The sequence below is a fragment of the Lepisma saccharinum genome, chromosome 21 (assembly GCF_977018435.1).
Source record: "Lepisma saccharinum chromosome 21, izLepSacc3.1, whole genome shotgun sequence".
Classification (NCBI taxonomy): Eukaryota; Metazoa; Arthropoda; class Insecta; order Zygentoma; family Lepismatidae; genus Lepisma; species Lepisma saccharinum.
In genome coordinates, this window is record NC_139249.1 from 14,169,858 (window position 1) to 14,429,236 (window position 259,379).

Genomic DNA, 259,379 nt, shown 5'->3' on the forward strand with positions numbered 1-259,379 from the left:
AGAAAATGCATGTGCATAAGGATTAGTTTGGAATTACACAAATGGACCTAGGTCCTGGATGTGCCTATTCTACATTATATGAAGCATGAATACATTGAAAAGCTATGGAGGACAATAATACTTATTTACTGACTTTTAACTAGATTTTGTACGATAGTAGGTACATAGCATTAATGCATCTGTTCATTTGGGTTTATTGGGAGACCAGAGTAAAATGCTAACAATAATTTTTAGGCATACAATTCTAACTTTGCTTGCTTGTTTGAGTTTTAAGTCCACCATATGCACATAGGCGAATTGGGAATGGGCCATATGGTTTAAAATGGGATCAGGTATCAAATCTGAGATACCTTGATTACAAGGTGATTATGTTGCCACTACACCCTCAGGACCTTAATTTTCTTTTATGTGCACTTGTTGTTAATATTTGGAATGCAAAACTTCCACGTCTTGTGAAAGCTAACGTCCTAGCTCCGAAAATAAAACAAACTTCAACTTTCTATACACACAGATATCATAAAATGATTTTTATTGCACACATTTGCACATTTGAAAATACTATTTGAAGTAACTATGTTTGCCTAATATGACTTGTCGTGGATGCGTAGTGAAATACTCGTTAGAAGGAATGGGCTGTGGGTATATGCGGTATTTTTTAGTATGTTTACGTCATTTAACCTGCTGAAATGTGAATGATTATATTGTAACTATGTTTGCCTAATATAACGTGTCGTGGATGCGTGGTGAAATTTGCAGCACATAACTGCCAATTTCTAACATGCCTTTAACAAGGAGTCTATAGAAAAAGCCGGGGAGCCGGAGCGGAGGGAGCGGTACGTCAATTACCCCAGGGGCGGAGCCCGGAATCGGTGGGAAATTTGGACTCAAGAATTTGAAACTAAATTTCTTTTTTTTTTATTTCACACCGATTCCGGGACGGATAGCCCCAAAAATCATTCACGGATAGCCCCACGAACCATTACAATTTTCTTCGTAAAACAATGCGATTTTTTTTTTTTTTTTGATCACAAGATTTGTTCCCGGGCATTTCTTGGGTTCCGAAGATTTAAACACTGCATAACAAATGAAAATCGACAAAACACGAGCACGACTACCTAGGAAGGTGTCTCAGGCAAGTGCAAAGACTGCGAGGAAAAAGTACTCGTAATGTGCAAAATTGCAATAACTTTCATCAAAAAAAATGTGAATGCACCTTCAAGAATGTTCCGTGAAGCAGATAGGTAAGTATGAATGTCAAAAATAGACAAAACGAAAAAGTTATAGGTGTCCGGGGACTATCAGATTCTTACAAAGTTATTTTAGCCTATGTTGAAAAAGCAACTAAAAAACTACCTTACGCATATATTTTCCGTTGATACTGTAAGTATCGTAGACTAGTGGGAATTAATGTGGAAGTAAATCGGAACCTTAGTCGAATTCATTTAAGGATTTTATTTTAATGTTAAGAGAACCAAACTTGGCCTGCCTAACCTAACTACGAAAGCATCTATTGAACAAAATCTTAAGTAATCGCTAAAACTCCACAGTATGTGTTAACACAAGAAAATGGGGTACTACTTTACTAATGGGGTGACACGTATAAATAATTTATTTCACACTTTTTTACATTGCTAACATACTATTCTGCATTGCAGAACATTTATTTAGGTGAAATAATGAATTTTTAACAAAAATAATGTATATTTCTTACATTTACGAGCACTTACTGTTACTCGTTATGTCGATTCTGTAACACACATTATGGCTATACACACACATCGTGCGTTGTGAGAGAGTTTTGTCGTTTTATGCAACCTTGTTCACCGGAAAATACATACTTTCGTGCCCGGATTCAAAATTATGCTAATACCTCGCAAACCATTGACGTTAGCCTCACAAACCATTGACATTAGCCCCACAAACCATTCACATTAGCCCAACAAACCATTTTCCGTAAGGTTAGGTAAGTCAAGCATAGTTAAAAAAAATTAAAAATTCTAGACACGTCATGTTATAGTGAAAACACAGCGAGTTTGAAACACTGACTATGGGGTTTACGTCATCTAACACACGGAACATTGTCCTCTCGTGAAGAAAGCAAATGGCGATAGCAGAAACAGCATGTCGGACATAGATTTTCGCAGAAAACAACATGCATTCGCATTAAAATGGATCAAAACTACATTCACGAACTGCCACAACGCTACAGAAAATGATTTGCATAAGTATTTTCTCCTGTAAAAAGTAAGAAATTCGTCACCCCTATAGTAAAGTGTTACCGAAAATGGAAATGAAACCATGTTAAAATTGCATTCATACCATGATGAAATCGCAATAAAACTAAAGGAACTTGACCTGTAATATGATTATTTTCCAAATAATTTATGTTACTTTAATTGTGCCAATTAGTTTCACAAAGCTTGGAACTTCCTCCTACATTCATTTCCAGTATTATAAATCACTTCCTAATACTGCTATAAAACTTGTGAAAATCATTAAAGGTTCAGGACCGTTCACGGCTACTTCGTTAATGCATTTACAAAAAATATATTATTTTGAAGATTAGATTTGGTGGGTTATATCAAAATTAAGGTATCAGTTCGTTATATCGGAGACACTTTAAAATTGGATATTTTGTTTCGTATGGTTTGCACTTACCAATTGTGTATTGCGGAACATATTTGAAGGTGCCATTAAGGTTTTCACATGATTAGAAACATTTTTTACACTAAAATAAGCCATTTCTCGAAGTGTTACGGAACGCACATCATGGTGCGAGCCCCAAAAACCATTTGGAATCAAATAACCATACACAAATAGCCCCACGGACCATTCACAGAAGGTTAGGTAAACATAGTTTAAAAAACGCCGTGGTTACGTTTTCGCTTAAATTGAAGAAACGGGAAATGATTTCTGGCTGAAATAGGGTACTACTCTACTATACCAGAGACACCTATCAATGATTTATTTTGCAATTTTTTACATTGCTAACGTACTATTCTGCATTGCGGAACATTTCTTTAGGTGAAATAATGAATTTCTAATGAAAATAATGTATATTTCTTACATGAACGAGTACTTACTGTTGTTTCTTATTTCCCAAAAACCATTGACATTAGCCCAAAAATTCACGATAGCCCCACGAACCATCACGGGGACGAGGTATGCCTACTAGGTTAGGTTAGGTTCCATTAGCACTCCTTTCGTTCAATTTACCACATACGGACAATACGGAGCGTATTGTGCTCTCATGCAGAAAGCAAATGGCAGCAGCAGCTATAGCGCGTCGGAAATAGATTTTCGTACAAAACCACATGCATTCGCATTAAAATGGATCAAAACTACATTCCCAAACATCAACAACGCTACAGAAAATGATTTGCGTAAGTACTTTCTCCCGTAAATTTCAAGAAATCTGTCTCTGGTATAGTAAAGTGTTACCTCAAATAGATTGAAACATGAAAGAAAATACCTCGAAGAACTTCAGTAACAGTTTCATACATCGGAGACACATTTCTTCATTTTTACAGAAGAAACTACTTACGGAAATGATATTCTCTAAGGTTTCCAACGTTGTCGAAATATTTTCTTTCATCGTGGTATCTATTTGACCGGGAAATCATGTAAGTGTTTCCAATACCTTTTTTTATTTTAACTATGCTTGCCTAACCTTATCGGAAATGGTTCGTGGGGCTATCCATCAGCTACCCGTGCATAATGTACAATTTGCACACGTGACGAACACGATAGTAGGTACTTTTCGGTGAAGAAGATCGGAAACAATGATATTCGAAAACAAAAGAAGCAATATCATTCGCAAAGTAAGCGATATCGCACCGTTACAAGCGTTCGGGAACACTTAGAAAAATGCGTTACTTTAGTAGAAAAAGTGTTTGGCACCTTGAACTATGTTCCGCAATACACAATTGGTAAGTATGAACCTTGGGTAACAATCAGATATACCGGAAACACATTTCTTGAAATTTACAGGAGAAAAGACGAGAAAGTACTTATTTTCGCTTAAAAACCTTTTGTGAATAGTTTGTGCGGCATTTATCAGTTCATAAGTTTGGAAACACTGCATATCAGCTTACGACACAGTATATTAGCTGACGATAGACAACGTGAGTCAAAATTTGGCTGCCAATTGGCAACGACCAATAAATACTTGTTAAAAATAAAGCTTTTTTTTCATTGAAAAAAAAAAGGGTACTACTTTACTATACCGGAGACACCTATCAATAATTTATTTCGCAATTTTTTACATTGCTAACGTACTATTCTGTATTGCGGCACATTTCTTTAGGTGAAATAATGAATTTCTAACGAAAATAATGTATATTTCTTACACGAACGAGTACTTACTGTTGTTCCTTATTTCCCAAAAACCATTGACAGACCAAAAAATCACGATTTCCCCACAAACCATCACGGGGAAGAGGTATGCCTACTAGGTTAGGTTTGGTGGTAACAGTTTCATGCATCGGAGACACATTTTTTCAATTTTACACAAGAAACTACTTACGGAAATGAGTTTCTCCAAGGTTTACAACCGCCGTCGATATATATTCTTCCTAAAACTTCATCCTACAATGCAGCAGAACAATAAATAATCACTTTTCATGTAATAATATTGCGCATTTTGTGAAAATCGACAACATCATGCCGTTGTTTCCAAGATGTACCTGCAGATGGCTCTAGCGTCGGAAGTCACGCGATCTCGCTAGTGGAATCAGGGTTTCCAAACGCGTGATTTTTTTCGAGAAACGCGATTTTTTTTCTTCGAGAAACGCGCGGTTTTTTGTCGAGAAAGGAAAATGGTTTTTCGATGAATTTAGGGGTGAAATGGGTGCTAATGGAACCTAACCTAACAGGCCTAACCTAACCTTGTGTGAATGGTTCGTGGGGCTACCCGTGGATGGTTTTTGGGGCTAACGTCAATGGTTTTTGGGGCTAACGTGAATGGTTTGTGGGGCTATCCGTGGATGGTTTTTGGGGCTAACGTCAATGGTTTGTGGGGCTACCCGTGCATGGTTTTTGATCCCCGGTTTTTTACAACTTTCATGCACAATAGAGTTGGAAACATTGATATTCGAAAACAAAAGAAGCGTTACAATTCCCAAAGCAAGCGATATCGCACCGTGACGTGCTTTCCGTAGCATTAAGGAAAATGGTTTATTTTAGCAGAAAAAGTGTTTGTTTTCGTGCAAAAAGCATATTGACACCTTCCACTATGTTCCGCAATACATAATTGGTAAGTACAAACCACGAGAAAGACAAAATATCAGATTTAAATGTGTCTCCGATGCATGAAACTGTTACCGGTTTGGTTCCATTAGCTCTCCTTTCGTTCAATTTAGCATATACGGACAATACGAGAGCGTATTGTGTCTCCGATCTATGAAACTGTTACCAGAACTTCGACAATGCTACAGAAACTGATTTCCGTAAGTAGTTTCTCCTGTAAATTTGAAGAAAAGTGTCTCCGATATAACGAACTGTTACCAAAATTAATGCACAGCGATGTACGCTTAAAACACCCAACTAAAAACCACGAGTGTGCACAATATCAGGCCAAATCAGGTCGCGGATCACATATTCCACATGTGCAGTTTAAAACCTGGTGAAATAGCTCAAAAGATAGCTTCACCAAAAATAATGCTCATACAAAGAAAATCGGATGCACAGTCAGAAAAGGAAAAAAAAAAAAAAATTGCATTGCAACATTATTGCTTATCAAATAGTTCTGATATCATATACAAAATATGCAATATACACTTCCTTGCGGTCCATCAAAATAAGCCAACCAGAAAGCCTGTGATAAAATTTACTTTTTTCGTTTTAACTGTACGTACACACCATAGGTACACACACAACATAGAATGTTAACTACCTGACCTGCAACTCCCATAAAAAAAAATCACACAATGAAAAGGGAAACAACTTGAAAATATACAGTATATATATATATATATGTACAGTGATAATTTTTATAAATGTTTACTACAACTTAAGTTACAATAATTAATATAGCACATGCAGCAAATATGTAACTTACATCAAGCGACGCCATCTTCTAATTTTAAACTTCTTTCTCAATGTAGCCAAGTTTCCTTGCTCAGTCAACGGTCTGCTCGGGTCTAATGGTGTTATTCAACGCTAGAGGCGCCACTCCTGTTGTGTCCCCTAAAGAATTTCGTTCGTCATCTGGTTGCCCTAAGCTTTACATTGGAGCGCGATAGGATGTCTATTAAAACGTTATTTTTAACGAAGGTAAAAATTATCGTGTAAATAGATAACAAAAATGCATCTAGAAATCCTTTAAGATTATGTAGAAAGTCATAAGTTACAGAAAATTACATTCTCCTGAACCTAAGAATGGACATTTCCACTTTGACATGAAAAACGTTTTAAATCCATTCATTTTACAGAGAAAGACACAAACATGAGATGTGCAAAATATATCGGCGATATTGGTTTCGGTTCTCGAGAAATACGCCTTCAAACACCGCTGAAATTCACCTCCTACGTCACGGATTTGAAAACGTCCTCTCCACAGACAGGAGGTCCTCTGACGTCATCACTTAGAAATGCGTGCAGGCGGGGCTTCTGCTCGTCCCGTCAACTTAGCAAGAGCCGCGGAAGCGACAGAAAATTCACTTGTTACTGTGTAAAACAAGTATCTTACAACTTCCAGTGCAAAAATCTGTGCTCCATTTCTTGGAGATGAATTATACCCTAGCAGTATAGTAGTATTTACTATAATTCAGCCACTCGGTAGAGGGTTTTCCCATTAGGGTGACAAAGCAAACCTTGTAACAGTCAATGGCTGAACACGTGAACAGCCTTGTTCATTGCGAATACATAGGTTAGTTCTTACTGGCAAGAACTTAATATGATAGGAATGCCTTTTCTGGAATTACAGTTATTTTCGTCATAATATTTTCTTCACAAATTTTAAGATAATACTTTTAGAACACACTGGTTTACACGCCAATTTCTGCAATATAAGAGGTGATACGGTATAAAAAGGTACGGTGAGTTTTTTAATTTCCTACAGTAAATGACAGTTTCCTTCAGTTAATATATATATTGCAATTTTTTGTATTTAGCCTACTTTTACGTCGCTTTTCCGTTCACTTTGTTTAACCGCAACGATGAGAACTCATGGTTAATTTATTATGTATCATCTCTAATATCCCATTTCTTCCCACTTTTGGCTAATAGCTACAATGAAGATGAATAACTACAAGCTGTATTCGAAGTTGGGGTTCGGGAGTACACCCCCCCCCCTCACACACACACTACCACCAACTGCACAATCTAAGTATCACCCAACCTGCCATGATAAGAGACGAAATTTTCTTCTGTCCCATCTCATTTCGAAAACATTCACTTGTCCCATCTCCTTTTATGAGACGAGACGGAATATGCCTCGTCTCGTGAGCAACACTAACATTAACAATAAAAGCATCCCCTAGCTGTCCCCAAAGTCTCGAGCAAACATCCTCTCATGTAACAATTTCCAGTTCAATGAAACGTCACTCACAAGGAAACAGTCATGCCCAGGTCGAGAGTCAAACCTGGAACATGCGACTTCCTCAGATAAATCATGAATTTTGTGTATAATAATTACAACGCTAGTTCATTCCTGGTAATTCTGAATCTGCAGTTTGGTTTGCATATATAAGCAGGATAATATTTAGTTTTCGAGGGCTGTACGTTCGAAACGAGGAGTCAAAAATAATAATAATAATAATAATAAAAAATATTAAGAAAGGTTTTTTGTATTTATAATGATAAGCCTCTGCATACGTTGTTAATTCTATATTTTTCTAGACTTGAGACGAGAACGAGAATTGCCCTCCCAAACCGAGACGGATGTTTATAAATTGAGACGAGACTGTCAATGAGACATTTACAAATAAACACGAGACAGACAGCTCTCAACGAGAACGAGAACAAGGCTGCCATGTCTCGTCTCGATAGGATCCTTAGTGATGAAGTTGTGAACCAACCAATTAATGCGTTCGGGGGTAACGAGATGAGGCTCCTTTTTTCGCAGTACAAAATTCAAAATAATTATATCGTACCATTTCAGTATGGGATATTGTTATACACATGGACGTATATGTAGTTCACGGGGGGAGGGATGGATCAACTTTTGGTATGATTAGGGTTGCTTTATTTCGTAAGTGAAAATCCAGGATACTGCTGGCCGGAAGCTTGTTGGGGAGCATGGGGGGTGGGGATGTTGGACCCGACCAAGTTGTGTGTTTGTAGTCACGAAGTATTGATAATTTTCTGTTCATCTTGTGTCACTACGTTTTTAAGAACCAAATTTCTTTAATATGATTCGAGGGGGAAAAAATAACTGATTTGATAGTCTCAATGCAGTTTCTTATCGTAGAAATTCCGAAACTATCAGGAAATTGCAGATATCGGTCTGCAGTCCCATCTGGTGTGTGGAATTACCGAAGTTTCCTTCCCATCCGTATCCCGTCCTATATGTCTCTAATTTAAGAGAATGAAATAAGCCCGAAGGAATTTTTTATGAACAAGCGGATAGAACAAGAATACTGGTAATTTTAGTGAACCAAAAAAAGAGTTGGTTGGACCCGTTGAATCCCCTTTAAATATGCCCATGGTTATACACAATATTTCCTTGTAATAATTATACATAAACTAAGTATAGATATGTACCGTGCAACTAATGTAATCTTCTCATTGTATTGTCTCTTATCTGCACAAAAATATTTGATCATAATTTGCGCAACAGAAATGGAACACAAACTGAAATTGCTTTATGAAAAAGAAAGTTAAATAGGCTTTATAAATAAAGTGAAGAATGTGAAAATTCCTATTTTGCACTACATAGGTTACGGTAAATATCGATAAATATAAGTTTAAAAAATATTTTTGAGTGTCTGGTCAGCAACCAATTTTATAAGCAATATTTTTCGCATGGCCTGAGAACACACGCAGCTGAACCCTTTCATTTATCTTGCACGTGAGCAGCACGGATATTTCATAGAAGAATGATCATTACAAAGCATAGCTTTCCTTTCTCCTATCGCTCCGATTTGTAAAACTGCTGCACGTGTTCGCTCATCGTGGGCTACCCATCTGGAACTGGACGCTCGAAGCAGACGACAAAGGAGCTCTCCCTAAGGAGTGACGTAGTAACATGGCGGCGGCGTGTTTTCAGCGCAACGCTAGCCTCGCAACTTTGAAAGTCTCGTTTCTGCCTTAAACTGGACGCAGAGAAACGGGAGAACTTGCAGGGGTCATTTTCCCAGGGTGTAGTTTTTAAAATTGTTGTAAAAAAAATTGAGTGGAAATGTCCATTATAATATTAAAGCGCAACGGCAGGGTAGCTCAGACGGGCTAAGTATAGTATGTTTAGTTGTTTATGAACAAAGAACACTAAAATGGATGTAATTTTGGTCGTCCCTAGCTGCCATAAGTCCATATTCCATAATACATAAATTTAGATTTTTACACTACGCTTTTACATGGGTTGATGATGAAAATATAAATGAAATAGACGTAAATAAAGCCCCTATCACACGGAACTGGATTTCTAGTTGGAATGTCCTAGAGTTGGCGATGAACTGACTTTCTAGGTAGAAATTATGGCCGCCTGGCTGACTGCTTGACTGGTTTTGCTTTTGAGGAATAGGACATGTTCTAATTGCTACTAACTTCTTCGACTAGATTCTGTGGAACAGCCAATCAGAGCAAAGTTTGGCCATGTGAAGATAATCTGTGAGTTTGCAAAGTAGCCTTTTTTGTCTGTGGTTTCCGAGTGCATACAGCACGAAAGGCATGTTTACAATTGAAAAAGCTAAAATATTCTTCCATACGTGTATAGTAAACGTTGTAAAGTATGTATTGTATCAGCGCCGTTCTTCTCTACCTAAAACTATTTAATATGACGCGATATTCCTCTCGGTTGAATAGTTATAGTCGTTTAAAAGTGTGAAGTGATACGTTGTTTACATCTCGCGCGGCCGCCATTATGGGAACGAAAGACGATCGACAAGTGCGGTATAACAAGTACCGTGTGAGGCGAAAACTAGTAAATGGGTAGCCAGTCCAGCGTCAACTAGAGCATTCCTACTAGAAATCCAGTTCCGTGTGATAGGGGCTTTAGAATTGGGAGCACATAAGTAATGCAATAGAATCAGCAGCTAAAGAAAGTATAGGATAACATAAACCGAGAAAAAGTAAGCCATGGTTTGATAATGAATCTCATAATCTAATAGAAATAAGAAATCAGGCTAGACTTAGGTGGTTAAATAACTCTGATGATACAAATCTAAACAATTATAATAGAATAAAGCGAGAAGTTAACCGCACGTTTAGAAGTAAAAAAAAGAGATTACTTGAAAAGCAAAATTAACGAAATTGAAACAAACAGCAAAAATAATAATATCAGAGATTTATATAAAGGTGTAAATGAGTTTAAAAAGGGGTGGCAACCAGGGTTGGCAAAATTTGTGTTTTTTTAAAAAAGAACAAAACAAACTGTTTTTTTGTTTTAAACATAGTTTTAAACATGAGTTAAAAAACATGTTTTAAACATGAGTTAAAAAACATGTTTTAAACATGAGAGTAGGTGGAACCCAACGTTCTAGAACTACCTTTTGACCTACTTTCTCACCTTAATGGATTTCTCGCGTAAGGCACGAGCAGTGTTGCCAACTTCTTACTCGAAAAATCACCAAGGTTTTTGTTTTATGCACTAAACTAACCTACAATGAGAGAAAAATGGAGAGAAGAAAAGCTCTGGTATTACTTTTTAAGCTATTTTTTATGCTAACTCGTTTTTTGACCCACATTTGAAATGACTTACGATATTTTCCTATAAGGCTACCTCTCTTTTACTGTAAGGCCCCCCCCCCCTCTTTCCCCTCTTTTTTAGTGTAATCTACTACGACCTGCTAATAGGCTTTTGCTCTCAGCGTAATTTGTTTTACGGGGTAAACTAACCTACAATGAGAGAAAAATGGACGGAAGAAAAGCTCTGACATTAGTTTTTTTTAAGCTATTTTTTACCTTCTGCAAATTTTGCTCTTATGCTAACTTGTTTTTTGACCTTTATTTGAAATGACTTACCTATAAGGCTGCCTCTCTTTTACTGTAAGGCCCCCCCCCTCAGTGTAATCTACCACGACCTGCTAATAAACTTTTGCTCTCAGCGTAATCCGTTTTACGGACTAAACTAACCTACAATGAGAGAAAATTAGGCAGAAGAAGAAAAACTCTGGCATCAGTATTTTAAGCTATCTTTTACCTTCTGCAAATTTTGCTCTTATGGTACCTCGCTTTTTGACCAATATTTGAAATAACTTACGGCATTAAACAAAAAATATGTTCACTCGAATATGGAGTAGGTTACGAGAATGAGCAGGAAATTGCATTGTGTTGGTTTCGAAATACCGTCTTTTTATCTCTAATGAAATTCTAAAGCTTTTTATTACAATGAAATACCTGTAATGCGAAAGAGGATTTCGCGTGCTATGAATATTGACGCAATAAGGTCAATTTAACAATAGGTAGGCCTTGGGATGACGGAAGTATATATAGTAATGTCAGTTAGCGGCATAGATGCCAGTGATGCAAGTCCTCTTATCTCTAATAAAATTCTAAAGCTTTAGAATTTCATTACATTGAAATACCTGCAATGCGAAAGGGGGATTTCGCATGCTATCAACATTGACGCAATAATGCAAATTCAACAAAGGGTAGGCCTTGGGATGACGGAAGTATATATAGTGACGTTAGTTAGCAGCATAGATAGCAGTAATGCAATGCGATGTATTATTCAAAATGACGTGGGTGAAATGTGGGGGGGAAGAATCTTCTAGAGCGGATTGTGTCGGATTTCTATTGGTCCACGTTGCGTTGGCTAACATTTCACTTTTGACCTTATTAGAAAACCATATAAAACTTAAAACACTGGTGTAGAAAGTTCTGTTTTTATTTTAAACGATAGTGAAGAGCATTTCTGCAGTATTTTCCAAAGGTAAGTAATTTTGTTTCTTAGCTTACACAAATTAACTTTAATTTATAAGTGTGGTTTTGTTTTTATAAATTAATTTTTGAAACTAAACCTACAGTTTTAAGAACCACTTGTACCTCCACCGGGGTATCGAACTCTTAATTACAAAACAACGATGTTATCACTGTACCATCGCAGAGGCTAGTGGAAGTACTAATTGATTTGATGTTTTAAGTCCACTTTATGCACAGTAAGACGAATCGGGGGGTGGACCTACAGAGTTTTAAAATGTTATCCAAACCACTTGTACCTCCAGCGAGTATCGAAGCCTTGATTACAAGGCAACGACGCTACCGCTGTGCCATCGCAAAGTCTAGTGAAAGTACATAGTTATTCGAATCTTATTTATTTAAAATATTTAGTTTTTATGCATGCTTATTGATATTAAACCTCAAATTAAATAAAATCTGACAACTATATCCAATTATACTTATGGCTACAGAACGAGCATTCGCAAAAAGTGGTTTGAGATTTTTTTTTACCACGTAAACAAAATGGGGGCGACATGCCAAATATGAACAGGCTATATAGATTTGAGAGAGAGATGGATAGGAAAAAAATTAATTAAAATTTAATTTCATGATTGCAACACGCGGAACTTAATGATTGATTTATTGATTTAGTTTATTTTACTTTGTGTTTTGTATGTTTTGGCTAATTTGCGAAGATAGGGGGTGAGTGATGAAATGGATGAATAGACATTCACAAACAACCAAGCCCGACCGGGATTTGAACCCCGGGGACTCTTGGCGTTGCAGTACGATGTGCTAACCAGTCGGCCACAGGGTCGGGGCAAACACGGACATACATAAAAATTAAATGTTTGGTGCTGATCACATCACATATTACCAACTATGTATTGGACTTCCCATATGCGCAGATATGAATTTATTTTTTACTTGTTGTAGTGCAAATATGTTGTCTGCGGCCTCCTCCATGGTGCAGTGGTAGGTAGGTTTGTATTCAAGGGTTCGATACTCGCTGGAGGTACAAGTGGTTTGGATAACATTTTAAAACTCTGTAGGTCTAGCCCCGATTCGTCTTACTGTGCATAAAGTGGACTTAAAAAAAAATACCAACTTAAATGTTGTCCGGTTCGGGTGACCCAGACCTACACTCTAAAATATTATTTTTCTCCTCCTCTCTCTCTAACCAAGATTGCAAATAATTGCAGGAATAATATTTTGTTTCAATATCGAGCTTATATTTAAATTTATACATGTGCGCATGCGCGCAGGGGGTAAATTTTATTTTTTGATCAGGTGGGTTGTAAGGTGAGTGAGTGAACATGTAGGAAAAGTACTGGTATATTAATTGATTTATTGATTTAGTTTATTTTAATTCGCGTTTTGCACCTTTGGCTAATTTGCGAAGATTGGGGGTGAGTGATGAAATGGATGAATAGATATTCACAAACAACCAAGCCCGACTGGGATTCGAACCCGGGGCCCTTGGCGTCACAGCGTGATGTGCTAACCACTCGGCCACAGGGTCGGGCAAGTACTGGTATATACATAGATCAAAGTTACATGGTTCTAGGCCCCATAGGAGCCGAGAAAATCAATGTCTTAGAAAACGTCTTAAGACAAATATCTTAATCTTTAAGAAAGTCGACTTCCGGTCTGTCAAGATGTTACTTCCGGTCTGTCAAGAAAATTTTCTTAAGACAATTATCTTAAGATGTTTTCTAAGACATTGATTTTCTCGGCTCCTAATTGAGCTAGGATGATGATTGTGGGTTTGTTGGATAGGTTTTGATGATAACTACTCAACTACAAGCAAGCGCCCCCCCCCTCAATTTATTTAAAAAATTCGATTTGATCCTAAAAAACACTCTACATCCTATTGGAGTACTTTGGATGTGTTTTTTAGATTAAAAATTTTGTAATTGGGGAATGTAGAAAAGCTATTCTTGCTTGTTGGCGATATTTTTTAAAACTGCTCTGTGACCCTCTCGTTCTTCACGTCGTAGGCGAAGGACTTCTCTGCAATCAGGATGACGCTGCATAGGGTATCCTCGGGCAAGGCATCGTGGAACTCGCAGACGACCTTGATGTTGGTTCGATCGTTGACCACAACCTTCTTTCTCTTAGATGTGTTGATGACGGTCATGGGTCTCCGTGCTTTGAACTCGCTGGGCGTGTAGTACATGTCCACGCTTCCCTCGGTCACGCGTTTGTAAGCCGTGTAAGCTTCGTAAAGTTTGAGGTAATCGTCTTTGGTCATGTCGAGGTTGTAATTCTCGCGCGGGAACACTTCGTTGCGTCCATTCTTCAGATAAACGTTCTTGATCTTGCAGTCGTCGAACTTGCTGGAATCTTTTTCCTGATTCTTGTCCCTCCCGGTCTGAAAGAGCACTACGACGAAATCTGGCATGTCGAACTGTATGTTGTTGAACTGCGTCGTCACGTCGAATTCCATGTGACTTCCCGATGCCACCTTCTGCACGCACTGGTAACTGTGAAAGTGAATCGCCACCTGCGGACTTTTCAAGATCTCCGCTTTGTACTTGAGGGCGTAGTTTGATTCGTATTCCACCACCGGCATTCTCAATTCCATGCTTTGGATGACGCATTTCGCTGCTTCGGGTAGAGTGTTGGCTATCGGCGTGCCGTCGGCGTTTAAGTTGGTGTATCGCATCAGTGCGTCGTTGTCGTTGGCCGCTCTTCGAAACGTGACCCTCAGTCCTCCCTTCCACATGATCTCCTTGTAGTCCGAGAAGAATCCCGGCAGCAGACGCATGGGAAAGAGCACCGTGTGACTTGTCGTCGATATTTTGGTTCCTGCTTCGAATCCTCCCGCTTGATAGTACGCTGCGTCCGTTTTGGATAATTTCAATGTTCCCACTGCCGTCGACGTGATGCCTGGATAATCTATTCTGTCGATGACGGTGTTGTGTTTCCTCACCTCCACCTGCGAGAACAGGTGAGGTACGAAGTTGTCCACGAGTATCAAGTTTGCTGCTGCGGGAAACGCGTCTCCGCTTTCTTTCTTCACCACGTCGAATTGAAGGTAGAGGTCTGCTCTGTGAGGATGAATGAACCCATCCCCTACGTCCACGTCGTATTCGATCTCCCTGTTCGCTTCGTTCAGATTGGCGAACGTGCGACGGTTGGGAGGGAAAGATTGCAATTCGTAACTTTCGATTTGCTCCATTTTTTTTTTCACTATGTGTGTTATTTATTATACGTTGATCTCCACGATGGCCGTCGTAGTGGCACCTGCGAAATCCACCACGTCTCCTTTCTCGTTCGTCACCACCAACTCTATGTCGTCTATGCGGTTGCGACATACTGGAAAATAGAACGGCGAAGAGGGCGTGTAGATGATCGGTTCCATGAACTCGGAACTTGGTTTGAAAGTGGCTATGATTCCCGTCTGCTTGTGACTTCCTAATAATCCGTCCGAGGATTTCGTGATCATGCCTTCCGCCACGTTACAGTGTACGTTCAGAGTCTCTATGGCCAAGAATTTAGGAATGTTGGTTGCTGTGTGCTTGATGCCAGCTTCGAGTTTGGTGTCGTTCTCGAAACCTAAAAGTTCTCCCATGGTGCCCAGGTCCACGGTCTCCGTCGCCGACAGGATTTCCACTCTGTGCGTGACCGAATTTTGAGAAAGGTACGTGCCTTTGGGTAATTGAGCTTGCAAAGTGGAAAGATTGTATTGGCCTGGCGTGACGACGATGTGTTCGCTTCCGACGCTAATTTTGTTGTTGTGCTGCGTAACGTTGGGTATGAGGTACATGCTGTAGAATGCACGCAGAGCCACGGATTTAGGATAGACAATGTCGTCGTGCAGCGTGAGTTTCAAGATTGAAGATTCGCTCGTGAGATGGAACACGCCCATCCTAGTGATGCTGTTTCAGGTTCCACAGTACTTTCTGGAAATCTTCGACCGTAGGGTTATTTATTTTAGAGAGAAACGCGAGCACGGAGAGGCAGAGATGACCGCAGTTCACGTCTCCGAAATCTTGAATGCGTTCGTCGTTGTAGTATATAGAGGTTTTGTTCGTTTTCAGATAATGAACTAAATTTGTAGGTGGAACACCTCCGAAAGAATCGAAAACGAATGCTTTATTATCGTTTTTGTGGTAACATATCCAATGCGTGCCTGGATTTTCTTGACCGTCCAAGTTGACTACTCCACATTCTCTTCTTTTCACGCTTGAAGGTAACGAGTCGGACATGAAAACTCCTCTGAAGTGTTTGATTTGTAACGGTTCGATCAGAGATTCAATGTCTCGGTTGGTGAGTGCTTCTGTTTCTTTTTTTTAAACTTCTTCATCACGCCCTTCCCCTTTTTCTTCTCCATGGCCAGGTTGTGACGTTTCTGTTCTTCCAATTCCGCTTTGTTCTTCTTCGAGTCGATGACGGTTTTCGCGATGGCGGCACTTCCGCCGGCCAAACTTCCAACGGCCCCCAATGCTGCTAGGATGGCCGGGATGCTGAATATGAAACCTCCGATCTTTTGCTGTTTCCGCGAACGCTGCAATCTTTTCAATTGAGGTGTGCTGAGCAGTAATTTCATTCCGTGTCCTTTCGACAAGCAAGAACGTTTCTTCTCGCGTTGTTTCTTGGTGAGTAACCCATCGAGGGCACCTAGATTTTTAAGATTTGAGTATGGTATCTGGTACACGACACCCTTGGGCTTCATGTTGATGCTCTATGTGTTATTTTCACGGTATGTTATTTATATATATTCTGAGATTTTTTTCTTGTGTAGTTTTTTACGGTATGTTATTTATATATTTTCAAGGCCTCGCAGTCGCTACACAAATTCTATTACGTGCTTCGTTTTCTTGCCAAGAAGTTCCTTTGCCCCCTTGTACACGATTCGAGTTTTGTTCTCGATTAAAATAGATAGCTTCTCGTCGGATAACATGTTAGCGTATCGATCTGGTAAAAATAGACTGTATTGTGCGTTGAGCAACAGGCGTACCTTGGGACCATACTGGGTAGAAACGATTGAACCGGAAGTTATCGTGTAAGGTTTGTCGACTTCTAATTCCCGAATTTTTACATACTCGACTGACAAATTTAGCATTTGTTTTAATGCTTGGAGATCACTCATTTTTTCAGTTGTCATATCGAAGAAGAGAAAATTTTCAGTGTGTGTATGTTAGAGAAATTTAATTGTTTTTTTTTCACGATGTGAGTTATTTATATATACCGAAGATTATTTTTTTCACGATGTGTGTTATTTATATATCAAGTTTTTTTGACACGTATATATTATTATTTTTTAACGGAGGAAGAAAGTTCGTGCTTCGGAAAACGCGAGGATGTGCGTAAGGATATCTTCCTTCTCCTGCATAGACTTGTACCAATCATCAGTATACCATCTTCTTCCCTGCATTGCCTCGTACAGTTCGTCCGACCTCTCGTTCAATTTTTCCCCTGCAGCCGAAAGCAGAATGTTGAGATCACCGCACCTCAGGCCGCTGATCTCCCGAAGAAGGTCCTTGAGAACCATTTCACAAGGGATGCGAAATTCCGGCATTGTTCTTGCTATGCTTACAAGTTTATTAACATCTCCGTTAACTACCTTTTTGAATATTTTAGATAGTAGCTCGGGTGGCAAATCAGTTATGCAAGCCATGTTGTTTTTTTTACTGTATGTTATTTATATACCCCACCCCAATTTTTGTTTCGTGTTCATGGCGATGGTGGTGCCTAGTGCGGCGACCCGTTCACCCAGCGATGCGTCTCTGCTCACGAACCTTTCGAAAGCTGCATGCTCTAACTTTCTGTCTGCTTCGTGACGTGCATTCAGATCCGTCTGCGTGGTGTTGTAGGCGATGTCGTGATCTTTGCATGCGGCGTCCAACGGATTCACACCCTTGTCTCCTCTCTCCAATCTTTTCTCGAGTTTGGTACCCGGTCCGCAGTACTGGTAGCCAGGTAGATGCATCTCGAAAGGTAACTTGTTGATGATGTCGTTCACGAGTCCCTTTCCTTCGGCCACGTTCCAAAATTTCGGAGGCAGCGTGTTGATGATTTTGATCAGGTAACCTATGCCCTTGTCGTCGTTAACGATGAAGTTGGAAAGTTTCGTGCTGATCATGTCCACGATACCAACCTTCTCGTTGTAGAAATTACGGTTGCCTGCATTCTCTTCGCCGGCTATCACCAACAATCGGTCCACGAGTTTCCTAACGTCGTCCACCCAAACGAATTCTTTGGGTAAGGTGTTGTAGCGTTTGACCCCGCTGCCTGTTTTGACCTGGTTCCAAATCGGTTTGATGAGATTCCTGTACTTCTCGCCGCTGCTCGATTTCACCCTATTCTGCGAGGCGTCGTTGTTTTGGTACAAGGCATCCGTCATGATCAGAATTTCCTTGTAACTCTGGTAATCTTCGTCGGTGTAATCTTTCGGCTGCTTTTTGGCAACGAGTTCCCACAGTCCCACCGTACCCGGATACCTGTTCCAACTATCCTTGTCGCCTAAATTGACTTTAATGTCGTTGCCTTCGAAGGTCACCTTCGATTTCCCAATCTTCCACACCACACCGCCGCCTTCGCTGGTTTCCATGCTAGGATACAATCCGAACACTTCATCCTTGTCGAACTTCCCCGTGCTCAGGTAGTCTCGTGCCAAAGGTCCCAACTCGATCTTATCCGAAGACGACGACGTGCTGCCTATGGCTCGACGTCGTGCAGGTGCATCCTTCAGTTCGAACGGTGTCGAAGGAATGCTCGAAATGGGGGTGGGTACGGTGTAACTTTTAGCTGCGAGCGGTACGAGTTCATTAATCAAATTTTTATTTTGTTCCGTGACACTTTTAATTTCTTTACCTAGACCGCTGATGGCATCGATCACGGGTTGATCCTGACGTTTCTTCTCTTCGTAGAATCCGCGATTCTCAGATTTCCAACCTTTGAAGCGTTTCGCGAGGTAATCGCGAACCTTGAGATTTTCGTCTTCGATTTTTCGTTTCGTCATGACGTTATTTATATACGTCGTTTCTCACAACGTTGCAACGTTTAGAAAGTCGTTGATTTTGTTTCTGTATTTTCCGTCGTTGGGTTTCCTCGTCATGTCGATCGTCGCGAATCCGAAATCGTCACCGTTCCAGCAAGTAGAGCAGCCTTCCGAAAATTGATTGTAGTTCATGTCTCCGCCTACGTAGTCATCGTACGCGTGCTTGAGGTTGGTGTGATCTTGACGAAACAAACATATAAAATTAGCGTTGTCGCGTACTAACTGTTTTGGAATTTTGGAAAACGTTTGAGCTAGGTAAAAACAATCCATTCCTTTGTGACGACCTTGCGTGAAAAAGTTGCGAATTTCATTTTGATTTTCCAGGATGGCGTCGTCGAACACGACGACTGAATTTTCACGACAATCGTCGAGTGGTTTTATTTCCGAGGCGAACGTTGCAATGTCCAGACCATCGTACAGTTTCATCAGTTGCTGGTATTTGGATTGCTCCAAACTTTTCGAGAACACGTACAGGTGCCTGTTCTTCCAATTTAACCAATTCGGTGCGAGGAGAAAATTGTCCACGAGCAGTGTCGTTTTCCCACACCCCGAAGGACCTACGATCAGACAGCGGATGCTGTCGGGAAGCAACTTGCCGTTCTTTTTTTTTCTCGTTTGACTTTCCGGATCCGGTAGACGCTTCACCACGTTCCACGTACTTACAAGATCACATCGTTCGCGTCGATCCAACTCTTTTCTGGAAGTCCCAGCCATTTGACAAACAGTTTGTCACCTTTCCTACGCAATATTTTCTCGATGAGGTACGTGTCAGGGTGTTTTGTTTTAGAGAGTTCCTCTTCGTAAAATCTTCCTTTCAAAATTTCGCCGCTACTATCTTTTATTATATACGTGTGTCGGTTTCCGGGTAAAACTCGAACCACCGTAAAAAGTTCCGTGCTCCAATTTTTTGTAAATCCCTTCTCGAAGGTGCGTTTGAATTTGCTGATCCTCACCTGGTCTCCAATTTTGTATTTAGCTTTTTTTGTCGTGGGTGTGTACTTTGGACAGTAAACGGTAGAAATTAAACGCTGCTCGTCGGACTTGGTAACGTCAACTGGCTTCATGCCTATTGTTCTGTGCCGTGTGTGATTATAGGTGTCAACGAGTTCCGGCAGGATGTCGACCCATTTGTAATTTCCCCGAAGCGTGAATCGTTTCCACATGTGTGTTTTCAAGGTTCGATTGAATCTTTCCACGATGCTGGCTTTGATGTGACTGAAGCTCGAATAATGTCGAATGCCATGTTTTTGAATAAACTTTTGGAATACGGCGTTGTAAAATTCTTTACCGTTGTCCGTTTGCAGAAACCGTGGTCGTCTGCCGCCGCTTTCGCGAAAAATTAATTTGAATGCTTCCGTGACGCACGTTCCCGTTTTCGCCTTCAAAGGTAGAGCCCATGCGAATTTCGAAAACGTGTCTATGACGGTGAGGAGGTACTTGTTGCCCTTGTTCAATTTATGTACGTTTTTCAAATTGCCGCTACTCATCTCCACGAGGTCGCTTTGCCAGAGGTCGTCGATGCCCTTGGTTACCACAGCCAAACGTTCGTAGTTGCGGCGTGCAGATTTATGCAATTCTTCGACGATGGCTTGCCTAGACATTTTTTTAAAGATTACGTTTCAAGAGAAGCACAAGCGTGATGGGATTCAAAGAGGGTGGCACTTCGCTCGTGTTTTGAATGATCAGCTTATCGCCGGCACTCACGTCGAAAACAGTGAGATCTTCGTCTTCGTGTATTTCATATATGTTGCGCGTTTCGTTCCAACGTGCCAGAGGAATGTTTCCTGCTTTCTGGACACCACGATTCGATATCAAAGTCATGGTGGGAACGCTAGCTTTTCTACCGTGAGACCAGTACGAAAATTCGTTTATCTGAATCGTGCCATCGAGGAGAAACTTGTAGTACGGATGATAAGGATGCAACATGTACAGTTTGTTACCTTCGACGAACGTGGAGATTCTCTGTTGATTGGGTACGCTGTTGATTTCGATGGCTTGCAGAGAATGCAGTTTAGCGAATTTAGTATCGATGCTAACGAGGTTGCTGTGAAGCTGACCCAGTGTGTTTTGTACGGGCACCAAATGCTCGACTATGGTATCCGTTACGGTAGAAAATGACGGTTTGATTTTCACTTCCACGTTCAACTGCTTGTAGCTTTCGTTGAGTTCTTGCAACTTGGCACCGAAAGAAGCCAGCGTCGATTCCTGCGTGGATTCCAGCACTCCAACTTGATCTCTGATGTTGACGACAATACTCTGAAGGTTCTCGACTTGATTCAATTTCGAACTTTTCTCGGTAAGATCGTTCACGATGCTTCGCATCTCTGTAAACTGCGTGTGAAGATCGGCGACGCTCTGCGAAGTGGGCAGCGTCGACACCAGCGAAGCAAGTTCGTCTCGAATCTGTTCCACGTTCGCCGTTTCTGTTTCCAATCGTTTCAGCATACGTGATATGTTTCTTTTCAAAGCATGTAATTCTTTGGAGGTGGGCAGATTGGCCACTTTACTCTCGAGATCGCTCAACGAACTTTTGATGTCGCTCGATTCGGATAGTGCCGTCACCGCCGTTTTCAATTTTTCCAAATCTTCGCTCGAAGGTACGCTCGTCCGTAACGATTCCAAGTCACCCTGTATGTTGTCGAGTACGTGATGAAAATGAGCAAGATTGGATTCGACGTTCAAATTTTCTAAATATTCGATCTTCTGCTGAACCATGATTAACGTGTCCTGAATACTCGTCAACACACTTGCTTCAGCGTGAATATTTTTAATTTCTTCGTTGATCAACTCCAGAGACGCCTGAAGCGTAGCGATGGTGGTTTGAATGTGTTCGAAATCTTGATAGGCCTCCAATTGAATTTTTATGTTCGCGACGCTTTTACCGATGACCTGCAGTTCGTCCGACGATGGTAGGTTCGTCATTGTATCTTCCAAAGTCTGCAACTTGGATTTGATTTCTTCCAACGTGCCGGTGAATTCTTCTTGTAATTTGGAAACGACGACGTGCAAGCGTTCTGCGTCTATATCGTTCACGACGGTTTGAAGTTCAGTGAAATTCTTTTCTATTGCGGAAGTTCGTTCTTCGATTTCGAGTTTCAATTTTTCCAAATCTTCATTTTTCGCTTGAAATTGCTGTAATTTGGCCAAATCATTTTGAAGCGAATCCACGCTCAACTGTATATTTTGAACGTTGTCGTAAGAAGGTACGTCGACATAATTTTTTATCAGCGTTTTCAGTTCGGAATCGATTTTCAGAATGGGGTCGAGACATTGCGTTTGGAGCGTAGCGATTTCCGACTCTAAACTTTTGTTTAAGGTCTCCTGCAAAGCAATCAAATCGGTCCTCAACTTCTTAACTCGAATGTCCAACATGAGAATCTCTTCTGCATGGTCTACACGCTTGGTGTTGCCGAAAATGTCGTTAGGCATTTTTGGTTAACGGTTATTTATAATAGGATAGACGATTCGTAATTCTACGAAGAGAGGAATAAGTTTATCGTAATCTCCTAGGAGTTGAACGTAAAGATAATCTCCTGCAGACACATCGTACGTAATGTTAGAAAGCATCTTGTCGTGCTTGATTCGAAAAATGTTCTTGCCGGTAGAAATTTTGATTTCGCCTGCGTTTTCCGGATTCACGGTGATTTGAAGTTTCCCATCGATCGGAATTTCGTAGAAATGTAAATTATTATTAAAAACATAAAACATCTTGCCCACATCATCATCTAATTTCGTCCAAATGCTGTTGAGGTGAATGATCAACAGACCATTGAGTTTAGTTAACATGGAAGGTAGATCTGTCGTCGTGCGGTGTACAGCCTCCATGTTGGTTTGTTTTCGAAAACCAAAGAGATTCATGCTGGTTATTTAAGAAAAAAATTGAGAACATATCTAATATAAACAACACCACAAATAGTAACTTCGTCTATGATAGATCATTTATGGTTTTGGGGTCTAATATAAATAACACCACAAATAGTAACTTCATCCATGGTAGATTATTTATGCTTGGGGGTCTAATATAAATAATTACTACAAATAGTAACTTTATCTATGGTAGATCATTTATGGGTTTCGGGGTCTAATATAAATAACACCACAAAAAAATGTGTGCAATTTAGTAACTTCATTTTTTTTCTTAGCAAAAAAATGGAGAAGAAGCAAGCGAAACGTGCATGCGACCAATGTGGGAAATATATATCCATCTCTCACTTGAGTAGACATCGGAAGGATGTGCATGGGGAAGGATCAAGTAAGAGAGAGCTCGATGTTGACGATCAAGCGCCACGAAAAAAGCAGAAGAGTGCCGGCGAAAATATTAGAAATATTTTAATCGAGGAGACTTTCCAATCTGAAGAAACATCTGATCTAAACAACTTTTTTCCCTCAGTCAAAAGCAAGTTAATTTCGTCTATCACCAAAGTTTTGTTGCAATGCTCGTTGAAAATCCACCTCATCGTTTCCGTCATGTATGAAAACGTAAAAAAAGAGCGAGAAACTTTCCATCATTACACTGGTGTAAAGAGCCTCCACGCCGCCGACGTCGATAAGGTGGATGCCATTTGCAGCCAGATGTTTGACGCTTTGTTGAACAAGCACGAGACTTTCGAACAACGTGGATCGGGTTGGACACTTTGCGGTTCACCTCACACTTTAACTTTGAAGGTGGCACGATACAACCCGATGGGGGCATCCAGCTACATCGATTTGCCCCGGGAAATAGCCGCTAAGAAAGCCATCATCAACATTCAAAATGAAGATAATAGATGCTTTTTGTGGTGCATCATTGCCGATCATCACCCAGCCAATAATAACAAACATCGTTTATACCACTACAACAAGCCAGAATATCTCTCAGAATTTGAAAAACCTATGGCTGGCATTAATTACCCCGTAAATCTACGAGACATTAGTAAATTTGAGACACAGTACAAGACAGATAAAAACGAAAGTATAGCAGTACACATCTTCGGATTAGACAAAAACAACGCCATCTACGTTCTCAGACACAGCAACATTAAAAGTAATCGTGTCATCAGATTACTTCTGATCGAAAATGATGATAATTATCATTATTGTCTAATTCAGAATCTTCCAAAATTAACAAGAAGTCAAATTACCACAGATCACCATAAAATTGGAGTATGCGACAGATGCCTGAGTATATTCTACGGTCAAGGGAAAAAAAATGCTGATGAAGAACTCCGAGATCATCATGAAATGTGCAGTAAACATCCGGCTACGGCTATCAAAATGCCTTCTCGAGACATGACATTTTCCAACTACAAGGCATTACTCTGGCATCCCGTGGTGATATGCGCCGACTTTGAAAGTTTCCAACTTCCACTCGCCACATGCGAACCGAATCCCAGCACATCGAGCACCACCGAAATTCTACATCACGAAGCCTGCGCTTTTGGATTGATAGTCAACAACACAGACAATCTTATTTTACATCGTGGCAATGATGCTCCACAAATATTCGTTCAAACCTTGAAACGGATGGCCATACAATTCGCTCCTCTACTAAGAGAAGACAAAGCAATGGAGCCTCTTACCCAGGAAGAGGAGGAAGCATACGACCTTGCCTCTCAGTGTGGTGTGTGCGAAAGTAACTTCACCCTCGAAAATGTCAAAGTTCGCCACCATAACCATCACACAGGAAAATATGTAGCCCCCCTGTGTAACAACTGTAATCTACAAATCAAGAAACCGAATTTTATTCCAGTATTCATTCACAATTTGGAGGGCTACGACGCCAAAATCTTCATAAAGGAGATGGGATGCGACGCTCAACCCATTAGCGTCATAGCTCGCACCAATGAGAAATTCATTTCATTCAGCAAGAAGGTGGACGTTGGAAATGGCAATCACGTAGAAATTCGCTTCTTGGACTCCTACAACTTTCTGTCTTCGAGTTTGGCGACACTTGCGTCTCAACTCACCGACGATGATTTGATCGCCACCAGGAAATGTTTCGGCGACCAACATTTAGCACTGTTGAGACGCAAGGGTGTTTACCCGTACGAATACATGACGGATGCTTCCAAATTCTCAGATACATCGTTACCACCGAGAGAAGCATTCTACAGTCGTCTTAGCGACACCCGTTGCAGCGAAGAGGACTACCATCATGCTCAGCTCGTGTGGTCTACATTCTCTTGTCAAACCATGGCCGACTATCACGATGTGTATCTGAAACTGGATGTTACGCTATTGAGCGACCGTTTTCATCTCCATCGCTCGAGAGGAATGGCAGCATATGGTTTGGACCCCGCTTTCAGCTACACCACACCGGGTTATTCTTGGCAGGCAATGTTAAAATCCACGAAGGTGAAGATAGAACTCATCAAGGACGTCAATCAACTTTTGTTTGTCGAAGAGGCAAAACGCGGTGGAATCGTCCAGTGCCCCCTTCGATACGTCAAAGCCAACAATTCATATGTTGCCGATTTCGATGCAGAGAAACCGACAAACTTCTTGGCATACTGGGACATGAACAACCTGTATGGTTATGCCATGTCCGAGACTCTGCCCATCGGAGAATACGAATGGATGAGCGAGCAGGAACTTCAAGATTGTTTGGAATGGGGCGAAGATCATGAAAATGGATGTTTCCTGAAAGTAGATTTGGAATATCCTGCATCGCTTCATCGAGAACACCATGGATTTGCGATGGCACCTGTGATGGAATCGGCTCCGGAGAAGAAGCTGATGCTCACCTTCAAGAGCAAAGAGAATTACGTGGTGCATTATCGTCTCCTACAATTCTACCTCCAGCATGGATTGGTTTTGAAGCAGGTGCACTCGGGATTGAAGTTTAGACAGACCAGGTGGCTAGCACCCTATATCGAGGGCAACACTCAACGTCGAGCATCAGCTTCTTCTTCCGCAGACAAAGACCTATACAAATTAATGAACAACAGCATCTACGGCAAGAGCATGGAAGATGCGAGGAAAAGAAGAAATATCAACTTGGTCTCCGACCCGAAGAAAATAAACAAGCTCGTCGCTCAGCCCACGTACAAGAACTTCACGATACTGAGCGACACGTTGGTATTGATCGAACGTGCTCTCAGAAACATAACATTCGACAAACCAATCGCCGTGGGAGTCGCGATCCTCGAGTTGTCAAAGCTGGCCATGTACAAGTTTCACTACGACATCATGAAACCACGCTATGGAGAGGCGATCGAGGTGGCGTACACCGACACAGACAGCTTCGTGTACAACATCCACACCGACGATCTATACGAAGATCTGAAAAGCATGAGCCAGCATTTCGACTTCTCTAATTATCCGAAAGATCACGCTCTCTTCGACGACAGTCGGAAAATGACGATCGGGAAGATGAAGGATGAAGTCAACGGTCGCATCATCACAGAGTTTGCGGGTCTTCGAGCGAAAATGTATGCCATCAAAATTCAGGACGAGACCGAAATAAAAAAAGCAAAGGGGGTGGGGCGTTCGAGCACAAACAAACTAACCGTAGAAGATTACAAGTCGTGCTTGTTCGACAAAAAAATCAAACGCATGACCGAACATCGGATCACAAGCACCATCGACCAGTTGCATACATCCACAATCAACAAAGTGGCGCTTGATCCCCGCGACACCAAATTGAGGTTGCTGGACTGCAACATCCACACCCGAGAATGGGGATGCCATGACGAGGAAGAAACCTGCTCGCACCATTAGACTTCTCAATCAAAAAAGTATGTATTATTTCTTGCACCACTTTTTTTTTTAAAAAAACAATCATTCACACTAATTTTTGCGTTCACAATTTTTTTATATTTTTTCTATTATTTTTTTAAAAAAAACAATCATTCACACTTTTTTTTAATATTTTTCTATCGTTTTTTTTTTAAAAAAAACAATCATTCACACTAATTTTTGCATTCACACTTTTTTTATATTTTTCTATCATATTATGTACACTATTTTGAGGATATTTTTTTATTTCTTTCAGGTGCTGCACCCCCTACGGAAACTTTTTTTAGTTCTTACACATTCTATTCTTAACCAAAAAATTTTTCTTCTCTTCAATCATAAAACACACACATTACACACGGAGGTCCTCTGTAGGGAGTCATGGGAGGGTTTAAAAAAAAGAACCCATGAAACTCTACAAAGGCATGGCTTTGTTAGCCGTGGCCATTAGAACTGTGTTGGGCACCACGCACCCCTGGCGGGATATTTTCTTTTTTTGGGGGCCAGGGATTTCCTTAACAAAAAAATAAATTTTGATTATCACACGCACACATTGTAGAAGATCACACCTGAGAGTTTTAATAACAAAACAATATAGCAGATTACGCTGAGAGTGCAAGGTCGTGGTAGATTACACTAAGGGACCTTACAGTAAGAGGAGACAGCCTTATAGGAAAATATCGTAAGTCATTTCAAATATAGGTCAAAGAACGATGTTAGCAAAATTTGCAGAAGGTAAAAGATAGCTTAAAATACTGATGCCAGAGTTTTTCTTCTTCTGCCTAATTTTCTCTCATTGTAGGTTAGTTTAGTCCGTAAAACGGATTACGCTGAGAGCAAAAGTTTATTAGCAGGTCGTGGTAGATTACACTGAGGGGGGGGGGCCTTACAGTAAAAGAGAGGCAGCCTTATAGGTAAGTCATTTCAAATAAAGGTCAAAAAACAAGTTAGCATAAGAGCAAAATTTGCAGAAGGTAAAAAATAGCTTAAAAAAAACTAATGTCAGAGCTTTTCTTCCGTCCATTTTTCTCTCATTGTAGGTTAGTTTACCCCGTAAAACAAATTACGCTGAGAGCAAAAGCCTATTAGCAGGTCGTAGTAGATTACACTAAAAAAGAGGGGAAAGAGGGGGGGGGGCCTTACAGTAAAAGAGAGGTAGCCTTATAGGAAAATATCGTAAGTCATTTCAAATGTGGGTCAAAAAACGAGTTAGCATAAAAAATAGCTTAAAAAGTAATACCAGAGCTTTTCTTCTCTCCATTTTTCTCTCATTGTAGGTTAGTTTAGTGCATAAAACAAAAACCTTGGTGATTTTTCGAGTAAGAAGTTGGCAACACTGCTCGTGCCTTACGCGAGAAATCCATTAAGGTGAGAAAGTAGGTCAAAAGGTAGTTCTAGAACGTTGGGTTCCACCTACTCATGAGTTAAAAAACATGTTTTAAACAAAAGAAATTCAACCTTTTCCCAGTAAATTATAGTTAAAGTCGTTAAAGGGAAAAAATACTCATTTTTATGAGTACATTGGCGGCAAGGACAGCTTATATCCCTTTGGAGATAAGGTTTACCATACTGCAGGGTAGAGGTGTGCAGGATAGAATTTTTTGGGTCGGGACGGGAAATTCTTTAAATCCCGACATTCGGGATTGGGAAAATTCTCAATTTCCGAAAAAGTAGGAAAATTTTCGGGACGGGATGTGTTCGAAATGTCCCAAAGCTCTTGAAATCACGAATTCTACCCGTAATTTCCATCTTAAGTGCTTGTTTTTGCACTTCTGGTACAAAACCACAATGCAGAGAACGTCTAGAATTGACGACGTTTTAAAATGACCATTCGGAATTTCCAGACTGCTTGGGATATCAAAAAGTCGGGAAGTCATTTCCGGAAGTCGGGATCGGGACGGAAATTTTCTTTCCCGATCCCGGTCCCGACTTTTCGGGATCCAGCACACCTCTACTGCAGGCATAGGCGCCGACTCCATGGGGCTTGGGGGGCTCGAGCCCCCAATATTAACAATGTGGGGGCAGAGCCCCCCAAATAATTTTGCTTAAGAGGATCTAATGTACTATTTTGCTTCTCTTCTAAAGTTTACTCTGAATTGTGCCACATGAACTTAACTTTTAATACACATTTAACATTTTCTAGACCATCAACTTTGGGGAGGCTATGACCAGAGACAGCAAAACGCATGATTTATTACTATTATATACTACGTATGTAATTATCAGTATTGTTAAAATTTTTACTAAAATAAAGTTTCAAAAGACGATGTGCATGAACTAGGGTAGTGGATGGGACGTTCGGGCTACAAATGGCTCTCGCATGACATTCAGAAAGAGATCATTGATATATTAGGGAGATCTGTTTGGCGCTCCGTGGTAGCAGATAATAAAAGTCGGGAATGGTTGACGAAACTTGTGACATATCCATCCGTGGACAATTAATATTCTGCATTCGAACTGTGTATAAAAATATGATATTTTTGAGGAATTGATGGGCTTTTATTAGGGGTGTGCGGGACGGGATTGGGACGGGAAAAATTTTCAATTTCCCTACTGAGTCAGGAAATGTTCAAAATTTCCCGAAGCTCTGAGAATCTCGAATTATACACGTCATTTTCACTTTAAGTGATTTCTGGATTAAAAACTAACAATTTTCGGTAAATTCCAGAAATTGATAATGCAGAAAACGTCGAGAAATAACGACATTTTCAAATGACAATTCGGTATTTCCCGACTGCACGGGATCCCGAAAATTCGGGAAATCATTTCCCGAAGTCCGGATCGGAACGGGAAAATCTTTCCCCGATCCCGGTCCTGACTTTTCGGGATCGCGCACACCCCTAGCTTTTATGAGATTCCGAACACTGAGGCCAAAACTTAAAAAAGGGAGAGAATGAGTCATTCATTAATTTATTTCAGTGATCAGAGGCCCCCCCCCCAATAATTTTGACAATTCGGCGCCCGTGACTACAGGGACAAAAGTTCGGGAAATGATTTTTCCGACACTACTGAAGTAGGTTAGGATTTATATTCAACTAAATTTCAAGAAAGTAAATATTTAGAATTACTATCCTCGTCCTGAAAAAAATCACGGTGAAATATTTCCTGCTGCCTGAACAGTTTATATAGCAGAAAACAACCTGCAGTGTCATAATAGATTCTTCAGATGAATTTATCTTTCAAAGTACAAAATTATGTTACCAAAAGTAAGGATCTGCACTTCATTCAGTTATAAAGACCAATGAATCGTATCGCAAAAGAAAAAAAAATCACGTCATGATCAAAATCACGCATTGTGTATATTAGATTCCATTTCCAGCTTCCACCAGTCTCAAACGTAAAGGACGATACGGAACAAGGAACTGAGAGGTTTCAATTTCTACAGTAAAGCACGGGTCTTTCTTGTCGCACAACAATTTTGATACCTTGTGCATACATAGCTAGCCTGCCTAACCTAACAAGATGGGCATTTAGCCTAAAATTGAAATGTTTCTCCCGTGACGTCAGAACATAAGGTTGCTCAAGTGTTGTGCGATAAGTGAGACTGTAAAGCACGGATTAATTGACACAGATTCAATGAAAAACAGGGTTGCCACCAAAAAAAATATCACAGACTATAAAATATCTACCACCAAAATGTGTTTTAAACACTTGTAAAAAAAACATGTTTAAAACACATTGTTTTAAACGTTTAAAACATTTGTAAAAAAACAAAGCCGTGTGTTTTAAACGTTTAAAACAAAGTGTTTTAAACACTTTTGTTTTAAACATGCCAACCCTGGTGGCAACCTAAATTAAACTTGATAAAAGATAAAGACGGTGATTTTCTAGCTGACCCAAGCGATATTCTAAATAGATGGAAGAACTACTTTAATGACCTTTTAAATGTCCATGTAGGAGATAAATCAGAAGTAAATGAAGTACACACAACAGAACCTTTAGTTCCAGAACCTAACTTGACTGAAGTTAAAGATGCTATTAAAAGGCTAAAGAATAACAAAGCACCTGGCATGGATTTAATACCAGCTGAGTTAATTAAATATGGTGGAAATTCATTAATATGTCAATTTTCATAAATTAATTTGTTTAATATGGAATAAAGAAGAAATCCCTCAACAGTGGAAAGAATCCATCATTGTTCCTGTGTTTAAAAAAGGTGATAAAATGAACTGCAATAATTACCGTGGAATTTCTCTACTCTCAACAACATACAAAATATTGTCTAACTCCATATGCTAATGAAATTATAGGTGATTATCAATGTGGATTTAAACGTAACAGATCAACTACAGTAGTGTAAAATACTATAGGATAAGGACAACAAATGAAGAGCCCATTTGATTAACAGACCCGATTTGGCTACACTTAGAACTATGTCAAGATGCCCATATGGGTCAATTGCCCGAAGTGTGCTATGCTGTTAATCCCAAGAATCCTGAATTCTAGTGTACAAATGAAGAACCCTCAATAGATTAATTTGGCTACACTTAAAATTATGTCAAGTTGTCCATATGATCTTATTGCTTACAGTGTGCTACTCTGTCAAAATCCCAAGAATCCCGAATTCTAGTGTACAAATGAAGAAGCCTCAACAGACTGATTTGGCCATGTGTGCAAAACCTGAATCTGTGAGATTGTTGTCCATAAGCTTATCAAAAATATGCCCCTCTTGATATTGCTATGGCTACACTTAAAACTAAGCCAAAAATGCTCATAAGAGCTTTTGCTTACACAGTAGTATAATGTAATATATGCTTAAATACTTGTTGCTGTTATGTTAATATGTTACCTGGAATATGCTCAATATTTTAATTGGACCCAAGGCCCAACTTGCATATCTAGTACAAAGACAATGTAATATGCAGAGGTTTTCTAGAATTGCTCTGTGACTCTCTCATTTCTTACATCATAAACATATGATTTTTCACCTATAAGAATAACATTACATATGGTGTCATCAGGGAGTGTATCATGGAATTCACAGATAATTTTAATGTTTGTCCTGTCATTAACCACAACTTGTTTCCTTTTTGAGGTGTTGATGACAAACATGGGTCTCTGTGCTTTGAATTCATCTGGTGTGTAATACATGTCAGTATTGCCAGTAGTGACCCTTTTGGTATGCTGTAAATGCTTCATATAATTTGAGGAAATCATCCTTGGACATGTTTAAATTATAATTTTCTCTAGGAAACACCTCATTTCTGCCATTTTTAAGATATATGTTCTTGATGTTGCAGCTATCAAACTTACTTGAATTTTTTTCCTGATTATTGTGTCTTCCAGTCTGAAACAGTACCACCACAAAATCTGGCATGTCATATTGTATACTGGAGAATGAGTTTGTAGCATCAAATTCATAATAGCTGCCAGTGGCAGGCTTCTGCACACATTGATATGTATAAAATGGTAAAGGCACCTGTGGATTTTTTTAGTATATCTGCTTTGTATTTAAGAGCATAACTGGCTTCATATTCAACTACTGGAATTCTTAGCTGCATAGTCTGAATAAGACATTTGCCCTCATCAGGTAGGGTATTAGGCAGAGCTTCCCCAGTAGAATTTAATGTACTGTACCCCATCAAAGCATTATTATCATTAGCAGCTCTTCTAAATGTGATTCTTAAACCACCCTTCAACATAATATCTTTGTAATCTGAGAAGAATCATGACAACAGGCGCATGGGGAACAGCACTGTTTGGCTTTTAGATATAATTTTATCACCAGCCTCAAATCCACCTATTTTGTAGTATGATGCCTCGGTTTTGGATAATTTTAGTGTGGCCAAAGCTGTAGAGGTAATACCAGGGTAATCTACTCTGTTTATAACAACACCATGTTTTCTGATCTCAATTTCAGAGAACAGATGTGGCACAAAATTGTCTACCAATCTTATATTTGAGTTAGCAGGATAATCTGTACCATCGAGCTTTACAACATCAAACTTGATATATAGATCTGCTCTGTGGGGTGTATAAAGCCATCTCCTACATCAAGATCAACCTCAATCTCTGTGTTGGCTTGATTTAAATTTGCAAAGGTCCTCCGGTTTGGGGGGAATGATTGTAGCTCATAACTCTCAATATTTTCCATTTTTTTGTATGTATTTTTATTTAAATATTAATTTCTATGATAGCAGTTGTTGTGGCTCCAGCAAAATCAACTAATTCTTCTTTTTCATTAGTGACCATCAACTCAATATAATCTATTCTATTATAATATAATGTTGGTGATGGAGTGTAGATGATCGGTTCCATAAATTCAGAGTTAGGTTTGAATGTTGCAATGATGCCAGTTTGTTTGTGAGTGCCTATGCCATTTGATTTGGTGATCATACCCTCGGCCACATTACAATGAATATTTAGAGTCTGTATGGCTAAGAATTTAGGTATATTAATAGCAGTGTGTTTGATGGCTGGTTCAAGTTTTGTGTTGTTCTGGAAGCCCAATAGCTCTCCTATAGTACCCAGATCCACTGTCTCTGTAGCAGACACAATTTCTACTCTGTGAGTGACAGAATTTTGAGTTAACACTATACCTCTAGGTAACTGAGCATTTAAAGTAGACAGATTATACTGCCCTGGAGTGATGACAATGTTTTGATCACCAACTGCAATCTTGTTGTTGTGGTGTGTAATATTAGGGATCAAGTACATGCCATAAAATGCTCTGAGAGCTATTGTTTTGGGATACACTATATCATCATGTAATCTAAGTTTCAATATTGAATTTTGGCTGGTGAGATGGAATACTCCCATGATGTTTCAGATACCACAGGGCTTTTTCAAAATCTTCAATTGATGGTTTATTTATTTGAGACAGATATCTAAGAACAGATAAACACGGATGTCCACAATTAACATCTTTGAAATTTTGAACACGGGCATTATTGTAATAAAGATTAGTTGATTTTAGATATTTTACTAAATTTTCAGGTGGAACACCTCCAAATGAATCAAACATAAATGCCTCATCTTTCAAATATTTAAGATAACAGATCCAGTGAGTGCCCTGATTTTTGTACTTATCCAAATTAACTATGCCACACTCTTTGTTGAGTGATTGTTCTGGTAAAGAATCAGACATGTACACACCGCTAAAATTTTTTATGCCCAGTGGCTTGATTAAAGCTTCAATATCTTGGTTTGTAAGCGGCTCTTGTTTTTTTTAAACTTATTCATGGCTTTCTTAAGACCTTTGCCTTGTTTTTCCATGGCCAGATTATGACGCTTCAATTCATCTAATTCTGCCTTATTCTTTTTGGCATCTATTACTGTTTTTGCTATAGACCGTGTTAAAAATGTAAACATAAACATTGGTGAGGTCTTGCCCGGTCCCCCCGGAACTTCCGGTTTAGGCCAGTCCCCGTTGTTGCCAGTGCAGATTCACCGGCACACGAAGTAAGAAATGAGCGCTTGTTTTCATCAGTTGTGCGACGATAGTCAAGAAAGGTATTTGTTAAAGTTCTACTATGAAGGAGTGGACGTCTAGAATCCGTCGGATGATCAATTGCAGAGCAGGTTATTAAAATATGACGTGTCTTTGTAGCCGCCAGTTGTATAGCACACTACGTACCACAGAATCTACGTACATACAAGTATCTCATGTACACGCACGACGAACGTTTAGATATATTGAATTATTTTGTAAATGGAAAAGTGAGGGAAAGATAATTCTATAAAACAAGTGATATTATTATATTATAAAGTATGATTAACTGAATCTTTGCCAACAAATCTGCAGAAGTAATGACACATAACAAATGCTAGTAAATACAGAGTGTCCGAAAAGTCACGCAACCCGGTGTTTACGACCGTATAACGGAATAGCGAAACGGAATGAGAAGAAACGCTTTCTGCCAAGAGAATGCCCTGTATATTGGGAAAAGTTAGAGAGACAAACATATGTAAGAACATGCATGTTTTAATAAGAAATAAGCAAAGTGTTGCCAAAGGCGGAAAAAAAATATTTGCAAATCGTGTGTATTGATGCACAGAACTCACTGAGGTAAATTATTGCAACATTTCACAATACCAACGAACAATTTGGATGGTCATCTATTGAATTTGACAGAAAAAGAACTTTGACGAAGTTTCAAAAACATTGCAGAAGGGAATAAATGGGCTGTTCCAAAAATCGATGTTTTCACAATATTACGAGGAACACTGGCAACACTTTTGGTGTCACGTGTCACTAACAGACGTGTTTCACCTCAGGCTATCACACTAAGGCACTTTTAACGACAAAGGAGAAAGTTGATTATTCTCGAACATATGCAATAAATTACATACACCTTGCAACCCTGAAATGTGGGTATCCCTAAATGCATCTCTTACGCGAGAATATGGCGATGTTCGGATATATTCATCAACAATAAACACTCTTTTCTGTGTAGAATATGGCATTTTGAAAACACACACACGATGTCAGCATAAGTAGACACAATCTGGAATGCCGTTCGCGACAAACAGCAACCACTTAAGGCACAGAACACATAACAATTGATACATGTTCTTCTGTACCCACATTTCAGGGTTGCAAGGTGTATGTAATTTATTGCATATGTTCGAGAATAACCAACTTTCTCCTTTGTCGTTAAAAGTGCCTTAGTGTGATAGCCTGAGGTGAAACACATCTGTTGGTGACACGTGACACCAACAGTGTTGCCAGTGTCCTGCGTAATATTGTGAAAACATCGATTTTTGGAACAGTCCATTTATTCCTTTCTGCAATGTTTTTGAAACTTCGTCAAAGTTCTTTTTCTGTCAAATTCATTAGATGGCCATCCAAATTGTTCGTTGGTATTGTGAAATGTTGCGATAATTTACCTCAGTGGGTTCTGTGCATCAATACACACGATTTGCAAATATTTTGTTTTCCGCCTTTGGCAACACTTTGCTTATTTGTTATTAAAACATGCATGTTCTTACATATGTTTGTCTCTCTAAATTTTCCCAATATACAGGGCATTCTCTTGGCAGAAAGCGTTTCTTCTCATTCCGTTTCGCTATTCCGTTATACGGTCGAAAACACCGGGTTGCGTGACTTTTCGGACACTCCGTATATGTGCTCTCAACGTCGCCTTTCCGCCTGAGCGATTTAGGGAAAACCTATGATATGGCATGCCACTTTCACTTGCACGAATTTACTTCAAACAACAAGGGAGTTTTCAGATTGAAGTGACAAGCGATATCGGGGTTTCGCACAGAAGCATTCGATCTAAAGCAAACCATTCACAAGTCACGGTTGCGCAAATAACAGGCCGGGACAACACAATGCACGGTATTGCTAAAGCGGCCCAGTCCGAGTGACAAGCGACACCTGCAATTTGTCGTTCGGAAGGTATTGTTTATTTTTTAAAATTGATTTCCAAGAGACACGTATCGCTGCAGTCTGAAAGCTTCCTTACGTGTCGCTTGGACTGGACTGTTGTTTTCTCTGTACGATACATCGCGTCGCCTCGCTCTGTTGTACTCGTATGCAAGATGAATTGTTTCCTTTAGAGTAAAGGGGCTTTGCTTGTCGCTTCGGTATGTAATCTCCGTGCCACTTAAAATAAAGTGAATCCTCAGTGATCAATTCAATTTTTCGAACCCAAGCGACACGACAAGCTGCACGTGTCGCTCAGATTCCCAATGGCGTGTATTGTGCCGCCTGTGACTTAATTTCTCATGAGCAGTAAATGCTTATTTATAGATTAAATGGGCCTGTGTCGCTTGTCACTTCGGTACGAACCACTGCTGTTGCGTGTCGCTTCGATTTGAAACCTCACTAAGAGGCGTGATTTTCACCATAACACAACCAGATAAACGATCAACATGTTTGTAACGAAATGTAAGTAGTAAAAATCCTTTCCGGGTACCAGTCCTTTCTCGTTCTGCTTGTATCAACAGATTTCGTCTCTCTACGTCCTTCAGAAACGTACGAAGTTATACTTGAGTCAATAAATTTGTTCCCGATCGAACTGTGCAACCATATGCTACACAGCTGACACCCTATTTCCTTGTAAAAGAATCTCCACTTTGCCCTTTCGTATTAACGTCCATAGCATTCTAAGCGTAACCGGATGTTCGAGGGGAACCAGACGAGTGCGCATGCTCCGCAGTAGCTCCGCCCTTAACACCGTCTATAGCAGCTGATCCCCCAGCCAAGCTCCCCACAGCCCCCAAAGCTGCTAAAATAGCTGGGATACTAAATATAAATCCACCTATATGTGATTTTTTTCTAGATTGCTGGAATTTTTTTAATTGAGGGGTACTAAGTAATAATTTCATACCATGACCCTTGGCAAGACAAGAATATTTTTCTTGCGCTGCTTTTTAGTTAAAAGATTATCAATAGTTTTAAGAGATTTAAGACCTGCATAAGGTATCTGATACATAACACCCTTGGCCTTCATCCTAGGTTTATTATATACATATTCTGGGTTTACATAGCTTAATTAAGTGGCTTAAATTTATTTAATTTATCACAACCCCCACCCCAGTTTTTGTTTGGTGTTCATAGCTATGGTGGTCCCCAATGCTGCTATTCTTTCACTTAAAGAAGCATCTTTGCTTACAAATCTACCAAATGCAGCCTCTTCTAATTTCTTGTCTGCAACATGTCGCCTATCAAGATCAGATTGTGTGTTGTATGCTATGTCATGGTCTCTACAAGCAGCATCTAGAGGATTAACACAAGGGTCACCTCTGTTTAATCTATGATCTAGTTTTGTGCCTGGACCACAATACTGATAGCCTGGTATGTGTAGTTCAAATGGCAGCTTGTTTATGATGTCATTAACCAGGCCCCGACCCTCAGAGATATTCCAAAATTTGGGGGGTAGAGTATTAATAATTTTTATAAGATATCCAATGCCCTTAGTGTCATTCACTATAAAATTAGACAATTTGGTGCTTATCATGTCCATAATTCCAACCTTTCCTTGTAAAAATTGTGGTTGCCAGCATTTTCTTCCCCAGCTATGACCAGCAATCTATCTACAAGTTTCCTGACATCATCAACCCAGACAAATTCTTTAGGCAGGGTGTTGTAATGTTTGATTCCACTACCAGTCTTGATCTGTGACCATATGGGCTTGATTAAGTTGTTGTATTTTGCTCCACTGCTAGACTTGACTCTTTTTTGTGTGGGATCATTGTTCTGGTTTAGAGCATCTGATTTTATTAATATTTCTTTGTAGTGCTCATAATCTTGATCTGTATAGCTGCCAGGTCTCTTCCGAGTCATCAGTTCCCACAATCCAGGTGTGCCAGGGTACTTAACAAAACCACCTCTTTCTCCAAGATGAGATTCTGAATATACAATTACATCATCTCCCATAAATGTTAATCTAAAATTGCCAATTCTATGTATGATGCTACCATCACGCTCTGTGTCAGCATATAAACCAAAAACCTCATCTTTGTTGTCTTTAGGTGTGCTTAAATATTTTTGAGCAAGAAGACCCAATTTAATAGGATCCTGACTAGCCTCAATTCTTCGAGGAGGAACAGGACTAGGTGTATGAATACTAGAAAGTGGGGTGATTGGATAATCTAATATGTTCCTATCAGCTACAGGTACAAGCTCTGTGATCAAATTTTGATTTTGCTCTGTAACAGTTTTGATATTTTTACCTAATTCACTAATAGCATCAATAATAGGTTGTTCTGTTTGCTTGTGTTGTTCATAGATTCCTCGGTTCTCTGATTTCCATCCCTTAAATCTTTTTACAAGATACTCTCTTAATTTAAGATCATCAATAATTGGCCTTTTCATGGTTATTTATATATGTTTCAATGTCTAGAAAATTGTTGATTTTATTTCTATATTTGCCAATATTGGGTTTCCTTGTCATATGAATTGTGACAAACCCATAGCTGTCCTGGTTCCAGCACCTACTGCAAAACTTGGAAAAATCATTGTAGCTCAAGTCCCCACCTACATATTCATCATGTATGTGTTTCAGGTTGGTATGATCTTGATGAAACACACATATAAAATTGCTGTTGTCTCGGATCAGCTGCTTCGGTATTTTAGAAAAATCTGTTTTTGTGCCGCCCCTGTGTAAAAAAATTTCTAACCTTGTTTTGATTATCCAGTATAATGTCATCAAACACAACAACAGAATTATCGAGACATTCATGAAGTGGCTTAACATCTGGTTCAAAAGTGGCTATATCCAGTCCATCATATAGCTTCATCAGCTGCTGATATTTTAATTGTTCCAAGCTCTTAGAGAAGACATACAAGTGCCTGTTTTTCCAGTCTAACCAGTTGGGTGCCAATAAAAAATTATCAATCATTAGTGTAGTGTTACCACAAGCCGATGGCCCAACAATAAGACATCTAATATTATCAGGCAGCAGCTTTCCATTTCTCTTAATCTGCTGTTCAGGATCTGGTAGTCTTTTTAAAACATCCCAGGAGTTCATAGTATCACTTTGTCTGCCTCGATCCAGCTGTGTTCTGGGAGACCTAGCCATTTCACCAGTATCTTGTTGCCTTTTCTGCGGATGATTTTTTCTATGAGATACGTGTCAGGCTGTTTAGTTTTGCTGAGTTCTTCTTCATAGAACCTGTCTTTGAGAATTTCTCCTTGGTGATCTTTTATTATATATGTGTTACGAGTCCCAGGTTTAACTTGAACCACTGTAAATAATTCAGTGCTCCAGTTTCTGGTAAAGCCTCTTTTGAATATGTGCTTATATTTGCTGATTCTTACTTGATCACCTACCTTGTATTTGGCTTTTCTTGTTGTTGGCTGGTATCTAGGATAATAAACAGTACTGATCAATTTTTGCTCATCAGATGAAGTTACCTCAGAGGGTTTCATGTTGATTGTGGAATGGACCGAGTTGTTATATCTATCTAAAAGTTCTGGTAGGATACTGAGCCATTTATAATTACCTTGAAGGGTAAATTGTTTATACATATGATTTTTTAGGGTTTTGTTGAATCTTTCTACAATAGAGGCCTTGAGATCACTGTAACTCGAGTAATGTTGTATTGACTAGCTTTTAATAAATTGTTGGAACACCAAATTATAGAATTCTTTGCCATTATCTGTTTGTAGATAGCGCGGTGATCTTCCACTCTGATTGATGATTGTCCTGAAGGCTTCTGTAACACATGCTCCAGTCTTGGATTTGAGTGGCACAACCTAGGCATATTTTTAAAATATGTCTATGACAGTGAGTAGATACTTGTAGCCCTTGTTGATCTTGTCTAAGTTTTTCAGCTGTCCACTTGCCATCTCAACCAAGTCACACTGCCATAAATCATCTATGCCTTTTGTAACCACTGGCAATCTCTTATAATTATGTCTGGCTTGTCTGTGTAATTCATCAACAATAATTTGTCTAGACATAGTATGTAAACAAGAATATTGCAACTATAGGGTGTTCAGCAGCTGATACTACAGGATTTTCTAAATATAATTTGTCTCCTATTTGTGTATTAAATTCAAGAGAACCATCATCTTCAGCATAAGATGTTTCTAATGTACCAGGTGGTTATAATTAAAGTGACGGTGTTCAGAGTGGTACAGCACGGGCTGTAATGAGAGTAGCAGTCTGAAACTTCGTAGATATGATAATGAAGCAATGCGCTCGCGAATTATGCAAAAAAAAAAAAAAAAAAAAAAAGTTCCAATTCTCGCCACCAGGGTAAAAAATGGCGCTGTAAGCAGTCAAAACGTGAAATTTTCCGTAACTCTGACGTCAAAGTCGGTGACATTGCCTAACCATTGTGTGAGCTCCCTGGTTGTTGTTGGTGACGCTTGTTGCTTTTTTTCCTTTAGTGATGTGAATGTTCGCCGAACATTAAAAGTTTGATTTTTCCCGTGTAAAAAGCAATGGCTATTGCGAAGAAAGACCGTGCACTGCTAGTGAAGTTGTTTTACCAGAATGGGAGCAATAGTAACGCTGCACTGCGGAAATATCGCCAACAGAAAGGGCTGAGAAGAGGGCCCATGTCAATTAATGGGCTGAAGAAGAAGATGAAGAAATTCGAGGAAACAGGTGAATTGGGTGTTGCACCAGGGAGAGGAAGGCGGCCCATCCCCGTGGAAGTTGTGGACGAAGTTGCTGTAGCTGTAGCTGACCGTGCAGCACATGCCTCAACTTCTGCAACCAGTGCTAGAGCTATGGCACGTGAATTGTCACTCCCCTGGTCAACAGTTCGCAAGGTATTGCGGTGCATTTTACACTGGTATCCCTACAAGATTCAAATTGTGCACCAATTGAAACCCCAAGATATTCCACAACGCCGTGAGTTTGCCCATCGGTTTTTGGCACGCATGGAAGTAGATGACATGTGGCCGGGGAATATTCTGTGGACTGACGAGGCGCATTTTACTCTGGTCGGTACAGTGAATACTCAGAACTGTCGCATATGGGGTTCCACTCGTCCACATGTTGTGCAGGAACAACCATTGCACTCAGTTTACGTGACTGCTTGGTGTGGGTTCACTAGCTCCTTCATTCTTGGTCCGTTTTTCTTTGAGGAGATGACACCTCGAGGGCCTGTTAGGTGTACAGTGACATCTGCACGTTATAGGGACCTCCTTGTGCAACACGTGATTCCAGCTTTGCAAGAACGGAACTGTGAACACACCACCATTTTCATGCAAGATGGGGCAACACCACATGTCGCTCGCCACGTGAAAGATTTGCTGCGAGAAACCTTCACTAATGACCGCATCATCTCTAGGCAGTTTCCAGATGATTGGCCTTCCAGATCCCCCGACCTTAATCCATGTGACTTCTGGCTGTGGGGATATTTAAAAGATCGTGTCTATCAGGGACATGTCCGGTCTCTGCCTGATCTGAAAGCTAGCATACAACGACATGTCGCTCAGATTTCACCAGACATGCTGCGAGCAACTGTCGATCATGCCGTGTTACGAATGCAGCATGTTGCTGAATTGGGAGGCCATATTGAACAGTTCTTGTAACCATAGTTCCTAATAAACATGCCAGAATCATTGTTCTCGTGTGTTTGATCTTTCCTGCCTATTTCCTGTAACTATACCACGTTTTGACTGCTTACAGCGCCATTTGTTACCCTGGTGGCGAGAATTGGAACAATTTTTTTTTGCATAATTCGCGAGCGCATTGCTTCATTAGCATATCTACGAAGTTTCAGACTGCTACTCTCATTACAGCCCGTGCTATACCACTCTGAACACCGTCACTTTAATTATAACCACCTTGTATCTGGGTCTGTAAAATCCTCTAACTCTACACTGGTGACCTTTGGTTTGTTGTCAGCATTTGTTATTGATAAAGTAGGGTAGTGGTGTGCCTGTGGTTGTAGCCAATATTTGATCTTGATTGATCTAAGTGTGCCCCCAACAAAAAACTGGTAATAAAATTGTGCAGGGGACAGCATATATATTTTGCCACCTGGTGTAAATGGTGAATCATATTCTTTGTTGGGGATACTGTACAATTCAAGAATTACTGTATGCTTAGGATTCTCGATTAGGCAAGTTATTTCTTTATCTGCTGTAAGCAATCTACTTGTTACAGATTCAAGATGCTCATTGATAGTCCTAACAATCTCATCGTGGCCTGGTTTGATCCTTATGTCCACAGCAAGCTTCTTGTATTGTTGCACAATCTCTTGTAGCTGGGTGGCAAAAACAGACAGAGCATTTGCTTGGTTGGATTCCATGGTCCCTAGCTGTTGCTTGATGTTGGGTACAATTTGCTGTAAATTTTCAACAACTGCCAATTTTGAATTTTGAGCAGTAAGATCATGGACTTGTCTTCTGATATCCTCAAACAAAGCATAGAGTTCATTAATATGTTGATTAGTTGGTAGAGTGGCCAGTCTGAGTAAGTTGTTTGATCTCTGTCTGATATTCTTGATATCTTCTGATTTCAATATACGATTCACAGCTCTCTTAATATTTTTAAGTTCCTGTGATGTAGGCAGATTTGCTACAGTATTCTGCAAAGATTCAAGTGCCAATTTCACATCATTTAATTCAGAAGCATCAGCCACACTTCGCATAGCATCTTGAAGCAGGGCTATGTCTGCCTGAGTAGGTGTTGATTGTTGTAAAATTTCAAGCTTTGTTTGGATATCATCGATCAAGTGATGAAAATGAGATAGCTCAGATTCAGTGTTGAGGTTTTCAAGTTTGGTGATCTGTTGCTGGACACTGACAAGGGTGTCTACAATACCAGGCAGGCGAGATTCTAGAGTTTCTTGTACATTTGTCAGATCACTTTGCACTGTTGCTATTGTACCCTCAAGATGGCTTATGGTACTCTAAATTTTTCCAAAATCTTCATATGTTTCAAGTTGCAGCTTGATGTTGGCAACACTACGAGTTATAGCACTCAGAGCATCAGAAGATGGTAGGTTGTTCATAAAATTTTCAAGTGTCTCAATTTTTTCTTTAACCTAAGCTATGGCATTGTTCAGAGGGTCCAGATTAGGTATCTGTAGTGATTGAATCTGTTCCTTTAGAGTGGAAATTACTAGATCAAAATCTTCTTGTGACTTTATGCTTTTGACAATTGTCTGGAGCTGTGTCTGGACATTATTAATCTGTTCTTCTAATTGTTGTTTCAATTGCTCAGAGTTGGTAGCCTGAGTCTTAAATTTGGCTTGAAGAGCTGCCACAGCTTCCTCTAAACTTTGAAAATTATCTAATGTAGCCAAGTCAGTATATTTTTGAAGCAGCAATTTGAGTTCTGAATCAATTTTAAGAAGAGGGTCCATGCATTGTGATTGTAAATTTGTAATTTCTAGTTGAAGTCTGGCATTCAGTGTGGTTTGTAAAGCTTGTAAATCACTTCTTAATTTTTTGACTCTGACATCAAGCATCAGAATCTCATCACTGTGATCTTCATGCCATGTATGGCCAAATATATCATTAGGCATTTTTGTTTTAGTGGTTATTTATTATAAAATATCTAATTCTTAATTCTATAAAAAAGGTATTAGCTTGTCATAGGATCCTGGGACCTCAATATATAAACAATCACCAGCAGAAACAGTATATACAGTGCCAGAAATCATGTTTGAGTGCTTAATTCTATAAATATTTCACCCTATTGAAACCTTGACATTACCCTCGGGAGTTGTAATAAATTGTAATTGACCACCTACAGATAATTGGTAATGATTTAAATTATTATTAAATATGTATAATGTTTTACCTGTTTTATCATCAACATCTGTAAGTATGCTGTTCAGATGAATAATTAACAAACCACTTAGTTTAGATATCATAGATTGTATATCAGAAGAGGGTGCTGGTGTTGGCAGGTCCATAATAGCCTGTTTTTTGAACCCAAATAAGTTCATTGGCATGTTTATTTATTTCAAATCATGCTCTGTAATTGGGCATTGATTACCACTTCTCAAATCACCATGACCCCATCGTAGAGTATGTATGCCACATGAAAAAATACATCTCTTATCATCATGTGGGTCCAGAGCAATTTTTCTTACAATATTGGTAGTCAACAAATGATCCACACTCTGAATTCTGCATTCTGATGTTCTGATTAAACTCTGGGTTTTGAGACAATCTTCATAATCTTTAAATTGGAGCTCTTTGTCAACAGTTACTCTGCCAATGCCCTTGGCTTTTTTGGCAACAGCACCACTACATGTTTCAAAACTGTACATCTTGGCCCTTAACCCAGCAAATCCTACAATAACATCACCAAGTGTCTCATCTTTTAACTTGCCAGGCACCTTTTTGTTGTGGGGTTGAATTTTTGTATGTTCACTAGTATCAAAATATTTAAGCAATGCAGGCTGTGATATATCTTGATAAACATCTTCTGTCTGAATATCAAGAATAAAGCTATCTGTGTCCATGTACATCAGTTTTACACAATCACTATAAAAAGGCTTCAGCACATCATAATAGAGCTCTAGCATGTGTAATTTGGCCAATTCCAATATCACAGCCCCTACATAAATAGGCTTATCAAACTTAATCTTTGTTTTTTTCATGTTGAAGAGTGCCATATTGCCATCATAAATTCTTCTATAATTGAAATTAGGCTTTGCAATCAATTTTTTGCTCCGGCTGCGGTCAGTAATTAATTTAACATCACTATGTTTTCTAACATTTTCTATAATTTTGCCATACACTGAATTCACCATCAATTTAAACAAATTTATCAAATTGGCTCATTGCAGATGTTCGAAGCTCTGTGTTTGTATCAATATATGGCTTCAACCATCTTGAGTGCCTGAACCTTAAGACTTTGCCAACTTTGGTCACTTGAACACCATGATTCATTAGGAACTGGAGGTTTTTGTAATATATGACATAATCCTGTTTTGCCTCTAGAGTCATCATGAGCTTCTTCTGTTTAGAGCCAGGTGAACACTCAACCTCAGGAATTGGGGGCAGATTAGAAAACTTGTTGTGTAAATTATCTGGAATTGTCAGATCAACCTCTAAGAACAGGCCATAGTCACTGTCATCAAAGTCCTGAAGATCCCCAATGTTGAAATCTTCAACCCACTCAATGCCCGACCCTGTGGCCGAGTGGTTAGCACATCGCGCTGCGACGCCAAGGGTCCCGGGTTCGAATCCCGGTCGGGCTTGGTTGTTTGTGAATGTCCATTCATCAATTTCATCATTTCATCACTCATCCCCATCTTCGCAAATTAGCCAAGAGGCACAAAACGCGAAGTAAAATAAACTAAATCAAATAAAAAAAAAATTCAACCCACTCAAGCCCTGCATATGGCAGTTTATCCATCATAGCATAACCATACAGGCTGTTGGCATCCACATAAAGTATATAATTTGATGGCAGTGCTGGATCATAATTGGGAATATATTTGTTATTTGCTCTGCCATATCTCTGACAGCATTGCACCATGCCTCCTCTTATACATTGCTCCATAAAAAGATACATATCTTGATCTTGGATCAGATCTAATTGCATTTTAGTGTTCAAAAACATTGCAGACCATGCTAGGCCTGGAGCACTGTAGAAATACATTGGATCCAGCTTATAATTTTCCATGGAAGATTTTCTAAATGCCTGAAGTATATCAGCTAAGAGAGTCACATCAAGTTTTAAATATGCCTTATGATAATCACCAAATGTCTGGCATTTTACGTTGTCCCACATCAACTGGGCATGGTGATAATCATCGTCAGTAATTCCAGATGCCCTGAGTTTACTGTAGAATGCTTGTTGTGAAGGCAGAGCACACTCATCAAATTTAGAAAAATCTGTAACATAGTCCTATGGGTATTCACCCTTCCGCCTAATTAATTTCAGGTCCTGATTTGGAAACAAAGCACATGTGATTTTGAATTGATCATCAGATAATTGAGTGGCCAGTGTAGCCAGGCTAGCCGACAGAATTCTGTAGGAATCAAGAAATCTTAAGTGAATGGGAACACCATTAACTTTAATTATCTTGCTAATAGCAATATATTTCTCATCATTTTCTGCTAAAATATTTAAATTCTGCTTGTCAAACCCCTCGTACCTGATCAGATGATGAAAATCATAATTAGATGCACCATGGCAAAATATAGGGACAAATTTTGGTCTCTGGATCTTAATATTACAGCTATTACACAGGGCCATTTTGAATTTACCATCTGTATGAGAATGGTGATGCACCTTGATATTTGTATCTGAAAATTCAGAATCACATACCGGGCATTTTTCTGCATTGTTGAAATCTTCAATCTGATCCTCTGTTAAAGGCAACATAGGTTTTGATTTTAATAAGACATTAGATGCTATGTCATGGCATTCATTTTCTATTCTATGTGCAAATTCTTTGATGGCATCTGGTCCCATGTATAAATATTCTTCACTAACAACACCATCCTGTACAACAACATAATAAAAACTAGAAGGCTCATGTAACTGGTATGATGTAATTGAAGATTCATCAGGATCTGGGCTGCAGAATGCAAGAGGTTTGAGGTTTGATTCAAAATCACAGACTATATATGCTGGATGTTCCAACAAGGCTTCAAATTTTCTGAATTTGGCATTTTCATTTGGCTTAGGCATAACCATATGAACAGGTTTATGGTTGCCACAGTATTTCAGATGCTCAATTAACTTGTTTTTAGCAATTTCTACATTTTGTTCCCGAACCCCATTTATTATTTTTTGACCATCAAATACAGTCAAACATCTTTTGCACAACTTGAATATTGTATTGGATTTGCCTTGTTGTTTTCTGACTAAAGCTTCAAGACTGTGTATCAGAGTGTAATGGTGTGTGCCATCCTCTTCAATTAAGAGCAGATCAGTCGGGACAGCAGAATCATCATGAAGTGTACTGATTCTGAGAGGTTCTATCAAGCAATTGCCACGGCCAGTAGAACAAATAAAAACATTAATAGATAATTGTTTACCATTGATATCTCTGGCCTTTTTTTTTCAAATTTATCAATATTCTGAACAAACATTGGATATTCTAAGCCCTCCATAGCATCATCAAAATCATGTTCATGTTGTTTATAATAACTTATTCTCTCAGGATGCCTTAAAACTGGATACAAAGCAGCTAAAATACACCACAGAAAACATTTCTCATCATTATTTTCTATGTTAACCACGGCTTTCTTGTTTTTGATATTGGCAGGTAATGGCAGATATGTAGATCCTTGTAATGGGCTGAATTCAGAAATATTAATATATAACTTGTGTGGAGATCCACATAGGCTCCAACCCGATTCCTTAGCAGCAAATTCAGAATGTTTAATATTCAATTGATCTATCAAACTGCTTATTATCTTGTCTGAATTTGTATTTGAATATATAGCTACAGTTTCTGTTCTGTGGGGCTGTGTAAATTTTGTGCCATTTGGTTTCTTATATTGTGTAAACAATTTGAGGGACAGCTTATAAGAGCCATTTTGTGCATTTAGAATTGCCTGCACATCAGGATTTATACTGTTCAAAAAATTCTTAATGTTACATCTTGGCTCTGAAACAAAACTGTAATCCCTAAGTTGGCCAGCAAAACTGCTATAGCGTGGCTGCTTTGCTGCTCTAGCATTAACAGGTGTTTCAAGCTTCCTTTATAGACCAGATGTAGATGGTTGTGGGGGCAATATTGATGACTGTACATAACAAGTACACTTATGCCTATTGTAATATGCTTTGCTTAATATTTTATGACATTTTGGGCATATTTTTGTGGGTGTTCTGCATTTTTCTGGATCACAATTATGCCGGTGCCTAGCCCAATTAGAACTAGATATATTCTTATTGCATTGATTGCAATATTTCTGATTTGGCATTTTTGTTGTTGGTTTATTATATAAAATTTCTTGGTCCAAAAAAAACAACAGAACTATGGATAATATGCCAAAACAATTATAACAGCAGTTAGTGGCTGAGCTGGTGCTTTAATACCCAGACAACAGCAATAACTAGGCTCTGGTGATCTACAATATAGAGTAGTTTTGCTCTATTATGCTGTTGTATAACACACTTTACCAGGTATCAAACCCGGGAGCTATCAGCTGGATATCAGCTAAATACAGTCAAAATTGGATTTTAAATCTGCAGTGAATATTCTCAAAGTCTCACGTGTGGGGATATTATTCTGCCACATGTATTTCAATCTCACACACTCTACCAGGCCTTAAACCCGGGAGCCTCTTGATTACAAGGCAATAATACCAACACTCTACCATCAGGAAGGCCCACACACTCTACCAGGTATCAGACCCGGGAGCTCTTGATTACAAGGCAGCAATATTAACACTTCACCATCGGGAAGGTCTCAAACCCGGGAGCCTTTGATTACAAGGCATATAAGCCATGGGGCTAGGCCCACACTCTACTGAGTATCAGACCCAGGAGCCTCTTGATTACAAGGCATATAAGCCATGGGGCTAGGCCCACACTTTACTGAGTATCAGACCCAGGAGCTATGAGCTGGATATCAGCTAATACAGTCAAAGTCCAACTTTGGATGTGCAGTGAATATTCTCAAAGTCTCACGTGTGTATATATTATTCCAGAGCATAGACTTTTGGAATTGGAGTCAGGTTTGCATGCTCTCATGCAAAGGGGTAATGTCCTTTTAGTAAGAATTTTACCCTATTACACAGAAATATTAATTAAAGTTTCATGCCCTTCCAGTGAATTGGAATCAATAGCATGTGTCAGGCCTGCATGATGGCATGCAAAAGGGTAATGTTCTTTTAGTAAGAATTTTCCCTAGAATTACACAGAAATATCAATAATGCCCCCTTTCAGCTTATTTTTCTGTGTAGATTATTTCCCTTGCGTGCCAGCAAAATGGAATATGAAAGCCCCTAAGCCTGCATAATTTATCTTCCCGATCGAAACTGTCTGACAGACTGAAGTATTTCTGAGCTAAGTAATTACTGCCCCCGGGCAATTAACTGATCAAAGATTAGGAAGCAAGCAGGTAACAGTTCAATTTGCAGCCTGATTTTGTCCAAGATAATCCTGTAATCTGTAAGTTGTTAGAGGCACCTACATGAGCATTTTTGGCTTAGTTTTAAGTGTAGCCATACCAATATCAAGAGGGGCATATTTTTGATAAGCTTATGGACAACAATCTCACAGATTCAGCTTTTGCACACATGGCCAAATCAGTCTGTTGAGGCTTCTTCATTTGTACACTAGAATTCGGGATTCTTGGGATTTTGACAGAGTAGCACACTGTAAGCAATAAGATCATATAGACAACTTGACATAATTTTAAGTGTAGCCAAATTAATCTATTGAGGGTTCTTCATTTGTACACTAGAATTCAGGATTCTTGGGATTAACAGCATAGCACACTTGGGGCAATTGACCCATATGGGCATCTTGACATAGTTTTATGTGTAGCCAAATCGGGTCTGTTAATCAAATGGGCTCTTCATTTGTTGTCCTTATCCTATAGTATTTTACACTACTAACTACAGATCAAATTTTTCACATCAGACAGACACTTGAAAAAAGTGGGAATATAATCAAAATGTCCATCAGCTATTCATTGATTTCAAAAAAGCATATGATTCGGTCAAAAGAGATAAATTATATAATATATTAGTAGAGTTTGGAATACCTAAGAAGCTTGTTAGTATGATAAAAATATGCACCAGTGAAACAGAAAGTAAAATTCGTGTGGGTATTAATATGTCTGACAAATTTACAATTCATGATGTGTTAAAACATGGAGATGCATTATCTCCATTGCTCTTTAATTTTGCCGCAGAATATGCTGTTAGGAAGGTAAAAGAAACTAACGAAGGACTAAAATTAAATGGTGTGAGTCAGTTGTTAGCATATGCAGATGATGTAGACTTACTGGGGATGATGTGAATACAATTAAGAATAATGCTAAAATATTTTTCAAAACTGCTAAAGAGATAGGTTTGGAAGTTGACAAAGAGAAAACTAAATATATGCTTATAGGCCGAAACCAAGTGTTAGGTAATAATCAAAATCTAATTATTGATAACAACTCGTTTGAACCAGTTTCCAAATTCAAATACTTAGGAGTAATATTAACAAATGAAAATGATATTAAAGAGGAAATAAAAAGTAGGCTTAATTCAGGAAATGCATGTTACTTCTCTCTTCATAAACTTTTGTCTTCTCGTTTAATATCTAAGAAACTAAAAGTTAAAATATACAAAACAGTAATTTTGCCTGTATTATTATATGGATGCGAAACTTGGTCCCTTACATTGAAAGAGGAACATAAATTGAGAGTATTTGAAAATAAGATCCTCAGGAAAATCTTTGGACCTAAAAGGGATGAGGAGACAGGTGAGTGGAGAAGATTACATAATTTAGAACTACATAATTTGTATTCATGTCCAGATATTATTAGAATAATTAAATCAAGAAGACTTAGGTGGGCAGGCCATGTGGCACGAATGGGAGGGGAAAGAGGAGTTTACAGGATTCTTGTTGGGAAACCTGATGGTAAGAGACCTGTAGGAAGGCCAAGACGAAGATGGAGGGACAACGTTGAGATGGACCTAAAGGAAATCGGTAGGGATGGAAAAGAGTATATATATATCTTACTCAAGATAGGGAAAGATGGAAGGCCTGTGTTGCTGCAGCCATGAACCTTCGGATTTAAGAAGGCTAGAGAGTTAGTTAGTTGGCTTTTACATGGGTGCGTTCCGAAAGTCTTAACGAAACGAACGTATTCAACGAAAATAACTGGGCTCGTGGATCTGGTGAAACCAGTTATTTTACAGACTTATGGGCCACTCTAAGCGAAAGCGCAGGCGCAGCGTATTGTTTAGAGAAAGTTTCCACGTGGCGTCCACCGGAAGGAATGTCCTTACGGCAAAAATAAACTCTACTGTGGACACTCTTACTCATTTTCATCACATTCTAAGAACGGTTAAGGCATACCCATCTTGTGCATGTTGCTTCATATCGCTATCTGTTAAAATTATAATACATTTTCCGAACTAGTGCAGTTTGAATCCATCAGCATGCGCGATGTCTGAGAGCAGCAGACGAATCTCACCGAACAAACCAGCCTCCTGGCCCGTGCGTTTGGTGAATTGGCCCGTGCGCGTGCATTTGGTGAATCTCGTTCTTGCACGAAACGCACAGAATGCGACTTTTGGGACAGCATAATGAAACTCACGAAACGCACGGAAGCAATACAATACAATACAATACATTTATGCACTTATGGGACAGCCAGTTACCATAACTCGACTTTCGGCCTCCCCGATGGCGCAGTGGTAGCGTCATTGCCTTGTAATCAAGGAGTCCCGGGTTCCATACCCGGTGGAGGCACAAGTGGTTCGGATCCCACTTTAAACTGTAGGTCCAGTCCCGATTAGCCTTACTGTGCATAAAGTGGACTTAAAACAACAACTCAAATCAAATCAAAAAATCAAATCGACTTTCGGAACGGGCCCCATGTTTCCTCTTGTTTCGACTTGCGAGTATGTGTAATCATTCTATGGCAATATTGACTGACGTAACTTTACCAATCTCAAATATACCACTCACTTCTTAATATCCACTGTATTGTATAATTTATCGCACGAACAGCGATGTGCATTAAACACTAAAAGATCAACACAGTTTTTGTCAAATAAGTTGGTGGAGTCCTCGTGATAGAAATTCAGCCTGTGGCTGCTCTACCACTTAACCCGCAAAACTATTATTTCTTTATTATTATTATTTTTTTCGTTATTATCTAACTGCTTAATATTGTGTCAATGGAAATGTTTAGCATTCATTTGAAAACTCTTAACTTCGAATGGTCTCTGGACAAAATTATTTTAAAATGTTTATCAACATTCTCAAGATGTAATAAACAGTGGTCTGAATTATTAATCGGCACTGTTACGTCAGTAGAGTGTACGATAGTTGGATCATCCGCCCACCTCCGTGTCAGGGTGTTTTGTACAGCGCGCCAAGACGACAGAGGCCCCTGATTCGAATCCCGGCGTGAGCACGGGTGTTCTTTGTTAGTGTCCCTTCTTCAATATCATCACTCATATTCATATTCACGATTGACCAAAAGTGGTAGAAAAGCGAAGTAAAATAAACCAAATCAATCAGTAGTTGGATCATCCACAACAATGACGTCTACTGTTGTGCAGAGGCGCTTGTGATTCAGGTAGGTTTTTTAATGACTTGCGTCATGCCGAAAGGTATAAAAAGGGTATAATACACCAGAGTTCAAAACATTTGTTGCATAATGAGGCATCTCATTTTCTAGCTAAAACATGCATGGATGATGTTTTATTGAAAACCAAGCTGACTTCAGGCAAATAAACAATACCTGTGGCGACTAATACCATAGTAAATTATTAAGCAAAAAAAGGGCCGACCCTTCCTTCGGACTTGGCGTTCCCACCCGGAATGCTCAAGCTACGCCACTGGAAACCAGCCGCCTCAGGCGATTGATTGAACCGACGGCGCCCATTGTCTGAGATTTCATTTGAAGCATTCACTTTACTCGATTTCCTACTCCATTTATTCTTTACATTCTCATCTGTAAGGTATATGTTATATATAGACGTATTCTCCGAAATCTCAGCTTTACATTGATGTACGATGCACATCACAATTTTGTTTCGTAACTGCTGTCACAATAATTAAAGCTGCCCCTTCCGAAGGAAAATAGCATTGAATAGGATACGAAGAAAACGCGTCGTCTGCTGTAACGGCACACTTTGTTAAGCTCGTGGGACCAGAGAAGCAAGATAATCAGTAATTTTTACGAGTATGATTTCGCAAATGTAACCATAGCAAAGTAGTCTTGGGCGCTATTTTTATGGGGTATAACACTTTTTGATTCTGCCCCCACTCCAAAAAGTTAGGTCCCAGACTAGATTTCTGGGGGGTGGGTGTCAAAATTTCACTTTAAAAACTGTAAGCCCAGTCCCGATCGTAAAGTGGACTTGGCCTTTTCTATCTGTGAAGATACAAATTTAAATGGCAATTTTTAAGAAAGTATTAAAAAGTGACATAAAACGAAGTCGAGATACCCCCGCCCAAACCCCTCTCCTCTAGCAGCCACAAACATTACTCCCTCCAGACTATTAGAAAGTTGTTAGGAACTTTCTAGCAGGTGGCTTTCACTTGCCAACTGTACTTTCACCTAAAAGGCTAAACATAATTACTTTCATATAGAATGTGGTTGGACTTTTTATCTCACGCTCTTTTTCCTTAATTTCCTCCCTTCTCCTCTCCTCTTTCTCTCTTGTCCTTTCCACTCTTTCTAACACCTTCTTCCATTCTTTGTTTAACTTCAGTCCCCCATTCCAGTTCATTGTGTCTTCTTCACCTTTCTTCTCTATTTCCTTGGCCTCCTTCTATTTTCTCACTAGCATTCTCTTCTCCCTTCCTATCTGCTTAGCCTCATCCCACTCTATGTCATGTCCTGTTTCTCTCGTGTGTTTAAATATCGCATTTCTCTCTCTTTTAAGTCGTACATCATCCCTATGTTGTTTCAACCTGTCTTTCAGCTTTTTTTTCGTTTCTCCTATGCACACACTCTGACATTCTTTACATTTCACTTCGTAGATAATCCCTTCCTCTTCCTCCTCTCTGTTCTCCTTTTTCTTGCTTGCATTCTTTGCTATTCCTAAGATGCTTCTCCCTCCCCTGTAAGTTTTAATTCCCGTTTTCCTAAGCACTTTTCATATCTTTTCTGTGGTCTTCCCCATACTCCTTATTCCAAACCTTCTCTCCTCTTTTTCTTTCTCCTCCAATTGTCCCCTGCCCGTTACTTCTTCTGTTTATGTCCAGTCTATCCTGCTTCTCATAGCCATTCTTTTCCAGCTGTTTCCATAGGCTATTTATTTTGCCTTCTTTTTCACATTCTTCTAGTGAGAAAATGGAAGGAAGCCAAGGAAATAGAGAAGAAAGGTAAAGAAGACACAATGAACTGGAATGGGGGACTGAAGTTAAACAAAGAATGGAAGAAGGTGTTAGAAAGAGTGGAAAGGATAAGAGAGAAAGAGGAGAGGAGATGGGAGGAAAATGAAGGAAAAAGAGCGTGAGATAAAAAAGTCCAACCACATTCTATATGAAAGTAATTATGTTTAGCCTTTTAGGTGAAAGTACAGTTGGCAAGTGAAAGCCACCTGCTAGAAAGTTCCTAAGAACTTTCTAATAGTCTGGAGGGAGTAATGTTTGTGTATATATAATGACCTTTTTGTGTATCTTGTTACTTTTGTACTTGATACAGAGTCTGATGAAGACCTTGCTGGAAGGTTGGAACCTTACGTTTAATTTATGTCTTTTAATAAAAATAAATTACTGCCTTGGTCAGCATACTTAGTTTTCCAAAAAATTTGTATCTCACATATATAATTGCATTCTAGCCACAATAATGTGTGTTAATTATTGCATGAACACCATAAATTCAAAATGAAGCAATTTTTTTTAGGGAACACTATTTTTGGGGAAAAAGTGCCTCGTTTGCCCCCACCCCCACCCTGGAAAAAAATTCCTTCCTTGCCCCTCCCTGGAAAAAATCCTGTGGACGTCCATGGTAATACTACAGCTAAAATTGCTGTTTTGTATATTTAAACTTTTAGTTTATTAGATATTAAACGAGAAGACAAAAGTTTATAAAGAGAAAAGTAACATGCATTTGCTGAATTAAGCCTACTTTTTATTTCCTCATTAATATAATTTTCATTTGTTAGTATTACTCGTAAGTACTTGAATTTGGAAACTGGTTCAAACAAGTTGTTATAAATAATTAGATTTTGATTATTTCCTAATACTTGGTTTTGGCTTGTAAGCATATATTTAGTTTTCTCTTTGCTAACTTCCAAACCCCTCTCTCTCTCTAGCTGCTTTGAAAAATATTTTAGCTTTTTTCTTAATTGTATTTACATCATCCCACATCTGCATATGCTACTAACAGCTGAGTCACACCATTCAATTTTAGTTCTTTGTCAGTTTTTTTTTACCTTCCTCCAGGCACATATCTAGAAATGTGTTTGGTTCCGAACCAAGTGTCTCAAAATAAAAATACTAATAATTTTTAAACAAAAATAATTATATAAAATTAATTAAAATCATATTTTTATTACATGAATAGGTAAAAGGAGGGTATAAGAATAGTGATATAACAGCACATATTCATCATTTAGTTTACGTGTAGTTAAGGTCGGCAACATTTGTACAAAAAAAACTGCTCCGGCAAGGAAATTAATGTCAAATAGATAAAGAATTGAATATTTATTAAATATAAAAAAAGATTGTAAGACCCCTTGATGAAAAGAACCGATACCGATGCTGATACTCTTATCGATTCCCACCGATAGAAACTTGAAAATTGCAATAATTAAAATTTGTTCAAAATATTGATCAAAATTGGTGTGTACATATTCTCCTCCAATTATATGCAATCAATTTTCCAAGATATTTGCTTTAGAATATTGAAGAATTACATCAGAATATTAAAAATAGATGTAATCACAAAATATAGTTTTTTTTGTGCAAAATAAAAATAAAGTTTGATTTTGCATAATTTCCAGGATAATTAGTCTCCGCGAAAGTGTTGCAGACATTTTTTCGGACCCCGTGAAAGACCAAAATGCAGGAAAAGTATCTGCTGGTATCGGCCGATACAGATACATCAGCATCGGCTCAGCCCTAGTTGATCCACATTTTGCGGAGGAGTGGGAGCAGCTCTCCGACATTTCAGCATATCCCAGACATGTTCGATGGGGTTACAGTCTGGTGAGTTTGGAGGCCAAGTCAGGGTGGAGAATTCATTGTAGTGTTCCTCCAACTATTGTGTAATGACCGGAGCTAGGAATTTTAGGTGCTGCACCTTAAATTTTTTTGTGAAAATGGGTAAAAAAGTGACTCATCCCCAAAATAAGCATGTACTGAACTCTACTCATGGTGTTTCGGTTGCACCTTTTTCACAATCTCAGAACCTTTTCCACCTTTTTCACAATCTCAGAACCTTTTGCACATTTTCGCCCTTTTTGAATCTTTATCATTTTTTTTAATACAACTCGCGCACTGTTTAACCCCACCCACATTCGAGGCACGGCTTCTTGGCACGCGATTCTTGTTTACCGCACAACAATGAATCGGCTTTCTTCAGTTCTTGGACGTTAATGTAGTAAGCGCCCGGACTTCAAACAGGGCCAACAATGATGTGTTACAATTGATAGAAGTTGTGCTGTTTTTGTCCTATGCTGTATTGTTTACGAATTGTTGTAGGAAAGCTGTTTTGTTTTTGTTTCCTTCTCCTGTCTCAGCGAGCAAGGTAACTGCAGTCTGTGATCGACTGATCGATGCATCGGATTTGCTTATTCACCATGCCAAAACATAAAGTAAACAATGGGAAACTGCAGGACATTGTTAAACAGTTTAGCGGTGACGGCATTCAGAGTGATGAATCTGTTCTGAGGTGTGATGTGTGTGATATTTCTATTGCTCTTGATGACAAACACCAACGCACTCGGGTTGTGCAGCATCTACAAAGTGGGAAGCACGTCAGGAATAAAGAACTATGAGATGGTAAAGGTGGGAAGCGACAGCAATTCATTAACTAGCACCTTTTTTTGCCTTTATTGGCAAATTTTTGCATCTAAAATTCCTAGCTCTAGTAATGACCCGAGACCGGTGACACAGTGCATTGTCCTGTTGAAATATGCCATTGTTGTCGGGAAAACCTGCATGGAGATATGGGAGCAGACTGTCAGCTAACAGGTTCATGTAGCCTTCAGCACTGAAAAGTTTGTGGTATGACCAATGACCAGAGGCGAAGATATAGTACAAGCAATGCAAGCACTGCTTGCATTATTAGAATATAATTTAATGTGCTTAATGTTTTAGCTTTATTTAGTTTCCATCACACTCGATTTCGCGAAAAATTATGGCCACAAACTCCCTCAGCAGCCCTGTAGCAAGCACCAGCCTCAATGTTTGCAGCCGCTCTGCGGGAAAATGACGTACTCGAAGGAGTCACATGGTGAAGCGTGATATTCAGGTGGAAACCGTCCACAACGCTTCTACCAAAAAATTCTGCTTCCTGAGCTTGCGTGATTCCCGAAAATAGCCAAGCTCAACTGAAAGCAGAAGGATATATTGCCACCAAAAACTAGTAACGAATATTTGTCTTCATGTACACATAAACAAGATCACAAATATAATAATAATTCTTAGTCATAAAATAACTAAAAGAAGTTATCATCACTGTTCTAAATTCCATATATATATATATATATATATATATATATATATATATATATATATATATATATTACAATTTATTTTAGATTTCGCGAATTGTAAAACTCGTAAAAAAATGGACATTGGGAGTTCAGCCAAGCATTTGTGTTTTCAGGAAGTGGAATGTCTGCACCCTGTGTCCAGCTCAAATTACGTCAGAATTGTTTACCCCTACCAGTGTTTGCAACTGCCAAATTATTTACACAGTAATCCAAGTGAGCTGTTTCACAAATTTTACAACTACATTCAATAAATTGACTGCTTTTGAATAAAACTTGGGGTGAAAATAAAGCTATCTAAAAAAGAACTCTCTACTGATATTTGTAGTACACAGCACAATTAAATCGTATACATTGTGCACATTATGAACACAAGAACATATTTTAAGTTTTATTATTATGACACAAGTGGTGCTCCCAGGATCTTTTTTAGTAGTCTCCTCATTTTCTCATCTTTTCCTGCCTTTGACTTTCCTTAGGAATACTGCACCATAGGTGGGGGGGGGGGGGTTATGCCTCCCACCAACACTTCCCCAGTCACGCCTCTGTATGACATTTTATTACTTAAATATTATGTATATACTTTTTCTGCTGTAATGATTCTGATTCCACCTCCAAACTGACATATTGATATATCTTTTCTTCCCATAAGGGATAAAATTAAGGAAATAGGTTGGTATCACTTTTGGTCGTTTCAGAGATTTTCAAAGTGATCTTGCGTGGATGCTTTCCAGTTGTGGAAAGAGCGTGGGAGTGTCTTCACGTTTCGATAATCTTAAGGCAATAACATTTGTTGAATTGTTCGATAGTGGGAAACTTTGCATATATGCAAAGGAGTTTGGAATTTATTGTGGTGAGTACATCGTCTATGCATGTATTTCTTTAGTTTGAAATGACATTTTTAAAGTTTGTTTTTAACTTTTTCTTTTAATGTTTAAGTGACTCCAAATGTGGTGTTTAGGGTGCCCACAAATCCAAAATTACAATCACACAGCATAAATTAATTAAATGTGTTCCCCCTTTTTTTTTTTACCTAAATTGATTTTCTCACAGTTTGCCCACATTAAAAATAATGAACAAATAAATGTACTAATAAATAAATAAGAAATTATGTACCCCTTTCGTCGTATGCGGAAAGTTCGCATGTGTAAAACGTTTACTTCCATACGAATATAGTTACCTAGTATTTCAAAAGTAAATGTGACTGTTGCGGATCATATGGTTTATTTTTAATACCGCCACTTTATTATGATAGTTTGACAAATCCAGCGACTGGGCCAATGAGGCTATGAACCTTTAATCCCCCTCTTGGTATGTCATTGTACTACATGTTTTGTTGTACTGAAACATTGCTTGCCTCCTCTGTAAGACTATGCTTCACTACTGTCAATGACCCTAGGGCATGCTAGGAGACTGCTCCCCAGACCATGACACTGCCACCACATGCCTTTCGGACCCTCACGTTACGGAGGATGCGGTCTTGTGTTGTTTATGCCACATGCCGAGTCAGCATGGTGCAACAGGAAATGGGACTCTTCACTCCAGACAACTTTCCTTCATGTGTCCAAGGTCCATTGATACCCTTTCTGGCCATGCGAGGCGTTGTTTGCAATGACGTGGGGTCAACAGGGGCACCCCAGATTTGATTTGATTTGATTTAGTTTATTTTACTTCGCGTTTTGTGCCTCTTGGCTAATTTGCGAAGATGGGGATGAGTGATGAAATGATGAAATTGATGAATGGACATTCACAAACAACCAAGCCCGACCGGGATTCGAACCCGGGACCCTTGGTGTCGCAGCGCGATGTGCTAACCACTCGGCCACAGGGTCGGGCACCCCAGATTTGAATTCAGTACACCAACATTAGGTAAGAACACCTATTTACCCTTTTTATTTTGCAGGCCTGGGGCTTTATGCACAAATTAAAATGGAAGCAGTGGTAAAAAATTAAGACAACAAAACTGAACTAAGCCAATGGCATATCCTGAAATTTTGACATGGTCTACAGCACCAATTCGGGTTTAAAAACTTGTTTTAATAGTCTGCCTAATATATCATATAATGAGCGATTTCCCACATATTAAAGCTAAATGTAAAAAAAATATATGAGGAAAATTGGTTTACCTGCGATAACATGGAGAATACGCCACTGGACTAAACAAAAATATATATTATAATATATAATATATATATAGAAATATGAAAACTATAAATGAATAAAATAAAACCACATAATATTAATACACAAATTTATTTTTTGCAGTATTGAGAATATCATCGAGAACAAAACAATGCAATATGAATAGTTACAAGTAATATATACATAGGCTTTTCAACTCTTTTTAATTAACTATCAATTCAATGGATTTCATTTCAGAGGACACATTAAGTGTCTAATACATTTTACACAAGAGGAATATTTCCATAACGGGGAGGGGGTCACAATAAAATGCTCTGAAACACACTTTTGCACTCGTATCTGACAGCCTATCACTGTCTTGTTAAAATAAACTACATTTGTCGTATCTCTCTATCAGCCAATCACAAAGAAAAAAATCACATACAACAAAATTGTTCACATAGTACTCACATACACAGGTGTTGGAAGAAACTGATCTAACAGGAAAGCTTTAAGAAAATATTTAAGTCTGTGAAGCAGCTGATAAAAAGGGGGCACGGGGTTTACGGAATAAATTTGTCTACAAATCGGGTGATCTAATACTGGTATCAATTCATATTGCTGCTAGACAAGACCTGCATTAAAAATAAATCTTCACAAATATCTTCCTTGTATCACATTGTAAGATACATTATTCTGACCAAGAAAGTGGTGCTTTCTATTTAAACATTTACATTTTTTTTAAACCTTTTCTTTTTTTAAATATATATATTTATTTATATATATAATATAGATTTTCGGGTGTTGAAGATTCATAAAAGCTCCTTTGACACTTATGTTTTTACTGCTAAAAGAAACTGTGTAATACTCAATGAATGATAATGCCCAGCAGATACTTCTGCTGATTTATTTTATTTTGTTATACAACAGCATACTTTATCTTTACCGAAAGTACTCTATAATGAACTCAGAACTCTGCCCAGGAATGTAAACAAACATTTTGTAGGAATTTACTACAATTAATGAACAGAAAATTTAATTTCTGGTGTAATGTAGAGCTTTTATCAGGTGCACCATAAAAACAAAAGTATTTGCAGCAGTACTTGTTATTTTCTGAGGTCATTACATCCTGGACATTATTCATGAACACGCTCTCATTCCAAACATTCAATCTTTCTCTCGTTTGTCTGCACTGTACACATATACTGCTTCTTTGAACTGCTACATTTAAGCACTGAGTACTAAGCATTGAAGAAAATGTTTTTTCAACATTCAGCAGAACCTATGTAGAATTTAAAATCACCTTCCAGAGTTTTTACATTTATAAAATAACACTGAATTTTCTTTGATAGCTGTATCAATTTCTTCCTTTTCCTTGCTTTTAAAACACACTCTTGTTTTAACAACTGACAAGAATGAATATGAAAGTATAAACCAAATGTATATAATATATATACATATACATAGTAAATTTCCAATGGTTGCACATCTTCACTGTGATTACCCTTTTCTTGGTCTGCTATATGCTGAAATTAATTCAAAGAAAATAGAAAACGTTCCCCAATACCACTGGGATTCTTAAAGAGAATTTGTACTTCTTTTAAGGGTTGACAATTTGTGTGTATAGATATATATATATATATTTCTATATATATATATTATTATTATTACTCTCGTACTCACTTCAATTAAAAAAAATAAGAGGGACACTCATATGTCACTTCAGTCAATCATCCATCACTCTTAGAGATCTCTTAACTGTTTGTTTCATCTAACCCATGGTTCAACACAGCCACAGAAGTGTTCCTCAGTATCTTAAGTTCACTACACTGGATGCCACTCAACAGACGTTAATCACACTGGTATAAACGAGCCCTGTTCGTCTCACAAGGAACAAGGTGGAGTAAAACTTTGGTTGTTCTCAGATTCCATTTCCGCAGTGACGGTCCACATTTTTTTTTGTATCTTCTTTGATCTTGCACATTTTGATACCATTAACTTACGGTTGCTTGGCTTTTAAATAATAATAATAATTAAAAAAAAAACACCGACCATCCTTACAACAAAAGCATCATAGATCTTTCCTGAGTCATTTTTAAAAGTATTATTATTACTTCTAAAATATTTTTGGAAAACTTTCTGTTGAAAGCATACTACTACATTTTTTTTGGTTTTTCAACGTCTCCCTAACCCACATTTTTTAAAATGTTTTTTTTTTGGTATGATTTTTTTTAAAATTTGCTTCAGGACAAATTCTGATGTGATTTCATTATGAATTTATTCATACAGAATTCACACCAGAGTGAAAAAAGTAGCTCTTACATGCAGCTCCGCTGCTAACTCTTCTGGGTCATGTACCTATATAACTGCTAAGTCATTTTTTTTTATTTTTTTGAATATAAACCTTTTAAAAATATTTTGACAGATGTGAGGGCAATGTCGACTGCCAAGAGATCTGTCTGTAAGTTTTATATACAAATTTTCAGGTTCCATGCATTTGATTTTAAACACAACCCACAACATTAAAAACAAAATAAATTCAAAAAATAGTTGCACAGTTTTTTTTTTTCGAATTTCATTCAAACTTCAATTGAGTGTTCATTTAAATCATTACCACACTGTAAAGTCATGAGCTGCTGGTAAAAAATAGATGGATATGTTCTAAATTATGTACAATTTACATAAATAATTTATACAATGTACCTGATTACCCAATATATATAATACAGGTTATATTTTCTGTGGCTTGTTCTGACTAGACAAAACTGTGACAAATTTATTCTGACTGAACATGGTGGGCTACACATACTGGCTCTGAAAGTTGTCGTAAGGAGTCTTAGTTTGTGAGTTTACCCTGGCCGTCCCCTTGTCTGGAGATGAAAGACAGATCTCCTTCAGCCATCTTGTCCCTCAACTGCTCCATCCACATCCCATGTTGAATGTCAACCTGCAACAAAGCATCAAGATGCATCAAAAAAGGTGCAGAATGGCATTTTAACCCAAAATTAACACAGTACAATAAACTGATTTCATTTATGGACACATAGCGCACAGGTTTTTTTCGCTTATCGCCAGGGAACGGATTTATATGTTCTAAAAATTAGCTGAATATGAAAATACAAATTTTGTTATTTTCACCAAAATATGGACTTCAAATTATAAAAATTTATCTTTTTAATAATATAAGACACTACACGAGCTATACAATACAATCTCCGCATTGTAACTATTACACGAATCCCGTATGTGTGCCACAAGATCGTTACTTCTGGTGCTACCGTTGGGCATGGAACTAGTAGCAAGGGTGGGGTTAGCAATGGGCTGCTCGACTTGGGACTATCTTCCAACATTGCCAACATAAGGTATGCAACAAGCAGGATCCGATGGTTGAACCCTCATTCTCTATTGTTGACAACACTTGTAAATAAACAGCAATTTCAAGTGTTTTATAATAGCAAAAGCAAACAGTTCTTTGGATGACAGACAACTTGAAATTAATGCAACTGGAGGATATAAAAAAAAGTTGTAAACTTTTGTTCAAAGTTGCTTTGAACTGTTTGTTATTTGCAAGAAATTCACCTAACTCTTTCGGTGAAACAGGGACATGTAGTTATTGCATGAATATGGAGTATATGTTGAGAAATGTTCTGAAATATGTAAATAATATATAAAAATAAATAAAATTTGAGCCAAACCTAATATATGTACAAATATGGAAAATAGAAACTGCATTTTTTGAGTACATTTCATTATTGCACAAAGATAATACAAAATGTAACCGATTTCAGCTTCATACATAAATATGTATTTACATATAAATCTGTTCCCTGCTCTTCACACAATAAATTATAATTATTATTTGAATGTCAAGTCTGATTTAAGTACACTTGCATCCTTATAAATTAATCAAAGCTGGATCTACAGTTTAAAATTGAATTTGAAAAGAAAAAGTGTTTAATATGCTCATCTAACTTTCAATAAAGATTGATTGATTGGTTGATTTTCATATTATGAGCACAGAGGCCTATTTTTGCTTGTCACATAATATGGGGACAAACTCCGTAACTAAAACAAAATTGAGAACAGGGCCATAACAAGAAAATAAAAAAAATGTGACTTAACAATTCATAACTCAATTTTTAAAACTAATTCATTACTTAACAAGACTGTTTTCAAAGGATAAAATCTATCCATACCCTAGTCAAACACTAAGACTGTATAGGGGCACTCAGAACACACAGCACACACAAGGACAAACATAGGACAATACAACCCCACAAAGGATTCCCTTGGCCGAGGCCTCAGGGCCCCGCAACACTGCAGCCACCAGGGTGCACCATGGGGACTCCCTGGTGCCCTACCAGAAGCACTCTTTACACTATTAACACTATACACTTTATAAATAATTACTAGTACTGCCAAAGCAGCTTTAACCTAGAATAGCAATGCTCAGTGAGGGAATTAAATGATTTGCTTTGATGGGGGGGGGGGGTGTGCCTGAATTTGCCTCAGTATCACTGTTGGTCACTACTGATTTTTTTCTATTTCCCATGAATTGTTTGATATTGCATTTTGCAACATGTGTATGTCATTTCTTTGATCTACAGCAATTTAATCAGAATTAAACTTAAAGTAACACATATTAGATCTTTCATTATACAGGGTGTAAAACAATGAACTAAAATATAAACACAATTCTCCAACATAAGCCGATATTCAGTTCATTGAAAAGGGAAATCACAAAAGAACTCGTGGCATTTATGAAACAATTTGTTCCATGTCAGACCACTCACAGGACTACATTCAATATTAGACACCACAAAAGCTCATCGGCTACACTTCTAGTTCATTTAGACTTCTCTATCAAAATGGCGATTGTGATTGACATGTTGGTCCTACTTTCATCCCATGCTAGGTGTTCTGTTCGGGCCAGGAACAGTAGCGGCTTCTGCCTACTCCCACGTGCACCCCCAAATAAATCTGTAATGCAATTAATTTTATTATACTTTTTCACTGAACACTATCTCCTTCAAAACATCAAACGTTCCCACGCCCCATTGGCAACCATATAATTGCATTACAAGCACCTGCAGACTGAGGTGTGTTCATTTTGCACAAGTCGCAGTGCGCTCAGATGCCACTGTTTGCAGCACGCAAGGAAAGAGAAGCATTGGCGCCTGTAGCTTGCAGAATTATGGGCTTGATGAGCACCACCAGTGCTGTGTTCAAGCAGTGTTGCAATCCCATTCCATTCGAGATCGTGTGGTGGAGTGGAGGCAGCCCATGCATCATCGTAAATCGAGGGATTTTTTTTTTTTTTTTTTTTTTTTTTGGAAAAGGGACATTTCTTTGGTATCTTTGGCCACACAGTTGTTCCGAGCATGGTAGATGAAAGAAGGGGAGGAAGGAGAGCGAAATGCATGTTTTAAACAATGTCTTACATTGCCTTGGCTTAGTGCAACAGCTTGGTCAAAATAAACTGTCCTTATGGCTCTGTAGATGATCATCCCGTGCAGGGGAAACGTTAATCAGTCAGCTGTTTTCATTGTGTGCCAGGTCATGCGTTGCAAAAATTGTTACACTGTCAAAAGCTCGTTCCTGTTTCAGTTCAAAGTGTTTGTTTCATGATGAAAGGGAAAACTCTACACAGCGAAAGTATATATGTAATATTTAATGTTGTTGAATATTTGGAGGGAAGTTAGCTACAAAGCCCAGTAACAGTACGGATACAGCAGAAGGGAAAAACATCTGAAATACGAAGCAGGGCAGTGTGGACAGAGTGAGTACTGTTATTTTCTTTAATATTTATTATTCGCTTGATTGTGCTTGGTCAGTCCGTCGTTAGAAATAAACAACTGCTAGATAGATTACAACTGATTTTCTGCATGTTGTCTTTGGATCGGCTACCTTGTTTGCAGTAGTGGCATCAGTAAAAAAATTCACCTGGGCGAGGTGTTGCCTCCTCTTTTCCACCCTGGTGCTCCTACTTCCCACCTTGCTCCAATGTAAATCATGGCCATGTTATACAATTACGGTTTTGAGGATGAAAAATAATAGCCTTATTTTAAAAATACTTTGAGTGTTACCGTTAAACAACATGTTTATTGTATGTGTTTATTTAATACCTACATAATGACATTAAAAAAGCAGTAATATCTTAGCTTAAATTCCTACATGATTTTGCAATATGCTTATAAAGTTATTCAGCAGTAACTTCAATTAATTCTTGACAACAATAAATCGAACTCTTGGATTTGGCTCTAATCAAGGAGGATGCCTGGTTTGGTCATAAACTTTGGTTCCAATACATTTTGCATCATTATGTATGCAAAAACGGGTGCGAGTATTTGAAATGGGTGACTTCTTATAACACTTTTTCAGGATGCAAGGCTGAAGTGCACACCCATAGAGCCAGACCACCAGCCACCACTGGCCAGGAAGATGCATAATTTCAGACTATAGGGCACCATATTTGCATGACATACTCTATTGCAGTCTGAGAACTAACGAATACGTACATCTCCAACATGGAAAATGTTAAGTTTGTTTTTGTTAAGTTCTTTTTTTTACACCCTGAGCCCGACCCTGTGGCCGAGTGGTTAGCACATCGTGCTGCGACGCCAAGGGTCCCGGGTTCGAATCGGGCTTGGTTGTTTGTGAATGTCCATTCATCAATTTTATAATTTCATCACTCATGCCCATCTTCGCAAATTAGCCAAGAGGCACAAAACGCGAAGTAAAATAAACTAAATCAAATCAAATCAAAATCAAAAAATTTTACACCCTGTATATAAATTACCAAGAGGAGCTCATCAACTCCATCTTCTTATGCAAGGCTTTATATTAATATAAGAATGATAACATTAGAACAATAACAAGTACTTAAAATATTGTTAAAAACATCTTGATTGCAAGCTGCATACAGCATACATACAAACTTCAGATGTATTTTCAGCACTTCTACTCTTGAACGAAATGATACTTGCTTAATGAACAAGTTTACATTTGAGAAATGACTGTTGAAAATAACAAGCCTTATTTAGGTGGGGATGGTGGGGTGACACCCTATTAATTTATGCTCTGGCAATGTTAATTGAAAGCTAAGATCAATTAACCAATCAATCAACAGAATTTCCCAGTGATAACCCCAAAAATTTCAGGATCGACCTAGCATCGTGAGGACAATTGGGACGCTACTTGAAAAGAAGCAGTGGGCTCCAGTCTTGAAAGCAAGAAAACAGCAGCGATGGAACTCAATGATTTGACCATGCATCACCCAATGAATAAGCCTCTCTGGTAGGCCTTTGCCCTTAGAGGGATGTTGTGTATAGAGTTTAGTTCTTAATCAACATACTAATGTGCTTTCTGGAGACAGATTAACATTGCAAGGTTGGAATTCACTGCTACCTTTCACGTAAAGTACTCAAAAAAATTATTGCATATTTTTAAAACACGATACACATTTAGACATAAGCAAGTTACTAACTTTTCCATGGCACTTAATTGTAGAGGTTCTTTTAATTTCAGTAGCCTCGTTGCTTCACTGACAAGTTCCCAAGTGGATGGTGGCAGAGGTCACCGAAATTAATAAAACCTCTACAAGTAAGTTTCGCAAGAAAAGTAAGTAACTTGCTTACGTCTAATTATTATCAACCACATCTTTTATTCCCCAAACATGAATGGTACATATTGCAAGTATTCCTGAGGACGATCCTGTGCTCGTCCTGGAGAACAACAGGATCCATTGCATGCCATGGCCAGCTTATTCACAGACCTCAACCGCATAGAAAATGTATTGCCACTCCCATTCGTCCCAACCCACCGCAGACCCTCCTATAGCTCATAGAGATCACCACACAGGAATGGGAGCATATCCACGTTGTTTAGAGAGGTACATATGTGCTCAGGGAGGGTCCATTGGCTCCTGAGACTAGGAACAAGTGCGTTAGCAGTGGCCATTTTTATTGTTGACACTAATTATGCACCTCGGTTATTTTGGTTTGCTTTGTAACAGTGCTACTGTAAACTTTCCTTCTTGTTTCGTGCAAAACACTTTTCCTTCGCTTTCAAAAAGGTTTTTGCTCTGTGCCTCATTTCCTGGCATGTACCACTTCCTTCAAGACTAATATCACATTTCATTCGGTAAATATCAAATTATGGAACAATTTCTTTGAGCACTATAATGTTCAGTCCTGGACAACACCAAACTTTTTGAGCTCTATCAGGGATCGATCCTGAAACTGTGGGGTAAGAGTGCTAACCATTCAGCTGTGAGTGAGCTTGGTGTATATATATTTAAGGAGGAAAAACTTACTACTGTCTGATCAAGCAATTATATTTTGTGTGTGTGTGTGTGTGTGTGGGGCGGGGGGTCACTTCTGACAAATATTGTCAGTCTATTTTTTGTCCTTCATTTACTGTACATTTTTTTTCAGTTCATATGAACTTGAAATTGTAATGAATGTATTTTGTTTGTCACTTCCTTTATGAACATTTAAATCTTCATTGACTGAACACAATTTCATACCATCTGGCATCTGAACATTTCTTCATATTCAGTTTTAAAGCACAATAATGCACTAGAGTTAGATATATATTAACCAGTCTTTCTTCTGTTTTATACAATAAGGTGCATTAAAAATTTGGTCAATGAAGGAACACTGAAAAATAATGCAGATACTGTTATTTAAAACACACTGAAATGATTCAAGATGCTACAGGTTCTGATATGCACTTCATTTGGCCCATGTTGCGACAGACTGAGTTGGAGCTTGAATTGCAGTTGTTCATCTCGTATTTATCAAAACATAGATTTTTGTCACCCTATTTTCATTCTTGAATTATTTTGATATGTACCACCTGTAAATGTTTTAAAATTTCTCCATCTGCAGATTTGATGACAAAATATTTACCAACCTAGATGATCTCCATCTCAGAAAGGGTGAGCCGACTGGCAGACATGGCCACACCGCTGTCACTGGAAGCTGACTGGATGCTGCTGTGGTCATCGGTATCACTTTGGTTGCTGGTGTAACCAATCACATCCACTTCATCTAAAAATAAACACCACAATTTTAAAAATTAAATTACAAGAATTTGTAGGGATTATTGAATACAATAATTATAATTTCCATGCCATAGCAACCCTTTCAGGGCCAATGCTTGACAGTTTTGAATGATGTGTCATCAGAAGTTTTGATCACTACCACAACTTTCTGCAGACAGATACGACATTATTTATTACACCGGCAAATGGCGAACTGCTTTACTAGTTTATGAATACATTCACCCACAGTGAGTACATACGAGTGGGCAGTCACCGAGTGCTAAGATGGGCAACAAATAGTATTAAATTAGTGAATATGTACTAATGTTCACATAATAAAAATAAGTTATAATATACACAGTGCACATTATAATAATCATATTCATTATCACTCTGAAACTTTGAAAAATAGGGGTATTTTAAACAAACCCCCTTCTTGGTCGCCCCCCCCCCACCTCAGAGCGTACCACCAGAAAAAAAAACTAGAGGAAGTGGAAACGCTTACGCCCCCTATCAGGGCAAGAGGCAGTTCGCTGGGACAACAGTGTTCAATGTGAGGGGAAGAAAGGGAATGTAAGTGATTTATCCGCACACGCCTAACACCATACCTCCTCAAAAGTTTCCTTAACTCCTCCCCTCAAAATCTCACAAAGGCTCAATTTATGGATATTTTGACTCGAAATGTAACCTTATACAGCCCTAAATACGAACTTAACACAACCCCAGATGGAAAACTGTGGATAAACCCCGTGGGATGCAATTCCCAGTTATTATTTTTTTTTTGTAAATCATTATCCCGCTAGGAGGATTTGTGTAAGCATCCCCCCACCTGCTTCATTGTCTCCTATTGCACCGTGCAAGCACTTCCACTTCCAGCACTGCGGGCGGTTTATCAATGCAATCAAGCTAATTTTAATAATCAAGTCTGTACTGATCAGGTGTTTATTTCCATCTGTACTCTATACTCTGAAGGTACGTAAGGGCACCGTTTGGTCAGAGCCTTGGATAACGAAAGGTTACACGAAGATATCGAACGGTAGCTGAATGAATGCGTGACACGGGGCGCGTATTCAAGCTTCCCATAAGCACCGTTGGGTGTCTCTAGAATTCCTTTTTCAAACGTGCATTTCCCTCACGCTTCGCTTGCAATAATCTGTTTAGAAACTCGGCGGCCTTGTTTTATCCACTTGCTTCATCTTGCAGGAATTCCAAGCTTAGCACCGAGGACGGCGCACGGCAGTGGCGTGTTTACCGCCGGTAACCCAACGTTTCATATATTTCTATACAGGGTGATTCAAAAGTCTCTTGACATTTTTATCAAAAAGCATTTTATTGACAAAACTGATAGCACCGCTGTAAAGTACTGAGTACATTTGAATGTGGTGGCCCTGTAAGTCTAGGCTTAGCAGCTGCGTAAAAGGGAACACATGCTCCAACATAGCTGGCGTGATATTCCCTGTTGTTGCAGCTGTTCGCTGTCAGTTAATGAAACCCAGACAAAAAAAGCTATGGGAGTCAGGTCTGGGGAGAGAGCCGCCCCAAGTCTTGGTGAGCTTTCAGTTTTGTGCCGCGCGTGGCAGAGGCAGTGTTGCTACACGAAGGGAAATTTCCCTTGTTCAATTTTAGATAAAATGGGAAACTTTATATAAAAAATACATAAATTGCAGGAACATTTGAAGTTGTCGTACTTCTGTTTTTGTTTTATTTGCATGACTGCATCGGAGTTTTATTTCTAATACTTCTAATCAATCTAGATGGGGTTAAACATATAACAATTGCTGCGATAAACCAGGTCAAATACGCCACTCGCACACAGCTCTGTGCCCGTACCAAAACTAGACACACACACCACCATTCATACTCGGCTTCATTGGGGAAAATTAAACAATTAAATATCAGCGGCTGTCCCCAGCCTTGTTTAAAGGGAACTCAAAACTGCTAAGCAGAATTGGCAGCGTGCCCTATGGCGGAAAAACACACCGAAACGCCAGAGGGGAGAAGAGAGGCGGCATGCATAATGCTACGATTGCGTTGCCACGTGACGTCATGCGAGGTACGTCACTCTAACAACTACTTTCGCGGACGCATCCCAAGTGCGTAAACAAATTCTTGCGCTGGGCACTACGAACAAGTATTGCACCTTTCTCCCTTCGTGATGATGATGATGATATTTCTATTCTCACCCACGGCCATGGAGGGAAAAAATAAACTTTAGCTCACGTCTTCGAGGCAACGATGTGACCTCGCATTATTCTAGCTAATTAATCTGAACAATCAAGCACTGATCTCTTGAGCGGTACCCAACGGAGAGCTACTGCGCTACTGGTGAAGGCGCGAGTTTTTTTTATTTGCCCGATCCCTCGTTTTGTATTATTTAGTTCAGGTTTTAAGCCCATTTTATGCTCCAATAGAGACTGATCGACACTCTAAGGGCGCCCACAGTATTTTTTCTCGGGGGGGGGTCACAGAAACTTTTAATATTATTACTATTAATAATATTATTTCTATTATTACTGTTATTATTATTATTATTACATTACATTACTACTACTACTGTTTTTTTTTAAAAAAAAATTGCATACATTTGTAATTTCCATATTCTGAATATCTATATAGCTACGATTTGCATAACTGTATACTTAACATTAATTCATGTAGAACAAAAAGCTGTTTTTTATAGTTAGATAATCAGTGTAAAAGAGACTGTAAGCTTAAATGTAACCCTACTTCAAATAATAATAATAATAATATTTGCTGTAACTTACACAGAAAACAATACTTTTTGTTATAAAATATATCTAAAATTTTACCATTCGAATTACATGAACTCTTTCCAGAAATCTCAGAGGGGGAAAGTGTCCCCCCCTCCCCGCGGGTGCCCATGACGCTAACTACAGTTTAAAAGTAGAATCCGAAATACTGTGCAATGTTCCCTGCCGGAAACCGAACTTGGCCCCTTGAATTACAAGGCAATAGCGTTAGTATAGTAACGTTGCGATAATGAGAAAATATACGTAAAACGCGAGAAAAAATTCCTTGGCGCCCGCGAATAGAGAAAATTCCACAAAGAAACTACTTTTAACTTCCGTCATCCCCGTTGGAACTGTTAGGACTTTTAACAACTGGAATTTTTTGACCCAACGTTTCAATGTCATCTTAAGGGCAGTGGAATGGAAATGGTTACGTAATGCTGATATGATTTTGACTTTTGTTATTTAGTGTCGTTTTTCTGCCACTTTTGGCTAATCGCGACGAAGCGGATGAGTGATGATATTGTGAAATTGATGAAAGGGCACTGACAAAGAACACACGTGCCCAGGCCGGGATTCGAACCAGGGACCACTGGCGTCGTAGCGCACTTCGCCAAGAAGCTCGGATGGTTACACAATACTGAACTGCATAATCCATCTTCATCATATGATATTATTAGAATAATTAACTCAACAAGCCTTCCATGGACGAGAAAGAAGAGTATAGACCCCTTGTCGCAAGGTTGCTTCTGACCTGGAAATCTTGAGAAAGTCATGGAAATTAAATGTTTTGTAATTTTTTTCAATTGTCAGTATTACGGAATTAAAGCACCAGAGAGTGACCTGGAAAATTATTTTAGAATGTCTGGAAAACCTGGTGGTAGGAGACCTATAGAAAGGCCAAGACAAAGATAGATTGACAATATTAAGATGGGCTTGAAGGAAATTTGTGTGGATGGCCAGGAGTTGGTTCATTTTGCGCAGGATGGAGATAGATGAAAGACTTAGGAAGATTTCACACCAAAGCGACAGGTATCGCTTGAGGATTTCACCTACCGAACGCACGTTTGTGCGACCTGTTATGCAGCTACGGTGTGAACGTTACTGTTGATTGGCTAGTTCCCAAGCGAATTGTCGCTTTGGTCTGAAAGCTCACTTGCGGTGCTGTGGCAATATACTGTATCTTCGGTTTAGGGCTGCCAGAATTAATTAACTTGGTTGTTCTAATATGAAACTTTTCTTCATGAAGCTGATTTATATATTAACGAAACTTTCAGAAGTTCAAGAATTGAATACTTTTAGTGCCACAGCAATAATTATTGTACTCCAATATGCCATAACTGTGTGGTGCCTGAAATGGACTAGGGAATGATAGGATTCGCTGATGTAGTGTAGATTTTCTGAACATCATTGATCGGTTTATTTTACTTCCATTTTCTGTCACTTTTGGCTAATCGCGAAGATGATATGATGAAATGGATAAAGGGACATGACAAAGAACACCTATGCCCAGGCCATAATTCGAAACCTGGACCCCTGGTGTCGTAGCGTGCAGTGCCACGGATGTAGACGTATTTTCTGAACACGCCAGAAAAAAATGCACTATTAAAGTAGAAGAGAATATTATAACTGAAAGCTGGGTGAACGTTCGGATATGCAATTCGTCAAGGCATATGATATATGGACACCGGAGTGGAGAGACGGTTAATTTACTACAACACAACGCGCCTCTTGATCTAGATGTAAACTGTCTCAAGTGCCATTTGACATATACATAATGTTGCTTTCTATCCATCTGGTTGAGGAAGAGAAAAACAAGATTGGGCGACAGTCAAGAGAGAGAGCAAACGTCTTGCATCTAGGGTCAGTAATCTTATCTCCACAAACAGGTCATTGCCCCGTTTTTCCACACGAGCCTCCGCGCGCGCTCGCACGTTATGGCCAGTGTCAGCTGGGGCCCGACAGCTTAGTGCTATCACATGATATTTATTGGACCACATCCAAACAAGACTTTTAGCATTATGTGATATACGCAAAACTCTTTTTTTCTTTTTCAGATGTGTGTCGGCTATTTTGAGTCGAGAGCGGAATTCCACTTGCGAAATAAAGCGAGACTTTTTAATTTTTTTGCATCCCTTCTATTTAGGATCACAGATGATACATAGCGTTCGCGGTTACCTCATCTATTTTTTTCCCGGCCCACTTTCTCGACCTTTTTCTTGCACGACTGGTTCTTTCCGATTTTATATTAATTTTATTCTTCCTAAAATGAATTCAGAAAATTGAAAACCTTACAGCTCCTACCAGGTGTGGATTCATAAAGAAAGCGATCGAGCATCCCAACTTACATCACCCCCAATACAACTGGCGACAGTGTGTTATTTCACAGGCTCAACAGATTAAAAAAAAAACGTGAACAAGACAAAGGCAATGGTACCGGAATAAAACAAGGAAAACTGATGCGAGAATTCGACGTCAAAGTACTGAACAGGTTGGGGGTGTGGAGTGGTTATCACAGCACGATACGATGCCAGGAGTCCCGGGTTCGAATCCAGACCTGGGCATGACTTCTTTGCGACTGTACATTCATCAATTTAATCGTATCATCACTCAGTCTCATCGTCGCGATTGGCCAAAAGTGGGAGAAAAGCAACGTAAAATAACCTAATTGAATCAAAGTGAGAAAAGCAATGTTTGTGTGGAGTGTAACGTTCTATGATGCAGACTTTCGTGTTGTGATAAGATTCGTTACACCCTAAGCTACTTTCTATCGAAAGCAAAGATCACGAAGAGATGCTCTAAAAGGAATTCCAAACAGATGGTCTTTTTCAGAATTTAAAATGTCATATAGCTGATTTTTGAAAGAAGGTGAATTTTTGGTACAGGCCAAAGGTCCAGCGAGGCCATTAACAAGTATCTGATCAGTACCCCTTTTCATTTCGACTCTGGTTCATGCTCCTTGTTCATTTTGTAATTATGTCATGCAATGTCACCTAAATGCGACAACACAAATCATGTGTCGACCTCCGTGTAGGCATGGTATTCACAACGCGCTAGGACGCCAGAGGTCTCGAGTTCGAATCTCGTCCTATGCACGGGTGTTCCTTGTGGGTACCCCTTCATAAATTTCATCATATCATCACTCATCCTCATCTTCGCGATTAGCGAAAAGTGGCAGAAAGGCTAAGTAAAAATATATCCAATCAACAAATCACATGAGTTGAATTAGAACATTAGGATCTCGGAAACAAGAGAAAACACCGAGCAAGATAATTATATTGGCCCACATTAAGAAGTAATCTAATTCCATCGCTTCCTTAATTTCGAAGGAAAAAGATATTCAGCGTTGTATGGCTACTCGTGGAATCCCAACCTTTACGATTTGTTTTTTATGGACATAAACTAAACGCGGCAGGAAATTTTTTCACAGCCTGCTGGTGCCAAATATTGTACTCTTGACACCAGTCGACCATCGCGTACCCACCGCAACGGAAAACCATGAGCAGCGTTGTCATAGGATGTTAACAGTCGGCACGCAATCGTCGGAAATCCGGTTGTAACCTCCCAGACCCCGCATAAATCAATGGGCGCCTATTTTCAAAACAAGGCGCCGGTCAATAACAAGAACGCTGATGCAGGCGATGCAATGGTGGCTCGGCAAGCAATTACCTTAGTGATTAAGGGCATGCCTTGCAATCAAAGTGTTTGATATCCGGTGCGCCCTGTGACTCGAAATTTCTGCTGAGTCAGATCCATAATCCGTGCCCTTTCAAGTGAGTTTTAGTAGCAAGTTCTTGTTGGTGATCAAGCGGTCCCGGGTTCACAGTGGGAATGGCCAAATCCAGATATCGGATAATTTTCTATCCCTATTTCAAATATCCGGACAGTTTTATCCTTTTACAGGTTATCCAGATATTATTTTATTTGTTATTTTCATATTTCACTGTACGGATTTTCTACAAACACTTCATCAAATCTGTTCTATCTGGATATTCGAATTATCCGTTGCTTCCAAAACGGATAATTTATCCGGATTTTGTGGCTATCCCTAGTTCATACCCGGTGGAGGTTTGGTTCCAGTCCCAATTAGCTTATCTGTGCATAAAGTGCACTCAAGAGAAACATTGACTTAGCCATTTATTATTTAGAAGTTTTTCAATTGATCCGACCTTCGAACGAAGTTCGACTTGAATCAAGCAAGCCCATCTACTTTAAATGAACGAATGTCGTAAAAATATTAAGTATTATTTGTCCTTTATAAACCCACTTTCTCTTACTTTTAACAGGTTACTCTTGTGATAGCTAAATATTAACTCGGCACGATTTATCTACCTGTAGAAGGATAAAACAATAAAAAGTTATGTTTGCTGAGAAGTGTATTTCAGCTGGTGTAAAGAGTAGAGCATCAGTCTTCATTATACATTTATGATACAACACTATATGAGAAAAAAATATTATAACAGGATAGTCAATGGCGCACACACACATGCAACAATAGAAATAAACAACTTCTATAACCACACTATCAGACTGGCACTAATTCGGGAAGTACCAAAACGATGTGAATTAAAATATTCCAACCATCTACCACATCATAGTTAAAGTGAATACTTAGATTGTGAATTTAGAAATTTTGTAACTAACTATATTGTTGGTTTTGTAATGAAAAAAAAGTGAAACTGTACTGAACCCTCCACAGTATACCACTGTGTTTATATAGAAGAGTAATAAATTCAAAATAAGTTTCTTTACTTAAATATGTTATTTGTCTCCTTTATTCAACTTTAAATTCACAATAACTTTTGATGAAATTTGGTCTTATGTTCCTACCATGACGCTTTAATTCGCAAATGAACCACTGATATGTGTCCCCTTCCTCTCAGGGAATCGAACCCGGCGTGATGCTGATCACTAGAGCCCGGATTTGTATGTAATTACATATTCTATTCCTTTCTAGATGCATACCTTGGACAGGAAAATGTCAACGAATTATATAACTGACATGATTTTGCATAAGTTCTATGTTACGAATTTGCCAGGATATTATATATTTGTTAATTTGCATTACATATTTTGAAAAACTTATGTCCATAAAATTACGTTGAATATGTTCAAATAAAATAAATATCTAGCAGAATTCTTGAAATTGCTTGGATATATTAATTCTAAATATTCTTTGATACTACACATTTAGCTACATATTCTTTTGATAACACATATTTAGGTACATATTTTATCAAATATTGTTACATATTTATGTACATTTCTTGCACTTTGATATGACATAAAAATGCGGAGTCTACTGATCACATCATTCCAACTATGGCCGAGATCAAGAATACGTGGAGCTGCTCCGCATCACCCCATATGCCTTCAAGGCATGTGTGCACACGCACAGTGGTACCTTTACATTTACCTTACACAAAACTAACCAGGCACACTTTCTGTTACGCCTACTGCTTATCTATATAAATGAGAGCGACGAGCGAAGTATAGATGCCCTAGAACCAACAATTATTTTCCCTTCTGAACAACTGTAACACGAGATTTCTTCTTCGGTTGTCTGGCTTGCGAGTTCCTGAAAAAGCTGACGTGTATTCTGCCCCAGCCGAGAGAAACAAGCGAAACACAGAGGATATATTTGCCGTGCACATAATCAGGGCTAAGCTCTTGGGTCCGGAAAGGCCGCCAGATGCAATTAAATTAATTAGTGCAAATGGATTTTCTAAAAGCCAAGCCTCTAAATTGAGTTCTTTAAAAAAAATCGCTACGAACGTGCACGAGTTTAAATCTTTCAGGGATATACTAAAATTAATTTACGCTTATTACTGGGATTGCTGTGTTTGTCACGTTCATTTCGCTTCACCACGCAAATCCTGCAGCTGGAATAACAATGGACGATCAAGACGAGGTGGATGAACAAAACAAAATTCGAATCCAGGAAAAATCATTAAAAAATACACTGATGGCCTATCCTCGCACTAAGATAAGTTTTTATCGTCAAAAATTATTTTCATCACCAAGAGACCTCTGACAGCGTCATAAGAATTTTATAGATCTCCACGTGAATTGCAACGATGTCATATTTAAAAATGATGACTTGGTGGAAAATTTGCAGTCGCTCACTCTTCTTGTTGCGGGCTTGTTATCCGACGGGGACACACTTGAATGGTGGTCCAGTCCCCCCCGATTAGCCTACCTGTGCATAAAGTGTACATAGAAGTTATTTAGATGTAATTTAGAGAGACCAGTACACATTCCCGACATACTTTTCAAGACAAAAATGGAAATTTTGCTTAACTCATAGCCTCAGTCTACAAGCGCAAGGTGAAGATTGAAAATACTAAAAACGTATTAGAGTTGACGAGCTATATCTTTGCGGGTGCCTTGGCTACTCCGCGCAGTGTGAGAGAGATACGTTTATGTAGCTGCCACCTAATCGCCCTTTGGGTGGTCGCCAGCAAGGACAGAACGCAAGGATAATGACGCGCAGCCGGTAGCTCCTCCCCCTTGCTACTGCGCAGCCGTGCTTGGGCAGGGTTCACCCGCAAAGATACAGCTCGTCAACTCTAACAAAGTCCAGTTTACTAATATTAGATGGACTATTCATCTCGCCACCGAAGTTTTCGGATACGAATCTCCTCATCGTTGCGGTTAGCCCTAATCGAAAAAAGGCGACGTAAAATGACATCTGGTTTCTCTTATGTTGTTCCTACTCACAACAGATGTTAGGGGGGACCTGAGAAGGCACCCAAACCTCACTTCCAGGCTAACAAAGCTCTGGCGCCTAGACTAGCAGTCAGCAAAATCACAGATAAACGTGTTATAACTATAACACGATCTGTGGTAAAATACTCTGCAGTGCTGCGAGTTATCCTGTGTTATATGCTTGTGTGTGCTGTCAGCCTTTTTGCAGCATCAGCTTTTGTAGTCCTCAGTAATTCTACTGATCTTGGTTTAGGTCAGTGGTCCCCAAAGTGTGCGCCGCGAAACGTTCCAATATTTTCACCGAAATAACACTTATTTAGTACTTTTTACACATAAAAAGTTTCTGAATTTGAAATATATATTTTAACTTAAGGCAAGCAACCTAATCACACTAACTGAGCATTCAAGTGTTAGATGGTCCTACATTCTGACTTGGGCGCCGCGGAAAATCTTAAAACGAAAAAGTTTGGGAACCCCTGGTCTAGGCGAAGAGTTTATCTCCACGCAACGAGTTTGTTATTTAATTAAAAAGATATCCTTCACATTGTTATTGATAAGGGGCTTGTCCTCGTATATTTTGAAGGGGCAAATAGCCTTGGTGCTGAGTCATCCAATATTTTTATTTCAATCAATCCATTCTAGTCAGGAATTTCCAAAAAGCGGGCATCGTGAGAAAGGGATTATTTTGATTTGATTTATTTTACTTCGCGTTTTGTGCCTCTTGGCTAATTTGCGAAGATGGGGATGAGTGATGAAATTGATGAATGGGCATTCACAAACAACCAAGCCCGAGCGGGATTCGAACCTGGGACCCTTGGCGTCGCAGCGCGATATGCTAACCACTCGACCACAGGGTCCGGCGAGAAAGGGATTATATATAGTCGATTGAGTAATTTAATTAGGTTATTTTACTTCGCTTTTCTGCAAATTATGGCTGATCGAGACAATGAGGATGAAGTGACACTCCCAAAGAACATCCATGCCCAAGGTGGGACTCGAACCTGGAACTTGGCCAGCATCACAAATTGCAATGATTAAAATAAAAAATGCAGACTTTAATGGCCATTCTTTTTATATATAGAACTGGCAAATTACACACCATTTTCCACCCTTGTGAAATGCATAATTGGACGAACACAATTATGCAGCCATAACTTCTTACCCCCGATTCGAACCTGGGGGGCCTTTGGCTACGGGGCGTTTCGCCGCGAATGGGCCATGTTTAAAAGGGTCAGATTTACACAATCGCTAAAAATTGCGACTTAACAGATTCAGTTGGTAGCCAAAATAAAAGTGACGATGGCATTTTGAAGGCTGCTGGGGATGACTTCAGAAAGATTTAAATGTCCACAAGGTCATTAGGCATCGGATTTATTGTTCCATGAGGCAGAAGTTGCTGCTTCTTCACGAGTCAAGGTATGGGTTTAATATTGGATGTTTGTGAAACCAAAGACGATAACCAAACAACTCAATTGTTTTCCGCTGCTGACGAAACACCAATATCGCTGCAAACGTTTCAATATGCTCACTTGCATAAACGGAGAAGAGGAGACAGCGTGACTAGGAGACCGAGGGTACCACGTGAATGTGACGTCATACACGGGTGACCTTGAAAGGCCTGCCATTAATTTGTGAGGAGAGAAAGGAGTGCGGCGAGGAGGAGGAAAAGGCTTGCCTGGGAGAGAGCGAGAGAATAAAAAGAGAATAATCAACCTTCAGTCAAGTCTCCATCACAATCTCCCGCTTCGCTCACGTGAGCGTCAAAGCATCGGCGTATTCACAACTGCAGGTTGTTTTCTGGTTGGTGCCATTTACGACTTCCCCCCAACGAAACGCTCAGTTGCGAAAACGTTGCCTGGAAATGATCACCTTTTATTTTTCGCACGTTTCTGCTTGCTTTTAAATGTACAATCGCAAAAGAGCCCAAGAGAAGGGTTTTACTGCGCAAATCTAACAATGTCTAAATGATTCATCTCAAATCGGGGAACTACTCCGAATACGGGGACAGAATAAGTCTCTGAAACTTTGGCGTATATTGGTTACATGTCCAAATAATTAATCATAAATCAATCAGCATTGATCAGTTGCACAGAATGAATGACTTTGCATTTCTGCAACTTTTGGCTAATCGCGCCGATAAGGATGAGTGATATAATGAATTTAATGAAGGGACACTCACAAAGAACACTCGTGGCCAGGCCTGGATTCGGGATCTCTGGCGTCGTAGCGCGACGTGCTAACCACTTCTCCACGGAGGTCGGCACGAAGATGTGGATGAATGGTGATAAGATGAAGTGGTTGAAGGGCCACTCCCAAACACACATGGACGACGCAACACAATTCCTATAGAGGACTATACTGGCTGCAGGTCCAGCCGCCAGGCCTCGTTAGTCTGCAACAATGCAGTCCAGGGTGATATTTGGGTATCCTTGGAAAGGGTCACCATTGACACCCCGAGGTACAAATAATTATATAATCTGTAACTTGGTGCATAATGCTGCTAAATATTGTTTCTTTTTGTAAGGTAAAAATCATCTTGTTACATACATTCATTATGGAGGTGAACGAATATTCCTAATTTTATTTAGCCGGCCTCCGTGGCGTAGTGGTTAGAATAGCGCGCTACGAAGCCAGGGTTCCCGGGTTCGAATCCCGGCCTGGGCATGGGTGTTCTTTGCGAGCGTCCTTTCATTAATTCATCACTCATCCTCATCTTAGCCAAAAGTGACAGAAATGCGAAGTAAAATATATCAAATCGATCAATCTAATTCATATGCCAGTGTCACATTTGGGGACCATCGTGTGCGTGATGTATGAGACGTGCGAGTCCGAATCATGTACGTACGGAATCAGAAACTCTCTAAGTTTGTGTCACGTGAACAGCGCATGTTGTGGTGACGCGGTTGGCCGCTAGGCGGCAGCAGTGTACAATATGGCGTTCTCAGGTAACGAAAGAGCATTTTGCGTGATATATTGTTTCGGTGGCCGCCAAGATCCCCAGACTTCACACCTTGTGATTTCTTTCTCTGGGGATATGTGAAGGACAGGGTGTTCATTCCACCGCTTCCAGCTAATTTGAACGAACCCCGAGTTCGCATTACAGCAGCGATAGCAACGATACACCGTGACATGCTGGTGCGGGTGTGGGCAGAATTGGACCAAAGGTGCACACATTGAGCACTTGTAAGGTATGACAAACAAACTTTTTGAGATTGTCTTTCTTTTTTTATACCATTCATGCTGATATGTCATGTACTTATTTCACAATAAAACTCCGAAATGTGACATTGACTTATGAATAACCCTGTATTTAGGATGGACAGAATACTGGTTACAGATATCCGTAAATTTTATATCTGCATCGACAAAAATATCAAATTTTTAAGCAAAGAAAAACATAAATGCAACCCATTTCTTTTACACCTTTCACACACATGCTTATTTTTCCTCTCAGGCTTCGCACACCAAACCTTTTGTTTTCAACGCGAGTGCATCTGCGGAAGACTGCACTTCAATCAATCAACTGAAATAGCACTGTTGGGGCACTCCAAAGGAATCTACGGTGGGCTATCCAGGGTCCGAAAATAAAGAGAAATGCCTAGCATGGCGAGCGAGATTCACCACAGAAACGTTCGATAAGTAGGCCGAAGTGCAGATGTGGAGCAAGTGGCTCTGGTGACCATGATATATTGGATGAGAGTACTTGCTCTTTCTCTCTCCTGGCTGTTACATAACGAAGTTCCGATCACGTGATAGCTCTGCCGTAACCGCTGCGCCCAGCCCTGGTCGCTCCTGGCACACATGGCAACACATGACGTTTTGTACCTGCCAACTCGCGATATATGGACCACACCGCGAAAGAGCTATTTTCGGGGGACGGAAAACCAACGCAAATAGAGGGACTCTTTCTCCGCGATGCTTTCCAATAATAATTACGAAGGGCTGAAAAGATATCGATCCTCTCACTGATTCCCACCGATACAGATACTTCAAAATTGCAATAATCAAAAGTTGTTCAATCGTATTAGTGTGTAAGCATTCCCATCTAAGCACAGAGAAAAATGTTGGTTTGGAATAACCAAACACTAGTTTCCGGCAACTAAATATTTGTTCAAATAGGCGACAAATAAATCGCTGTTCAGCGGAAACAAACTGTTTAGGTAATCGTGTGCATTTCTTTTGTTACCAAAAAAAATTGGTCAAAATTACAAATTTAGTCAAGTCCACCAAACGTGTTTCGTTGATCCAAACAAATAGTATTTTTCTGTGTATATGCATCAACTTACAAAATATTCAAGAATCATATAAGAAGATCAATTTACATGTTATCACAAAATTATCTTTTTTCACACAAAACTATTGCAAAATAAAAACGAACTTCTAATTCTGCATAATTTCCCGGATACTTAGACTCCTGCTAAAGTATCACGTGGTATTCTTGCGGGGTCCATGAAAGACCAAAATGCCGGAAACGTATCGCCCGGTATCGGCCCAGCCGTTACTCTCCGATACCGGCTTAGCCCTGTAAGTAACCCATTACAACATCAACTTCTTATAGTGCGCATTGCAAATAACTTTCAATTACCAGACAATTTCCTGTCTGTTTTCCGTAATTTGTATTCTACCAGTTTTGTTGTTCTCGGAATCCACTTACTTGTTATTACTGTTCCTTAATCTACTTTAAGTGGTAGCCTACTGTTTAAACAAGGACAATGTATTGCAGCAGCCTCTTGCGAAAAGTATTACTCCATTATTTTGAAACTTTCTTTCTTTAAGCTTCGCCCAAGAGTGTCTAATTCGAAATTCCAAAATATATCTTATCTTGCTGCACTAGTTTGTAGAAAGCTTCTCTACTCCTATCTGATAGGCCGTGGGTTAAAATCCCGAGACCGCTCATCCTGATCAAGACTTTCCCGTCAGTCACCCCGCTGGGATGGTATACCTTTAATTGCTTCCTACAATTTCTCTTCACCGCATTTGTTTACCCAGAAGTTTCCATCTGAAGGGTGTAAATTTATTTTTAGGAAGATGAAAGGGTAAATTCAGAGCCAAAATGACCATAAATTGGTATCTTGGTGACAAATTCTACAGGGGCATTGGGGAAAAAATGTGATGCTTCGTCGTAGGATCAGATTCCTTGTCACGATTAACCTAATGGTACAGGAAACGTAGATTAAATTAATCAACGAACGAAATCTACCTTGTACATAACATAACAAGGCCATTTGGATTGTTGAGAAATTTTGACATGTGTGTTCTCCTATTCTGAACGGTCGATCAATCTGTGGGTCAAAATATTTAAGTCATTTAGTCAGTCACGATACGAGATACTGTCTCATAGGTGACCAACTGAAAAACACACGTGACGACGACCACTGCTTCTACTAAAAACTGGTAAGTTCCTGACGGAAGTTGTTTGCCTATCAAAACCTTGAGGAAATCTGAAAATCAAGCGTCAGGTATTGGTATTCAGTCTCCTCAAAGCCAAATGGCACATTATTTGGTTGCTGTTCTTACGACGATACATTAGCAATACCAATATATACCACGACAACACCACCACCTAGAATTTGCAAAAAAATATCAATAACTGATTATTTTACCTCGCCTTCCCTAAACTTTTGGCTAATCGCGAAGATGAGGATAATATGATCAAACTGATGAAGAGATTCGAACCCGGGACCCATTGCGTCGTGGAGTGCTTTGCTACGACCCAAAAATATCAACGAAGACATTTGCAAAGGTTGCACATGAAAAAAAGGCTTAATGCAAATGGACCTTCGTTGAAAAAGTGGGATCCGAACCGACGTGGTATGAGTCTCAAACGGGAACTAAACCCATAGTTCAATTACGACTACAGATGTCAATAAGCAGATAAATTATGCTGTTCAAGATCGCAATTCATAGTTCTTCTTTCTCTGAATATTGTGCTCATTGGTGACGTCTTAAGTATTACCAATGTAACACACACATGGCCGTGTGTGTGTGTGTATAACAGACATACACACATGTGATGGGTGGGGTTGAACGTACAGCGCCCCAAGGATGGTACAAAGTTACAAACGTAATGAGTACAATTTAATTGCTACTATTTCATGAATAATAAGTCATAGATTGTAACCAATAATATTTTCTATAAAATTGAATTTGAAACCGTACCCTCACTCTGGCCACGCACGCACACACGCAAACACACACGAACCAGCTTTTCAAAAAAAGCAAAATAGCCGTAAGGAGGGTTATCCTGTAGGAAAAGGATCCAGAGATTTTTAGAGACCTTTCTTGATGGACAGCCGACCTATTTTAAGTTCTCTCATTCTGGCACCAAAGGACAAAGAACGAGATCAGAGTCTGCAGGTGTGGTAGCGTTATTAACAAAATTCCCCTTTTGTGCGAGCATCACGCGGGGCATTGCTTTGTCGGTGTTGCAAAGCGTATCTCCCTGGCATTTAAGACAGCTCCGCTTTACTAAACCAATCCATCGTGAAAGAAAAAGGCGGAAAAATGTCATTGCGCTACTTGCGAGGCCCCGCTTAATTTCGTTGTTTCCTTGAATCCCTGCCAGCGAAGGCACGCCTCTGAACGGCTTCCGAGAAGAGGCTCCCAAGGCCAAGGCTGGTGCAACCGAAGGAACTACCGAGTTACGTGCGCGTTATATAACTTGCAAAGCATCCCTCAAGTTCAGGGTCGCATTATTATGTGTCCGAGCGGCGATTTCCACCGTTGTTGCTGTTTATTGCAAAGCATTGTGTGCGGTTCCTGGAAGTTCAACCCCGAGCCAAGCATCGTAAACGTTCCTTACTGTTGTCACATGAGCAATAGGTCCTGACAAGGGCTCTGAAGTTAATGGGCAAACAATTCTCCCGAAGTACGTATGACCTTTTATTAAAATTTAAGCGTGGATTTTCCATAAATTGCGAAAGAGTTATACAGATACGAAAGCACTTGCTTTGATTTGGTATTTAGCATCGCTTTTCTCCCACGTTTGGTTTATTGTTTGATTGATTTGGTGTTTTAAGTCCACTTTGTGCACAGTAAGGCTAATTGGGACTGGACCTGCAGTTTAAAGTGGGATCCGAACCACTTAGTACCTCCACCCGGTATCGAACCCGGGACCCCTTTGATTACAAGGCGGCGGCGCTACCACCGCGCCATCGGGAGGCCACTCTGCCAAGTTTGGCTAATCACGACGATGAGGTTGAGTGGTGGCGACGTGATGAATTTATAAAGGTACCATCACAAAAAACACACACATGCCGAGCGGGATTCGAACCCGGGAGCCCTCGAAAGCACTTGAAAATCGACACAACTGGATGCTCAGTGGTTAAAACCAGTTGTTCCGATCCACGGTCGAGTATTTTTTTTTTACCAAGTCGATGCCAACAATTGTAAATACCTTCCTAATGTCTAAGCTTTATGCACTAATCAATATGTAACCTTGAAAATATTAAAATCATAAAAAAATATTTGGACCTAGAAGGAATGAGGTTACATACTTGACAAATGCATAACATGTACTCATGTCCAGATATTAGAATAATTAAATCAAGACGACTTAGATGAGCAGGCCATGTCGCACGAATGGGAGAGGAAAGAAGAGTTTACACGATTCTTGTTGGGAAACCTGATGGTAAGAGACCTCAATGAAGGCAAAGACGAAGATGGAGGGATAATACTGAGATGGACCTAAAGGAAATCGGTAAGGATGGAAAATATTGGATTGATCTTGCCCAGGATAGAGTCAGATGGAAGGCTTGTGTTGCTGCAGCCACAAACCTTCGGGTTTAAGAATGCTAGAGAATAAGTAAGTATGGCATAATCATAAAGAGCAATATAGCTCGACCATGTCTAGGTTTCAGTGCAAATATAAAATTAGTTGTCAATCACTGGATCTGAAAGAATATAGCTTCCTCAGGCCAATAGCATTAAATTAATTTGGTGGATAACCGAACCCCAGACAAAACACCTTCTAAATATTTACCTGAAGTAATGAAGTAGCTCTCGCAACAGACGATCTTCCGACTGGTTTTACTGGAGTAGCACAGTTTATTATATCCCTCACCCCCCCCCCCCTGGTCGCATATATACAGAAATAGTAGGTGGGGTTCAACGTTCATCAGCCCAAGGGTAGCACAAATTTCATCGTTACAATTTACAATTTAAATGTTACTATTTATTTATTATGATAACTTTCGAATTATAACCAATAAAATTTTCTGTACACAATTTGGATGTAATATTGGCTTGATCTACACATAACATTGCTTTTTTTTACATTTAACTGTTATAATTAAACTTTTATTTTTAACACGCTTACTTTGTGTGTGTGAATTTAACAGCTTTCAAACCTTGTTCAACCAATCTAGTGTTTTAACGATTTTGAGATGTATTTATTTTATTATGCAATTAGTGCAAAATGTTTACTAAACCAATAGGACGTGTTTGAACCCGTTGTATCCTTCTCCCCTTGCATACGGTCATGCTTTCCTTAAGAAGGAAATTATGTGGGTCTTGAGCGAAAACAAACGATTGATTTGCTTTATTTTATTCCGCTTCTTGAGCCACTTTTTGGCTACTTTGTGAAGATGGGGATGAGTGATGAATGGACACTTACAAACATCTATGCCCAGGCCAGGATCCGAACCCGAGACCCCTGGCGTCGTAGCGCGATGTGCTAACTACAAACGAGAACACTAGAACGCATAAATAAGCAGGCAACGCTAGGGGACTGACTAATCTGTTCCCTAAAGAGACAAGAAAGACTGCCATATTTGCAATATCAATGGGATGTTTCAAGGTCAAATGTGATTATTTGTTACTTGAGAGCACCATTAATGGCGCAGGGTGGAAAGAAATACTGTTGTTATGTCCGGAAATGTCACGCAAGGTTCACATTATGAGATGCTAAGAGGAAGTGCCACTCTCACAATAATACGGCTATATAGTTATTATGGGCGCTGCAAGTTTTGATCCGCGGCCTCTTATTCTTGTAGGGATGATAGCGATACCGAGATAACCTTGTAAAATCGAGACTAGACTATTCCAAACGAGACCGAGACTCAAGGTTACGTCCGAGAATTTTGGTATGATAGTTGAAATATTGCCTGAAAACAAATTGCCACTTTTTGTTTTCCTTTCCTTTTAGCTTTTGCTCTTATTTTATGTCTTCGTACATATTTTGATGATGTAGCTCCCTAAGCTTAGATATGTCTCGTTTTGTGTGTGTGTAATGGTGTTGCTTATCGTCACATTTCTGCCACTTTTGGCTAATCGCGACGGTGCGGATGGGTGATGATTTGATGAATGGACACTTACACAGAACATGCCCAGGCCGGGAATCGAACCCAGGAACTTCGGTGTGGAGATAGAAAGTGGACCACTTAACGTACTTTGCTACAGAGTCTGCTCATATTACACATCTTTCACCCTTAAAATCGGCTCTTCTGATGAGACGTAAACACGTGGTCCAAGCCACAAATCTTTAAATATACTTGGAAAAGGGTCCTCGCGACTCGCAAGCAATCATACAAAAGTAAGAAAAATAGCGTAAACATTCATCTTTGCAGAGACAGTCATTGGATTGATTTATTTTATTTCGCTTTTCTGCCACATTTTGGATAATCACGAAAATTAGGATGAGCGATGATGTTATGAACGTTCCCAGATTGGGATTCGAACCCGAGACCCCTGGCTTCGTAGCGCGCTGTGCTTACCACTAAGGCACGGAGGTCTGCTATTCATACTAATTGAATAGCTATTCAATGTCATGCAGTAGAAATAAATATAATTCACATTACAGAACTACATACACGTATCTTGCTTATGTGAGGGGTGTGGAGCCCCCTAGGTATTACAGCTACTCATTCAAGAACAGTTTGATGCGTCTTAACTGTAAACGTTCCCACCACAATATTCGACACTGAATTATTGCGCGCACATACATAATCTTGGGAAGAAGTTTAGTTAAAATTGCAATAAAATACTTCCTCATAACAAAAGGTCAATTCAGACTATTCGTGCCAATTTTTTGTGGAATGCAAACTAGTCTCTTGACACCTTTAAGTGTTATCAGGGTAAGAATGCAGTTCTCCCTGAATTATATTCTTACAAAAGGTGTTCGTTTCACGGAAATTTCGAATACAGAATTTGATATCTATTTCCTTTAACACGGTCTTTCTAGGGGTACAGACTTGACCAGAAACGATAAATCTGCCAAGAGAGGGAGAAAACGTGAGAAGTGGAGGAGTTTATCGACCGAAATACGCACGACTGCTCTGGAATTGGCTTGTTTCACGATCTCCTTTCAACTTCCTATCCCATTACGAGCGGGGAAGGGGTCGAGCGTGCCAACCTCCAAATGCAACAGCAATCTTTTATGAAAATTTGGCAATTGTTTGGTATGCGTGATTGCACTGCCAGACTGGAGTGGTTTGAATGACTGATTTCGCATTAAGTTTCGCACGTCTGCGGTCCTCTCCACAGTCGGAAACGTAGGGTCTTGATTAAGTCGGGCACGAACGGTCAAGGAAGGGTTGGGGAGTTATTTATGTTGCTTGTTATGGTGCGTTAAGTACAATTGTACATGCTTGGAAGTTAAAATGCTTAAAGATAAAAATACTTGTTCGGCCTACTCGACAACTTATACTGGAAGCTCATATCGATTAAACATTCGTAGAGAAAAGTTAGTGTTGAATTGAATTACAGTTGAATAAATCTAATATTGGTTACACAGCCAGTGTCCGAAGTGGATATTCCTAGCCGGGGGAGTTGCTTGTATGAATCAAGCAATGTAGTGAGTTGATGGGGGGGGATGCCTATGCAAATTATTCTAGCTCGGGGGGGGGGTATCTTGGGATGGAATTCGAAAACACGCTTGCACATATTAACTTACAATCTAAGTTGTACGTTAGCGTAGGGTGAACAAGTACTGGTTATATTTACATATTTCGACAGCAGTAAACCCTATACAGTTCGTTCCATGTTTCTGGTTATCTCTTTGCTGTGGCAACGGAGACACACACTACTTCCAAGCAGACTAACATGTAAACACTCTATATAAGCATGGATAAGATGATGAATATGCACAAGGTAACATTTACAACTTGGTCTGGACTCGAACTCAGGACCATTGGCGTCGCAGTGTTCTATACTAACTCAACTAGGGAGGAGGCTGGTTCCTGCTTCATTATATCGGGGAAGGGACGTGTGGTTCCCTTCGCTGAGAGAATGTTGAAAGAAATTACATTTCATTCTCTGCCAGTGTGTCAAATCCAACCTCAGACTCGAATTCCGGATGCGAATCAGTAGCAGATTTCATGATTAGGCTTAAGCAACAAGCTCTAAAATATAGGTACGAGAAATATTTAGAAGAAGCCTTAGTTGAGCAGACGATAGTGGGAATTCGTTCCGAAGCTACAAGAAAGAAGTTGTTACCTGACGCTTCGTTAACGTTTAGTAAAAGTCATGATATAGCTTTGCAAATGGAAGCATTAGAAAAAAGAAGCTACAATGTTCGTCCATAATGAGATTGCGAAGGATGTTTCTTATGTGAGTAGGACAGTTGGGAAACAAATACAATGGGTCAGGCTACAAATAGACTTCAGTTCCATTTCGGAACCAATCTGCCGGGGCAAGTTCCTCATCTAAAGTACTCTCCTTTACCGGAGTATAGTAAACAGTATCACCCTTGTACTAAATGTACACGGAGTCAGGGAATATGTTTTATGTCCAGCAAGGAATTCTATGTGTACGTATTGTGGGATAAAAGGCCACTGGCAACAACGTTGTAGGAAGAAACAGCGATTGAAAGATTCTACGGTGAATAAGTCTCAACCATTACAAAAGGAACATGCTTGTAATGATAACTCGTTAATAGACAAATAGCAAAGCAACATGAATATCTATTTTTAACGCTCATCACAGCCTACGAAATTTATTATATGGATACAATACGATTTATCTGACAAATTTTTATTCCAGGCAGCAAAGGCAGTCGTCGAGGTCTATAATTTGCGTAGGAATTACTAAAACACTGACAAGTAGTAATCGGGGTTTTCCGACCTTATTGTTTACAGTGAAGCCTGCAGGGACGACAACAGCAGTGACTTAAAAAAAATGGCGCAAAGTTTTCTAACCAACCATTATGCTCATTGGCGCTAATCGCGACTGGTCCTAGGGTTTCGAGCGAGATCTGAAGCGCTGGAATGTATCTTCGAAGGGGATCGAGCCTTGACTACAAGACAAGACCACAACTAACCGAAATACTACATTTTTCTTTACCGTGGCTTCTCTGCCTCTTTAGGCTAATCGCGACGACGATGATGAATGGATTAAACGAAATTGATGAACGCCAACATCAAATCAGGGAGTCGAACCCGGAATCTTCCGTGGCAGTATCGTGACCAGACCATTCAACGTGCTCGACCATCGAGGTGGAGCTTCATTGTCAGAGAGAACCAAAGTGCATTAAACTCTTACAGAAGAACAAAACAGAAGTAGAGTTACTTTCACTTTTAAACATTAACTTTGCAACACCTGTGCGTCGCACCCCATGCTTCCTACTTTTAAATGTAGCAGTCAACTACTCTGAACAACAATCCATTTCTCTCTCTTCTTAACAGGGGGCGTTATGGTCCCGAATGAAATTACCAGTTTGCTCTCAACTCACTAAGGACAGACTCCTCGTTTGCCCAAGTTCAATGTCTCCATGCAGACATTTCAAAAGTACTTTCCACTTCAAAACTTTGTTGTTGGATAGAAATTGTGTTTATGTCGCACAACACCCAGGTCATCGAACTTTAAATCGTTCCACGTGCAGATCGTTAAGAGCCGCATTGGATAAACACATTAGACAATCTTGATACCTTAGGTACAGAACCGCCTTAGCCCGGTCAATATTATACTTTGGGAAAGAAGCTAACATAATCGCGATTTCAGGATTTTAAGTTTTCCTGCTGTGTAATAAGTTTAATTTGTCACTGTGATGTCCATTTTTTTTTTACCGCTCAATTATTTATATAAGGGATGCCCAGTTACACCCCGCGGACCCCATTTGTCCTGCCAAAGTGTTTTATGTAGCCAGTCTTTGTACTTACAAAAACTCTTTTATTTTATTTTGAGTGTAAGGAAAATACAATTGTTTAATCGGCCTCACTGGTCATGCACATGAAAACAAGTCTGGGTGCCCTTGATTTTATAATGTCAGAATTTGCTCGCAGTCTTTTAACATACAAAGGAGAGTAAAATTAAAACCTTCATTTGTTTTTGTTTCTTATCTAGTAGATTTTTGTTTGTAGGGTTGCACAAGTTTAGCTGCATTTTAGCACAGACCTATTGCTAATCTACATATATTTTCAACTTTGAGTTAGTGCGTGTATACCTTTGAGGTCCACGTGCAGTTATGAGTAGGGAGCGGAAGTTGATGAAATATCATCTTTTTCTGACATCTCGGATACGATGCCCATTAAATATACACAATATTGCACTTCGTCTAGAACCCAAAAAAGTTAATTTTAAAGTGCATTTTTTGCCAATTTTCAGGTTTTAGGTAATTTTCCCCGATTTTCGGCATTTTCCCAATATATATATATATATATATATATATATATATATATATATATATATATATATAATATCGCAGGATTGCAATTTAGGAGCAAAAGAAATGCTAAACTGGTGACAGTCTTTGTTGTGTCGGGGGAAACCAGCAGGTGTCCGTCTGGGGCAAACTGGGAAATTAATGCATTTTACACCAATTTATTCAGTGTATACGACCTTTTCATTAAATTGTTTTAAAATTATTCGGTTGTTTCCATTGGAAATCCTCGTTGCATTATTCAATTGAATGTGCATATGGTATCATTTGGTGCCTTTTTCTTTAAAGCAAGATTGCCCCGGGTTCGATCCCCGGCCGGTTCAAAGCCGGGAACTTTTCTAACGTTGGAAGCGGCCCCTGCGCCCACCCAGCGTCGAATAACATGGGTACCTGGGGGAAACCCTGGGGGGTAAAGGCGGTCAGGGGCGTGGTGCTGATCACATCACCCCACTCACGACCGGATCAAGAAAGTGTGGGGCGTTACCCCCGCACCCCCTATACGCCTCCATGGCGTGGTGCTAAGCACAGGGGAACACTTTACTTCTTTTTTTTTTGCATTTTGTTTAATTTCCTTTCCATTTCAATTTTTAACCTAAAACACAAATTTAGTGGTCATTTTTTGCGTTTTTTACGTCATTTTTTCCCATTTTTTAAGACATTCTATAGGTCATATACCTATATTTTTTAGGTCATCAACTTCTGCTCCCTACTTATGAGCCACTGCGAAGACCCTTCCACCCATCTGCCTCCGAACTGAGGCCATTCTCGAACTTTCTCCTCCACTAGTAATCTTGCTGGTGTGGTAAACATGCACAGATATATTGAGTTTTCATTTGCCGAGAAATTTCTGTAAGTTTTAGGCTGACAGATGGCAGGAAACCACTCCTCTTCACTTATGCAAGTGTGTATGTACAAAAATGCAGTTTTGAAGCTCACCTAATTACATGATTAGTGTTGCAGCGTTGAGGTCGTCTTGTAAATGACAGTTGACACCTCATGTAAATTTGAGCTGTATATATTCTGCCCTACAATTCTTATTGGACTTTTAGGGTCTCCCAGATAGCGCAGTGGTAGCGTCGTTGCCTTGCAATCAAGGAATCTTGGGTTCGATACCCGGTGGATGCACATAGTGGTTCGGATCCCACTTTAAACTGTAAGTCCAGTCCCGATTAGCCTTTCTGTGCATAAAGTGGACTAAGCACCAACCCAATCAATCTTATTGGACTTGTAAGGTTCTCATTTCACTCATGTAATAATTCATGTTTGTTATCTTCTTGTATCATCTGCATACAAAGGACTGTTAAGTTTCGTACATAAGTATAATCTTGAATTTATTGTTATTTAGTGTCCTTTTTCTATAGCTGACAACCACGAAATCCACTCTTGTCCCTGCAACATTGAAATTTGAACCGATGCTTTCCTTAATCACCGATACGGACAGCCAGTCCCGAGAGTTGGCACATGCAAGAAGATACCAAGAGGCGCTTACCTGACTCTGAGATCGACGGCGACGAGGAGTTTGTACTGGAAATGGTTGATGTGGAGCATTCGGAGACGGACCGGCGCTTGCACATGGAGTTGTGTTGGTTCGTGAGCTGTTCCAGCCTCCTTCGGAGGTAGCGGTGATCTCGGTTAAGTTGGTCTTTGTGAATGGAGTGTTTCCGCTCTCGGTCCTCCAGGTTCTGCAATAAACAAACATCTCCGTAAAGTCAGAATTTCTTGTACTCCCAGACTTCGTCAAAGTGGGCGCGTGTCAACAAGCTATTTGGCTCGCTCACGACCTAAGAAACCTGGAAATATAAATGCATCTCATTGTACAAACGTGAAACGATTTATCTAAAATTTCACACTATCTCGAAAATTGCACTGTGGTGTAATCCTAAGATGGTATGTCTCATTTTAAGATATTGCCTTCAGTAATAACTTTGCACTCTATCGCCAATATAAACTGCCATTGTTAGGGATCTATTGAAGAACATACTAATATAGCTGCACGATGGACAGTGTTTCAAAGGCACAGACACAATGCCACACAGGCAAAACAGCGGCACGGCATGCCACGAACCCGGATTCGAGTCCTGGTCGTGCCTGTATTTTTCGCTGAAATTTCTATGTAGTAGATGTCCTGTGTGTCAAATTATACGATAAAACTTGCATCATGTATTACCTTATGATTTCTTACAACTACCTCGCTTGTCTGCCAAAAAGGAGAGTATAAAGTGTAGGAATTTTAGAGTATCTTAACGACTCCTTAACAACGGCAACTTTCTGCAGACTGCACAAAAATATAGAATCCTTTTGGAACTTACATTATATTCAATAATGCAATAAATTTGCGGGTGTCTGTATCACAATCCTCAGTGAGACATCGATGTTTTGCTACTCAACTTCATGTATACATACTCTGGGGTATCCAGTCTTCGACATCAACAAACAACTAAGAAGCTATAGACCAGAAGTTTGGTCCTGAAACAGAACCGGGAACCTCTTGATTACAAGGCGACGTAGCCTCATTTTGAGCATTACTCAATTTTCTAATGAGTGCTAATACACCTTTAAGAATGAAAAAGGAATACATTAATACTTTACTAAGAAAATTTCTTCAGCGTGGACAATAAAATGTATATTTTGCAAATTTTACACTCATTGCTAATGTTTTGCTTTGTTTCGTTTTGTAAACAACCCGAAGATCCATATCTATCAACTATCATTAATAGAATGCAGCACTTAATTTTTAAAAGTATAGTTCGTGTACAACACAATGTAATAATAATAATGCTGAACACCTGTGTTGAAGATGCGACGTTCAGAATTTTAGCTTCACGGTTATATTAACCTCGCTAGGGAATGAATGAATGATTTATTTTACTTTGCGTCTATGCCACTTTTGGCTAATTGCGAAGATGAGGATGAAGGGTAATGAGATGAAATAGATGAAGGGAAAACATAAAATATCACATTTGGGCGTCTTCAAAAAGGGCCACTTCTTACACCCTGCTGGGAAATGAGTCTGACATGGTTGCAGTACAGTAAACAAATATGCTAGAGAGCAAATTCTCCAGAGTCCTATGATATTGTCCTTATTCACAGAAATGGATATCCTTTGAGGCTATGCAACACGCCAAATTCTTGTGAGCTGTGGGTTGCGGTATTACAAGGGTTTCCCTTCTGCTTAAATTACAAAACATTCTACTGCTCGCGAGTGGAGGGAGGAATTTTACCACAACCTTCCTCTGAATCATCCAATTGTCAACATGACATCTTGAGTTTTTTTACTGCTCCAAATTCGGATTACGAGTTGGCCAATTGCTGAGCTCGGAAGTTAAGGACAGCTTAGGACGTTCGATCGGGGAATGCGGCTTCCGTTTTCGGAGCTGTCGGGGTTCAAGGTTGTTCGAGGGAATCGATAGTGCGAGCTATGGGAGCAAATATAGAAACACAGGACGCCCACGGATTTTTCTTTCACTCAAACTACTCGTTATGCATGAATTTTCGTGCCAAAAAAAATCTGAGCGGTTGACGTGTCCGCGGCTGTATGTACACATGTGAAAAATTGGTACTAGTAATGTCCACATGCTACGAACAGCGAAAGCATTTGTCATCCGGGGCATGTACTTGTATTTGTCACTTGCACGGAATACGACGGCATTTCGAACGCTATTATTATTACTTTTTACGCCCTTTTACTTGATGTTCCAGAACGAAGACGATGCTTGATTGATTTGGTTCACTCTACTTCGCTTTTCTGCCACTCTTACCTAATCGCGAAGAAGAGAATGAGTGATGATATTATGAAACTGATGAAGGGACATTCACAAATAACGCCCATGCCCAGGTCGGAATTCGAACCCGGGACCCATTGCGTCGTAGCGCGCTGTGCTAACAATTCAGCCACAGGAGTCGGCAACAAAAACCATGACAATGAACTTACCCGACTCCGTGGCGAAACCTTCGTTACAACCCTGGTTCTTTCGCAGCGATCGTCCCATCATAAGTGTCATCAGTTCATCCTCATTGTCGCGATTAATCCAAGAGGAGAGGTAGAAACGGAACATAAAATTCAAGTCACGAATAAGACAAGATAGAACAGAAACCTCAATTCGAAGTCCCAGCGTCACGGTAAGCACTTCATGACGAAAGAAAAAAAAATGCTAATTTTTAATACAGAATAATGTTACATGTAATTCGACATACATGGAATGTTTGTGCTTTTTATTCCTTTTAAGGAAATTGGAGTTTCTATTCAAGTTTTGCAAAACGTGAAACCAAGTCTTCTTTCCGGGGAATTTTACAAATTGGAAAATGAAAGATAATGAAATCTGTTGGAGAAACAAATATAAACAATTCACAGTTATGAGGCAAATGGTACATTATTGCCCTGCAATTGCACAAACTATCTCCATTTCGACAGTTTGCTGAACTGTATTCAACTTTCCTGTCTTTTCAGATTTGCCAGCGCTAACCACTTCACTAAAAAGGCCAGAAATGTTTTGCGTGATGTAGATTCTAGACTTCCTCGTCAGAAGCCTTGTCTCGCACCGGTGCCGAGATGTGTTTCTCGCTGCTTAGAATTAAAAGCAAATTTCTCCATAGTTTTACCACAGGTTATACTCTGGAAAAAAAAAATAAAAAATAAACAACTTATGATCACCTGTTCTACCTAGATTTATTGTAGAGTCTGTGTATAAAATGTTAAAGGTTCGTTAACAGAAATGACACATCTCGATGCGCATCCTCGGGCTATACACACTGATTGAGGGATGTGTGTTCTTATTCGAATGTTGTAGGGAGAGAATTTCGCTCAAGCGCAATAACGCTCGAACAGGCAAAACCAGCGGTATATGCTCGAAGCCCATAGTGCATATAACCATAATTTGTCTGTGGTAGTGGATCCTGAAATACTGATCGTAATGTGAAAGATGCAGTGAAATTGAAACTTAAGTAAACATAATCATCCCCATGTTAAAATGTAGTTTAGTCTATCTTAGTAATACTCAGTTATACATGAAACTGAAATAGATGATTGTGGGCTGAAACTACCAAGGCGAATAGTTTACATACATGTGTCTACGATTATTGTCACATTAAAATGATATTCCATTGAATACGCTCGAGCTTAGTATGCTCCAGGGTGGCAGACTTGAACGAGTAGGAGCGAGATAAAAGTGGTCCCACGGAGGACTAGTTCTTATGGTGTAAATTTGATGGAAAAGGTAAAGTTATATCTCACGTCGCTGAACAACTTTTTCGCGCCCGCAAGTATCGTTCATTTATTGAGAGATTGATTTATTTGCTTTATTTTACTTCGTTTCTTGTGGCACTTTTGGCTAATTTGCGAAGATGGGGATGAGTGATGAAAATTTATGAATGGACACTCGCAAACATCCACGCACAGGCCAGGATTCGAACCCGGGACCCCTGGCGCCGTAGCGCGATGTGCTAACCACTCCGCCACGGGAGATTTATTGAGAGAGATTGACATACGTCACACAGTGAGGATTTTAAATTGAAACAAAAAAAAAGGCAACATAAATTAATACCAAAATATAAGGAATAATTACCGAAGGGGATACACTGAACACAACACATTGACACTTGCTGGAAGGCCATTCATTTGTGGCCTGGGGGAATCCATACAAAATGGCATTTAAAAAATATTATCTAGGCTTGTCAGTGTAGAAAAGGTCCGTATTGCGTGTTGTGCACACTGGGACACGAAAGTGGAACACCTGAATCATAATAGTTGCATCGAATTTTTCCATTTACAAGTCTGCATAAATAATTCGTATCACTGCTGGTAAGGATACTGTGTGTGTGTGTTTATGCAAATACTCATTTTTTGCTTGTCGTGCCTCAGTTTAACGCAGTTCTGGGTAAGCATCAAGGAACGAAACTATTTGTGTATTAATGACAACTCACCCAAATATTTATAAGGTTTTGCAAGTTGTGAATAATTTAGCACGTACAATCAATCATACCTCACGTTTCAATGCCTTAAAAACTCGCTTCCCAATCATAGCAAGCACACGTGGAACACATCCCGAGTCGCTCTGTGTTATTTGAGAAAGCAGAAGTAAAATTGGGGAGGAAACGAGCGACGTTACTCCCAAAACAATTTTGAGCATATTTCTGCAAGCTGAAACGCGGAAGAAGTGAGCACTCACCTTGATAAATCGTTTCGCTTTCGTTAAGAGTCCTAACGTGGTATGTCGGGAAGCTTCGGGTCCCAAGGGCACCATCTCCTTCAACTTCTCCAGGCAGTTACGAAGATGAGCTCGCCTGAAAAACAAAGGAACAATATTCTCCGTCACTTGAGGCTTGCACTACACAACTCATGCTGAGCGAATATAAAAAAATTCTATAATTTCAACGAAAGGAGTACGGACAAGTAGAGCTTTCATTTATAACATTTTGACACTGGAACATTTAACATTCAGATAAAAGTGGAAAGGTTGGTGGTATACTTTTCGTACGAATGCTTTTCTCGATAGCATAACAAGTATCCCCCCCCTACATACCAGCTCGTCAATAGAATGCAAACAATCATGGTTTTATAATACATTCAGTACTGACACAAAAAAGTTCTTCCATTTAGAAAATAATCATAGTTTAAATTGGGAATCGGCACCAATATCCATCAGAAATCGATATCCTTTAGTAGAAAGGACCATTACGTTGACACACACGCACACAAATAATCATATCATTGAAATTAAGAAAAAGGTTTCAAAACAATCCACACCCAGTATTATTTTGAATAGTGGAGGACTGATAAGCCAAGGTTACGATAATCAAATAACACTTTTTTGTGGACACAGATCTTTCTTCACGAACTTCAGATGCAAAAAGCACTGCTCCTTTAAGCTATTCCATATTATCCGCTGTAGAGAATTTATCTACTGTTGCTCTGAGTTTTAAGCATTCTCAATTGCACAGGTTTCCTACTGTAAATATGTTTTCACTTAGTAACGTTTATTTGTTTGCATCAAAATGTATTTTAAAATATGTGCCTTGTATGTAATCTTTATATTCGGGTTAACACAATGTTATTAAATCATTAAGACCATTGTAAATTCTGTGCAGTGCTACCTGTAATTTATTGGATACGTCGGAATACATTGGAAATGTAACCAAACTTCGTAATCTATGTATGACCTTAGTTACTTTTACCTGTAAAAAACGAGACGAAAAGGGAATTGGAAAGAAATAAGGCGTGGCATGGTTTCTGAAACTATAATATGCGAGTTTGATCGAAAAATAGAGAAAATTATTGCAAAATCTCGCACATAATCATGACACTTCAAATGTTGACATTGAAAATACCGTAACATTACTTAGTTGTATGCCAGTCTAAATGCTTGAGAACCCTTGGCACAACATACTCATAACCTAAAATACATATTATTTCTTAAGCCTTCTCGTTAAACCAAAGAATATTCACCAGATCTGTGTAATGAATTACGAGAAATGTGAAGAAGTACAAATAAAATGCCAAAAAAGCGTGAGTCCAACTTCGAATCGAATCTTGGTCCCTCTTGATTACATACCAATCAAGCACGTATTTAGGAGGGGGGTCCGGACCACCCTTCCCCCCCGGAAGGCTTACCAAGTACTAAAATAATGAAAATATGCTTGTTTAGCATTTGTTGTATAATCGATGGTTATTAATATCCTCTGAACGTATTGAAAGTCAAGGATTATATTGGGATCATATAGCTTTGAATGACATTACAAAGATTTATACACACTACTACTCATAATAATGTGCATACAATATTAATCAGAAACTTTAGTTTTCTCCAACTGCATCTAACATTGATTTTGTTATTCAATAAATATTCAATGCTTCATGTATTTGACATTAATTTCATTACCAGACCACTTGTTTTTATATAAATTATTCCGATCTTAACTATACTTTCTTTATTCTTATACAGTCTTTTTACCTATTCATGTAATAATAATACAATATTAATTTATATATTGTAATTAGTATTAACTTGATTTAACGCAATTATTTTAATTCAAACATTATTATTATTGAGACACTTGGTTCGGACCCCCCCCCCCACGAAACATATTTCCAAATACGTGGCTGATACCAATACGGAAATAGGAACCCAAAATGCTGGAAAAAGTTACCATGATTGTGAACCGGACTAACCATTTTCTACAATGCCGGGGATAATTAAAATGTCAAAATGTTTCAACCAAAAACCAGGCAGATGTTTCTTGCAAATGTGGGCAATGGAACGACTCAATGGCTTACGCATTGCACAGGTCAAAGAATGGAGCGCAGCCACAGAACGGAAAGGAGAGGGAGATAGCATGAAGGAAGAGAACGAGGGATCCTACACAATGGTATCCGTTTTCATTGACCGTAACAGTAAAAAATGCGGGCACGAAAAGTTTGCACCTGTCGTCTCCCTATCTCAGTTGGGTTCCTGGCGTCTTCTGCGGAAGGAGGGGAGGGGCGGACTTCCGATGCCATTGTGAAAACATATAGGGGGAGTCTGGAATGTAAAGAGTACCTTCCCTAATAAATAACTACTTCTTATTCCCCTATCACTTCTCTCCAAGCGCACACTGTCAACAGTCCAAGAACGAACTGTGTGTACAAGTTGCATTCAGTTGCTACTTCGAAAAAATCTTCAGTGTCGATTGTATGTATGCTGACTATAAGCACATACGAGGTGTGGCTAGGAAAAAACCGGATTGTTGCTACAAAATCTTTTATTGGTTATTTTGTACAATACGAACATTATCCCCTTCAAAGTACTCTCCTGAACTATCGATACACCGCTCCATACGAATCTTCCATTGCTGGAAGCAGTGCTGGAAATCATTTTCTGAAACCATGTTTATGACCTCTGTCGCTTTTGTTTTCACAGATTCTACGGTCGTAAATCTGGTTCCTTTCAGTGCTGATTTGACCTTTTGGAATTAAAAAGTCGCACGGAGTGATATCCGGTGAATAGGGTGGATGTTCAAACACTGGGATCCCATGCTTGGCCAAAAAAGCCTTGACTGAGAATGCCGTGTGGACAGGAGCATTGTCCTGATGAAGAATCCATGACTTGCTTTTCCACAAATCAGGTCGTCGTCTTCTAACTTGCTCACGAAGGGTCGTCAGCACCGTAATGTAATAATGTTAGTTGTTTTGCAATAGCTCGAATACTCAAGTGACTATCTTTTCGAATCAGTTCACCGAAATTTGCAATGTTTGATTCCGTTTTTGACGTGCAAGGCCGTCCAGGACGCGAGTCGTCCGCGATCACTTCTCGTCCCTCTTTAAACTTTTGAAACCACTCAAACACTTGCGTGCGTGATAAACACTCATCTCCGTATACTTCCTTCAACAAACCATAAGTTTCTGTGGCGGATTTTCCGAGTTTCATAAGAAACTTCAAATTGATATGCTGTTCCACTTTCACACTTAACATTTTTCCGACGGAGGACAGATGTACGGTTCAATTCGTCAAGCTACAGCGGAACTGAGCGCCCCGCAACCTGGGAAATCACACAGTCGATAGGCAGGATATCACGTTATACACTCATGCACCGCTTGACCTTGACGCGATTGCCGTTTGTCGACAGCAACATCAATCCGTTTTTTTTTTCTAGCCACACCTCGTATCTAGAAATATATTTCGGGGGGTTCCAACCAAGTGTCTAAGAAATAATAATAATGCTCGTAATATGAATGTTTAATTTAAAATAATTAAATACCAATAATTCGCGCATAATTCCCGGTGAGTAGTCACCCTGATCCCGACCAGTGGTGATTTAACATGCCAATAACCAAGTGTTAAAACCGTACTTGCTATACAAGGGAATCTTGTTTATTCAACATGGTTCAAAATAAATTAACCACTACAGCACCACGGCAACTATTTCTACAACCAGTTCACGTCAACATTTAACACCGTAACTGCCATGTGCATCAAACTGATACACAGGCGGTCTCCTGTCTCAGGTCATGTGTATCAGATCGATACACAAGTAATAGCTCTAAAAAAATATTCAGTACCAATCTTCAATGAGAACATATACATTTCTTTGTACTCCTTAAAATACAGGTTTTGCAAATTAAGAGGTTCCATTTTATACATACACTCATATTTACATGGTACAAGAAACCTGAATTTTTATCCACACCAATCTGACAAATTGACTATTTCTACCACGTGGAAACTTGAAACCCTGCTTTTCTTTTAATGCAATGCCCATGGACGATCGCAGGATTTTTTCCAAGAGGGGTGGGTGCGAAGGAGGCATATTTTACTCTCATAATGACGTAGCTCCCTCAAAAAAACACATGTTCTGCAACGCCCTTCTTAGCATAAATTACTGTCGCTGAAATGACATTATACGTGTGAAATATATAATTTTTGGTTGAAATTATATTTCCGGAGGGGGACATGCCCTCCCTCCCTCCGGTCGTCCAATGGCAGTGCCTCTCATGTATGCTTTTTATACAGCTCACGCACCACGGAATTCATGTACTATCAGTGACATGCGATATTAATCACTTGAAAGTGCGTGCGAATACGTACGCATCATCGTTAATTTCCTGAGCAAGCTGGAAGTGAATAGTTAGGGCTTTTGAAGCAATGCTCCATCTTCTGGTAAACATTCCGACATGAGAAAAGTAAATATAACGGAAACCGCGTGCTTGGCACGCATGATACTTCAGCTGCAGTACGCAATCGGGGACAGACGAACGAGGCCTCCCTGCCTTTTAGGAACATGCTTCGACTGCGCAATGAAGAAGAGGAATGTTTTCCCAAATTGGACAAGCGTGGCCGCAACACAAAATAATTAAACGCGAATTCTGGGAAACAGAGCTTTCAAAGCAACTATTCACAGTGAGTGTTTAACAACGTTGGTGCTCCTTAAATATCTGTCAACAATAACCCTTCTATTCTTACTCTATATTACAGCAGTTCGATAACTTGAAGTACGTTTGGAGAATTAATGCTACCTAGGTTTTCACCTAATGATTTAAAGTTTGAAAATTAAGAGTTGGCCTTATTGTATTAACTTGTAATGAACTAAAGCAATGAGAACGTTATCCTTGCATAGTCAGTTTACATTTGGGTCACGTTTTGTTTCCGAACTATGTGGATAATCGTGACCACTTGTACTGTACATGTGTAACTATTATATTAAGCTTTGTTCAAAGCAGACACATAGTTTGCCTCTCTGTGATGTGTGTGTTTTCTTTCGATTACAGATGATTGTAAACTTGGCCCTTTCTACTTTATACTGAAGAACAAAATTATTCTCTGGCCATTGATTGATGGAATTAGGTTAATTTATGTCGCATTTCTTCCACTTTTGGCTAATTGCGACGATGAGGATGATGTATGCACTCTATGAAGGGTCAACCACAAACACATGAGTCCCACAGAGGATTATACTGGCTGGAAGTCCAGACGCCTCGCAGTTAGTTTGCAAAATGCAGTTCAGGGTGACTATGTGGAAGGGAGGTTGACATTTTCGTGTCTTCAGAAAAGGGATCACCCCTTATAGATACCTCTATCCTTTGGTCATGCAAACACGAATCTAGGCAAGACATTTATAGCATATCTTCAACATGTTATTCGACCCGAAAACGTCGAAGATTTCAGCCAGTTTGATGTAATTAGTTATGTAAATATGTTACATGTTAGTAACGATGAAAGTTGATAAGAATGAACAAAAGACCAATATGAAAAATGTAAGAAATTGGTATGGAAGTATTCTGCATTACCAGAATTCAGAATTTATGGTAAGAGTTGAAAACATAAAACTCACGTTACATGAGATTACTGGCTGTAGTTAAAAGCAAAAAAAGTGCCAGAAGAAGAAAAAGACAACGAAGAAGAGAATATAAGACGTAAGAAATAATGTCTGCTCTTGTGTGGTATAGTTCGTGCGTAATAGAAAACCGAAATATGGCTTAAAAACGAAGTTCATGTCACGTGGACATTGAGTTGCACTTGTTTCAAATAAATCATTAGAATAATTAAATCAAGAAGACTTAGGTGGGCAGGCCATGTGATACGAATTGGAGAGGAAAGAAGAGTTTCCAGGATTCTTGTTGGGAAACCTGATGGTAAGAGACCTGAAGGAAGACGAAGATGGGGGGGGATAACGTTGAGATGGATGTAAAGGAAATCAGTAAGGATGGAAAAGATTGGATCGATCTTGCACAGGATAGGGACAGATGGAAGACTTGTGTCGAAGCCATAAACCTTCGGGTTTAAGAAGGCTAGGGAGGGAGTTAGTTGTTTCAAAGACTTCCCCACCAGAAAGATTTATTCTGCTTGAAACTGAAATACATACACGCCGACATGTTACGTATTGTATTTACATTTATATAATAACCTGCCTGTAAATGTTGATTTTTTTTTGTCAGAACGCAGTTTCCGACAATCACTAAGAATGTACATGTAACAATCTATTTTTCTTTCGTCTGCCATCATGTATTGTCTTGTTTTGTTGTTATTTTTTCTTGTTGCTACTGTTTCAGTATAAAATGGTCTTTCAGTACTGTATCTGAAACTTTAAGTAAATAATAATAATAAAAAATCTACATATATATAAAAAAAAGCATAAGAGAAGAAGGGAGGCAAATACTGGTGTATAATTTCAGTTAATTTTCTTGAACGAAATTCTGCTAAAAAAGATACGTTTTCCAGTAGCGACTTGTTTAGGGTTAAATTACATAAACACAGTGTAAGAATGGCAGAAATAATTCTGTTTTGCGACATTTCAACATATTGCATAACTACAATACTTGGTGCTTCTTCCGATCTCAAGTTAAAAACATGCAGTACTTCTGAACTATAAATTGTACGAAGCAATAGAAGCTTACACCGAATGCAATGCAAATTGTAACACCTTCACCAAATTGAGACTGATACGAAACGTGTCACGAATATGACAGGAAATCAAGCGATATGAACACGTTGTTACATAAACTCTCCGCTGATTCCTCGGACCGCGCACACACGTATTCGGCAAGAATTCCATTGCTGACATGGAAATATGCCTCCTCCGCCATGCCAAGCATGTCGGTGCATTCCGCGAGTCAAAACAGAGAGGAAGCAATGATTTGCCAAGGAGCTCTTACGAAACAGGGCCTCCATTACAACACTGAATGACAGCAGAAAGCTAAGCAAGCTCATCTCGCTCACACAGAGTCGACTTGCAGCCACTCTATAAATAATCCCAATTACGAAAGTCACGAACATTATTCAGAGACAAAACTTGAAAGCCACTCGTAGCGGCACGAAAATCCGGTGCCCACCTTTCTGTTTTTAGCGTAACTTTGTCGTAACACCCTTATGTTTCTCTGTTAAAGAGAGATAAAATCCGCCAGGTCAACTAACAGCAAGGTGCTTTCAATTCACACGTCTCCGCTCATCTCATTACAACAATACGACTTTCACTTTTTTTATTATCTCTCGTCAGGGATGTACTCGTACTGTGGACGACGACGCGTTGTGTATCCAAACACTCAAAAAGTCGAAAGCTTTAGGCAAATCCAATTTCTCTCTCTTATATGGTTGAATTTAGAGAAAGAGGCAACTATGGAAAGGGGGGAGGGGGAGGAAATTGATATTCTTATTTCTATCATTTCCGGGGGCAAAGCAGGGTGTCATGGGGACCGGTGCCCTTTCAACCAACATCCCCTCTGGCACATTGCTGGGGGGTGACGAGGGACGAGGTTCAGGATGGAAATTATCCAAGGTTGTTTTTTTTCACTCGACACCCGTCGGGCCACCCCCCCCCCCAAATCACATCCAGGCCGGAACTCGAACCCGTGACCTGTGCTAACCACTCCGCAACGATGGTCGGCACGGTGGTCACACATTCGTAACTACACAGCGAATCAAATCCCGAACTTACAATGCCCTCATAAACTGGATACAGGCATCATCCAAATCGTCAATAATTTTTGCTAAAAAAATATTCCTCTAAATGAGTAAGTATGCGAGAACTTATCATTAAAATTTCAATGGTTACTATTTTACAGGATACATTTTTTTTCTGATGAGGCAAAGATATCCCCTCAGCATACACCTTTATTTCGTCTTTTGAGTTCTTCGTATCATGGGAAACGTACACAGACAGATACCAAATGTAGCACGACGCCTTTAGACCTTGGCTGGAGGAATTTCTTGCATATCGCATGCACTGTGACCTCTGAGTTTTGTATAACAAACACAAACTGAAGCGTTTGTTTTGGTATCTGAAGTTTGTGCTCTTCAAGGCTTTGAGCCACCGTACAGTAAACTACCAGGAATAATTTTTTGGTTGGTTATTTTTCTAAAACAAATTAAAGTAATAAACCCGAAAAACAAGTCTACAGAATGTTTCTGATGAAGGGAATTCTTCATGCCAACAACAAATATAAGAAACTAAATCACATTCGAAAGTTTAAGCAAAAACAAAGAAGGTCAAGCAGTGCTGGCATGGCCAAGTTGTCAACGTGTGATATGGGTTCTATATTCTAGGCAAGAATTTATGTATATATGGCCTCTTCTGTCTCTTGATGTACACATAGATACATTGTGTACACACTCACAACATATAATATAAATAAATATAAATATATATATAATTAATTTATAATTGTAGGTCACGTAATGTCAGATGGTTAGTAATTGCTAATTCTTGGTATTAGAATTTTTTAACTTTGTGACACTACTCAAAACCATTTTTCCTTCCCAGTGAATACCCCTCTGTATATGGAGACCTGTTGCTGCTGAAGCCCTGCGCCCTCCTTAAAAAAACAGTTAATTTATCATCTATTTTCACTGTCGCGATTACATCAGAAAGGCTACATAAACTGACCAAAGAAATCTGAATAAAATGTTTTTAAGAAAGTAAAATAATAAAATGCGTTCAAAACTGGAGAATATAACGTGTTTAACTATTAACTCAATCTTACGTCGCTCTTCTGTCTCAAGAATTACTCGCGCCGATGGAGCGTGTGATGAGATAGATACACAACAAACGGTTACAATAGATACAAAGGAACGGTTCTACCTTATCTGGAACTCTTAAGCCAGAAGCTTAGGAGATGGGATTGCGAGACACGCGCTTACCCATCGAGTCGACAAGGTTAACCGAATGACAATTTCCACGAACAGTCAGGACTTTACAATGAAGTCCAACAACCACGAACCTACTTCGCAAAGTAGAAGGGGGAAAGTAAATCAATAATGAGTTGGAGAAATAATACGATTAATGATAGCGCAGTAGATAAAACGGAGATAAGCTCATAAATTGGATTGGGAGTAGTATGCTCGAAGAGAACTGCGTAGCTCATTACTCCCGGGAAGCTAACAAGCTGCTTCGACACGGACTATTGAAGATGTGCAACACGAATACATGCTTCCCTCTCAGTAGGATTGCCGTTGTATGTACCGTTCTTCTGTGGCTGCACAATCAGGAGAATGTGGACTCTCACTGCAACCGATATAATTTGCATTTCTTTTGCCAGGCAGGGTTTTCAAGGTCCAGGAATTGTAAATAAATTCAATTCCGGTCCGGGAGAGAAAATCAGAAAGCGTAAATTTTTCATCTTTGAAGTATTTCAATTAGACCCCGGAACCTTTTTTCCGGATCAATTTAAATATGGTCCAAGTTCGGTTTTTAAATTAAACAATTTAGAACTTGGACCGAATTTAAATTGTGGGAGGGAAAAAAAGGTTCCGGTCCTATTACGGAACCCATTAGAATTTATGGGATCCTGGACCATTAACACACTGAAGCCAAGTAATGGTAACAAGAGGCAATACACGATGCAAGGTTGGTTTCTAGTTGTGGGAATCTCAGCGAGTTTTCAGTAATGGCCTCACAGGCCCAAACCAAAGATGGGGAAACTAACATATTGCACTGCATGTATTTGACGTCACTGTTCTACCTATACCGATCATGATTCTGATTAGATAGAACTGTGGACACAATCAAACATTATGCTCAGGCCAGAAATCGAAGCCAGGCGTTACGTTGGTTCCCATGACAACCGTGACGTCGCTGCTTGATCTTCAAGTTTAGGTTCTCCGTAAGTGAAGAGTTACGAACAAGGACAGCAGGCTACTTCACTTGGCCGTCGAGGAACGCGTATTGTTATCCATGAAGTTTCCTTTCGTGCAGATTTAAGATAAATATGAATCCTGTTTATGATTTAGTATGTATTTTGTTATAAACCCCATTATCTCGTTCATGGGCGTAACTAACTTGGGCCTAATTTTGAGGGGGCAGAATTAAACTTGGGCCAAATTTTGCGAGGGCAGAATCAGACTTGAGGCCGAATTTTGAGGGGCAGAATCAAACTGGGCCTAATTTTAAGGGGGCAAAATCAGACTTGGGGCCTAATTTTGAGGTGTTAGAATCAAACCTGGGGCTTAAGTTTGGGGGAAAAGATTCGAAAAGTTTTCCATCCAATAAAAACAGCATCCAGGTTTATTTGCTAAATAACTGTGACGTTTGTGAAATCACAAATATTACTTTTTATTACTTTGCTCCTCAGGTCCCCTAACTTGTAAATTTTAATAAACCTGAAAATTTGGGGGAGGGGGGCAAGTGCCTTGGCCCCGCCAAGTTACGCCTAAGATCTCGTTGGAAAGACGAAAATGGTAAGAATTTTACAGCGTGTTTTACATTAGTTTTTTCCTACTCCCTTCCAAGGACGTATTTAGGGGGTCCAGGGGGTCCGGACCCGCCCCGAAAACTTACCAATTACAAAAAATAGATACTGAAAATATGCTCATTTAAAATTTGTTGCATAATCGGGCATTATTTTTTCCGCCGAACTAATTGGAGGGCAACGATTATATTGGGATCATACCGCTTTGAATAACAGTACCAAAGAAGATTTATGCACGCTACCAACTATAATAATATGTTTTTCATTCATTGTTTTCTGCCTAATTGGCAGGTTTTTCACTGCAATCTCCAGCTTTCCCTGTTCTCTGCCTTACGCTTCGTAATAGCATACGACCCAGTTAATTTAATATCATCCATAAGCTGATATCTCTTTCTTCCACGGACTTTTCTTCCTTCAACCATTCCCTCCAAGGCATCTCTTAGCAGGCAGTTCCTTCTTAGACAGTGTCCTAACCAGTTTCTTTTCCTCTTCTTGATGGTCTCCAGTATAGATCTTTTTTCACCAACTCTTTTCAGTACGGCTTCGTTTCTTACCTTGTCCGTCCATTTTACACGCTCGATTTTTCGCCATGTCCACATTTCAAAAGCTTCGAGTCGTTTCTCTTCATTTCTTCTCAACGTCCAGGTTTCTGCACCATATAGTGCTACACTCCACACAAAACATGTCACTAATCTCTTCCTTAGACCTATGTCCATGGGTCCACAAAAAACATTTTTTCTTCTATTGAAAGCTTCTTTTGCTATTGCGATTCTCATTTTCACTTCTTGGTTGCAGCTCATGTCACTGCTTATAGTGCATCCGAGGTACTTGAAGCTATCCACTTGCTGGATTCTTTCACTGTTTGCTCTCACATTAATATTCCTTGGTTTCCGTCCTATAACCATTGCCTTTGTCTTCTTTACATTAATCTTCATCCCATACTGCTCACAGCTGCTGTTTAACTCTTCTAACATACTATTTATGGTTATGTCATCCTCAGCGAATAATGCCATGTCATCAGCAAATCTTATGCAGTTTATTCTTCTTCCTCCTAATTTGACACCTCCTGTGCCCTGGAAACAAGTTTTCACTATATCTTCTAAATAAATATTAAACAAAGTAGGCGATAGGCAGCATCCTTGTCGTACTCCTCTTCCAATTTCACAGCCTTCTGTCATTTCGTCTCCTGTTCTCACTTTAACTCGTTGATTCATGTATAAGTTGCTTAGAAGTCTTCTCTCTTTCCAATCTACACCAATTTTCTTCAGAATTTCTAAAAGTTTAACCCAATTCACTCTATCAAAGGCTTTCTCCAGGTCTACAAATACTACAAACACCTCCTTTCCTTTCTCTAAATATCTTTCCCCAATGGTCCTCAGTAAACCAATTGCATCCCTTGTACCTCATAAAATATTAATCACAAACTTTACTTTTCGTCATCTGAATCTAACATCCTTTCTTGTTATTCAATAAATATTCAATTATTTATCTATTTCACATTAATTCCCTTCCCAGGCCAGTTGCTTTTATACAAAATTTGGCGATCTTATAGGTACTGTTATATCTCTATTCTTATACCGCCTTTTTAACTATTCATGTAATAATAATAATGCAAAATTAATTATCTACTATTTAATTAATAGCTATTATTTTAATTAATCTAATATGATTATATAAATTTAAACATTTATATTATTATTATTATTTCCGAGACACCTGGTTCGGACCCCCCCCCCCCCCCCCGAATTATATTCTAGATGGTGTCCCGACAGAACGTACCAGCGACAAAACGTACCACGTTGGTTTTCGTGACGAAACGTACCACTCAGATAAACACCTACCTTCAAAATATTTACTCCGCGACAAAACGTACCACTTCAAAGAAAACGCTTGAACTTAAAATCAAAAGAGAATAAAGTGGTTAGTGGCCCGTCGAGTGATCACGTTTGAGGAGTCCCGAATGATGCTCAGTTAGATGTGAAGAAGCGTATGTCAGAGGCGAAGAAAAGGGTTCGAGAGGAAGACACGACAATTACCAAGATTTACAATGATACTCTAGGCAACCTACACGACAAAGGTTAGGTTAGGTTAGAACTGACATAACTAAAACGAAAATCGAAAAAAAGACGAAAAGATAAAACAAAAGAAAAAATGTAGACGACAGCTTAACCACAGTCCAGTCCAAAGCGTGGATAAAGTGTGATGGAAATCAGAAAACCATCAAGTGGTACGTTTTGTCGCATCGCAAATATTTTTGGACTCATTAGAAGACCCTTCACAGATAGCCGGTCAGGTGGTATGTACGTTTTGTCGGTGGTACGTTCGGTTGCGTATTCATTCTTGATACTCGCCTCTTCACCTAACTCCACAGCCATCAGCCGCCACCGACAACAATCCACATCACGTGAAGTGAACGAGTGCCGTAATCGCAGCTCCAGCTTTATGTCGTTCTTTACCTGCGTCCGCCATTTTCCCGGCCTCCCCTGCGCCTCGTTTCCCAGGAACAGGCCATTTCCCAATTTCCAAGTCATCCTGCCTCGTCAGGCCTGTGTGAACTCGCCCGTGTTGTAAACAGACAAGGCCCCGGTAGAAAATTTCTTACAATCAATTTTACGGAATTCATGGGATCAACTCTTTATTTATCACCTCCTCTCCTCCCTTCTTTTCCGCTTCCGGTCACGCATCGGAGGAGCGAGGAAAAACAGTCCAACGGTCGCCACTCTAATCACAGGGTGGAGTGCATTTAAGCCTAAATATTTTTCCATTTTATGGGCCATAAAAGAAAAAAAAGCATGGAACAGTGCCCGAAAATTCACTCCCAGAAGATAAAAACAGTCTGGAAGATTTCGAGTACTATCAAAAATTAACTGGCCCGCATTCAATACCCTGAATCCTCACGGAGACCAACCAAGCTGCGTCCCCAATTAATTTTATGCGTTATATTTTTACCAAAGATAATTGGCATCCGGTTACCCGAGTTTTCGTTATTTTTAGAATGCTTTCTTTACAATAAAAAAAAGAATACACAGTTCCAACAAGCGCCAGTCTGAAATTTTCAGATTTTATCAATACCAAAATAACAGCAACCGTACACTGTTCGGACAAGTCAACTTTGCGTTTACGGGTCACAAGTCATATACGTGCGCACAGAATATAGTTCCGTTACTAAATCTGTAACACATGTTCAAAACCAAAATATACATCAACAAGAATGAATCTGATTGGTTACAGGCGAACTTGGAACTTAGGTTCACCAACTGGAGAATAGGTTGCGCCGAAGGGACAGTGAGAACAAAGAGCGATTCTTGAAGCGGGGAATTTGAAAACGGTTGTCGAGTGCATAGTGCTCGCTCACTTTCCGTGTGCACGGATTCTAGCAGCCCATTATCTCAACTCCTACGAAAGCACAATAATTTATTCTTTAAAGGTGCAAAATTTCAAGATTTCATCCATTTTTTTTTTGTTTTACCTTAGAAAAACTGAAATCGAGATAATGAAAATAACTCATCTATGTACTAAATGGTTATGGCATATTGGCGTATCCAGTGGGGGGGGGCAAGGAGGGGCATTCCCCGTGGAAAACGAGTCTTCGCATTATCAACTATTATTATTAGAAGTAGTTGTTATTTCCACTGCCTCACAGTTTCACAGAAGTACTTATTGAATAAAGAAAATGAGAACGGAAATTATAGCACAGAAAAAAAAGTTTTTAGAATAACCAAGAAATAGTTTCTGGTAACCAAACATTTGTTTGGATAGGTAACAAACAGAGGATTGTTCACCAGTAGTAAATGCTTTTTAGAAATCGTGCACATTTGTTTGTTTTTTTTGCACTTTTCTTAATGTTACTAAAAAGCTTAATCAAACTTGTCTTGTTAATTTTAAAGTCATTTTTGTGACAGCAAGTTGTACACACTGTGAGAAATATATGAAATATGACGAACTTCATAAACATTAGGTTTATACTTGTCGGCCTATTACAATACCAACATTAAAAGTGCATGATAATGGGAAGATATTATTAAGTGCCCGCAAGCCAAATTAAAAATTTTAAATACGGTTCTTTTTTGGAAGCCAAGCTAACTTGATCAGTGTTGCAGTCCTGAGGTCGTTTTGTAAATTAACAGTCGATACCTCATGTAAATTTGGGCTGTGTGCAGACTTCGAAGGTCCTGATTTGACTCACTCTCTCGTAAGCACAGTGTTTAGAACTTTCAACAAAAAATCTGCCCAGTTATTTCCATACAGGACTGTAGATATCAAACGTAGCGTTTTGCGTAACGCAGCATTGGAATTGTGCCGCCGACACACAAAAAGGTGAATGAATTGACGGGGGGGGGGGGGTTGAGGAAGAAAAAAAAGCATTCCCCTTACTTTTTCTCAAGGTTTCCTTGGCAAAGCCATAGCTGATTCGGAAATCACGTGCAGGACATAGAATGAAGGGCGAGGTTACAAATACAGAACATATGGCTTTTAAAAAAATGGTAAAAAAACGGAAATGGGGAGGGGAACAGATGGTGCAACAAGCAGAAAAAGAAGGGAGATATATGTTTACAGGAAGTATTTTGAGCAATGAATGAAGTTTTTCGACATCAACATATTACACTATTAGTGGTCAACTTTCGATTATTTCTTAAGTATCTTTTCCGCCCAAAATATTTGCAATTGCAGATGTATATATTCGTAACTGAAGTGGACTTGTTTGAGTTTTGGGGGCAAGGTGTTCCAATCTCGCAACATACGGTACCTTTGAAACCAAATCCTAATACATCACTCAGATTACGGATATATCGACGAATAAACCAATAACAATGCTGTGAACCACATACGACATAGCAGCACACATCTGTTATTTTTTACACACACACACACACATGGGGGGGAGGGAGAGTTGTAATTATTTCTTTACTTTTTAAAACTGCCGAGAACTCTTGCAATAGTAAATGAAAAACTGAGCGACTTGGCATCAGTAGGCCTTAGGGAGGAACAACTGACACTTACCCGAGGCCAAGCACCACATATTGTTTCAATGGTACGTCCTTCCCCATTAGTAGGTCTAGATAGTCTTTGGATTGATATAATTTTCTCATTTATATGTATTATAAGTTTTTGTATCCTCCCCGTGAACTGGTAGCGAGTCAATATAAAAGGAATGCATAATTTAGAATATATATTCTTTGTTAAATATCAAACATTGGTGCGTTTAAAGACAGAAATTGAATTCTTTTGACAGTCTGCCACTCAATGGTGTTAGAACACTGTACAGATATGACTATTATAATGAAACTACAAAAAAATCACGGATATTTCTAACATATCGAAAGTAGACATATGTGTGAACATGCTGCAGTGGGTTAGCTAGTCGTTCCCCATACGCCCTCAAAGACACGCCCCCTCCCTTCTTCCATTTAGGATTTCCCGGATAAATCCCTGGCAGGTTTTAATCTTAAAAATCTTTCTGGCGATTTCAGAAAATTCTGAATACTATCGCGAAAATCCACCAGGAAGTGGAATTTGACTCCCCATTTTTCGTTACTTTTGCACAACATGAGCGCCGAAATATGACAACGAAGTTCTCATAAACGAATATATTAAGATCATATAACTTTTCGCGACTAACAAATATACCAAAGGAAGAGCACAATATACTATCAACTTCATTACAACGTCCACCGAAACGCATAAAATGAAACTGAAAAAAAAGAGCAATGCCTGGTCCCATAATTGCCTTACAATAAGTTTCAACTGTTTTCTCGTCTTGCACGAAAGTCTGCATGATAAGGAACTAATGGAGAAACTCAAGGCAACGTACGTACACTTTCACTCGAGTTAAAGCTAAAGCAGGGCCACGGAAAAATCGTCTTGCAGAATCACAGCTTATTTTCTCTTACTGGCTAGCTTTAAAGAAAATCTGCTGAAAATAACTGCTGTTGAAACTGCTTACTGTATTGTCCTATTTATTTAAAATTTATTGTTTTCAACATTTTTTTTACAAAACATACTACTGTTATAAATACAAGAAAACACGAACATGACAGTGCATGGAAAATTCTTCTTTCTTACTTACTCAATAAAAATAAAAGATTTTTTTTTATATGTATAATACTTCTCTATTTAACATGCTCTATACTTATCTGTGATTCTTCTGCTAAACCTCACATTTCACAATAAAACAGATCAACTTTTCACAACATTCATTTTACTTTCAATAACTCCAATCCACCACACTCTGTATCAGGAGTCTGTGGAGCAACGTCGCGCATAACGGTAAAGAAAGGGGCCGAGCAAAGCAGTGCGCGCTTCTGTAAACGGCTGATACCTGTAGTCGCGTTGGCCTCTCCATGAAATCTCTTTCCTTCTCACGCGTTCATTGGTCGAGTCCTCTCGAGTCTACTTGCGCAGAGTACTTCTTTTTATTATCTTGCTCCACACAGGGTATAGACAGGGTATAGATAAGAAGGTTTCTCCCATGGTGGTGGTTTGGATTGCACTTTAGGTCCAGCTCCGATTAGTTTATCGGAGTATAAAGTGGATTTACAACGAACTTTTGACTTATAATTGTCAAGTTTAGCGTCTCACTGCGACACACGTAATCTCAATCGATATGCTTGTCTCCATGTGAGAGGCGACCAATAAAAAACAATCGATGGCTACTGAATCTTTAATATCTCAGAAACGAGTAAGCCACAAATATCTAATTCGGAATGGGGGCGTGCAGAGACCTATAGATTACCAAGTCCATGCCTTATAAATATTCTTGATTAGCCCATCAATTTGTGTGTTGAAACCAATAATCGAACGAATAGATATTACTCAGATACTATTTCAAGCACAAGGGCAAGGAGAAAAATTGGTAAAGCTACCAAGATGAATAATATGTAAGTTTACTGCAATATAAACCAACATGAGTGATGGATTTGCTCAAGAACTTTCAAGCAATGAATATCGATTTGTATCAAAACGTAGACATTTCTAGCCCCCTTCATTTGATAATCGATATTCGAGGAATGAAAGTAATTGAGCATGTATATCGGGTTGCCTACGCTCATTGTGTTCAGGCATACACAAGACAATAATCTGGACGTAGTGTTATCGACCGACGATGCCCGGAATTCGATCCCCATTGGAGGCACGTTGCACAGTAGTTCGGACCCCACTTTGAACAATAGGTTCAGTCTCGTTTAGCCTATCTGAGCATAAAAGAGGGCTTGAAACAAATTTCAACTTCTTCATTAGTACGTCAAATCATTATAGTATGGTCTGGAATTCAAACAAATTTCGTGACTTTCCATGTACTTCTAAATAACATTATAATCAAAAAGTTTAAATATGTTTTAAGCCCACTTCTATGTTCGGATAGTCTGATCGAGACTGGGTCTATTACAGTTCAAAGTAGGGTCCGAAGAAATGTGCAATGTGCCTCCACTGGGGATCGAATTCCGGGACTTAGGCCACCCCGATGGCGCAGTGGTAACGTCGACGGCTAGTAATCAAGGGATCCCAGGTGGAAGCACATAGTGGTTCTGAGTTTTGACTCCACTTGAGCGTGGGTTTCAAGTCCACCTTATGCACAGAGAGGCTAATCGGGGCTGGACCTGCACTTTAAAGTGGGATTCGAACCACTGTGAAATGCCTCCAACCAGGAATCGAACCCACGACCCGTTGATTACAGTGTGGCGACGTTACCAGTACGCCATCGAGGAAGACCCCTACTTTAAACTGTTGGTCCAGTCCCGATTAGCCTTTCTGTGCACAAAGTGGACTTGAAACTCAAGCAAGTAAGAACTACGGGACTCGATAACAGTACGTCATCGGTGGGGGGCAACTACTAAATAAGTATTACGTCTTGAATTTTGCATGTTAATCAAACGAATCACGTTTAAAATAGAACATTTTTATGTAATGTATTTCCAAACAACAATAACATAATTTGCTGACTTCTCCAGGATTTCCAATCAGTGGGAAGGAACCCCGAGATGTTTGTCCGATTCGCTACGTTGACAAACAATGCACTGAAACGCTGCCTTCTTCATTGCAACATTGCACGCGGATGCAAGTCAACGCTGATCTAGAGAAGCGTGGTTACCAGCAGAATGCGTCGTGCAGCTTTATCGCTGACATGTGACCAGTGCAACATGTTCACATCCTCCCCCGCAATCTTGAAGACTGCTTTTTTGTTCTTCTTTCGAATGATAGGAGAATGCTTGCACAGGATGTTGGCATTGATACCGTTTCACTGTTAAACCCATTCTTCTCGTTTGGTCCGCAGTACTTTACACTGAAACCATGTGCTGCATGCAAGTATTTACATTGCAGAGAAGGTGTTGTAAGTTCGTATTACCCTAGTTGCGGAGGAGGGAGGTTAATGTAACCTCTTTTTTTCGGTACTTGCGTTAGTAATGTGTTACTAAAATTACATAAATAACTGTAACAACACTTCGTTATTTGGCGTTACTTGTATTACTTCGATACATTCAGAACTGAAGAGCTTATTTGTCAGGACGAAACATGCTGTCTGTTGCGTTTCTTTAATCCTAGCCTACCGGGTAAGCTGCCAGGCCCACCATCTCGTTTTTCGATTTTTCCAGTAGTGAACATTTTTGTAAAAACACTGCCTAGGATGTTCCCAAATATTCTGTATTACTTTCGTTCATAAAATCATAAAGGCAACTTACATGGGAGGCAAAATTCAAGTGGTGGGCCTATCAGCCCCTCTCTCCTCGACATTATTAGAAAACCCAATTCACTCACTTGTATACATACAAACACACATGCATACATCAGTGGCGTATGCTGAATAAAAGATCTGGGGTCTCGCATATAATGTAGTGTTGCAATTGAAAGAAAAAAGGCGGGAGGGACCCCTTCCTCGTCGTTTGAGATTTCGGAAGTGATGTGAGATTGTGACTAACTATTCTCTTATTTAAAAACTTGAAATCAGCAATCACAAGATGGTATTATTTCCTATGACTCATCTTCATAGACATGGAAACGTAAATCAAATTCAGGAACTAAATGTTTGGGACCTGTGTTTAGCGGGAAAAGAAGCTTATTTGCTTTGAAATTGTAGCTCTGGCGAAAACAATATAAAAATCAACAATACCGGTATATAAGACTAGGTTTAAGTAGCTGTTATTAGAGTAATTAGAGAAATTTTGTTATATTTAATTTTTCTTCTTTAATCTCTGCCTGGCTAATATACTTCTGATGTGTGTGAAAATCTTTACCATTATCTACATTAGGCTCGGAGCTCAGGCCTCACAAAAATAAAATTATGGGTACCCTAGTGAGAATATGCATGTATATATGTGTACGTGAGTGTATTCTCTACAAATGCGTGTGGCGGAGTGGTTAGAACAACTGATTAAAATGTCAGGGGTTCCAGTCCAGACCAGGGCATGTGTGTTCCTTATTGAGTTGCTTTATTTTTCTTCGCCTCTTGTGACACTTTTGGCTAATTTGCGAAGATGGGAATGAGTGATAATGATGAAACTGATGAATGGACATTCACAAATATCAATACCGAGGCCGGGATTCGAACCTGGGACCTCTGGCGTCGTAGCCTTATGAGCTAACCACTCCGTCACGGGGGCGGCATTGGGTGTTCTTTGTGAGTGACCTTTCCTCAATTTCATCACATCACCACTCATACTCATCGTCGCGATTAGCCAAAAATGACAGAAAAGGGAAGTAAAATTAACCAAATCTACAAATGTGTGTGTGCGGGGAGTATAGAAATGCATTTGCATTCCTAAAAAGACGTGTTGCGTTATATCCCAGCCTACGTGGTAGTCTCAATTTCGCACACTTGCAATACGGATCTCTGCAGCAAGACAATGCACGCGGAAAAAAAAAGTACAAAAGGATTTCCCGACAGTCGGGAGTTAGATATCCAAGCACAATGCTTACAAACCAAGAAACTTTCCCCGGCAGTCACCAAAGAAACAGCTTCAGGCGTGTCTCCAGAATTTTAAGCACAGCACGCCATATTGTGTTTACGTTGAGCAGCCTGGGCTCCACAGTTCGGCGAGAACAGTTTGCCAATGTTGCCAAGCCACACGCTGATCCACGTTCAGATCATGTATCGAAGCAACCGCTTCTTCGGGCTATAAAATAATGGACTTTCGTACGTCTCCTGGTTCCGAGAGAGATTCCCTTGTTCCATGGGGAATTTTAGGTCAAAAGAGTCGTCATGCTTCAGGAAGTACCACTCCTTTTCCCCGGTACAAATTTCATCACCACCGTCACAGAACGGTGGAACATACTGCAGTTGTAATTGGACACACTAACTGCATACACTGGGGAAAATAAAAATTCGACCGTAATTTTACGATCAGGCATGGCAATTTCGAGTTTTCCATAAACACACGAATATTGCATAAAAATCCTGGGCATTTCCGTAAAACGAACTAAAAGCAGTTTTATCGTAAATTGATCCCAGACTAACCATTTTCCAAAATGTCAGCACAGCGAAGAAATATTACTGACAGTTGTGCTGTGCATAACACGGTTTAGAACACTGCAATGTACTTTACAGCTTAACCATAGCTTATCGGTGCCGAACTTACCTCAGGAGGACGAGGGGGAACGGGGGGTAAAAAAATGTGGGGACTTAGAGGCACATTCCTTGTATCACTAAAATTCATGAAACCATTTTCATATGAAATCATTCCTGCCTCTATGTTTATAGAGGCGCAGTTAGTAAAAAAAAAAAAAAGAGCCAATTATTTACTAGGTGCCGTGGTCGAAGCGCACCTAACTTCCGGTTCGCGGAACCGGTCGTATGACTAAGATAGTAGAGTAGAGGGTTGTAGGAGTTGTCAGTCGTAGGAGTGCTATTAGTATTATTATTATAATTATAGTATAGAAACAATATTGTTATTGCCTGATTAATGGATTTTGCGACTTAAGTTCACTTCATGCACAGTGAGGCTAACTCGGACTAAACCTGAGCCGTGAATATTATATTAGGTTAGGTTAGGTTGAGCAACGAATACGGAGAGTTCTGAATATGTACTTGGAAGGAGATTTGCATTTTAAATTTTTAAATATGGTGCCATAATTTTAAGTCTATAGCATGCCAATTGACAAGGCCACCAGGCCACTTGTACAAGTTGGGTGTACTATTCTACAGAAAAGTAAAAGTTCTCTCTGTAGATGGGGATGTCATTTTGTAAATATTTGTATATTTTCTGACTGTATTTGTGGATTAGGCTTAGTCATTCTAGTAATATACAAGTTGCTTGTACAGAATAGTAACCCACAACCTGACTCACCGAATTCCCTTTGTGCGCTTCGCCCACGTGCGTCTCGTCCACGGAATCATTTACTATTACTTGCACGATTGTCACACATATTTCTATCATTCACTAAAACAGAAAAAAAAACTATACTGATTTTGCATGAATACTTTTTTTTGTTTATATAGGTGCAGTTATATAGTAATTATAATAATTTTTAAAACACTATTATTAAGAACTAATTATGCACAGCCACTACACATCCCAAGGAGGGAGGGGGAGGACTTGCTTGGCAAACCATGTAAATTTAGCGTCCTACGTGTCTTACTTTCATGGTTTTACGAACGAAAGTAAAACAGAAACATTGGGGACGCCATAGCGAGCAACATAATTCATTTTCAATTTTCTAATAAAAATTTTCACAGTTGAAAAATCGAAAAACAGGAAATTGGTGGTGTGGCTGGCAAGATGGGAATAATCTCATTATATATACACAGTAAAAAAAAAGGTAAAGTGTTCCCCTGTGCATAGCACCACGCCATGAAGGCGTATAGGGGGTGTGGGGGTAACGCCCCACACTTTCTTGATCCGGTCGTGAGTGGGGGTGATGTGATCAGCATCACGCCCCTGACCGCCTTTACCCCCCAGGGTTTCCCCCAGGTACCCATGTTATTCGACACAGTGCACTAAAATATGTCCTACAGTTTTGCAACAGCATTCGAGCAACAACTGAGTAGGGTGATTACAAGGCTACAACCTTAAACCCTATGAAAGGTTTGTAAGAACATGTGAGAGAAGGTGTAAAAAAATAGGTTGTGCTTGATCACATTCCACATAACAATTTCATTTTTTGAATTTCTTTTTTTTCTTCCTTTTTTTCTTAAGAGGAGATCGCATTTTAACAAAAACTTTGTACAATGTAGCTGTATTCTTAATTACAGTGTTCAAGAGCTAAAAAAAAATACTGTACATTACATACACTATAACTCAATTTCAGTAACAGAAAATAAAACGTGTATTTTATACACAAAGCTATTTGCACACATCCGCATTACAACCCGAGGAAGTACTTATCATGACTCGGCAACATTTACACAAAAGACTAAAATTCGCCACGCAAATATTTCCGGTACTGTGTCTCATTGTCGTGTCTGTACATTATGAACGAACGCACTTTAGTGAAGCCGGATGGAGCAATTTTGCTGCACACTCGCATAAGCTGCTACTTTGATCAAAATGCCTTTCAAAGATCCAAGCATGTAAAGTTCCGAGCTGTTTTAAACGGATGAGGAAATCCGAAATGATGGCATGATTCACACGGAAAATTCCGAAGGCGTCGTCCCGTGACGAATCGAGTGGACTATCATACTCCAATTACAACTTCACACCGATTGAGTAATTTAATAAAACTCCGCTAGCATAGGCTTAAAGGGCAGGGTAGGGCTTCATACATGATTTTTTTTTTTAGGAATGTATCGAGACATGTCCTAGGTACACTCCTATTCACATAAAGTGGCACGCTTTGCAACTGCTCAACCCCATAAAGTGTGCCACTTTATGTGAACAGGAGTGCACCTAACAGAATTTACTTTGCTATGCGACCTTTCAGATACAAGAGCGTATGAATGGATTTTAAAGAGAGACATTTGGTTCATAATAACTATACTTGCGGACACGTTTGAGTTGTAACTAACTTTAAATGGGATCATTGTAACACAGAAGTGTTCCTGACTGTGCAAAGCCAATCCTTTAGCGCGAACCTATCGTGCGTGGTTGCATATATATTGAGGATAAACGGGTTCCTCGCCGTCTTATAGCGTCGAAACAAGATCAATCACAAGCGTCACAGGGCAGGCGGAACCTCATACAATCATGGGGTATTTTTAATGAATATGCGAGAATTTAATTTTGTCTAATTCCTCTAATGAATCATGTAAACATGCTAATAATACCATATTAATCGAAAACAACATCAAAATAATTGGTTAACTGTAGTCTTGAAAGCCAACGAGGCTCTGGCGCTTGGACCCGTGGCCAGTATAATCCCCTGTGGAGTCGTGTTGTCCTGTGTTTATTCTTATTGGCGCTTATACAGCCTTAGCTTTTTTAATGAGAGTATGGAGATTTTATCCTTGCAGATCGTATAGCTTCAGTTCTTGGAGTGTAAGGAGTGACCTTTCCGCGTAGTACACCGAAATGTCAACCTCACTTGCACGTAGTACACCCTGGACTGACTTTTGCAGACTAACGAGGCTCTGGCGTCTTGGCCCATGGCCAGTATAATCTTCTATGGGACTTGTGTTGTTAGCCATCATCGTCACCTTTCATCCTTATCTTTGCAAACACAGAAATGCGAAGTAAAATCAATCAATCACTATACCTGCCGCAAAATTAGTTTGGTATTGACACTTGTGAACCACGTGTTGAAATCGGGTCTACGTCACTGCGGGAGGGTGGGTTGCTGGCATGCGAGCCAATGAAAATGTTCCGAGTGCTTCACCCAGCCCCTGGTTACCTAGCAACAGAAAACGTTTTTCTCGGTGTTGCCGCTTATCGCGCGATTCTTCCTGCGATCAGATTTCATGTTGTTGGGAGAGGACGTGTTGTTTGTTTGTTGCGTTGCGTTACTGTGATATTTTAACCAGTCCGTTTGTTTAGTGTTTATTGAATTTAGAGTATTCTTTGGTGTGTATAGCGTGTTGCTTTAGTGTGTTATTTTTGTACATAATTTTGTGTGTTCTGCTTGAGTGTGTCGTGTGCTTGTGTGAAGAATGTCAAGCACAGGAGGCAATACTCGAGATGACAATGTACCAAAGAGGCCATGCACTAAAAGAAAAAGGAATTCTTCTCAAAGGACAAACGCGGGAGATGGTTTGTTCTGAGCGCAAATAATTTGAGCAAGAGAAAAACAATGGGGGGTCGTATCATTTCTGTAAACGAAGTTCTGGACAGGACTGCTGCTGCTTTCGGCGTGTCTAAGAACACTATTGTTACCATAGGGAAAGAAAAATATTATGTGGTAGAAATAAATAAATAAATAAATGCGAGGCTTCAAAATTGGAAACCCCAGGAAATAAGAGGAATATCAGTAAACGCGTGACAAATTTAGATACTTTTCAGCAAGATGCTATTCTCGCCATATTTACTCTTGTTATAGGAGGAAAGATCATCCCACTGTTGGGAAACTGCGCGTTTCGTTGATAGATTCGGCATTTTTTCAAGGTGGGGAAACATCTTTAAGGACAGTCATAAAATATCTGGGATTCTCATAAAAAAAAAAAAAAAAAAAAAAAAAAAAGACCCAAAATAAAGTATGGAGGCATATGGAGATGTGAAGGTAGAGCTCCACACATTCTCGACCTCGACCTAGGATATATTATGGATGTGATGCGGTGATGTGGTTCACCTTTACCTTTACCTTTACCGCAGGTTTGCCCCAGGTACTCACTTGGGCTGAGTCGACCCCGGAGCCGCTCGGGATATTTGAAAAAGTTCCACAAACCAACGCGGGTCTCACGCGTGAAAGTCAGACGCCCCACCAACTGGACTTTGTGCACTTCAGTTGCGGTATAATTGAAAGACGGGCAGACTTTAACGACGACTTCGGAAAGAAATGATTATTGAAAGTGTATATACAGAATGGATTGAAAAGGTAACCTGTAAACAATGCTAGTTTAGTTAATTCGTTCATGTTGTAAGGGAGATGGAAATGAAGAGAGAAAACAATAACACATTCATCATTGTTGTCATCATTGTTATTCCATTTTCCTCGAAAAACAATAACACATTTCATCATTGTTGTTCCTTTTCATAACACGTTTTCCTCGAGACAGCGTCAGACGGCTGCAGTGCGTACCGTACCGCATGATATGGCAACACCGTGACGCGTGTTCCTTCAGCTCTCAATACCAAACTAATTTTGCGGCAGGTATAGTTTAGTTCTTATTAAAGAACCTATGACTGTGTCAGTTTTAAAAATTGATAGGGAAGTTTTTAATACAGATTTTATTTTGTTGTTAGTGCCTTTCCTCAGTTTTACTTTTGTTAAAAGACATGCTGTAGCCTATATCCGTATTGTGTGACGGGCAAATATAGCTTGTGTGTTCATGTGCCCATAACACAAAAAGATCAAAATAATTAAATATTAAACTTGAATTTATATACACTAGATGTATTACAAAAGGTTCTCCATAAATAGCTATCTCCAAACGAATTATTTATTCTGTATTGTTACTAAATTATAATTAATTAATTAGAAGCACATTAAGAAAAACTGTTAGCGTCAGTGACATCCACGCTCATACGATGAAATGAAACTTGTAAACACAAAGTGGCACATTTTATAAGGTTGAACAGTTGAAGTATGCGACACTTTACCAGGAGTGTAGGAAGCAATACTGTTAGTATCAAAAGGCTGTACGGGGAGAGTATTTTTGACTGTATATGTTTACACTACGTATATATTTCGAGGCATCCATATGATGGAACGACGTCCATAGCTTGCAATGGCCGCGAACCACATTCATGCAATTCCTTTCTCGTTGTGGACCTAACCTCTCTCCCACTCGCATCTCGACCATATGGTTTGAAGGTTAACCTGCTTTCTCGGGTGAAGCCACCAATGTTCGTTCACACATGTCGTCCCCGTCAGACGAAAATAGATCCCGCAACTGACGAAATACAGTACATTCAATCATTGTTTTCATCATTCTAAGCGAGCTCGCTTGATGGGTGCGTGCAGACATTATTAAAAATACACGTGATGAATATCGATTACATTTAATGCATGTGCATTAGAAATCACGGGTTGAAATGTTTGATTTGTAGCTTTTACGCACGCCTAACAAAAACATTTACATTTCTATTCATCTCCTTTGATAAATATTATTAAAAATATGATATTTCATTGGCTATGAGTTAGCTTAAAATAATTTTAAAAAATGGAGTTTAGGTAAATTCCGATATTATTTTAGGTGAAAAGAAAAAAACAGAATTTATGGAAAAAAATAAAATTGTAGGGAAATTCGAAGATATTTTTCCTTTCTTTCGTCGCTTAGGCCGGTTTATTCCGCAATAAAATGTCTAATTTGGCTTAGAAAGGTCAATAACTTTCCAGTATCTAACTTTTAAAACTACTGCAATAATACCGCTAATGTTAACCGAATGCTGTTGCCGTGACAATTTTTCAATTTCTTATATATTCGAAAAGTGTACAATTTGATTCGATATATATTTCTAAAAAATATCCCTCCTTATTTTGATTTCGCTCATTCGGTCAACCATAGTAATTTTCTAATTTGGCATTTTCTAAAGGTTCACTGGAAATATTTTTTTAGCATGAATATTTCATTTTAACGAACTTAGAACCCCTGGCGATGTAGCGTGCTGTGCCAACCACTCCGCCACGGAAGTCTGTTTTATGAAAAGGAGGGGGGGGGGGGACTCGGTACCTGGGACAGGGAAATTATGCTCATTAGTTGTGGCAACACTGCACTATTATTATCTTGATTTTTTTTTAACATTAGTATTACGACCTGTTTAAGACTAACACAATGTTCTGCCACAAATTGAAATATCACTGACCCGATGGATATAGGCCTGCACCTGCGGAAACTACATTTAAGAAAATAGCGCACTGAGAATAACAAGACAAAAACACCTGCTCGGTGCAAGAGAGAAATGTAGCAACTTTTAAATGCAGAAAAATACTGCGCAGAAAACAAAACAGGATACGCCAAGCCACGCACGCGAGATGCTACGGTAGGAAAACACACACTGGAAAGTTGCATAACAGCTTCAATGCCTCTGGTTACGAAAAGCTCAAAATAATGCATATTCTTTCCCGATTCGTTGTAAAAAGAAGCCACACATCAGGCTTCACGAGGCTGTCAACAAGATGTCTGTTGATGTATGTATTACATCACTGGCCGTAACACCAGCGCATACATGCAAAGAGCTGCACTGTTCCAGTTTAACAACCTACATGAAAATTCCTTCAGGTCCTCATGTATTTGTACCTTCATTTAGCGTCGCTTTCCTTCCATTTTAATCGCGACATGATTAAATTGACGAATGAACACTCTCAAAGAATACCCACGCCTAGGTCGGGATTCGAACCCAGGACACCTGAGAACTAATTTGAATACATAATGGTTACCTTTCTACACATAAATCCAGCGAGTCGTGATGCACACTGATTGAGAAGTGGTGTCAGGTAAAATTTCTGCAGAGAAAATACAAATGACCACAAGTTACATGAGCTCTCAAAGCCAGTTGCTCCATATGAAAATAACGGATCAATGGAAATAGTACCACCTTCATTATCCTGGAACGAAGACATTGAAGCTTCCGCGTGGGTAACTCCGGAGCTATTGAGAATTTTACCTACAGTTGTTGAAGATACTGACATGGTAACCATATGGGATTTGATAGTGGGGATATTAAGATTGTGGTGTGCAGCCAATAATTAAGCGGATGAAAGATGAAACGGCCATACATTAGCTGGATTTGAAACTTGGACCTGCGGTTTTGCAGTACATTACATAAGCCAGAAGACCACTGAAACCAGCTCCAACCATCCAGTGACTTCGAATTTTAACTGGCCATCGGTACAGTTTGTTTTGCTTTGAAGCTTGGGTTTTCTACCGTGATTCAACTTCTTTCCGATTTGACATTCTCCGTCAATGCAAACCTGAAGACTCCAGTTTATCTACCCAAAAAAGTTCCACAAACCATTTACCTTCCCATTAATTAAATACCTAGGATAACTTAAGGAAACGGGTGACTGCCTTTACGCCATCGTTGGAGATGCAACTCTAAATAGTGTATATTTTCTTGACATCAGTTTACACTACTAAAGACCGATTAATTAACCAGAAGTTAACCGCTTGAAGCACATTAAGTGGAGCAGCTTAGCAATAAAACCATAATGTGGACGCACCGGACCAAGTCTTCTCCATGCATTCCCTTAATGGTTGGAACCACTCCCATCAAACATGCGAGATCTTTTGGTGGTCATTTTGAAAAGCATCTCATTTGCATACTCCAAGCACTGTGGTAACTGTGACATTGGTACAGGAATCGTAGTAAGAATCTGATTATTTTTGATGTTTCTTGAAACAGATATGAGGAAATCATCGTCATCAGCCGAACATATCTATCTTGGGCAATCTTCCAGCAACTTCTTACTTCGTATTTCCAATCTTGCCACATGCTTCTCCTTCTTCGCAACAGTTTCACAAGGTGATACACAAATATTAATCCAGGAAAGTTTTGAAATAAAATTTGGTGTATGAATGTCCAGAAATTAATGGGGGGGGGGGGGGATTAAAAGTTCCCTAAAATCACACTGGAGTTTCGTCCGTCGTACTGAAAAATGGCCGCCATGATGAGCACTGGTGTCCTTTTTAACACGACGCAATGGCAGAACAACAGATCAAAATTCACTCCAAATTTCTCATTATATCTATCGACCATTCATTTTCTCGTACTGAACTCAAATGACTTGTTAAGATTTTTAACTCAAGTATGCCTAATCGTGAAATATAGCTTTTTCCACATTCCACTTCACTTCCCAATTTGTTTACTGGAAGCTTCTGCGCCATTCTTCATATATACCTTTATGGAACATGAGAAGATACCAAGGCATACTGGCATTTTCTCCGACCTCATACCCTATACATCTCCAAGAGCCGGGTTTGAACATCACCTATTGATGAACATGAATCCTGCAGTCCTTGACTTACGAAACCTGAACCTACCAGCATGTGGAATTGTGACAGCTAATACCAGTGATTTAAGCGATAAGGACAAACAAGGCTTCGTGCCCTTGGGAAAAACTCCTGGTTACGCTCTGTGGCTTTCCAACGCATCGCGTAAAACATCCAGTTTGCAATAATTTGCCACGGCCTCATGTAATCCAATTTTGCTTCCTCTCTCACCTCAAGCTGAATGCAGGGTGTCTGTAACGGAATGTGTTCCACTGTAAGAACAAAGTTCTGAAAAATAGTTCTTTTCTAATGTGTTTGTTCTGGTGCTCTTCTGCCCATGAATATTTTGGTCGTAGCTATACAATTCTTAATGCAAGGTCTCACAACTTTAATATAGCAGCAGCATTGAGTGGTATGGTTTAATCCCATGCGCTATTCCTACGCGCAAGATCCATTCGAACAACTAATAGGATATCTCACAAACCACGTGTATTGTTTGCATTGACTTCGTTCTTAGTGCGGACAGAGTATAGGCTCTACAGAAAGGTATAAACATGTTATTGAAAACGTCAAATGTTTTCAACAAAAATCAAACTATCTAATTAGCAAATCAGGTGTATGCATCTTTCTACGTGGTCGCTCATACGTTGGTGCCCTACTCGGAGGCTATTAGAGAATTCCCAGTTTTCAGAAACTGTTTGTGTCATGTTTTTATCCGCCTGCCTGTTTTCTGTGCGTCTAAAATTGCTTTTGTTCAAACGGGGAAAAATTCTCTAGTGGCGGCAAGCTTGCACAACACTACGAACAATGTAGCCTCTCTGAATAAAGTGGATTTACACTGTCGACCAGTCTCTGTGTATTGGGTTTCTGGTTGTAACGAAACCCAAGTTAATCGCAGCGATGAGGATGAATTATTTTTAGAAGAAAGAAATACATGAAAGATTAAAAACACTGGAACGACGAGGTTTTTTAAAGTCAAATTTACGCTCAAATAGGATAGATAATCTGGACTGGACCTACAGTTTAAAGTTTGATCCGAGTCCTTGTGAGATGTGCCTCCGGCCCGATCGAACCTGAGACTTCTTGATTACAAGGTGAGGACCCACAACATTGGGTTAACCCAAACTTAAATGGAACGAACATGAATATCCGGTTACGGATTCGAACCCAAATATTGGAAGGTGAATTCGTGAGCGGAATGTTCAATGCGTTTAGCCACCGAGGTGGCAAAGTTTGTCAGGGTCTATGGATACCTCTGTAATGAAGATCTTCAGACTGTTCAAGCATATCATATAACAATGCTTGCCACTGTAAATTAGACGAACTTCCTGGGGGAGGGGGGCATATAAACTCAAATCGATTAATTTTGCTATTTTACGTCGGTTTTCTGCTACTTATGGATAATTACGACGATGAGGATGAATGATGATATGATGAAATTGACGAAGAACTCCCAGGCCTGGCTTTCAAATCGGGACCTCTGGGGGGCGTACCGCACTGTGCTAACCACTCCGCAATGGGGATCGGCAAACTCAAATTCGTGCAGGTAAATTTACACTAATAAATATTAGACGAGAGAGATCAATATGGCAGAATCCGGATAAGATTTGATAAAAACCTTTGCGGTAATGCCCCCCCCCCCCAGGGATTCTTCCTTGCCAACGATGATTAATATGACGAGGAAAAGGTCTTTCCCGCCGTGGGTCTCCCGGCCAATGAGAAATGGTTATGCATTCGCACTTGATTATGTTCGGGCCCCACTCCCTTTCCATCACGGGCCTCTAAATCTTACACCTTCTGGATTTATCCCGCTCGTTTGAACGCCTTCCACACGCTTCATTATTGGTTTGCCTTAATCGATTTACCAGCATCGGCGGGGCTTGCGACGCACGGGCGACCTTCTTCTTTAGGCCACTTCGTGAAGCACTCACTTTAGAAAGACATCTAAGAGAGTTCTGTGGTCCAGATTCCGGGAAACCTCTGCGGGAAAATACCGCTACATCATATAGTTTGTTATTGTTTTCAAGCTCTTTTTTGAACAGGGCAATGAAGCTATTTCGATCTAAGAATTCTCAATCTGGTCTCATTTCGATTTACAATATCACACCTCAACAAGGGTGTGCGGAGAAAGTGGTTTAGCCCCCCCCAGTAATAACAATAATAAAGTATGGAAATTAGCAATGTATTTAGTACATTCCAAGCTGTCCATTCTTGCCACACGAACACACTCCCATACATGCATATTTAAATTTCTTATGTTTGCTCACCTTTCTGCATATTTAAGCTAATCGCGACGATGAAGATGAATTATGATTAGATCGAATTGATGAACAAAAGAACACACATGTACACGCCAGGGATAGAATCTTCGACCGCAGGGAAACATTGCAGGTACAATTATTGATAGAAAAGCCGGTCTTCGTGGCGGAGTGATTAGCACAGACCGATACGAGGCCTGGCCTGGGCACGGATATTCTTTGTGAGTGTCCCTTCATGAATTTCATCACCCATCATCATCTTTGCGATTAGCCAAAAGTGGAAGAAATGCGAAGTAAAACACACCAAATCAATCAATTAATGACAGATGAACCCAATGTTGTTAAGACAGAAGAATAAAGAACAAGCATATAAGTTCGAGACTCCCACCACTGCGGGAGCCTACTTTCTTACCTTAACGAAAGTAAAGGTTGAATTTTCAAACCGCAAATTTAGAACCCTCTCACTGAAACAGTAACTCAACATGGGTCCCAATTTGAAAATGTCCCAAGACTTCTTAAAATAATAATAATAATTTACAGTCACGGACACTTCTACGCTGTAACGAACGCATTAACAGTGAACAGGCACGTTACAACCCTGAACTCTTCGTGTCTGTACCTCAACCAAAGTAATTACTCTGTAGTACCTGCAGACCTCTTTCAGGAAAATCCAGGGAGAGTTCCTGCTTTTCAAATTGTATGCGTGCATGCATCCCTCAAAATATTGATCCCACGCCCTAAATTCAGTTTCCTCTCCTTCTCTCGAGTTACCTTTCTTTGTTACTTTGGCTGAACGCACGCATGAATGTATGAGCATGTGTAAATAAACTATGACAGGAAGCTGAAATAAACTTTGGATTGGGGGGGTTCTAATTCACCGGTCTGAGATAGACTAGAATCTCGTGAAGTCAGTCTCATGTTAGTGAACGGGTCGCGCAGCCAAGGACGTACTTAGGAGGGGTACAGGGGATACGGACCCCCAACCGGGAAGTCTAACAAAGTTCAAAATTAAATACGCAAAATACTTCCTGCTGTTGTATAATAAGAAGTTGATTTATTTAACTTGCACAGTGCCCGAGAGCGCACAGGTATCGTCGTCGCCTTGTAATCAAAGGGTAACGTGTTCGATACCCGGTGGAGGCACATAGTGGTTCGGATCTCAATTTAAACGGTAGGTCCAGTCCAAATTAACCTTTCTGTGCATGAAGTGAACTTAAACTCAAACAGAATTTATGCCCACCACTACTAATAATAATACACATAAAAATAATTATCAGAGAATTTAGTTCTCATCAGCTGCACCTAACAACCTTTTTGTTATTCCATAAATAATCCAAATAATCCGTTGAAAAAATCTGACATTAATATCTTTAGTAGGACAGTTGTTTTTTATACAAATGTTAGTTATGTTAACTAGATATAAACCAGATAATGAATACATGCTTATTTTTGTCTGTTCATGCAATAACAATAATTAATAACTTACTTATCTTAATCTTATAAGCTATAGTTGGTTCATTCGGTTCGCTTTTCTGCCACTTTTCGCTATTTGCGAAGATGATCACGAGTGATTATATGATAAAATTTATGAAGGTACACTGATACTACGTTGGGATTCGAACACTGGATCCCTGGTGTCGTAGCGCGCTGTCCTAAGCATTCCGCTACAGAGGTCGGCTCATTAGCCTATTGATTATAAACCTCATCACCTTATTATGATTACTAAATGTGATACACTTGGTTCAGACCCAACCCCATCACCGAAATATAGTCCTAAATACGTCGTGACTTCTCGCAGCGTCTTTAATATAACACCAACACACACATTAGCTAAAGACCCAGCTGATTGAAGCAAGGCTTTTATTTTTATTACTTTGTCATTTCTGCCAGCAGCTTCATCGCATGATGGAACTGAAAGAGATGAAAAGATACGAATACCCTTGCACAAACGTACCCAGGACGATAATTAATGCATGCAAACATACGCTAGATTATGAAATGCCTACAGTCGTGACAGATAATTTATCTCGGTTCACGACAGTCCCTCATTCATTGTGGCCCTTTGCAGGACAGGCGAAACGGGCCTACGTTAGCTTTTAAGGAAGTGACAGCGCTCGGCTTCACGCACCAGAACAAGTCTCTAGTTCCACCACGGTTCATTGCAAAGACTAAAGGTTGTTCGAGCAAAAACACCCATGTATGGAACCACCCAACACGAAGCGAGTACCTGATAAAGGGCTCAACTGGACGAAGAGCTTTCCTGCTAAACACGCGCCTCGCGTATAATAATCAATACGGAAAGGCAGGCAAAGAGAGCGTATTAACACATGATGCCCATGCTGTGAGAACGTTTCTAGAGAAGTGGGGACGGTACCCTCGTGACGAGACCGACCTGTGTACAATTGAGACGAGACCATGACCGAGACTTTGGTAAAGTGGAATATGTTTGAAAAACTTTGCCTAAACCAACGGGACAGGGAGCCGCGGTAGTCTAGTCGATAGGGCGTCAGGCGACCCGGATTCGATTCCCGGAATGGGTGAACTAAGGTCGGAATGTTTTCGGCCTTGTCCCTGTATAGAGCGACTCCGAGGTTCACCCAGCCTCAAATACATGGGTAACTTGGGGGTAAAGGCGGCCAGAGCGTGCCGCTGATCACCTCCACAAATGGCCGAGATCCACCGCATCCGTCTATATGTGACTTCATGGCACGGTGCAATGTTCAGGGAGTAATTGTGGGTCACGCCAAGCGGATATCTGATTACGTCACGTGTGTCCATTAGTCAAAACTGTACCTATAAGGCGCACTGCCATACATTCAGTATAAACTTAGTTCAAGGCATTTGTCTTTATGACCTTTCTAGGCTCTGAAGTTTGTGCGGTGACAAGTGGGTGTACGTTGCTTATACCACAGACACACTCTTCTGTGCCTATGCTAATACTATACCCGCCAACGAGTTATTTTCATTTTTTAAGTCCACATTAAGCACAGACAGGCTAATCGGGACTGGACATGTTGTTTAAAGTAGAATCCGAACCACTCTGTGCCTCCACCAGGTATCGAACCCGGGATACCTTGATTACCACGAGACGACGTCACCATGGGGTAGGCCGACCCACCACTGACTTCGCCGAATCGTATTATTTGTGTGTGTTTGTTCAACAGACAATAGAAAACCTCGAAATCCATAATCCAAAACCACATCGTCAAATTGAAGCTACGTTGTAAAGATAGAAAGAAATGAGTAACACATCGTTATGAAGCATCAGTTTAGCAGAACAATATCAGTTGGTATCAGAAATTAGAATTCGTTGTTTAGTACATTATTGATTTTAAAATTATGGGCATGTCAGCACATGGACTACTCGTGCCCTTCACGTAATGGGGATAAGCTCTGTAACTAAAACAAAAATGGATGACCCTAATGAGAAAAAAAAATGTCGAAAACCTAACTATCAACAACTAAAGCTATCCTGCCTCTGAGGATAAAATATCCATACCACAGTTAAAAACGGAGGCTGTAAAGGGGCACTTATCAGCATACATAAGGACAAACCCAAGGACAACATAAAGAGAGAGACATCCGTAGACTTTTAGGCTTCTCAGTACAAGGGTTTGGGTTGAGCTTTGATGTGTCAGCGAGCGAAGACAAACTCTCGTGCATATTCGAGACGAAACGGACAAGAGACCCCTCCTGACACACGAGACGAGGCGAAATGCTTCCAAAATCTCGCGATACCAACCCAACCAACATGGATCTCTCCATCGTCCGCTCATGCACCCGCGAATGCAACGGCATCGTTTTCGAGAACGGTCATGCACTCAATAGGTTTAAAGAGACGACGTACAACTTCCGCTCCCCAGACGGTGCGAAAAGAGTTCGATGACAGTCTCTCGAGGAGTGGAGGCAGCTGTTTCCTCCTGCATTAAATGCCTTGCAAGTCCTTTGAGGTGTTGCTGAACTTTCGGTTCTGATGGACACCTGCTTTCTGCTTTAAACTTCCGTCCTGTGAAAATACAAGACGTTTTTATCTTCTCACCACATACCACCACCTTTAAATGAATTTATTTAGCGAGGAATGTTTGTGCGGCGACAGTTAACAAAAGTAGGAAACGCCTTACAAATAAGAGCGACCTAGTAGGAACTTTCAGTGAGTCAATGTTTATTACAAATACAGTATCCACACCTTCGTACGCTTTACTATGATTGGATATATTCTCTTTAGAGAAAATGATAGGACGAAAGAACAGGTGGCTGCACAAAACATATATAGTCGATAGAAAATACAATAGGCAAACTGTTCTTCATTATCAGAGGCGGCTTATGGCGGCGCCAAACCAGGGCATCCCCCTTGAGTAGCACCAATTATTTCTGATTTACATAAGCGCAGCTATTTGTTTTAAAGAGAGCTGAATTTGTGTAGAGAGGAATTAATTGGATTTACTACTGATAACATAAGTATATTGCAAAATCATGTAGCAATTTAACCTAAGGGATTACTGTTATTTTGATATTATGTAGGTATTAAATATAAACATACCTACAATAAATGTGTTCCTTGACAGTAGCACTTAAAAGTATTTAAAAATAAGTTATTTTCAGTGATTGAAAACCGTGAAGATGGTCACGTTTTGATTGGAGGAAGGTGGAAAGTAGGGGATCGCCAAAAATCCACCTCGTCCAGGAGAAAATTTTATCTTTTGCCGCCCCTGATCACTATTCGCCATTTTCGTTCACTGTTTTCCATAACGAGAGGTTTGAGAAATGAAATCACAATTTCTGTTCCACCATCACCGTAATTCCATTTTTTAAAATAGCAGGCAGAAGAAAGAATGAGGAAAATAACTGTGACAATTTGTTACGCATTTTCACGTAAACATTAAAAGATGTATGCCCAGTGTTCTCAATTACACGTCGAAGCTCGTTCAAAATAGATAATGCATATATGAGACTGATGGGGGAAAAATTAGAAAAAGACATTCATATGTAATCGGGATTCAAAGCAAACCTATAGTTTCACTGTTCGCTGAGCTAGGCCCTACACCACGAAGGCCGGCACAAGGTGGAAACAAGACAGGAGATAGGAAAGGAAAACATCACCTACTGCTGTCCAATCGGTGTGATCTAGTCAAATTATCATTAGCCTGAACCATGTTAAGTGTTCTTGGTAAGACCGGGAGACTCACGAATACACACATCAAGCGTCGTCATCCGTTCTTCTAGGAGGAACAGACCATCTAGAAAAGGCCCTCCAGGATTGAGAAACTTTCGCACGTAATGACAACTAACGATCATAATTATCAGGTAGTAATTCGCAACCTGATGGGACGTGACAGGCCTAAATCGGCGTTCCAGTTTCCATTATTTTTCTTGGAAACTATGACTTGATGATCCTCATGAATAAATATCGGAGAAGGGCTCCACTTTTTTCGAATCAAGACACTGGAACCTTGTCATACTTCAACCTCCTTGCAACTCAATTCTCAGCTGGAAATGAAATTTGAAGCGTCTGTCACGTCGCATATAGAAGGCCAAGAGGTCCAAAATCGATACGAGAAGTGAGATCCTCATCACCAAAACTGCTCCTACGGTCGCGTTGTAACAAGCGGTCTGCCCGATGCTGAGAATGGGTCTCAGCCGTTGAATGAACGTGAGTCAATATTTGCTCAAAATTGTCGCTGCAATTTGAAGATGCCAGAGGTTTCTGCGTTGACTACAAATGTCTGCTGATTTCCGAGGTTCAAAGAACGAGGAACGCGTTTCCGGAATTGAAATGAGGGGTAAACAAAAGGTGAAAGTAGCAACAAGCTTCCAACTTCTTGATAAAGTTTATAAATGTACGATTAAAAATCAGCAACCCGTGATGGTTACAAGATGATTATTACGTTGTAAACAGGATGTACTTAGAAACATGTGTGACGACACGTCCCCAGTCACAACAGAACGTGGCAAGTGTGGTTATCTCTAACATATGAACCATGCTTTCATTATAATAGATTCACATTGCAACATGGGTATTTGTTCAGAGACAAAGTTCATGAATGATATCAAACAACACTTGATGCCTCCTCAGTAATGTATTTAGCTTGGAATAACAAGCGTGTCACATGTCTACAGTAGACGTTACGTGTGCATATGACATCACACACGGAAAAGATGTACCTCACTCAACCATAATTCGTAGTTGGGATACTTTTGATGTGCATAAAAAAAGATTTTGATATCACAATCTTAGAATTTTTTGAAATTTGAACAAAATAACGAAAACTCCTTGCAGTCGTTTGTAATTATAGCGGTTGTTTTGATCAAAGAATACCAACGTTGCAATTATCCCAGGCCATTTACAAGAATATCACTTCCTAGGTAATAATTGAGAATTACTTTTAAATCAAATTCTCACAGCTTCACCCAAGCTGGAAAGAGAATGAAGAAATTACACTGAAAGATATAGCAAGTACATATACCCTGCATGAGCATTTTGAGTTACAGAGAACTGGGGTGTTATGCAATGTAATGTCTATTACAACCCTCCGTAACAGCAATCACTTACCTCACTTGTTTTACAGACAGTTTCAACGCCATAGATACATTCATCCTGAAATGTATGTTGGTGGTTTCTTCGACCAACACACAATGTACACACACACACACACACACACAAAAGGAACACCCAGCCCACAAATAATCAAGACAGTCTCCCAACCCCTTGGAATGTATGAAAACCGCATAGTGCAGCATTTTTAATTGATACGAAATTAGCATATCGTTATCGCACACACACTCGTTAGATTCTAGTTATTAATTAAAGTTCCAAATAGACTAAACCTTGTCTCGATGTTACACAAGGCCTTTCTCATTCTCAGACCCTCTTGAGAAGTCTCGAATGGTCCGTCATCTCAGTAACATCTTTACTCGTACTTGACGCTACAGAACAAGATTGCTTTTACAAGCGTTTCACACAACACTACATGAATATTTAATAAAAAGCACTACACTGTTTTAGTTAAACGTCCATGTGCTCAAGAATTCTCTTCCGTTTCATTATTCTTCCTTAGGCTATATATGCATACATTAAGTTTAAACACATTAAATGTGAATATTTATATCTCTTAACACTAACCAACACCAAGACATCAAGGCAGACATTAACAGCTGAAGAGGCTTTAAACACCTTTCCACAAGTAGAAGACTCGTTCCCACACGTTTTTCCCACCAAGTTGCAAAACAGAACTCACCAGACAATGAGCAGCAAGCGTTAACTCACCTAGAAAGAGAGAGAAAAAACGTTGGTTAATTCCTTTCTTAGTCACAATTTAATTACAATTTAAAATATCATAATTTTAACTTCCTACTTTGCCATTATGATATTTCCGGAAATTTTCAGAATGGCAACTATTCTCTCAGGTCCATTACATCCTTAATCCTTGTATGAGTAACTTTACAAGAGCATCTGTTAGGTTTCCTAATCATCCTGTGATTACATCGACAAAGTATAGCCGTATTTAAGGTATTAACAATAATTCCCTCGTACTGAGCTAATGCAAAGGAATACAAATTTCCGTAATAGCTGCAAATTTTAAAATTCTGAAAGCTGAGGCAAAAAAGCATTTGTCAATTATTTTAATACATAATATTTAGTTTTTCACAAAACAAGTTCGCTCTTATCAGCGAGATTTTGAGAGAAAATTTCAAAATTCTGACAATATTCCAGATTGTCCGGCACACTGCTACGTCACAATATAAACAAGTGATTTAATTCATCCATTGTACTCAATAAAAGTGGTACGGTCAGTGAATTTATAGAGCGCAATTGTGATGCACCTATTTCGATAATAGAAAAGTAAACTTAAAAACAATTTAATAAAGGCTCTATCGGAAATGTCCAAAAAGCCGTATTGAAGTGTGGTCTTGTCGGAAGTGACGTTCGCCATTCGAAAGTGCCTAGTAATCGAGCACATAGCGCGCAGCACGCGAGATTGTAGTCTTCTTTATTAGACTTCTGCACTCGTTGTTCACTTCTTTGAAATCGTGGAAGTCAGTTGCTTGTAGTTCTTCTAATGTGCGGAAATATTAAGTTAAGAACTTTTAAAAATGTTTTGTGATTTGTATCGTGAAAAACAAGAGCTTAAAACGGGGGAGAAACAACGTGTTCTTAGGTTCATCTACTGATCGTATTTGGCGTTGCAGTCGAAGTGAAATTCGAAAGATTTCCGCTTTCAGTTCAAGGCTTCAAGACAGAACTGCGAGACACCATTTTAAAAGGATGTACGGTCTTGCACCTGTCGGGCACGATCAAAGTAGGTTGAACTGCATCTTGGACAATGATGTATGTATAAAATAAGCGCATTTTGGAACTACTACATGAGGCGAGTGTACACACAAGGAAATCAACCTCCAGCTGCAGTTCAGCTAATGCCTCACGCGGATAGATTTCCTGCTGGATTCTCCAGTTGGAATTGGACTAGTTGTGTGGTGCTTGCTCATCTACTTGTTTTCGCCTCGTTACCGTACTTGTCGATATGCTTTTGTTCCCACAAGACACTGCGCAGAGCAGACAAGCTAAAAAGATGGACGAGCGACTTGAGGAAGAACAGTAACTGCTGTTATTATTTAAAATAAGAATTTTGAAAAAAAGCAAGGACTAGAAACTTGCTCGAAACTAAATATGGTAACCAAGGTGAACCCAATACGCTTTTTAATGAACTCAGGTGTGTATATTCATACAGGAGATTCGCAGGATTCATTCATAAAAAATATTTTGTTCAACTAAATATGTCAAATATTTAATACACTGGTAATACACTAGTACACTGGTCTCATTGTCTTGGACATTCCTAAATATTAATGAACATCTCTTCCATCCAGCTCGGAAACCACAAAAAGAAGCCAAACTCGCAGATATCTTCACACGAACAAACCTTCGCTCCGATTGGGTGTTACCACAGAATACAGCCAGTAGAGCGCCACATAGCACATTCCTACTGGAAATCCAGTTCCGTGTGATTCAGCCTTTAACTTCCGTGAGCAAAAATATATATATTGTTAATTCTATAAATTCATCCAGCACAACAAATATAATGAATTAGTTGTTGAGTTTTGGAAAAGAATGCATCATAATGCGTCAGTATCGCTCAATGTGGCACCCTACTTGTTTGTATTATTCGGTTCAGTGTTCACGGACGTCACCACGCACACGCACGAAATGTTTTCGCCACCAGGTTCGCTCCGGTTCACACATCCACCATGCTTGGAAAAGCTTTCAAGGTCCAACGTGACCTAAATCGGAAATAAAGCTTGCTTGCTGCAACTATCAACACTGCACAGCATGGCACGAACAGGCCCAAGGCGAGGATAAACATTCTCCATATGATCGAGAACGAGAGAGCAGGGAGGGGGGGAGGGGATAGGGAACTGGTTGAGGTGTGTGCCCTATACTTTTCTTTTTTTCAGTTTCAAACCTCGGTAGCCGTTTCTGTCAAGGAGAAGGGTCACAGTGTCGGAAAAGCAGAGAGAGAACTCCGAGGAAAGAGAAAGTGCGTGTAAATTAAACATGAGGTCGAACGTTACCAGCGACTCGAGCTAGCCCGGGAAAAGCATATTCCTCCCATTATCACGTTGGCACGTCAGCTGCACGAAATCAACCAATAGGATACGGTAATATATTGCCACTCATACCCAGCACCTCTTTATGTCTTACTGCATTATAAACCTGCCAACCTGCACAGTGGCTGATTCTTTGATTTCAGTATGCAGGCTTGCAAGGTAACGTTCAGGTATTGTCTACAACGGCGTTCTCTCATCTCTGTATACATTTGTATGTACAGTGTGTTTCAAAAGTAGCGCAATTCAAACTTTAATCGCTCATAACATGAAAAAGACTCATCCACGGAGATATTTTTCCATGCTTAAGGCTCGACTGGACCTTTGGCAACCGAATGCTTTCGAAAAACTGCTGCGATATTCGAAAATCTGAAAAATTATATCAGCTTAGAATTCCTTCTAGAGTATTTAAGTGAATTTTCGTGTAGTTTGCTATCACTGTTATCTAGATACAAGGCGCATGTGTATATATATATAAAAAATAATAAAAAAGGGCCGATAGTTTTTTTCGCGGGGTTGGCAACACTCATGAAGTTCAGCATGCGCAGGAACATGCCCTAGTATTCTGTGCTTGCAACAGAGATAGAATCGTCAGAGTGGGGTCGCGCACGTGCAAGTAGCAGTAAGGTGAAATGGCTGCTGTAATACAAAATCCCGCCAAATGTGAAGTGACATCTGTCATACGATTTCTGAACGCCAAAGCACAGAATGCAGCCGACATCCATCGGGAATTGTGTGCCATTTATGGACCGACAGTGATGAGGAAAGGAAAGGTCAAGCAATGGTGCAGAGAGTTTCGGGAAGGGCGTTCAAATGTCCATTACGATGAGCGTAGCGGAAGGCCTAGTGTTCAGATGGACGATCTGGTGGAACGCGTTAACAAGTAAGTGCGTTCCAATCGCCGGTTCACAATATCTGAACTCGCCAAAGAGTTTCCAGAAGTGTCCGCGAAAGCAGTGCATCGAATTGTGACTCACAACCTTGTGACAGTCAGATTTACCGTCATTATTATTATTATCATTATTATGCATGTATGTAGCGGTAAAAAAGACGTGTTGATTCAAAGTGTTGAGTGTTTTAATTTGTAAGATTACATATTTGATTTTTTGCCAAGCCGACGGGAGGAACGAGACGTTCGCGTGTGTTAAGGGTGAGCACCTGAAGGGTCACGCTATGCGTCTAAAGCTTAGGAAATTCGACCGTAATGACAAACATTTAAATATCTCGGTTTCCAACGGTCAGATTCATGTGAAACTTATACCAGCGCAGCGGCATGTGTGCAAGGACGGATGTGTGGAGTTTCGTCACGATCAAGCGACAATTACGGACGCCAGATCAAATCGGTTCTAATTGATCAGTTTGTGGACAGCGATCGCAATTGAGCTATGGGCGACAGCCAGGCGGAAGCTTAATCCACACAAGTAAACTTCGAACACGGTCCGTCCTAGTTTGGAGACAATAGAGCGTGGTGGAATAACCTCTTCGGAAGCGTCACTCCAACGTGCGCCTAGCGTCCTTTTTCAAAATCCAAATAAAACGAAGGACATGGTTTTTCGATACACAGTCTTACCGCGATCCTTGTAGCGAGAGCAGCTCCGTGCTACCTCTCCATATACAGTTTTGCCGCGATTCTTGGAACGACAGCACCTTCGTGCTACCTTTCGTGTACAGTGGACTTTGTTGTGTTGTGCGAACACCAGTGTGTGTGATAGGCAGTAAGTCTACACGAGTGCGCCTACCTCAACCGCTGGGGGAAGTTGAAGCGAAACCGTGTTTCCGTGATTACCTTACGCCATTCATAATTTTTGAGAAACGAGGAACACCGGAAACTATGGCGGGCTAGAGGAAGAAGAGAGATGGGGGCGTTACGTCGATTCGCCCGATGTCAGAAGAAGCTACGCCGATGATGCCTATCCGCCGCCATGGAGAGAGAGAGAACGTCGAACGCCGCCCTATTGATACGCCGACGATGCCTACCATCCGCCACGTTGACGCCCCGACGACGCCTACCATCCGCCACGTTGACGCCCCGACGACGCCTACCAGCCGCGACAGAGAGACGTAGAGAGAGATGTTGACGCCCCGACGACGCCTACAACGACCGCTCAGATGCGACGTCCGAACCGCGCCATACCACGGAGATCCACCGATCCCGAGAGGAAGAGGAGCCGGGGGAACTAGGTGTTTGAACCCTTTTTGCATCTTCATCGTCACGACCAAGGAAACCTTTCGCGTGGATACTATGTGTTTTCAATCGCCCATAAAGACGCCAGGATGCACCCCGGAAGCTGAGAGATGGTAAAGTATTCATCTGTGTGAACCTTAACACGTGACGGCCCGATTGATTTAGAGAACGCCCTTGAAATTCGTCGACATTTTGAAAACGCCCACTCAACTCGAACTTCATACCAAACTCCCGTCGCGCTTGTCATTTATAATCTATTCGTCTCAGGTCAATTTTTCTTATTCCTTGTGATATTTTTTTTATGATCTTAAATTCATTGTTGTTTGTGCTCCTTTGTATTTGTTTAAAGTGCGTACTATTAGAGTAAAGCGCCGCCCGCTTAATTGCATATTCTACTTGAGGTTTGTTCATTTTTATGTGTCAGCGCTGTGTCGCTGCTAGCTATGTCCGGTCGCATATGTGATTATTTGTTAAAGTATTTGCCTGGTAATGTGAATTGCTCGTCGCGGCGAAGTGTTTAAGTCCCGCCTGCTAGAGAGTATATGTTTGCGCCACTCAACGGAGGTTATTTGTTATGTTTGGAACCACGTGAGGTCTTGTAAAAGGAAAACGTCCGCCCACGTGAATGTAATTGCCGTTGAGACGCCTTTGTTTATACTGGTCAAGTAATGTATGGTCACCGCGCCGACTAGTTTCTTTTTTAAAAACAAAAGGTGAACTTAAGTAAGGGCTGGCTAGGATTTAAGTAGCACTGAAGCAAAATCACAAATGACCTGATTAGACAAAAAGTAAGATAAAATTAATTGAGAATGCAATAATTAGGGCTTGTCGTCATAAAACCTGTACATGTCATGTATAATTTCTTGTGTCGATGACCCCATGAGGATTGAATCTGAGAGAGAATGTGAGAGTGCAAGTGTGGGGACCTGTAATAATTCCATTTTTGTTGGTTATGAATAGAATATACTCTTTATTTTCATGTTAATTTTGGGCTATATCATTTTCGTATGCATGTCGCTACCCGTGATTTTCAGGTATGCAGCTAGCAGCTTCCCGGCTACAGGTAAAGAGGTGGTAATTTGAAAGTACATATGTCTTTGTTTTTATTCGATATGGCTTATTACTATGCACTGTTGGTCACCGGTTCCTACACACGAACTTAACCTGGACCGTAACGCTATTTCGCTTGCTCGAGGGAGATTTTGCCGCCTCTATCTAGGTAGTGGTAGCATTTGTTTTCCCGGGCAAGGGAGGGCGTAACATACATTTTTGGCGCCCGAATAGGGACCGGTATATTTTAAATCGAAAGCACCCTCAGTGCAGAGGTATATGTCGTTTTTGTAAGGGCTACGTCAGGCGTATTTTGGTGTCATGTAACTATGTTTCATTGTGAGATTTTATTGTTTTATTTTGACGTGAGGTGGTAATTGAGACATTAGGCGTTTATTTTTGTCAAGGTAGTAGGGCAGCTACTTAAGGCGTTAGGCATTTTAAAATTTTTGTTTGGCATATGGCATTAGGCGTTAAGTTGAGTTCTGGCAAAAGGGGAATCGACCGCACTTATCTTTTTTCGTTTGTGAATTGTTTAAATATATATTGGTATATATTGTGAGCGCTCACGTTTACGCTTGTCAGCGAGCATTGAGAATCGACCGAGGGTTGAATATTTGATTTCATGAAATTGCGCAATCGCCGCATCGAGAACTTAAACATGAGCGACGTAAGGGTGATTTGCGATGTCTGCAGCGAGGAGTTCCCAGAAAGTGAAAACGTCGGCACAGCTAGACAGGTTTGTTCCCGGTGCGATCTCCCGTTAAGTCCACGTGAAGAAACCAGTCTACCGAACAGCGGGGGGCAAGCCAATGAGACCAGCGTGCAACAGGTATCTCTGGGGGAAGCAGAAAGGGTCAACGAAGCAGCTAGCCTCAGTGGTACCAACTCCCAACAGATCATCGAGATGCTACTGCGGATGGGAGCCTCGCTCGAAGCCAAGATGGAAGCTACGCGAAGCGGAATCGAAGCCTCGCTAGAATCAAAGATGGAAGCTACGCGAAGCGGAATTGAAGCCTCGCTCGAAGCCAAGATGGAGGCTACGCGAAGCGGAATCCAAGCCTCCCTAGAATCAAAGATAGAGGCCATCAGCACCCAGATGCGAGTGACGGAAGACCGCCTCCAGGAGACCATCCGTACTTCCGGTGAGTCGATTACACAGGAACTCGTCGCGCGGGTACAGGAATGCGAATCCAGGGTCGAAGCCAAGATCGCCGGAATCAACGTGCGGATCGAGCGGCAAGAGAACCAGATGGCAACACTGTCTCAGAACGTGCGCGACCAGGAGGAAGGTATGCAGCAGATGGCCCGACAATGCGTGCAGCTGGAAGCGACATGTGACCGTGGCATAGACACCCTGGGGCGACAAGTGAGAGAAATTTCAGTTCGAGCCGAAGGGAATTCCGAACGGATTGAGGACCTCGAGATGAAAGTGCGTCAACTGAGCATGACTAGCAGCGGCACTTCACAATCGTCGCGGGAGCCCAGATTGACGTCACCACCGGCAGCCGACGTCGCCACTTGTTCGAACGGGGAAAGCGACCAGCGAGCTCCAGGAACGCCCCGCCCCCTTCGAAGAGAAGACACTGCGTCACCACGGATGAGTCCGCGCCGCGAGCAGAGGGACGAGGATTTACAACCGTCCGCCAGGAGGGCTCTCTTTCCGCCCGAATACCGGAAGCACTTCAAAAAATTCTCGGGTGCTGACAGAATTCTTCCTTCCACGTACCTCGAGGAATTTAATTCTACCGCCCGTGAGTTAGGTCTGACAGACGAGGATAGGCTTCTGATTCTGAAAGGTTTAATGCAGGACCGGGCCAAGAACTGGATGGACAGGAACGAGGGGAACTTCAATTCATATGAGGAGTTCAAAGAAGCGTTTCTCACTTATTTTCAACGTCCCCTGCAGGTCGAGAGGATGCTGATACAGGTGCGAAACGAACGATACGACAGGGGCGGAGGACTCACGTATGCCCAGTACTTTTGGAAACGGTACAATGAGTTCAAGTCTCTGCAACCCCAAATGACTACGGCGGAGATAATAGCCGCTCTGGTGTACCATTTTCCACACGAAATTCGTCGTCACCTCAATGGAGCATGCGTGTTTGACGCCGACGCGATGTCCCTCACACTGGAAAACCTGTTTCAGTGCGAGGAGGAGAGGCAGAAAACCAGGGGTGAGAAGTTTAGCAAGCGGCGCCGACCGGAAGATGATTCGTCGCACCGGAATAAACACCCGCGCGTTCATCTAGTCCAGCAGGGATGGAGAGGACAGCACCACGCTCCAGGGGCTGAAAGGAACCGCCAGCTGCAAGATCCACCTTCACCGCAACGAAGACGCCCGTTCAGAGGCAGGAGACGGCGTGGAGGTCCGACTCGTGCGTCGCCAAGGAGGAACGACAGCTTCTTTCAGAACGGCCAAGTCCGGGATGGATTCTATCAGCGCAACGCGGATAGCAGGTCGGTCAGCCCGGAGTCAGATCGAGGAGATGCAGGACGCCGTGGAGCGAGAATCCCATGGAGCCCAGCGAGAGACACGAACAGGCCAAATTCGAGACACGGTTCGCCCAGATACGAGAGAGAGAGAGCGACGTAAGAATGCAAGCTGATACGTAAATGCTCACATCTTGTTCTTGTTTTATATATATATATATACTCTCCATATTATGTTTATATTCGGGATGTTATTATATGTGTTATGTAACTGAAAGGTCACAGTGTCAGTGCAGTGCAGACTAAATTTTTATATACAGGGTGTTCAGGTATTTGCTTGTCAATTCTTATATACAGGGTGTGCATATATTTGTTGGTCAATTTTGTATACAGAGTGTTCAAGGATTTGTAAACAAAAAAAATTCTGTCCCTGTGTAGAGCGAATTTTTCACGCTTACGAAATCCTTGGAAGAAGGAGAGGGGCGAGGTTGTGACAGTCAGATTTACCGTCATTATTATTATTATTATCATTATTATGCATGTATGTAGCGGTAAAAAAAAACGTGTTGATTCAAAGTGTTGAGTGTTTTAATTTGTAAGATTACATATTTGATTTTTTGCCAAGCCGACGGGAGGAACGAGACGTTCGCGTGTGTTAAGGGTGAGCACCTGAAGGGTCACGCTATGCGTCTAAAGCTTAGGAAATTCGACCGTAATGACAAACATTTAAATATCTCGGTTTCCAACGGTCAGATTCATGTGAAACTTATACCAGCGCAGCGGCATGTGTGCAAGGACGGATGTGTGGAGTTTCGTCACGATCAAGCGACAATTACGGACGCCAGATCAAATCGGTTCTAATTGATCAGTTTGTGGACAGCGATCGCAATTGAGCTATGGGCGACAGCCAGGCGGAAGCTTAATCCACACAAGTAAACTTCGAACACGGTCCGTCCTAGTTTGGAGACAATAGAGCGTGGTGGAATAACCTCTTCGGAAGCGTCACTCCAACGTGCGCCTAGCGTCCTTTTTCAAAATCCAAATAAAACGAAGGACATGGTTTTTCGATACACAGTCTTACCGCGATCCTTGTAGCGAGAGCAGCTCCGTGCTACCTCTCCATATACAGTTTTGCCGCGATTCTTGGAACGACAGCACCTTCGTGCTACCTTTCGTGTACAGTGGACTTTGTTGTGTTGTGCGAACACCAGTGTGTGTGATAGGCAGTAAGTCTACACGAGTGCGCCTACCTCAACCGCTGGGGGAAGTTGAAGCGAAACCGTGTTTCCGTGATTACCTTACGCCATTCATAATTTTTGAGAAACGAGGAACACCGGAAACTATGGCGGGCTAGAGGAAGAAGAGAGATGGGGGCGTTACGTCGATTCGCCCGATGTCAGAAGAAGCTACGTCGATGATGCCTATCCGCCGCCATGGAGAGAGAGAGAACGTCGAACGCCGCCCTATTGATACGCCGACGATGCCTACCATCCGCCACGTTGACGCCCCGACGACGCCTACCATCCGCCACGTTGACGCCCCGACGACGCCTACCAGCCGCGACAGAGAGACGTAGAGAGAGATGTTGACGCCCCGACGACGCCTACAACGACCGCTCAGATGCGACGTCCGAACCGCGCCATACCACGGAGATCCACCGATCCCGAGAGGAAGAGGAGCCGGGGGAACTAGGTGTTTGAACCCTTTTTGCATCTTCATCGTCACGACCAAGGAAACCTTTCGCGTGGATACTATGTGTTTTCAATCGCCCATAAAGACGCCAGGATGCACCCCGGAAGCTGAGAGATGGTAAAGTATTCATCTGTGTGAACCTTAACACGTGACGGCCCGATTGATTTAGAGAACGCCCTTGAAATTCGTCGACATTTTGAAAACGCCCACTCAACTCGAACTTCATACCAAACTCCCGTCGCGCTTGTCATTTATAATCTATTCGTCTCAGGTCAATTTTTCTTATTCCTTGTGATATTTTTTTTATGATCTTAAATTCATTGTTGTTTGTGCTCCTTTGTATTTGTTTAAAGTGCGTACTATTAGAGTAAAGCGCCGCCCGCTTAATTGCATATTCTACTTGAGGTTTGTTCATTTTTATGTGTCAGCGCTGTGTCGCTGCTAGCTATGTCCGGTCGCATATGTGATTATTTGTTAAAGTATTTGCCTGGTAATGTGAATTGCTCGTCGCGGCGAAGTGTTTAAGTCCCGCCTGCTAGAGAGTATATGTTTGCGCCACTCAACGGAGGTTATTTGTTATGTTTGGAACCACGTGAGGTCTTGTAAAAGGAAAACGTCCGCCCACGTGAATGTAATTGCCGTTGAGACGCCTTTGTTTATACTGGTCAAGTAATGTATGGTCACCGCGCCGACTAGTTTCTTTTTTAAAAACAAAAGGTGAACTTAAGTAAGGGCTGGCTAGGATTTAAGTAGCACTGAAGCAAAATCACAAATGACCTGATTAGACAAAAAGTAAGATAAAATTAATTGAGAATGCAATAATTAGGGCTTGTCGTCATAAAACCTGTACATGTCATGTATAATTTCTTGTGTCGATGACCCCATGAGGATTGAATCTGAGAGAGAATGTGAGAGTGCAAGTGTGGGGACCTGTAATAATTCCATTTTTGTTGGTTATGAATAGAATATACTCTTTATTTTCATGTTAATTTTGGGCTATATCATTTTCGTATGCATGTCGCTACCCGTGATTTTCAGGTATGCAGCTAGCAGCTTCCCGGCTACAGGTAAAGAGGTGGTAATTTGAAAGTACATATGTCTTTGTTTTTATTCGATATGGCTTATTACTATGCACTGTTGGTCACCGGTTCCTACACACGAACTTAACCTGGACCGTAACGCTATTTCGCTTGCTCGAGGGAGATTTTGCCGCCTCTATCTAGGTAGTGGTAGCATTTGTTTTCCCGGGCAAGGGAGGGCGTAACATACATTTTTGGCGCCCGAATAGGGACCGGTATATTTTAAATCGAAAGCACCCTCAGTGCAGAGGTATATGTCGTTTTTGTAAGGGCTACGTCAGGCGTATTTTGGTGTCATGTAACTATGTTTCATTGTGAGATTTTATTGTTTTATTTTGACGTGAGGTGGTAATTGAGACATTAGGCGTTTATTTTTGTCAAGGTAGTAGGGCAGCTACTTAAGGCGTTAGGCATTTTAAAATTTTTGTTTGGCATATGGCATTAGGCGTTAAGTTGAGTTCTGGCAAAAGGGGAATCGACCGCACTTATCTTTTTTCGTTTGTGAATTGTTTAAATATATATTGGTATATATTGTGAGCGCTCACGTTTACGCTTGTCAGCGAGCATTGAGAATCGACCGAGGGTTGAATATTTGATTTCATGAAATTGCGCAATCGCCGCATCGAGAACTTAAACATGAGCGACGTAAGGGTGATTTGCGATGTCTGCAGCGAGGAGTTCCCAGAAAGTGAAAACGTCGGCACAGCTAGACAGGTTTGTTCCCGGTGCGATCTCCCGTTAAGTCCACGTGAAGAAACCAGTCTACCGAACAGCGGGGGGCAAGCCAATGAGACCAGCGTGCAACAGGTATCTCTGGGGGAAGCAGAAAGGGTCAACGAAGCAGCTAGCCTCAGTGGTACCAACTCCCAACAGATCATCGAGATGCTACTGCGGATGGGAGCCTCGCTCGAAGCCAAGATGGAAGCTACGCGAAGCGGAATCGAAGCCTCGCTAGAATCAAAGATGGAAGCTACGCGAAGCGGAATTGAAGCCTCGCTCGAAGCCAAGATGGAGGCTACGCGAAGCGGAATCCAAGCCTCCCTAGAATCAAAGATAGAGGCCATCAGCACCCAGATGCGAGTGACGGAAGACCGCCTCCAGGAGACCATCCGTACTTCCGGTGAGTCGATTACACAGGAACTCGTCGCGCGGGTACAGGAATGCGAATCCAGGGTCGAAGCCAAGATCGCCGGAATCAACGTGCGGATCGAGCGGCAAGAGAACCAGATGGCAACACTGTCTCAGAGCGTGCGCGACCAGGAGGAAGGTATGCAGCAGATGGCCCGACAATGCGTGCAGCTGGAAGCGACATGTGACCGTGGCATAGACACCCTGGGGCGACAAGTGAGAGAAATTTCAGTTCGAGCCGAAGGGAATTCCGAACGGATTGAGGACCTCGAGATGAAAGTGCGTCAACTGAGCATGACTAGCAGCGGCACTTCACAATCGTCGCGGGAGCCCAGATTGACGTCACCACCGGCAGCCGACGTCGCCACTTGTTCGAACGGGGAAAGCGACCAGCGAGCTCCAGGAACGCCCCGCCCCCTTCGAAGAGAAGACACTGCGTCACCACGGATGAGTCCGCGCCGCGAGCAGAGGGACGAGGATTTACAACCGTCCGCCAGGAGGGCTCTCTTTCCGCCCGAATACCGGAAGCACTTCAAAAAATTCTCGGGTGCTGACAGAATTCTTCCTTCCACGTACCTCGAGGAATTTAATTCTACCGCCCGTGAGTTAGGTCTGACAGACGAGGATAGGCTTCTGATTCTGAAAGGTTTAATGCAGGACCGGGCCAAGAACTGGATGGACAGGAACGAGGGGAACTTCAATTCATATGAGGAGTTCAAAGAAGCGTTTCTCACTTATTTTCAACGTCCCCTGCAGGTCGAGAGGATGCTGATACAGGTGCGAAACGAACGATACGACAGGGGCGGAGGACTCACGTATGCCCAGTACTTTTGGAAACGGTACAATGAGTTCAAGTCTCTGCAACCCCAAATGACTACGGCGGAGATAATAGCCGCTCTGGTGTACCATTTTCCACACGAAATTCGTCGTCACCTCAATGGAGCATGCGTGTTTGACGCCGACGCGATGTCCCTCACACTGGAAAACCTGTTTCAGTGCGAGGAGGAGAGGCAGAAAACCAGGGGTGAGAAGTTTAGCAAGCGGCGCCGACCGGAAGATGATTCGTCGCACCGGAATAAACACCCGCGCGTTCATCTAGTCCAGCAGGGATGGAGAGGACAGCACCACGCTCCAGGGGCTGAAAGGAACCGCCAGCTGCAAGATCCACCTTCACCGCAACGAAGACGCCCGTTCAGAGGCAGGAGACGGCGTGGAGGTCCGACTCGTGCGTCGCCAAGGAGGAACGACAGCTTCTTTCAGAACGGCCAAGTCCGGGATGGATTCTATCAGCGCAACGCGGATAGCAGGTCGGTCAGCCCGGAGTCAGATCGAGGAGATGCAGGACGCCGTGGAGCGAGAATCCCATGGAGCCCAGCGAGAGACACGAACAGGCCAAATTCGAGACACGGTTCGCCCAGATACGAGAGAGAGAGAGCGACGTAAGAATGCAAGCTGATACGTAAATGCTCACATCTTGTTCTTGTTTTATATATATATATATACTCTCCATATTATGTTTATATTCGGGATGTTATTATATGTGTTATGTAACTGAAAGGTCACAGTGTCAGTGCAGTGCAGACTAAATTTTTATATACAGGGTGTTCAGGTATTTGCTTGTCAATTCTTATATACAGGGTGTGCATATATTTGTTGGTCAATTTTGTATACAGAGTGTTCAAGGATTTGTAAACAAAAAAAATTCTGTCCCTGTGTAGAGCGAATTTTTCACGCTTACGAAATCCTTGGAAGAAGGAGAGGGGCGAGGTTGTGACAGTCAGATTTACCGTCATTATTATTATTATTATCATTATTATGCATGTATGTAGCGGTAAAAAAAAACGTGTTGATTCAAAGTGTTGAGTGTTTTAATTTGTAAGATTACATATTTGATTTTTTGCCAAGCCGACGGGAGGAACGAGACGTTCGCGTGTGTTAAGGGTGAGCACCTGAAGGGTCACGCTATGCGTCTAAAGCTTAGGAAATTCGACCGTAATGACAAACATTTAAATATCTCGGTTTCCAACGGTCAGATTCATGTGAAACTTATACCAGCGCAGCGGCATGTGTGCAAGGACGGATGTGTGGAGTTTCGTCACGATCAAGCGACAATTACGGACGAGAGGAACATTTGAAGAAAGCTGCCCTCGCGCCGGCCACAGGACCAGTCGAGCCTTAACCTTATCGCTTTAGTCCATACAGGAAATTCTATAAAAAAAATGACGGCAGCCAGTGTATTTTAATCTAGAATGACACTTCTGGTGAGAAACCTGTGTAAGAAATTATGCAAGGGCCGTAATTTGACGTCTGATGGCTGATGACATGTTAATCTGTAATTTGCGACCAATATGGGATATGTGCAGAACTTGATGGGCTTGGAACTGGTGGCTTATTGGGTTAAGTGAATTGCAGGGACATATCACCTTAGCTGACAACACTAACAGGTCGAGATTTTGTCAACAGACGCAGGCAACTATTTCTTTCTAGAATTCCCTGTATGGAGGAAAATGATAATGTTAAGCATTGAAAAATATCTAACTGGATGAGCATCTCTAAATTTTAATCTCAAAATTAAGTGTGTCTTCATTGATTGATTGATTGATTGATTGAATTGTTGTTTTAAGTCCACTTTATGCACAGAAAGGCTAATCGGGACTAGACCTACAGTTTAAAGTGGGATCCGAACCAATATGTGCCTCCACCGAGTATCGAACCCAGGACCCCTTGATTACAAGGCGAGGACGCTACCACTGCGCAATCGGGGAGGCACCTAAGTGTGTCTTCAGACCCGGAGAGAGCGTCTTGTGATCCGAAAAATACGACAAGAGTTTGATCTAATTAAGCTGAAGAGTTTTTCAACGATTGTCTGGAGAAAAATCTTTACACTTACAATATTATTACAATAACATATTACATTACATTAAAAATAGAAAATGCATTTCCTCTTAAAATCTCAAGTTATGTCCCTTAATTGCAGTAATTCCAAATGGATTCAAAAGGACCAGATACAAATTCCTGAAAGTAGATCCTTAAATAATAAGAGTATTTAAGGAAATAATCTATTCTGAAAGGAATAACTTACGAATATAAGAAAAGTGTAACTGAAAAAGAAAATCAACTGCAAGTGCTTCGTTAATGAAGTGATTATTTCCTATACGATCAGAACATCTCCTCCGTTACACACATCAATGGGTTAAGCGGAAGTTGAAGATGGAAGCAAAAATGTACACGACACAAGAAAGGAGTAGGAGAAAAGCTTCGAAGCAAGAAAATCTCCATGAAGGAGGCATCTCCCTCCAGCTCCTCTCCCATTTATCTTTGCTCATTCAGGTAAGGAGTTGCGAAAAAAATACGACCCTGTTGGCAGGCAACATGCATCTTCATGACGAGGCAGTCAAAGGAAACCTAAGAGAATCAACTTGTTTGTTCCACGTCTCCGAAGACGAATAATGGTATCGTGGAATCAGCGCTGTAATGTTAATAAATTTGTGGAACAACTAGAGGAAGATGGGTATGTCAAGTGAGTGATGATGACAAGTGTGCATGCAGATTAAAATAAGTATTGGTGTGAAAATAAACTAAATAAGTAAATTGGGCTACACAAAACGATCTATGATTTGTTTTTAAAAAATATATTTGTAATTTAGCGTCTCATTCCTGACACTTCTTTGGCTAATTGCGACGATGAGGATGAGTGAGTGATATACTGAAATTGATGAAGGGACAATCAATATCTACTTATACCCAGGTCTGGATTCGAACCCGGACCCCTGGCGTAGTAGCGCACTGTGCTGTCCACTCCGCCAAGCAGATCGACTTTGTAATGCTTAACTAGACAGAAAAAGTATTAATGTTATCATTAGTTTTCAAAAATGTTTAAGTGTTGCTCTCCTTTCACTATTGATAATCACTACGATAAGGATGAGTGGTGAATGTACCTGGTGGCCAGAATTAAAGTTAGCCAACCCAGAGCCCTCTGTAGCCTGTTTGAGGCATCGTAGACTCTGAAATTTGGTGAATCCACTATGCAGACCATAGGGAAGATGATGGCCATAAAAAGTTCAATTTTCCGCCACCAGGTTGAAATGTGGCGCTGTACTTCCATGATAGGTTGTACAAATAATCACGTTAAGTGATTTAACTGAGTTATTAATTAGAAAGACATTGTTGTTGCGAGAAAATAATCTCTCGTTTATTGCAAGATTGCAAGGTGAAGGCAAATCCGTAACCAACTGGAGCAGTTTACGTCATTATTACAACCCATCATGGAAGTACAGTGCCACATTTCAACCTGGTGGCGGAAAATTGAACTATTTTTTTTAATCGCCATCCTCTTCCCCATGGTCTGCATAGTGGATTCACCAAATTTCAGAGTTCTACGATGCCTCAAACAGGCTACAGAGGGCTCTGAGTTGGGTAACTTTAATTCTGGCCACCCCGTATTAAATTAGACACCCAAAAAAACATCCCTGCATAGGTCAGGACTCGAAACCGGAAACTGCAGTGACGAGACCGAAAGCCTGCGTTTCTAATACTTGCCACGTTTCTGCATACCATTCTTCGGTTCGGCAGGTTACTGTTATTCTCCCCAACAAATATTGGCCGATTACACAAACGAACGACTTCACAAAATAAACTAAGAATACATTCAAAATTCCTGATTTCATAGGGTTCTTTCCGAGTTTTCATGGGCATGTAAGAGGTGACCTTCTGGTAAGGCACCCAAATATGAACCTCACTTCCACGTGGTGCACCCTGGTAACGGCTTTTTGCAGGCCAACGAAGCTCTGGCGTCTGAACCTACGGCCAGTATAATCTTCGTAGGTGTGAGTGTGTGTGTGTTGACCTTACATGTGCTGAGTGCCCCTTCACAGCCTCAGCATATATCCTAGGTAGGGATATTTTAGTACTCAGGCACAGTTTTATTTTAGTTATGGTAAGAGGCTGGGCCCCGTACAATGTGACGGGTGCAAAATAGCCTAAGTGCTGACGCACCCATTACATTTTATTTCAATCAGTCAATCAATCTGAGTTTTCATGGCTATATTGAGCTTGTGTTTTTCTTAAAGTTCAGTGTGTGCACAGATGGGCTAATCGGGACTGGACATACAGTTTAAAGTGGGATACGAACCACATGTGCCTCCGCCTTGTATCGAACCCAACATCTCCTTGATTACAAGGCGTCAACGTTACAACTGCGGTTGTCTTCATGGCTTATATACAGGGTACAGCTACTTTTTATTAATCCTTTGAACATTTTCGTCGTTAACCGTCGGCACAATTGTTATATTCTTCGCTGCACTGGCCATTAAGGAAACTCAAAACGACCCACACGTAACAGCCGCAATCAGTACACACGCCGTGGTTGTAATTGGGCCACGATAACGAGAACAACTCCAATCCGTAACGCAAAGGCGCGATTTGGATTTCAGGCAGTAAAGGATAAACGGAGAATTGCCGCAACCCGCAATGCATAGCTGTTATTTAGGTTGGAGGCAGTTAAGGATGAGGGAATTTACTGAAATCCGACCAGTAACACATACAGCCCCTAATCTCGGGCCGAACGGGTGGAATTCCTCCACTTCTTGCGCCCGATACGATGGAACCCGGAAATCTGAATGGGGTTCCAAAAGAGTGTAATACCCAACTTCCTTGACCACAACACCCTTACCTTAGCAGATATTTTTACCTCATAATAAAAGTACATAACTGTGGTATTGCAATTACACACAGAACCCAAAACTGTAAGTTGACTCCAATAACACATAATTGTGCATAAACTGCAAAAGATGTACATTTTGGTGTCAAAATACAGACAGAAATGCATAAAAGGACATTTTTATCAGCTAGTGTTTCGTGTGATGCACTAAAATTGCATAATTTGGGAAGATCAGACAAGATCATTTCAAAGATAACAAAATTTCAATTTTAATGCATCAATTGACGCAGCTAAATTGTAATTTTGTTATCTTGAAGTTTAGTTTCGACATTCTTCAGAAAAACAATAAAACAACAGACTTGCAGCATACCAATCGAAAATCATTATGCATCGATAATGGTAACCGGTTTTCCACACACACACAGTATGATCGTTACACACACATACACGTGTTCTAGGCAAACATACCATTGCAAATCAAGGATTAGAACACAGAGGAAAGTAGGGATTTTCATTATTATTTATTATTATTATTATTATTTAAAACAGGGATAGTGCATGTACACTCATGTTATGTTAATTTACAAACCAGTATCAGGATCTGAGGAAAAATAAAAGCTTTCGACTATATTTTAAAACTTGTTACCATACAGGAACTCTGAAACAAAGCCATCTTGAAGGCTTTTCTTAGAACCAAAATGTTCCGTCCAACGTCCTCTCGGAAGGTAAGTGAAGTAACTCGGGACCATGCATACGTACGCTGCTAGGAATGAAGAACTTTGTCTTGAATAATCTGACATTACAATTACACGTAATCCAGCTACAGTGCGGTACGATACGAACTCGTATCAAAATGAAACGAGTTCTCGAAAACGGCTTCCGCGTCCGGCCACGAGGTTAATCACATTGCGAACGGTTACGGCGGCTTTGTAATGGAAATTGCTGTCAAGTTTTTGTTATTTGCACGAACAATTAATTGTTCCTCCCCACTGGTTACAAGCCATTATCTCCACACTCGGAGAACTGCAAAGTTGAAGCATACATATGAAAGATAGTAAAGCATCCGACTGCACCTTATTTGTTTCAAGATTCTAATCGCCTGGTCTACATGATACGAAATCACCTCATGTAAATGGCGTCATTCAATGCTCGTTACAATCGATATGCTAAATGCATTCCACCGGAAGAACGCTTTGATGTATTATTCAACAACTTGTTACGAAACAGAGCCGAGAGAAATACGGATTAGCTGCATTTACTTAGTAGAAAAGTTGGCCAACTGACGCACCGAAGATGATTCGCTCTCCTTTCCCTACAGTCAAAATTTAAGAAACGACCAGATTACACCACATACAATAAGAACCACGCAAAGGATTTCCATTATTCTACATGGTGATGATTACCACTTCCAAATTGCAGATTCAGTCCTGATTAGCCTCTGCAAACTGCCTTTCTTGAGCTAACCGTTAATACCACGGAAACATGCATCATCAATCAACAAGGCCCATAGCCTTGCTGAGCATTCGCCCCAGCGAATCGCAGAACCCTTTCTAACAGAGTGGGCCAATGCTGGCACGATGAAATATAAATAACGAAAGGAAATGCTGCAAAAGCTTTGTTTTCCGCGCGTCCAGACCCTCCCATAAATCGCGAAGTTGCAACCGTTCCAGTAAACTATCCTGAAGTTTCCCTCGGATCCCCAATATCAGCGGACTCTCGCCAGCATGCATTCGAGCGCGAACAGAGCCGACGGGAGAAGACAAGTTTCAAGGGCATCCACACAAAAACTCCCCAGCATCAATTCTGCCACTTCTGGCTTACGAAACAGATCAATTGAAGAAGACACTAGTTGAGCCCATTCCGCACGTTCTTCGTTCAAGCTGCGTGGAATAGTGACGGCATCGAGGCGAGACGAGACCTTGTAGAGTCTCGGTCTCGAAATGCCTGTCTCGTTCTGTATGGACTATACTCTCGAAATACATAGTACAGTGGGATGCAAAAGTATTGCTTGGCAAATTCCTCATGACTATTTTCATTAATTTTTCTCTTACATCCTACGTGTTCTTAAGGTCTAGATCTTTACGTGTGCTGGTGTTGCATAAAACAAGGAGAATAAACATGCTCATGGACAATATGCTTGGTAATACTTGTGCATATCACTGTACACGCTGCATGTGTACCACAGCGCGCTACGACACCAGGGATCAAAGGTTCGAATCCAGGCCTGGACAAGGGTTTTCTTTGCGAGTGTTCCTTCATCAATTTCATCACTCATCCTCTTCGTCGCGATTAGCCAAAAGTGGCAGAAAAGCGACATTAAATATGAAGCAAAGATGGACTACTTTACACAAAATTATACATAACACCCTGCTAACTACATAATGTGTTGTTAGAAAGACCGAAATGTCGCTTTTGATCAATATATGTGACTAATTTTGTACAGAAATCTTGATCTTATATTCACCATACACATGTGGCTGTATTTACGAGGGCCGCACTGAAAGTTTCGGGAAAATGACATAAAAAAGAAGAATGAAAGTACATCAATTTTTTATTGTTTTTCAAAATATTCACCCTTTACAGCAATACATTGTTTCATTCAATGGAACCAATTGTTGAAACAGTTATGGCAGTCTGAAGTTGGTACCTGCGAGACATGCATTTCGTATGCTTCGATAGCCTCTTCGGGAGTGAAAAATCGCTTACCACGCAACTTGTTCTTCATTGTTGGGACCAAAAAAAACATCACATGGGGCTAAGTCAGGTGGATAAGCTGGATGAGTCATGAGTTCAACTTGTTCATGGTCCAGAAAGTTCCTTGTGTCAGATGCTGTGTGCGAGCTGGCATTGTCGTGATGCAGAATGATTCCACGATTGGGGTTTGAAGTTCTGAGCACGTGGAGTACTTGTGGCAGGCAAATTGTGGTATACTATTCTGCAGTGACTGTTCTACTATTCTCTAGTGCAACAGTCGCAGTGTGACTTGATTTACCGAAAAAAGAGGCAACCATTTTTTTCGACACACTGCGTGCACGAACAATTTTCGTTGGTTTAGGATCATCCTGGAACACCCACACAGCAGATTGTCGCTTTGTTTCAGGTTCATAAGAGTACATCCATGATTCTTCGCCTGTGACGATGTTGAACACAAGATTTGAAGATCCCGACTTGAACCGTTTGATCATAGCCTTGCACCACTTCACACGGTCGTCTTTTTGTGCTTTTGTTAAATTGTGTGGCGTCCAATGGCCACAAAGCTTTTTCACACCTAAATGATTGTGCAAAATTTTTTGTATTTGACTCATGCCAATGCCTAAGGAACCCTGAATTTCGCGATAACTCACGTGTTGATCACTGTTGATTAGTTCACGAACTGCATCAATGTTTTCTGGCACAATGGCTGTCGATGGGCGGTCTTCACGAATTTCATCACTAAGGCTAACCCGGCCACATCTGAATTCTTGAAACCAGCGATAAATTGTCGTCTTTGATGGGACATCTTCGTGAAAAGTTTCGATCATTCGAGAAACACACTGTAGCTGTGTCAAACCTTGCCGAAAATCATAATAAATCATGGGACGTAATTTCTCTCTTGTTAATTCCATTTTTTTTTTTACAAACACCTCACTTCAAACTTCTATCCTGAAACGAAAACGAATCCGTGTTACATCAGTCCTTGTAATTACAGTCGACAAATATCACAGTTTATAAATATAACAAAATCTAACAGATTGCATAGTTGCCAGTACCTGATTCCTGAAACTTTCAGTGCGGCCCTCGTATAATCAGGTAGACATCTGTTTGGTATGATTGAGGAAGGGGTATAGTAAAGTAAATTTTGTTCAACTAAAATTCAACTTGATCTAGTCTTCATATTTACAAGGTCGTCACGGTACCATCCCCTGGCACGGCATGTGCAAATAGATACGTGAAGAAGTGGTTAGGCTCCTCCCCTTCACAATACCTGGCAATTACATCCTGTCTGGTTCTGATGTCCTTGCTCCAGGCCATAAGGGTACCTCAGCCACACCAACACTGCAGGCTACAAATTCGTTTTGTGCTGATGATTAACAGGGCTCTATAAATTGCCATCGCTACAATTATTCGGAAGCCTAATTGGGACAGGTATATACAAGGTTATATGCTTTTCAGACAGCGTTACTACTACCATCAGAGGTCCTGACAGGTATAACAGGGTGTCTACTAAATGTCTGTTTTTAAATTCCAAGTTTTTTTCCAGGTTTGTCCAGGTCTATTTATATTATTTTCCAGGTCTATATTTTTTAAACAAAGAAAAGTTGTTATTGTTAATAACCCCTACCAGAAGACCAGTTGAGAAAAAAATAGCAGTAACTAACAACAGCAACCTGAGTTCTCACTTTAACTGCCGTGTAATTCATATCCCTTGGTAGTAGTATATTTTTTACATTTTGTTTTTACTACAAAAGTTCTAAAAATTAATAATTTAAATTCTAAGCATATGTTAATTTATATAATTACATGTTACTGCACATTCTTCTTGGATGGGGAATGGCCAGTTACTTAATTTTTACAAAATTTACTCATACTCATACAAATTTATTCATAAAAGAACAATTGGAATAATTTCATCCTTACCGGACTACCTGAAAAAAGACGAAATTATTACCAGTGAACATTGAATTTGCCTACAACTAATTACATGTTAACAAATGAAAACAAGGGTGAGAAAAGACAAGTCAGTACGTGAAAAATAAATAATACAAACTTCAGAGAAAAGAGACTACAGTAACAAAGAGGTGAAGGGCTGTAGAGGGGCAGTTTAATTTCATACCCAGGACCAAGCTTTCACTGACTTTCTCAAAATGAACGAAGAAATCCCTTGAATCGCAGCATTCCCCCCAAATTCAAGTGGAGGCAGTGACGGACTCTGCTCAGGTATCCCCGAGGTCGCCATCCACGTACTCACAAAACATAAGCCACTAAGTGAATTGGACATATGTAGTGAAAATGGTAACTGATTCAATTCCAGGCTTTTTCCAGGTTATCCAGGTACAAAAGTAGATTCCAGGCTAATTCCAGGTTTCCCAGGTCAGTAGACACCCTGTATAAGTACCATACAGTGAAATCGCTGTTGAATCTTCTACTTCATACGCCTTGTGTTTTGTTCTTGTGTACCCTAATCGTAGATAGATTTTAAGCATACACATAAGTGTATGTTTCAGTTTCAATTTTTGATAAGTTGATCTCTGAATCAGTTTTAATACATGGACTTTTCTCAAGGTGCATTTTATTTCGATGTAATAGAACTGTCCATACCCGCTTGTTTCCGTATTAGGTGACGGGTGATAAAGAGTAAATGTCTCGTCGCATCTGTTAAAAAGGAAATCACGGCTACATCTGAAAGATCCCAGTATATGCTTGGCAGAATACAGATTTCAAATATTTTAATGTCTGTGAATTACAGTTTGAATCGAATTTGATTACAGCGTCCCTGGCGATAAAAATATCAACAAGTCTGTGCTACCCATTCGCTTTGGCACACGTTTCAAACCCCAAACGCCTCCCCCCCCCCCCCTTCTGCTGTAATAAAAAACCGTGGCTGAACTTATAAACACCCCAAAGCAGCTGCACAACAGGAAATGTGTAACTATTTCTTCAACGACAAATATGGTGCGCTATTATCACAGCAAGCAGCACCATAGTAATAAAGTAATATATATATGTGTGGGTGTATATTTCCTACTGACTTCCATCTTTATACTGGCATTGTAAATTTCAAGCGCGCCTTATGGCAAGGCTGAAGAGTAGCTCAATTCGGCGTCACTCAACAATTTGACCATTCTTTCATTTCTTTCTTGCCTACTCTGTGGTCCAACACTTGAATACTATTCTACCTCGTGCACATTCGGCAATTTTTGGTTGTTTTATGTCGCTTTCATGCCTCTTGGGTTATCGCCACGATGATACATGATGGACTCATGAAATGGGTGATTGACAAGCACAATGATGCATCCATGCCTTATCTAAGATTCGAACCTGTGACCTCTTACTTCGTAGCGCGTTACAATGACGACCACTCCGCCATGCTGGCCTCCCGATGACACAGTGGTAGCGTCATCGCCTTGTAACCAAGGGAGTTCCGGGTTCGATGCCCGGTGGAGGCACATGGTGGTTCGGATCCCACTTTAAACTGTAGGTCCAGTTCCGATTAGCCTATCCGTGCATGAAATGGACTCAAAACAAAAACCTCACTCACAACCCCTGAATGCGGATCAGAATATATAATTTTATCGCTGTGCTATCAACTTAACTCCGGACAGGTAATTAACATACGTTATGGAAAAACAAAACACACGGACAACACACAAAAAAGGACCCGAGTTCACAGTCAGGTTATTGAAATGAACCACCCGCTTTTGCAAGCAGGCTTAGGAGACACCACACACAGCAAGCAAACCTCACTCGCTCTCTCAAACTTCCAGCCATATCGAGTGAGAAGGATCCTCGTATCTGCTACGCCAACGAGCAAATCGTTAAGTGCGGTAGCGGAAATTTACGAGAAAGCATTGTCGCTTTCCACCAGGAGTAATTTATGTGAATGAAGATCCCCCCTTCCCCTTTTTAATACAGCCCGTCTCCCCTCTCCTTTCGACACTGACTTCTGAATATGGCATCTGGCGATAGAGTTGGCACACACACGATCTCCCCCCTACCTTTTTCCCTACCACGCCTGAATAACTATGAAGCACGCGCTACGCATGCAACACAATGCATGCCGCTGCTAAACGTAGCCTCGCACTCAAAGAGGTCCCCCGTATTATTACAGCGTGCACAATGACAACTGGGTGCTGCACCAAGAACGTAAGGGAATACTGGGATGTGAAAGTGGGAAGGAGAGATGCCTTCTTATGAATAGGAGGCAAGCTGCTTGAACGTCAGCTGTTGGCCGAGTGAATGACCCCGATACGCACAAGTCTTATGTGCTGAGGCTGCGTACTCTTTTTTTTAAAGCGTTGGAGCGCTTTTCTTCTCTTACGCATCACGGAAGCAACCAAAGTCAGAAAACAGAAACAGCAAGGCGCGCATTTCTCAAGTACTCTTGTTATTTTATCGTCAGTTCTACGTCGTATGTTTACACAACCGAGTTACGCGCAACTAAGTAGTGAATGATGATTCAGAGAGTGCGTGTTAAAGTACGGTGACACATACATTTGCGTAGAACACACAGGACCTCCTCGATGGCGCATGGTACCGTTGTCGCCTTATAATCAATTGGTCCTGGGTTCGATACCCGGTGGAGGTACATAGTGGTTCGGATCCCACTTTAAACTAGGTCCAGTCCCGATTAGTCTCTCCGTGTACAAAGTGGACTGAAAACAACAATTCAATTCGTAGCACGGTCTCTTAACATTGAGTAGGCATTTTTAAAACTCGTCATCAGGCTTGAAACAACTACCTCTAGCCTTCTTCAACACGAAGGTTTATGGCTGCAGCAACACAAGCCTTCCATCTGTCTCTCTCCTGGGCAAGATCAATCCAAGCTTTCCCATCTTTACCAATTTCCTTTAGGTCCATCTCAGCGTTATCCCTCCATCTTCGTCTTGACCTTCCTACAGGTCTCTTACCATCAGGTTTCGGAACAAGAATCCTGTAAACTCCTCTTTCCTCTTCCATTCGTGCCACATGGCCTGCCCACCTAAGCCTTCTTGATTTAACCATTCTAATAATATCTGGAGATGAATACAAATTATGTAGTTCTAAATTATGCAACCTTCTCCACTCACAACATTCACGCATATGTCTTAATACATTAAACTCTGTGGCGAAACAGCCACCTGAGAGTCGAGACCTACCAAGCAGCTTTTCACTGGGTGACGTGTGATCAGTACAGCGAGTCCCATCGTCGCTGTTTTCTGGCTTTCGAGACTTGAGCCCGCTACTTCTTCATTTCAAGTAGCTCCCTAATTGTCCTCACGATGCTGAGGTAACACCTAAATTTAAGGGACTCCCACATGTAATCGAACCCGGGACATTTCGCATCGAAGGCGGGAGCCCTTAAGTTTTGATACAAAGTAGGTATGACCACGAAATCCGGATATATCCGGATTTCAAATTATTCGTTTCGGATGCAACGGATAATCCAGGTATCTGAATATCTGGATAATTATAATAATCCGAATATCCGGAGAATTCAGATATTCGGATAGAACAGATTTGATTAAGGATTTGTAAAAAATTCCGTAAAATGAAATACGAAAATTACTAATAATGGAATATGTGCATCAGCAGCGTATATTCTAGGCTAGCTAGGCTATCTGCGAAGCCTGAAGCGTGCAGATAAAATACAGGAGAAAAATCGATCACAAATTGTAAATAAAATTATTCATATCAGTGAGATTATTATGGTGATTCTGGAGTTGGCAACCTGATTACCTAAGAGATGGCAACCATATTTCCTATGAGTTGGCAACCAGATTTCCTATGAGTTGGCAACCAGATTTCCTATGAGTTGGCAACCAGATTTCCTATGAGTTGGCAACCTGATTTCCTATGAGTTGGCAACCTGCTTTCCTACGAGTTGGCAACCTGATTTCCTACGAGTTGGCAAACTTATTTCTATTCATAGCCTCGGACCACGTGACAGAGAGAGCCCAGATCTTGGACTCAGTATACGCTACTTAAGTGCATAGCCCGTAAAAAGGATAAACTCTAAAATTGTCCGGATAATGCACACATTCGGATATCCGGACAATTCGAAATCCGGACAGAAAATTATCCGGATTTGGCCATCCCTAATATAAAGGGGTGGGAGGAGGCAAATACATAAAAATCTCTGCCCTAGAAATATTTTTTGTGAAAATGGCGTTTTGAAAAACACACACACACACACACACAGCTCTTAGCAGAATGTCCTCCGACATTACTATTCCATGAAGGAACTTACATGTAACCACGTGCACATTTGGGACATTCGCCTCGATCAAGTGAAAAACATGAACGTCGAGAATAGGCGACGGAACGCAGAGAACAAAATTGAGAGAAAGGATACTTCTCTTAAAAACAATCATCGAATGCGCTTGCAACGATAATCCATCAGCCGCGAAAGCAGTAGAAACTGCAAATTTCCAAGTCACGCTGCAGTTACGAAACAATGCCGCATTTGACGATATTCTCGCCCTGACGATTTATCCAAGTAAAAGGTTGCAATGGTACTTGCACAACCATATTTTGAAACTGTTTCGTGCACCTACGTTAAAAGCGAAACGAAAAAGAAGTTATGCAATTATATTAATGCACAAACTGGGACTTAAGAAGACGTAACTTATAGTGACCGCCTTTGTTTTTAAATAAATTTTATGCACGGAAAGGTTAATTGGGACTGAACCTACACCTTAAAGGGGGATATGGACCACTATGTTCCTCCTCCGGGTATCGAACTCCTTGATTTCAGGGCTATCGGGGAAGTCTAAACAGTTACATATTATACTATTGCTTCGTTTGATTTGCATGAAATAGAATGTACCCAAATTCCTAGAAACGTTAAGAGTGAACAAAACAATATTTCAAATTAAGGAAAATATAGTAATAAATATAACTTGAAACCTTTTACACAGCTCGAGAAACTAAGGAATATGGCCCACGTAAGCAAGCCGATCCTGTCTTTGCTCAGTCAAACTATGTAGCGAGTATTCGTGGGAAGTGGGCATTACTGTATTCTTGTAGTTTCCATCTACTGTGAGAACATAGTGCACAGTGGAGCTTTACCCCATTCTCGCAAACCTTATATGACCAACTGTTTATGGTGTGCAGGGAGAAAAAAAAACTACGCGAACATAGTTCTTCATGTCACTGTGAAGATTCCCCCCTCCTTATCGGAAAACGATATTAATTTAAAAATGAGCAAAGCTTATTCGGCAAACCACAAAGAATCATTCGACTCAGGGCCACGTTGGACCTTTGGCCTGCGTCACAAAAATCTGACTCGAAAATTCGCTAAGATGTTCTAAATTCTGAAGAACAAAAAATACGTGTGTTTAAAATCCATTCTATAGAGAATTCAAGTGAATCTACGTGTGGTTTGCTATAGCTGTTGTCTAGTTTCGTCGCACCGTAAGCCTATTTTCTATCACAGCTATAAACGTCTCAACAGTTTAGAATATCGTAGCGGTTTATTGAAAGGAGAAGAACTTTCGTAAACGAACTTTAGTGGGCACGGGGCAATCTGTAACCATTGCAGTTATGACTCTATCCAAGTACGAGGGGCGATCAGGTTGCTCTGACCCTAACATAGAAAGAGCGGCAATAGGGTTTCAATTTTTTTATTATTTTTCAACATACTCCCCTGCAACTCCAATGCACTTCTCCCATCAGTGCTCCAACGCCTGGATACCTTGCAAAAAAAAATCTTCCGACTGGTCCTCCAACCATGAGTCCACAGCCCTTATCACCTCAGAATCATCAGAAAATTTTTGCCCACGAATGTCATTCTTCAAATGTTTGAACAAATGGAAATCACTGGGGGCCAAATCTAGGGAATAGGGTGGGTGGGGCAACAATTGGAACGATGCATCTGCGATAGCGGCCCTCGCAATGCGTGAGGTGTGGACAGGTGCATTGTCCTGGTGAAGGAGCACACCACGGGTCAACATCCCACGCCTCTTTATCTTGATGGAATCACGTAATTTCTTGATTAGGTCACTGTAGTATGTGCCAGTGATGGTTTGCCATCTTTGTAGATAGTCCACAAGTAGGACACGCTTGCAGTCCCAGAAAATTGAGGCCATCACCTTTTTTGCTGACGTTTGCACCTTGAACTTCTTCTTGGTGGAGAATGTGGGTGTTTCCACTCCGTGCTTTGTGATTTTGTTTCTGGGTCGAAGTGATAGACCCATGTTTAATCCATAGTTACAAATCGGGGAAGGAAATCGTCTATATCAGCACGAAAGTTGTCAAGAAGTTCTTGACTGATGAGCACTCGGGTGAGCTTCTGATGTGGGGTGAGGTTTCGAGGGACCCATCTTGCAGCAATTTTTTTCATTTGCAATTTCTGGGTTATTATGTCTTGCACAGTGCCATATGACAGGCCACACATCTCAGCAACATGACGGATAGTGACTCGACGATCCTTCAGCACGATATCGTGGACTTTGTTAATGTTTTCTGTCGTCATGACAGTTTTTGGTGCTCCACCTGCATATTCATCCTCACACGACTCTCTCCCACAATTAAACTCACGACACCATCTCTTCACCATACTGTATGAAGGAGTACTGTCCCCTAGTGTATCCACCAAGTCCTCATGAATTTTGGATACCGTCCACTTCTTCTTCACAAAATATTTGATCACCGCTCTCACCTCAGTTTTCTCCATTCTGGCACATTGACACAACTTCACTCAGTTAAACCCCTGTAAAAAGAAAACTGTACGCTACTCAGACTTACAATTCAGAATGAAAGCATATAAAGGATCACTAAACAATAGCAAAATAAAAAATCAATCATAACGTCATTCCTTCTATGTTAGGGTCGGAGCAACCTGATCGCCCCTCGTACGTATCTTTCTCACGTGAAAGGGCAGTTTTGAAAGAGGTGTGTCGCTTGGTGTACAAGCCGAAATTCAGTGAAGTTAAGCATTCCATTGGTGCATAATGACATCAGGGATTTTCTTTCAATTACATCATTGCATCACAATGCTAAAAGTAATGGAGGCCATGGAAGTTCAACCTGTGATTAAGTGAGGCGTGTTGAGCTTGACAATGGATTGATGTAAGAAAAACAGGCTGTCTGTCAATACTACTAAAAGTATAAATTCTATACATCGCAGTAACTCACACGCAACTTAATATTAATTTAACCCTAAGTGCATTCCACGACTTCTCTTCTTTCACCTCTGCTTACGTCAAACAGCTTTCTAAGGTCTATAAAAACAGATGACGCAGCATTTAATCGTACTTTTAATGCATTATCGTGCTGAAAGTCAACGCATTCAAACCTTCAGCAACGTTTACTGCAGTTAATTCTATGTAGAGAGATATGGGTACAGTAGTGTTCCAAATATCAATGCTACCTCGAAAGAAAAATAAGCATGTCAAGGTTTGCAAAGATTTCTTCTGTTTCCGTGATTACTTCCAAATTTCACAATTTCCTACACTATCTTCATATTGTCATTTTGAAGTTGCTTACTTTTCTTCCGGGAAATTAGCAGGGACGACACGCAGAGAAGCTAAAAGAAAACCATATACTTTCTCATAATCATGTTTTTGACGACATACTGAAATAAAAAAAAAAGGTAAAGTGTTCCCCTGTGCATAGCACCACGCCATGAAGGAGTATAGGGGGTGTGGGGGTAACGCCCCACACTTTCTTGATCCGATCGTGCGTGGGGGTGATGTGATCAGCATCACGCCCCTGACAGCCTTTACCCCCCAGGGTTTCCCCCAGGTACCCATGTTATTCGACGCTGGGTAGGCGCCGGGGCCGCTTCCACCGTTAGAAAAGTTCCCGGATTTGAACCGGCCGGGGATCGAACCCGGGACCTTTAGCATGGTAGTCAGACGCGTTACCGACTGAGCCATCGCGGCCACATACTGAAATAGAGGACAAAATGAACGTCGCTGAAAAACTCGTAACTTAAGTATTGAACCCACATCTCCATAAACCTTCATTACCCCACACCAAGTCTTAGCATCTTTTACTTCCAAGACTCCCTTCAATGTCTGAAAAGTAGCTCACTACGCTGCTCCTGTTCGCTACTTCGCTACTTTTGCATAAAGAAAACTTAAAACAACCATATGGATATTCCAAATAAGCCCCTAGTATGATAGTTGTACTTACTGGAAAATAGATTGTTATTTATTATCATGATTCCCGTCATTCGGTAATTTTGATAGCAGTGTTACTTCAGTTACTTATTTTCAATATAGTGTTGCAGAATAACGTACAAATGTAAGCGGCAGATCAATTCTAATTTGATATATGAGTTTTGCAATTAGGATGACACAAAATTAATGATTACAACTATACACAAATAAAATTTGGTAGAATTATTTACATTTATATATCAACGTTTCCTTGAGAATGAATATTTAGTTAAGTCACATAGTGGTGCGAAGCCATTCTCCAGTAGCTTATCTGTGCATAAAGTGGACTCAGATTAAAAACTAGGAAAGACGCCTGGAGGATGGGGTTCTGCTGCTCCTCCATTCCCCACGCTGCTCATCGTCTTTCGTCATTCTTCCTCACTCTCACAATTAGCCAAAAGTGTCAGAAAGCGACTCTAGATACGAGAATTACTAAATAAAACATTCATCTTCATTGTCATGATTAGTAAAATAACAGAAAAGCGAAACAGAAATATATTGAGGGAACTGATGTGTAAATCCGAGTGTTCTAAACGCATTGTAATTTGAAAAGTTGTGAACATATATTATGACGAAAATAATTGTAATTCCATAAAGAGTATGTCTATCGTTCTTGTACCAATAATTTCTTGCTGGTGAAATCGTATATCCTGACAAATGTCAATGCTGTTAACATACTGAGACATTGATTGCTAGCACTACTGCTGTCATTCTAGTGGAATATGGATCGCTCGTTTTTGCACTGCAAGTTGTGTTTTACACAGTAATTAATGACATTTTGCTGCCTCTTACACTAGGGATATCCACACGATATGTTCCGGGGGTGGCGCAAACGAGGTATTTTTTCAGGGGTGCTACAAATGAGGCATTCTCCCCCGCCCCAAAAAAAGTAGCTGTTAGATGGAATATATTCATATATGTCAGTTAGTTATCTGGACATTATTATTAAGATACTAATGAAATAATTACGCGGCTACCTATACTGTGATATCAAGATATTTATAATCTACAATATCCGTATTTCCATGTAATAAACTTTGTCTTTATGAACCTCCTGCAAAAGTAAGCGTTATTGTCGATTTTTTTGATGCTGTTGTCACATTCAAAATTTACCACAAAATGCAGAGAAGAAATGTAGCTGTAGCTAATTTTCGCTACAACTACAGGAATTTTGTAGCTTCGCTACCGCTACAATTTTCAAAATGTAGCGCCGCAACAGCTACAGTAGCCCGCTACTTTCGACCACTGGCTGCTTGTGATCGATACACGGCTTTAAGTGAAATTCGAGTCAGGCAAATACGTGCTAAAAAGATAAAAGTTCCCCGTGCACATTGCACCATGCATACATATAGGGGGATGTGGGGGGTAGGGACCCGCACATTCTTCGATTTCGGCCATTTTGGAGCACCACGCTCCGGCAGCATTTACCCCCGTGCCCATTTATTTGAGGCTGGGTGAGCCCCAGAGACGTCTTATGCAGGGAGAAGGCTCGAAAATTCCGACCTTACATTATCCACTCCGGGAATAGAAGGTCCTCCGCGACTTCAGAAAAATGCATGCCACAGCCAAAATTGATTTTATGCCAACCTTTTGTTCAGATGGTCTAATCAGGGCTGGGCCTGTAGTTTAAAGTGGAATCCGAACCGCTGTGCAAGCCTCCACCGGCGCGCCATTAGGAAGGTCCACAATAACATATGCATCACCTGGTTTCGAACTCTGGAAGCTTTGATTAGAATTAGACCCTTGGTGACGCTAAACAGACATCGAAAATAAATGAATGCTCCATTCTATGTTTAGGAAATCCTGTCTACTTACTTGATTTGTTTTTCGTTTAGTGTTGCATTTCTGCCACCTTTGGCTAATCGCGTTTATGAGGATGAATGCTGATATGATGAATCGACACTCACAAAGAGCACACATGGCCAGGCCGGGATTTGAACCCGGGACGGAACTCCTGGAGTCGTAGCGTGCTGTGCTAACCACTGCACCACGGCGGCCATCAAGGGTGATGTTTTCTCGGGCTGTTCATGGATATAAACATGTAATTTTATTGCTTGAATAATATAAAACTTCAACAAATCCAATAACCAGACGAATAAATAGAATTTATTCAAGTTCTGTGTATTCAAGTAATACACTGTATGATATAATTCAACAATTAGCTGATGGTTAGAGGAACAGTGGTGGCGATTATTGGGGGCAAGGGGGCTTGCTCCCGAACTATGCTAAACCTTATGTACATATGTATCAAGGGAAAGTAAACTGTTCTTGCACCCCCCCCCCCCACCCTCTCACACACACACTTTTTGAACCCAATCGCCGCCACTGGTTAGGAGAGTATGGTGGACATGCCCCTAACGATCCTTTAACTTCAATTCTACTCGTTCTTGAAACATTATTAGTGTGGAGCAGTACCAACTGAAGGATGCATGCTTCCCACAGCTAACGCATCGTTATCCCACTGGCGACAGAAAACGTGAAGCTGTTAAGAACGATGACCAGGCATCCTTCTCAAGGCACCGGCAAAATATTTCAGCCGAGCCTCGGGCCAGATACGACAAGCGTCCTTCACGCATATCCCATGCTGCTCGTTAACATGTGATCATTAGAGTAAGGTTACCAACAGAGTGCGTTGTTTTCGTTCTCCTGCTTCGGAGCTTAGAATAGCTTCTGAACTTTCTTATCGAATAGCTATTCGGATCAGAGACCTGAAATATGCTCGTAGCTAGGGTTTGCGATATCGATGTTCGATATACAGTACTTTGATTGATTTTTATACAATGAACACATCAGCACATGGCAGGCACGTAGCCAGGGGGAGGGCTAAGGGAGATGAAGCACCACCCAATCCTACAAATATCTAAAGTGTTATTTTTATTGTTAATAACAGAAACTAAGTTATAACGACAGTAAAAACTGCATTACATCAAAAAAAAGTTTAGTGTATACGATGGTCACTATTTATATTTAGAGCCTAACAATGAAAGAACAGAAATTTGGCATTGAAAACTGATTATTTGTTTTTCGAAGTATTCTCCTTTATGGTCAATACACTTTTGCATTCGTTCGAACCATTTGTCAAAGCAGTTTTTCCAATCTTCTTGAGACACCTCCATAATATGGTTTTTGAACGCATCAACGGTGTCTTCCGCCGACGAAAATCGTTGTCCACGCAATTTATTCTTGACATTCGGGAACAAGAAGAAGTCATTGGGTGCCAAATCAGGACTGTACGGCGGATGACCCATCAATTCGATTTCTTGACTGTTCATAAAGTCGGTTGTTAGACGAGATGTGCGACAGCTGGCATTGTCTTGATGAAGAATGATCCGACGGCGTTTGTTTGTTTTCCGTATTTGACCGAAGACCTCTGGCAAACAAATTGTTGTGTACCATTCAGAGTTGACCGTTCTACGTTCCTCTAAAGACACAGTTGCCACATGACCAGTTTCCCGAAAAAACAGGCGACCATTTGTTTCGATGTGCTTCGAGCGCGAACAACTTTTGTTGGATTGGGTTCATCTTGAAACACCCATACAGTCGACTGCTGTTTACGTTCCGGCTCATATGCATATATCCATGATTCGTCACCTGTTACAATCTTATATACGTCTTTTGAAGCACCACGATTGTATTTATTGAGCATTTGTTTGCACCAATTGACGCGAGCGTCTTTTTGAGTTTTTGTCAAATTGTGTGGGATCCAACGAGAACATACCTTTCTCACAGCTAAATGATCATGTAATATTTTATATATGCTGGTGGAACTAATGCCTATGGTTGCCTCAATCTCACAGTATGTCACATGACGATCTTGCAGTATTAGGTTTTGCACAGCATCAATGTTTTCTTCAACAACAACTGATTTTGGACGACCTTCGCGAATCTCGTCGGTGAGCGAATGGCGGCCACGATTAAATTCGTTATACCAGCGTTTCGCAGTGGCAAAGGATGGGGCTTCATCGCCAAATGTGGAAGTAAGTTGATCGATGCACTCTTGTCTTGATAATCCACGTCGAAAATCGTAAAAAATCATCGCACGAAAATGTTCACGAGTTAATTCCATTTTATTGTTGTCGCGCAATCTCCCAAGGCAACATAAACAACACAAATCAAGCTATTGACAAAACATTTGAAGTACGTTATGGTCAATAATGCCAGACGATTCCGTGCAAACGTCAAATCGCGCCTAACTTCAATCAGTGTTGCCAAGGCTCAAAATATAAATAGTGGCCCTCGTAGAAAACATCCCGTCTATCACCGATATCCATAATATCGATATAAACGACATTGACAATATCGATGTAATACAATATATTTCAATCCTACGTTTAATTTGTAATTATAAGAAAAAACAGAATCGTGTTCCTCATTGAATAAGTGAAAACGTTGTACAACACAATAGAGTGGTTGCTTCACTCTGCAGTCTAGTTCTCAAACAGTTCCCCTTCCCTTTATCAAAGGAATTAATAAAAAGCGACACTGAATAGTGATGTTGCATTTTGTCATGGTTGTTTATTGGTTAGTTGGTTGATTTGGTGTTTTAAGGCTAATAGGGACTTGGACCTACAGTCAGAGGCGTCTCCTGAACTCATGCGGTGCATGCTGCGCATGAAATATTTACTTTAGACGAGAGCGCTCAACTAAGTTTATATTACATTTCTTGGATCTGAAGTGACGCATGCGTCAATTGTGGGAAAATAATTATTACTTTCTTTCACTTCAGATCCAAGAAATGTAATAAAAGCGTAGTTGAGCGCTCTCGTCTAAAATAAATACTTCTCCTACGTGAAGAAATTAGAATGTAGAAATGCTCATTCATGTCGTCGCAGAGCAAGCTGTCCTTTTCCCCACAATTGCCGTATGCGCAGCATGCACCGCATGCGTTCAGGTGACGCCTCTGCCTACAGTTTAAAGTGGGATCCGAACCACTGAGTGCCTCCCGGGACCCCTTGATTACAAGGCGACGACGCTACCTACCACTGCGCCATCGGGGAGGCGCTCATGGTTGTTTATGTGGGTCATTGTCTATCTCGATAATTTCGGTACCGCAGATATCATTACTATCAATATCACTACTATCAAGGTCGACATTTTTACCACATTTTAAAAAAATATCGACTCGATATCGATAGGTAGTGTTAGGTACTAAGTTAAAACAGAGAAAAGGTACACTTTAGGGCTGAACGGTTCTCGTACGCAGGTCTTCGTTCGAGTCCATGTTATCGATTCTCACTATCCTCGAACACTTTGCTACACTTAGCAAACAGCACACACGAGGAACCTGCAGAGCCTGGGCTTGACTCTATCGTATATAACCTTGGCTAAGTTCACAAGCTGAATAGAACCCCAGTCTTGGCCATGATAGACGGGAAACATCGCGTGTGATTGTTTCGCTTCTACAATGTACGTCCGCCTAACATTACCTTATTAAAGTTACCAATCCAGAGAACAAAACAGAAGTGCATGATGGGAAGTATTTTATTTTGCAGTCACGCACTCGCAAACTCATGCCCTGTCGTCAGAAATCCATACTATTCGGGGCGTCCTTTAAACATTTACGACTCGGCGAAAGAATTCTTGCTGCCATCCTATACTCTTGGAAGTGTTACCTATAAGTAAATATTCTGTACATTTCCTTCCTGTACGACATTTGTGGAGGGCTTGTAAAGAAACACATAACGTTACAAATTGATTACAAGTAGAAGCTCCTTCCACTTACTCAGGTACATTAGAAAGCTTAGCTACTTATGAACTTTCAGAGTGGCGTTCAATAACTCAATTCTCCTGTGTATAATGACGGTTGTGGCCTTCAGAGCCACCAACTGCATAAATGTATGTACTTCAGAGCATTTGCAACAGAGCTGAGGTGCTTGTACACAACTAGGGTTTGGGTTGAATTGTTTTATTTTAATTCGCTTTTCTGCCACTTTCAGCTAATCGTGAAGATGAGCATGATTAGCGACATGATTACACACACACACACACACACACACACAAATTTTATTTAGGTGAAATTGACATATAATTCTAATTTGTTACATTCTCGTACAAGACCAGACTCTCGAATAGTAAGTCTCGGTCTCGATTTTCAAACGATGTTCTCGGTATTTAGAATTTCGAGACACGAGTCATTCCTATCTGTTGCAGGTCTCCAAAGTCCTTATCCGACGGTATGCACATCCTTACACGCTATGCAATGGGCCAATCTGTCGTGCGATTCAGGTTGCATAATCCGCTGACTGATACAAATTGCTACCTCATCCTTTATTTATTGCTTTGCATATTAACATCGACCTACTTACCGTCAATAAACATTTCTCTAGCATATATAGACTTTATGGGTTTGTCCTTCTGTAAGGAAAAGTCCTACAAACTGCCATTTCGTTCAGCGTGGCGTTATGCATTTCAACTTCAATCCCTCGTGCTAGACACCGCTCATGATACCCACCAATCACAACGCGAACTCCTCGGCTCCCACGCCCTCAATTATATCCTCATCCTGACGTCGGTCAAGGTACCCACAAGGAGCAAAAAAGAAACAATAAGAAACACGTGATTTCGCTACTCAAGTCCCAAGATTTAGCAATTCGTTTTCCTCAACAGAATGACATGTTTTCGTGTTGGCTCTTCGTAAACCACGAGGGTCTGTTTTTTGACTCGAAGCGAAGCCAACGTATCTGAAACAGACGTTTGTGTAATAAAGTACATAGTTGCCATAACGCCAACAATGAGATATCATTCTTGACGTCATCCTTGTCAGAGACCTGTAATTTCTTCGTTACGATGAAGCGTTCAGATATCAGGTGGTGACCTCTGTAATTACGGCTAAGCCTGATCAGATAAGGACATCTCAAAGTGCCTCGCCCTTTGCTTCTTTCGCAATTACCGAAACAACATTTCAGCGAAACTTCCTCTCTCGAGATCAAATCAAACCAGTAACTTGACACGTTCAGTTGAACCCACTAATTGATTTGTTGAACTGAAATTGCTGTTTGCGAAAAACAACCGATGTGCTGTTTGATATTTTTCGTCTAGAAAACCTCTCAGAGTGAAAGGAGTTGCAAGGTTATATCCAAAATGAAGGAGTGATATTGTTGCACTAATTACAGATGTGATTTGGTTTATTTTACTTCGCTTTTCTGCGGATTTTGGCTAATCACGACGATGAGGATGAGTGATAATATTGATGAAAGGGCCTCACAAAGGACACCCATGCCCAGGACGGGTTTCTAACCAGAGACCTGACGTGGCGACCCAACCATTCCGCCACGAAGGTCGGCCACTGATTACAGGTCACAGTTTGCAGTCTATTACAATTATACGCCAATAATGATGAGGCACTATGCACTCTAGGATGAGTTTCATCCTGCACAGAACAAAACTGACGCACATCTGTCAAAACGGGAATAAAAAACCAGATCGGAAAAGTATTTCTGACGTCCAGTAAATTACGGGAACATCCTGCTTACCATTAAAGTAGAGAATCTTAAAGTCCCCGGAGACGGGTATTTGTCCCGTTTTTCAAAACTGAAAGCTCTCAAGTCATCTTAACCCCTTCCATGAGAGAGGACAGGGTAACTAATTCTCTCTCTATTCCTCTCAGGGTTGGTATCGAGACGATACGAGACTTGATATTGTCTCGGTCTCGTCTCGATTTGTAAATGTCTTCTTCGTTTTCGTCTCGAAATAAGTAGTAAAAACAACATATACTCTGTTCCAGGAGTCTGTGGTGCAAGTGATGTGACTCGAGACGGCTCGACTAATAGACGTGCGAGAGGGAAGGGGATTGCATGGAGGAGGCAACACGGCTGCAGCTATCGGAGCTTTGCTCCGCCCACTCGCTTTCTACCCTTCTCAACCGTTATGCGCGACCTTGCTCAACAGACTCTTGTGGACGAAGTATAAATACCACCGCACGAACTTTCGCAGTGTATAGAAGTCACTGGAGCAAACAATCTACCTTAATACGTTCTCTCTTCCTTTCTTTTTTGTTTGTTTGATGGTTCGTTTCATTTGATTTTATTATTGTTATTTAGCGTCGCTTTTCTGCTACTTTTGGGTTAATCGACACAATGAGGATGAGTGATGATATGATGAAACTGATGAAAGGACTCTCACAAAACCCATGCCCAGGTCTGGATTCGAACCAGAGACCCCTGGGGTCGTAGCGCTCCGTAAAAAAATAAGAGACGAAAATTGGAAATCAGAGGGAGAATTTGAATTTAAAATTTTGGGTGCGTCAGCACTTACGCCATTTTGTACTCGTCGCGTTATGCGGGGTCCTGCCCTTACCAGAACTAAAATAGCATATCTATAATGTGGCACTCAGCACACAAAAGGACAGAACACAGGACAACACGCACAGTCCTACAAAGATTATACTGGCCGCAGGTCCAGACGCCACAGCCTCGTTAGTCCGCAAAATGCAGTCCAGGGTGTACCACGTGGAAAGCACCCCTTACACCCTTATCAGAGGGAGGAATTCCTCCCAGTCCCCCAATCAAATGCCACCCCGCGTCAAGCAGACAACGTGCTTTATTACGGAGACGGCACAAGTGAGTGTATCCGAACGTAGAGTTACTTCAGATGCAACGTAACCTTCCTTCTACTTTAGCCTACATATCATGTAACTAGTGTAGTGGCTTGATAAATGACTGTTCCGCAATTGTCTGTCAAGGATCTGGGAACCTTATTCCACAATGCTCATATCCAAGGCTTTGGTACATATAAACTTAATTTTTTGTATCCTCTCTTGATTCTATCCGTGCGCTTTCAAATGTAGCGAAACCATGACCTTATTCCGCCAAGGAAAAACCGTCCAGTGGCTGTTACACATACAGCGCGCGATGATTAAATATACGACAGCGTGCCGAGCCATGAAATCTTCGCAACACCTACCACTCCCAGCAGAACGCCATTTTGTTCCTGACGGGGCAATAAATAAAATATACACGCCTGCACCTCATCGCTGCGTAGCAATTCGTATTATCGCTACAGGACATTCCACACACTCGAACAACCCTCGCGACCGTATGTATTACACCGCCATGTGTGTTAATATGTAAACTCTCAAGAGAAATGTGCTGGCGAGCCTCCCAGATGGCACAGAGGTATTGCCAAGGGATTCCGGGCTTGTTACCCAATGGAGCACACAATGTTTCAGATCGCACTTTAAACTGCAGGTCCAGTCGCGATTAGCACATCTGTGCATAAAGTGGACTTTTAAAACTCCAACTTCGCTGACCAATCCCATTTTGGCCACTATGTTTCGCTACTTGCTTTTGTGTTCGATAAGGTTTTGAGTTTGAGTTGGTGTCTTAAGTCCATTTTGCACAGTAAGGCTAATCGGGACTGAACATACGGTTTAAAGTGGGATCTAAGCCACTGTGACATATGCCTCCACCGGGTATCGAACCCGGGACCTCTTGATTACAAGGCGACGACGCTGTTCGATAACGTAAAGATACCACCGTGACATCAAGGCAAATTGGGTGATGTGGAGGTATAGATTTACACATATTCTTGATCTCGGCCATAGTTGGGATGATGTAATCAGCATCAGGCCCGGCAGCCTTTAGCCAGGGTTGGCCCCATGGTACCCATTTACGAGACTGGGTGGTCCTCAGAGCCGCGCAGAAACAGGGAAATGATTAATAATATACAATAATTGAATAATTATTATATATTATACATATTCAAGTATTATATGAATAATTAATATTAGTATTTTTACTCTAAATGGAATTGTCTTACCGTACACACTCCGTTCACCCTATCTAATAATTATTTTCAATAAAGGTTTTCTAACAGTAACATTTCGTCGGCCATTTCGATGCATTCTTCACATCAAACTACCAGCACACTGACGACTTTTCTTGAAGCAAAGTGTCCACCACACGCCAGAACGTTGTCGGTCGAAACCGTACCCAATGTGACCGTACGGTAAAGGGCATTTATCTGACAGGAGGCTAAGCGGACCTCATAGGCTGAGATTACGCCCAGATATAGATAAGAATTCTCTATTGTGGGTTTATACCGTGGGAAATGACAACAGAATTTGCGACATATCCGCGAATTCCAGTTTTTCTTGTTTCTCTTGTTACACGATTTAGTTTCTCTCTCGTTCTCTCCTTCCGATAAATAGAAGGGGAGAGAGAGAAGGTAGGGGGGGGGTATATGGGACCAACTTAACTACAGTTGTCTTGCAGCATACTTATACAACCAAAACAAAACCCAGCGAGAGCTATAATTCTGGGTGTCAATCTCCAAGATTGCCTTGCCCAATCGAAATGAGTGCCAGGGCATTACCAAAAAGCAGGCTATTATCTATTTCTTTGTTTCTCTATCTCGCACAATTTATCCTGTTGACATTTACGACGCGGTTATCCTAAGGGTGCAAAAACTCAACGCAATTAATTACAGTTCAAGAAAGTGGGATTTCAAACCTGTGATCCACAAGGCATGAAACGATACCCTTCTTTCTTTTAACGCATCTTCTGCGATTCACAGTGTGAATGTGGCACAACATCCGGTTACCCTTTAAAAAACTGTTTATAACTTTGTAATTCTCCATTACCATTTTATGCATTTTTCTGATCACTAGTTCCTGTATAGTCAAAAAGCTTTTTTGTTGCAAGAGATAAACACAACTCAATCTAGATTTTCTTAGGAAAACGCCCTGTAAAAGCTATGAAGAGAAGTAAGTGATACTCAGGACAAACGGTACAATCATTTTTACGATACTTATGGATGTATTCAACAGAGAGGAAAGTTTGATGCACAGATGTACGAGTAAATTACTAGTCTTGAAAGAAGGTACTCTCAAGGCATGACGAAATTCTGCTATCACAAACGACAATAGCGTTTTGAAATTATCAGGGCGAACGCTGCGCTGTTAACAGTTCAACTATAATGCCACAACACATAAAAAAATGATAAGATGCTCTACAGCAAGGAAAACAAGCTGCTAACATCATCCGAACCTCTGTAATCCACGCAGACCTGTCCAAACTGGATTGCACAAGTGCGAGTCTATTATCCTACCAAATCCTCGTCTGCATCGAGAAGGGAAAACATGTTGCAAGTTGAACTTAAGAAAACAAAGAGGTTTCGTGCAAAAAAACGCGAGAGCGTTATACTCATTCAAAGGCATAAACATTCCTTGCACAATGCTAGAAATGAGAATAGGCAAGCTGTTAATATCGAACTTGCGGCAAGTCCCATTCAGTGTGTCAATTGCAAGGCTGAAGTAATTACTGACCAGATCACTGCAAACTCCAAGTTTGGAAAAGTAACATTGTTAATGCCTCGTATACATATATCCGTATTTTGTTGACAGGGATTATGTGCTTCAATAAGTTTACCCTAAGCGACACATCTTACATAACGGTAAGGGAATAATCTTGGTAGTAAAATGCTCTCAACAAGAGCATAGCAACGAGTATTCATATCTTGAAATACTCAAAACTATCTGGATACTATGTTTCACAGAGTTCTTCCCTTGAACGGAAAGCTAATAACGATTAGTATACTGCACGGCCTACAACTTACAGCTTCAGCGTAGCAGAAAAAATAGCCCGATAGTTTCTGGTGTAGGCTGTGTCCCTAGAATTGGATCTAATAATGATTCAACCTCTATCTCGATTAGCCAAATGTGAAGAGACGCGACGTAAAATAAGACAAAAGGACACTAACTTGTGCGCGCACACGCAACCGTTTCACAATATCACTGCAACCTAGCAATATTGAAAGGCGTTCCGGTTCGAGTCCCGGTCCGGGAATTCATCTCCCATTTAAAATCATTATGTCCAGTGCTAATTACCTTATCTGAGCACAGACATAAAATAATCTCAATGCAGCGAATACTGCCCAATATACCAGCAGATACGAAAGAGCTTAAGTCCACTTTATGCACGTAAGATGCTAATCGGTACTGAACCTGCAGTTTAAAGTGTGATTCGAACTGCTATGTGCCTTCACCGGACATCGAATCTGGGACCTTTTGATTACACGTCGACAACGTTACCACTATGCCATCGGGGAGGCCCCAAGATAGTCTGATTTTTTGTGTGTGTGTGTGTGTGTGTGTGTGTGTGTGTGTGTGTGTGTGTGTGTGTGTGTGTGTGTGTGTGTGTGTGTGTGTGTGTGTGTGTGTGTGTGTGTGTGTGTAAAACGATGACGACCTCGGTCATGGGTCCAGAGGTCGAATTCCGGGTAGATCATCACAGCTTGCGTCTGCATTGTCACTCATATTGTCATAATTACATACTCATTCACATTAAAGTTAACCTAGTGGTGGGAATCAGAACGTGACGGTGATATGAACCGCAGAAAAATCGATCATGTGGATGAGGCAACAGAATACAAATCGTAAGTAACAAAGTGAAATCGTGCAGCCACCTTACAAAAAAAGGGGACGTAATATCGATTAGATGTCCGTGCAGGAACTGCTAAGAACGCAGCTTCCGCTTCGGTAACTCTTTTAAGCAGCCACGGGCTAGCGGAATACGCCCAAGTATTTCTCAATGCCTACTATTTCCTAGACTAGTTCATATAAAAACCAAGTTTCTGCTTTGTGAACTGTACGCCTTCCAGTTCGATAACTGCCAAACGTTTCAAGGTATGCAAGACCTTAACAAAGATAGTATCGACTTTATAAACAAAGATTTACAACATTATATGGACATGGTTGAACATGTAAGATTGTGGAAATTCAGAAATTTGAGTCTTGCTAATTTATAAATTTAAGTATAGATGAAAAAATTAGATAAAACTTCCATTCGGAAATTGGTACCTTCATTGTATTATTGTTATTTGTTAGAACATTTAAGTGCGCAGGCATGGCTGAATCGACCCTACTTTCAACCTTATATTTGCTGTTGTCATGGTAACTTCTTGTTGATTCTACTACAGTTGCAACATGATAATGCAAGGAAGATTAATTGGATTTGTTATAGATGAGATTCTAGAAACAAACCCCAAATTGAACGTTGTCTAGCTGTAAGGGAAACATGCAGAACTTGCGGAAAAGTTAAACCATTATTCTCGCTCTTGCAGAAATCAGAGCAAAATGAGGAGTCACCTAAGGAAAATACACTATTTCATGAAGACCAGTTACCATGGCAACAACAAACACAAGATTGAAATTATGTCCGATGGCAGCATAACAATGACTTGTGCATTTGCTCATTTGTATAGCTAATTTGTACAATAGTTTTTGTAGTTTGTTTAGGTTCACTTTATACTCAGATAGGCTGATCGGGATTGGACCTACAGCATAAATTGGGATCACTGTGTGACGTGCCTGGAATTGAAATCGAATCAGGACCACTTGATTACAAGGCGACAGCATTAGCCTTTACGCTATCGAGGGGGCTCACAGCTCGTGCCATGTTTTCTAAAAAACATTCAAGGTGGACTCCCGAGTACAATAAGTGTGCTGTATACATAATTAATACACATACCTCTCCCCTCTCTCTCTCGCTATGTGTATGTGTGCGTGCGTGTGTGTTTGTGTGGTGTATATACGCTACTACGTGACTACCTGCTTAGTTTGTGACAATTAGAAGTTTACTTTCCACGTCTATGTAAATTGATATCTAAGTGAATTGAAAATTAATAAAAACTTATCACTGAAGTCTTTAAGTCCATGTGGGAACAATGCGCTAGATATTTCTTCATCAGTTCAAGGTTTTTACACCACACTTGAAAACACTAAGCCATAAAGGAAGGGCCTTCTCCATGGCGTAATGGTAAGGCTGGCTGGTTGTAATCAAGGAGTCCCGGGTTCGATCCACAAATTAAGGCACATTGCATAATGGTTCGGATTCCATTTTAATCTGTACGCCCCAGATTAACCTATCTACACTTAAAACAAACAAGAGGGTAATGGCGAATGGTATCCGTCAAATAAGGGGCAACCACGTGACACAGTTACGTAACGAAGTCACATGAAACCTTCATGACTTTTCAAACAACCTAGATGGAAATCACCTGTTGCCAACAGCTGCACTACCACTGGACATTTCTCTTCTACAATTTACTTTACAAGTGCCCAATTTAATACAACACAGACATCCATATATTTGAAGTAAAGACACACACACTATCCCCGCCTCATCGTTTGTCTATTAGAGTCCAGGAGCGTGTTACAAGCAGAACAGATACTGAACATACTTCTATTGTTTTAAGTTTGTGATAAGTTAAAGAAGATCGTTTGCAAATGTTATAAATATCAAGATTTTGGCCCATCTTCGATACCGGAGCTAGCCAAGGGGCTCTTCGCGCAAACGCTAAGGTTTCAGCACAACGTCGGGTTCGCAGGCTCCAACATGTTGCTCAAGTGAGTTAAGATTGTGTGATATGGGAAAGAAAGGATAGGGTGTGAGTAGGATGTCTAATGAGATCGAGGCTATTCATTTTCTCGAGATCTGGGGAGCAAGTTATTGGTTGCAAGTTGTCAGGCGTAAATACTGGACGCCTATAGGCAGCAGAAGAATGCAACAGGTATAGAAATAAAAATAAAAACACTTTGAATTGTTAAATTCTGACATCGATGCAAACTTCTTTCCACGTTACTTACAATTACGCAACGCTTTATAATAAACTGTATTTACCTTGCACTTAAAAGTTTCATAGAAACTCATTACTTTTACATCATGGAGAACGCTATCTAAGCAACGATAATAACTGAAATATTTACCCTGCCATACAAATGCAATGAGCAATCTGTATTTCTCTCCTCCAACCGGAACGAAACGTGTAATGTGTGCTTTACCGCTTCGCTCCCATTGAAACTATATATTTATATAATCTATATATATATACAAATGGATGCATGTGTGTATATGTGTGTGTTTGTATGTTCCGGCATAACTCTCGAACGCCTGGAGCGATTTCAACCAAACTTGGTACACGTATGACTTACAATCTCGAAAAAAATACTGTGGGGGTAGGAGGGGTGACATGTAAAAATACTCGAAAACGACCGATATTAGTGTGGAATAAATAGTTTTCGGGGTCGCTAAGATGAATAGTGACACTCCCAATGCCGTTCAACTCCAAGTTCATCACCTATCGGGATGGAGGGTGAGAGGGGGTGAAAAATAAAATGTCAAAAATGACCTAGATTAGTGTCGAATCCTTAGTTTTCGGAGTCTCTAAGCTAATTGGTGACATTCACGATGACCAAACTTGGTACACATACGACTTACAATCTGGAAAGAAATACTGTGGGGATAAAACACCCCTGGCAGTCCTAGGGGTGGGGGGTGGGAAGGGGTGACATCTAAAAATAATCGAAAACGAACGATATTAGTGTGGAATCCATAGTCGCTAAGATGAATAGTGACACTCCCAATGCCGCTGAACTCCAACACACCCCTGGCCCCTAGGGGTGGTGTGGGAAGGGGTGACATGTAAAACGACCGATATTAGTGTGGAATCCATAGTTTTCGGGGTCGCTAAGATGAATAGTGACTCTCCTAATGCCGTTCAACTCCAAGACATTCCTGGCACCCCTAGGGGTGGGGGTGGGATGTAAAACGACACATTAGTGTGGAATCCATAGTTTTTGGGGCCGCTGAGATGAATAGTGACACTCCCAATGCCGTTCAACTCCAAGTTCATTTTACACTATAGTTAGAATTCATTATATTCCTGTCTAATAGAAGATTGGGATAAATAAATACCCGGGCAACGCCGGACAATCAGCTAGTAAGAAAATAAACGTCTTTTTCCACATTTTATATGTCCGTACATCTCGCACTTTTCCACTTGAAACTTGTAGGGATCCAAATATGTACATGCTTTAAGTATTAGCCTTAGATTCAAGTACTTCCAACTAAATATGTACAAGTATTGCCAAGTGCAACAAACACAAGTCATCCTGAAATAATCTTAGTTGCTCATTCAATTGATCCGAAAAACCCTCTTACTTTGTCAAATCTCTCTTCTCCTCGTCAGTAAGTGCATTTTCGTGACTTTATTTCATCCGACACACAAAAAGAGGAAGTACAGGCAACAAATACGCGCTATTACACGACCGAACCGGAAGTTGCTGTGTCAAAATTCCACAATCGATTGTGCCATTTGTTTGTATTTACTTATGCATAACTCTGTAACAGCTAGAGAGAGAGCTCATTTTAAAACTTAATTGGGTGCGTTTTCGAAGAAAAAGTTGTAGTTTTGAAACATGATTTTTAAAAATCTCAAAAATACCCTGGAGGTAGATTGGTGAAGCTTTTATACATTGTACCGCAATCGTTCGTTACAAAGAACCAGCACCACTATTATAGTGTTATCAGCGCAGGAATAACACTAATGTGCAATTCAATGGCGTCACCCCCTTCATCCATAATGTTGCAACAACTCAGCCGATTGCTGTCAACCTGGAAGACGTGGGCTAAGGAGGAAAACTACTGAGGCACCACGATATCTGCACTGTTTGGATTTTTTACGCAATAGCTGGAAAGCTCTATGAAATTTCAGGAATCTAATCTCCGATACGTCATTATTTCAAAACAATACTGACGAATGCGGTAACGATTTCTGACACACCAGCCCCTAAACGTAGAAATACAAGGGAAATCCAAGTGATCTGGGAGTAATAGAGTTCCTTTCCGTCCTAAAAACCATGATTCTTCGTCCACGAAGGTTACATACACAATCGAATCTATCGCCACTGGTTCAAGGTCAGAGCTGTAGATGTGATTGCGGAGAAATAATGCGAGTCTGGATTGTTTTGTGTAGCTACTGTAAAAGTGGCAGAAATTTTACGACGGGTCCCTTCAGTCTAAAGCAAAAACAGTCACGATACACGCAATTGAGAAAACTGTCCAGCCTGAGCGACGCGTGCAGCTTCTGGTGTGACCTCGGTTGGAAAGGTTGCATTGGTTACCGAGGGTTCGCTTCCAAGGGACACCTGTCGCTTCGGTCTGAAAGCTCCCTTAGAAGCGTCAGCAGACATGTGTCGGCTCGGTCCGTTGTTCTGGTGATTATTTTGCTTTAGACCGAAGGGGCCTCGTGTCGCTTCGTTGTAAAATTCCAGTGTCGCAGATCTGTGCGGCCTGTCATGTTGCTACGGTACGCAACGCTGGCTGATTTGCTCGTTCCCAAGCGACATGTGCCGCTTCGGTGCGAATTCTCCCTAAAATCTTACGATGGCAGCTTCCACGATCCCAAGTAGGAATATCGGCACTTGCGTCATATAAGTTAAATCACGATGATGAACGTAATGAACGGTTATCGATGGTTGAGGAGAGAAAGCGAGGACAGTCGGAAGAGAGAAAATGTTTGTTGGCCGTAAATGCCTCACTGCGTCACGGCTCAAATGTTCTTGCCGAGACCTCTCGCAGCTGACGTTACCCACTGGCTCCCTTCGCCTGTAGACATTTTACTGCTCAGCCTTTTTAAGAGTTACGGGATTTGCATTTCTTAGGCTAATTGGATTTTTGAGGCAGTTTAGCACCAGTTCGTGCCACACAAGGAGAGAGAGCCGATTTGAACAACAAAGGATTTGTGTCGCGGCAAGAGGTGCGGTGGCCGTTCAAGAAGCCCTTGCTGCACGGGGCACACTTGCAGAGAAAGTCCAGATTGGAGTCGTCCAACAAATGTCACGTAGGTTTTGCTGCCTAGCAATCTTATGGAAGTAGTTTGTTAACCTTGGCAAGCGACCAACTTTCTTGTTCTCGACGAGCGAGCCAATAAAAAGAGGGGGGAACACCTATCCCCCCTCTGCCTTCTTGTTATTAAGGACGGTCATTTTACCGATAGCAAAGGCATCTTTCACCCAAGTCTGTTTTTATGTATCACCCATGCACCGTAAAAACTAAGATAATGTAAACAAATTCTTAGAAATACTTTCTTCCCGTGTCAGTTCTGGTGTTATTCCACCCACAAATATATTGACAGCCGTCACTGGAACAATTAATAGGATTTCGGTATTTATTTACATTGACTCCATTCTTAGAGCGGATAGAGAATAGTAGCATGTCTTTGGTGACGGTAAATGTCAAACCACATGTTTCCATTAGTTACTTCAACTTTATTAGCAGAGCAAAAATATTTTGGGGGGTGATGAAACATGGCAGTGTCTCGAGTTACCAGTATTTATCTTGATCTCGTCTCGGTATCGAAAGGAAAGTCTCGAACAACTCGTGCGCCACCATAATTTTGTAGCTCTGGCCTGGGTGCAGTGGCGCTAGTGTCGAACAATAAGCTTTATTTTCTGGAAATTGTGTTTTATTTGTTTACTGTTATTTCCGCTATTATTGGATTTATAGTTATTGAACTTGAAGAATATTCATTATATACGCAATAAAAAGAACTAAATTTTAGCTTTTAAATGCCGCAATTAAAATTGAACTATTTGTCAGTAAAAGTTTATACATACAGTCATGTACCATTTTTCAATAAGGTTATTTTTTCTTCATATTTTATTAATTATTTTGGTAACAATACTTTCTCATCTGACAGATATAGATAAAAATATCGTTGTAAATCTGAACCCCACTCATCTTTCTGAAAAGCCTTTGTTTGTACCGACAATAGGGTCATCTAGGATCTCGCAGCATCTGCACAGGAAGTTGAACCTATTTCCGGTTTCCAGGAACTTTTAGAAATATCCAGAATCTAGGAACAAGACAATCTATTGTTGTTACAGTATCCAAGTGCGACCGGAGTGTTTTCTTTTTCCTAACAGACAAAGACTGAGATCTATCAGAAGACGCTAAATTTATGGAAGAGACAATTTTAAGAGGATCGTTTTATTGAGACTTTGTGTCGAGTATGAAAATAGTGACACACACCGTCTTGCGATGTGTGTTAATAGTGATAAGACATCAATAAAACTTGTTTACAAGGTAAGATTGATTGATTTGGTTTATTTTACTTCGCCACTTTTGGCTAATCGCGAAGGTGAGGATTAGTGATGACATGATGAAGGGACACTCACAAACAACACCCATGCCGGGATTCGAACCCGGGACCCTTGGCGTCGTAGCGCGGTGTGCTAACCACTCAGCCACGGAGGTCGGCTATAAGGTAAGAGCTTATGTTTGCATTTTTGCCATAACGTCCCGAGAAGGTTTAGTGCAGACAACTTAAGGAGTATCTCACTATCTTACCGCGTAAGGGGTTTGGGCAAGTTACCTTCACGTCACAAGCCTGTAAGTTGCATAATTTTCTTAAGAGTATATATCCTGGCGCTATAGTACTCACGATCTCCTCACGAAATAGTACGTTAAACAAACTAAACAGACACAAGTTCTTGCACATTAAACACCATTAACTTATCTATAAATGCTGGATGACCCTTTCACCCAAATGTAAACCCCTCGACATATTGCAACCTCGAAAACTGGATTATTGGGAGGCCAGCGCAGCTCTGGCGCTTGGATCGACAACCCTTTTGTATAATCCTCTGCAGGGTTTGTGCACTGTGTCCTGTCCACGCGTGTCTACAATTCACTCATCATCACTTTCAGCTTATCACAATTCATCCTCATTGTCGCGATTAGCCAAGATGGGCAGAGAAGAAACGTAAAAGAGACTACAAATTATCTATAAATAATGATATGCTTGTTTATTTTACTTGACTTTTCTGCCACTTTTGTAGGTCCAGTCCAGATTAACCTATCTGTGCATAAAAGTACACTCAAACAAGGCATAGTTTTTTATTATTTTTTCTCCAATTTTTGTTATAATACGAAGTGTAAAGGCATTTTGGAGTAAGAAATGGCACATACGAATTCATATGTAATGTGAAGTGTGTGTATACATACATACTGGATACACATTACATATATATATATATATATATATATACACACACACACACACACAAATACATATACTATTGTCTTTAGGTTGAAGACACATCAGGGGTCAGAAGTCCGTTAGCTTTCATTGAATGCGTGTTCAGTGGTCATTTCTTTTTCTGTGAACAGTCAAGCCTTGAATTCTTAGCTTTACGTAGCGAATGTTTACTGTCGCCTCGCAGTCTGAATAAAAGTGTTGCGTTCCTCAAGCTATTACGTACGTGCACTTGCGCTTCTTTATCGTGCATGACAGCCATAAATGCTTTATCTTGGGTAACAGCTGGTGTCCTTTGATCAACATCGAATGTTGTTTTATCGTCGATGATCAGATTATCGTCAGCGAATTTCAGTTCCTTTATCGCTTGTTCGCTGCCAATGACTGATATTTGTCCGTTGACTGATAATGACGACCTTCTGATGAGAGCATGGATGCAAATAGGTCAATATTTTGATTAACATTTTAAAGAAAAAAATGAACTTGAAAACTTGCCGTTTCCAGACATATTTCGACCTTTAAAAAGCGGATATAGTGGCGAGACTACACGCTTAAGCCGGTGTGTCAGTATTCCGCTGATCTTCCCAGGGGACGCTCAAAGTTTATTATTTCATGTATGTCACTCAATATTTATATATGAACAATCATATACAGAGTGTACGAAAAGTCACGCAACCGAGATTTTGAACGTACGTAACCTTTGTATTTAACCCGGAACTCCTTGATTAAAAGACGAACTAAAGTAATTATTGCACGAACTCACTGTTCGTTTGAATGGAAGCAAGCTGGGCTATACAGCTGGCACAGAATACCGATATAAACTTTTTAACAAAATAGAAATAAGAAATCTGGCAAACGCGTTAACTTAAATTGAAAATGCTATCAAAATATGATGCGTGGGGAGAGGATGCACGGACATGCTTTCCGAAAAGGCGTATAAAAGTATGATTTTAGCATACAAAAAGGCCTGCACATGATTCTTCTGGCCATTGCGGTACAGTCACGGACACTGCCCGTTTGTAATGAGTGCATTGACTTTCAATGGAATCGTTACAACCCGGCAGTGTCCGTGACTGTACAAGATGCCATCGCAGCATTAGCCAACATCTAAGTGAACAACTCTTGACACAATGTGTATGTGCGTGTGTGTTCGTAAGAACATTTTGTAGCAATTCTACTTGGCCAGCAAGACATCAGAGCGAAAACCTCAAAGATCCAGCAACCTTCAAATGTTTTTTTTCTTTTTGGGCTTGTACGCAAGTCTAACGCGTAACAATGCATGCAGATGACGTTACTGCTTCCATCTGAAGTAATTGCTAATAATAAAATGCACTGTGAAATTTGCGAGTCTAAAATCCTCCTGTTCGAGAAAACGGTTGAGAATGCTAGTGCAGGGCCAAATAAAAGTTCGTTCAAGTAGCAAAAAAAAAAAAAAGCAAGGAAGCTGTGCACGGAAGCGTCCACGGTGGTTCTTGATCCGAAAATAATTCTTCCTCCGAGAACACGTGTTCGTGGAACATAGATTCTGCCTTATCGGAGATAATCTGGCGCCAGGATGTTCATCATTTACCAGCATCAAGTAAATATGCAACGCAAGGACACATGCTTTTTTCTCTCAGCCTGTACCCTGCATTTGTAAAGAGAGAATTTTACTACAAGACTGGGCGAGTCAGCTTCAACGAGGAAAAATTCACTTGGTACATTAGTGCCATTTATTGGGGCAAATGACCAGATAAGTTCTCGCCTTCTTACGTCCATGCAATCCACGCTCCAAAACTTACATTTGACTTTAAAAAGTTGATAAGAATGGGAATTAAACTATGCATTAGGGGCATTCCACGAAAAGTCCTGCTCCATGTTAATAACAAAGTGAATTTATATGGACATTTTTATTGCTTTTAATTGCATTAGGTTTAGATGTTTGTGAATGGATATAATTTGCACATTTCACCAATAAAAGTTTCTAGCATCTGCAGCCTATATGCTTCACAGACAAATGAAGTCAAAATTTGCCACATTTTTAAAGCGTCACACACGTAACGCACTTTTCTTGATGGTTTCCATGCATTCAGCATATGCCATCATACTATTTTTTTTTTCATTTGTTAGCAGACACCACAAAGTACTTCATAATTCTATGAAATCAGTTCATTATGAATATTTTAATCAAATCTCATGTCTGAACCTTAAATTTTGTGTGGAATTTGTCACACACGTAACGCTGGAATGCCCCATTACGATTCGCTCAAAAATTGGTTCCGGCAAATTATATGTTCTGCCAGATGTGTGGAAGTATTTACTCCAACGTTCCCGAACACGGCCACACTCGGACTGTCCATACTTTTGCAGTGTCCAACTGATAAAATAAAAGCGAGTTTGGCCTCAGTAACTTGGACTAGACGATTGAAACATTAGGTGACATCAAAAAGATACCAACCGAAAAAGTGGAATTATACAGGGCCAAAACACTTCCATATACTTCTTGTACCTTTCCTTCAATAGTCGAAATCGCCCACGCTTAATCTAATGATACAAATAGGGGCGCCGGAATGTTTTCGGTAATTTTGAAAAATTGCACATTTTAGTTTACCATCAGAATTGCTGTTCAAGCATTTTTTCATTTTCTCCTCAAAAAAAATTGTACTGATAATTTATTAAAATTTGTAATTATTTGTATGAAGCTATATTTTTGTTACTAGCTTCCGTTTTCTGCCAGTTTTTGAGGTCGCGAATATGAGGATGGATGGTGATAAGACGAACTTGATGAAGGGACACTCACAAAGAACACCTATGCCCAGGCCAGGATTCGAACCCTGAAACCCCGGGCGTCTTGTCTTGGGACCGATCATGGTTCCATTACGTCTGAACAATTGTAACAAAGCGCAGTATCTTTATACTCAGATACGTATCTAGAAATATATTTCGTAAGAAGTGCTCCAAACCAAGTCTCTCAGAAATAATAATAATATAAACATTTAATTAATATGTTTATATAATTTATGGGTCTATTCAAAATATGTAAATTAATTTATATTGCATTGTTCATGTTACATGAATGGGTAAAAAACGATATAATAATATATAGCAGCACATATTCATTATCTAGCTTACGCGTAGTTAAGATTGCCAAAATGTGTATAAAAAACAACTGTCCTGGTAAGGTAATTAATGTAAAAAAGAATTGAATATTTATTGAATAAAAAATGTGTTAGACTGATTGATTGATTTGTGGTCTTAAGTCCACTTTATGCACAGAAAGGCTAATCGGGACTGGACCTACAGTTTAAAGTGGGATCCTAACCACTGTCCAATGTGTCTCCAACGAGTATCGAAAAATGTGTTGGATCCATTTGACGAAAATTAAATTGCCTTATTAATAATTTATGTATACTACTATAAGTAGTAGTGTGCATAAATCTTCTTTGGTTTTATTAATCAAAGCCGTATGATACCAATCTAATCACTGCCTTCCAGTAAGTTCGGCGGAAATAAATAACTCTCGATAATACAACAAACGCTAAACAAGTATATTTTCATTATTTAATTTTGGTCCTTGGTAAGCTTTCGGGGAGGGTCCGCCCCCCACCCCTTAATACGTCCTTCAAAGTACTGGTTCTTCAATCTACGATACGGTCAAGATCGTGACATCAAAACCAGCAAACACAACAATGCTCTGCATAACATAAGCAACGCCAAGTAAACAGAACGTGAAGCAAAACAAAGGAACTCCAAAATGCGAGAGTACGCGCTGCTTGTTGTCCACGATTTCAAGATCCTGAAGTTCGCTTTCAACGTCAGGCTTTATTTATAGTCGCGGCCGCATTTCCCGAGGATGCAAAGCCCATTCCCAGCTCGTCGCACGATGCTACAGGTGCTCGGCTTGAGAGTTGGGGGAGACCGTCCAAGGTCAGGGCGGGGGTCTGCGTTGGGCGGGCCCAAAAGGCTTGAGCGAGGTGTAACGGCTGAATAGTGTGAGCATATGGAGCAAACGCCGCTCGGTCACGAACGCAACATGCTTCATCTGCCTATTTGCTTGGGTCACGAGCAGCTCGCATTTCCAGCAATATCGCACTTGCGACGATACTGTGTATTATTGAATAACCGACAGTGGTATCACAGTGCCGAGGGCAGGTGGATCGTTAATACAGATGGTACAGGCAAGGTTATCGAATGAGGCTCTGCAGGGATTACACTTAAAGATCTCAGATTTTAGGCACTTAAAACTACCCTAATAGGCACGCAAAACGTCACTAAAAATTTGGGGGAAAGGGCACGACAATATGTAGTACAATATTTTAGAAGGTTACAATAAAAATTGTAAGTTCGTAATATAGGCAGAAGACTGCATAATTTTGCGTTAACACAAAGAAGTTATTGGTTATCTGAAGAGAATTTTAAATTTGGATTCTAACCCTCTCACATAATGTAATCTACTGATGGAAGCTACTAGTACCAAATCATAAATGGTACTCCATTTATCCCCAAATAGTTCCTTGGGATTTTTGGAGAATATATCTAGGCTGTTCGGGGTAAAAAGCACTTAAGTCACAAACTGTGATTTTCTGTTACTTCCTTTTATGTCACACTGATTCAATTAATTCAATTATGAGTATGATTTCATATTGGGCATGTGTAAAGATTCTAAACAGTTATGATCCAACATGTATGTAATGTTTTCTACTTAAAGAATAAACAAAATAACCGTCTGCTGTAAAATTGCATTTTTTGACTTCAAGTGCTTTTCCCCCGAACAGCCTTCTCAAAAAATCCCAAGCTATTTGAGGATAAATGGAGTACCATTCTGTATTCCTTCCATCTGCCAAGGTGAAAACCTCAAAATACGTTTCACACTTAAAATATTATTTTGCCCATCTTGTTATTTTCTTCCCCCTCTCTTTCTAGTTTCTATCTTCATCTACCTCTTTCTCCAATGTGAGGAGAAGAAACAGGAAAAGTGAGATAATGCGACAGACCATTTCTAGGCACAAACAGTAGAATTATTCAACATTAGGCTCAACAAAATGTCCATGTAATGATTGTAGTATCGTGAAGCTATGCCTCTGAACTGAAACTCGTAAGAATCTGTTCCCAGGAAATCAAAGCTCTTGTTAAAGGTATTTCATTCCGACTTAGCGTTCCTGTCTCTGCATCACACTTCCCACCTCTGTAGGTTAGGTTAATGCAAGCATGATAAACAAAATAAACACCCAGGATTCAAATCTTGAACACTAGCTGTGCGACGAGTTACGCTAACCGCCGGAAGTTTAGAGTTAGTAATTAACTACTTCCTGTGCATTCATCATGTAGGGAAAGTCACAAACTAATATGTACCTTAGCTTCCTGTGGAATGTGCCCACTACAATCAGAGCATTGTAGAAAATGTAAATACACAGAAGGACGTGGATCAGTGGAAGACCACGTGGTCTTCAAAAGACACTCGCTGACCAACATGGATTCTTGTGCTACTATGGTTGGTTGTATTTACAGGAAATGTTTATTTAATATTTTGAAATGATCATATCCTGATTCACCATCATGAGAATGGTATTCAATGTCATCGTTGCAGTGCAGTTATACAGGTTTTGAGTATTTGTTTCAAGCTCACTTTATGCACAAATAGGCTATGGGGAATGGACCTACAGTTTAAAGTGCGATCCGAACTACTATGTGCCTCCATCGGGTGTCGAGCCTGGGACCCCTTGATTACAAGGCGCAACTTACCACTACGCCACCGGGGAGGCTCGATCTCATTACAGCTTTTAAGTAGGATACGTGGTTTTGCTTCATATATTGGATTTCACAGCAACTATTTCCAAAGAGTAAACATACAGATACAAAAGAAATCGTAAATAGGATATAAAAGAACTGACCTGAAAAACCACTTTTCGGATTTCACGCTTGAAAAATTAAAGAACACAGTTAACAACACAAAATACTCGAACAGCCTGGCATTGTGGTCGCTGAGTGCGTATCTACATTGCGTATATATACTAAGGATGCTTACGAGACGAAACAAGTCTCGCTCTGGTCTTCAATTTGACCCTACGAGACCTGACGCGACAAGCCCCTGTAAAATCCACTTTGGTAAACGATAATGTACGATATTTGAACATTTTAATTGAACCAAAATTGCTTTACCATGCTTCATATTGAGACACACTAAGCAGCTGTATCTACCTAATTACGTACAGGTAAGTTGTGTGTGTTGTACAGTAATTGTGCAGCCTGGTTGCATAGGTTAAGGGTAAAATTAGTTCCTTGAGGGCTGAACAGTATACGAACAAAATGTTAAGCGGGTAAATGTCAAGAAAATTGTTTAACTAATGTTAAGTTTATGCTTGTACTATACAGGGTGCACTAAAAAATAATTCCAGGATTTCAAATGCTCACAGGTTTTTACTGTATGAACAGATTCGGTACAAAGATACACGGGACGCATCTATTCAGGTCACTTTATGCACTTAATTTGGGCACCTCTTGTAACACACACAATCGCACAACAGTATTCAAGCCCACGGAGCAAGCATTGTGAGAATAACCCCTGCAATTACAAGGGGGATACGTTCAGGCAACGTGTCCAAACGCAGTGTCATACACCACTTCCTTAGGATTTAGAACACACACTGTGTCTTTATCTACAACGGAGTCATTTCCACGATAGGCAACAACAGCGCTCCTAGTGCCGGAATTTTGGAACCCACAAACTTCAACAATGAGATGGTTTACCCGCAACAAACAACCTGAAGATGGATGTAACCGTGGAAAGTAATAAACGAGTTTGTTTCCTTGTTTTTAAGTTCACTTTAACCCGGGACCCCATGATTACAAGGCGGCGACGTTGCCACTGGGGAGAACCCAAGCAATAAACGACTACGATTGAATAGGTCGAACAAAACCAAATGCTACAGAAACAGCACAACAATCAGCCATGTGGCTTTCTCTTATACGTTATTTCTCAAATAGGAAGATCCACGGTGCAGAAAACTCTTCCATCTGTTCATAAAAACAACTTTTCTCCAACTTTACGCCTCCGTCGGCAAAACTGTTCACACAACGTTGTTCATGTTACCGATTCGATTGGAGAATTATTTTTGGGACACACTGTATACTTGAGATCGAATCAAACCTACCAAATCTCGCTCGTAACATCCCTACTATACAGAACTTCCGCAAGTTTCCAAAGGGTCTCTTAAAGCCAACGTAAATTGCGATGGGTTAGGAAAACGGAGTGGTACCTCCTCCATTTTGGTCGCATCACATTTCCAACACTCCCAGCACCACCGATACCTAGCAGGTGACCTGTTCCTACCCGCATGACAAATTCAACTTCTTTGGCCCCATTCCCGCATTCCCATTTACATAGAATGCACAAAGCGTCCGAAGATAATAAAATAATGAGAAGTCTAAAAAGCTGCACACTTCTTTCCTCGTCGCTTTCAAGTGCTACAAAGAGGTGAGGTTAAGAAAAGCAATGCTTCAACGGCTACAGCTGTTACATAAGTGTGATTTTTGGTCCTGTTGCAATTTTTCTCAGCGCTCCGCCCTCCCACTTCCTTGAAAAGTTAGGAAGCCCGACACTATGAACGCCATCCGCTTCAATCGGCCGTGCTTCGTAATGAGTACGGCACGGATAGTAATGCACTAAAAAAAACGCAAAATATGCATGCAAATATGCACTTCTGAATTCTCATTCGCTACACAGATTTTTTTCAATTAATATGGTTCTGCGTTAAATTAAACATAATACATTACAGATCAAGATCATGATTGCATTTGATAACAACTTGATGTGTCAAATTTTCGAACTTGAAACTCCTCCTGTTTTCAGCTAGAATAGTCTTATATTCAGAAACACACGTTTCACTTCGCAAGATACAAGTGAACTGTATTTTAGGGCAACAAAGTCACACACATCAAGTTCCAGATAATCCACAACTTGTCGATTTGTATGCAGAATTTTGCAAACTTTCACCATTGTTGCATACCCACTGTTAGTTTTCAATACTGCATCCAATTTCTGTACATACACAGGATCTTCAACCTGGGCGAGGACCTCTTTAACGTCTTCTATAATTTTGATGCTTGTTTGAAGTTGTTGAAAGAAGAAAGACAAGAAAAAGATAAAGAAAAGAGAAGAGAGGAGAAGAAAAATAAATACAGTATATGCTCGGTGTTGGTTGTGGATACAAAAATATGCACAAAATCAACTTATTTCCATACAAATATGCACCTGCATATGAAATATGCATTTTTAGTTTAAAATCCTTAAATATGCAAAATGCATAATTATCCGAGCCCTAGTAGTGAGTTTCGATAAAATTTTGGGTACGTCAGCACTATTTGCCCCTTACCTCAGTTAAAATCCACACGTGTCTCCGAGGACTCAAATCTTCTTATCTAGTTAAGGTGGAGGCAGCAAAAGGGCGCCCAGCACATATCAGGACAACAAAAAAAACCTTCAGAGAGTTATATCGGCTGTAGGTCCAGACGCCAGGGCCTCGTTGGCCTGCAACACTGTACTTACGGGGGTGTGCTACATGGGAGTGGGGTTGAATTTTGAGTGCCTTCTTCAAAGGGCACCCCTGATTCATGTTGGGGGGGGGTAATATGTCGGGGTGGCTCTTGTAACAAACACAAAATTCAATAATAACTACAGGTTTATCGAGACCAATTTCGAAAAACAAAAAGGCTAAAAATAAAAAAAAAATCTACAAAAACTATTAACAGGTACAAACATTTTACGTTACACATTTGCCAAACAAAGATTGGTTTGTGATTTGATTTGTTTAGAAATATTCTCTGCTCCCTAGGCAAGAAAAAGCAAAATAACTTCGAAATATGTACATTAGAATCATTACGAATGTCTAGATTTCATTAGCGTACTTGGTGCAGCAATTTTTCAAGTTTATGAACAAAATTCGGTACTTTAGTATTATACGGACTACCTCCAATTAGCACGCTATACGTACCTAACCTAACCTTCATATCTAATTAGTTAGGTTAGGTTCTTATGGTGTACTAATTAGATATGAAGGTTAGGTTAGGTACGTATAGCGTACTAATTGGAGGTAGTCCGTATAATACTAAAGTAACCAAAATTCACGCACAATTCACCCCTGTGCGAAGAACTTACGCACAAATCTAGGAGTTAATAGACACCCTGAATTTTGTTTCATCATTAATACACAAACATCATATTTATCTCAGCGATTTAACTAAACAGAAATTGACAATCTATATTCCTTCCTTCTTCCTGTCATCTTGTTCACATTTTATTCTGATAAAAAGTAGAAGCATCAACCTCAGAATGCCAGATCAGTAGTCTCGACTTTTTAGAAGACAAACGCAAACCCATAGAACAGACACAGTGCAACTTTTAGAGAAGCACAGACTCATATGAAGATCTTCACACGCGTCCCATCAAGTTAACAAAACCCCAACGTGTGAATGAATTAATATTTTTTGGGGGGGGGCGTGCGTCGGCACTCGGCAGTATGATCATTTTACCCTTCAAAGCATACGAGGAAAACATCCTCTTATCTAAAGCCCTTACCTTAATGTCAAAATCGGTAGTTTAAACTTCCCAAGAAACTGCGTAAGAGGCCCCGCCCCGCTCTTCTCAAAAAGCTAACAACATTTGTTAAAAAACACTATCATAATCTCCCAACAGAGTTAGAAAGATTAAAAGATTGCCCGAGGAAAGTAAAATAAGCACATTCAGGAAGAATATTCCGAACACTTAAAACAACATTGCAGGCACGACACATTGGAGCGTCCAGCACTTGCAACAAGCGACCATGAGTGAGACGGCTGTGTCCAATACGAAGCCGAGCTAAAATGACTTCTCGACGGGAGGCTGCTCCGTGTGAAGGTACGTGTAAGTCGGGTGCGTACGGGTGGGTCAATTAAAGCCAATGAACGATCACTGGTTGACGAAATTACCTCACTTTGGAGGTACAACAAACGGAAACTTAATTCTTCACTAAATACACATTAACACTATATTAGCTGGGTGTAAGGGGTGACCTTTCTTTGGAAGTATCCAGATGTCAACCTCACTTCCACGTAGTACAGACTAACAAAGCTCTGGCGTCTGGGATAACAACCAGTATAATCCTCTGTGAGCTTCGTGTTGTGTCCTGTCCATGTGTGTTTATGATTGTCCATTCCTTTTATCATCTTTCATCCCCACCTTCGCCATTAGTCAAAAGTGGCAGAAAATCTAAGCAAGATAAAACAACACGCATATTAGTGGAAAATATGCATTTATTTTCGAAGTGGTTCACGACCAATTCGTTCACATGATCATCCATATGTTGAAAGCACGTTCCAGCAGTTGGTGAAGCAAGCGAACAGAAACAAGTCGTCTGCGCAGGTAGGGAGTTGTGAGCTCGACCAATGAACACGTGAGAGGGAACGGGGTTGCATGGAGAGAGGTAAGTAACTGAAGCAGCGCTACCTGGCAGGTAGCATAGTAACTTCTGTTTCAGCCTTTCCTACCACATCGACGTATACTATTACTATTATATAATTTGTAGGAGAAACATTTCACAAACAAGCCGAGTGACTTCGTGTGAAGGGGTTTGACGACTCTGGTACTCTTTTTGATTGCATTACAATGCCTATAAAACATTCATAAACCAGTAATTTTCTGAGATTATTTACTTTCGGATTTCACAGAGCGCACCCAAGAATGAGATACACTTCTCTTCAGACAAAGCGGTACACCTTTCACCTCTTCAAGTAACTATCGAGAGCAGACATCATCTGAGCCATAGTAAACAAAAAGGCCACATCTAGCAAGCACTGGGAGACAATGTAATTGTTACAACCCAGAAGTGTCCTTCACTGTACAAGGAACCCTTAAATCCACAAACTGCTTGGTTTCCCGACTATATAAGCAATGTTACTTTATACTGTTATCAGAGTATGTCCACCTCCGACTGTCGTTTTAGTACGCGTATGTCTGGAATTTGCTGCACGTCATTAAAAAGAACACCGCTTACCTGGCATGACTGTTTATTTCATGCCATGCATATCTACAATGCATTATTGACAATAAGAACAGAGATGATGTATAGATAATCTGGTCCCAAACGATCAACCTCGGAACAAAATAGAACTTGTCAAAAGAAGAATGTGAGACACTTTTAAATATTTTATAATATATTAACAATGAAAACTTGGATGTAAAATATATACGTCTTCAACACCGTCAACAAATAAGTTTGCAGATTCGTTCACTGTAAGTCATTTTCCAATATTCGATTACGTGTAATAGACCTTTTATGGTTAACCTTCGACAAACGTTGCAAGAAAGTTCCACCTGCACTACAGTCTCGTGTTTATATTCAATAGGTTGAGTTGAGTTGTTTTAAGTCCAGTAATGCACAGAGGCTTAATCGGGACTGAACCTACAGTTTCAAGTATGATCCGAACCACTATGTGCCTCCACTGGGTATATTCGACTGGTGATCAAGTGACATGTTCAAGAGAGATTCGCTTCCAACTGTACTTCATCTCCTATTTTTGGAGTTCAAACTTTACATATGGTCAAATACCGAGATACATCACCCTGTAGTTTTTCAGTTTTCGACACTTCGTGCTCAAAATGGTAACGCGACATCCAACCAAAACAAGACGAACCAAGAAATGCCACAAAAAAACGAATTTGACAGCTTACTAAAGAGGACTGAATGGGCCATAATTTGGCACGTACACCCAGATAAGGTATAATTAAACTTTCAGCAGCTGTATGTCCTTGTCCCATCTGACTAGCAGTTCGTTTACGTGCGTGGAACACAGGCGCGTAAGATTCGTGATCACGAATACGCTAACACTTGACGGTACAACTTTCTAAAAATTATAAATTCTCGTCACGTGCACACGCATAAAAAGGGGTAAGAGAAGCTATAGGACAATAAGCACCAAATGTAGAAACTACAGGTTGGCCACGACCTTTTACAACCGATTTCAAATCCACATGTCAGCGCCTTATATCCATTGTATTGTACGGGCATTAGTTTATGCGAAAAAGACACAAGTGTGAGAATTACATAAACGTAATCAAATATAAAACATATATAATACGATGTTATATGTTTTCAGTTGTACCCATTGTTGAATTCCAACTGTGCTGTACTATGCACAGCAGCCGCAAAGGCACAAGGGCACTGGTATGAACATCCGACCTGGCATTTCATTCACCGCGTATGCATATGGATACAATGTAATTTCTAAGAAGGTCAGTGACTGACACACAATATGATTACAGAGGAGATTCAATGTCACTGGCACCAGTTCATAATTTAAGACTCTTCTGCCGTTGTTGGCCAACAGTTCGCAGAAAACACGAACGACGTCAGGCACACTGAACTAGATAGGGCAGATTAATCTATAAATCGATCTTTTCCCCCATCATTAAACATGCAGACTTTTCCCCCAAAAGGTTAAGCGCATCTTAGCTCCCAACCGCTACGATCCTTACGACCAGCTTGGAATATTAATAGCAACACCAACTGTACGTAAACCCAACAAGTTAAACCTATTTACAGTCATAATACGCAATCAAATTCCAATATATAAGAGGAGAATTCGCCAATCCCATCCAGGAGTACGCGAGGGGCCTGACGCAATCGTTTTACTTGGCTCCGCTCCAACTGGGCTATGTATGATCAATAACGCCTCAACCTGAAAATAGAGGATGCCCTTGAACGTTGCTGGGTTTGTTTGATACAGAAATCACGGCTGTTAGTCACTCATAACACGGGGGCAGAAAGTGTAGAGAGACAATTCCATTATGCCCGAACGAGGTGCAGCCATGTGTTCAGCAAAAGAGAGGAAAGCACGTGCTACATGATTCCAAATTAAGCACGTGTCGACCTCATCCCGAGATAATGAAGTGACTAGTTCACGTTAATTCCTGTCCCATCTACGTAAATATTCAAACGAGTACAGAACACGAATCTATGCATGCTTATGAAGCATGGAACAAACTACAGAACTAATGGTGACTTGAAACAAACTGATGGAAGCAAGTTCCATTTAAAAATCCAAGCACAGTAGTATGTAACTGTTATTTTGATCTATCTCATTTGGTGTCGCTTTTGGCTATCTATCTCAACGACGAAGATGAACGATAATTAGATAACGAAGAACGATAATTAGATAAGATTGATAAAAAGATACAAAGGAAACACAATGTCCATCCTAGAACTCAACGTAGGGCAGTCACGTGTTCAGCCTCGGCCACCAACGCGACCAAATACAATAGAATTATGATGCTCTACAGTCACCGCGAGAAATATCTAGGGAACAATGAACACTATACAGTATTTTAAAAATGGAAATTAGTAAGGTTACTTCGCCTTTACAGCTTATACGTTTGGGACTGTCTTCACAGTTTCCATGTGCCGCTTGACCATATCTATAACACACAGGTGGGGATTTGCACTGTAATTGAGAGTGAGAGAATCGAAAACATTTCTTCAAGGCATTGTATGTACAATTGCGCGTTGAAATTAGAAATGTACACTCCTGTTCAGATACGGTGGCACATATCTCAACTGTCCAACCTTATACATGTGAACAAGAGCATACGCGTACAAACCAGTGTGTGTCTTTCTCCTTAAAAGGACGAAGTGCGATGAAACAAAACCAGGAAACTGAACTGACGAAAGCGTTTCCCCATTGCTCTACTGCTACACATTATTTACTTCTTCGAAATGCCTTCCCAGCTGAACATTTTTAATACACCCTTACTTAACCTCAGAGTGTTTTTGGGTAGGGGGTTACACAGATCTCATATTCCAGAATTTTGAATATCCGAGTGGTTCTTCGAAGCGTGATACTTTTGAAACTGAAATCATTCCTGCGAGAGAGCCGAAGTCCGTAGACTTTTTAAACATTTTCTCCAGACAGTAGCATGATTTGAACCGCAGGCAAAGCGAGTGAAAAGGGGGGCGGACAGGCGAAGAGTTTTACATCGAAAGCAGCTATATATTCTCATGGCTGTTATATATCCAGCGAATTAGCACTATCAAAGCATCTGCATCCTTTCAAGTGTTAACTGGTCACATAAAAGAGGCAAACGTAGAACCCTAGCAAATGACTAGAAGTTCCTAGCAAATGAAACATTATGTCCACCAAACTTGACAGTCAGTTGTGATTTCGTTAAGTAGGCCACGAAGACGCTTTCCTGTGAACCCAATTGACAAAATTTGAAACTAAAGTTGTACAACGCATGTAAGAGTAGTTTTTTCTCCCTCTCGGGGCAGGTAACAACATTATTTGCAGAAGGGCAGGGTCATCAGAATACAAACCTTACTTTTCTTCACACACACACACTCATATGCACGTACAAGTTAAGTGTTTACAAATGCCCTATAAACGTATTTGTTTTTATTTACTTATTGTCCAATAAAGAGCATAGAAAGAAAATTGAGGTACGTATTCTAGAAATATACTGTCGAAAAATCGCCATCCAGATCAAGGAAATCGGAGAGAGAGAAGATTGTACTTATGATGATCTGGGAACTGACCAAAGTGGAAAATATTTATCACATAGATCTCAAACTGGAAAAAAAAATGTTCTGCGTTTTGAATCCATAACTACGTTGCAACAAGTTAATCCTTGGAGATTTAAACATCACCATAGCACTGATGAAATAAACCATCACGTATCAACACTTCTATTCGAGGTTGAAAATCAAACTTCTGCATCGCCAACAATAGTCCAGTTCGACTTCCAGACCAGAGGTCCAGCGACATTGCCTGAGTATGGGAGATATCACCACACCCTCTCGCACTTCTAGTTGAAGTATGGATAAACAACTTTTTCAGATCACTTTACAGAGATGACAATTTGTCCATCATTATGCACATAGCCTACAGGTTATAAGATTACAAACAAGAATCGCAATATATCTTAAGATTTATATGTGCATGTACCGTACAAATCCATCCTGTGATAACCTCGTACAGTGAGTAAAAGTGCACGAGTCTATAAGGGTTGACAACCTAACGTCTCTCTTTGGAAACCATGCAACTGAAAGACCACATCATATCTGCAATTAATCTCGATACAAGGTTAAAGAAGTAACAGATGAAACCACGAAAGTGCCAAATCCCAAACAGTTTTCCAGCAACCAAACGTTTGCATTGCAGGTCCGATGCGAGTTTGAGGCCAGGCGGGTTGGCAAGTGTTTATCTGCATCACATCTCGCAATCCCCGCAGCTGCCACAGGCCGAAGGTTATACTTACAGACTTCATAGTACGTGTGAAGAGCAAAAGATTCCCGACGAGTCGCTCACGAGAGCACGCCTCTCAGGGTCTTGACCCTTCGGAGCCAGTTTGCGGTATCCAGGAGGGGAGGAAGAGCAGCTCCAGCAACAAAGAAAAGCCGGGGTGGAGCTCACCCGTGACCCCTCGGAATTTGATTCACAATGGCTCCGGTTCTAGGCTCCGTCGATTGTCATGGACGCGTGGTTTGAAAAGATCTCAAACACGGGTCTCTAATCAGTGCATACATTTAAAAAAAAATGAATACGCGGGTGCATAAAAAGCAAACACCATCTCTCTGGTAGTAAGTCAGTTTTTTCTTCAATCTTTTCCATCGTTGTTGTGGCACTTTTGAAGTGCAACCACCACAAACTTCGAAACACTTTGCGGCTTAACGTACCCAATACACTGTTGACTCTGGCTGCAGAGCCGGGCCTAGAAAGGGGTAACTCGTGCAGATAAAAATAATTGTTTGCACGGTTTAGTGTGACGTTATAAGGCTCTAGTGCTTCCAATTAAGAAATTCATCTTATTTTTTAATTCGTGGATTGTTTTCATAGTTAAAAATATCCAAAATTGCTCATATTCAAAACAAAGTATTACCTACATAAAATTCGTGTTCAAATGTTTCATCAAAAATAATAAATACGCACTCACTACTCGTTATATATATAATGAAATCATGTGAAAATATTTATTTACATGAAACAATGTACATTTTTCCTACAGGGTCAAAATTCAATGAAAGCTAAACAAGAGAGCGTTATGATAGGGAATGTTATTTAAATATGTTTAAAACTGGCCACTTTGATAGTTTCAACATTCAATTTTGTAATTAAACACAATGAACGTCGGACCAATGGCACACTGGAAATGAAAGGAAAGGCAAATTTAGAAACTTTTATTAACCTCCCGTAATTCTTGTTTGCAACCTTCTGCTTATTGCTCTTAGATAATAATGTAAAACATATATTAATTGTAATAATGTTCATATCGTGATTATATAGTACACCTTTTTTTCAAACTCAATGTTGGTTATAGACCTCGCGTATATTGTAAGCTCAAGGCTGCGCATCTTATATTCTTCATTTGTTACCGGGGTTTCATAATAATAAGATACATCAGATGAAGGGGGAAAACAGCTAGGAAAAAATAGATATATTGGACGCCAATATATTAAGCCTAAAGTAGGTAGGTGCCGTTTGATTCTACCTGATCTAGAGACTAGAAAAGAAAACAAAATACACATCAGAGCACATTGCGTGTTTCTTTTGATTTAAATATAAGCAACTATCAACCACTTTTTTTCTCTTGTTGATGAACACAGATCGAATACGACACTTGGCTAGATGACATCCAAGGTAAAAAAAAAAAGTCACGAAGTAACACATGAAGTAAGGTCAGATAGTGGGAACGAAAGCTTGACACGTAACTGAGGGCATCGTTCCAGAACAAGACTCTCAGCTGATCAACACTTGGGCTCGCTACTGTTCACAAGAGGCTAGCATTTGTTGAGAGAGCGAGCGAATCCACGGGACGGTTTTTCTTCAATTCTATTGCGCTATTTCAGCTTTTGAATAATACTAGACCTACCCGGTATAACGTGATTGAAGAGTGATTTTTTGTTAAGCACAGAAGTACAACAGATCAACATAACAGGACGGTTTGGATAAGTTAGACGTTGTGTTGTATAATTTAGTAATAATCTGTAATCTCAGATCCATCAAATGCCACACAACACCTTATGACATAAACAAAGGTCGAAAAATCCTGAACGAACAAAACAAATTCTCTGGAAATCGCTTTAAACAGGCAAATCAAAAGCAAAATATTGAATATTATTAAGTTAACGTACAAACATATGTATACAAAGGAGGGGAAGGGTGAATGCCACAGTAATTATGACAAAGCATTTCAATCTAGGAAAAAGGATAGTTTCGCACAAACTTAACAGGGTATTGTTGCACATACGTTTGAAGACTGATTGGATGAAGTTAGCAAACGTCGTATACTAACTAGGTTAAATCAAATCTAAGCAATAAAAACAGACAAAGAAAATAATTGCAAAAAGACAACGGTATCTTCCCTTATTAAGAGGGTATTTACAAAATGTTGGTAACACATATACCGAGGTGGGTGCGAAAAATAAACAGATCGACAAAAAATCTTACATGCCCATTCAAAACTTGAATACCATTCTATATTCACAAGAATATACAGAATTTATTCAAGTTCTATAGCAATCAAGCCGTAAATGATTTAAGTGAAAAATGATATAATGGTCACAAGCGTAACGACGGGCATATGTACACAACCAACTGCCTACTTTAGCTAAATTCAAGTACGTTTTCCTTCCACTTTTCATGGGAGGATCGTGTAATATACACAAATGTTTCCTCTCATTATGATAAAAATTGAACAAAAATTAGAACACTGAATTCTGGAGCATACCCCAACCATTAAAAAATAAAATCGCTTAACTGAATGTAATCTAATCCCTTTTTACATTTACTTATGGTGAGTAGCTCTAAAACATGCTGATGGAAGTTTATTGATTGAATTGTTGTTTTAAGTAAGGCCAATCGGGACTGGACCTGCAGTTAAAGTGGGACCCGAACCACTATGTGCCTCCACCGGGAACCCTTGATAACAAGGCGAGGACGCTACCACTGCGCCATCTGGGAGGCCCTAGATGGAAGTTTAGTTTGATCCAAAAATGAAATACTCGATGGTAAGCGAACTTTAGTATATATTTTCCATTGGGCTCTAAAATAGGCTAAGATATTTTAGAATGTTTATGACTTGTTTTGTTTACGCTGTTTTGGATAACTTCAATCCTTAATCAGAATTCACGTTCAATACCCAGAATCCTAGGAATTAAAGACACACTGCCATAAGAAAGCGGAAGCGTTTGATAACGCCTAAGCAGGAAAGTTTGTTCAACTCCCATCCGGTATTTTAGCATGAAAAAAATTATCAGGAAAAACATTTCCACCTGCAGCATCATCATAAAGACAATGCGTCAACTTTCTGCAGGCACGCGCTATTCCTATGCCTTCAATGACAATCATTCAGAGACCTTGCCCCTTTGACATTGTTTCCATAATTTAGGCATGTTTAATTAAATATGCTCAGGACGTTGCATTATATCCTCGGAACCTACAGGATCCCTGAGATTCTCGGCCTTCACAAGCACTGAACAATCATTGCGAAGAATGTCGATTGTCGATAAATTTTTCGCATAAAACTTTTATGTCATTATGAAAATGAAATCTGAAGAGAAGAGATACAGACTTGCTTTAATTATTTATTAATGCATGCAGAAATATGCTTTAGACGTCATCCTGGATGGAGAATGGCCACATTATTTAATATTTTTACAAAGCTTCACGCATACAAGAATGTAATTCTTAAGAAACCACAGCTCGATACAATTTTAGATTTTCAAATACTTAATTTTATCAAATCCTAGTACAGGTATATAACAATGTAAGTTCAATATACTATAAAAAATAGCAAAAAATTTAATCAAAAGCATAATTTCCTGACTTTCTTGACCTACCTGTTGATATCTTGACTTTTTCTTGACTGGTAGATACCCTGTTATATTTTTAGGGTACTATAAATACCTTAGCCTACGGCGCTAGAGTTTTTAGAGAGAGCTCTCACCTCCCGGTACTATCCATAACCATTACATTAATTATACGCTATTGACGTGAAAAGATTGCCCTCAGGGCCGCGGGTTTTTGTGCAGCAAACCTGTTCGACACTTTCTCAAGGCAAAAATTTACCATCACTGGAGACTTTTCTCAGGTCCTCTAGGATGAGGAATTAATATGTATATGATATATTTTATATCCTAGGCCCACACCCCTTCACAAACGCCGTGCTCTTGAAATATCCACACGAAATAACACGGTTGAAGAGATGGAACAAGAAAATATCATGTACGTATAAAAACTTAAGTACAACAAAGCGCCCTCTCCCTACATACAACGTGTGGACTACATATTCGCCACTTCAGTTTTCTGATTAATATCAAGTTTTTAGATCTACGAAGACTATTTGTATTATCCACGCATCCCCTAACACCTATCATAAATTTCTTTCACAGGTCAAATTTATGGGCATCTTGGCTCTAAAATAGCCTTTGCACCACGCCCCCACATGGATAAACCAAAAATTACATATTTCATACAACCTTTGTTCAATAAATAAGGTGAATGAATTGCTGGCGTGCGGTGTAGTCGGTACTACTGGTTGACGGTCAGATCAGTGAACCCCTAGGTCTGTCAGTCATCGTTCGCGAAGCCGTGTGGTTGTCCAGACGTGCAGTTTGTGAGTACGCGTTGTGGAAGTAAGGTGCAGGGCAGCGATGCTGTTATGGGTGAAATGGAGCAACGTACGAACGTGACATTCTGCTTCGAACTTGGGAAAACGCCAGGGGAATGTCAGGAAATGCTGCGCCAGGCGTATGGAAAGAGTGCTTTATGGGAAAAGTGTGTGTACGAGTCGTACAAGCGCTTCCGTCAGGGTCACCGAAATCCAAAAAGGTTAGGTGCGAAAAGTCGCGCATCAAGACAATGATGATTACCTTTTTTTATGCTGGAGGGATCATTCATAAAGAATATCTGCCAGAAGGCACGGCATTGAATGCGGCCACATACTACATGAACATTTTGGATCGCCTCCTGAAGATACTCAGACATGTGCGCCCCCAGTATAGCGAAAATGGATCCTGGTATCTGCTGCACGATAACGCACGCCTCCATACCACCATAACCGTGCAGCAGTTCCTGGCACGTAAGGAGGTGGTTGTACTCCATCGCCCCCCTTATTCACCAGATCTGACCCCTGCCGATTATTTCCTTTTCCCTCGCTTGAAGAAACACTTAAAAGAACAACGGTTTTCGGACATTGCCGACATCCAACGCAATGTGAACGATGAACTGAACCGCATCCCCCAGGCTGCCTTCGACCAAAGTATGCGAGACCTGTACACGCATTCTCAGAAGTGCATTAATATTGGGGGCGATTATTTTGAAGGACAATACGCTGTATTCCTGCATACATGTACCGCCTTTCATGCAAATAAATCATGAAATCATTCATTCAATCTTTCACCTTATTTATTGAACACAGGTTGTACATATAATTTCATTTTAGTCATAGTAACATATGCTAATTACTGCAAGAGCGTTGTAGGAACTTGATAATTTTAAACTGAAGCAGCGCTTTATGAGGGGGAAACGAGCTGGTTTGACCCACCCGAGAAAAATACCTTGCTTGGAGAAATCCTCTGGACGTTCATGCCTTAAAAATAATTATAATCCGTGGCGCAACAGAACGTGAGTGCCAGGGCCTACCTACGGACTGCCGGCCTCTCCCACCTGCCGAGGTGCGAGATCATCCAACCGGTTACGGTGTGACGTGTGGTCAGCACGACGAAGCCCACAGTTGCCGTCGTAGGTTTCCATGGACATATTACGCTACTCATTCCTAGCTCCCTACTTTTCTCACGATGGTGGGTGGCCACTGGTCCCATATACAAGCCAAAATCTCAGGAGAAAAGTTTTTACGCTTCCCCCAGGAGACTCGAACCTGCGCACGCCCAATAGCTGGATCCCAACGCATAACGCTTTAGACAGCAGGACATGTGCGCGACACGCTCATGCCTTACAGCTTCCAAATACAAACTCCCCCCCCCCCCCACCACCTCACAAGAAAATAACCTCTGAATCCACATCTCTCTCGCTCGCTCTCCACAACTTCAACAAAAGTACTGTTGTACGTTTCGATTGCGAGTGCAATGACAATGCGCTTTTCTGTAAAGCCGAGATGAACGATCACGAAAACGAATTCACATCATCTCTCGCCTAATCTCGCGTACGACCACACTCAAGTGTTTGTCACCGCATAATTCCAGCGTCGTAATAATCGCCCCTCTTATTGAGACCTGTTAAGGTAGCGGTGAATCGAGAGAAAGGTCGGTACCCTCGGGAAACTGCAACCATGAGTCAGTTGTGGAGAAGAAGGAGTAAACGCTGGGTCCACGAAAGTTGGAAAAACAATGGCTCATTTACCCGAACGCTTTCCAAGACAGATCTGGCAACACTGCTTCACGCACGCAGCAAAGCCCCGCGGCATCCCAACGTGTTACAGCACACCGAGGTCACAGAACGGCAAGGGCAGTGTAAACGCACTCCATGAGCTCGGATTCATGCACTTTCTTCTTTCTGTCCGAGAATCTCTCTCTCTCTCTCTCAACAAAAGGCAATTACGTCTGCGTGTCGTACGGCGTCCACGAACACCGTGGAATTGAAAAAGCAAGAGGAAATTTCAATCACAACGTCTCGAACATTGAGGAGGGAAAAAGAATTCCATCCAGGGAATCAATTACGAGATTCCTCTCTCTCTCTATCTTGCTGTACCAACACAAAGAAAATGCGGTCCGTTTTCGTAAAACATGAGCGCTAGTCGAAACTTTCGTGATGGAGGATCGCCGTTAGGTTCAGAACCTACAGGACTGAAATCGTGATATCGTTAATAGACGCTCGCATGTCAAGCATATTAGCTTCCTATATTCACCATCTGTCGACGAGTGTGTGTGTGTGGGGGGAGGGTGCTCCGTGTTATGTGCGTTTATAGATACAATGGTAGCATGCATGTACAATATGTGAACACACGATGTAATCTACACTGGCAATGTAATCTGTGGGAGAAAAATGCGACTGACTTGACCTTACAGCTGTGTCAGAGGAAACGTACGATCTCGTCACCGATGGTTTGAATCAGGCTCTTACCCAGGATATTTTTGAGGGAGGGGCCAGATCCGAAAATGTGTTTATATATACATATATGAGAGAGAGCGAGCAAGATATTACAAAATAGTTTGTGTTCCGCAAATTATCAATGTTTTCAAATTTCCATCAATTTTCTTATCAGCGCCATTGAAAAGTCATGATAATTCTATGTTTAGAAAATAATACATTTATAAATTAAATTTTGCATATTAGAAATTATTATTACTACAAAGAACATGTCTAAATGTGAATCAACAGGAAAAAAAATAATAAGAGTCATTTTCGCGGCACGACTGTAGTTCGAAGAAAGTCAGGACATGGATTAAAAGTAATGGACTGACCTGACTAAGTCGGTGATTCGGACGTCTGGTAGCCTTGTATCAACGATTACAAAACTGAAACAACCCAATATTGCAGACTGCAGACTTCTGTTAGCCTTTCTCTCCTTACAACGAACACATTCGTTTTTTGCAAGAACAATATTTAATTTTTTATAAGTTTGAAGAATCGTTGAGGTTACTTTCGTACATTTTTATATGGTTCGTATGTAAATATATCATGGTTCGAGGGGAGGGGCAGGCCTGGTTCGAATCCAGGCCTGAGAATGCGTGTTTCTTCATCCAATCATCTTCGTCGACGCGATTAGCCTGAAGGCATAAGCGTGTATACTATACTCTTTGAAAAAATATTTTCAGCCGATGATAATGCCCAGAAACGTTATTCCTCATTCTTGATTTATTGGTTTTGCTTCGCTTTGCTACCACTTTTGGCTAATCGCGAAAGTGAGAATGAGGGATGATATGATGAAATTGATGTACACACACTCACAAAGAACACTCATGCCCAGGCCGTAGCGCGCTGTGCTAACCACTCCAGCACGGAGTTCGGCCTATTTCTCATGCAAATGATTGTAAGGGTCACTATTTATATTTTGAGCCTAACAATGAAAAAAACAGGAATTTGGCATTGAAAACTGCTTTATTGTTTTTCGAAGTATTCTCCTTTATGGTCAATACACTTTTGCATTCGTTCGAACCATTTGTCAAAGCAGTTTTTCCAATCTTCTTGAGACACCTCCATAATATGGTTTTTGAACGCATCAACGGCGTCTTCCGCCGACGAAAATCGTTGTCCACGCAATTTATTCTTGACATTCGGGAACAAGAAGAAGTCATTGGTGCCAAATCAGGACTGTATGGCGGATGACCCATCAATTCGATTTTTTGACTGTTCATAAAGTCGGTTGTTAGACGAGATGTGTGACAGCTGGCATTGTCTTGATGAAGAATGATCCGACGGCGTTTGTTTGTTTTCCGTATTTGACCTAAGACCTCTGGCAAACAAATTGTTGTGTATCATTCAGAGTTGACCGTTCTACGTTCCTCTAAAGGCACGTTTGCCACATGACCAGTTTTCCCGAAAAAACAGGCGACCATTTGTTTCGATGTGCTTCGAGCGCGAACAACTTTTGTTGGATTGGGTTCATCTTGAAACACCCATACAGTCGACTGCTGTTTACGTTCCGGCTCATATGCATATATCCATGATTCGTCACCTGTTACAATCTTATATACGTCTTTTGAAGCACCACGATTGTATTTATTGAGCATTTGTTTGCACCAATTGACGCGAGCGTCTTTTTGAGTTTTTGTCAAATTGTGTGGGATCCAACGAGAGCATACCTCTCTCACAGCTAAATGATCATGTAATATTTTATATATGCTGGTGGAACTAATGCCTATGGTTGCCTCAATCTCACAGTATGTCACATGACGATCTTGCAGTATTAGGTTTTGCACAGCATCAATGTTTTCTTCAACAACAACTGATTTTGGACGACCTTCGCGAATCTCGTCGGTGAGCGAATGGCGGCCACGATTAAATTCGTTATACCAGCGTTTCACAGTGGCAAAGGATGGGGCTTCATCGCCAAATATGGAAGTAACTTGATCGATGCACTCTTTGTCTTGATAATCCACGTCGAAAATCGTAAAAAAATCATCGCACGAAAATGTTCACGAGTTAATTCCATTTTATTGTTGTCGCGCAATCTCCAAGGCAACATAAACAACACAAATCAAGCTATTGACAAAACATTTGAAGTACGTTATGGTCAATAATGCCAGACGATTCCGTGCAAACGTCAAATCGCGCCTAACTTCAATCAGTGTTGCCAAGGCTCAAAATATAAATAGTGACCCTCGTATCAGTGACATAGTGGAGGTGTTTCAGTCTTGTGTACTCACTGACCGGACTAAAATTGTAGGCTAGGATATTTGCGTAAGACTGTCGTTCTTTCTAATGCTGGGCCAAGAGTATTTCATGTCCTATCCGTTATTTGTAAGGATCGGTTTTCCTTTACATGGAGTAAATATAAGTTCCAGTTCCGTATCAGAGGTGTGACATGCATATAATGACACTAAATGTACACATGGACCAACTCTAGATACGCCCGTTTTATACTCATCAATACATACATTGTAAAACAGTAGGTAAAATATAGGTTTTCTTTTCCCGAATGAACTTTCAACGTTAATTGCCCGCTTTAGACAAAAGCATTTTCCTTAACATTTACGCCATGACCAAAATGCTAACGTGTAAGGTGAGAAATTTTATGGTATTTCAGATGCAATGGCATATTTCATGGCATTTCTCAAGGATAGGATCGATCCTATTTCCGTAGCATAACCAACCAGAAGCGACCTCTAGGTCACGAGTGCAGGTGTAATGGCGACCGCGCGAGATGTAAACAATGTATCACTTCACATTTTTAAAAGGCAATAACTATTCAACCGAGAGGAATAACGTTTCATATAAAACAATATTATGTACAAAACAATGGCGTTCCATAAATATATACTTTACAACATTCACTGTGCACGTATGGAAGAACATTTTAGTTGTTTCAATTGTAAACACGCTGCACTCAGCATAGATGGTGTAACTGGACGTGTCTTTCGTGCTGTATATGTTATGCATTGTAATCGCAAAAGCTTACCGATATTTTACATGAAATGCTTCCGTGCAAAGTACCATCTGCTATAAAATTTTTGGAAGCATTTACGCAGCATTTATGCTAGGCAAAATGTTAAAGGAAATGCTGTCGTCTTAGAACTGTTTTTTAGCTACTAGTTTAAACATCTGAAATATCGTCTTTCGCTTCAATTCGAACTCAGCTGACCGTAATTGAGCTTAAAAATGTAAGAACATTCAGGTTGTAACTTTAATTATGAACAAAGACTGAACGTAAAACAAATTTTGTAATGTTTTAATGTAACGGAAATAAATTAAGTACATTCCATCAAAATTTTCGCAACGCTCCCCCTTAAAACGCACATAGACCTAATATAGTGTTAAGTTAGCCTTTGTGGCTTCTAAAATCGGATTTACACCCTCATGCATGGAAAGTTCATTTTCTGCAAATTTTTGTCCCGAAAAATTGAATTTTACGGTTGAATTGGGAATTTTTAGGCATACAAGGTAATTTCCCTCAGGCCCACAACAATCACTGCCTCATAGTGCAAGACTAGCGTTCGCTTAAAATATATTATTAAAAAGTTGCAAGTTTCAAAATGGAGACTGGCTATTGTAAAGAACTGTTGGATTTCGTGTGCTGAAGTAGTCTCACTCAACATGTTAATATTCACCTGCGAACTTCCTAGACCGAGGAAACTGGTAATTTTTACATGCCAATTAGGCACGAGAACGAGATGTGCCTGAAGCATCTTGAACGAAACTCCAATCGAGAACGTCCAGCGTTTTTTAACTCGAAGAGGGCAAGAAGATAAGGACGATCTTGTGCTTCTCTCAGCTGCTTAGGTGCCACGCCATGCATTACGTCCATCTGGTTCATAAAAGTCGAGTGCAAAGCGGAAGACTTTACTAGCGAATCGCCTTTATGCAGATATACAGATACGGAGCATTTCACGCACATGGCCTGATTTCAAGGACGTTCTGCGACATTTCATCATTGCGAAGGCGTTTGTTCGCAAGGTGGAATAAAGAACGAGCCATTCCCGCATAAGTTATATCCCAGTTACAAACACACTTTTTCTTCAGCAAGAACCTTTAGCTTCAGCAACCTAAATCACATACGTTGAAGCATATATTGAATACGGGTGTGTGTAACGGACCACTGTGTTCAATACTCTACTGCCAAACAAACGTTTCCAAATTCACTAGATGTTAAGCCTGCATTACGTTATCAGTTTGCAGCGCAGAAAGATAACTTTTGCTTGCAGTGCGGCAAGATGATCGTATAATAGAGGCACATCTGCCGAGAAAGACCGTATATAGTTTAAGCTTGAAGATTATGGCAGTGCTGCAATCTGAAGCGTGTAATAGCATGTTAGGTTTTTCTCTAGGGATTACCACGAATTGCCTGATATTCAGATAATTCGTGTATGCAGATGACTAGTTACTTTTTCAAGTTCAGTAAGTTATTATGATAAGAATGGTTTCTGAAGTAAAGATATTATCAAATATAGGTTCCAGATTATCCTTCACAAATGACCCACATTGAAAAATAAGAAACCAAACGTGATAAATGCTGAACTTAGTAATTCAAATACCTGTTTTGGAAAAAAGGTAAATATTTAAAGAATATGCTAAGAATCCGTACGGTAGCATTACGAACATTACTAATAAAAAAAGCGGAGAGCCCGTAAAACGAATGAAGAATATAACTGTCCGGATATCAGATTATTCGATATCCTTAGTTTTCTCACGTCATCCTATTATACGCTCATTTTCATTACACTCCATTATCTTCACTGAATGTGCGTCAGCACTGTGCCACGGATTGTGTGAACTTGTAATCAAGGGATCGGGATTTGATTTCCGGTGGACACACATTACACAATGTTTTGGACCCCAGTAAAAACTGTAGGTCCAGTCTTCGTTAGCTTTTTTGAGCCCAAAGTGGCCTCTAAAGGAAATGGAGCACGTTGCTTGAAATGTGAACACGTTATGGAAGCTAGTTCAAGAGAACTCACGGCAAACATTTCGACCATTGACTTCAATCCACAAACAGAAGCACCCTATTGCGACCTGACGAACAACCCTATCACTGCTCCAATTGAAATCTACGCGCGAATTACACACCGATACGGTTCACGTTTGGAAGCATGGGAACTGTATACCACGGAATTAGCACCGAAAGTTGTGTACATCGCACGAAAATCAATGATTCTGAGAGACCTTGACTCACACTCGGCGTCCGCTAATCAATAAATATGCCGAAAGTTTTGTGATGTACCAACGCTGGGGAGTACGTATCAACAGCTGCATGAAAGTGGTGCGAACAATTTAAAGAATGGGATTGTTCTTTATGATTCTCTGGCTCGCCCCTCCGAGGCATGGCTGGATGACTAAAGGGTGGGTATACGGTATTCCCCCGCCTTCCCTCATTCTTGAGTGGAAAAGTTTTAGAATTGAAAAGCACCATGCTATGAAGACTTAACGTAAAAAAGGACTGTTTTTTACGGCTGGAAGTTGCAGGAAGTGAAAGCTGCAAGTGGAACAAGGAATAAAGAGAGACTGAAATAGCTGGACTACGACGTTCACTAAATGTTTATCTTCCGTCCAATGCATCGAGTTACAACGGAAGTAACAAAAAAGTAGGATGCACGTGCAGTGGTGCAATACTAAAAATCACAATTGTAAACACAAAATTCATTAGGCAGCTGAGTAGAAATTTCCAATTTGAGGATTAGATAAGCAAAAACTAATTGATACTACACAATGGTGGCTGCAAATGGGATGATGTACAAGTCCGACAAAAATTAATCACATTATGATTGACTGCATACAGCTTAAAATGCACGAGATATCAATTTATATTTACAAAACTACATCAAAAACTGATCACGTGAGATTCACAATGCCATTTTTCTTATTCTAAAGATGACTCCTCCTCCACACAGTTGCACCAATGAAGGGCAGTGGTTTCTTACCATCTGGTAGCCTAAAACTTATAAAATTCGGCTTTATGCATTCTTTCCACATTGGCAAATTTACGAATGGGGGAGGAAGTTCGACCATTGCCTCAGATCACAGACAGATGGGTGGAAATACCTTCGCAGTGGCTCATAAGTGACTGCACGTGCATCCCAAAGATTATTCTTCTTGAGGTATACAGGCACCAACTCAAGACTTGAAATTATATGTAGATCAGCAAGGGATCTGTGCTAAAATGCAGCAAACTTGTGGAAACCTACATACAGAAATCTACTAGATAACAGACCAAATACGGGTTTTACTTGACTCTCCACGTAGAGGAACAGAAAAATGTAGCAATTAAATGTTCAATTGTACAGTCACGAGCAAAATGCTGTTGTTATAGAATCATGAAAACACACAATTCCTATAAATTATATTCCTTTGACAAAGAGGCCAGAAAAAGGTAAAAATCAAGTGGTAATACACGACACAATGTGTATTTCTGGGTGGAGTGTAAATTTGAAGGGATCTCGGGAAGTTTCTCTGGGTCACAACAAGGGTTCGGACCTGCAACGATCGGAACTCCAAGGGATGCAACTCTACCTGAGCTCTGGCAGGCAGCTCGCATACTTTGTACTACCATACCGTATATCTGGATAACTATCTACAGAGCACGGTTAAAAATAAAACGTTCTGCAGTTATCTTCCTCAAACAGCTGTAGATCCCGGGAGGGTAGTACGTGGAAATCCATAAGCGATAAAACCAACTGGAATAAGCATCACCGTGACCTGGCAACAGGAATTGCTTGCACATAGCATTAAGGATATCTTACTTCTTAATATAGATCCATGTTACTGTGCACATACGGTTTAATGCAGCTCTTTATTTGAAAAGCTATTCTTCTGCTCACTCGATATCAATTCACTGCAAAAAAAAAAAAGAATCGTTCAAATGAATCGAATTTCGCACTCTGATGGGAGTTTATATTAGGGCCTCCCCGATGGCATAGTGATAACGTCGTCTCTTGTAATCAAGGGATCCCGGGTTCGAAACCCGCTAGAGTCACAAGTGGTTCGGATCTCACTTTAAACTGCAGGTCAAGTCCCGATTGGATTTCCTGTGCATAAAGTGGACTTAAAACTAAACCACAAACTGGAGTTCATATTTCTAATTCGACTATCGCGTGGCCAACCGAACACAACGCGAAGACACAGAAAAAGGACACCATGAATAACCCACCGTTACACACACACCCGAAATTACAAAAGGAATACGCTAGGCTGCATAGCGCTGAAGGACAATAATGGTAGTCAAAATTGAATAAAGTTTAAATCTCATTTCAGTGGACAAGAGCATACTGAGAGACAGCTTTCAGTTCTTGAAAATCTTTAAAACTTTTGATTTAACAATAAATCCACGAGAAACAAAAACTGTCAAAACAAATTTTAAAAAGCATCCAATATGATTTCAACTATGGACATTTTCGCCCATTTACGTCGTGTAAAGTCGAATTGAAAATAGTTTCAACACACAGAAGTTATATGCATACATTAAAATTCGCAGAATGACATATTAAGATCACCAAAGTCGAAATAGGCAGCCCGACGAAAGCAGATGAAAATCGAGGAAAATTCAGCAACTCGGAACACGTGCATTGTGGGAAAATACTGAGAGATGAACTAGTTTTCGAGTTATTCTTTTTTTCTGAATTTTTCGGGTGCTCTGTTTCTTTTCCGGGGTATTTCGTCAAATCTTGATGGATACATCGCTCGAGTTGCAAATCTTTGAATTAAAACAGCTCGAACAATTGACGTGGCTTTCATAGACACCACAATGGATGCAGAAAAAGAATTTCAATAATAACACTACCGAAAGCAAGGATCTGAAATCGACACAGGAACCATGGAAATATGCCAATTGTTAACACTGATCCAAATAAACATGAGACCTTAGTTACGAAAAAGCAGAATCAAAAGGGGGAAAATGTTATCTACGATGACAGTTCTATGCTTTTTTTTTCCCCTGCAGGTCATCCTTTTCTTTTAGAATCCCCAGCTCATGCGGATACGAACCCTCATTCACTCCAAAACCGAATGTGCTTCCTCTCCAACGTGTTCTTAATGTGGTTCGTGACGTACATTACAAATGACCTTGATTTTGTGTGCGGTGTCATTGGCACCCGTCCCGCTGGCAAGGCTTCCCACGAATTCCCTCTGCCACTGAAGCTAGATTTTTCTATTTTAATGCCGAGGCAATTATTTGTGGATGTGTACGTCTGCTATGACAAGGGGCGCGCTAGAACTCTTCCGCGTCAGGAACAGGGCCACGAGAAAAAGTTACAAACGTTCCTGTAAACAGGAAGGAAAACGGAAGGCGGAGGTAAATGTTTACTTTTGGAAGTAGCCCTCTCTTCTTTTTTTCTCCCTTGCCATTCGACCAGAATGAAGTATCGTCGAAATTCATTCATCGCCGCAACGTGCGATTGAAAAGTTTGTGGTCGCATGCCACGGTGGTGTGTATCTCTGGCTTGTATTTCTTGGCAGTAATGTTCATTCTTAACGTTTCTTCAGCAACGAGTGATTGGGTATACTTCTTCAGTGATTGACCTCGAATCTACAAGATTCTGTTATTCCTGGGATTTTATTCTAGAACGTACAGGGTGTCACAAAATATGCCTACAAGGTTTCATGTCTCAACGAGCGAACAGACCGTAACGAAACTTGAACAATGGACTTTCGAGTGTTAGAACTAGACCTGCCTGGGCGTAGAACTTAGGAGTTTGGACGAAAGGCTGGCATTTGCCTAGACAACAATCAAGAGAAAAGCAACGAACCAGTTTGCATCTGGTTTCCGAGCGAGACAAAACTCGCAGAATCGAGACAGGATCTTCGAAATCGAGAGATCTCCACTCTAGGGACACCATGCATGTCTAGCTGTTCTTTCCATTTGTTAATAATTTTAAGTGAGTTACTAAAAAAAATCCAAGTTTAAATAAGTTCTTACGCAAAATTCTCCAACGGTAAAATTGAACCCACAAACAGGTGTTCTTGCACATTATAAGTGTTGAGTACGTATTGCAAAATTAATAGTGTTAAGCCCAACTTGGGCACTAATGGGTCGATTCCGCATCGTGGAACCCTTTGATTACAAGCTGATAGTATTAATCAAGGGGCTCATAAAGTACTTTAGTGTATCATGTTAACACACGCAATCTCTTACTAAATACTCTCGTGCAAAATGCATAAGACGAAAAGTACGGCTGGCGTCATTTCCGGTCTCCAATAGCATAAGAACGCGGGCAAATTTCAGTAACAAGCTCCTCTGATTGGCTGTTCCGAGCGCCTGCTGTCACGCGTAGAGGCAAGGCAAAACCGCACGTAACCTATCACATCGTCTACTTCCCCCACTGACGCCAGAACCTTGGTAAAAGGGAAACTAAAGCTCTTGCTATAGTTGCAAACACAATAGGAGTTCACTGGAGAGGACTAATGGCATTACGATGCGGAAAAATTGAGTGACTTCCAGATTTATTGTAGATGTCATCATACTATACAAATGCGTTGAGAAACACAGAATACAGCAATCCGCACGATACACAGAGAATCTTCATGCTTTTACCCTGTCCACTTCTCAGAAACCTCCACACACTTCCGATCTTGCAGGATCCGTGAACGGATAGCTCTGGGACCACCTGACCAACTTTTATCCCGCTCTAGAAGCCAGACTCGCACGGCTAAGGCGCCCAAAAAGCCTAAACTGCACGTCATGCGTGAATCGTGCATCCAGCAAGCATCCGCAGGAGCACACTCCCCCGCTTCATGCATAACGCAGCACTTACACCGTGAAGTATAGCATGCGACGCCACTCGACCGAAGCAAACCTGTTCCAAACAATGGAATGCCTTCAGGAAGAGATGCTCTATCTCATGAGGCCGGAATTAATAATCAACTCTGGATGATGCTCAGGCCGGCTGCCTACAAATTAATTACTAACCATTAACGCAGAGTAACACACAAACACACTATTCGCTATTATCGACGCCTTCAACATGCTAACCTCAAGCCGATAGGACGTGGCGAATGTAGTTTTACATTAATCAATTTTCAGGCTATAATAGAAAAATCGATAAATCCGTGATCACCACCACCTTATAATCAAGGGGCCCAGTTGCGATTCCCGGTAGGGTCAATTGGAAGGCTAGGATTCCACTTCAACTTCTCACTGTCCTGATTGGCACCATATGTACACGACGAAACAGATTGCCAAAATATTATGCAAGATAAATTCAACATAATCATAATGAAATTAAAAAGAAAACGGTTAATTACACTTACTACCCAGTGGGTGTAAACAAATATACCTATATATTACACATCCAACTAAAATATACGTGATGTTGCTACAGTAGATAATGATTTATCTATAAGGCATGAAAATGTAATTTGCAGTGACACAAAATAAACTTTTAATCCAACTGTGTATAACAATTGGTTAGTAATGATATATTTTATATGAATTTCAAAAACAATGATTTGCTTCGCTCTTCTTCCACATTTGACTAATCTTCTTCCACATTTGACTAATCTTCTTCCACATTTGACAACTTTGTGGTTGTGTGTGTATATGAACATCTTGACACCAACGGTATAACATCAGGGAGTATCTTAACCTGATCTACCACTAGCTGTCGACACATATATACCGGTACATGGACGGGCACAGCCGTTCGGAAAGGATACATTTTTCAGCTCTCAAAGTGATTAGTGCCACACGAACCCCACTCCAATAATTGCCCACCGTATCGCCAATCTACTGCACGAAGCGTATGACCTCCACATACGGCGATCGGTCTGTGAAATCTAGTCCACACCCTGGGTAGGAAACAGGAAATAATATTCCCGACGCGTGACAATATTGCTTAGAAAGCACGGAAAACAAAAGACGCTCCAGCCAGCAGAACCTTTCCCACGTGGTTCACATGTCGTTCCGCTGTTCGTTAATCCCAACGAATTTTGTTTTATGCAAATGTACGCGCCGTTCTTGACACCATCTGGTATGAACATTTATGCATGTTTCCCTTGAGCACCTACATTTAATATGCAACACATTCGACTCGCCATTTGCATTCCACGAACGTGCACGTAAAACGTACCTAGTGGAAATATATTATTCTCATCAAACTCGGCGGGCTGTAATGGGAATTTTTACCCATGTTTACAAACACGACGTACCACTGCTCTTCCCTGAGATTAATCACTCATCCTAAGAAGCTTTCCGCTCTGCAGTCGCAATTGGCTAAGGTTGTCTCCTTACAGAAATCCCTGCATATCGTTGTCATGCTACCCGAGACGCGAATACTATATAAATGTGCAAAGCCGACAGTAGTATCATTATGCATAATTTTAGCTGGAGTTCCACAGTGGAAGTAAGTGTGTACTGAAAGGTGTGGTGCTAAATAACACCGAGCGTTGACTCACAAATAATAATACTTGGTGCAACAGAGCACTTCTGCTGTTGGAGTGGTTGATTGATGTATTTATTCATTTTACATCGCTTTTCTGCCACTTTTGGCTAATGAAGATGAAGGGTGGTGGTTGGAACTCATGAGAGGACAATCACAAACACACAAGGTCAGCATAAGCTCCACGGAGGATTATGATGGCCGTGAGTCCAGACGCTACGGCCTCGCCAGTCTGCAATATGCAGTCCAGGTGTACTATGTGGAAAGGGGGTTAACATTTTGGGTGTCTTCGAAAATGGACACCCCTTATACCCCGGTGTTGTTCAGCACAGGGGTATATCCATAATATTCCATGTGGGGATGTAGGTTCATATTGAGGGTGATGAGGGTAAATTTAAAGCCAAAATTACCATAAATTGGACCTTTGTGAAAAAACTGGGGGTGAGGAAACTTGGGGGGTGATGGGGTGAGTGGATAATTCCCTGGCTGAGCACAATCTTTGGACTAGTATTATGTCATTGGCTGTCATATAACACCAAGTACAGAAGCCTTTAACATTAGGTATTGCGTCACACCAATTGTGGTAGCTACAAACTTGCCATATATATTTTCAATATATCATGAACGTGAACAATTCCTCTGTACCCGCGTAACGAAAGAAAGCCACACAAGCTTCTCAGTTATTCACAGACTGTGTAACAAATCAATACTTACGGACAAAACTTAAGCAGCTCAACTTTAATGCAGAAACATCAACTAGGAAATTCAACGTAAGGTTTCAAGGGTGGTGAGGTTAAACCCTGAAAATTCACACTGTTTCCATAACATACTACTGGACAGAAAGAACCCAAAATAACCCTGTACCTGCACTGCGTGGTTGCATACGCACAATACCTCAAATATTACATGATTCTACACTAAATCATGTCTTAGATGTGTCATAGCACTTAATATGAGAACTAGATCTCTCTACTTTCTGAATTTTGAACAGTGCCGACCTACTACTCCAGTGCTACCTGGTAGAAAACATAACTGCTAGTTCATTTCTCCACACGTTCTCCTTCTGAAGACAATATAAAACTTAAAGTGCTTGCACAAGGCCTTGCAAGTAGCCCCCAGGCTAAAAGGAGAGCTGTTTCTTCGTGAAGGACATTTACGCTTCATTAATTGGATTCTCCGCCTCATAACCAGATTAATAATATCACCATAGTAAATTCCAACTTGGCGAAACACCAAGGGAAGGAACTCAATGCGCGAATGCTGGTGCTGATCCAGCACCACCCTTAGTGAAACCGAACATCAGGTTGCGCTTGGAATGATGGGAACTGAAACCGGTCCGGGAGCAAAGAAAAATACATCGAAAGAATGCTGATATGGGGCCTCAATTTGAGCATTACGTGACCTCGTGTCATGTAGAAACTTTGTCTCCTGGATGACATGAAAGTTCTTCCATGAAGTTAAAACAAGATCTCTCCTGACCTCGGCACTGAATGGAAGCGATGTGATAGGCGGCGCCCGCTTAGGCCGGGCACATCCTTCTGGCTATATTGACGTCATAGGCAGCTGGATACGACACAAGCTTGTACACACTGCGTGTCCAAAAGGGAGAAAATTCTATGCGCCCTCTGTGAAGCTAAACTAGAAAACCCAAAATAGCACACTACTTTTTAGCAAACGTTTTATTTAGATATTCAGTGATGTGGCACAGTGAGAAAATTTTGTAAAACAACAATATGATCTCTCCCCATGGCTTGAAGACCTCCGTGGCGGAGTGGTTATCACAACTCGCTACGACGCAAGGGGCCCCGGGTTCGAATCCCGGCCTTGACATTGGTGTGCTCACATGTCAAGGACAGTGCCGAATTTTGAGCATCATGAAACAGTAATTGAATCGAGGATTGAAAGCTATGCTTTTAGCATGTCGGGAGTCATTTTGAGGATTCAAACTCAAATTTCCGTTCTGATAAGAACAGATCACAGTCACTGGCGTACGCAGGGAAGAGATGGTGTTACAGCCCTTCCTAAAATTGAGAAAATTGGATTTTCAAACGAAAGCAGTAAAGAACGAGAAAAACCAAAGTAGTGAATGCAAACTCCCCTTTAAATGAGCCCCGATCACTATTTTTGCTTTTAACGAAATATAAAAATGATACTTACGAAATATTTTGTGGTAAAATATGGCCGCACCCCCTTAGAACGCAGCAATGGGCTATCAACATTTACAATTCCAGCCCCTCCGAAAAAAAAAGTCCTGCCTACGCCAGTGGGCAGAACATCGAAATGCCAATCAGTACTGGACTGTGATCTGACTACTTTTGACCTTTTCGGAAGGCTCCATAAGGAAGCAAAATTCCAATCTGAGAGTGAACTTATGCAAAAGCAGAATCATGCTTAAAGATGTCACCCACCAATAGGTAGTGGAGGGGAGTTATGAAGTTAAAATTTGAACTCATGGGGATTATTTCCAAGAAATTCAATTTCAAAGGCAAACTACACGACAAGTTTGCTTTCGCGTTTTGAGGAAATCCCACTCTCTGTCCCGTTCCGACACACGAGGGAGAAAAAAAAGTGACACAACACGGAAGTTAAAGCGACAGCTCCTCGGGCGAGAAGGCACTCGAGCCCCGAAGCAAAGGCCTGCCTGAACATCATCCCGATTCCTGTGTCTACTTCTTTGTTGAACCGGAACACAGGTCACCCAACTCGAACGTTACTCCGATGTTGCCAAGCCTTCTCAGAAGATCTACCACACATGAGCAATGCCTTCGGAGCAAGTCCTCACTGCAGCTGCAGGTTGCACAGCAAAGGGTACCTGCATGTGCACAACAATAGGCATTTATCGATGTACTTTTCATTTAATTTACATCCATTATGTTTTACGTCAAGTTGGCTGCGATTATAGAAGTGGGTAGTACTCGTGAGTGTGATAATGGGCGCAGCGATTTATCTTGTCCTAAAAAATACTCCAAACAAAAATTACCTGGGGGAGAGTTTTTGTTGTTAGTTTCCTTTGTTATATATATATATATATATATATATATATATATATATATATATATATATATATATATATATATATAATGTCTATTTGGGGTTTTCTGGTCAATCGCGACCAGTGAGTGGTTGCTAGGAGGGGGCAGCTTTCGTAAAACTTAATACATGTGAAAAGATGGGAAAATAATAATGCTCTCTGCCGTGGCCCTCACGACGTTCCTGGACACCCCACTGATCGCAACGAGGAATAAAAAATCGGCAGAACACCCCTGTCGGGCAGAGCTTTCAACGCTTTAACTATGCATTGTGGCACCACCGGGGATCGGATCCAGAACCCTTTTATTACAACCCCTGTCCCAGCTCGCAGCGATGCAGCTAAAAATAATGAAAATCAGAACTTCCCTGACCAGCACGAAGTTCATTTTCTCCTGCTTATTTGTGACTACTTGAATAAATTTATAAGCACACACACATCCAAGTAACTCGAATGTAGTTAGTACCCATGGTTCAGACACGTGTCTGAAAATATATTTCGGAAGGGGCCCGAACAAAGTGCCTCAGAAATAATAATATTAACGTTTATAATCAATAAGTTAATACAATGAATACGTGATTATTATTTTACACGTATAGGTAAAAAGCCGGTATATGTACAGATATATAACAGCATGTGAAGTTACGATCGCCAAATTTTTATAAATAGAAGGGTTCTGACAAGGAAATTATGTCCCAAAAAAAAGTTAAAAATCGAATATTTATTCAATAACAAAAAAGGGCGTTATGTCCAATTTATGAAAAGCAAAGATCTTGACTTTTTTTTAGGTACTAGTGTGCATAAATCATCCTAGTTACTGTCAATTCAAACCCTTATGATCCCAATCTAGTCCTTGGCTTCGTGTAAGTTCGGCGGAAATAAATAACCCTCGCGTACACAACAAATGCTAAACAAGTATATTTTGATAATTTAATTTCAGAAATTAGAAAGTCTTTCGGAAGGGGGGCTCGGGCCCCCTGGATCTCCCTCTAAATACGTCTTTGGCATGGTTGGATTACTCCAAGAAGAGTAACATCGGGGGTCACAGAAAGGTAAATAAGAAAATGTAGACTTGGAGTTATGAAATCATAACAGCAGCTGCCTACTTCTATTATTTTCAAAGGATACTAACTGAAATGCAGCTAAGAAAACTACTCTTACAACAGGGAACAGTACAAGAATCCGAGCAAAAGATCGCACTTGCACAGCCTCCGTTATGGATCAGTTAACTTGGCCTCGCTTTCACTCGCCCTCCACGAGTGGAAAATTGTGGGGGGAGGGGACTAAGAATCGAAGGCCTACAAGATATTTCGGCCGTTGCAATTGTTCTAATGCAAGTGAATGGAATCTCTGAAGTTTCGAGCTGCAACTGCCATGTTTTTTTTTTGTTTTTTTCTACTTCGGCAACACGGTGCCTTCAAACTCTCTCGGACGGAAAGCGTTACGTAACGAGTCACATCGAAAGCTGGCTTACCCACGCGCAGGTAGCGTCTGTCGGATGACCAGAGGAAGCGCCTACAAGCGGGAGAGGTTTACATACGTCGCGATGCAACAAGACTAGTTCCTCATAACAAGTGTTTTTACGCCCCCCCCCTCCCCCCACCTTTTGTCTATAAATGGTTGGGATGTGCTGTTTCTATTCAATGAATGTATTGAGAAAAGCTACCAATTTGTTACTTAGCGTCGCTTTTCTTACACTTGTGGCTAATTGCGTCGATGAGGATGAGTTTGAGTTTTGTTTTGCCCACTCTTATGCACAGATAGGCTAGGCTAATCGAGACTGGGCCTACAGTTTAAAGTGGGCCGAACCACTAATAGCTCCACCGGGTATCGAACCTGGGCATCTTGATCACAAGGCGACGAAGTTACCACTACGCTATCGGGGAGGCCATATGAGTGATGAAAAGATTAGTACTGAAGACAACACACACAACTATGTCTAGGTCGGAACGCAAACCCGGGAACTTCGAGAGATCGCAAGTCGACCACTTATCATGCTCAGCCACCAAAGCGACAGTGCACCAAGGTAACGTATGACGAACATGTACTGTATTTCAATGGCAGGAAAGATAACGAGAAAGAAATGCTAAAGTTTGTTTTGAGTCCAATTTTATGGTCAGACATAATATGGCGGTGGGCCTACAGTTTAAAGTGGGATCCACTGTACAATAGGTCCCCTCCGAGGATCGAAGCCGGAACCCCTTGATTACAAGGCGATGACAGAAGAAACAAAGACAACTGTCCCTATCGCACAATGCAAGCAGGTAACCATCACATAATGGCGGAGACGATATATCACCAGCTTACGAGATTCCTGGGCACGTTACTGATAGTGTTACGTATTGATTTCATGTACTCCGTCACCAGGACCTAACCACGAGCCTTGATAGCATCAACATTATCCAAGATAAGGTTAAATGATGGAGATGAAATTGATGATGGGATACTCACAAAGGTACATCAACATCCGAACCGGATTCGAACCCGAAATCTTCTGGATCGGGCCATAAAGTTGGATCTTGCCAGCTGGCATCGCTGTATGCAGTGGGGTGCCCAGGATTTTCGAAAGGTTGGGAGGGGTCTTATGCTTTTTTGTAGTCAGCCCTTATTTTGCCATCTCTTCCTGCCTTTGACGCGTTTTTTTTAGGAATACTGGGCCAAAGCGGGTGTTATGACCCCCACAATCCCTCGCTGGGCACGCCACTTTCCGTATGTATCAATACATCTTAGCAAGAACAGAAACGGGCGCACAAAATGATTTAATGAAATAAGCCATACTATACATATGAAAGTCGATCCATCTAGCGTCAGTTGTCCTTCAATTGCAACAGATGGTCCACTCATTTCTACGGGACACAGTTGACAAAGTTTGCATTAATGTAGAATAGAATCGGGAGTCAGCTGCCACTCGTACACAAGCATCATGGTAACCATGCTCCTCGCACAGAACCAGAAATCTCCTGATTACGAGGCGATAACAAGTCACTAGAAATTCGGCTTTGCCAGGATCCTATCACCGAATTGGGGCAACTCCGTTATCCTATTTCCTTACTAAAATGACGGCTTAACGGACACAAATTTAATAAACTATACTCAACAACCAACTAAGGTTGGACGCATTCGAATGCAAAGGAGTGGTTGTCTCGCAGTTGGCAACACTTCCACTCCAAATGAGGCCTTCTTGAAAGAAATGTTATTCGAAATAGGCATTTTAGATGTGATATTTACGGGTACAGTAAATGAGACAGCTACCCACGCAATTACCCACCGTTGCAACTTTGCTGGGGCCATAAATGTAAAGCGATACGTTGGGCTAGGGAATAGCAAAACCCAATTGGTTCTCATCTGTAACAAATATAGTCAAAATAACTGACGTAATTCTGCTCACGTACGAAAACTTCAGTACGCCATACACAAGTGTCTACACAGGCAAATGTTCTTTATATTGTCGTGCGTAACGAGCTGGCGGGGGAGATTACAGAGATCCTGGAAGGTCAATTTCCGATTTCACAATTTCCCAACTCACACAGGTGACATTACCATGTACATAAGAACTTATAGAACCGAACACAAATTCCAAATTACGTCCAAGATGGTACGTATTTACAAAAATCCTGTTTAGCGGCATTTTTTCCGCATATCTTTTGAGAAAACCAGAAGCTCTAGCTCAGTTAAAACCCTAAGGAAGAACGCATCACAGTAAATCTAGAAATTCACCATATCCTACCCATATGACCCTAAGAGCCCCTTGCCTAGTAGGTATTTAAAAGTACCCCCCCCCCAAAAAAAAACAGAAAACATATGCATTGACATAATTTTGAGTACTTCTCCTTCTGGTTGATACGATGCCTGAAACAAAATATCTTCCATCTTCAAAAAATAATCACATTTGTGAGATTATGTATCAGACTATATCACTATGAAAGATTCGACGGTTTCTTCGTTACGTAAAGACCGGTATTATTATTAATTTGCATGGAGTCGCAATTCTAACAAAAACTCACAAAAGTAGTAGTAAGTTAACTTCGGTACTTACCTATTTTTTTCGAGTTCGTTATGAGTTGTCCTGAAAAATGAAAACAAAGCCATCAATAAACAACTCAGGCTTTTATATATATCATGAACAATGTCTACAAATGAAACACCAAATCAAATATAAAAATGTATATGAAGAGGAGACAACTGTAAACTAAAGACCAAATGACCCAACAAAATACTTTTGACATGAGGAACGGCTAGCGACAGCAACTTCGAAACATGTTGTCAGCAGTTTTATGACTTTTATGACGTCACGAATTTGTTGCCTGCTGTGTAAAATAAAACAACCTGCCTAACCTATTCGCAGGTTTATTTCTACTATTACATGCATAACTACGTAGGTTAGGCATGTCAGGTTTGGTGCTGTTAACAGTGTTAGCACTTATTTTTAAGTTTCTCCAGTTATCGCCAGCCGCTCGTTGATTGCACTAGATAAAATTATAATATAAGAAAAATTCGATAAGAAACAATGAGATATTATTCTACATCTAATAGTTGCGAAGTCCTAGGTAATCGACCTGTACATCAGAGGTTGCGTTGGTTGGTTTCCATGTAACTAAAGGTTGATGTCCTAGGTAACCTTGACGGGAAAATTATGTTCAAAGACGCACTTAACTTTTATCTTAGACATCCAACTGTCACTTTTCAAACCACACTATCAGTTCAATTATCTAGCAAAAATACCCACAGTTTATAAAACAAATCACATGATAGCAAATTAGTACAGGGTTCATATCATACAAAGGGCTGTTTGCAACTCGATTATATCACCATAGGGAGTGAGTATTCATTCAACTATCCCTCATAAATGCTACTTGAAAGGCAGACGTAGAACAAAACAGGGCGAAGTTGTTTGATTTAAACCTTAATACCTCTTATATAAAAGTCAAGTGACATAAAAATATACATATACAATACATTGAATCATCTTCCTGCAAATCCATAGCTCATTAAAGAATTCAACCGTACTGTGAGATGGTCTAGGATTTCAAGGTGTAAAACTTTATAACAAACTGCCAGAAGAATTCAAGAATCATAATCCAACTAAATTTAAAATGACAGTAAAGAGCTTGGTAATAAAGTATTTGTTTTATAGCACAGAGGAGTACTTAGTTCATATTTTTCATTAATAGATATAACCTTTGATTTTTCTTCTCATTAATAGACATAACCTTTGATCCTTCTTCTATTTTTATTTTTTACGTTATTTTATACTTTTTTATACTTTTTAATATGCTTAAGTATGTGTAAATTCCTTTGTACTCAAAATTATACATGTAACTGACCTATCCCATATCATAGTGCTATTTGTACTCATATGATCAAATGAATGGAAATATATCTATACTTTCACCTGAACTATAACAATCTCTTATGCTGGCATAGTCAAACAATATATCCAAAAATGCATACATGATAATAGATTGATGGAAAGTACATTACTCAAGCTTATTAGTGACTAAGCCTCCAGATATATACAAATTAGAGATAATACCCTTAGTATTTATTTATCTGAAAGTTTTAAAATGGGTTAATCTCTCTTGAAAATTGTACTATGATTTGTACATAGACTTTGCAGTTTAATTTAAACTTGTCTTGTAAATAGCTACGAGGGTACTAAATTAAGGTTGATCAACTACAACATGAAGTACAGAAAGCAGGTAGAATAGACCTACTTTGGTATATGAGAATGTTCTCGCATCTTTCACATGTAACATGCAAAAACATGTTAAATAAATAAATATTATAAGAGAGCAATAAGTCAGCCTTAGAATTAAAGCCTTAGATCCACTCACTTATCAAATTCAAATTCAGATTTTTGTCAGAGGCACAGTTTGCCAAATGAATTAATATAATATTAAAATGTCATTGGTTTCTTGAAACATTTAATTTGTTATAAATGTATATATTGGTTTCCAATGAGACAGACTTAAGTACCCTATCCTACATTGATCTGGTATAGTAAGATTGATTATTAAACATACTGTCGAAATAGCATTATTAAATCTCACCATGAGAAATAGAAAGCAGAGGGGGAAAAACAGTACAAAGCCAGGTGGCTTGAAGAGGTCATATTATTAAATCAATCAATAATCATTCTTTTCTTTTTCCATATTGCTAGCCACTTGGCACTCTACTAATTTAGTGAAAATAACAGTAGATACTGATATGATTGCTTGTTTGGTCCATCACACAATACAGGCATAAGGCCTTAACAAAAACAAAGTCGAAAACAGGACATCAACAAGACAACAAAACACTTGTACAAAATTTCTCCTCACTCAGTTTCTAAAACCTGGGTACAAAATCCGAGGGGGGGGGATGTCCCCCACCAAAAATTTCAAGGGGGGAGGGAGAGTTTTTGTTGCAACAACAAAAGATAAGCAATTAGTGTTGACTTCAAATATACTTTACTTAGGATAATATAAAAAACACACAGAAAGTAGTGTGGCTGTGAGTGTCGAATGCTTGCTCTCTCTCTCTCTCTAAACAAAAAAATTAAAAATAATACATTGAACTATTTAGTAATTAACTTTTATATTTAATAACATTATAAATATGTATTTTATATATATATAAAATACGAGGGTCACTATTTATATTTTGAGCCTTGGCAACACTGATTGAAGTTAGGCGCGATTTGACAATTGCACGAAATCGTCTGGCATTACTGACCATAACGTACTTCAAATGTTTTGTCAATAGCTTCATTTGTGTTGTTTATGTTGCCTTGGAGATTGCGCGACAACAATAAAATGGAATTAACTCGTGAACATTTTCGTGCGAAGATTTTTTACGATTTTCGACGCGGATTATCAAGACAAGAGTGCATCGATCAACTTACTTCCACATTTGGCGATGAAGCCCCATCCTTTGCCACTGTGAAACGCTGGTATAACGAATTTAATCGTGGCCGCCATTCGCTCAAGAAAACATTGATGCTGTGCAAAACCTAATACTGCAAGATCGTCATGAGACATACTGTGAGATTGAGGCAACCATAGGCATTAGTTCCACCAGCATATATAAAATATTACATGATCATTTAGCTGTGAGAAAGGTATGTTCTCGTTGGATCCCACACAATTTGACAAAAACTCAAAAAGACGCTCGCGTCAATTGCTGCAAACAAATGCTCAATAAATACAATCGTGGTGCTTCAAAAGACGTATATAAGATTGCAACAGGTGACGAATCATGGATATATGCATATGAGCCCGAACGTAAACAGCAGTCGACTGTATGGGTGTTTCAAGATTAACCCAATCCAACAAAAGTTGTTCGCGCTCGAACCACATCGAAACAAATGGTCGCCTGTTTTTTTGGGAAAACTGGTCATGTGGCAACTGTGCCTTTAGAGGAACGTAGAACGGTCAACTCTGAATGGTACACAACAATTTGTTTGCCAGAGGTCTTCGGTCAAATACGGAAAACAAACAAATGCCGTCGGATCATTCTTCATCAAGACAATGCCAGCTGTCACACATCTCATCTAACAACCGACTTTATGAACAGTCAAAAAATCGAATTGATGGGTCATCCGACGTACAGTCCTGATTTGGCACCCAATGACTTCTTCTTGTTCCCGAATGTCAAGAATAAATTGCGTGGACAACGATTTTCGTCGGCGGAAGACGCCGTTGATGCGTTCAAAAACCATATTATGGAGGTGTCTCAAGAAGATTGGAAAAACTGCTTTGACAAATGGTTCGAACGAATGCAAAAGTGTATTGACCATAAAGGAGAATACTTCGAAAAACAATAAAGCAGTTTTCAATGCCAAATTCCTGTTTTTTCATTGTTAGGCTCAAAATATAAATAGTGACCCTCGTATGTGTGTAGATTAAGATTTTCCTCCCCCCAGTCTTTAGTGACAAATACTTTCCAGGGCTTCTTATTGAGAACTAGAATGATATATCGACACCGATAAAATCTTCGTACACAGAGGCTGTAAAGGGGCACTAACTACATGTTACATGTAACAACATGGCCTCAAAGTATTGTACTGGTTATGGTCGAGGCACAAGGGGCTTGTAGCTCGCTAGACTGCTGTCACCGGGATGTACAGTGGGATCCATGAGTATTACCATGCAAATTGTCCATGACTATTTTCTTTTATTTTTCTCTTACATCCTGTGTGTTTTTAAGCGATGGATTTTTATGCATACTTGTGCAGAAGTTGTCAACAGCTTGTTATGAGTTTTCTTTTAATTCTTGAGTCAAATAAAGTGCACGAACATGGTGACGGACAATTTGCATGGTAATACTCATGGATCCCAGTGTACTACATGGAAGCATGGAAGTGGACTTGACTTCTGGATGCCTTCACAGAAGGTCGCCTCTTGCATGTCTGGACACTGGTGTGAAATGGCAGGTTGTGCAACATTCAAGTAAATGATATTACACATTTGTTGTACATGAAGAACAAATGTTCTCAGGAATGTCAAATGAAGATAACAATTCGCAGGAATGCAATCAACGCTGGTCGCCCAATAGATCAGACAACATACTGTTATGTGACAGTTTACAATTGTTTGATTATGACAAGATGAAGTCACATATATGGAGAACATGCAGACTCCAGACTTGTGATCAGATTCAGCAGGTGTCTACTATCTTATTCGACTGTGCTTTGTCGGAAATATTGGGCATACCACATTAGAACTAAATGTCAGTCAATTATGTAGAATAGATAATGTGGGTCTGATCAATTTGGTAAGCAGCCCAAGAACCAATTAATAACTCAAGAATTCAACATGTTATTACCATACCATATGGAAGAATGCACAAAGGCACAAAGCAAACACATACACCATCTTTACATAAAGCAGCTCAGTTCTCAAAACGTTCATTAGCAATGGAATAATACATGCCCTGCCTGAATAATCTGCACTTTTAATTAGGTTGAAGTGTTAGTGCACAAGCAATGGGCACAATTAAAGAATAATACAGAGGTTTCCAACATCCCATTTGAATAAAACTATAAAACAGACAATCACAAAATAATTAAATGGAATAATGCTGAAAACACATGAAATGCCCAGACTCAGTACTCAATGCAGTGTAATCCTTAAATTACCTCACAAAACTTCCCAAGCCCTTACTGTGCATAAATTAATTTTTCATGATTGCAAAAAATACAAGATTTTTAAACCGAGAATAATCTTTCAGATGTTGTGATGCTTACAAAATAACATGAAACATCACCGCATGTAAAAGCAAAACCGAGCAACTACAAACAACCTTAACAAAACAATCCACTGAAGTTAACTCAAGCAAAATCAACCTGGTGCAAACTGTACTTAATTTCCATAGAAGGCAGTTATCAAGTTAATATGAGGGAAAGTCCGAAAATAAGTTTCCCCCCAGTTTTGCCAGGGAAATCGTACAGCAATGGGGGAAACCAGGCTGTGTTGGAACACAACAGACACCCATACACCTGTGGGTGAAGTACGACCACGATCCAACAGATGGCATGAGCATAGTGCATGCAAACGAGGGGATGTGCCTCTCAGTTGTGGCCCGGCAGATATGGAGAGAAGGTGCATGTTGAATTCGTGGTCAAAGGAGGAAGTGAGAGCGGTTGTCCGGTATGAATGGGCACGTGGAGTATCGGGAGCAGAAATTCATAACGGCCTAGTGGAAGTGTATGGATCAGAAGTGATGTCGAAACAAATGGTGTGGATATGGTGTCGCCAATTCAGTGAGGGGCGTGAGCAAGTGCAGGACACACCTCGATCTGGTTGGACGCATTCGTCCACTACAGACGAAAACGTCAGGTTGGTGGATGACATGATTAAAGCGAACAGGCTTTAATCATCACCATCAATGATGTCGCTGAAGAACTGGGAATAGAGCATGCGCGAGCTCACAAGATCATCCAAGACATGCTTCAGTACAGGAAAGTGTCAGCACGATGGGTGCCCCGTCAACTCACCCAAGAACATGTGGACCAGCGCATGGGAGTCAGTTTGGAGCATCTCACGCGTTATCACAGGGAAGGAAATGAGTTTCTCTTTCGGATTGTGACGGGGGATGAAACGTGGGTCCACCATAGCACATCCAAATCGAAGGCCACATCAATGGAGTGGAAACATCCATCATCTCCTGTCCGGAAGAAGTTCAAGACAACCCCCTTGGCAGGTAAGGTGCTTCTCACAGTTTTTTGGGATGCCCATGGTGTTTTGTTGCTGGACTTTTGCACGTTACTGTTGCACCCTGTCCAAATTGAAGCAGGCTATCCGGCGTAGGCAGCCTGGCCTTCTCACATCTGGCATGCTGTTGTTGGATGACAATGCGAAACCGCACTCGGCGAGGGCTACGCAACACCATCTCGCAACCCTTGGTTGGGAGCACCTTACCCATCCGCCGTACAGTCCCGATCTCGCACCGAGTGACTTCCATCTGTTTCTGGCTTTGAAGAAGGCTCTCGGAGGAAGGCACTTTGGAAGCAATGCTGAGGTGACACATTTCGTGCAACACTTCTTCCGTATACAGGACACTCATTTTTTCCAAGAGGGTTTTTTGAAGCTTATCAAGCGGTATGACAAAATGTCTGAATGTCCAGGGTTCCTATGTGGAAAAATAAAGTAAGTATGCTATTCCTTTTCTCATTTACATTTTTTGCTTTTCCTTCCCATCAATGTCCACAGCCACCAGGGGAAACTTTTCTCGAACTTTCCCTCGTACATAATACAATATTGAAGAGAAAAAGAACATATTCATCATGGGATTTATAAATATTCTTCCCACAGAAGGGTTTATAACATAAATTTATAAAATGGATCGTTGTGTCATACCTTTTATCCAACACTACATTTGGTAACACTCACATCTTTCCTTGGACAACTATGGCAGCACTTATAATCAGAAATAAATCTGAAATTCAAACAGGTGGAAAAAAAAAGTCCAATTATGTGCTGCAGGGTTTATTCAACTACCACTGCAGATTGTAAGCATAATCTCAACACTTTAAACACAGTATGATTGATAGTAGTTATGAGTATATAATGGCATGTCTGTGAAGGAGCCTTTAAATTACATAACTATATTATTCTGGTCAGAACAATAAAAGTTGTCCAACAAGGATCCAATGTGAGAGCAATGCTTAATTATAAAGTGGAAAATAAAAATATAAAAGTGTCCTGCAAAGAAGAAACACCTACGAATGAAGCAAATTTTCTTAAACTTGATGAATATAAACACTCCTTCGAGTTATTTGAATGTGATTTCAGCTGCAAATACCTGTGGACACGAAAATGTTGGCTCGCATACGTTATTGTTGTTTTTAACACACAAATCACAAAAACTCGCCACCCTCACCAAATGAGGTTGAACTGGGAATTGGAGAATTGTAGCCCACAATCAACACCACCGCTGCTTGAACAACGTTGACCAAAGTGTTCACTTGTATTGTTGTGAATGCCATTTCAGTTTCTTCCTGAAGTACTGCCAGCATAGCTGGTATGTCGACTCAACATTGTGTTAAATTTAAACTGTGCTTCATGACACCAAACTATCCCCCCCCCCAAAAAAATACTCCTCATCCTCTCCTAGCACATTTTGGAACCATTCACAATATGCACCCTGCGATCAGGGTCCTCTTCATTCAGTGTGTGTAATAATCTTGGGATGAAAACTTCCCATTTTGCTGTTTGAAGAATGCTTCCGAGTTGTTGCCCTCTGAAATTTTCCTTGTGCAAATCACACACATCAATCGTATCATGAATGTGTGCAATTATTAGGCATGTTGAAGGTTTTGTTGCATACACATGCCTCCATTGTCATACTTCCACAAGGTCCTCAAATTTCAAACCCCACTTCAAAATAGTCTTGCGCTCATCGAATGCACATCCACCATATTCTTTGACAGTCTTGCCCGTCACATGGTGATGTTAGCATTCATTTGATTAACGCTATCTCTTGAGCGAACATCATACTACACATTGCTAACATAATTAAAATAAACTTCGAAAAGTAATACATAGATAACATTCCTTAAAATGTGTTCACATCTTTTGGCACTATTAAATCTCTGTTACAGTATCTTCACAAAGAATTATTTCCATATATCAAAGCACTAAATGTGGCCATACGTGTGGACTACCTCACTAATAAACAACAAAGCAACTCGCAGCATACTATAAAGCACATAACCTGTTACACACAACCAGCATGGTGTGAAATCAGCCAGAGGTTGTTCCTGGTTGCAACTTGTGCAGAGGTGGAGAGAAGTCAACAAGAAGAATACAAACAGAAATTGAGTGCTTCATATATTCATGAAGGGGAGATAATATGTTGAACTTCAATTGAAGGTGTCTCACTGAAGTGGATACTTATATGAAAGTGTGTGTACAGTAAACAAAAAAAAAATGTACCAGCATGGTCAGTTTCAATTTTCTGGGAGACATACAGGCTTGCCTACTCATGTGCAAGCTGAAGTGATGTGAATAGACTCAAACCAGGCACATACAACAGGTTACTTTCATTCTGATTTCCTTAGAATCAATTTGCCATTAATGGGTCCCCTCCCTTGCAACCAGTTATATTACATTACATTGGAAGTAACATGTTAAGAACATGCTTAAAGTAATACCAACACTAGCTTTTCTGACAACAGACTGCCCAGGTCAGGTTTTCGGAATTCGTGAATATAACACTACCATTTATCCTTAATGCCCAGGTCATAACTTTGTGTACAACATGGAAAAACTAATGCAATGTATTGTGATAGACCTTACAATTTGTGAGCTGCACAAGTCGAACACATTTTTATTTTCCACACGCTATATGCTGGCAAGGAAAATGGGGAGCAGGAAAGCGACCAATCCAGCATAGTAGTTCCTCCCCTCGACGCCGTAACTCTCTGCACCACCGCTGTCGCCTGGTTGGTCTGCTGCACATTCAACACTCCCCACTTTCCTTGCCAGCATATATAGTGTTACCAGGCGTTCAGTTTTTCCTCGACATGTCCTACATTTTAGCCTTATGTCCAGAAGGAATTTCTAAAATATCATAAATGTCCTTCATTTTGAGTATAACATAATATTAATTAGGAAAATACGTGTTTCAGTTAAACCAAGAGAAATCATGCAAGTCTATGGACTTCACTCCCAAACTCCAGTGAAATTTACTTTGATTCTGTGATTACCCAAAAAGAAAAAGTCTATGCTAGAACAAAAACAGAAGCAATTAACGAACAAAGTTATGTGGCCACATCCTGATTATATATGAGTAGAATTTCTATCCTTGGTGTTTATACTGATGGAACAAGGTGTTTCCTCATTCAATATTTTGATTTTAAAGCACGGGGTATAGAGAACAAAAATGTTGAGTTGAACTAAAAAGTAGCCTACATGAAACTTCTGGAACCATTCCACGTTATAATGAGAAAGCACAACAGTGTCACGAGAGAAATATTTTTTCCAAAAAATCTGTAAAAACTTGATACTGGGGTTCAGTATAATTTCAAAGAGTTTGACTCTTCAGTCTCTCATAAATATACCGGGTGTCCGAGAAGTCTTTGTATGAAAACAAAAATTAACTGTATCCGCTATATGCAACATAGACATGAAAAAATAGTACCAAAATGTTCGGAAACTATTCAAGTTTTTTTTGTTTCAGATTTCTGTACTGTTGCAGTAGTGTAGCAGTGCCAGTGTCCAGCAAACCGGAAATGTACACAAATCAGAAAAAGGCTGAGTGTGTCCTGTGGTTTCACGAGAGCAGGTCACAAAAAACAGTGCAGAGACAGCTTCAAACATTGTGCGTATCTGGGGTAAAGAGCCCCCTCATGAGGTGAGGAAGTCGACCATGGGCAACCCGAAGGTGAACGTTTGGTGCGCGCTGCTGCATGACAGAATAATCGAACCATTCTTTTTCTGTGAGGACACCGTAACATCTGGAGTGTATCTCGACATGTTGCAATTGTTTGCTGTTCCTCAATTGCTAGAATACCACCCAGATGTTATCTTTCAACAAGACGGTGCACCGCCACATTGGAGTCTGGAGGTTCGTTCCTACCTTGAACAGACATTTCCTGGAAAATGGATTGGTCGAGATGGACCGACGGCGTGGCCTGAACGATCTCCAGACATAACCCCTTTAGATTTTTTTCTATGGAGTTATGTGAAAGACAATGTCTACAGAACTCCTGCATCCGATCTTGCAACTCTGCAACAACGGATAACCCAAGTCATCACATCAATCCCTCCTTTGATGTTGGCTAATGCATGGCGAAAAGTTGAATTTCGACTAGATGTACTCCGTGCTACCAAGGGTGCTCACGTGGAGATTTATTGATTTCTTTCCTATTGCCAATAAAACTTGAATAGTTTCCGAACATTTTGGTACCATTTTTTCATGTCTATGTTGCATATAGCGGATACAGTTAATTTTTGTTTTCATACAAAGACTTCTCGGACACCCGATATATTGACTAAACCTCAAATTTTGAAAAAAAAATTGTCTCCTATGAGAAGTATCAGTCAAAACAAGTAGCAAGAAGTGTGATGTGTAGTATTGATTACAAGTTTGGAAATTTTGCATTTATGAAATCATCAAGAAATCACACTTTTTTAAAGTTGAAAAGTGTAAATTTTAAATTACTTTGTAACATGTTCTGGAAATATGTATCATTTATTGAAAATGTTTTGTGCCCTACATTTCCCTGACAGCAATCTGGTAACCCTAACCATATAGAGTGGCCCCCGTAAGAATAGTGAGTGCAGCAGATGAACACACTGAATACTGTACTTAGAAGTATACAAAATGGATACACCTGAATTACGCTTAAAAAAACATGTCTGTTTGGAGATCTCCGACAATATCAATGTCACCATCTTTATAATATGGTTTGTAATCATTTGAATGCAATACCGCAAGTGTATTTTACGCTAATTAAGAAAAAAAAAACAATGTAGTGCTTGGTGTTGAGAGGACCGGAAAATACTTTAGTCTTTATAGATCATCACATGTACATGAAGTGTGCGTAGGATAGCCATTCCAAAATACATTCACTATTAGATCTTTGATTTAATGCATGAAAATAACATACAATGTCACATAATTCCACTACTAGGATAAATATGATGGTGGAATTAAGGAAAAGGAAAGAACAAAGAATGGCCGAGTTGGATCTCAAAACCAGAATCCTCAATTTAACACCTCAAACTATTCCATTCAATACTGGTCAACGAATGCGGTGAATTAAATTTGAAAAATCAGGAAACAGCACATCAACTACATTTACCAACATGCTCAATGGATAACCAGTATTTTTTGCAATTATCATCCAACAGGGTAAAAAGAAAATCATGATTAGCGCCAGACACACACATGCAACAAATATTAAGCACCTTTTTTCTAACTCTTCTATGGCACAAAAAAAGAAGAAAATCTTATGCAGCACAAACAGACGTTTCAATTACTGTAGCTCATTCTAATTTGTGAAGACCTGTACGATAATGGCCAATGAATAAAAAACACTTTTACTGACGAAATGTATTTGTCAGTATTTCAATATAGCCTAGATTGTAAATTTACAATTTTAATGTACTTTTAATTCTTGGGAAATTCGCCCTTAAGATTACCACAAAAAATTACAGTTTATGTGCAAGGGAAAATTAATAACCAACTACATTTGTATCAACCAGAGGAAATGCAAGCCTCTGGCTATTATTACATAACAGTGGTGATGGTATTTGATGTTCTGATAGAGTGGAAATACACAAAAAGCATCTCGGCGGGCCTTGACCCTCATAAGGCTGTGTAATGGAGTGAGTTACTTATTATAGCATACACATACTAACTTTACATGTGTAGGCAAATACATACCTACATACACGTATACGTGTGTGCATGCATTTATCTTCATCTTGGAAGATTCAACAGCAAAAGAAATGAAAAAAAAAACACACAGACACTTAAGAGAAGAAAGTGAACTTCGCAAAGCAACTAAGATTCTATCCTTTAATAGGTCCATTCCAGCATTACATGTGCGACATTTCACACAACATGTTAAGGTTCTAGAAACAAGATTGGATTAAAATATTCATAATATACAGATTTCTTAGAATTATGAATTACCTTGTGAACAATAGCTTAAAAACTTGAAAAGCATTAACGAAAATGTGTGTTGTGCATGAAAATATGAAAATAACATGCATTCACGAACATTTAAACCTTCATGCAATTAAAAAAAACAATAATTTTCTGATTAATACATTTTGATATTTACATGGAGTAAAACCACTTGTGGAATGTCCCAACATATCAAATGACACTATGCCCCCTCCCCCACCCTCAAAAATGAAAGTTAACCAAAAAGTGCATAATTCACACATAAAATTTCATTTCAGTCACAGTAATACATGTCAATTATTGCAAAAGCGTTGGAGGAACATAACTACAAACTGAAGCAAAGTTTTTTTAGGGGACAATACTATTATGGGGGAAAATGTGTCTAGCTTGTTCCTCCACCCTGGAAAAAATCCTGCGGACGCCCATTCCTGGTACTAATAAATCTCGTTTTTAACATATGTGAAAGCAAAACTATGAGGAAAAAACAGCCCATTCTTATTGTTGAGTAGAATAAAAAAATAAGGATTGCAAATATGTAAATCATTAAAATTACAGGTATCACTGTGTAACCTGCGCAAAACCAAAACAATAACAAAAATTCATTACTCTTCTAAACTGCTCAACATCACCAATATTTAAGAAAGTTAGATGTAGTCAGCCTATCACAATACAATAATATTGTAGGCTATGGTGGGAAAAAATGAAAATGCACCCTTTTCACAAAACACTACATATGCACAAACTCATCACAGCAAAATGTATTCCTTTCTTACAGTGATTATAAACCCCTTTTTTTTACACATACCTTTTTAATGGTCTCTTTGGGTCAAATTTATATATATTTACATACACACCTCTAAAATGACTTTTACTTCCACCCCTCCCCCAGGCTCCTAAGTGTAATGTTTTGAATTCCCCTTGTTGGACAATACTAACTCATCATCTCCAATTTCAGAATTGATAAGCTGAGAAAAACAAGAACATTTTTATTGTTCTAATCTATACTGTTACTTAGGCCTGAAGGCACAAGCCATCAAGGTCAAAGACAACATTAAATAATAATAGTGAAATTATGAAAATAGAAATAAACACACATTAAAACAATCTCATTTAACATGTGTGGATTTGTTTGTTAAGTCATTTGTAGAATGCAGAGAATATTCATAAATGATACAAATATTACATATTAATTATTTTAAAAAAGAGAGTTGCAATACTTGCACTCAAAATATGGCCTTACCTAACAATTTAATTCAGTGTTGTATATATTTTGTACATTTAGAGTGAACTATGTCGCCACAAGTCTTGCAAGGGACAAAATGTAAGGAATACTTACAATTTATATGAACCCTTCCAATTCCACAATGAACATGGATGTACTCAATAAAACTGATATACAGGCTACCACTGATAAATAGGATAGTTATTCCCATATAAGCTACAAGAAGTACTTCAGTGACATGAATGACACCATCTTGTTGAGAGGACACCTACACAACAAAGTTTGCACAAAATAAAATGTGCACTGAACACACGTTGACAGGTATTAGTAATATCTATGTCAACTACGAGGAAATGGCAGGGTTGTTTAAACTGAAACCTGCCTCCATATAAATTACTGCATGCAAGTAACGCCCCCTTCCCCCTTAAAAATCTCAAGTTTCGCCAATGAAATTCTCATGAAAATTTTACACCAAATACATTTTTTTTGCTCGTGAATGTTTAAAAAAGCACAGAATGAATGCTTACTTTTTTTTTTCTGAAAAGAAATACAACACAGCATTGTGAGTGAAAAGCAGCCAAATTTCTAAGGTTCGTCTTGACTTCGGAAATATAAACGGGCTCGCAAAAATACAATCACCACAAACAAATAGCAAAATTAATTGGACGAAATTTATTGTGAAAATCGAAGTGTATTATTGTTCATATACGAAGATTCATCACACTATATGAACATGATTTATGTACACAATCCATTTTCCAAATTCGCCCGAATGTGCGAGAAACGTAAATTCACACATCACATTTTCCATGAACTCTCCAACTGTGTAATATCAAGAACTTTGAAACTAACATTCCAAACGATGCACTCCACTCTTCCACACGCAATTCCTGGTCCTTGTCTGAAGTCCATGTTTCCTCGACAATCTTGAAATCTGAACAATACATACATCGTAAACTGTGCAACGTATTTACCAGCAGTTATTAATGAATTTACAGTACATCGAAATTCTCCTTCGCATTACTTTGATCACTTACAGCGCGAAATATGTACGAAAACATTGACTTCTTCCCTCTAAAATATACATGTACAGGAATGTCATTTTTCGCCTGAATCATCGAGACTCGGATCAATTAGCGTAATATTGCGAACTTCAAGTTATTATTCGAAAAATAAAGGCTTCACTCCATAACACAAAATAAACACAGCAGAGCCTATTGGGATGAAACGACCTATCGTTAGTTTTGTGATTTGGTTAAGAACGTAACAAGACATTAGAAATTATATGTGTAAACTTCTTACCTGTTTCCCTGAGATTTTTTTGTCTTTGGCCTCTTCGCATTCCTGAGATCATCTGGCATTGGCAGTGTTGAGGCGTAACCATGTTCGGCCTCTGAAACAAAGAAAACGCCACTCCGTCAAAATCAGCTGATTGCAGGACACAAAAGTGACATGGGAGCCATGTTGACGTGGATGTACAATTTACAAGCACAACAACCTAAGCGTAAACTTACCTCTTTCTCGCCTTTCCAAATATTCCGCAGCTTGCAATAATGCTGCAATGCTCATATTGTGTTTTTTAAAAGTAAATTCCTAAAAGAAGGAAATATATTACAAAGTTTTCGGACTACGATTCACACACGTCCGCACCCTTAAAACTCTCCTGCATTTATTGATGTCAAACGCATAGGCTCACCGAGAATCAGAATCGATATAACATGTGCTTTCATTGGCTGAAAAGAGCTCAACGTCACAAATCGCACCAATGGGCTAACGTATTCCAACCGGTGAGTCACGTGAATCTCATGCCTTGAAACAAAACAAACAGCTGAGAAAGGCTGTTGGAGGCCACTAAACGGTCGGGTTGAGAAAATTTCGAATCAATTTTTCCCCCCAATTTTCTTCCGTATATTACATAGAACGTTATCCGTTTGCGTGGCACAGCGAAACGCAGCATTCCAAAGTGAATTCGGAACCTGAAAAATATAACTTGGCTTTGTCTACAAATCTGTTTACATTATTCAACGAAAACAATACAAGTCAGAATCGCGTAATCGTTGGCGTAACACGTATTGCAGGAAGGAAACTTCAAGGACAACAATAATTAATACAGTGTTCAGGTTGCATCTGGAATATGGATAAACTACTGCACGGTAAAATAAATAAATAATCATATGTACCAATTTCAGAGGAATTACAGCATACGACGCACAGAGTAAATTGTATAATAGCACAGGTACTATACTTACGTATAGTTTATTTTTTCAGGTGCCACAATGTGCAAAACATAGCCTTTTTTATAGAGAGAACTTCCCGATAAAATTTCCTTTGGTTTGTTTATGAATTATCCACAAACTTCCAACAGGCCGCCTCCATCCTAAAATTTTTCACAAAGATTTTCACATAAAGTTTTCATTTATGGTCAATGTAGTGCCTGATTTACCTTTATTCCCCTAACATTTCCTCATGGAGGTTTTACAAATGCACTTTTGTGCTCGTTTATTTTTTGCTTCGTAAATAGGTGTAAAATACAACACGATAAACCACTAGAGGCTATGATAAACAATTATGAGATCTGACAGTAGCATTCAAAAATTAAAAATACTGTTCACCCACAGTAGCGACGATTGGGTGCCAAAAATTGGGGGGGGGGAGGAGGAGGTCAAGGGTAGTTGATTCTCTCTTGGTAGACAATGTTTAGGGGCAAAAAGTGGCTGGCAACTGCTCCCCACGTTCCTCTAATCGCCCCCGCCCCACTGTTCACCAATCAGATATGCTCCCTTCAACATTATACTCAATCGCTCCCCACTAATATCCTCTGTTGTTTTAAGTTCCCTTGATGTACAGAAAGGCTAATCGAGACTGGGCCTACAGCTTAAGATTCGAATCACTATGTGTCTCTATCAAACCCGGAACCCGTTGATTACAAGGTGACGTTACGACTGCGTCATTGGCGAGACCCTCTAAAATCCTCTTTCTATGCTTTCGTTTACGACAGCAAAACATAAATAACACGAAATTTTTCCATTTTTTTATAAGGTCGCTGAATGTTGTCCCCACAACTGCAATACCCAATTGTTATTCTCAGAGTGGGACAGGTCTTACCTACACTGAAGCAATTATTCATTCAAATTTGCATTACAAGAAATTCCCATCCAAAAGTTATCTGGACGCAGTCTGCATCCTGGAACCCATCTGGGTGTACGTACAAATGCTTTAATTCTCCCATTGAATGAAACAAACAACAAATTGTCACACTTTCTTTTTTTCCGCTAGTCAGGTTGAATTAAGCATAGTCCTACATTCTTCATCTTTTTGTAACAACGTGAGAGCGATGATTTCAATATTTACAAATCGTTATAGCGGTATGCCTGCCAGCTGTTTTGTCTAAAGAAAACAGTCGAGGAACACACGTCTCGTTTTGTCTCCCCTCTCTGCATTATTGAGGAGGACCCCCCCCTTTCACTCACACACACACACACACTAACGACGCCTGTGGCTCCAATGGTAGCTGGCTAGGTGCTCAAAAAGTGAGCGCGTGCATCATTTTCGTATGGATAAAGTACACACCCTCGCATAATTTTCAACCTAGCACTTTCTCGTAGATTTTTATGACGTGGCAATACACACGTGCGCACGTGGGTCAATGAAATCTAGAAGATGGCATGGGAACACATCCCCCATGGATTGATTGATTGAATTGGTGCGTCAGCACTTAGGCTATTTTGTATCCATCACATTATACGCGGCCCAGCACCTTATCATAACTAAAATAAACATGTCTGAGGACTAAGATATTGTTAGAAGGAGATTACTTTCGTAACATCCCTGGCTGTTTTGCATTGGCAGCTTTGGAGCGAGTCATAAGTCCCGGAGCAGCCAATCGACAAACTAGCCGCTGGTGTCATCTCCACCCAGCACCTATCGCTATCCCTGTTGCTCGCGCTCTGGACTGTTGGTAGGCTCACTAACTGGACTCGCGCGGTCAGCTGGAGTTGTTATGAAAATAATCTGACTCTACCTGGGTTAAAAGCTGAGGCTGTAAAGGGGCACAGGACAACACACACACACAGCCTTACAGAGGATTATGCTGGCAGTTGGCCACGGCTACCAGAGTCTCGCTAGTCTACAAAATGCAGTCCAGAGTGTACTACGTGGAAGTGAGGTTGACATTTGGGTGTACTACGTGGAAGGGTCACACCCCTCATCCCCCATGGACATGGCCAGAAATATTTGTAGAGGAGTCCAGGTCTTTGATAGAACTTGAAGAGTAGACATAAGAACAGTAACTATCATAATTTATGATACAGCCAAGCTGGCAGCTACAACCAATCAGAGAGAAATCTGTGAGTTTGATAAGGAAGTTTTTTCTGTGGTTTCCAAGTGTTGGTTGTATTTGTTCGCTGCTAGATGAAAGAAAGAGTCAGAGATGAGGTGCTGTCGTACTCATTAATATTTAGGAATTTATCCAAAACTATGAGATTTATACACGACAGATGTTTTTAGCCGATAATGAAAATCCTTATTATTACCAGTATATTAAATGTTTGACATATTTAGTTTGATTTTTTTTTATGAATGGACCTGCTACTCATGTATGAGGACCCGAGTTCATTAAAGAGCATGTTGAGTATACCTTGATTACTATGAAACCAGGCACGTATCCAGAAATACATTTCGGGGGGGGGGTCCGACTAAGTGTTTCAATAATAATAACAATAAATAAAAATAATTATATTTAATTAAATTAAAATAATATTAATGAAATATGTAAATTAATTAATAATGTATTGTTATTATTTCACGAGTAGTTAAAAATATGGTAAAATAATAGATATGTATATAACAGCACGTATCCACTTACATGTATAGTTAACATCACCAAAATTTGTATAAAAACAATTGCCCAGGCAAAGGAAATTTATGTGAAATGGATAAAGAATTGAATATTTATTGAACAACCTAAAAGGAGTTAGATCCAATTGACGAAAAGTAAAGTTCCTGATTAATATTTTATGCATATTATCATAAGTAGGCCTAGTAGTGTGCATAAATTTTTGGAACTGTCCCTCAAAGTCGTATGAGGCAAATCCCTTGCCTTCCAATAGTACTTGGTAAGTCTTTCGGGGGTGGCCGGACCCCCTGGGACCCCCCCCCTAAATACGTCGTTGCATGAAACCCTTCTTTTTAGCTTGTCTGTGCTCTGCGCAATGCCTTGTGTGGGAACAAAAGTATAATGACAACTACGGTAACGGTATTGTGCGAGGCGAAAACTAGCAGATGAGCAAGTACCACACAACTGGTAAAAGTCCAACTGAAAAATTCCAGCGGGAAATCTAGGCAAAATACTCTTATAGTACATTTCACTAGGATAGCCAAATGGTTAGAAATCTCGCCTTTGGTGCGAGTGGTCCCGGGATCGATTCCCGGAGGAAGTCTATAAATTTTCGATATTGACACAACATGCTGAGGATAATTGGGGAGCTACTTGAAATGAAGAAACAGCGTGCTCCGGTCTTGAAAGTCAGAAAACAGCGGCGATGGGATTCGATATTCTGACAACAGGTCACCCAATGAAAAAGCAGTTTGACAGGCTGAGGAGCTGTCACGCCACGGAGTTTTTGTCATAAATTTTACTAGAAGTAAAATATTCTATTGTAAACATGTCGTATATTGCGATTTTGAGAAGTCATTGTCAATATATAACATTATACATTATGTACAGTGGGATCCAAGAGTATTAACGTGCAAATTGTCCATCACCATGTTCGTGCACTTAATTTGACCCAATAAGAGCTTCAAGAATTAAAAGAAAACTAAAAGTAAGCTGTTGACAACTTCTGCACCAGCATAGGCTACATAAAAATCCATCGCTTCAAAACACACAGGATTTAAGAGAAAAATTAATGAAAATAGTCATGGACAATTTGCACGGTAATACTCATGGATCCCACTGTACATGTTACATTTGTATAACTCAGGCTAGAATTGATCTCCAGGGGGGGGGGGGGGTACGGGTTATCAGGGGGCTTTGTAAACCAAGTCCAGTTTTCAAAAGTTTAACAGTATTAAATCAAGGTAGATTAGGTGGGGGGGGGGGGCATTATGTTGTTATAAAACATAAAATTGAGAAATATGCAAACACTAGTTTGTTTCCATATCTTCTAAAACATCTATTGAAGTGATAATTAACTGCTATTGACATCATCATCCCTTAATACACACTCTATACTATTTTTGATGATACAGGTATTTATATCATACAAGTAGAAATGTACAATATTCGCTTCAATCATAGTGCCTGCCGTGCCCCGGCCGAAGCAATAAAACTCCCCTTCGTTCCCAAAACTATGGATCTGTTGGCATTTGACGCAGCTGTGGAAGGAATGTGGATGATGACGTTAAAGTCACAGATATTTGTCAAACGAGAGGCTGCAACAGGGTCAGGGTAGTTACACATTAAAAAGCTCCCCCACAGATTAGCACCCCTATGAAAGTACTTTCTAAAGTCTACACAATCTTCTAAACACTTGCCGGTACTTAGATTTCGACTCACAAACAAGATGAACAAATCTAATAGCTGCTGTTTATGTTCTGTGAATTTATCCCTCGCGAACTTGTGAACAAAATAATATCTGCTGTCTACATTTTCAATCTTCACCTCAAAGAAATTAATACAAAATACGTGGTGGACACTAAATGTTTTTAGATGCGGCAACACTGATTGCAGCAATACATTGTCTCTAGGATATGTTGAAGTTAGTAGTCTGTGAAGTGGGATAATGCTGCAGAATTTATAGTTGTTAATTGTTGTGTGCCAGAAATTAGTCAATTATTGTCGTATGTGTACAGTAAAATGGATTTAACACGGGAGCACTTCAGAGCAATGATTTTTTACGATTTTCGAGCAGGTTTAACGCAGCAGCAATGTTATGAAAGGCTCCGAAATGCATTTCAGGAGGAAGCCCCAGGCCGTGCGACTGTGTTTAATTGGTTTTTAGAATTTCGACGTGGACGTCAAAGAAACTCAGTGATGAATTACGTGATGGTCGTCCTGTGACAGCAACTTCTCAAAGAAAACGTGGACAGAGTGCGTCGCATGATAGAGGAGGATAACCGGGTGACATATGCAGTTATTAGTGCAACACTGGGTATTGGTATGAGTCAGGTTCAAACGATCCTGCATGAACGCCTTGGTGTCAGGAAGCTCTGTGCCAGATGGATCCCACACCATCTTACTCAGGAGGAAAAGCAGGCACGGGTCACATGGTGCATGAAAATGCTGGACAAATTTAACCAAGGACAATCAAATGCAGTGTATAACATCGTAACAGGTGACGAAACTTGGGTGTACTGTTATGAACCCGAGAGCAAACGACAGTCGACGCAGTGGATCTTCCCGGATGAAGACCCACCAACAAAAGTCAGGAAGGGACGAAGTGTTGGCAAACAAATGGTTGCCACTTTCTTCAGTCGGACGGGCCATATTGCAACAGTGCTGCTACAGGGACGTCGGACCGTTAATTCTGAATGGTACACTACGGTTTGTTTACCGGAGATCGTACGGAAAGTTCGTGAAAAACGCCCACGAAGTCGCATGTGCATCAAGACAATCCGCGCAGCCATACAGCCGTACGAACAATCGAATTCTTCAAAACCTCCAACATCGAAGAAATGACTCATCCTCCTTACAGTCCCGACCTCGCCCCTTGTGATTTCTTCCTGTTCCCTAAAATCAAGGATACATTACGAGATTCTTCATTTCCTACTCCCGAGGAGGCAGTCACCGCCTTCGTTCAGTGCATTCAAGAGGTGCCTGCAGATGCGTGGTCCCAGTGCTTTCACACTTGGTTTGAGCGGATGAGCAATTGTATCAACTGTCATGGAGAATACTTTGAAAAATTATAGCATTCATGCTTTTGGTCTCCAGTGTTTTACTTGCGCGTGTCTAAAAACTTTTAGTGTGACCTATCGTAGTTTTACCTAATGTCAAGGGGGCTGGCGGCAGTGCCAGGGGAAAGGGGCTGAGCCCCACCTGGCCCCTGCCTGGCTACGGGCCTGGTATAACTAACTGGTGAAAAGGCAATGAAAAGACAAGATCTACATCAGCCACCAAATGATAATGATAAAAGCAAACCAAGACACTTCGTTAAAAGGTAGCTAAAAGTTTCGCGATTTCTTTGCACCACTTTTCACTCCACTGACTTGGGAAAGACCCTGCAGGAATGATCCCAGACATGTCGCGTTTCCTGTTTCTTGAAAATAACACCTGTAAGCGGTAATGAGCGTCTACAGTCTTGTACGCAGCGGGAAGGTGACCTTGCAGTAGAGAATGTATCAACCATTGTTGGGAATGACTGAAAAACTGTTTCAGTGCTTATCAGATAGCTGGAAACTGATGAAGAATTTGCCGGATAATGGGGAAAAAAATAACGTAGTGTTTGTGGATGGCAAAAAGATAATAATGAGCAGTTCGAGATACAGTGAGTATTTACAAACGGAATATTCTTGAGTAAAAAAAGTAAAAGGTAAAGTGCTCCCCTGTGCTTAGCACCACGCCATGAAGGCGTATAGGGGGTGTGGAGGTAACGCCCCACACTTTCTTGATCCGGTCATGAGTGGAAAATACAAATTCATTTAATATTCCTGGTAGGGATGGGCTTGTAAAAATCGCGAGTAGAAGGGAACCAGACCCTGCGAGACTTACCGAGACGTGACCCAAAATTTTCCGTGACTTAGAGGAAATTTTACTCTCGTACTATAAAAACCCTCCAAATTATTTATTTAAAAGAAACGTTGCTTGTAGATCACAATATGTTTACCTTTTTAGCCTATTGTAACATATCTTTGAAAACTACTGGCATACTTGTACATACATATACCCTACATACATACATGTGTGTGTGTGTGTTAAAAACTAAAAGTGACACAAATTATAAGTGTATTATGTAATTAATATTATTAATTTATAGAAAACATTGAAATGTGCCCCAAACACACGAGCCTAGCTACGTCCCTGAATTTTAAACTAACATTAATTTTTCAAAGGGGCGACGCCTCCTCTTGTCTCCTCCGGACGCCCATGAGCCAAGTAAGGGCAAAAACTATTTTGGTTTCAAATGTAACGGAATAACGAACCAAATGAAACTATGGCCGTGTTACAGAAATGGTGGCGCTCGCCCCTATGTCTCTTAAATCTAACAGTAATCAACAATTGGCATAACAATGCATGTTTTTCATCCTCCCATTTGATAACTAGGAAGGCGATCACCCCCACCCCTGGCGCCTAAAATTGAGCGATCGCCCTCGAGACGTCACTGAACCCAACGGGTGGGAGATAGAAAAAAAAGATATATCCACAATTACGGGAGTATAGATCGTTAATCCCGTGGCCGTAGCCAGAATTTTATTTCCGCGGGGAGGGGCTCATCCCTAATCAGCAGCAGCCATCTATAGGCAGAAAAAGGGGGGTGAAGATGAGTTTCTCAGTATGTTACAATTTATTATACAAGATATTTAATCCTGGTAAGGAAGTACAATTGCCACTATACACTATTTCCAACGAAACATTTGTAGGATTTCGGGGGAGAGGGCTTCAGCCCCCAGAGCCCACACCCTGGCTACGTGCGCGGTTAATCCGCTCCCGAATGTACTACAAATTGTAGAATGGATGGTGTGTTTGCGAGTACTAGAGAAAAATACATGAGAATTAGACAAAACGACAACAATTCTTCCTGATAATATCCGCAAGAAAAGCAAACAGAAAATGATTACAAGTTAACAACACGGGATAATTGTGATTTAGAGGCACTTTTGGACGTGAAACGATATCTACAGGAGGTGCTAGCCAGTTGTATTGATTACCAAGCCTATTTTTCTACCGTTAGTGTCACGTGGACAGATAAGTAAGGTCGTAAAATTTATGTGAAGTGAACGTCCCACACTAGTTCGACTCCTGGCTACCCTTTCTTGTTTTTTAAATTTGTTATCGTCCGAAGCAACGAATATATTGAGCGCATATCCTGGTGCATTGGAATATCACTTGTTTTCAGTCCCTGTTCCATATCGTTCTGAAACATTCGAACTAAGAGAGAAGTTAGCAAAACCGTGTGTTCTGGAAAAAAGAACTGCAGAAAAGTCAACAGTAGAGCAGGGAAAGCTTGAGCAAAAGGTCAATGGATTGCATTTGTGTTTTCATAAATACGTTTTTTTTTAAAATTCATATACAGTAGTAGTATTATAGCAATAGTAGTACTCGTCAAGGCCGCCGGCAGGCTTTTTCCTCGTGGGGCAGTTGTGCTTAAAGTGGGGGAAACCTGGAGTGATACTTCCCCCCAGTTAAGAGAATAACAGCACTAGGATAATTACTTTGCATAGGCACTTAATCTGCTTTCACGTCACCCGTCGTCTATGTTTTCACGCTACAATTTCAAAATTTGAAAAACATGAAGTTTTTCTAGATATCTGAAGGTCGGCACGCGCTCCCTGTCTCCCTCTGCGGTCGCCCTTGGTACTCGTGTTTGTTCATTTGTGGTTGGCGTTCCTATTGACTGAAACCACTGCTGTATATCTAGGTTGATGCTTCAAAAACCAGCAGGGGTTTACGTTTCTTATTCCTCTAAAATGTAACGGGATGTCATACAGGGTGGGGAAACCTTCTTTTTTCTTCTGATAAGATATGACTCATCGGAACGCGTATAATCAGAACAACGTGCAAGGGCTAAAAACTGCTGCGTTATAAGCTCAAAGTGAATTACTTAAAATCTTTGTCTGTTGCCACCCGGATGCTTCGATTGGTAACAAATGAGGAGTCCACACACTTCCAACCAACAAAAACCTCTTAACATCCATAAATTTTTCATAAAAGGTATTTTTGGACATAAACGTACCCCTGTGGGGAAAAAAAAACTGGTGTTAATGTTGTCAAGAGTCCCGTGTTGGATTCCCGGTGGTGACACATTCTACAGTGATTTGATTCTCACTTTGAACTGCAGAACCAATCCCCATTAGCCTATATGAGCATAAGAGTGGACAAAATTATAGCACTACCTTTTGAAGCAGTGCCTGTTTCGGAAACAATTTTTGGTCATTTTTGCCAATAGTGGGAATAGAACATAGAACAGACCTGTGAATTACTACTGTCGACCCAGTTTGCTAAGCACTGTTAGCAGAATTCTCTCGCTCTTTTGACATTTACCAACACCATGCCACGGGGAAATGTAGCCATGTTGCTTCTCTAATTCTGAATCCGTTGCTTTTACGCGAAGGTAAAATTTGTGGATATTCGACAAGTAGGATTAGATGACTCCACGACGTGGAAACCTTTGACTGAAGAATAATTGTAATAATATTTGTGTTAATTTGCGACTCCATTAAGCCTTGTTTCCATGATATAACAATTCAATATGCTGACCAAGGCAGTAATTTAATTTCATTATAAAACATAAACTAAACGTTTATGTTTTTGTTTACTCGTGGATAGCCCCTATAGTTAGAATTCATTATATTCCTGTCTAATAGAAGATTGGGATAAATAAATACCCGGGCAACATAAACTAAACGTTTAGTTTATGTTTTATAATAAAATTAAATTACTGCCTTGGTCAGCATATTGAATTTTTAATTTGTGAGGTTTTACCATCCAGTGCTCTACTAGCGCCCTCCTGACACACCCCAATTTTCTGCAACACAGGGCCGTAGCCAGGCAAGAGGGCTCAGCCCTCCTGGCACTGCCGCCAGCTCTCTTGATATTAGGTAAAACTATTTTGTTTGTTTGTGGTGACATGTAGACAGCAGATATTATTGTGCTCACAACTTGGTGAAGGATAAATTCACAGAACATGTTCATCTTGTTTATGAGCCGAAGTCTAAGTAGCTGCAAGTATTTAGAAGATTCTCTAGACTTTAGAGAGTTCTTTCATAGGGAAGCTTCTTCATCTGTACCTTCAGTGTCCCAGTTGCGGCTTCCGTTTAGACAGGAATCAGTGACTTTGACGTCATCATCCACATCAAGTTTTAGGAACGAAGAGAAGTTTTATTGCTTTTGTCGTGAGTGGAATGGAAAGTAGGCACTATGATTGAATATTGCGCATTTTTTTATGCGATATAAATATCGATATCATTAAAAGTGGTATGGAGTGTGTAATAAGAATGATGCAGTAGTAGTAAATTAACACTTCAAGATATGAAGTAAGTCTTGAGGCTTTTCTGGCGATGAATGATGAAAAGATTCTCTCAGGCTATCGACCAGGTGAGTTGTGGAAAAGATTCCAAGAACTGACCTTCTACCCTGAAGATGAGAGTGACGTTAGCTCTCGAAAGCTTGGAATCTTTTCCACAACTCACCTGGTCGATAGCCCGAGAGAATCTTTTCAACTTCAAGAGATGTCTTAGAAGATATAGAAAAAAAAACTGTAGTATTTGTGTGATATTTCTAAATTTTATATTAACTTTATGACCCACACACACATAATTTACCTTTATTTAATACCGTTAACCTTTTGAGAACCGGACTTGGTTTACAAAGCCCCCGCTGATAAGCCGTGAGCTCCCCCTGGAGATCAATTCTATCTACGGGTCTGCTGCAACACCCCTCCCAACAATTCTTCAGAGAGAAGAAATTTATGGTCATTAAAATGACTCTAAATTTACTTATTACACCCTCGTCAAAACGATCTCACACCCTCTCCAAATGGAAAAATATGTATAAACTCTTACTTCAACCTAGAGATTTATCCATAAATTTCCGTCTGTGGGGTTTAAGCCGAAAGTAACCATAAATTTGACTTTTGAGATAAATTTGGAAAGGGACGTTAGGGGTATGTAGATAAATCACTGCTCCAATCTACGTCACACTAAAATTTCCGAACAGAAAAAGTATGAAATGAACACACCTGTATGTATGTGTTCACCTTGGGTATGTACAAAATGAGTTCTCACATTAAGCAATTGTTCATTGAGTTTCATTTTCCTCAATCCTGGAACAAAGCTATCACAACAAAGTGGAAAATCCTGCATGATAATAAGTTGCGTAAATAAAATATCGTTCACAAGATTTCTTGTTCTTTGAGCTTGTCTCTGAACAATGTAGATCTCGGGCATGAGGGAACCCAAGTATCGATGTTCTTTTGTCTACAAGCTGCTTGTCCGTAAGAGGATACAATAATATCACTTTGATGATAAAACAAAGCTATCAAGAACCACTGCGTATGTTTTAGAACTGACACTTTCGAGAAAATAATAGAGATAAAAAAAAAGGCATATTCTACTTTGAAACAATCATGAACTTGAAATTTATCTAATACTAGCTGATTGTCCGGCGTTGCCCGGGTATTTATTTATCCCAATCTTCTATTAGACAGGAAAATAATGAATTCTAACTATTGTTGAAAATTAACTTGGAGTTGAACGGCATTGGGAGTGTCACTATTCATCTTAACGACCCCGACAACTATGGATTCCACACTAATATCGGTCGTTTTCGATTATTTTTACATGTCACCCCTTCCCACCCCCACCCCTAGGGGTGCCAGGGTTGTGTTATCCCTACAGTATTTCTTTCCAGATTGTAAGTCAAATGTGTACCAAGTTTGGTCATCGTGAATGTCACCAATTAGCTTAGAGACTCCGAAAAATATGGATTCAACACTAATCCAGGTCATTTTTTACATTTTACTTTTCACCCCCTCTCACCCCCCATTCTGATAGGTGATGAACGTGGAGTTGAGCGGCATTGGGAGTGTCACTATTCATCTTAGCGACTCCGAAAACTATTTATTCCACACTAATATCTGTCGTTTTCTATTATTTTTACATGTCAGCCCCTCCCACCCCCAACCCCAGGGGTGTCTTAACCCCACAGTATTTTTTTCGAGATTGCAAGTGATACGTGTTTCAAGTTTGGTTGAAATCGCTCCAGGCGTTCGAGAGTTATGCTGGAACAAACACACATACACACACACATACATTCATTTTTATAGGTGTATATATAGATTTGCGATTAGAGATCTCGATGTTATTTGTTTCACATAAAGTGCACACTGACCGTAGAGGAATAACTCGTTTATCGTTTTCTTCTCTTGCATAGTCACCAGTGAACCCAGGAGTTCATATCTTGGCGGCTGAACTTCGAACCTACAATATCTTGTAGAAAAGGTTACTCAAAAATTTCAATTTACAAACTAATTTATCTCTCCCCCCTCTCTTACACACAAATCAACGTGGCTCAGGTTCGATATCTAGTAGAGGTACAGTCCCCGCCAATAAAAATGGAACACCTAGATCCTGAAATACTCATTTCCCTACAAGACGTTATGTGTGTTTCCTAATTCTACGGAGGTGGTAGAAGTTCCCATTGAAAATTGTGTCCCATTTTTATTGCCGGTGACTGTACATAGTGGTTTAAACTGTAGGTCAAGTCCTGAATAGCCCATATGTGCATTAAGCTAACTTAAAAACAAAACTCAAACATACATACATTTAGGGTGGTCCTCAGTTACATGGAAAAAAATACATTTTTTTTCTTACCCTCTCTAATTGTTCTTATAATCTAATTATTGCACTAAAACTTCAGGACAATAGATTTATATTTACTTGTAGAGCAAATTCATTAAATTTCAACATAATATTCTTTATATGCCTTATTATGACATGAAAGTTATTTCTAGAAGATTTAACATTTTAACAGCATAGTCCTAAAAGGATGGTATAGTCCTTCATTTATAGTTTTAAACAAGATATTTGCAGGATCAATATTTTACTTTTGTCTCTGTTGAGCAATTGACTCTGTATTTCACATTCGATAGATTAAATACAGATGCAGTAACGGGGCGGTGAAAATAACACTATCAGCAGCGGTGTAAATAAGAGATAATTGACTATCTTTATAAAAATGTTATGAAAAGTGTGGGCGATTAAAAAAAAAAGCAACTCATAATAAGCACTGATTATTATCAATTTGCAGATAGACAGCCGTAGAATTGAAATTATCATAAAAGGTATCGGTTCCGTGATAGAACTTCAAGGAATTATTATTGGTCAGTAACAAGTACCAAGATAAGTACTGGACACCTATGATTTTCTTATTATCTTTTAGTTGCTGACTAGATATGTTACGATCGTGAGAAGCAACTTTAAAGTGTGAAGTGGGAGTTGATATAAAATATATGTTAGATACATTATAACACCATTAAGCCTTGTTTCCATGATATGAAAAACTTAATATGCTGACCAAGGCAGTAATTTATTTTATTATAAAACATAAACTAAACGTAACGTTTCAACCTTCTAGCAAGCTCTTCTTCTAGTACTTGGTGTAGAGTCTGAAGACATTGCTAGAAGGTTGAAACGTTACGTTTAGTTTATGTTTTATAATAAAATAAATTACTGCCTTGGTCAGCATATTGAGTTTTTCATGTTAGATACATATATCAATAATAGTTATAATTATTAATAGTATTGTTTCTCTTAATTTCTGGGCATACGCAAGTTCATTTCTAACATAGCTAATCGTTGTAGTCTTGCTGTATGAAGTCTATTGGTTGAGGCATTTTAAAACCATATGGCAAGCATCCAAGATCACATATTTCTGTAGGCGGTGATGAAAGTCCATAGTGGATACCTAGTGTCTGAAGACAGTTTTTGAGTCTGTTCGGCACAGTTCCAGTTCCTGATGGTATGATTCTCACAACAGTTCCACACTTCCGCTTACACAGTAGCCCCGTCTACTGCACTTTTTGACACTCGGTGCAGTGCAGGGGTATCCAGTGTCAGGGTGGTGCAAGCAAATGACGTTCAACCAACTAGACAAAAAGCGGTGTTCAAGTTCAGAAGATTCAACAAATGCCTGTCTGCTGCTTTAAACGGTCATTTGATTAGTTAGTACTCACCACGTGACCATACACCAACCACACACCGACCCAGAACGTAGTGCAGACACCAAATACACTAATTGACTCCAAATCAACGAACTACATTTTGTAGACGACTCGGTGTTGCACCGTGCAACCAACTAGACGCTTCGGTGCAAAGAGAGTCAAAGCGAGTCAAAAAGTGCAGCCAACTAGACGGGGCTAGTTGCATTACATGATTGGCAATGTTTGATTGTATTTACTTATTTTCTATGATATTTGATTTTCAGTGCTCCCGTTGAGCAGTATAGCTACGTAGTAAGCAGATTCCTCTATGTTATCCACTAGGATAGTATCACGTTTACTAATCAAGATGGTTCTGTTTATACGAATTTATGCGTCGCATTATAGGGTTTGTCACCTTCATTCATTAGTTTAGTGGTATGGGGATTGCCTTCAAATTGGACGCTATGTAACAAACAACTTTGTATATAATTATTGCTTCATGGTATAGTCTTGTTATTTTGGAAGGATCAGAACAGGGCACCGTGGTTCTCCGATATTCCTTGCAACATTAGTACCTTTCACCTTCTGCTTTCTTTCTTTCTTAGCTTTTCTGGCTTATTACCATTCCGCTGGCAGTTTTGAAGCAGCTTCGAAACCTGATACATGAAGGCGAAGAAGACTATTGAAAATCCAAGCCTTCTCCAACATGAAAACAATAGTAACGATTTTTCAGGGATATTTTGTCTTATCGTCAATATTAATCCCTGCGCATTTTCTTTTTCCAGTCAATTGTGAATGCGGTTTCATTTCTTGCTCTCTGATTGGCTGTTGGAAAGTTACGGTGCTGTGATTATGAGAATATCTTGTTTGCGCTGTACGTTAGGTTAGGTAAGGTTAGATTAGATTAGAAAGCAGCAAATTTGCGTTAAAAATAGGAAATAAGACATTCTCACAATCACAGCACCGTAACTTTCCAACAGCCAATCAGAGAGCAAGAAATGAAACCGCATTCACAAGTTGACTGGAAAAAGAAAATTCGCTACTGGCGTAATGGGATCATACACGAACAAATAGATATCATATATGTATATTCTGTGACTTGGTGGTAACGATCTGACCATGATACTCGATCAAACAGCTGAAATCGTGTATACGTTCTGTGTAAAAATGTTTGTTTGAATAAAGAAGTATCTACTAGAACCTTGTACTGATAATGCATTTAAATAAGAAATGTTGTTTCTTCAATGGCTGAAAATCTTGGCTACATGGACCATTGACAAAGATTTAAGAGCCTTGTAAATTGGAATGAATATCCATACATCGGCTACACACATACTGTAAGTATTTCTTTACGATACGAAGAAAAAGGAACTTAGTAACCTGTTGTAACTGCTAATACGGTCTCTTACAATATCTTGCATTTTAAACACGACAGAACTTTCCGGTCTTTCGTTTAAGAATTTCTTCAGCACAAAAAAATCTTCTGATGCGAAGAGAAACGGGGTCACGGGTTCGATACCCAGTGGAGACACAGTGAGTCAGATCTTACTTTAAACCCTAGGTCTTGTCCAGATTAGTCTATCTGTGCAAACAAACAAACGAAGAGAAACAACATTCCCCAATTTCACGCTCGTAGGTTGTTTTCACCTAAAAACCTTAACGGCTTTTAAGGCCACTTAGCTCGAGGCCTAACGTGCGAGGCCGACAAGTAAAGGAGGAACTGTCTGCTAGTCTGAAGGAGTCACAGGTACATGAACAATTTAAAGTGAAAGCAGCGCAAACAGCCTTATCGGGAAGCTCGATAAGATGACAAGCTGGTTAAGTGCGGCCCATTATACCTGAGCGCCGAGTTGTCACACGTTTTCTAATGTCACCGTGCAAGTAGGAACATGATAGGAGAGTTAAAAAGGTTTACTCTGCGAATAGGCGGAAGCAAGCAAACATGAGCAAATAATAAACTTAGAACGTATTAATTGAAACCTAACACAGTCCGCAGTTTTGTTGACGACGTCACAGGAAATGGTATCTGGTAATTTATGGGTTCGACATGTTTAAATCATTCAAAACTGGTGGGGGGGAGAAAGATCTTAGTCTACAAACCCCCCCCCCACAAACATACACATAAATTATACGATATACATATTCATAATGTTATTAAAAGTAAAAATAAATTACTAAATTTAGTAATTAAAAATAGTATTATTATTAATTACACACAAAGAAATAAATTTGTTACTTTCATTCGAACAGGTGTTCTCGGGTTACCAACCAGGTTAAATTGGAGTTAGCTTCCAACGTTTCGAGCTCATACATTGCTCTCATCACCTGTTCCAATCACGTCGCCAGGAAAGCTACAATTCCTTTGTTACTTTCATGTATATCAGATATTATAATGCAGCAAACTACGTCCTTTACTAACTGGTTAAAGATGTTAATAAATTATGAATAGTTGAAGTGGTTTTATTATGTGTAAGTTTTTATATAATTTTAGCTTTATGTAAATATAAATCAATTAGATTTCATAGTAATTATTGTTTTTTCACTTTTATTGTGCGTATTGATGTAGATTTCTTAACGATCTCTTGAGAGAGAAAAAGCATTGAACACTCACAACTACACTAATTTGTGTATGTTTTCGATATTATTCTTAGTACAGTATATTTGAAATTAGAA

General features: G+C 40.1%; 2 protein-coding genes across 3 annotated transcripts in view; both read right to left on the bottom strand.

The window, feature by feature from the left end:
* Positions 1-6,168, bottom strand: part of LOC146004460 (uncharacterized) — a 33,444-nt gene extending 27,276 nt beyond the window's left edge. Inside the window, exon 1 of the mRNA XM_083143316.1 lies at positions 6,059-6,168. The gene's annotated coding sequence lies outside the window, so the exon portion shown is untranslated. The remainder of the gene's footprint in view (positions 1-6,058) is intronic.
* A 53,510-nt stretch (positions 6,169-59,678) lies between these two features.
* LOC146003928 (max dimerization protein 1-like) lies at positions 59,679-242,530 on the bottom strand. Of its 2 annotated transcripts, none has more exons than XM_083142432.1 (7): positions 242,367-242,530; positions 242,155-242,245; positions 227,548-227,577; positions 97,825-97,939; positions 93,150-93,342; positions 68,479-68,615; positions 59,679-62,509 (listed from the first exon to the last, which is right to left on the bottom strand). In XM_083142432.1, the coding sequence occupies exons 1-6, from the start codon at positions 242,419-242,421 to the stop codon at positions 68,479-68,481; spliced, it is 621 nt and encodes a 206-aa protein (XP_082998558.1). In that variant the 5' UTR covers positions 242,422-242,530; the 3' UTR covers positions 59,679-62,509. The 2 variants fall into 2 exon arrangements, with proteins under 2 accessions (XP_082998558.1, XP_082998559.1); XM_083142433.1 differs by having other exon boundaries at positions 68,475-68,615.
* Between the last annotated feature and the right edge of the window lie 16,849 nt (positions 242,531-259,379).

Coding starts and splice junctions, on each gene's coding strand:
- LOC146003928 (XM_083142432.1), bottom strand. CDS start 242,421: ATGAGCATTGCAGCATTATTGCAAGCTGCGGAATATTTGGAAAGGCGA. Junction 97,940..227,547: donor AACGAACTCGAAAAAAATAG/GTAAGTACCGAA, acceptor TTTGTTTTTCAG/GCGAGCTCATCTTCGTAACT. Junction 93,343..97,824: donor AAGCGAAACGATTTATCAAG/GTGAGTGCTCAC, acceptor TGTTTATTGCAG/AACCTGGAGGACCGAGAGCG.